At 44.4% G+C, this 283592-nt stretch overlaps 7 protein-coding genes and 1 pseudogene across 20 annotated transcripts; 5 read left to right on the top strand and 3 right to left on the bottom strand.

The window, feature by feature from the left end:
- The first annotated feature begins 2161 nt into the window (after window positions 1-2161).
- CCDC43 (coiled-coil domain containing 43) lies at window positions 2162-12789 on the top strand. Its single transcript, XM_046676392.1, has 5 exons — window positions 2162-2378; window positions 5870-5957; window positions 7652-7787; window positions 9580-9638; window positions 11148-12789. The coding sequence occupies exons 1-5, from the start codon at window positions 2175-2177 to the stop codon at window positions 11333-11335; spliced, it is 675 nt and encodes a 224-aa protein (XP_046532348.1). The 5' UTR covers window positions 2162-2174; the 3' UTR covers window positions 11336-12789.
- MEIOC (meiosis specific with coiled-coil domain) lies at window positions 12510-28666 on the bottom strand. The gene is made up of 8 exons (XM_046676393.1): window positions 28545-28666; window positions 27987-28118; window positions 25058-25215; window positions 22931-23035; window positions 20120-21992; window positions 19498-19632; window positions 16312-16492; window positions 12510-15876 (listed from the first exon to the last, which is right to left on the bottom strand). The coding sequence occupies exons 1-8, from the start codon at window positions 28548-28550 to the stop codon at window positions 15647-15649; spliced, it is 2820 nt and encodes a 939-aa protein (XP_046532349.1). The 5' UTR covers window positions 28551-28666; the 3' UTR covers window positions 12510-15646.
- A 62239-nt stretch (window positions 28667-90905) lies between these two features.
- On the bottom strand, window positions 90906-94541 carry FZD2 (frizzled class receptor 2). Its single transcript, XM_046674526.1, has one exon. It carries the CDS (start codon window positions 94425-94427, stop codon window positions 92730-92732), a length of 1698 nt encoding a protein of 565 aa, XP_046530482.1. The 5' UTR covers window positions 94428-94541; the 3' UTR covers window positions 90906-92729.
- An 18908-nt stretch (window positions 94542-113449) lies between these two features.
- Window positions 113450-114054, top strand: LOC124246538 (josephin-1-like; annotated as a pseudogene).
- A 17179-nt stretch (window positions 114055-131233) lies between these two features.
- Window positions 131234-233488, top strand: GPATCH8 (G-patch domain containing 8). Of its 8 annotated transcripts, XM_046674904.1 has the most exons (11): window positions 131321-131342; window positions 155243-155317; window positions 156322-156356; window positions 161122-161139; window positions 163349-163421; window positions 185401-185445; window positions 187477-187544; window positions 188484-188570; window positions 211115-211258; window positions 224416-224546; window positions 227334-233488. In XM_046674904.1, the coding sequence occupies exons 7-11, from the start codon at window positions 187518-187520 to the stop codon at window positions 231208-231210; spliced, it is 4266 nt and encodes a 1421-aa protein (XP_046530860.1). In that variant the 5' UTR covers window positions 131321-131342; window positions 155243-155317; window positions 156322-156356; window positions 161122-161139; window positions 163349-163421; window positions 185401-185445; window positions 187477-187517; the 3' UTR covers window positions 231211-233488. The 8 variants fall into 8 exon arrangements, with proteins under 8 accessions (XP_046530856.1, XP_046530858.1, XP_046530857.1 ...); XM_046674902.1 differs by lacking the exon at window positions 156322-156356 and having other exon boundaries at window positions 131294-131342; XM_046674903.1 differs by lacking the exon at window positions 185401-185445.
- A 1143-nt stretch (window positions 233489-234631) lies between these two features.
- Window positions 234632-251105, top strand: ITGA2B (integrin subunit alpha 2b). 3 transcript variants are annotated; one of them, XM_046677605.1, is made up of 30 exons: window positions 236501-238213; window positions 239780-239901; window positions 239989-240086; window positions 240193-240358; window positions 240636-240682; window positions 240759-240804; window positions 240888-241016; window positions 241385-241432; window positions 241592-241635; window positions 241788-241841; window positions 241981-242033; window positions 242235-242446; window positions 244615-244797; window positions 245089-245134; window positions 245237-245341; window positions 245425-245480; window positions 245573-245724; window positions 245844-245969; window positions 246375-246442; window positions 246604-246751; window positions 247275-247367; window positions 247651-247730; window positions 248050-248130; window positions 248253-248349; window positions 248451-248603; window positions 248723-248848; window positions 249328-249441; window positions 249673-249774; window positions 249989-250105; window positions 250881-251105. In XM_046677605.1, exons 1-30 carry the CDS (start codon window positions 237810-237812, stop codon window positions 250935-250937), a joined length of 3327 nt encoding a protein of 1108 aa, XP_046533561.1. In that variant the 5' UTR covers window positions 236501-237809; the 3' UTR covers window positions 250938-251105. The 3 variants fall into 3 exon arrangements, with proteins under 3 accessions (XP_046533560.1, XP_046533559.1, XP_046533561.1); XM_046677604.1 differs by having other exon boundaries at window positions 234632-238213; window positions 239780-240086; window positions 249676-249774; XM_046677603.1 differs by having other exon boundaries at window positions 234634-238213; window positions 239780-240086.
- Window positions 251106-254368: 3263 nt separating this feature from the next.
- FAM171A2 (family with sequence similarity 171 member A2) lies at window positions 254369-264265 on the top strand. 2 transcript variants are annotated; one of them, XM_046676407.1, is made up of 8 exons: window positions 254369-254597; window positions 257943-258170; window positions 258400-258492; window positions 260781-260939; window positions 261021-261200; window positions 261299-261415; window positions 261538-261664; window positions 262290-264265. In XM_046676407.1, the coding sequence occupies exons 1-8, from the start codon at window positions 254480-254482 to the stop codon at window positions 263764-263766; spliced, it is 2499 nt and encodes an 832-aa protein (XP_046532363.1). In that variant the 5' UTR covers window positions 254369-254479; the 3' UTR covers window positions 263767-264265. The 2 variants fall into 2 exon arrangements, with proteins under 2 accessions (XP_046532363.1, XP_046532362.1); XM_046676406.1 differs by lacking the exon at window positions 254369-254597 and adding an exon at window positions 254617-255489.
- Window positions 264266-264425: 160 nt separating this feature from the next.
- GRN (granulin precursor) lies at window positions 264426-271267 on the bottom strand. 4 transcript variants are annotated; one of them, XM_046677313.1, is made up of 13 exons: window positions 271115-271267; window positions 268354-268498; window positions 268105-268230; window positions 267913-267997; window positions 267321-267433; window positions 267088-267223; window positions 266829-266923; window positions 266469-266592; window positions 266081-266178; window positions 265745-265990; window positions 265276-265509; window positions 264968-265198; window positions 264426-264878 (listed from the first exon to the last, which is right to left on the bottom strand). In XM_046677313.1, the coding sequence occupies exons 2-13, from the start codon at window positions 268489-268491 to the stop codon at window positions 264741-264743; spliced, it is 1764 nt and encodes a 587-aa protein (XP_046533269.1). In that variant the 5' UTR covers window positions 268492-268498; window positions 271115-271267; the 3' UTR covers window positions 264426-264740. The 4 variants fall into 4 exon arrangements, with proteins under 4 accessions (XP_046533269.1, XP_046533271.1, XP_046533272.1 ...); XM_046677315.1 differs by lacking the exon at window positions 271115-271267 and adding an exon at window positions 270474-270496; XM_046677316.1 differs by lacking the exon at window positions 265276-265509.
- Window positions 271268-283592: the final 12325 nt, after the last annotated feature.

Here is a 283592-nt window from a genome sequence, read left to right as displayed (position 1 = left end):
GGGGGGGGAAACTGGGTGAAGGTGCACAGGTCTCTAGGTACTATTTTTGCAACTTCCTGTGAGTAATTATTACAGAATAAAAAGTTAAAAACACCAAAATTCTGTGCTACTTTTCTGATTGTGGGGGCTCTGCACTGACCTCAAACTACGATCCTTGAGCCATGATGGCTCCCAAGTCTGTCAATGGAAAAGCCCCACCTGCAACACAGCTGTTGGGTTGGAAGGTACATCTGAGGACATGAAACAGGGGCAAGCCTTGGGGCCAGCCCAGTGGTGCAGCAGTTAAGTTCGCAAATTCTGCTTTGCCGGCCCAGGGTTTGCCATGTTTGGATCCTGGGAGTGGATCTACGCACTGCTTGTCAAGCCATGCTGTGGGGGCATCCCACATATAAAGCAGAGGAAGGTGGGCATGGATGTTAGCTCAGGGCCAGTCTTCCTCAGCAAAAACAGGAGGATTGGAAGCAGATATTAGCTCCGGGATAATCTTCCTTAAAAAGAAAAAAAGAAAGAAAAGAAACAGGGGCAAGTCTTTGGGGGCTGATTCTGGCCTCTGACTCCATTACTGTTACATTCTGACTCAGTGAGCACACAGAAGCCAGTGGGCTAATAGTCACACTATCCCGTATTTCTACTGAGCTTTAGTGTTCCACGTCTATTCACTTACATTATCCCAACGATAATTAAGAGAACTCTCAAGAGGCCCTTTGCAAAGTAGACAAGCCCCTCCTTTTCTTCTTGTCCTCTCCTGAATATCTTCTATCTGAACTCTGTTGCTCGAGCCACAGGTGATTCTCTGGAGGCCCCCTAACGAACCTTTGCACACAGTTCCCTGCATCTGGCTCTACTCCCTTTTTCTTCCAGTCTTTTTGCCTTAAGAACTCTTATTTATTCTTCAAAAAAGTGCAAGCATCAGCTCCATTAGGAAGCTTTCCTGGATCCTCCATCTCCACAGCTTCCAACCCCACTCCAACAGGCAACATTAACCTAATCTTCTTCTAGGCATCCTACTGCAACCTCCATTAGCCAAAGCTCCATTAAAACATTTATCTCACTATATTGTCATCATTAGTTTAAACATGTCTGTTCCCACCGGACTGAAGACCCTTTGAGGGCAGAGAATTTGTGACGTTCACCTTTGCATTTTCACTGCTTAGCAGCAATGCCATGCTTAGGTACTCAAATTTATTTAGTGCATGGAGTTAGGCCAGTGACCCGCCAGCCTCCCCCGCAGTTCACGGAAAGCCAACCCAGGTTCTTCGGTAATTCACTTCAGCCCAGAGCCAGGTGTTCTGCAGAGTCAGCTGAAGCTCTGGCAGCGGTGCGCGAGCTCTTGCCTCTGGTTAGACCCCCTGTACCTGTGTGACTGTGTCTGCTTCCTTAACTTGAAAAAGTGAACAATAAAAGCATCTCCTCAACAGAGCGGCTGGGAGGATTACAGGAGATAATGCATCAAAAGCTCTCAGCACAGTGGCTGGCCAAGGTTAAGGAAGGCTCCTCAAAGATATTTCTGTGTAAGCGTTGAATGAGTGAGTGAGTGAAAGAAATGACTTGAGGTTGCCTTTTCAATTATTGAGCACCTACTATGCGTCCCGTACCGCGTTAAGCACCGCACACTGGAGTGGTCTTAACAGATTGCAGGGGATCAGGGAAGGTTTTCTGGAGCTTGAGTTTTGATAGAGCAGGAGCTTGGAAAGGCGAGGGTGGAAGTAGTTGATAGCGACGGTGGGTACTCTGGCCAGAGGCAGCAGGTTCCTGCTTGAAAGCTGTGTGGGGGTGGGTGGCTTGCTATCCCACGAGGGCGCGCGGAAGGGCAGCTTGGAAATGAGGGCTGGAGCGCAGGCATCGAGGTGAGTTCCAGTCCCGCTTAGTTATTAGCCGCGTGACTTTGGCCAAGTTACTGAACCTCTCTGAACTTGCCCAACTGTAAAAAAAGAGTCTGTTAGGAACCCTCACCTGCCAGGGTTCCTGACGGACAACGTGACCATGCGTACGCCAACCTGCACTCTCTTTGGAAGGTACAAAACGCCCGGAACGATCACTACCGGCGCACAGGGACCTCCGCCCGGCGCGCAGGGGCGTGGGTTCCCTCTCCGAGCATGCGCAGTGGGCCCGCGGCGCGGCCCGTCAGGCACTGCGGTAGGCGCCCTGGGGGCTGGCAGGATCGTGACCCCAAGATGGCGGCGCCCAGTGAAGGGGCCGCTGCTGCCTCCGGCGAAGGCGATGGCGGGGGCAGCGGCTTTGGATCGTGGCTGGATGGACGGTTGGAGGCACTGGGAGTGGACCGAGCCATTTACGGTGCCTACATCCTGGGTGTCCTGCAGGAGGAGGAGGAAGAAGAGAAGCTGGACGCCCTGCAGGGTATCCTCTCTGCTTTCCTGGTGAGAAGCCCGGACACATTCCTTTAGCCTCTTGCCGGCCCCTGTCAGTACTTGGTATCCTCTTCCTCTTACCGGGTGTCCCAGAGGATTAGTGGTCTCACCTGGGAGAGGAATACTCTTCTGAGCTCTGGAGTGTGGGGGAAGGAGGTTGCTCCCTAACCAGGGTTTTGGGAAGCCGGAAGATTGCAGGTACATAGAGAGGAATGGCTTTCTCTTTTTTCTGGAGACAAGGCCCTCTCAGATGCCTGTGGGTGAGCTGGGTGAGCATTCTTCCGAAGGCGTTGAAATGTCTAAATGAGAGTTTTGTCGTAAACGTCTGACGACCAATTTCATTCCCTTCCGTTGACAGTGTTCAGTGGAGGGGATAAAGTGCTTTGGGATGTCTGTGCTCCTTAAGAGGCAGTGTCCAGGGCTGTCCCATGACAAAAGCCTGCAGGAAGTACCCTCTCGGTTCCTATTTTGGAGGTAGGAGTCCACAAAAGGTAAGGTAGCAGTAGAGGTCTTTTCATGCCAGGCAGAACTGAAGTAAATAGCGGGCCTGATCTTTTTATGGTACTTTGAAATGCAGTAGTCATTGGTGTGTGTGGGCAGTAGATGGGAGAATAAGACAGATCAGAGTTTTTAAAAAGAGATAAACTTGGTACTTAGCCTCTTAGAAGCATATTCAAGAATTCAGAAATGTGTACTTTAAGGTGTATTTAAGTAGTATGTCACCAAGATGTCCACTTTTCCAACCTGATCATTTCTGCTGCCATCATTTCCACTTACACTTACTTGGTGGACATGCAGTTCGTTGTGCACACGGTTGAAATATAACACTAGTGCAGCTGTCCCAGGTGCTCCTGGCAAGGGCCCCTTTTAGTCCCAGAGCCTGCTCTGGTGAGATTGACCTGTAAGTGGGAAAAGCTTTAACATAGCTTGTGATGCAGTTCATAAGGTCAGTGGAATACAACACAGTGGAATAAATTGTTTTCTTGGGCCCTGACATTGCAGCTTGTAGGGGGAAAGAGTAGAAGGCAAGCAATTTAAGTTAGTTTTTTATTTTTAGCTGGGAAGTTTCTAAAGACTCCATGAAAAAGAAATCGAAATAACTTGAGTGCCCACTGGTACCAGCTCCTTTACCTGTTCTATTCGTGGTGTCATTATTTGGAGCTGTAGGTCTGCTGATAAAGGCAGGCATGAATTTGCCTTAGACTATTAATATCTCTTGGTAGAAAAGACAAAGTCATCTAGGACCAGATTTGGTTCTTTATATCTGCCTCTTGTTTGCATAAACTGCAGAAGACAGACTCATTTTTAAGGGTGGCTTCCCCCTTCCCTCTGCCCGATTCACACACCATGCTTAATTTTCTCATAGTTTTCCCAACCCCTTCTTTGTAGAAAATGCCTTTGGGAAGAATTAGCCAGGAATTGGCCAAGCAGGGGTCCTTCCTATGAAACAAATGAGGAGCAACTTTACAGAGCAGGCAGGCTGATGAATATGGCGTATATCAAACACGTCATTCACAGTGCTGCTTACTGTCAGTCAGTCAGTTGGGCTGCATGTGAAAGCCTCTAACTGTTATGCCAAATCCATTTCTAGGAAAAACAAAGGCATAGCCAATTCAATCACCAGATTGTATTAGGATTCAATATTAGGTATTAAGAAGTTTGTCAGCAACAATTTGAGGTAAGATTCAAGAATAGTATTTATAGTCAGGAGCAAATAACGGTAAACAAAAGCTTTCTATCATTCTTCTCTTTATTCCCCCCAATAGCATTTGCATTGATTGATCGGTCAAATTTTTATTGATGGATTACTCTCTGCCAGGCACTGCCCTGAGTGCTTAGGGTACATCAGGGAACAAAACAGAAATCCCTGCCCTCAGGGGTTACATTCTGGCAGGGAAAGAGATAATCAGTAAATTATATAGTATGTTAGAAAATGATAGGTGCTAGGAAGAAAGGAACATTGCAAGAGGATCAGGAGTGGAATGGAGGGGTGAGTTGCGATTTTAAGTAGGGCCGTTACATTATATTAAGTAGGGTATTACATTTTATGGCAGCTGTTTATATACCAGCCTTCTGAATTATAAGTGTCACGAGGCCGGGGACTTTTTCTCACTCATCTCTTTGCGCTCGTCTTAGTGCCTTGCTCATAGGTGGCACCATCTGGATGAATAAATGAACAAATGGAAGAACAGACTACTTTGGTTTGGGTGAGGAAACTGGGAGAATAAGCCACCGTGTCCTCCAAGAACACCTTTTCTCTTTTGCCTCTCCGCTCCTTTTCCTGTCCTTTTTTCTTTTCCTCTTCCTCGGCTTTTTATGCTGGGGATCCATGAACTACAGGAACTTTGGACCAAAGAAGTACTATATGTCTAGGATTTGTGCTAAAAGGACGCAGGGTAGAGGATGGAATCCTTTGTCGGGTGCAAAATAAGGATATCCACAATAAGTCTGCCTTCTGCTCCTCCTCACTTTTCTTTGAGAGATAGCATAATATAATGGTTGAGAACATGGGCTCAGAGGCAGACTGCTTGGGTTCAAATCCTGTTTAATTCACTTATTACTTGTCTGACCTCAGGCAAGTTCCTTAACCTCTGTGCCTTGGTTTCCTCATCTCTGAGTCAAGAGTACTAATAGTACTTACTTCCTGGGATTGCTTTAAGAATTGGGAGTTCTTATGTAAAGTATTTAGAACAGTGCATGGCACATGGTAAGCACGTAGTAAACGTGAGCTCTGACAGCTCGTCCTGAGGGTAGAACGTGAAGATGACGAAGGCAGCCATAATGAAGATGGAGGGAAATACCTGTATTTATTGAAATGCGTATTCTTTGCCAAGCAGAGCAGGCACTTTATACACATTCTCATTCCTCCTCACTAAAATCCTGGGAAGATGTGGAGCTCACAAAGTTAAGAAGCTTGCTCATAGATCTGGAATTTGAATCTGAGTATGTCTGACACCAAAGCCGACATCCTTTTTGTTATAGCACGCCAAGGAGGATTAGTTGGCAGCAGAATATGTGTGCTTATGTAAAATTGACAGAGGGATGGGTGGATAGGAGACCACCTTCTCACTTACCTCCTCTTTATTACGAGTCAGCCAGCTCATGGATATGTTCCAGCAGGGGAGTTGATAACCTTGGAGAACATACCCAGTCAAGTATATCGGCCAAGGAAGATTTCACAGAGGAGAGTTTTGACTCAGGCAACAGTTTCTGGCTCCAAAAGAATGAGGAGGAGCGCTCTGAGTTGGTGGGAGTCCTTTCCCCTGGAGCTTGGCAGGGTGGAGTGGGTGCTCTTGACCCAGCAGGTGTGGATTCTGGGGCTCACACACAGAGTTGCTTCTGGGTCCAAAGCCTCAGGAGAGAAACATGCTGTGTATTCTGTGGCTCCCAAACCCTCCCCTGATTTTTTTCATCACCAGCAGGGAGAGCTGTACTCACCGTAGGCCTTGTTCAGGTGGAGGGCTCCATCAGGACATTAATCGGTCTACTTTTCCAATTAGGAAGAAGATTCCCTTCTTAACATCTGCAAGGAGATTGTGGAACGATGGTCGGAAACTCAGAATGTTGTCACCAAGGTGAAAAAAGAAGGTAGAGTTGGAGTTTTACGTCTAACCTCCAGGGCCTTTTCCAACAACTACTATACGGCTGTTAAGGAGGGAGTTTTTAGTTTCCTCTGTTGGATACTTATTTTCTTTAAGATAGTTTAAACAGGCTAACACCCAGCAGCTTACTTTAACTTTTTGACTGAACATTGGTTTTCTTTTCCCCTGTAACATCTTTCCACTTCAGCTGACCACAGTTAAGTTCATTGTGGTATTTACTTTTTTCTTTTTCTTTTTTTTTTGTGAGGAAGATTGGCCCTGAGCTAACATGGGTTACCAATCTTCCTCTTTTTGCTTGAGGAAGATTGTTGCTGAGCTTACATCTGTGCCAATCTTCTGCTTTATGTGGGGTGCTACCACGGTGTGGCTTGACAAATGGTGCTAGGTCCATGCCCGGGATCCGAACCTGCGACCCCGGGCCACCAAAGTGGAGGACAGGAACTTAACTGCTGTGCCACCAGGCTGGCCCCTACTTTTTCTTTTTCATCCTCTTTCCACTGTCCCTTATAGATTTATTTGCATTGCAGATGTAGGATCGGCTATACTTTCCCACCTCCCAGCTTTTTTCATATTCTCATTTCACAGCACAAATTATGATTGATCTTTTGCTTTATTCAACTAAACATTTCACTCTTTAAAATGAAGAGAAATGGGTTAATATACTCACCATTAGGATGATAAATTAGCTGCAGGAAAATCAAATCTTAAAAGCCAAACTTGAATAGAATCTATTCTAAACTATCTACACATTGGTTCTCAGTCTCGGCTGTGCATTAGAATCAGTTCATGTACTGTAAAAAATGCTAGTGCTGGGGCCCGCCTGGTGGCACAGCGGGTAAGTTTGCATGTTCTGTTCTGCTTCAGTGGCCTGGGGTTCGCTGTGTTTGGATCCTGGGTGCGGACATGGCACTGCTTGTCAGGCCATGCTGTGGCAGGCGTCCCACATATAAAGTAGAGGAAGATGGGCACGGATGTTAGCTCAGGGCCAGTCTTCCTCAGCAAAAACAGGAGGATTGGTGGCAGATGTCAGCTCAGGGCTAATCTTCCTCCAAAAAAAAAAATGCTAGTGCTTGGGCCGTACCATGGGCCAATTATATAAACATCTTTGGGGTTGGGGCCCAGGCATTGGTTTTTTTAAAAGCTCCCCTAGATGATTCTAATGTGCATTCAGGCATGAGAGCCGCTACTTGACACCATTGCCTCCTTTTTATGAGAATAGAGAACTTAATAGTTGATTTTATTTTAAAATAATCTAAGAATTTCACCTAGCATAATTATCAGTAGGAAAGGGACCGGCTTAAGTTGATTCTAGATTCCTTCTTATGTTTCTGGCTTGAGAGGGGAGCAAGTTGCCTGTTTGGAGGCTTAATTTCTCTAGTTTCAGCGCAGTGCCTTTTAACCTTTTTTTTTAAAGCAGCAGAACTTCAGTATGTAAAACAAGTAAAAGTAGGGCTGCTCTGACTGAAGATGGACACAAGACCTAACGCCTGCCCTGCGTGGCCTTTTCTTGCCTTTGTCGTGAGCCCTGAGGCACCTCCTTTGAACCCTAGGACTCTAAGGAGTCAGCAGATGCCGTTGCCTTGACTCCAAGCACTGCCTGGGTGGACTAGCCGTTCGGTGAGCTTGTTTTCTCTCGCATACAACCTTGTTGTCCCTCCCTTCCCTTCCACCACCTCCCAGATGAGGTACAGGCCATTGCCACCCTAATTGAGAAGCAGGCACAGATCGTGGTGAAGCCCAGGATGGTGTCAGAAGAGGAGAAGCAGAGAAAAGCTGCGCTCCTGGCCCAGTACGCTGATGTGACAGATGAAGAGGAATATCCTTTTTGGAGTCCCGTCACCTGTTCCTTAAGCCTCAAGCCAAAAGCGTTTGCTGGTTGCAGTGAGCTTTGCAAAGCTGCCAATCCCCCCCCTGTACTGTAGCTTAATTTTCTCCTCTCAGGTGTCAGTGATTTATGGCCCTTCGTGGGTGTAGGGAATGACGTAGGAATAGTTGATACTGGGTGTAAATTTTACTACACGTAATCAGTATACTCCTCAAAACTTCAGCGTAAAACAAATAATGCCTTAACAATGGATCGTTTGTATTGTGTTTTCAGAAAATAAGATATAGCTATCATTCTTTATATTTGCATAATATAATACCTTTCTGTGCAGTACACTGTCACATGTATAATCCATCTTTATATTCCTTCCCAGTTGATGAGGAAATTGAGGCACTAAGAGATGAATGGGTGATCAGAGATATTCATACAATTAGTGGCAAAACCAGAACTAGAACCTGGATATTTTTGGATGAGGGATTCCCAAATTTCGACCAGTTTCATTTGAATCTCTTAAAAAAAAATATTCCACTTACCACGTAATGAAAAAGGAGACTGAGCCCCCAGCAACACCAGGATAAATCTGGGATTTGAGTTGGGACTCTGTAAAAACACAGTGTTGCTGGTAGGGGCAGGTTTGGTTCCCTGTGAATTTGAAATTTGTTTGGGAAATACTTAGCTTACCGAGCCTCCTTGAATGGAGTAGACACCATACCAGAAATGGCAGCTGTCTAATCCCTAGTTTAGGAAAGAATTCTTAAAACTCTTTGGGGCCAACTTCTCCTCTGGTTTTTCCTCATGATTTTTCTTGCCAGGCTTGGCAGAGCTATGGTTCTGTCAACTTTAAAGTAAAATAGCTAATTATTATACCAGCAATGTGAGTTTATTCAGGAATAGCAAAAGAATTGCAATCTAGGACATGCAAACTATGCTGAACGACGGAAAAGTCCCGAGAACAAAGGAGAGGAGCTCCCTTTTACAGAGGAAAAAGGGGAGTTGGGAGAGGCTGTTCTAAGTGAAACTTCATTGGAGGAGAGTAAGAGTTCATGGGTGGCAGCAGTTCCTTGCTGACTGAGCTATGGCATTTTCCATTGGCTGGGCTTGTTTCTAGGCAAGAAGAAAACCTTCCTTCCTCCTGCTGGAGTAGTGAAGTAGCAGGCAACTTCCTGTTGGAGAAGCAAGGTAGTCTCTTCCCATTTGGAGTAGCTAACGGTGAGCGGTAAGGTGTGAGAGCTCCCTCTGCAGGCTTTCCTGACTCCCATTTTAGTTGAGGTTTCCTTTATTAATTTTCACAGTTCCAATTACAAAATTCCATTTCTTGGGCTAGAAAAGAATGTTTTAAGCAGTGTTTGTCCTGAGGGCTTGTTAAAACACAGATTGCTGGGCCCTACCCCTAAAGAGTTTCTGATTTAGTAGGTCCAGGGTGAGACCCAAGAATGTGCATTTCTAACAGGTTGCCAGGGAATTCTAGGTACCACACTTTGAAAACCGCTGTTTTAGAGGTCATCTCACCATCCCGTGGCTTCCTGGTAACGTGGCTGTCCACCCAGACCAGCTTAAGCTACTTTTCAGCCTCCAAGAGATAAGGACCTTGCAGATGCTCTGAACAATCTTCCCCAAGTTGAGACTTCTAAAGATGACTCTCCTGGGTTTACCACCGCATCCCTGACAGTGTCCCTCCGTTCAGCAGACTTTTCCTACCCATCAGGTTATTGAGTGTCTTCTGATGTTGGGTTGGGCTGTGCTAACCTTCGTTCTCTATCTGCCTTTCCTTAACGTTGCTCACTGAAGCGGATGAGAAGGATGATTCAGGTGCCACCACAATGAACATTGGTTCTGACAAGTGTATCCTTCTCTGTGTCTATCCTCGTGTGTTTCTCCATAGAATCCTCCTGAGCAACAGTTTTTATTTTGCTGTTTTTGCAATATTTTATGTTACCGGGGGCTCACTTTACCTCCAGGAACTCAGGTCAGGCCAGCATTATGAGCCTGATTCCTAGGACTGCCCTAAATAGTCAATTTAGCGAGAACTTTTCCCAAAGAAAACATTAGCATCTACTGTGAAGGGGTTAGCTTAGAGAAAGAATTTCTAAGGGAAAATAAAAATCTGTGTTCCCTGTGTATAGCACTGGGTTTCCCAGCACTGTGGAAGCAGTTAAAATAATATTGAAGTTTTGGTCTTTGTCCTCAGAAACCTTATAGTTTGTTGGAAAGATAACACAAACACTGATACTTTCATGCTAAAAATATGGACAGATTGAAACATATGTGCTGAGGAAAGTCCCTACTGACAGAATCACTTAGCTTCCTAGAGGAGGAGGATTTAGAAATCCACCTTCTTCAAGGTGAGAAGTGTGGTGGGTTATCAGAACAGAAGGTTGTTTCAGGGAGACTGACTTATTTTAAAGCACTAAAGCAGAAAAAAGCTATGTTTTAAGAGTAGAGAGGAGCTTATCTGGTAGTAAAAGGTTATGTTTTTTTTTTTGAAATTCTTTTTTTTTTTTTAAGATTGGCACCTGAGCTAACAACTGTTGCCAATCTTCTTTTTTTTTTTTCTTTCTCTCCCCAAATCCCGCCCCGCCCCCGGTACATAGTTGTATATTTTTTTAGTTGTAGGTCCCTCTGGGTGTGCTATGTGGGACGCCGCCTGAGCATGGCCTGATGAGTGGTGCCATGTCCGTGCCCAGGATCTGAACCGGCGAAACCCTGGGCCGCCAAAGCAGAGCCCGCGAACTCAATCACTCAGCCACGGGGCTGGCTCCAGACATTATGTTTTTAATGTCATAAAAAATGAGAGGGAAAATCTTTGACTAGGTATTTTCTAACTGCAATTAAACATAGTATTTCATATCTTTTATAAATTCAGAGTTTATAGTAGAACATGATTTTCACTTAAGCTTTAGTGATCTAGGAAAAAAAGCAAATTGATAAAGTTTAATAAAGGTAAATAACTTGTTTAACTCTTTTCAAACAGTAGTGCCAAGTACATAAAAATTTTGCTTGTTATATTAATACTTTATTCACTAAACTAGCATAGATACTCCAACAATATTCTGCCGTTGAATCATATAAGTACTTATTCTAGAATGAATTTCATTTTCATAAAATATTTTAACATTCAGATTTAGATAAGTCTGAATGAGATTTTTATTCTGAGGGTGAGCTTTAAACTTTTGTAGTGGTAGTTTTAAGATTTACTATTAGACAAAAGATAAACATAAGGACTTTTTTAAAAACTAGGAATAGGTAGAGAGTATTTAAGACTCAGCATGTAGAGAGAGGACAAGAATGAGGGAAGAGAGCAGTAGTTGGGACCTGTGTGACCTGTACCCTAATGCCTTAACTCACCCGTAGCTCTGTTCCGAAACACCAACGTGGAAGATGTCCTCAATGCCCGAAAACTAGAGCGCGACACACTTCGGGATGAGTCCCAAAGGAAGAAGGAACAGGACAAGCTGCAGAGGGAGAGGGACAAACTAGCTAAGCAGGAGCGCAAGGAAAAGGAAAAGAAAAGGACACAAAGAGGGGAGCGAAAGCGATAACCTTGGTCCACTCCATTCTTTCTCTTCATGAACTTGATCAAAGGGAGAACTGGCTGTGCACACATTTAAGAGAAATGAGAGAACACTGCAAAGTGGTTTGCCAAGGCATTTCCCCTTTTGTTTACATGGTCAAAAGGAAAAACCACAAACACTTCTAATTATAAAATGTGCCATGTCTCTGTGGTGTGGGTAATCAGATAATTGTAGTTATGTCTGTACCAAAGATCTGGAAGGGGCGCAACCTTTATATTTAAATACTGAAGTCCTGAGCTCCTTTTGGCCACTTTAAAAAGTCTTCCCTCACCTTGGATAAACAGCCGGAATATTCAGAAAGCTGACAGTTAAGTTTTTATCCTGAAGGAGGAGAATCATGACCACTCCTTCCCTGAGATGAAATGTGGGAGTGTAAATTGCTTCAGAAGTAGTATTTACCCTTAAGTGTATTGGTTTATGGCTGAAATAGAAAGCTAATGAAGAGTCCTACCTGGATCTAGATTTTTTGTTACATGGCAACAAGCTAGGAAAATGAGAAGAAATTATTTGGTGTATGTTCTAGATTTGAGAATGTTTTTTAAAAAAAGTTTCAGCCTATGGGAGGAAAAGAGGTATCTTTTTAAGGAGAGAGAGTTACATTTTTCCTCATCTAGGCTGTGATTTTAAGAAGGATGTGTCAGTATTGAGTGCAAGGATATCATTGTTAGCTAGATTCATTTTTTATAATCGTGAATTCTTTTGATTGCGAGTAGAGATTTTAATCCTGATTTGCCCTAAAACATGAGTATAAAGACCTGATAATTACAGGTTTAGAGAAACTGGAGGAACTGCCCTTTTAAGAAAGAAACACTGGAATTCTCTGCTAACACAAAGATATTTAAGAGTGTACATAGTAGGTGTTCAACAAATTGATTGTGAATGAGTGAGTGAATGGAAAAACTGCTTGGGAGAGTCAAAAGTGAGCAAGAACTCTCCATTTCTACTTTTGTCACAAGCCACATTCAATTGTAAATAAGGCCTTTCTCTACAAGAAGACTGCCTGAAGCGAGCAATTTCTCTGACAAGACAGAAAGTAGATATTTTATACCAGGGGTCGGCAAACTGCTGCCCGCAAGCCAAATTTGGCCCAGTCTGTTTTTGTATGGTGCAAGCTAACAATGGATTTTACATTTTTAAAAGGTTGTAAGAGAAAAGATACGTGACAGAGACCTTATGTGGCCTGCAAAGCCTAAAGTATTTACTATCTGGACCTCTGGAGAAAAAGTTTGCCGACCTGTTTTATACCATTAACTATGAGATTAACACAAATTTTTACCTTTATGCAGAAGGTAAAAAGCAGCATGGTTAAGGAAAAGATGTGTTACCTCTATACACTCCTATAACCGTGGCATTGCAAAAATTTAAAAAAAAAATAACCATCTTTCTAAAAAATAAACTTTATTTAAATTACTGTCTTCCAATTTACTCTGATTCCTTTCAGCTACCATGGAAATGAATTGTGTGTGGATAGTCAGTTAGGAATGTATTTAATTTAACTTTATGCTTTGTTTTGATTAGCCCTATAATCCCTTCTACTAGTAGAACCTCTTCCTGGAATCCATAAAATCTCTGCCTCAGTTTCCCTTTCTGTGAGTTGGGGTATTAGGGGATCAGAAAGATTACCTTGTTTTTTGGAGTCAGTATGTTGGCTTTGCAGTCCTTTGAAGTACTCTTGGAGTCTTAGTCCTTCATGTGGCAGCAGCCATAGGCTGTGGCTACAGACAGCATATTGAGAAAGCCTATTTTAATTTAACCCTTATTTTGGGTTTTTGGTTTGTTCTCACTTTAATTTGAGTCTTTAAGAGTCAGGTTAGATCCGTGGACCCCTGAAGGGTACTTGTTTCCATCTAACAGTCAATTCTTTCTTCTGAGACTCTATTATATATGTTACAGTTCAGTGTACCCTTGAACTAATGTTTAAACAGAAAAAAAGGATCAGCTCATTCAGCTTTGAGTAAGGTTATCCACTTAACTCAGGTGCTAATAAATCCTTTATGTCTAAAATGTCCAATGTTGCGAAAGGCAAGTTTTAAGCAACCATATCTTCTATGGTATGATCAACATTTTAGGCCAAATTTGAGATTTCAGTCATAACATTAATTCCCAACCCTCTAAAAGTATAGTAGCAGATTATTCAAGTGGGAAGGACACTGATATAATTCAAGGTAATTTTCAACTACCTTTATATAAATTGCTTCTTCTATCTAAAAAAAATTGAGTATGCCAAATTCTTTTGAATTAGAAATGATGGGAGCATCAGTTTTATGTTCCACCACAAATCCTCTGTGATGTTAATTTTCTAATGTTTTCATAGGTTTTAATTCAGAAGTACAATACATAAGAACTGTCCATTAGAAGATATACCGAAAAAAGGGACAAGCAACTAATTTGAAAATTATCTACAGGGTGACATAATTACAATTTCAAGGAATTTTTGTGCTTGTTTTTTGTTAACGGTCTAGTGTTTCATTTCTGACCACTGTCATGTAAAAGCTTCCTCAGAATTTTTATTCTGGTTTGCCTGAATTAGCATAAAGGCAAAGTGACTGTTTCATCTTTGAAGGAGGTAAGGTTAGATCCAAGGATATCTGAATGGCATTGGTTTATCTGCCAACTTACTTGTGTGTTAATGAAATTTAAAATTTAGCACCAGTTCTTATCTGTTAAATGAAATTTGATTGGTTTTCTGACATGAGTGACTCTTAAGGTTAGAAACAAATACAAACATGTACAAAAATGAAACCAAATATTTTCAACAAAGTAATTTATTTTTTTCCTGAGAGACTAAATTCAGTACAATATTTGTTTTCATAACATCCAACATGTCTTATGTCAAACTTAACCACTTTGTATGCAGTGACTGTGGTGGGGTGATCTATTTTATTTAACTACCCTCAATGTAATTCATTTGGGTAGTTTTAAGGCATATCAGTGATCAAAATGTTTCTCCCTACAGTTACTCCTGCATTCTCAATCAGTTTCTTCCGCACATCATCTAAAGAAAATTTATGTGGTGTGATTACACTCTTTTTTTAATACCAGGATTTCTAAAACTAGGAAAAAACACCAACATTTAAAACATCAGTGTTTCTAGTCAAGGATAGTTCAATTAAATTTCATCAGTACATTATATTACAGTTTAACTCATGGTAGAAATGTTAAAACCCAAGATCTTCTGAGTCACATAATACCAACATTTCATATTAAAGAATAAATTACTCAGGTTCCATACAAAGATATTAAGTGATGAGAAACAGAAAAAGCCAAGCTTTCAAGAGCTTTTAAAAAAATACAGAAGCAAACTAATGAACACAACTACACAAAATATACACTAACCAATTGCAAACTAAACTAGTTAAAGATTAACCTTAAAAAAATATTTTAGAACTTCGTGATACCCTCATAAAAGGCAGCAAACTAAGGGTATTAAAACAATAGTCATTATTTTAGTTACTGTGCATCAAATCTAAAAGATCCAGATAAAGGAAATGTTTTGTTTTGATTCAATTTAAATACTTTAAAATTGGAAATATTTAATAATTGATAGTATAATTAAATTTTAAGAATATACACAAATGATTTGAACAGGTTTTATATTCAGTAACTTGCATGGTTTTTACCCTGGCACTTTTATCACTAATTTAGGAGAATCAGATGCATTTCCCTCCGTATACCTCCCTCCTTAGTGCTATATAGGCACTAAGATTTCAAATTTATAAATATGGTAGTATTTTAAATATTAAATTTTTACATGAATATTGGGTTCATCCCTGTTTTCCTGTTTCCTAGGTATTATCCAGTTTTGTAAGGAAAACACTTTTATATCACAATCAAAACTTGTCTTGGTTACTAGACTGTAGCCATAAATGGGTTACAGTCACATAGATTCATTATTTGGAATTATACTTACTAAGGCAGACCTAAATGAAACTTATCTTCTAGAAGAATTTCACATTTGCATTTACCTGCACTGCAGAATGGGTTTAAGCAATATTTTAGCTGTTAGGAAGTATTTAATTTACTTAAAACTTGTTATCTTTGACTACTCAGAACTCCTAGAGTAGTCAACTTTACCTTTAAGTTCACTTTAAACTATATCTGATTCATTCCAAATAGAAGATTTTTAAATAGAAGTTAGACTTCATTAAGGTATTAACTTTAAATCTGAAAGAAAATTAATGTGCTGAAATTTTCAAGTTTAACAAGTTCATTAAATTTTCTAGCATGTCTTGATACATTTACTTATGAGCTTTTATTCTTCTTGCTGCTGGCAATTCCTTAATGTTTGTTTGCTTCACCTCTCTGGTTCATTGGATTACTACTATTTATGCTTTCATGGACTTTATCTTCACAGTTTACTATATCTTGTAAAGCCTTTTCCACATCTGTTTGGCCAGCGGTACTGGCTGTTTTTGGCAAGGTCATCTGCAGTGCACACCACAGTGTAGTACGTGCTTTCCGAGTAGCCACACACATCTCTTTAATGGCTGAGGCAAGGGCAAAAACATCTGTAAAAGAAACGTTCAGGGTCAGTTCACATTAGATATCACTTAAATATCTCTTAATTCTTACACAGTCCAGTGCTGGGCTACTACTAAGTGGTCAAACAGTATTATTTTTATAAAAGAAGAATGGCTATTGACTGAGCTAACGAAAGTACTTGACTTAATATTTGAAAGTGTTGATATTTTATTTCTGACTTGTATGACAGTGACTGTGCTTTGGGTAGAACACAGACTTTGACAGAGTTGTTATAATTAAATGGATGAAATTAAAATAGATCGAAGTACTTTTGGAGTAAATTATGTGGGTATCATTTACCAAATTTATTCTTTAGATAAGTGTAAATTTTAGAAATACAACCTTTTAACCTCAAATTTGATTTTATTAACATTCAAATGATCTCATTTCCTTATCAAAAGAATATGCATTAATATTTGTACCTCTGTCATCTTGGCATCTAGGAACTCCTTGCCTTTGCCGATTTGAAGCATTAACAATTTCATCTTTTCTACGTGACTGTACAATGTGAATGGACTCCAAGTGTCTATCAAGAGCAGTAGAGATATTGGCATGAAGGGGAGAGCTTCGAAGACGTTCCATTTTGCCTAATAAAGTCACAACCTGAGGGAAACATTTTAAATTTTGATAAGGCAGGTAACCACATTGCCCTGTCATTAACTTAAGTCAAAACAAATCTTCAATGAAGCAGAACAGAGATGAGAGCAATGATATTCATCCAATAAATAACTGAACGCTTACTGTGTCCTGACACCATGCTGGGGGAAACAAAGATGGAAAGTCAGTCTTTTTGTAACTTGTATATGTTAATTCTAAAAGCTTTCAGGTCATCAGTTACTGGGAATAAGCAACAGTAAAAAAGTCAAACATTCAAACATTTCCATGTCGTAAACAGTTAATGCAAATATAAGATCCGACATTGTTTTCGGCAAATAAGAGAACAGCCTGAAAATGGAGCATTCTTAGGAGGTATTGTAGTACAAAGGAAAAAAATTTGAGCTAAAAGAAGTCCTAGATTGATTAATCCTGACCTCAGCAAGCCCATTCTGGGCCTCCTGTGTTCTCCTTTTGGAAATCAGAAATATTCAGATCATAATACTGACTAGTGGTAGTTTTAAGGAATCTATAATCCAGAAAATACTGTGGAAATAATACAAAATAAATCCTGTAACTGTCAAAACTGCTAAGGAAAATTAGGAAGTCTCTCAATCCTCTGCTTAATTCAACTTAAAAAAGCGCACTGGATATATTACATCAATAAGGGGAGTATGTTTCATAGTTGTATACGCCTAACGTGTTTCAAATTCTAATCCTGAAGGTGTAAGGAAAGAGAACGTTTTGAATAATTAGGATTTGGACATCAAGTAAATACAATAATTGCCTTTGGGAGCTAAATGATTTAAAATTCACATAAGAAGGTGGTGGTCAGTGATTACAGCAAGAAGAAAAATACCTCTCAATTAAGGAGCGAAAGGCACCTGAATGAATGTCTCTCACTCAAACCTCAAACCTCACACTCAAGTTTCCTTGGAATAAATCTATGTCAGTTCAGGCCCATGGAGAAAACAAAAGTGTATAGGTATAAAATATTTTCCTCCCAACTGTACAACCAACCTGATTCTTGAGAGGAAAACAAAAGAAAAAAAAAAAAAACTCCAGTGAACTACCAATTATATATTTTTTAAAATAAGACAATCATTTTAAATAAATGACAAATGTAAAGAAAGAAATTTGCACAGGTGATTTTTAATAAACTTTCAAAAGCTTTTTTTTTCAGAATTATACAAAACCAGCACACTAGTAGTATATGTAAAAATATTTTTGTCCTGTGTGTATTATTGATCTAATGTTGATAAATATAGAGAAAACAAAATTATAAAAGCTATGAACATAACCTTCTAATTAATGTGAAGCATAAGCAGAGCTGGGAAAATTATATTTCTTAATATCCACAGTTGCAATCCATTGATTTATTGCCTAGAAATGTATTACTGAGAAAAAGGAATTTTTTTTTAATATTGGCACCTGAGCCTAACATCTGTTGCTAATCTTCCTTTTTTTCCTTCTCCCCAAACCCCCCCCAATACATAGTTATATATTCTAGTTGTAGGTCTTTCTGGCTCTGCTATGTGGGACGCCACCTCAGCATGGCCTGATGAATGGTGTCAAGTCCTCGCCCAGGATCCGAACCGGCGAAACCATGGATCGCTGAAGCAGAATTTGCAAACTTAACCACTCGGCCACAGGGTGGCCCCGAAAAAGGAATTTTAACTTGGAACAGTTTTAAGAAAAAATAACAAAAGACTGGAGTTTTTATTAACATAACATCTGGCTGTAAACCACGTCAGTATCTGACTATACCACTGATAAATTCCATTGTACAAATTTACAAATTTGATAAAAGAATTTCAATTGACCAAGGCTGAAAGCTAGGTAAAATCAATCTTTTCCTGCTGAAGTAGTTCATATCTATATTTTAAAGAAGCATGGTACAAGAAAGAAACTAATAATCAATAAAATAGACTGTTGTGTTGATTTTTCTAATTCCTAACGGCTTTTATTCAAGCACAGAAACAACCTGTTTCACTGTATGCTTTTTCTCTGGAATTTTCATCAAATTTTTATTTGGAAAACTGTAACTTTTTAAGAGAAGGTCAAAAAAGAAAAAAAATTTACCCAACTCTATTAAAGTTGATTAGAAAATTCTGAAATTACAAAGGAGATAATAGGAACAGTCATTTGTTAAATTACAAAATGACTTAAAATCAGGATTCTTTACAACATTTGATTTGAAATGATTTACTACTTTTCCAAAACAAAGCTATTTTATAAAATTACGCATATCTACATACTTCAGTTTATCAATATTTAATACATGCTGTATATACTTAATATTTGTTGAATAACTCAAGAGTGCAGAGTTAAGAAAATGAAATATGGTAAGTCCCTGTTAACTTACCATCTTGTATAATGCAAGCAACAGCTTCAGCTTGCTCATCAAGCTAGAAAACAAATGTTTGTGACTAAGAAATGGGACTCCCCCTATAAATAATATTCAAAACCCTTTTTGCTTTAAAAAAAAAATGCTTTCTGGGGGCCGGCCCAGTGGTGCAGCGGTTAAGTTTGCACGTTCCGCTTTGGCAACCTGGGGTTCACTGCTTTGGATCCCCGGTGTGGATGTGGCACCGCTCATCAAGCCATGCTATGGCAGGTGTCCCACATATAAAGTAGAGGAAGATGGGCATGGATGTTAGCTCAGGGCCAGCCTTCCTCAGCAAAAAGAGGAGGATTGACAGCAGATGTTAATTCAGGGCTAGTCTTCCTCCAAAAAAAAAAAAAGCTTTCTGTTGAGGATTAGCTCCACTGTGATTTGGGTTTGAAGAGGAACCATTTAAATTACTAAACCTACTTTTTAAATGATTGAATGAGGCTATTTTCCCCTTCCTAAATATTAATCATATTCTAAGACCAAACATGGAAAAGAATATATTTCAGAGAGTTACACATAAATGTGATTTAAAAATCCTTTAGAACTCTAATTTGCTGACATGTTTTATAATTTTATCAGGCAATTTAAAAATCCATTATTGGATGCTTTTACAGCTTACTCTGGCTTGTTCTCGAAGTTCATCCACAATTAAGCGATCAACTCTAGATGGGTTGGAAGTCAGCCTTGGAATTGGAGTATTGTTAGTACTGGATACTTTTTTTCCTGGGTAATTCTTGGCAAGGGCCAATTCAGTCTGTAAAAAATTATATAATTTTTAGATGATGAATTTTCTAAGTATGATTCAATCGTGAATATTTCTCATAGGCCTAAAAATAGAAAATTATTCCTTTAAACTTGTTTTGGTATCAAAAGACAACAAATACAAACCACAGTACCACAGTATTTTTCTGTCATACTTAATTCATAGAAAATACCTGAACATTCCAACAGCATAATACTTAAAAAATTCAAAGAAATAAACTTTTAACCCATTATGGAAAAAAGTCTACTTCACAGGCAAAATAAACTTTACATAAATAATTTTTTTTTAAACCCCAACCCTTTTTAGTCTTTAAGTCATCTAATTAATTCCTTATAGTATGGACTATAACTACTGCACAGTGTAGAAGAATTCACCTTAGAAATAAGGCAAGTACTCTTAAACTACATGAAGGTAAACAAAATTAAGATAGGCAGAGGGGACATACTAAGTTACTCCTAAATACACAGCTTTTTATTACCTTTTTCCTCTCCTTTTCTAATGCTCTCCATTGTTCATAGCACTCTTCTAGACGAATATGAAGTTCACTGGCTGGTCCACTACGGGTTTTAATTGGTCTTTGAAATCCAAAAGTTGGCACGAAACCAGAAAAGGAATTATCACCATACATCATATCATTAAAATAAGGGTATAAATGGCTTAAGTCATCATAAGAAAACAAATCATAGGAATCCAACAGTGGAACAACTGAATGGCCAAATGGGTGGGTAGATCTTAGAGGAAACCCATTTGAACCAAGTTGTTGAAAACTCTGATTATGCCTTAAATCTCCCATCATATAATTATTAGAAAAGCATGATGCCTGTGTGCGATTCACACGGCTATTAATATTGTTGTCTCCACTTCCCTGTCTGTGGCTATTAAAATGACCCTGTGACTCCAGCAGATCTTGATATGTATTTTGAGATAAGCCATCTAAATGCTTTGGACCATCCTCAGGATCATAATGTCCACTCTGGGGCTTAGCTTGAAAATTATGTTTGTTTACATTTTCAATGATCCCATACTGTTGAGCTGAATAGTTATCACAAAATCCATTTGGCTGCTTTATTTTTTTATCGGTAACCGATTCAAAGAGATTTTCTTCTCCAGTCTTTGTCAGTCCTTCCATGTGATTGACAGATTGAATTCTTTCTGCACCACCGAAACTGACATCAAAACTAGAAAATGCTAAAGGGTTTTCTTGGCAATACTTCTGAAATAAATTGCTATTTTGGGTTAAATTTGTGGATGATAGTTGTTGGAAATCTGCAGAATGGTTAGAACCTTTTGAAGCTGCACTTAAATGACTATTTAATTTCATCAAGTTACCTTGATTTCGAAAAGGAATAGGAGTGTTATTTTTTGTTTGGACATTCATCCAAGTTGGTCTACTTAAGTTGATAGCTCCTGAAGATGTTGCCGAGTTTGATAATAAATTCACTGATTTAAAATACTCAGAGATTGGGGGATCAGGTTTAGCAAACAGTTGCTTTTCTGTGACATTAGCAAAATCACTATTAACTGAACAGGCTGTGTGAGGTTTTAGTCCATATTCTGATTTTAAGCCAAAATCAGCAGTGAATGCTGCTTCCTTTGCAAACTGTTTTTCTGTCAGATGTGGCGTAGCTTTTGGAAATGTGAAATTCTGCTGGTCAGGTATTGCCTCCTCCATTTTTTTCTGATTTGCTGGTTTAACCTGAAATAACTTTGTGTAAGTGTCTGCTTCTACAGTTGGTGTTTCAGCTGTGCCATTGGTTAATTTTTTACTATCTTGGACACTAAAATTCAAACACTTATTAAGCTTAGCCTTATTAGGATGAGCATATTCTGGGTATCTACAATAATCTGCATTTTCATTGTATCTGTTAAATTGAGAAAGAAACATCTCTGCCCTTTTTTGCTGTAATGGTGCTTCAAGACTTTTAGCACATATTTTCTCTCTTCCATAAAGGTAAGTATCAACTCCTGATTCTTTCATGATGTCAGACAGACCAGTTTGTGGTGTAAAACAGTTTTTGATAAATGGATATTCTTGGAATGTTGTCTTAGCTGTATCATTTGTCTGAACATTGTAACAGTTAGAATGATCACTTCGTGAGGGGTACATCCATTGTTCTTCAAGGTCTAAACCAGTAAATCCATGATAAAGTTCATCTATTTTTTGTTGTGGTGTGAGATTACTATTATACAGGTATGGCTTTTCCGCTGCTGAGACAGATTCACCACTATAAAAAGCTTGCTGAGAGATGGCTGTATCTATTGGCCTTTTGGTTTCTGTTAAGAGGTCATGGTGATCTGCAAATCTGCTTGTGTTCAATGGCCAAACTGACTTTAAATTGGAGGAGCAGGTCCTAGAACAAGTAAATATATTTAATTACAACTTAGGTTTTAAAAGACTTTATGTCCTCAATGGAGAAGGTAGGAAAGGTTTTCGAAAATATTTATCTTGCCCCACCTCACCATTCTCTAATCCTTTCCAACTTTGCCTTATAAGCTACCATTACATCCAAATAATTCTCTATCACTTGAAATGTGCTATATGCCATACAAATAATGTATTTTAACCTTAATATGTCTTCACTATACTTTCCCAAGAGGCATTAACTTAGGCCTGAGGCTGGTGACTGTACAGTCTTACATGAATTGTTTATCTACAGTAAGCAGAAAACAAAATAAGTTTCTCCTTTAATTAGGTTATTATATAATACAAAAGTGTTGTTGACCACAATTTTTTTAATTAAAAAAGATGTGTTTTACTGAAACTATTATTGAAACCAAAATATTTTAATTAGTTACATGTGTGCTGCATACTTTGCTATTTATGAAATAGGGCATTTGGCTAATATGGCTTCCATACCCAAATAAAACAATTAAAGCATATTTTAAAAAATTTTACCACATGAATAAAATCCATATGTATTTCTGCACAGCAGTCAAATGATAGTTTTATTCTTTGAGATATACATTATAAAAGCTCCTTGGAATGTATACTCTTTAAGCCAAACTTTAGCTCATGAACTCAAGGGAAATAGCTCTGAATTATGCAAGAATAATTTTCCAAATGAAAATTCTTAATAGCAAATTAAACCTTAGACTGAAACTTTCAATTGTATGGCAAGTACCTCAGCAAAATCAAGGCTCCTAAAAACAAATATTTGAATTAAGATGTCTATTGTCAGATGATTCTCTATTAAGTAAAAATAAAAGTTAATAAATAGGCTAATCTAGTATATTGAATTTAAAAGCTTACTACATACTAAATACTGTATTTATAATATAATATACTAACCCCTCAGCAAAATATGGCTGTGACTTATCTTGTTCTTCCAAAATGTTAGACACAAGTCCATATAAGTCTGTTTCACTGCCATAGTCATTTCTTTCTGTTTGAATCCTAAAAATAAATGAATATCTCATGTAAAGTATTTTACTCATACCGAAATCCAGTATATTGATTTCTATTTCCAGATTGATTCTACCATTATTTTTCTATAAAATATTTGGATTGAATCTATACTATCATTTCAAATAAAGAGGGAACAGGAACTCAAGAATATTTTCCATTTTAACATAGCATCTATGCTACATAAATATTTCTCCTTCATTTCAAGTTCTATGTCTAGTTCACAATATATGCTTATGTCTTATTTCTCCAAAACACATCCTATTCATTTTAGACAACCAAGATATAAATCTCTGACCAAAGATGCTTGGTACCATGGCTGCTCCTGAAAGCATGTCTGGTCCTATTATTCATCAGTCCATCAGTACTTGCTCAGTTTTTCATTTGTGATTTGAAAACCATATGAACCTGCTGCTCTATTTTGGTGACTCTTTATACTAAATGTTGGATTACAAAGTAAAATGTGATATGGTCATCCTGGATACCACGGCAATATTGCAGTTGTCCCTTAAATGTAACAGATATGGGGACTATCCCTAAGTCCTTGCCAAAGAGGTAACTGGAGTTTCTGAAATCCTACCTGGTGACTAATGCTGTCTAAATAATACAAAATGTAAAAACCACAAGGAGATGGAAAATTGGTGCTGCCTTTTTACTTCCTATGGAATTTGGGTAATTTGTTCCTAGAAATAATATGCTGTTTTAAATTGTAACTTCTTGTTTTTTCATATTTTATTTCTAGTATTTCATAGTATAAGGACATTTTAGAAATAAAAGTACCTTTTATTTTGCATAATAAGCAAACATTTCATTGATCTTCATAACATAGGAAGGGCAGGTATTAGTAATCATTCAGCTGTTGAATGAATGATCATTTGAGATATTAAGAAACTTGTATTTTGCAAGGGTATATGTTTTGCCAAACTTTACTACACACTTGCTGAACAAATAGTCTACCTACACATCTAATGCTTTTTCCACTTCATTTTGTTATTTCATCAAGATTCAATATAAAGTTTTTGTATAATAATGTATTAGTATATATCTAGAAAAATATTCAATGTAATATACACTAAACTGTTCATACTGTTACTGAAAGGTGAGGAGGCAGGGTTATGGTGGACTTCCGCTTTTCTTTATATATTTCTGTAAAGTCTGAATTTTTTCAATGAATATGTATCAACTTAAAAAACATTTTTGTTTTTTGTAGAATGATATATTATAGTCTTTCTAATAAAATCACTCATAATTTACCAAAAATTTTAAATTTTTAACAATCTTTTTAATTAATAAGATTTTTAAAATAATTATTTCCTGGTTAAACTAAAGATGCACCAGCTTCTATCAACTGCTCCCTTATAGATAATTTAAACAACGGCTCCCTTATGATAGATGTCTCTCCCTTAGGCTTCTCTTTGCAATAGGCTCCCATAATACCCTATACTTCCTCTTTTAAACCTCACTATACTTGCATGCCTGGCAAATCATCATCATGGTCATCATTGTCGTGGTCGTTGTCATTATCGTAAGATCTATAAAGGCACGGATAATACTTGCCATGTTAATTATAATATTCCCAGTAGGAGAGAATCTGGCATAGAGTAGGCCCTTATTATTTGTGGAATTGAATAGAAAAATAATTAAAAGTATCTTATGCTTGATAAAATCCTGTTTGTAGTGTACTTGTGAAGGAAAAAAATTACTGAAAATTTAGAACTGGATGAAAAGATAGATCTAAAAATTGTAACTCATTTATATAAGTTATCTTTAGAAAGAGGAACTTAAGATTTACTAAGGGATGCCTCTAATGAATATAACAAAAGTAATAAGCTAAAAATTATACATACATAATTGCCCAGTTTAGGGCTTCCTAAACATTTGGTAAACATAAAATTATAATGCCATAACATTAAAATGCTGATATAGGGAACAAAGAGCTAATACAACTGGGTTCCTATGTAATCAAACTTAAAAACACTTCATTTAGCCTGAGAATCTAATGTATTAATTTACCTGTTCTTTACATTGATCTGAGAATTAGAAGGCTGTTTAATATCATCTCCATAAGTGGACCATGGTGCATAGAAAAGCGAAGAATCTACAGAACTTGAATATTCTGTTGATGAAGAAAGTGGAGTATAGGTCTGCCTTAGGTCAACACTGTCTTCAGGCTGAAATTTTAAAGAAATGTTTGTATATCAGACACATCTAAACTACATCTATTACAGAATAATAGTGAAATAAGAAATTAGAGGAAATAACACATGCATAAGAGTTGGGAAACAAAATGAAATCTAGACTTAGCCCCTTAAGCTGACTTTACACTAAGGTTGGCAAATTTTTTCTGTAAAAGGCCAGATAATAAATATTTTAGGGTTTGCTGGCTGTTCAGGTCTCTGTTGAAACTCCTCAATTTTGCTGTTCTAGCACCAAAGCAACCATATGTAAACAAATGGAAGTGGCCGTGTTCCAATAAAATTTTGTTTACAAAAACATGCACTCAGCAGATCTGGCCCCTGGTACTTGTTGTTTGTCCCTGGTAGAAACACTTACAATTATTGCAATTTGAATTTTTTGAACAGATGAGCATTATGCGGACACTAGCAGTGTTATTTTTAATAAATAAATCTTTTACAAAACTCAGTCTTGATGCCCCCAATCTGTGAAACAAAAGTTAATGTACATTTATATAGAATTTTCAAAGAAATTCCACATAACATTATTGTATTCAGTCAATCTTGTGACCTGGGTATTCTCTGTATTTTAAAAACAAGGAAACTGAGATTACAAGTTACTGAGCCAACAGGTGACAAAACTAAAACCCAAATTCAAGGCCTTACTCCTGCTCTAGGGCCTTTTAAAACAATATCATTAATTATTCAGCCTAGTTTCTATTTCCAAAAGATATATAAAAATGAGATGATATATGAAATGTTATCTCTTGGGAAACTTTAAAGATATTACTACAATTAGAAGAAAAATACAAGCTCATTTTTCTTTTTCTCGTGAACACTTCTATCATGAACTTTGAGTATAAGGTAAAAAGTTCGAATTTTAAGATTTTATGAATTATTTAAAATCCTGTCTTCTTCCAAAAGATGCTGAGGTATAGTAAAATAATTTAAAACACTTAAAATAGTAGAATGAATTTAACAAACAACAAATAAAAAAGATTAATTTAGATGTATTCTATTCTAGAAAACGTTTGTTTAAAGAAGTATAGATACACAATTTTTAACTCTTCAAATAAGGAACTACAAAAACTTGAGATGTAATTACTATGAATATTCAGATATAAACACAAGAGAAATGGCATTTTTTATAAATACAGAAGAGATATAATCCTGGCTAAAAATATTTTCTAATTGCTTTTATTTTCTTAATCAAAATTTATATAAAGAGAAAAGACAAATATTCCTAAATTTTTGTTCTTCATAGACATGATAGTTGAAAAACAACATTTTAAACATACAACACTGAGTTTATATCAATAAAATATGAAAATTAATTCCCTCCAATAACCTATCTTCAAGACTCTCAAATATTTTACAACTATTTGTTTAAATTCTGGTTATGATTACTATTTTAAACCTACACTACAATTTTCTTGTTTATAGCTTATATTATGATCACTATTCTGAAGTTGGGGGAACTGAGGCACAGAAGGGATTTTGCTAAGAGTGCCACTAAAAACTACCTTTCCAGATGTTAATTAGTAACTTTTACCAAGGCTTTTATCTTTAGAACCTTTCATAATTTTATTCCTTTAGTTCTGAAGTTTTTATCATAGGTCTACCATAAGTCTCTTTTAGGTGTTAAGTATCCAAAGTGACATACATAAATGTTCATCTTTTTGAAATAGTTGCTTGAACAAAAGAGCATTTTCAGATTATGTAATGTCAAATTAGGCAAACAGTATTTGAAACTAAATATATTTTGGGACTATTCTTTCAAGTACATTTTACATTTTAAAATAAGTTGAGAATTAGAAAAATTAAGTCCTTTTAGAAGACTGATCTAAATTTTGTATTCTAGAACAAAACAAGAAACTAATGTGGTTGATTCAAACATCGTTATACTTTAAACATCTGGATCCTTTTCAGTTAAAACATTTATGAAAATTAAATAGGCAAATGCTTAGGGTTGGCATTTTAATTAGTCTTGATGACTGCAAAATGTATCACTTATATCCTTGATATACGTAAAACAATCAACTGAAATTAAATTCAAGTAAATTTTAGCAGCGATATAAACATTACAGACAGCAGGGGAATCCTGGTCTTGGCAGTGAAAAGACCTGGGTTCCACTTGGGTTTTGTCACTCAGGGCACAAAACAAGCTCTCCCAGCCTCAGTTTCTCAGTCTGTACAGCGGGCATAATACTATACAAGGCTGCAGTGTGGATTAAATAATTTATTTCAAGGTATTGTTATAATTCAAAGCGAACAATATCAACATTGACGTCCTGGTTAAATACTTTTAAATGAAAATGACTTACGTTACCCTAAGACTAATTTAATATGGCTAACAAAATTAAACGTTTTCGGTGAAGTAAAAGGTAGCATGTAACCTAAGACAGTGTGAAAGCCAGAGAATAAACGAGTGAAAAAACTTCACCTTTAAACTATCAAAATTTATGTTTCTACTAACTTGCAATAAATGCTTGAAGGAAAAAATATTTTGTGGTCTTCCTACGCAAACAGGGATTTTCTTACATTTCTGGCATCATGCTATGCTGAGGGCCAGATGAAAACAAGAATCAATGAAAAATCGTAATCCTTGTTTTCAAAGCAAAGTACGTATTCTGCAAACCCTGTATTTAACCTGCTGTTCCTCGCTTTCTGGTCCTAAACTTGGAGCAATTTAAGACCGATGTGGATCGGCCGGGGTAAATGGATCCGATTTGGGATACACTCGCGAGCAAGGGCAGGGGCCGCTGGACCTGCGACTTGTAGCAGTCGTAGAAGGAAGTGGAGCCGGTCAACATCATGCTGCTGAAGACGTCCGGGAGCCGGCTGGCGTCGGCGCCGAGGCCACAGCAGCGGTTCGCACCTCCGCGGAACGCCACCTTCGGCTGCACACAGCGGGAGCGGGGACGGCACAGACGTCAGGCAGCGCAGAGCCGCGGCCCCGCGTCCGCCGCTCCCCGAGGACCCGCTGCGGCCGCGCCCCGCCCCCGGGGCTCCCCCTCGGCCTCCGGGCCGTCGGCCGCCCAGCCCGCGCCGCGCCGCGCGCTCGCCCTGACAGGCCGCCCCCGAGCTGTTGCCGCGCCCCCCGCCCGGACGCCCCGTCGGGGCTCCCAACCGGCCCGGGCCCGCTCCCGCCCGGCCCGGCCTCCTCAGAGAACCGCGTCTGCGGGCGCGCCCGCCCCTCAGCCTCTCCTCACCGTCGCCGTCCTCCGAACCCAGCGCGCCCCGGCCCCGGCCCGTCCCCACCGGTTACCTCAATCCCTCCCTCAGGCCTGAGGGCGAGGGGACCGGCAGGTGTCTCGGCCGCTCACCTCCATGGGGCCCCCCCAGCCCCTCAGGGACCAGGTACCGCTCCTGGGGCACGGGGGTGAGGGGGGGCGTCGAGGCCCGGCTCCCTCAGCCCGCACCCCGCCGCTGCCACCGCCTCCGCCGCCGCCCCGGGCGCTGCCTGGAGCCGGTCTGTGGGTGGGGGGCGGGAGCGGGGAGGGAGGGGCGGGGGGAGAGGCCGTTACATTGCCTTCCCCCGGCTCGCGACCCCGCACGCGACCGGGCACCGGCCCGCCCCGCCCTCTTCTGTGAGGCCCGCCCCCGGCTTCGCACCCCCTCATTGGCCCGCCGCCCAGCCAATGGGCAACTGCCTCCAGGGCCTGTTACCCCCACTCTACCCCTCCGGAGACAAGGCCAAGAAGGGGCGGTTAGCCGACCTCGCTCTCCCTCAGCTTTTGAGCCTTTCCCGCTCAAAGTAAGCGTGTTCTGGATTGGCCCGGACTGGCAAGCACCAGTCCGATGATTGGCTAGTAGAGCGGGGCGTGGAAGGAGGAGACGCAGCTCGGGCCTACCGGGTGCGAGAAGCGATGGAAGCGGTCGGAAGATTTGAGAAGTCGCTTAGCAACTGGCTGATAATCCTAAACCTCTTGGCTGCGTACCTTGTGCCACCATTTCACCTTTGCCCCTTGGTCCCTCCCCTAACTCCCAGAATCCTTTGGAGTCTCCTAGAGAACAATAGACTTGTACCAGTTTACAGAGGGTGAAGACCCCGTGAAGGAGTTGGGTGTTGTTGGGAGACCCCCCTGCCCCCAAAGGAGAGCTGCCCTCTCCTCTGCCCTAGGCCTCAGGCTACAGTGTAGGGGGGAGGCGTTTTGGTGTTAAGGTAACTCTTGAACAAAGTTCTCTGACCTGCACAAGACAAACCATTGACATCTGCAGTCCCATTTGAGGATGTGATAGTCTCAGAGAAATGCCAGTTTTTGTTCCCATACAAAGCTAAAACATTTTGAAGATGATTAAAGTGAACACAGTAAGCACCTTTAGGGTGTTTATCTTTAAAATCAAAACTTGAGAAGCGCTCAATTAAGTGAAAGATGTTCTTTCGACTCAGGCACAAATGGGAATAGGATAGGGGACAAGTTTTATTGGCCCGTATTGTCCTGATAGTTATTTCAGATCACTACTCAGCTTTGATTTATACATTTCTTTCCTTATCACACCGTTAAAGTTGCTGACATGGCGCTCATTCCCGCCTTGTGTTGAGAGCATACTGTCTTTTCTCTCTCTCTCCCGTAGTACCCAGAAGAATTTTGAAAAACTATGAATCCTCTTATGTATCTTTTTCATTGTAAAAAGATATATGTAAGATTTGCCATTTTGTCATTTTCACATGTACAATTCAATGGCATCATATACATTCACAGTGTTGTGCAACCATCACCACTATGCGTTTCTGGAAATTTTTCATTATCCCAAATAGAAACTCTGTACCCAATAAATAATAACTGCCCATTTCCTCTCCCCCCAACCCTTGATAACCTCTATTCTACTTTCTGTCACTACAAATTTGCCTGTTCCGGTACTTCATATAAGTGGAATCATACCATATTTGTCCTTTTGTGACTGTCTTATCTCATTAGCATAGTATCAAGATTCATCTGTGTTGTTGCATGTGTCAGGACTCCATTCCTTTTTCTGGCTGAATAGTATTCCACTGTATGTATGTACCACATTTTGTTTATCCATTCATCAGTTGACAGACACTTGGATTGTTTTCACCTTTTTGCTATTGTGAAAAATGTTGCTATGAACATTAGTGTACAAGTATATGTTTGATTCCTTTTTTTCAGTTCTTTTGGACATATACCTAAGAGTGGAATTGTTGGGTCATATGGTAATTCTGTTTAACATTTTGAAGAGCACCAAACTGAAAAGTACCTGCACCATTTTATGTTCCCAGCAGCAATGCACCAGGGTTCCAATTTCTCCACGTCCTCAGCAACACTTATTTTCCTTTTTTTTTTAACAGTTACTATTCTAGAGGGTGTGATGTAATATCTCATTGTGATTTTGATTTGCATTTTCCTATGATTAATGATGTTCAGCATCTTTTCATGTGCTTACTGGCCATTTGTATATCTTCTTTGGAGAAATATCTATTCAAGTCCTTTGCTCATTTTTTGAGATCCTTCTGTCTTGCTTAGTATTAGTATGGTTTGTTTTGGAAATGATGATTACAGGCAAATTTAACATACCAGTGAATACATTAGTAAAGGGAACATTTTAGTTATGGAGCAGAGCAAGTATTTAGTATGTAGTTAGTTCTTTCTTTCAGCTCTTATATTCCTTTTTTGGAAAATCTCATTCTGAACGTGTACATTAAGAGGTGGGTGGGATTGGTTTCATGATCTTACCCAAAGATACAAACCACAGATTAAAGTGAGAAAGAGAAATACTCAAATATTTTTTTATGTCTTCTCTGCCTTCATCTGAATTTAAAGTTTTTTGGGAAAGGGTGACCTTGTTTCTCCATTTATTGAATATTCCTGTATAGGAGCAACCATGAAAGATTTTTATATGATAAGGTTAATCATATTCTGGTAACCTTGATCCAACTCAGAATATAGTGCCCTTACGTAAACAAACTCATTTTTTTCTTTGCTATTTTGGGAATATTAAGTGAATCTGAATTTATTATTTTTTTTAAAAAGATATTTAAGAAGGGGCTGGCCCAGTGGCCAAGTGGTTAAGTTCGTGCGCTTCCCTGCAGGCGGCCCAGTGTTTCACTGGTTCGAATCCTGGGCATGGACATGGCACTGCTCATCGAACCACGCTGAGGCAGCGTCCCACATGCCACAACTAGAAGGACCCACAATGAAGAATATACAACTATGTACCGGGGGGCTTTGGAGAGAAAAAGGAAAAAAATAAAATCTTAAAAAAAAAAGATATTTAAGAACATTCTTTGGTAGGACTAGGAACAATTTAGACCTATTCCATCCTGAAAACTTAGTGTAGAATACAGACTTTCTCCTCCAAAATACATCTAAAGGTTAACTTCTTTTTTTCTTCAACTCTGGAAGACCATGTACAATGTGGTACTCTTCAGTTACGTCAATGAAGCCCTTTTTACACTTTTACAGATGCTTAAACATTTTGTTTTGTAACAGAAATAAAATATCAGTTCCATTGAAAAAACAGAGTTGATCTGCCTCCTAGAAATATTTTGAGTGATAAAATAAATAGGATTTCATTATTCTCCCAAGTGAGACTTTGAGTTCAAATAAAGCACTTTTTTTTTTAAAGATTTTATTTTACCTTTTTCTCCCCAATCCCCCCCGGTACATAGTTGTATACTTTTAGTTGTGGGTCCTTCTAGTTGTAGCATGTGGGACGCCGCGTCAGCATGGCCTGACCAGCAGTGCCATGTCTGCACCCAGGATCCGAGCCTGCAAAACCCTGGGCCACCAAAGTGGAGCGCGTGAACTTAACCACTCGGTCATGGAGCTGGCCCCTAAAGCACTTATTTTTGAAGGTTCCAAGTGTATTAGGGGCACAACCTCAATACCAAAGAGAGAACTCTGATTTAATCCTCCATAGAAAGCAATCGTATCATTCCAAGTCAATATATAATTAAATCATTGCAGGGTTGTTATATATGCTCACATCTGTATTAAAAGAATTGTTTTTCCAGCGTCCTAAAGGACTCGTGGTCCAACCACTTAAATGGGCTGCAGACCTGCTGCAATTCAGACCATGCGGTTCTTCACAGGCTTCTCTGACTTGAAGGACTAGATTCCTTTAATTATACCTTCTGAAATCAAATGCGCTGCCAGATATGGTTTCTCAATCTCTAATTGCTTGTTGGAAGTCTTTAAAAATGTTCCTTATTAGAGCTATTTGAAACTGCTTCTCCTTTTTTGGATACTCGAATTAGTGTTTTTCTGGCTCTCCAGCATTAATTTCATAGCTTTTCCCTTTGTAGGAAGTAAGTTAGTTTCTCCTGTTCCCCTTCTGGTTGGAAGGGGTTCCAGGTCACTCTCTCTTAGTCTGTGCTCGAGGAAACTTGTGGGTCTCTACTTAGCTCGAGATGAGACCCTGAAAGATTCACGCGTTTACCTTTGTGGAATAAATGTTTCTGCTTGCAGTGGGGCAGATACTTGAGTTGATTAATATTTATCGAAGACAATATTAATATTCCTTTCCTATGGCAAACTCTTCTCCCTTCAAAGGTCAGAATTAATGTTCTTTCTGATCTTTTTATATTTTGGTCTTTTTCTAAGTATAACATTTATTGCTTGAATGGATTTTAATGGGAGCATATTTGATATTCAAACTGATGAATTAGACATGGAACTAGGGTTTTCATTGTAAAATGAAAAGTTCTGAATATCTCTGTTTCATTGCCCTCCAAAACTGAGTTTCTATTTCTCAAGGTTTGATTGGAACCATATGTTAGAAAAGGTTCATAGAAAAAGACACCTTAAAAAGATGTCTTTGTAAATTTCTTTTAGAACTTTAAGTTTCTCCTGAATTTGAGGGATCCCCAGACTGTACAATGAAGGGTCTTGTGACACCAATGGGTCAGAAAACAACTTTAAAAACAAATTAAGATCCAGAGTTTTACTTCAGGCCACAGAGTTCAAGAACTTATGAGGGGACCTGTTTTCTTTTGTTTTTGTTTTTGTTTTTTTTTTTTTGAGGAAGATTAACCCTTAGCTAACATCTGCTGCCAATCCTCCTCTTTTTGCTGAGGAAGACTGGCCCTGAGTGAACATCCGTGCCCATCTTCCTCCACTTTATATGTGGGATGCCTACCACAGCATGGCTTGTCAGTCGGTGCCACGTCTGCACCCAGGATCTGAACCGGCGAACCCCGGGCCACCTAAGTGGAATGTGCTCACTTAACCACTCCACCACCAGGCCGGCCCTTAGGGGACACATTTTTAAAGGTGTATTAAACCTTTGTGTGTTGTGATGTACCGCTGGAAACAAGCTTCCTTCCAAAGGATAATCAAATTAAAAGGACATTCTATATACCCTTAAGGTGGGAAATAGATTCTGGACTTATAGAAACTTCCTGAAAATCAGTAAGCAGCCCAAATTTCTATATTATTTTATCTGTCTCATTTTCTGTTTGAGCAGTCTAAGATACTGTGAGAGGACATATTTATAGGTCCAGTCTGAAAGTTGGGTTGTTTTGTAAATCATTGTGTTAAATAATGAGGCTCGGGCATCCTTATCGGTTTGTCAGAGCCTGGAGATAATTATTTCATTGCAAAAGTTTTTAAAACCCTCTCAGGTTCCGAGCTGGCCCCTAATTAGGAAGGGTTCTCCAGACCTGTCCTCCCCCAGGGCACCTACAAAATTGAAACCTGGAGAAGCTACCTCGTTGACTCCTGCTTTGGAGGGAGGAGTAAGGGAGGTTTCCCCAGTCGTAAGGCTCTACCTCTATTTCAAGGTCTTTCCCTCTGATCTGGAGTCCCACTGCTTGTCTGACTTGACGATCTAGTTCTCTCTCTATTTAATAGACTTTATTTTTTAGAGTGGTTTTGGGTTCACAGCAAATTTGAGTGGAAAGTACAGAGTTACCATATACTCCCTGCCCCTACGCTTGCACAGACTCCCCCAACATCAGCATCCTGCACCAGAGTGGTACATTTGTTACAGTCGATGAACCTACATTGACACATCATTATCAACCAAAGTCCATAATTTACGTGAGGGCTCACTCTTGGTCTTGTACATTCTATAGATCTCGACAAATGTATAATGACATGTATCTACCATTATGGTATCATACAGAATAGTTTCACCGCCTTCTGTACTTTACCTTTTCATCCTTCCCTCCCTCCTAACTCCTGGTAACTGCTGGTCTTTTTACTGTCTCCATATTTTGCCTTTTCCAAGAGGTCATATAGTTGAAATCATATAGTATATAGCCTTTTCGTATTGCTTTCTTCACTTAGTAATATGTGTTTAAGGTTCCTCCATGTCTTTCCACGGCTTGAAGCCTCGTCTCTTTCTAGTGCTGAATAATATTCCATTGTCTGGCTGAGCCACAGTTTATTTATCCATTCACCTGCTGAAGGACATCTTGGTTGCTTCTAAGTTTTGGCAATTATGAATAAAGCTGCTATTAACACCCATGTGCAGTTTTTTGTGTAGACATGTCTTCAGCTCATTTGGGTGAATACCGAGGAGCACGATTGCTGGGTTGTATGGTAAAGTATGTTTAGTTTTGTAAGAAACTGCCAACCTGTCTTCCAAAGTGTCTGTATCATTTTGCATTCCCACCAGCAATGAATGAGAGTTCCTGTTGCTCTGCATCCTCACAAGCATTGGTTGTCATCAGTGTTTAAATTCTGGCCATTCTATTAGATGTATAAAGATATCTCATTGTTTACTGTTCTTTTTTTTTTTTTTCACTTTTTATTTTTTTGAGGAAGATTAGCCCTAGCTAACTACTGCCAATCCTCCTCTTTTTACTGAGGAAGACTGGCCCTGAGCTAACATCCATGCCCATCTTCTTCTACTTTATATTTGGGATGCCTGCCACAGCATGGCTTTTGCCAAGCAGTGCCATGTCTGCACCTGGGATCCGAACCGGCGGACCCCAGGCTGCTGAGAAGCCCAGACATGTGAACTTAACTGCTGCACCACTGGGCTGGCCCCTTACTGTTCATTTTTATCTCTTGCTTTTACATATTCCGGGCTCCTAATTGCCTCTTTACTTTTTCTTACTGTTCCAGCTTCTAGACAAGTGGTTCTCAGAGTTCAGTCCCCAGAACAACAGCATCAATAGCACCTGGGAACTTGTTAGAAATGCAAGTTGGGGGGCCTCGCCCAAACCTACTAAATGAGCAGCTCTGGGGATGGGGCCCAGCCCTCTGTATTTTAACAGCTCCCAAGGTGATTATGGTGCAAGCTAAAGTTTGAAAACAAGTTCCAGACCTGCACTGTCCAACATGGCAGCCTCTAGCCATGCACAGCTACTGAGCTCTTGGAATACGGTTAGAACGAATTGAGATGTGCTGTAAGTGTAAAATGCACTCTGGAGTTTGAAGACCTAGTATGAGAAAAGAGAAAGTCAAATACCTTATTTGATAATTTTTATATTGATAACATACTGAAATTATAATATTTTAGATATATTGGGTTAAATAAAATATATTGTTAACATTAATTTCACCTGTTTCTTTTTAGATTTTACATGGGGTTACAAGAAAATTTTAAGTTACATATGTGGCTCTCAATATATGTCTGTTGGACAGCGTTATTCTAGACCATGAGTCTGCAAACTACAGCCTGCAGGCCAAATCTGGCCTACTGCCTGTTTTTATATGGCCCATGAACTAAGAATGGTTTTAAATTTTTAAATTGTTGAAAATAAATTTTACAAAACCTGATGTTCCGTGATATGTGAAAATGATATGAAATTCAAGTTTCATTGTCCATAAATAACGTTTTCTTGGAACACAGGCACACTCATTTATTTATGTGTTGTCTGTGGTTGCTTTTGCTCTACCATAGCAGAAAGGTAGCTGTGACAAAGACCCCATGGCCTGCAAGTCTGAAATATTCACTCTCTGGCCCTTTACAGAAAAAGTTCGCTGCCCCCTGTGCTACACTGTCAGTTTCCGCACCCTCCCTGGGAGAGGACCCTGCTTTTAACTTGCTCCTGTTCTCTGTTTTCAAGCTTTGCTTAGCTTCAGGCCCAACTCCTTGACCCACTACTGCCCGAATCTCAGTGGGATTTTGACGTTGCAAGATTTGATCTATGCATTATTTAGAGGCAGGCCCCAAATGTCCTTGCCTTCCTAGAACTGCACAAGGAACTTATGGACCCAGCAAAAAGGAACAGAGAGATGTTAAATAGCTTCTTTCTCCAAAAGTAGGGCCTTCCTTCTCAGAGAACAAGAGAACCCAGGATTGACATTTCCATCAGATACAGAAGTGAGCCTATGATTTAGGGCTGGCCTGTTTTTTTCACATCTCAGCAACACCTCTTCAATTAAAACTCTCTCTCCCTCTGATCAGTGTATGCCTACTCCCAACCAGTTCAGTTGGCTTCTGCAGCTCTTTGTCCTGCCAGATATAGCGTGGAAATCACTATGATGAGTTTTTCCACTCCAGTGAAACAGATGTCTGGGTCCCTTTGTGAGCCTCTTGATCCTTACTGTCTGCTACCCACACCAGTATGCAACCAAAGCCTTGTTGGCTCAATGAATTGTTATAGTCTCATTTTATAGGATCCTCAAAGAAGAGAAGTATGGCTGTGGTTTCCAGAATGTTAATTGATAACAGTTCTTGGCAACAGTGCTCTTCCTGGCTTTCCCTCCTTAACCTGCTCCTTCCACCCATAATAATAACACCATTCCTTAATAGAGTGGCACCAGTCTGGAATTTTCAGTTCTCTCCCTCTCTCTCTCTCTCACACACACACACACACACACGTCCTTCATTCCTTTCTTCCTGGCTCTACTGATTACACTTAGGACTGTTTAACTTTCTAATACGAGCTAGTTTGTAAGCATGCTTTCGGAACATTGTAATGACGTGAATATTAGTGGTTAAAAGGGGCCTCAGTGAGAAGTGTTGCTCCCCATTTCAACCACACTTCATTGTCAAAGTTAAGGAGGAGTCTTGCATCTCTGTTCATTTAAGAACTCTCTCCTCTAGACAATTGTCTTTATATTCTATAGTTGAGTTGAATTTAGGCTCTAGGCTGGGGTTGGGAAGAGGCAGAAACCGCCTATCACAGAGGTAAACCCTAAACAAACCTGGCTTTTCCTATTAATAAGTAGGTCAGCTCATCTTAAATATTGGGCACCAAGAGGGAAATATATTGGGGTGTTTATGTTGGAAAATAAGCTGGAGATCAAGCAGCCTAGTGTTTTATTCCAGCTCTTGTCCAATCTCCAGATTTCTGGCCTTTACCTTCTCTGGGTTTCATTTTTTCTCACCTGTATGACAAAGGATCTGATTAGTCAATCTTCAGAGTTCCTTCCAACTCTAAATTGTTCTGATTCCACATCCCCATCTGTAACCTAGAGACAATAATCTCTATCCTCACCATTTGAAGACTGAGTAATGTTAATGAACTGCTAGAAATAAAAACTTGTTGAATTCCTCAGAAGAGAGGTAGATTCCTAGAGCTTTCAATCAGAATGAGCAAGAAATGGAGTATTCCAATGTATTCCATATGTTGGGTAAATGAAAGTTGTTATATACCATATAGGCATTAGGGAATATTTATGTAATTAGGACAGAATAAGGTACCCAGCAGAATTATGATAACCATAACATAAACTATTTTTTTTTCTCCCCAAAGCCCCAGCACATAGTTGTCTATCCTAGTTGCAAGTCCTTCTAGTTCTTCTGTGTGGGATGCCACCACAGCATGGCTTGATGATCAGTCTGTAGTTCTGCGCCCAGGATCCCAACTGGCCAACTCCAGGCCACCGAAGCAGAGCACACGATGTAACCAGTACATCACCGGTTTGGCCCCAAAATAAACTTTTTCAATTCAGCCTTTTATAGTGCCCTCAGAATAGATTCTGAACTCTTATAATCATTGTACAGCACTGGACCTACAGATGAGGTAAGATTGGACTGAGTTGACAATATACAGTTCAAATTCCTTCTTGAAAGCTTTGTTTATAATTTTTCTTTCTCATAAAATTAGAACATAGAAAAAACTCAAGTTCCTCGAACCGTAGAATTACAGAATTTTAGATCTGGAAGGGCCCTTGAGGATCATTTGACCCCATCCTCAATTGTGAAGATGAGAAATCTGAGGCTCAGAGAAGTCCTAACCACAGAGGTGCTGATGCCAGAGCTGACTCTAGAACTCATGTTTCCCACAAGCATTGCCTCCTGGAGAAAGAGATGTTTGTAGGATCACGGTCACTTTGTTTTTAGTTCTCAGTCTGTAGTAGGTTATCATAATCTTCTCATAACTTTCTGCTCATGTAATCACTACCATAACTGTTGATCATTGAGATAATTTCCCAGGATAGTACTGCCATCTTTGGGAAATAATTAGTAAAATATGGGGCAGAAGGGACTACACTAATACTGTTTTTTTAAAAGAGATAAAATATGTTTTTTGAAACCAACATTGTAAGGTTTATATGGCACCAAATATTTTATTTGCAAAAATTTTCATTTTTTGACTAGATGGTTTTTTTTAAACATGAAATGTATTTTTTTTTAAAGATTTTTTATTTTTCCCTTTTCTCCCCAAAGCCCCCTGGTACATAGTTGTGTATTTTTAGTTGTGGATCCTTCTAGTTGTGACATGTGGGATGCTGCCTCAGCATGGCTTGATGAGTGGTGCCATGTCCGCACCCAGGATCCGAACCAGCGAAACCGTAGGCCGCCGAAGCAGAGCGTATGAACTTAACCACTCAGTCATGGGGCCGGCCCATAACTAGATGTTTTGGCATTGTGTAGAGCAGACTCCCCGACTAGTAGTTAGATATTTACCCATAAATTTGGAAACAACTGTCCTGGGTTTGTGCCGATTTCTTTGGTAGGAAGGAGAACACAATATGCAATAACGCTTTTTCTTGCTGTCCTTCATCCGTTCTTTATATATATACCTAGAGTTTTATAACTAGCACACTCAAGGACTCTAGGACAATGAAAAGTAGCTCTTCAACGTAGGAATGCTGGGGACTTTGGAATATGACACCAATTTTACATGTGTGGCTATAGTCATGAAAATTTTAGGAACTGAACAAATTTTTAAACTATGCTCTGTGTCAATCATCTTGTTCTGATCTGCCACAATAATACTTTCTGTGTCATAAGCCACATGACCGGCTTTAGCTATCAGTGGAATAGTTTTATCTATGCCAGTGCTTCTCACACTTCAGCCTACATCAGGATTTCCTACGAGGCTTGTTAAAAAACAGATTGGCTCAATTCCCAGAGTCTCTGATTGAATGGGTCTGGGGTGTGGCCCCAGAATTTGCATTTTTAACAAGTTCAGGGTTGATGCTGATACCTCTGGCCTGGGGGACTACACTTTGAGAACTACTGCTCTGTCTATGCATTTTGGCCAGGATGCCACGGGTGAACACTGGATGTGAATTCAGTCAATGATGCAGGTGATGGTGATGAGCTTGATTGCTGTTATTTTTGCTCCCTATAAGGCAGACCGAGAGTACTTTCACCATCCTGTTATCCCAGTGAACACTAACTGAACTGAGATCAGGGGTTCCCAAAGCTTTTGATAGGGAAGTTCGAGGTTATCTGGTCCAGCCTCTGTCTTTGTGCAGAAAAGGTATAACTCCCCTCTTACCCCAAGGCTCAGAGGGGTGATTTGTCTTGTCCATAATCACATAGCTGTTAACAGCAGTGCCAGGACCAGAACGTTGACCTCTGGCATCCCAGTGCTTTCCATTGTAATGAAATTAACATTGTTTGATAGTGACTGCTTCTCTCTTGCTTTCAGAACAACTCTCCCAGCGAATGTCTACCTGATTTCAAATGATGGATATTCTTCAGTGGTCATGTGGCTGAGATAATTAGAACTTTCCATTCTACTCTTTAGTCACAATGTGCCCTCATATTGCCAGCCAGCTATTTTTCAAATGTGTTCAAAGTGTGAGTAGATGAGAGATTATGGACACAGCAATCTGTCTATACTTTTAGAAAACAACAAGTGTACACTTCACTAAATATTATCATCATATTCAAAAGGAAACTATTATGCAATTTTACCTCTTCTTGTCTAATTATGAAAAGGTAGGGAATAGCCTGATGGAACTTGCTCATCTAGTAGTAGAGGCAAGAAAGATTTTGATCCCTGAGGGCTGGCGCCGTGGCCGAGTGGTTAAGTTCACATGCTCTGCTTCGGTGGCCCAGAGATTCGCTGGTTCAAATCCTGGGCACAGACATGGCACTGCTCATCAAGCCATGCTGAGGCAGCATCCCACACACCACAACCAGAAGAACTCACAACTAAAATATACAACTATGTACCAGGGGGCTTTAGGAGAAGAAGGAAAAATAAAATTAAAAAAAAAGATTTTGATTCCTTAGATTTCAACTTCAATTATGCAGCAAGATTTCTGGCTGGAAATAAAACACCAGGCTTCTTAGCCTCCTATCTATCAAGAATTTCTTTTACCTTCTCCATCTTAGAAAGACAAACCTGGCTTCCTACAACCTTTCAATTAAGATGGATAGATCATGGGCTATTTTCTCCTCACAACCATCATGGTAACTATGTAATCGGAAATCTAACTTATTCATAACAACTGTGTTGTGAAATAAATTTTTAAGCAGGCTTCTCTGCAATTCTCCACTCCTGAAAAGAGATGGCATAGCTTTGAGGCTGGGTGGAAGTAGGTGGAATAGGGATGAAAGTCGACCTAAAGACTTCATGTGTGGAGGCAGTGTAGTTAAGAGTGGAGCCTCCCATCTTTTTTTTTAAGATTTGCTGAAGATCATACTTTTTAATGCAGTACGGACCAATGGTGAGAACCTTACACTAATGTTCACAAGAGCCAGTTGAAAGTACTAAGCCATGAGTATGATTCTGAAACAACAATTTTTCCTACAAACTATTGCTTTTGGGTTTTTTTCCCCATTAACTTCATGTGCATGCAATATAAAAACAACTGTTTGATTTAGGAAACCTAATGATCTCTTGAACTGAAAGTCAAAATCAGTTATTTTATATTATGTAGAGTAGACCAAGACACTGACATCAAAATTTTCCACTTTTTTAAATTTAAATTTTAATTAATTAATTAATTTTTTGCTGAGGGAGATTAGCCCTGAGCAAACAACTCTGCCAATCTTCCTCCACTTTATATGTGGGTCACTGCCACAGTGTGACTGATAAGTGGTGTAGGTCCGAGCCCAGGATCTGAACCCGCAAACCGAGGCCGCTGAAGCGGAGTGTGCTGAACTTAACCACTACGCCACAGGGCCGATTCACACTTTTTTTTTAAGGAGATCATTCTCTCTTCCCCTGTCCATGGTTTACTCTCCTTCATTGTCCCTGAAAATTTTCCACTTTTTAATAGGTTATGTTGATATTTTATTGACATACCTAACTAATTTTATTTTTGTCGGTTGAGTAAGTTCCTCCAATTATGGAGCTGTTTTGGTGTTGTACGGATAAAATCCCCAAATAAACCATAGTTGGATGGGCCTTGCCCAGCAGTGATGTGGTACTGTCTGGTCATCTGTGTGGTTATTGTGCTCTTCTAATTTAGGAGAAAGGAGAACTCCATCTCATTAGCCCCTCTGGGAAGCTCTGTTCTGTACTAGTTAGAGCTGCTAAACGTTCTTCAAAGGGAGTTAAGTGGCTTGTGGTAATGTGGTTTGCAGGTCACCCCATTGGATATTAAGATCAAACCATGCCTAGAGAGTTCAACTGTTTCTGTTTACCCAGCACTGTCAGCCTCATCCACCCCCCCATCTTGATTATTTATTTTTGTAGTTTGAGTTTTCTTTTTGGCCTTAGGAAACTGTCAAACACGGGGCAGGGGTGAGTCGGGGGTTGTTGAATGGGTCATGACTTTGACGTATACTTTGACCAGTGCACTATTAGAAAACATTTTCGGGAATTTCCCATGCTGGGAGCAGTCACTAAAAAACTCAACTTAAAAAAATATATAGGGGCCGCCCCACAGCCAAGTGGTTAAGTTTGCGCACTCCGGTTTGGTGGCCCAGGATTTTGCCAGTTTGAATCCTGGGCGCAGACATGGCACTGCTCCTCAGGCCACGTTGAGGCGGTGTCCCACATGCCACAACTAGGAGGACCCACAACTAAAATTACACAATTATGTGCTGGGTAGATTTGGGGAGGAAAAAAAAAAGATTGACAACAGTCGTTAGCTGAGGTGCCACTCTTTTGAAAAAAAATATATATATATACATTTTACCTTAATTTTCACTTCTTTCTTAAATATGTATTTTTTTCACTTTACAAAGAAAACGCTGCTTGTTAAACAATATAGAACTAAACAATTAGAGGTAAACAAAATAGAATAGGTTAAAGAAAAAAGAAAAAATCTCTAGAAATCCCACCATACTGTCAAAGCCTTCAATCTCTCTCCTCCATGTACATGTGTATGCACACACACACACACACGCACGCACGCGCACACACATACACACGCGCACACACACGCACACACACGCACGCGTGTGCATGCACACACACACACAAGAGCATAATGGAGAGCACATGTGATGCTAATTTTCCTCCCCACATCACAAATAGAAACACTGGGGCATAATTTAACATGGTAATGGTAAATATCTCCATGAGATGGTGCTCAAAGATTATTTTTATTTTTAGTTTCTATCCTGACAATTGTGAAATTACAATTCACAATTTATGTAGGTGAGTTCATGTGCTGTCATGTTCATGTACATCTTTGTGTGTGTGTGTTTATGACAGTTAGGGTGGTTATAAAAATTTCCCCCCATTTGGGGCTTCTGGTCATTACAATGTTTCTTTGGAAAATGTCATAAAACTGATGGGAGACGCACTGTGATGTGTACCCCATTGTCACCAGACAATATTTTATGGAGATCTTTCTACCTGTACACTTAGAAGGAGATATCTATCTACCTACCTATATCTTATATTTAAGATATATATTCCTTTGAAGTAGCATTCTCTCATGAAAATGTTCCATAATTAATGTAATTATTCTCAGATTTGTTTTATTTGATTATAAAAGTAATACATGCTTATTTTAAAACATTTTAAAACACTACAGAAATGTACAAAGTAAAATGTAAGTTTCTTCCCCTCCCCCCCATCTTCCCTAGTCCCTCTAGGAGTATCTACTGTTAATAATTTGATATGTACCCTTCCAGACATTTTTACTTTTGATATAAACAAAAGTATGCAATATATAGTTTTTAAATTTTTTTCACAAAAATGAGGTCATAGTACAGTGTAATATGATTCTGCAACTTACTTCTTTTCAACCAACAATCTATCATGGTAGATACATCAAAATGTTTAGGTTTTTTTAATGACTGCATAGTATTCCAGTAGTATAGACCAATCCTCTATTCATTAATATTTAGGTTTTTTTCCCCAATTCTCACCTATTATTTTTGTTGACTTGTCTTGTTAACTCTTAACGATAAAGTCATAATAGTGGGACTTCTCAGTTGAAGACTAAGTTCATTTAATCTGTTGATACATGAGACAAAATGCCCTCAAGGAAAGTTATCCTATTTTGTAGCTTTACCAGAAGTGCAAAGAGGACTTATCATCTGAGTATCATAATTTTTAAAATCAATTTGGTAAGCAATAAATACAATCTTTCTTGGTTTTATTTCTATTTCTTAGATTACTAATGAAGTTAAACATAGCCTCATATGTCTATTGACCATTCAGTTTTTCTTTTATAAATTATCCATTCCTATGCTCGTTTTGAATAGAAGTGATTGGCTTTCTCTTATTGTAAAAGTTCTTTGTATATTGCAGAAATTAGTTATCTATCATAGAGTTGCAAATATTTTCCCGATTTGTCATTTGTCGTTCAAACGTATTTACAGTAATTTTTACTATACAGAACGTACCCAAGTTGCTTTCATTTGTGTGTTTTGTGTGTGTGTGGTCAAATTACCAGTCTTTTCCTTTTTGTTCCCAGGGCTTCATGTCAAGCCTATAAAAAAATTCCCCATCACCCCAGGATTATACAAAGTACTACCATATTGTCCTACTAGAATTCTGGTGGTTCCATTCTCTACATTTAATTCTTTAATCCATCTGGAATTCATTTTAGTATAAACTGTCAGGTATAAGTCTAGCTTAATTTTTTCCTAAATAGCCTTTTGTTCCAACAGCATTTATTGAACAATCCATCATTTCCCCCACTGATTTCAACTGTCTCATTTAGTGTATACTAATTTCCCAAATACACTTGAGGCTACAGTTGGTCTCCATTCTGTTCCCTTGATCTATCATCTATTCCTGTGCCATAACACATTGTTTTAATTTCTATGGCTTAAAAATACTCCCTAATATCTGGTAGGGCTACTCTTTTAAAAATATTAATTTTTATTTCCACAAGTTTGAAATTGAGGTAAAATTCATTTATCATGAAGTTAACCATTTCAAAGTGAACAATTCAGTGGCATTTAGTGCATTCACATTGTTGTGCACCCATCACCTCCATCTGGTTCCAAAACATTTTCAGCACCCTGAAGGAAACCCTATACCCACTAAGCAGTTTTTCCCCGTTCCCCCCCTCCACAAATTTTTCACACACACACAAAATTGAACTTTTATTGTAAAATCCCACCTTCAGGTCCACCATGCATTAAGGAAGCTTAAAATCCAAGTCAAGTTCAGAATCATAGAGAAGCCTTTCCTGATTAAGGCCATCCTCCAGCATCCCTCTGCATCCCCCCTGCTGATTTCTGTAGGCCAAAACTCAGCTTGGATTCTGTTACTCTGCTGCTAAATCGCTTTGTGATTTTTCTCGAGCATCTGTGACGCGCGTTATGTCTCCTCCACAACCTCGTAAACTTGCTAGTTTTTTTCTTTTCTGCAGTCCACTCTCATAGCATCTGGCACAGGCTTTACATCATCACATTCTCATTAAATTATTGTTGACTGATTGTTATCAAAATGTCCATATTGGACTCAGCATGGGGTCAGGAGACTGCCTGCAGCATGATTTACGTGGGAATTAAGAGGGAATTCAACATAGAGTGTTGTGCTTCCAGATAATATGATGCTACTAGCTGTCGTGTCTATTAATTGCCCTGCCATACACTTTGTCTCATTTAATCCTGACAACAGTCTTCTAGGGTGGGGGTTAACTGATGCTATTCACAGAAGTTAAGTAACTTGCCTGAAGTCCCTGGGCTTAATGTCAGATCCAAGCTCTGAACCCAGGTTTGCCTGACAACCCAGCACTTTCTGCCACGCTGTATTGTCTCCATGCAGTCTCTCCATCAAGGGCTACTCATCATGTTATCTCAGTTCATGTTTCTACTTTCACTGTTATAGTCAGGTTTGTTTAGTGGGAACATCTAAGCCTTCCTGCTGAGGTATATGATTAGAATAGCCAGGAAGCACCAAAGACTCATTGCTTCTCTCACACATGACCTTACTTCATCCCCTGGCCAACCTGTCAAGGATCAAGCTCACCCCTTGCTTTATTAGGTTTTATATTCTGGATGGAGTCCCACTGTCACCTTGGCCAGAGCTGGAGCTGGTATATGGAGTTGAAGCCAAGAGCAGCCCCTACCGTAAGGACGGGAGACATTTTCCTAAAGGGGAAATTCCAGTGGGTGCCTGGGAGCTCCATCTCTTCCCAATCTGCCCACACTTGGCACTTCCCTACTTCCTATTTTCTAGAAAATATGTGAAGCTCAGGGATGTCAGGAGCACTATTTGGAGAAGTTAAGAGCAAACAAATCAGAAGTGCGTGGATTGGCTTTCCCTCAGAAAAGACTCTTTTTTTTTTTTTAAGATTGGCCCTGAGCTAACACCCGTTGCCAATCTTCCTCATTTTTCTTCTCCCGAAAGCCCCCCAGTACACAGTTGTATATTCTAGTTGTGGGTCCTTATAGTTCTGCTATGTGGGACACCGCCTCAGCACGGCTTGATGAGCAGTGCCATGTCAGCGCCCAGGATCTGAACTGGTGAAACCCTGGGCCACTGAAGCTGGAGCTGGCGAGCTTAACCACTAGGCAATGGGGCAGCCCCAAGACTTCCATTTTTAAGTGGAAAGGAAAATATGTGGGACAAAGACCAGATCGGCATTTAAGTATGGCATGGCGGGGAGGGGTATTTCAGCAAATCCTAATCAGTTGGGCACACCCAGCACCACCTCTCCCTTGCTGCGGCAGATAGACAGGCCAGCTCTGGGTTGATGTCCTGGATCTGTGTTCTCAGAGGACAGAAGCCCTGGACGTGGAAGCAGAAGGCATGGGTTCATGATGTAGCAACAGCATTTAGCAGCTCTTGTGACCTTTATGACTGGACAAGACACTTGGTCCCAGTAAATTTCCTCATCTGTTAAAAAAAGGGAGGTTATAATAATAACGTCTTTTCTACCTGCTTATAAGGTTTTTGTGACATCATGGTTACAGTTGGCTGTAAACTATTAAGCCATTATTATCATTTAGCTGCATAATAAAGACTTTGGAGAGGTAATAATTGATGCTAATAATCAAACTAGGTCAAACGGACTGACAATTTGTAAAATGGCTGTAAGACTTTTCCTTCAAAGGAACGTTGAATAAGAACTAATGTCAATAACTATTTTTATTAAGTGACTGTTTATTAGCCCAGCCTCCTAGGTGACAGTCATTCAGTCAATAATAATAGGAACCCAATCCAGGGTGCTATGTATGAGTATACTTTGGGGGGTGTGGGTGTGCGGAGCGCTGGGGGTAGTGATGAGCTAAAAGACCTTAATGCTGGAAGGAAGCTTAGGAATCATTAAGTCCAATTTCCTCATTTTCCAGATAAGAAAAGTGAGCCCTAGAGAGACAAGGTAATTTGCCTGAGGTCACACAGCTAATGGCTGAGTTGGGGCTCAATCCTAGCTTCTCATCTTTATGCCTTTTCACATACTCCATAACGGTTTTTCAAACAGCAAGTTGTAACCCATTAGTGAGTTGTGAAATCAATTAGTGAGATGTAACCAGCGTTAAAAAAAAAAAAAAAAAAAAAAAGAACACAATGAAATAGAAAAGATCTGACTGCATGGCTGGTAGGAAAGGTAAGTATTGTCTTGAGAAACTTTTGTTTCACTTATATATTTGTATAAGTATGTGTGACCTGGGTCATACTTAAAATGTATTTCTTGCCATGGGTTATGGTTTTTCAAAGTCTAAAAGCTGCTGCTCTCAAGGGACACTGACTCCGCCCTCGGGTTCTTATACTCTAGTGATTCAACAGAAGACTGAATGAACATGAACTGATAGAAGAACTCTCTGAAAACATAAAAGCCGTCAGTTTGCACCCATTTTTCTTCTGTTCTCAGGGAAGCAGAGATAGCTGGACGCCTGGTGGGTAAGTTAGGGAAGACTGCGTGAGGCATTTCTCAGATCTCAAGCTTTGACGACAAGGAGTTTGAACTGGTCGTTTGGAACATCTTGCAGTGAGCTCGTGGACCTGGATAACTTCAAATGTCGTCGTCTCTTCCCCACCCTCCTCCCTGCCTCCTCACCCTGGAGATTCGCAGGCTGATTCCATTCCTAAAGGAATGTTCATATGACTCGGATTCAGACCAGCACAGGGATAAATACTAGAAACAGGTTCTTCGTGGTTAGTTCTGTAAGCCTTGAAAACACCCCTGGCCAGGCAAAAAGATATGATGATATTAGTAAGACCATTGTCAAGTTATAAGGAACCCACACCGTGACATGGGTCTGGTCCTAATTGGGAAATCAAGACCCCTTGACTTATGCTTTTGGCTGCATTCTTACTGCTCCTATCTGTTTTAGGGACTTCTTGACCCTTTATTTTCAGCTCTCTGCCTGGTGCCTCGCCTGTTGCTTTCCAGTTTCCCAGCCTGGATTCCTGCTCCCGGACACTTGATTTCCTAAACTGTACCTGGTCTGTCTACCCACACGATGCTACCTGCTTTTTCCTTTCTGCCCTAGTGGATCCCTAGATTTGCCCTCTTGCTTGCTCAACCCATAGTTCATTCATGCCTACTCCTTCCACCCTTTACTTGCTTCTCAGGATCTGACTTCTTGTCCTGCCCATTTATTCAGCTGCCTTGCCTGCCTGCCCTTAACCCTGACTCCTCCTGCCGTGCAGCCTTGTTGTCACTCCATTTCTGGGGTCACTCTTCCCTGCCACACCCTCATCTTACATTCCTGATGCCTAAGCTCCAAACTGACAAGTGAAGAGGGTGAGACAACAATTTGCCAGGTTCCCTGCCTTCACTATCACCCCCAAGAGTCATGTGGTGTCTTTACTGGGCTGTGGCTGTGAGACATTGCTCATCTCACATGGCCTGTGTCCCTCCACAATAGCAAATCATCAACAAGAAGAGTTTCAAACGAGTTGTCTTGGGTGCCACAAAGATCCTCAATCCTCCCAACTCTCCTGGATCCAGCACTTCTCACGGGGGAAAATGGAACCAGGAGGATTCCTCTCCCTGGCCATTCCCAGTGGCACCAAGAGGAGCAAAGTCATAACAAGCCATTTTGTACATTTGGAACAATTAATTAAACTGCCCCCACCATGACCCTCCCTGCCTTGAAGAGCCAGAATGTTTCAATGTCAAGATGTCTGTGAGCAGGCACCAATTAAAGGGTTATTGTAGGAACTGAGACATAAGGACGAGAACCTGAACTGGAGAGATGACAGTAAACGTGTCAGAGAGAACAAGAGACACATGCAAGATATTTTAATGAAAAGAGCAACAGGACTTGGAGACTAAATGGATATGGGGAATGGAGAGAAGGATCAATCAATGCCAAGGCCATTGTTAGAAGTAATCTAGTTAAGATAGCTCCAGCTGCATGGCTCCCTGGGCACCTTAACCAACTAGTTTAAAACTTAACAGCTTCGGGGTTGGCCCAGTGACCGAGTGGTTACGTTCCCACACTCCGCTTCTGTGGCCCAGGGTTTCACTGGTTCGGATCCTGGGCGCGGACATAGCACCGCTCGTCAGGCTATGCTGAGGTGGTCTCCCACAAGCCACAACTAGAAGGACCCACGACTAAAAACATACAACTATGTACTGAGGGGCCTTGGGGAGAATAAAGGAAAAAAAAAAAAAAAACCCGAGAACTTAACAGTTTTTACCTCCAAGCCAGTTCTTCCTCTGTTTCTCCCTGTTTCAAGTGGTTCGATCACATCCTTAGCTATCCACACTTGAAACCCTGAATGGTCTTTTTTTTTTTCCAAGGAAGATGAGCCCTTAGCTAACATCTGCCAATCCTCCACTTTTTTCTGAGGAAGACTGGCCCTGAGCTAACATCCGTGCCCATCCTCCTCTACTTTATATGTGGGACGCCTACCACGGCATGGCTTGCCAGGCAGTGCCAGGTCCGCATCCAGGATCTGAACTGGCAAACCCCTGGCTGCCGAAGCAGAACGTGCGCACTTAACGGTTGTGCCACCAGGCCGGCCCCTTGAATGGTCTTTGACTCCACCCACACGTCTTCCTTAAATCTGGTAAGTCATCAAATACTGCTGATGTTTCCTTTATATATATATATATATATATTTAATTTTTTTTAAAGATTGGCACCTGAGCTAACATCTGTTGCACTCTTTTTTTTCCTACTTTTTCTCCCCAAATCCCCCCAGAACATAGTTGCATATTGTAGTTGTGGGTCCTTCTAGTTGTGGCATGTGGGATGCTGCCTTAGTGTGGCCTGACAAGTGGTGCCATGTCCTTGCCCAGGATTTGAACCAGCGAAACCCCGGGCCGCCAAAGCAGAGCGCACAGACTTAACCACTCGGCCACGGGCCAGCCCCCTAGATATATATATATTTTTATGAGAAAGATTGGCCCTGAGCTAACATCCGTTGCCAATCTTCCTCTTTTTGCTTGAGGAAGATTGTCGCTGAGCTAACATCTGTGCCAATCTTCCTCTATTTTGTATGTGCGATGTTGCCACAGCGTGGCTGGATGAGTGGTGGGTGGGTCCACACCCAGGATCCGAACCCACCGAACCCCAGGCCACCAAAGTGGAGCACGCAAACTTAACCATGATGCCACCAGGCCAGCCCCTATAATATTTCTTAAAATTCGCTCCATCTTGTTCTTCCTAGTGCTCCCACACTGGTTTAGGGCCTCAGAGCTTCAGGCCAGGACTCTTGCCTCAGCTCCACCTCCAGGCCCCCTGCTTCTATCCGTGCCACACCCAGCTGCCACATAATCTTTCCAAAACGCCCCTTTAAACATGCTACCAAGACGCAAAAAATATACCCATGACTTCCATTGTGTGGGAAATGATCTTGCTGCATTAGTAGCCTCCAAGTTCATGACCAGGTGAGCTATACCTGAGGTCACAGAATAGAAAGGATCAGAGTTCAAGTTAAAATGCTCAAATCACATGGTTTACTTAATGAATTTAAAACACACAGTAAGAAGCAAGGAGAAAGGGACAGGGCCACTTGACCAACTTAAGGCAGGGTGCAAGCAGAGGGACGGAGTACAGTCCCTGAATTTGGCGTGGGCAACATTCACATGTTCTGTGTCTCTCCGCTGCAGCAGCTTCCCTGCTGATGACAATACAGGGACCAGAGTTGACATTCAAGCAAGGAGACTCACAGATGGCAGGTGCACTGGGCCAACGACACACACTTTTTCAGACAGACGTAGGAACAAGTTTGCGGGGCCATAGCTGTAAGTTCCTAACTAGCCTGCTGGGTAGCCATGGGTATGTTTGTGTATCTTGGGCAGAGCACACAGCGGGCCAGAATAGGGGTCACCGGTGTCTAATTAAACCTCATGAATATTGAGTGCTCATGGATATTTAATATATGCTGAATATTAGCACCTTTGGGATATTTATGCCTCATGCATCTTATGCATGTTCAGCATGTCATAAATATTTTGTACCTTTTGTGCATTTGGTGTCATGACTATTTAGCAGCCCGGTGCTTGTGAATATGGGGCATCTCTGGGTCCTTCCTATCCATGTTTACACACACATGCTCTACTTGCTCTTTAACTACTTGCTAACTATGACTTCCGCCTCTGCCTAACAAACATTTTGCTTACTAGCTATCTATACTTAAAACATCTTAAAATGTTTCACTCATGTTTTACAAACTACAAACATTTATCTTTTATAAGAGGATTGACTATTCTCAAAGTAAAGTTGCATCACAGCCTTCTCTTTGCCCACATTGCTGTAAACTCCTGACCTACCCCTGTTCTCTACGCCAAATCTGCTCCTCCTTCAGCCTCTCCCATCAAGGCAAGGGGATTTCCTGACCTGGGAGTCAACCTTGACAGCAAACTCTCCTTCCCCTCCTCACAGCCGGCTCACCATCACGACCTCACGCCACTACTCCTAAGACATACTTCCACCCCAGTCCAAGCCATCATCAGCCTTCTGAGATTATTGCAATTTGCTGCTGCTTCCACTCTTGGCCACTTCAGTCCTGTTCCATGCAGCATCCCAGAAGGATCTTTCTCAGACATCAGTTGGATCGTGTCACTCTCCTGCTTAAAACCCTTCACTGGTTTCTCATTGCGCTTAGCATCAAATCCCAAGTTCTTAACCTGGTGTACGTGGGTCTGGGTGGCGTGGCCTGTGCCACTTCTCCAGCCTCACCTCGGCACCCTCTTGCCTTCACAAGGCTCCTTCACGTGATCTTTAGTTTCTTCCTTAGGGCCTCCATGCCTTCTGTTTCTTTTACCTGGAATAGTCCCTTGCTCAGGACTCTGCCTCCCTCATACACACACCAAACCTACTCGTTGTTCTTCAGATTTCAGCTTAAATGTGACACCCTCAGAGAAGCCTGTGCTGACTCCCCAGTCTACTTAAGTCCTGCATTATTCTCTCTCACAGCACCCTCTTTTCGTTTCCTCCACAGTGTTTATTTGGCTGTGGGTTTATTTAAAATCTGCCCATCCTTCCATGCCATAATGCCCCAGTGGGGCAGGGGTCTGTTTTGTTCACGGCAGCCCAGCCGGCACTCAGCACAACGCCTAGTACATAGCAAACACTCAGTAAATAGCTGAATGAGCGAGGAATGCGAGTAAAATGCAGATTTCCTTAGCCTGATACTTCTAACTTTATTCTCTTTATGTGGATGTTGTGGTCAGAGTTCTGGGTTTGAATTCTGATTCTTCCATTTAACTAAGTGTGACCCTTAGCGAGTTATTTAACCTCTTTGATTCTCAACCTTTCTCACTTATCAAATGGGGATAGAGATAAAGCATCTCACAAGTTGCTGTGAGGATCCAGGAGGATTAGGCCCAGGGAAGCCCCGGCATGGTGACCAGCACGGAGCAGGCACGCAGCAAACGTCTGTTCCTGCTCACTGCTTTCTCATCCTGCACGTCTCCTCTGCTCTTCTCCACCGGGGCTACTCCTCCTCCTGCGCAACTTGACCAGGTCCCTCAAGGTCTTGCTCACATGTCAGGGAGCCCCCTCCAGCAGCCCAGCCCTTGGTGGGTGCTTACCCCTCAAACTGTTCGACTTGCTCCTTTCCAGTTCTTGGAATGTATGGTAGTGATTGTTTCTTTGTTTTGTTTTTAAATCCTTTACGTATTTGTCCTGTTTCTCCAGCTAGACTCCAAGCCCTTTGGCCACAGGATCCCATCTCAGGCTTCTTGTGTCCCTTCAGCACCTGGCTCAGTGCCCTCCACAGAGATGCTCAACTCAAATTCAGCTAGCGATCGTGAGTGCCCTCAGGACAGCAGGCACTGTAGTTCACACTCATTATTGCTTCACTTGTTTTTCATGAGAATCCTGCCAGATAAGTATTACTATGCCTGTGGTGAAAATAGGGGCTCAGAAGGTTTAGTAATCTGCCTAAGGGTACCCAGTTAGCTAATAGAGTCTTTTAACTCTGTCTGGTTGATAGCCTGGCAAATAGTAAATGCTCAATAAGTACGTGTTAGCACTCTCTCCAGTGTACCATATTGCCTTTCTCAGGAAACATTTATTCCTAGTCAGGAGGATACTTATCATGTTCTCAGTTCTTACTCCCCGCAAGAACTTAGCTGAAAATCCCCTGTCCTTGATCCTCTCCCCTAAAGCTCTTCCGGTGTCCTCGGTTCCCTAATAGTGCCACATGTCTCTGCTAAATTCTCATAGACCCTCACACGGTACGCCCCTTGGTCTCTCCACAAGCCCTGTTCTTCTCCATATCTTCTTCTCACTAAGGCTTCTCTTCCTCATGGTCCCCACTTCCTCCATCCTCCATCTAGCCCATCTTTAATTCAGGTCGCAGGGATTAAGAAATATACCCCGACCTGGGAATGCCCTGTAAACTAGAGTGCTCATGCCTAGGAGGTGCCTAGGGTTCTTTGGAGGTAGAATTATTACTACTCCTTAGCTAGGTTGCTTGGGCAAGTCACATCCCTTCTCCAAGCCTGAATTTCTTCACATATAAAGTGGTAAGACTTGCTAACATTTATCAAGCTCCTACATAAGGTACATAAGCATCGCATATATTATAAGGAACCAGTGATAGTAGATGCATACGTAGCACTTAATGCCAGACACTATACCAAATGTTTTACATATATTTATTCACTCAATCCTCACAACAACCTATGAAAATATTATCATTAACCCTATTTCACAGGTGAAAAAGCGGAGGTCTCCAAATTAAGTAATTTACCCTGCATTGCCCCAGCCAGTGGGTGGTGGAGCTGGGCTTCAAACTCCGGCAGTTCTGGTTGCAGAGTCCCTGTCTTAACCACTGCCCTATACTACCTCTTATTTCTTCATAAAATGAGAGAGGCTAGTTAAAAATAATTCCTAGCAATTTTATAGCACTTTTCCAATTCTAAAGCACTATTCACATTCCATATCCTATTTGATCTTCACAATAATCTTAGTGGTAGACATTATTAGCTCATTTACGGGGCAAGAACTGAGATTTAAGAGGGTCATGAGTCCAAGGGCACATGGCTATCGAGGACAGAATCAGGACTCAAGCCCAGGACTGCTGGTTCTTCTACACCTCAGATGCCACAGAGCGCAGCATCCTGTCCTTTCTAAGTCTCCTCCGGCTCCAACTATTCTTTCCTCTTTGTCTTTCTTTCTTTCTTTCTTTCTTTTTTTGAGGAAGATTAGCCCTGAGCTAACATCTGCCATCAATCCTTCTCTTTTTGCTGAGGAAGACTGGCCCTGAGCTAACATCCGTGCCCATCTTCCTCTGCTTTATATGCGGGACGCCTACCACAGCATGGCTTGCCAAGCGGTGCCATGTCCGTGCCCGGGATCCGAACTGGCAAACCCCAGGCCGCCGAGGCAGAACAGCTACACCACCAGCCGGCCCCCCTCTTTGTCTTTCTTTAAAGAGGGCCCAGTTTTCCCTCAAAGAATTCCCTACCCTGTCACCCCCGCACCCACTTTGCGCAGTGCGTGCTCACCAACAGCAGCAGGGGGTGCTGTAGACCAGCACACAGGGACGGTGCGGCTCCGGAGCTCCTGTGGGAGGAAACAGCCACAGGCCTCCTTGACTTTCTTTTCAGTGTGTTTACATTAAAAAATGTTTTAGTAAGGGGCTGGCCCCGTGGCCGAGTGGTTAAGTTCGCGCGCTCCGCTGCAGGCGGCCCAGTGTTTCGTTAGTTCGAATCCTGGGCGCGGACATGGCACTGCTCATCAGACCACACTGAGGCAGCGTCCCACATGCCACAACTAGAAGAACCCACAACGAAGAATACACAACTATGTACCGGGGGGCTTTGGGGAGAAAAAGGAAAAAATAAAATCTTAAAAAAAAAAAAATGTTTTAGTAAGTACTCCTTGCACACAGTATAAAATTTTAAAGGTACAAGTGAGTACCCAATGTACCTGCTCCCCACCTACCCAGTTTGCCATCCTGAGGGCAAACCCAGGAAGTTTTCCAGTGTTTCCTTCTAGACATAGTCTATGCTTATATAAGCAAATATGTATTTTTCTTCCCATACAAATGGTACCTTACTATACAGACTACTCTTCCCCTAGTTTTTTGAGGTAATTTATCTTGCAGATCAGTCCCTAACATAATTCATAATATTTAATTGAATGGATAAACCATAATCAATTTTGCCAGCCCCCTATTATTTTCTATCTGCAAAGAAACACCCTGTGCATAGGCCACTTAGCACATGTGTGGATCTGCGGGATAAATTCCCAGGAGGGAAACTGCTTGTTTACAGATTACAAGCGCTCGTAATGTTGATCAATATTGCTAAATCACCTTGCACAGAAACGATCCATTTATAGCTGCATCATCAGGGCATGTAAGGATCCGCTTCCTACGCCCTCAGTAACACAGAATCTTATCAAGCTTTCCGAGCTTTGCCTATCCCACAGGTGAAAGATGGTTTCTCACTGCAATTTTAATTGTATTTCTCTTAAAAGGAGTGCCCACTGACCTCTGAGAGTCATTTATGCAACCTGTAAATAATTAGCAGTTGCCTCCTGTGTGCCAGGCACCATATTGGGGCATCTTCCTCCAGTTGTCCCTGGTCTGAATTTTACTGTCTTTTCCTGCATGCCTTATCACATGCCCCAAGAAGCCGTTATCCTTGCTTGGCCATCCTCACCAGGTCAAGCAGGGGCGACCCCTCTTGACCTCTTCTTTAGAGGCTTAGGAGTGAGGAGAATGTGGTTTCTTGCCTTTTCTCTGTGTCTCCAGACTAATTCCCATAGCCCAATTAAGCAAAGCTGAGAGGTGGGGGACATGTATCTTGAGGTCAGTGTCAGACATGAGTCCTTGGGCTTCTGAGACCTACTGTCCAATGGGTCAGTCAATCCTTCAGCTTTCTCATCCTAACCCCTCCAGGGTATGAGGAAGGTGGACAAAGAGCAGATACCTGGACACTTGTCTGTGTTCAGCAGATGTTGTTTGCCTCATGACTGGCTGGTTGAAACTTTCTTGGATTCGGTGCTGGCTAAACGTAATATACTCTTCAGATTAAAGTGGGGAAGACAAGACAATCGGATCAATGTTCTCTTCTACGTGGGAAACCTCTGAACCGTTTCTCAAAACCCCCTTTTGTTGTGGTCCCAGAGCACTTGATCCCATTGCAGGGTAACTGCTCCTGCACCTGCCTTCTCCACAAGGATAGGAATCAACCAGAGGCTCCCATATTCGTTCATCTTTGTATCTGTTCTCAGAATAAAGGCGAAATAAACACATGGGAATTTTTCATGACTGTCTTCCTGCCTTCCAGTTCCCAAGAACAGCATCCTCATCACGGCCGCATCGTTCTCTAGTAGCTTATAGTGGGACCTCCAGTTCATCCCATGCATGGCTGCTGGAAGCTTCCCCCTAAAGCACACTTCTAATCCAGTCACTTGTGGAGGTTCCCTGTGGCCTCCTAAATGAAGTGCAAATTCCTTAGCTTGGAATTTAAGGGCCTCCATGGTGATATGGCTCCAGTCTACCTTTCCAGTCCTTTTTTCCACTACCTCATGCTCCAATCAAACCGAATTACTCGGTGCCTCTCAAGTGCCCACATTCCACCCCTGCGCCTTTGCCGTGCCTAGAACACCTTCCATTTTGCTCCTCTTCCATCACTGATGCCCTCTTCTCTCTCTCTTCTTACCCCAGGCTTTGTTTAAAAAGTAAGAGTAATCAGTTTCTAAATAGAAGAAAAAAATGTTTACATATTCTTCTGGGTCCTTCCCAAATGTAATTGCCCCCTGAAACTCTGTTCAGATCCCCCAGCAGGATACAACCCCTTCCCCGCCCAGCTCCCTGGTTCAACTTTGTTTACACCTCTCTCAGAACTCTCAGCTGTTGTATCTTGCATCCCCATTCCTACCCCACCTCAGATGGAGAGCTGGAAAGCAGAGCCCGGCGTGACCCATCTTGGTGTCACCTGCAGTTGATCAATGTTTGTTAATGACGCTCTGAAGTCGGAGGAGCCTCTCCTCGCTGCTGCCTGTTTTCTTTCCCACCTTGAATATGAGAAATGGGAAGAGTTTGGGACCCGTCAACACACCCGCTGCAGCCATCCCTGCAGACCCGCCCCTAAGAGGAGGCTTCTCTAGAGTCAGAGCTGCCCCACTAAAGTCAGGAGTTATGTCAGCCCAGAACCCCACCCTACATCCCCCTACACAAACCCTACAGAGAACAGTGGAACCTGTGCCCGAGGCTTGGGAGGAAGGGGTGCCGTTTGCCCTTTTTCTGAGGGCAGGTGCCATGGTTATATGTCTAACTGAGTGGAAGGAGGAGCGTTGGTTCGCTTGACATTCTTGGAAGGAGTGGAAAGCCGTCTCTCTCCTTCCCCCTGCGGCCCTGGTCCCCCCAGCTCGAGCAGATGGGCACAGACGCTTCCCTGTTGAAAAGCCTGTCTGCATTATTGGGCGGTGATGTGTGCACTGGCAGGGTTGGAGGAAGACAACCTGGTCCCTCTCCAGGGCTTTCTTCTGGTGCCTTCTGCAGAGGAAAGAGTGGTACCTTGGAGTTAGAACACAGGAGTTTTAGTTCTTACTTCACCACTCAACAGCCAGATGACCTTGACCAAGACCCTTAATCTCTCTCAGCCTCAAAATAGAAATAGCTTCATCTTCTCTATTTTCCACATGGGCTGTTTAGAGCACCAAAAGATAAAATGCACATGAGAGTGTTTTGCAAATTTTGTTTTTAAAATGTTGGGGGCCGGCTCCATGGCCGAGTGGTTAAGTTCACGTGCTCCGCTTCAGCGGCCCAGGGTTTCACCAGTTCGGATCCTGGGCACGGACGTGGCACCGCTCATCAGGCCATGCTGAGGCGGCGACCCGCATGTCACAACTAGAGGCACTCACAACTGGAATATATAACTGTGTACCAGGGGGCTTTTGGGAGAAGAAGAAAAAATAAAATAAAATAAAATATAAAATAAAATGTTACATATATCCTGTTTTGTTGTGCCGTGGATTTACAGGGGCTTAAAAGATACATAAAATGTAAGACAGCATAAATTAAAAGTGAGAGTAAAAGCAGAAGGAAAAAAGAGTGAGGTCATAATGAGCTGGAAACGAGGTTAAATGCATCCCTTGTCTGCTGTGGGTGGATCTCGAGGTTGTGGTAAAGTGTGATCTGAATCGGTGGAAGGGGTCACCCGGGCGGTGATGTTTCAGAGTGTCCAGCATGGTGGCTGAGGCTAATAGCAGGCCTGACAGATTCTGGATGGGCCTTGGATCTTGTGGGCACCGACTGGTCCCAACTTCACCCTCTGCACAGATGCCACTGCCTTAGTCCAACCCAGACCCACCTGAACCTGGAGGCAGCCAGGTCCTTCTAACCATCTTATCTGCCCCCCAACCCCCCCGCCCCCATACTGCACAGCCAGCATTACCTCCTTTTAGGGACAGACTCACCTACCTCCCACTCAGACACTCATTTAAAAAACAACAAACCAGCTTTATTGATATATATGATATACACATCACAAAGTTCACCCCTTTAAGGTGTTCTGCTCAATGGTTTTTTGTATATCAACACTCTTAACCTCTTGTACTGAACACCACACCGATCCCACCTTCTTTACCACACAGACCCCCTCAGTTCCTTTTCCTTTGCTCTCCCCCTACCCTGATTCTTAAGTCCCCAAGAGTCTGGACTCAAAATCTGGAAAATTGTCCCATATTTCCAGCATTTTCCTGCTCCCATCCATCTCTTTGGCTGGGTGCCCCCACTACATCGGCTGTACTGAAAGTGATAACTGGAGCTGGGGTCGATGAGGAGCGTACCGAGAAGCCGCCAGCATGATCTCCACATTCTGGAAAGTTGAGGAAAGCCCAGGGAGAATCCAGGCAGCAAGAGGCTGTGGGCACACCAGCCGGGGGAGCTGCAGCACTTGACAGATCACATTGTTAGACCGTGACTCACTCCCGAGCCGTCTGGAAAGCCGAACCTCTCAGCTTGGCCTTCAAAGGAGGGCCGCTGGGCCTGTGGGTGGACCTTCTGGGAATCCTCGGAGGGCCGGGTTGGACAAGCAGAGTTGGGACCTCTTAATTCCTGAGCTGAACTGTTTCGCGCCCCTTGACCCCACACTGAGTATCCCACATGTTAAAAGGTCATGAATTGGGAACGTGAGGCCAGGAAGACAAGGTGTCCTCCTTGTGCTTTCCAAGAGAGAAGAGGGAGCTATCTGAGCTCCCGACCCTGCCCAGAGATTTGGGCTCTGCTGGCTGGCTCTGGGAACCCATACTCTAGCTCTGAAGTTAGTGGGAATCAAGCAGGACCCCCTAAGGAACCCTGTCATTATTTTCCTTCCCCCTTCAAGGCTGTTCCTTGACCTCGTGACACTCACATACCTCTTTCTTCTCATTCCCCTCTCCTCCTACCCCCTCAGGTTTCTCTCCATCATTCTACCAGTTTCCCCTCCACCACATCAACCCATCACATCTTTCACCACATAAAGGAGAGAGAAAGAGAGAAATCTTCCTTTTCGATCTTGTGCTATGGGCTTAGGATTCCCTCTATTTGGAGTGCTCACTGAAGTCTGGTTCTCAAACAAGATTAACCAACTCTAAAGGCCTCGAAGGGGCTGCCGAATGATTTCCCTCTGCAGTTGTAGCACACCACTCAGTCCTGCTCTCCTGCTGTGCTCTCCAGGGCCTGACTGGAGTGTTGCGAGGTGACCCGGAGCTCCCTGTCTGATGAGGGAGGCAGAGTTTGGTCTCTGGGAACTCCCAGTCTGGTGGAGGAACTTGGACCAAAACAGTGAGAGACTATTTTTCAGTGCAGTATGTTCCCAACTGCAAAGCCTCCAAAGTGCTGAAGTTCCGAGTGAAGGGGCCTGCGCGAGCTTCCTTCAAAAGCCCGTGTGGGAGATGGCACATGTCTATGTCACAATTGTTCACACTCCCTTAAACAAAGCCAGGCAGAGAGTGGGTCAGCTGTCCAGGGAAGTTAATACTGGGCTGAATTAGGGAGAGCCGCCCCTGGCTTAGGTGTCTTGAAAAACCCTCAAATCCAGTGGTCTACCCACTACCCCAAGCCACCTCCACTGTCTTCTGATAACATGAGCAACACTGGGAGTAGGTGTGGTGGGGAATGGGCTGTGCCGTCTAGTGAGAAAGCTGCAAGATGTGAGACCTGCTCTGTCTAACAAGGGAAGTGGGATGAAGGAGCAAACCCAGTTTCTCGAAATAGTGTTTTCTTTTCTGTGGGAGTAGCCACGTGCAACTGGAGGAGACAAAGAGAACTTCCTATTCTGGGGGGAGATCGGCCACTTATACAGGTTGGGACACCATCCCATAGCCAATAATGACGCCGTGTGGTCATTTTCCCAGGTACACAAGCACTTGGACCAACTCACCACTCACAACACTCCATAAGGCGCGCCGCTGTTATCGCCTCCATTTTCTAAGCGAGGTTCTGAGAAGTGAAATCACTGGCAGCTGGCTCACTGCAGATTTGGGCCCTGAGCCCAGGTCTTCTGCCTGTAAGTCTGGTGGTTGCTCTACTATGCTGCGTTGTCACCCCATGAGGCTGGTGTCTAGGGTCATTACTGATTCCCAGCTCCCCACTGTAGGCCCCTATCCTTGACCCAGGCAACTGCCCCAATCAGCGTTTTGGGGGAAGTTGGAAAGGCTCATGCTCAGGGCTCAGAGACCCCTGGCCCCTTTCCCAGGCGCATGAAGCTGCTCTTAGGCTCGGTTTTGCACCCCTCCCACACCCACCCACACCCTCCTAGCCCCAGCTGACTTGGAAGCAGGGAGAAGGAGGCAAGGCCAGAAGGCTTTTGTTTTCCAACGATGGAGAAATGGCTGAAATCCCGGCATCTCCCCCAGAAGACAGAGGCAGCTCTGGATTTCCTGTTGCTCCCAACACGGGCCAGATAATTGGAGACAGATTTTTGGGCTTGGGTTGGGAGGTGAAGCTTAAAGTACAGTCATTGGGCCTCCTGTGAGTGTGTGTGTGTGTGTGTGCACGCGTGCACACACGCGCTGCTCTGTTGGGGTTTGTTAGTGCTGAATGTGTGTGTAGATGATTGTGTTTGAGACGGTGTGTGTATATCTGAGTGTGTGTTCCTTGTGCTCCTTTGTTAGTGTGTAGCACTCTGTACACGTATGTGTAAGGAAGTGTGTCAGCGCGTGTCTGGCGCTCTGTGAGTGGCTCCCTTGTTTTGTTTTGTTTTTTCCTTTGTGAGAGTCAGCCCAGCCTGAGGAGACCTCTCTCGTTCTTTTAGGATCTTATTACTCAAGACTTAGTGATTAAATATAAAACAATAATTAAGATTTTTTTTTAAAAAGGCAGGAAGGCAGATGGCCTTCAAGGAGAGGATATGAGGGATAGAAAGAGCCAGAGTACAGTCAGAGGGAAGAGCAAAGGGGGACCTTCTTGCGGGGTAGAGAGGCTCTTTTAGGGGATACAGATAAAGCCCCAGTTCCTCCACCTCGCTAATGGAGAAAGGCACCAGACGCTTCCAGAGTGCTTCAGCTTTCTTCACACTTGCAAGGCTGGGCATGGGAGGGAGCCCCTGTTGCCTTCAGGCCTGAATCACCGCTCTGCAACGAGAATCAAGCCCCTTTCTTCTAAGCCCCTCTGCACACATTCACAAATGTAGGTTCTTTTTGTTACAAATGAGATACAGATCAGTTGGGAAGTAGCCTAAATCATAACAACACGTAGAGCCAGCCATTGTGTATCTGCTGCCTGTTGGACCCAGGCTGGGCACTTTTCATATATCTTGTACCAGCATATGTGTGCGTGTATGTGTGTATGTATGTATATAAAATCACTCATGAGCTGGGTATTGCCTTTTTGCAGAGGAAACTGAGGCTTATGATGGAGTGAAGACTTGAACCCCCTGCGATCCCCCCAAGTGGTAATTCATTTGTTTAGTCAGCAAACATGTACTGAAACCTTATCTTCATCAGACACTATGCCAGATATCATGGGGGTCACAAGACACTGTTGCTGCCCTCACAGAGGCTACTCTCTAGGAAGGGAATAGAGGATGCGCCAAGGACTGAACTTCTCAGGCTGTATTTGGGGCTGACCACTGTCAGTGCCAGAGCAAGGTGGCTGTTATGGGGCCAACGAGTTTTCAGATGCGGGAAGATTTATTCCTAGAATTAGTTGTTCCTTATAAAGACATTTGAAAGAAGGATTGGCTGGGGAGGAAGAAGACGTAGTGGAAGTGGAGGGCACTGGATGTGTGCTCTGGGGGCTTGAGGCGGGAGAGGCGGGGAGGACACAGCCTGACTGCGCCCCCATCCGCCGCATAGCCCCGCATTGGCTGGGAGGACATGGTGTCCTTAGATGCTCCTGCCCCTTTGGCGGGAGGGAGGAGGGAAGCAGGGGAGATGCACACATTCTTGCCTTTCTGGACTGCTCTCTGAGGTCCAGGGTGGCTGGCTATGGGGCGGGGAGGGCAGAGTCCCCTACTAGCTCCTGGCGGCCTGACTCAATTCCCCAGTGAAGCCGCCTCAGCACCGCTGCCAGCATTCTCCGGCCTAAATCGCTTCCAGTTTGTTTAGTCAAAACACTTGGCCCCAACATCAAAGCCCCTTTGGAGTTTCTGGGGGTTGTTGTTCTTATATGGTGTTTATTTCAGAGATGGTTCTGCTGTCACTGGCTGTGCAGGGTGGGGCAGGAGGGGCTGCTAGGGTCCTTGGGTTTCAGAGACATCAGGGTGGCCTGAGGGGAAGGTGACTGGGTAGTTTCCATGGCAACTGCCCCAAGATACTATCTCCTCCATGCCTGCCTCTGCCTGCTGCATAGGGGCACAAAAAGGGAGGCTGCCTTCTCCCCGACCCAGGACCCCACAGAGGAGCCTCCATTCCCTTCAAATTTATGCTAGACATTTTAGCCTGGGCTTCCAGGGGTCAAGACTATGCCCCAGGCCCCTCCCCAATACCAGCCCTTGAACCCATGGGCTCACTTCAAGCAAACAGCTCTCCACTCTCCAGCTCAGCATCTTCACCCCTCTGCTCCTGGGCCTGGACCCCAGCTCCCTCTCCACCTCCATGTCTCATCTTCAGAAGAGCCTTTCCCACTTCCCTTTTAACCTGATTGGCTGAACGTGTACTCAGCCATTTAAACTTACATTTGGCTCCATTTGGCTCTGGAATCTGCACCTTTCTTACTTCCGAGTACCTGCAGGCTCTACCAGGACCCCTCCTTGTTGTTATTCGTTCCCCAGTGCCCAGCACAGTGTGTGCACACAGAGAAGAAGGCACGATCCGCCCAGGTGAGGCGGACAGAGGAGCTGCTTTCACTGGGCGCGCCGGGGGATGGGGGTGGGGGGTGGGGGGGGGGGGGGGGCGGGGCTGACGGCAAGGAGGCGGAGCAGGTGGCCCGGCGGAGATAGAGCTCCTTGGAGTCTCCCTGGGAAAACAATCTGTACTGGGCGAAAGGAAGCCAACTCCAGACCTTAGCCATTAGCTAGAGCAGGAGCAAAGGAAGGAAAGAGACAGAGAAGGAGAGAAAGCGCAAGAAAGAGAACAAGAGAGAGAGCAAGAGAGAGAGGGGACATGTAACACAGCCAGGTCTTTGGTAACCAGTTGTGGAATACAAATTTTCCAACCATGATCTACAAGGACAGGGTCCTCTCTGGATGTAGGTGCCATGGCTCAATGGGAAAGGCTCTGAGTCAGACTCTTTTGCACTTTTGCACACACTTGTGAATCAGGAGCTAGATCTTTACAGGGGGCTCCAGTCTAGGGACTTGGCCAGGCACAGGTGAGCTCCCGGCTCTGAGGACTCTCCTTCAGGGAGCCTGACTGGGGGGTTCCTCCAAGATGTGGTAATTCAGAATGTCTGGACACAGGCTCCTCAGCCTCAGACCAGTGTCTTCAATGCCCTAGGGAGCTGGTCTCCTGATTAGGGGGGCTGCTGAGCCACTCTCTCTCAGGGTGGCCCCTTGGCTCAGTCATATAGCAGGTGCCTCTCTCTCCACCCCCACCTCTCACTTTATGCCTACCCCGCCTTAGCAGATTGCTCATTAGTTGGTAATGTTAATGTGGCTGCAGCTAGTGATTAAAACCATTGGTTGGACTGAGGGCTAGCGATCAACATCCCTGGCATAGTTGCTAATCCCTTGGAAATATGTTTTCAATAATCATAGAGGAGGAGGTCAAGGTGGGTGGTCCTGGGAGCCGGGATCCAGTGTCTCCTGATCTCCCAGCCCTCGGTTCCCGTGATTGCTCCTAGACAGGCACTCTGGGGAACGCTGGGGCAGGGGAACCACTTGGGAAGACCGGGCAACTCCACAGCAGATGGAGATGGTGCCTGGTGCACAGCTGCCTCTGCAAGCAGGGCAGGGACAGGGTTGTGCCAAGGGCATGGCTGGTGCGGCTAAATGAAGGGCCCAGGGTCAAGAGGCTTGAACCACATGGAAGGATTAATTCTGAGCCCTGTATTGCTCACTCCTATGCCAAATGCCCAGAGAGGAAACATGGGTTCCAAGGATCCCCTTACCAAACCAGCCCAGTTCCAGGCTTCCTCTGTCTTCCCAGTTAGAAGAGCCTCAAATCAAAAGGGCTCCATTTCCATTCCCTTGGGTTTCTCAGGCCTCCTATCCCACTCAAATGTTTAATTTCGTAATACCTTAATAATATATAATTATAATTGTTATATGAACAATATAAAAGCAGGCACATAATGCAAACTATATATTAATATATTATGTGTAATAATATAATTAGTATGGTTAACATTTTACTGACTGTCTACTTTGTCAGGCCCTTTATATATACTGCCTCTTATGTTCATAACACCCTGCCAAATAGGCTTTATTATCCCGTTTTATATATGAGAAATCTGAGACTCAGAGAGCTTAACTTGCTCAAGGTCATATAGCTAATAGGGGGCAGGGCCAGCATCCACCCAAGGTCTCTGGCTCACTTCAAACCCCTTCTTTTCCAAGCCTAACAGTGTAGGGAACTTGAAGAGTAAAACAAATTGTCAGTGCCAGTAAAACCCCGATAATCCAGCTCCCCGGATGCGGCACACACACACCACAAGTTAGATGACGGTGCAAAATAGCTTTCGGTGGACTGATACCAGGCAGGGTGGGTGAGGGCCCAGGGAGTGGTGCTGGCAGTGAATGTCACAGTTTGGAGGAGGGAGAGGCCCAAGGGCAGCAGGGATCACTGAAGACTTTACAGAGGGATGAGGGGGACTTACAGGACGGGTAGGAGTTGGCAGTGGGGATTTAGTGGCAGTGAGAAGATCAGACTGGTCTTCTCCCTCCTGATAACTTCTGTCTCCTCCACTCACCATCCCTGGGATCAGGCCTGCCCTTAACATTTGTGGGGCCTCGGGGAAGAGTTCAAATAAAAGGCCACACCCAACATTTCTAAATATTTAAAACTTATAAACCAAGTGAACAAATGTTAAATAAGATATATCCCATCCCCTTACCTTGACAAATCTGCTTTCATAATGACTCTGGAGTTTTGCACTGGAACGTGGCGGTGCTGCCCCATCCTCTCACCTACCCACCTTGTCTTCCCACCGACAGCTCCTCTCTGCTCTGCTCAGGTGAGGACACTTCCTCAGGCCATGAGTGCAAGCCCCGCCCACCCCCATAGCCAGCCATCGCTGACCACCCCTCAGCCCTGAGGGTATGCACACTTGCACTTGGCTTGCCCTCATCGGATGGTTGGGGGAAGAGCTCCGCAGGCCTTGGAAACAGCCTGGGGTCACTTAGAGAGGAAATTCTGGGAATCAGTGAGACCCTCAGATCAGGTGCAAAATTTAAGGGATGCCAAAAAACTCAGTAATAAAGATAAATAATATATATATTTTTCACTGAGGAAGATTTGCCCTGAGCTAACATCTGTGGCCAATCTTCCTATTTTTGCTTGAGAAAGATTTGCCCTGAACCAACATCTGTGCCAATCTTCCTCTATTTTGTATGTGGGTCGCCACCACAGCACGGCCGCCCACAAGTGATGCAGGTCTGTGTCCAGGGAACCAAACCCGGGCCGCTGAAGCTGAGTGCATCGAACTTAACCACTAGGCTACAGGGCCGGCCCCGATAAGTAATATTTTAATGCAATATTTTTAAAATCAAAATGAATGCAAGAGATTCATAATAAACAAAATATCAAAATTTTTAATAAAGACATTATCAGTATTACTGATTTTTTTTTTGCTTCAGACTCTAATTTGATTCCACATGGCGCTAGGCCATGAACCCAGAGCAGAGTCTAAAAGGGAGAGTGGAGGGGGCCAGGTAGTCTCTGGGCAGGCACATCCCGTGGTCTCTACTCGATGGAGTGGGGAGCAACTGGAGGCTCCCAGGACAGGGAACCCTCTTGCCTAGAGCCTGGGGGTGATACACACTGACTGTGAGCTGCACGAGGGTGTCCAGCATCCAGCAGAGGATCTGGCATTTAGTAGGCCCTCAATAAACACTTCTTGAATAAGCAAATGAATAGCAGCAACTTTTCGAAAACCATCAGTCATATTCATGACCAGGTTACTGGGACAGTGACTCTCAGCGCAGCCCAGCATCCCCGTTACCACCACATTGGCTGGGTCAGGGCTGTGAGTCGGGGAACAGAGACAGGGAAGCTGTCAAGACTTAGGGGAGACTGAGCTAGGATCCTGGACTGGTTTGGGACAGAAGGAGGCAAAGATGGGGTTGAAGAGAGAGTGAGCTCCAGGAGGAGACACAGGGAGCTGGAGGCCAGGGGTCTCAGAGACTCAATCAGAGCAGAGTGTGGAAGATGGAGGAAGGAGGAGGGGATCCCGGCTGAAGGGGGGGGGGGGCGGGGGAGTGAAGTGCTCCAGGAGGACCAAGGGGCAGGTCAGCGAATGATGCAGGGACGGGAACTATGGAGCCTAGCAGGAAGAACACAGGGTCCGGAAGGAGTGACGGGTGTGTGTGTTTCTGCACAGTGAATAGGGCCTGGAGAGGGGGAGTCAAAGCCTCCGACTGGGGATCCCAGAAGCTGAGAACAGGTCAGTTCCCCCAGAAAAGCTCTGGGCAGCCCCCTCCCCATCGCCTCGGGTTACACACTGGTGTTTCCTATTTCAGGCCCTAAGCTCTTGCCGATTGCCCAGCCTCCACACCCTCCTCCCTCCCTTTTGCCCCACCTTCCCCAGGGAGGGACAAACACACTTGATATATGAAGTGTTTCCACCTCAACGCTTGGGAATCCCACAAAGGCTTCAGTGTGTGGCGGCCCCTCCTCCCTTCCCCCAGCCCCTCCCCTTCCTCCCTCTGTCTGGGAGTCTGGGAGGGCCTCCTTTTCCCGGGGGATGTCAGAGAGGAGGACAAGCCGAGGGTGGGATGTTCCTTGTTCTTTCCAGCTGCACCCCCACAGCGGGTGGGCGAGTGAGCCTTGGGGTGCCAGATGATGAGCACTGGTTTCTTGGGCTTCTACGTTTGCCTCTTTGCCTACCCTGCCACCTCACTCCTTGCTGCGGGAGCCCCCGCCCAGTGGTCAGGGCAGTGTGGCATGCCCTCCTTTTCTCCACTCAGGAACCCTATATGCCAGGCATTGTGCTAGGTCATTTTACAAAAATCATCTCAATTCCTTCCAGAGAGCTTTTGAGGTCGGGATTCTTACAGCTGAAGACACAGTGAGGCAAGTGAACTTGGAAGTAGTACGGCGCAGTGTTCAAGACCGACGTGGGACAAATCCCAGCTCTTGACCTCATTAACTCTATGAATGGGGAAAGTTTCTTTACTCTCCAAAGCCTCAGTTTCCCCATCTCTAAAGGAAGGGTATAAGGCTCTTCACAGGCTCATCAGAAGTATTAAATAAGATATTGTGCATGAAATATCTGGCAAGGGGTATGTAGTAGATGCTGAGGTTATTATTATTGCACAGTCCCATAACTGGCGGGGGCGCAGAGCAGCCCCTCAGCTTCTCACTCCCCAACAAGGCTCGTCTCAGAGGGCAGGAGCTCTGGGCCCCGTGGAGCCACTTGGACCCTGGCTAATGAGGCTAGGCAGAGGAAGCGTGTGTAGGAGAGAACGCCCTTCCAGTTCCCAGGAGCCCTCTCTGGAAGTACAGATGGCGCCTGACTCCAAAAGAGCCCGAGGTCAGGGAGCCTGAGGACACAGACAGCCCACCTCCCCACCCCACCCCCCCCAACAGGCAGAGGGGAATACCCACTCCAACACAGTGGGTGGTCTCTCTGGTTGGCTCCTCCTCTGACTCAGGGAGAAGCTGCAGCTGGCCCTGGGCCACACCAGCCACTCACACCGCCAGTCACACCACGTGTTTCCATCACTCTAACTCTTCTCATCACCAACTGTACAGTAAAGAGTGGAAATGGGCACAGCTGGGTGTTTGGAATAATGTCGTATGTGTGAACCAGGGAGCTTACGTGCCGAGCCTGCAAGCACAGGTACCAGGCACCCACCTGGGGGACAGGCTTCGGCTGTCTGTGTATTACCTCTTATCTACATGTGAGGGGGTGCCTATGTGCATACATTTGTGGTCACACAACTCCCAGATTCACCCTGGGGTCCCTGAGTGCATGTGTGTGCCATGTGCCAGGATATATGCCTGTGTCCACGTGTGCGACTGCATGTCAGACGAACTCCCTGGAGCTGGGGCTCTGCAGGAAGGGTCAGACGGCAGTCTGAGACACTTTTCATGTGTCAGGAAAACCAGGCTCCCCTTTCAGGAAGCCTTCCCAAGGAAAATAAACTAGCCCAGCTCCTGGGGCAGAGGAGGGGGGAGCTGGGATGGAGAAACGGAGAAGGGGGATGAGCGCGGTGGAGGAGGTCACAAAGCAAGGCAGTCAAATGACACCCCTCTGATCCCACCCTATGACCCCACCTGATCTCTGGAAATTCTCTTCCTTTCACTTTTTCCGAAGACGGCTTTGTCCTCTTTCTCCCCTTCAGGTCCTTTTTTCTCTTCTCCCTCTCTCTTCTCTCTCCCTGCTTTCTTCTCTCCCTTCTTTTTCATCTGCCTTTCTCCCTCCAATTTTCTCTTTTCCTCCTCACTCCTAAGACTCTAGCTGCCTGCCAGTCACCTCTGCTTCTCTCTCACCTCCTCTGCAGGAGCCACAGCCATGGTCTGCCTACCAGAACAGGTAGTCAGAAAATCCTGGTAAGCAGTGGTACTGATGTACCTGTTGATTTTAACTTTTGCCCTTTGGGGCCAGATTGGCTGCAAGCCCCTGCTGTTGCCTCCAGCTATGGAGGGGATCTTTTATTTGTTGATTGGCTAATTGACTGCATCATTAAGCATATGTTTATTAAGCACCTGGTTTGTGCCAGGGACTGGTTGGCTCTAGAGCTACAATGGTGGACGATAAGTGGGAAAAACAAATGGGCTCTGCCCCACAGAGATTTCAGACTGATAGCGGAGTCAGAAATTAATTGAACCCATACACATAATGTAAAATTAAAACACCGTTGAGGGCTGCCATAGAGGAATACATATATGCATTGTGAGAGTCTCTATTGGGGAATTAACATAGTCAAGGGGATGGGAAAGATTTGCTAAGGAAGTGATTAGCCTAGGTTTGAGGGGAAAGTAAGGGTTAACCTGCCAAGGACTGGAGGGGGTGGGTGTGAAGTGAGACAGATTATTGGATTGTTGTAGCCAGAGGAAACAGCACGTGCAAAGGCCCTGAGGCCAGAGGGAGTGAATTCCATTTGTGTAATTGAAATGAGGCTTTGTAATGAGGAGAGAGAGGGAGCTTAGAAGAGTCTGGAACAGTAGCCAGGGCCAAGCCATGCACGCTGTCGTAGGCTATGTTAAGGATCACTCATCTTCTAAAATGCCAATATGCTTTGTAAGTGTGATATATTTTATAATTTCTAAGTTAAGAAAGTATAAATTCATTAAGATGTTAAATGATCTTATGTTTTTTTCACCACGACAGCATCCACACATATTTGAAGAACAACAGCACAGAGATGGAAGACAACAGGAAATTTGCAATCTACAGATGATGCTTGGTCCACTTACCAATTCCCAGGGCCCCACAGGTTGAAGGTCACTGCGCTGGGGAAGAGAGGAAAGGAGGGGGTACAGGATCACCCCAGTGTGTTGCCAGGGCCTGGGTCAGGAGGAAGAAGGTAGGCTGAGCCCGGCTCCACAGCCTTTCTTCCAGGAGGGTCTGACCCTGGCCTTCTGCCACCCCAGCCATGCGCTTAGCCCCTAACAGCTGGGGTGGCTTGTGCTTGGAGGGGGCAGGCAGGGCCTGGGAGAGGGATGAGACAGTTAAGCAAGAAGGGGAGAAAGAAGGAGCAGAGTACTACTCAAAGTGTGGCCTGTGGACCAGAAGCATCAGCATCACCTGGGAACTTGTTGGAAATTCACATTCTCAGGCCCCACCCTAGACCCGCTGAGTCAAAATCTCTGAAGCGAGGTGGCCTTTATGGCGTTATGTTTTAACAAGCCCACCAGGTGACTCTTAGGCACCGCTAAAGTTTAAGAACCAGTGGTGTAGAGGGCAAACAGTTAGTGGGAAGTGCTCTAGGCTGAACCAATGAAAACAGGAGTTGAGTCCGCCATTCATCCATCCAGTCAGCCAGCCAGCCATCGCCTATTGCTGGTACTTCACCTGAGCCAAGTGCTTTCATGTAAGCCTTTCTGATGGAAAGGCACAGAGATGGAAATGGCGTGGCTCCCTAAGGCCCAACCTCCTCTCTAATCTCTCCCCAGTCTCTGTCTGGCCCCTTGTTCTGGGTGGGTGGAAAGTACCCCCCATCCTAGCCCATGTGTGGGGGGTGGGGGAGGGGAAGTGTCTCAGGAGGGGTGTCAGGCGAGGCTTCCTGGCAGACCCAGCTGTCCTTTCCAATCCACAGCGCTCCCAACAGCTCCCTCAAAACAAGCACACCCAGCAGCTGCAGGAACCACCCAGCCTGGCCCAACTCTAGCCCAGTGTCCCTCAGCTCAGGGGAAGTGGAGTTCAACCTGTTCTTCCCTGACGGTCCCTCCCAGACCTCCTCAAGGGACCCAGACCCACCACAGCCTGAACCCATGACATGCCCTGAACCCTTCTCTCCTTCCCCACAAATCTCCCCTTCTTGAGGGTACTTGGAAAAGCTGCCGCAAGCCATGTCCTCACCCCAGTGCCCCCCGCCTGAACCCCAAACCCAGCTGTCAGCTCCTCAGGTCACAGCCCACCCCCACCGAACACCATCCCACACTGTGGGTGGGATCTCATCTCCACACAGGCCAAGCAGCTGGCTGGACCACCTGCCCCAGGAGGGACCAAATGGAAGGCCGAGAGGAAGGGCAGGGATGGGGGAGGCTCTGAGGGAGAGGACGTGGGGGTGAGAGGGCTGGGGCCAGGAAGTCTAGGCTGTTAGAGCTGGAAGGGATCTTAGGGACCAGCTAGTGCAGTCTGGGCATTTTCCAGCCCTCTTCCAGAGGGGGAGAAATCGTTGGGGCATCTGTGCCGAGAAAAGTTCTCTCCCCCAACACACTGTGGTCCACATCGTTACACGAGGTCTTCCTCCGGGAGCTTCCTTTAGTGAACTCCACATTTCTTCTCCCCTATCACTCATTCTACTACTCCTGCCTGCCCATAACCGACACTCAGTTCACTAGATCATCTCGTGTTCACTCCATGTTTATAACTTTTTGTGTCTCAGGAGTGTGTATGTCTGTGCATACATGTGTGTGTACAAGTGTGTGTGTGTGTGTGTGTGTCCTTCCTCCACCATCAGACTAGGGGTTTCCTAAGGATAAAGACTATGTCTCTACCATCAGACTAAGTGTTCCTAGAGGACAGGTGCTATCTCCATTCTGTTAGAATAGGAGCTCCCTGAGGGCAGGGGCTGTCTCCCCTAGTAGACTGGGCTCCCTAGAAGCAGGAACTGAGCCTCCAGAATTTTGTGGGCCTCCTTTTCACCTCCATGATTCTCTTCAACAGAGACAGGCTTGGTGTTAGTCCCTTAGCCACGTGGCCTGGGACCTAAGAGAAGTGAGTCCCTTGGACAAGGAGTACTCAGTTCAGACACTATCTATGCCTGAAATGGCTGGTGGCATTTGGAGTCATTGGGGCCAACACTTTGGGACATGACTTGGGAATTCTCAGACAGCTATTTCCACTCCCATTCCAAGACAGCTTGCCCTTCCCAAGATTCCAAATTTTTGGAATCTCAGTAATTACTAGCCTTGGTGTTCTGTGGTTCCTGTCCCACTAGTCTTCTTGGGAAATTCTCTGAACTCCTGAAGGGAGCTCATGCTACCTAAGCTGGAGGCCCTGTGAACCAAGAGAGTCTTGTGAGCAATGAGGATGAGAGGAGAGGCCCTTCCTCCTCCCCTTGGCCAAGGCCTCTGGGGATGGCTGAGGCAGACGGACCCTCTCCAAAGGTGCCCAGGCCCCTTCCCTCTCTCATTTGCCGCAGCCCCTCCTCCCCATCTCCCATGACGAGTTGGGACCATAGTTCAGCAAAGGCCTCAAAGCTAACTCTCTCTCTAAGGAATTGGTCATGGAGCCTTTCTCCCTGCTCCCCAAAGAGGATACTGAGACTTTTGTCACCACTCCCAACTTGCCAAAGTCCTCGTAGAGTTCATTCTGGAACCTTTCTGGTATTATCACCCTGAGCATCCAGCAGCCCCAGCCCCCAGCGGGAGATGAGGCAGGGTCTGAGTGAGTACAGTAAGAACAAGGGGACCTCAGCTCTGTCCCAGAGGATCCTGCCACAGCCTCCTCCCACACTGCGCTAGGCCTCAGTGCACAGGGCACCTTCATAGACGTCATCCTAAGAGCACATATGTACCAGACTGGCCAGCAGTGCCTCCTCTGCTCTCCATAGCACCGGGTTAGAGCACTTTCCACATTTACACGGTATTTGTGTGTGTGACTAACCCCACCCCACCCCATACTATTAAGGATGAACTCCTAATGGTCAGGGTCCTTAGTCACTTTTGTGGACTTGGTAAGCAGCAGAGTATGTGTCATGCAGTAGCCATCAAGTTTGTGCGATGGTTGGATGGGTGGATACACAGGCAGAAAAGGAACAAGATCTGTATAAGAACTCTATAAGCTACATGAGGACAGACCCTATCCCAATTTGTGGATGAAGGAAATAAGGCTCAGAGAGGTTAAGAAACGTATCCAAGGCCCCACAGCTAGATGGTAGAGCTGGAACACCATGCCAGGCCTTTTCTGTGTTTCAGCGCACCACCCTTTATATCCTATAGCAGTGCCAGCTTGGAACCAAAGCCAGGCCCCCAGACTCCCTACACCCCGGAGCACCATGTGTGGTTGAGCAGGTCACACATTGCACAACTCCAGGAAGAGCTCCTCACATTGGCATCTTGGTAAATGGTGTCCCCTGGAGTTGTTGCAGGATGTGACCCATGTGGCTGCCTTCACACTCATTCTTTGGCCCTCTTTTGCACATGTTCCAACACTTGGGGAAACAGGAATTCATCCCCTCTTCTCTTCTTCTCCTGCTAGCCAGGGTGCTGGCCAGAAGGAGCTCCTGAGGGCAGGTAAGGATCCCTAAAGACTACACGGCACCCCCTCCCAGGACCACTGTGTGCCTCCTGCCTCCCCAGGCAGGAGCGCTTCTGTCAAACTTCACCATGCCTCCAACTGGCCCCTTACATGTGCCCGTGCCCAGACCCCCACCTCCACACTCACCTCCCCACACACTGTCCACACACACATGTGTACCACGCAAGCAAGCAAGCAAGATGCCGGGCCCCAGATCTCCAAGCTCCTGTCTGAGACTCAACCAAGCAGGGGGCTGAGGGCTGGGGGCTGGCCTCCCTAGCAGAGCCCCGTCCCCCTCCACTCCTGTGCAGAGCCCCGGCCCCTCCCGGGGAACAAGGCTGGGATTAATAAGCGGCCCGGCTCCCTCCCCTAATGGGCTCCAGCTGCACAAACATTCCCAGAATTCAGAGCCGGCTCTGTCTGGGGCAGCCCAGGCCTCAGCCCCAGCATTCCTGGCCCCCTCCCCCCCAAGCCTGGGACAGCTGCTCCGGAACTCAGGCAACTGGCTAGGGATCGAATCCCAATTCAGCTTTTCCAGAGGTGGGAGGAATTGGAATGGCTGGGGCTGGGGGTAGGGTGAGGAGGAGAAGGGAAGGGGTGAACAAACCCTGAAGGGATGTCTCAGTTCCTGCCTCCTGCCCCTCCCGCTCCCGCTCTGTCGCCCAGCCTTCCCCCAGCACTGCTTACACTCAGCAGTAGGACCAGGGGCCCAGCTCAGAATTACCTAATTGTCTCACCAGGCAGCGCCCTTAGCTGGCAATGCCCAGGAGGAGGTGACAGGACAGAGCTGGGAGGAAAGACAAACATCTCTGCATGTGTTTTAAGAGATCCAGCTGTGTCTCAGATGGAATCTATGGCCTGGCAGGAGCTTCATTCAAACAGATTCTTATCAAGACAGGGAAGGGGGCAGCAAGAAGAAGGAAAGTAGGGTCCTCACCCTCCCATTATCCACTCAGGGAGGGACATTTAGGGACCCAGTGGCAGGAGTCCTAAGTAGACAAAGGTGTGCTGGGTTGACGACAGCTCTGAACCTGCCTTCTCTTTCTCACCTCTGGACCAAGGGCCAGAACAGGTCATTCAGCTGTCCCTCTCCAGCTGCCACCAGTTAGGCTAGTTTGTAGGACACCAAGGGCTGAGGCCAGGTGAGGAGTCCTGTGACTGGTGTTTGTGCCACGGTCCATCTGAGTGGGGGAACTGGTGGAGAGCATAGGCGCCACTAACTGACAAGCGTGTGACTGTGTGTGTGTGCATGTGTCTCAGTGCCCAAGCATGAGCTGCTATGGTAAGTGGCACATCTCGATGGTATTTAGAAGGGGACGAGTGTGTGCACACACACACACATCAGGCTCTGGGTGTTCAGAAATGCCGTAAGTTCCACACTCATTAGGAAAGGGTGCCTGCTGGCCACCCCCTCCCCGAGTTGGAAGTACCCCTACCACGGGACATGTGCTGGAGAGAAGCTGAGAAGAGAAAGAATGGTAAAAAGAAACAGGAGGTGAGCTCGGGGAGAGCCCTGCAGGAGGCGGTGAAGGCAGCAGAGGGCACCTACTTGGAGTTCGGAAATGTGTGTCCTGGCCTCGGCTCTGCCATGCGCCAGCTGGGACTTGGGACGAGTCCCTGACCTGGCTCTTGGTTTCCTTATCTTGAGTATGAGAAGGTTGAACTTGAGTCTCTCCTGAGTCCCTTCTTAGATTCCACCGTGACTAGGGCTGGGTTTGGGGGCCCAGGGAAGAGCTCCATCCCCTCAGAGCTGGGGAGAAATGGGCTCTGGGCAGGCCACCAAGAACAGTCAACAGGGACTGGCTGGAGGGTCCCCAGCTCTCCCCGGAGGGGCAATCCAGAGGAATCGGGGTGGTCGCTGACCTGGAGAACCCCAGTGTGTGGGAAGGCCAAGTACACTAGACATGGAGGCAGATAACAGCAGATTCTCCCAACTGCCTGAGCTCTTGGTGGCAGTCCTGTGGTAGGGGCGAAGACGGTTGTTGAGACAGAAAGCATGGGGTCGGTCACACTCTCTCCTTCGTGTACATGCAGAAAACACACACTCCCCCGCTCCTCAGGCCCCTGCTGAGGAATGCACACAGACCTCTCAGGTCTTTGTCCCCATCAATCACCTGCCCATGTCACATCACTGCTTCTCGTGGGCCCAGCCATTTCTCCATGGAAACACGGAGGGGAGGGCTCTCTGATGGTGTTTGAGCCCTTTAACTCATCATTACTATACATCTCCACTCCCTACGCCACCCCCAGCTACGGGATGAGCTCCTGAGTTGGAGGGAAAGAGTGACGTGAGAGCTTCTCCTTGCATAAATGGAGAAACTGAAGGCCTTTGGTTCGGGACAGGAACTCAGGAACTGGACCCCATTTAGGACTCCCTCCAAATGAGCCTCACTAGCCATTCATCTAGCATGTAGTAAACAGCTACTTTATATTTAGCCCTGCATTAGAAACTGAGGAATACAAAGAAATAACATTTCCTCCAGGGGTATGATGTCAGAAAAAAAATGCCTTCCCCAAAACCGAAGGTGGAATTGGAACCAACCCTAGGCTGACCCAAGGAAACAGTAATCAACATGCAGTCGGATTTCGGAGCTGTTGTTGTGGACACTGAGAAACAATAGACAAGGACACCTGAACGTCCTAGACAGAAGCTCGAGATTATAAAGTCACAGGTGTTTAGCAGAGATACCGGGGATTTTAAAAATGAAAAAGAAGGGGGCCGGCCCGCTGGCTGAGCGGTTAAGTTTGCACGCTTCGCTTCAGCGGCCCAGGGTTTTGCTGGTTCGGATCCTGGGGATCATGGGCACGGATCCTGGGCATGCTGAGGCGGTGTCCCACAGAGCACAACCAGAAGGACCCACAACTAGAATATACTACTATGTACTGAGGGGTTTTGGGGAGAAGAAGAAGAAGAAAAGGAAAAAAAGATTGGCAACAGATGTTCGCTCAGGTGCCAATCTTTGAAAAAGAACGAAAAGAAGCAAAGCAGTGGACCATGGTTACGGTCTGAGGTAAAGCTGGGCAAGAAACTGAAGTTATATCCTCTCCCTCCCCTCCCCCTCTTTGCCTCCTTCAGTTGTCTATTGAGTAACAGTCCACCCCCAAACTGAGTGGCTTAAAACAAGAGCAATCTTTTTTTTTTTTTTTTTTGAGGAAGATTAGCCCTGAGCTAACATCTGCCACCAATCCTCCTCTTTTTGCTGAGGAAGATTGGCCCTGAGCTAACATCCGTGCCCATCTTCCTCTGCTTTATATGTGGGACGCCTACCACAGCGTGGCTTGCCAAGCGGTGCCATGTCCACACCCGGGATCCGAACCGGCAAACCCCAGGCCGCTGAAGCGGAACGTGCGAACTTAACCACTGCGCCACTCGGTTGGCCCCAAGATCAATCTTTTATTTACTCATGATTCTGCAATTTGGGCAGAGTTTGGTGTGGACAGCTCAACTTGGCTCCATGCAGTGTTGGCTGAATCCTGGGCAGCTCCCCTGGTCCTGGAGCATCCGAGACAGCTTTACTACTATGTCTGGTGCCTCGCTGGCGTGGCTGGAAGAGATAGAGGCTGGCTGGGCCTCTCTCTTTCCCTTCAGAGTCTCTCATCCTCCAGAGTGTGTCTCTCTCCCCTTCTCTGTAGCCTCTCTCTCCCCTGAAGGGTGGTTGGACTTCTTTACGTGGTGGCGGGCTTCCAAGAGGACAAAAGCAGAAGCTGTGCCAGGCCTCTTAGGCCCTAGACCTGAACTGTCAGGGCATCAATTTGCTGCATCCTGTTGTTTGCTGCATCAATCTCCCATCCTGGTGAGAGCAAGTCACAAGGCCACACAGATTCAAAGAGAGAGAAAAATAGATGAAAGTGTGAGGAAGGCATCGCCGGTGGCCATCTTGCAGACCTTCCACCACATTTCCCTTACTGTGCTCCCTGTTGGTTTCCCCTTGGCTCACTGAAGGGCACTATCCTCCTCCCTGGGGTGTCATCCTTAACCCCTGCCTCTCTCATACCCATGTCTAATCAGTGCCCAAGTTCTATTGTTTCTGCTTCTTCAATGTCTCTCAAATCATTCCCACGGTCACCACCATCCTCTCTTACCTGGAATGCTCAAGAGCTTCCTAAAAGGTCTCCTATTTCCACTCTTGCTTCATTACCATGTTGCTTTCCACTCTGCAGCCAGCACGATCATTCTAAAAGCCACACTGTGCAGAGCTGGGAGGAGGGGACAGGAGCCAGGGAGACCTGTGTTCCACTATGTGCCCTTTTCTACCATGTGCGTACCTTTCTAAAAACTAAAATGCCTTTTAAAAATTGACTCAAAATCAAATTTAGACATAGATAAAATTAACCAAATCCTCATTGTGTCACTCTTCTACTGAAAACCCCTCAGTGACCGCTCCTGGCACCCGGGCTAAAGCTTGGACGCCTTAATGGAGCTTACAAAGCCCTCCTGATCTGCCCGCCCGGCCCTACAGCCTCGTCTCTTCCCGCTTTGCACTCTATGCGCCAGCTGAACAGAACTTCTTTGAACTTCTCGAAGTTCCTTGAAAGCACCGTTTTCTCTCTTGCCTTGCAGTTTTTGCACAGGTGACTGCTCAGAGCACCCTATTCATCCTTCAGGTCTCGGCTTGGATGTTTCCTCAGGAAGTCTTCCGTGGTCCACGAAGTTGGGGTTTGCCGCCTCTTCTATGAATTCCTATAGCGCCCTGGGCTTGACTAGCAGGCTGCTCATCACACTCTTGTAATCGCCCTGTGCTTCACCTTGTCCCTCCCACTAGAGCACACACTTCCAAGAGGGAGGGAACCAAGCCCGCACCGCTCACTGCTGTTTCCCCAGCACCTGTGCAAAGGGACTTACCACATGCTGGTGGAGGGAAGACAGGGAGGAAGGGAGGAAGAGAGAAAAGGAGGAGAGAGAAAGAGAAGGAAGGTAAGCTGGTTTAAAAGCTAGAGCGGCTCAGGATGGGTCCAGGATTCAACCATGTGGATGGATCTCATAGACATTAGATACAAAACAGAGCGTATTATGTGACTCCATTTCTAGAAGGCCTAGAACAGGCAAGATTAATCAAATGTGATAGAAGTCAGAATAGCGGTTACCTCTAGAGCAGTACTCACTGGAAAGTGGCCCGTAGGAAATGTCCTATATCTTGATTTAAGGAGTGTTTACATGAGTGTAGACACATATAAACATTCATTCATCTGTACTTAAAATTAAAATTCACTTTACGCATTTTACTCTATATTATATCTCAATAAGAAAGTAGGGAAGAAAGGAAGGGAAGGAGGGAGGGAAGAAGGAAGAGAAGGAGAAAAGAAGGAATTACGTGGCCAGGTAAATTGCCTAGTTAGTAACAGTGATAAAGTACTTCTTTTTTTTTTAAAGATTTTATTTTTTTCCTTTTTCTCCCCAAAGCCCCCCAGTACATAGCTGTATATTCTTCGTTGTGGGTCCTTCTAGTTGTGGCATGTGGGACGCCGTCTCAGTGTGGCTTGATGAGCAGTGTCATGTCCGCGCCCAGGACTCGAACCAATGAAACACTGGGCCGCCTGCAGCGGAGCGTGCGAACTTAACCACTCGGCCACGGGGCCAGCCCCGTGATAAAGTACTTCTTAATCTAGGACTGAGGTACAGAAGTGGGATCTGGGCAGAAAAAGTTGTGGATACATGTGTGTGTGTACACATGTGTGTATGCAAATGAGTGAGGAAGCTGGTTTCTATTGAAAAGAGGAAAGTAGTGCAAAACATTTGCACATCCATTCTTCACACACCTGCCTGTCCCCTCCCTAAAGCCTCCACTGGATCTCCATAACGACAGCGGAAAGCCTGGGCTCCTTGACCCGGCATTAAAACACTCCACCACGTCCCCCTGCCTGCCTGCCCATCTCGACTTATCTCCTTTGCCTTGTGCCCTCTTTCTCCAAATCCACATACAATGCTGCCTCCACGTCCTCCTTACCTGTGTAGGTGTACCAGTCCACTGAGAGGTCAGCTATCATGGCTCTTTGCTTATGGGACTCCTCACTGTCATGGGATTCGCTGCTCCCTCCATCTTTCTTTCCATGGCACTTTGCTCACAGCAAAATAGCATGAAACCTGACTTCTTGTAGATCATAGCTATTTGTGTATGTTTCTCTCCCTGTTTAGAATGTATGCCCTCCAGAAGGCAGGGACAAGGTCAGTGCTCAAACCTACGGGTCAAGCTCCCAACTCTAGTCTGAACATCATAACCACATTTCCAACTGCCTACTGGATATCTCACCTCAAATAAACATGTTCACAACTGAGTTCCTACCTCCTGTGGTAGAGACAATCACGCTCACCAAGTATTCCATGTGCTCCCCTACACTTTCCAACTCTCTGTAGTTAGGAGAGGCCAAAAGAGATTTGTTCTGGCCAATGAAATGTGAGTGGAAGTGAAATGCATCATTTTTGGGCGGGGGTGGTAAAAAGCCCATACACAATTCTCTAGTATCTCTCTCTTGTCCTGCCATGTAACTAAAGAGGTGACTGAAGAAGCCATGTGTTCCAGATGGTGCAACTACAAGATGGTGGAGTGTCTGTCAGCTTGGATCCCTGAGCGACTGCATGGAGTAGAGACCCTGCTGAACACATGGGACCTGTAGTATGAGCAAAAAAACAAAACACATCTTTGTTTTGTTAAGCCAATGAATTTTGAGGTTATTTGTTACTGCAGCATAATCTACCTGATCCTGACTATTAGATTCTCCACTCCCAAATCTGCATGTTACCTTTATTCCTTGCATTGGTAAATGGCTTACCATCTACCCAGTCATCCCAGCTAGAAACTACCTCAAGCTCCTTTCTCCTTTACCTTCCTCTTGATTTGACAGACAATGCTTGGTCCAGGTCTTATCACCCCTCCCTTGGATCAGAAACAGCATCCTTCCTGACTTCTCTGACTTCAGCCTTGTCTCTCCAGCTATCTTCCATACTGCCTCCAGAGTTCTCTATTTAAAGCACAGATCTGATCACAACACACATTGACTTAAAAATGTCTACCTGCTCTTCAGTTTCTGTAGGGTAGAAGCCAAAAACCTGAGGCTGGCACCCAGCACTTTGGCTACCTGGCCAACCTACCTTCCTCTGCTGCCACCTAGCTCTCTAAGATCTATCTACATGGGATGACATGTGAGTCCCCAAACATACTGGTCATTCTTGGCCTCTCCGTCTATGTACAAGCAGCTCTAACTATTGGAATGCCCTTCCTCCCATTGTCTGCTTGGCAAACTCCTACTCATTCTTCAAAACCCAAATTGAATGTCCTCTCTATGAAATTTTAGTCAAATCTCCAGACAGAATTATTTTCTCCCTCTTTTGTGTTGCCAAGGAAACTTGAACCTTCCTCTACTAGCATTTTTTACTAAAATGTTAATAATCCATGTACAAGTTTGCCTCTCTCACTAGAATGGAAGCTCCTCGGTGGCAGAAACGGTATAGAATGGAAGTTCCTCAGGGCCGGCCCCAGGGCTGAGCGGTTAAGTTTGCCTGCTCTGCTTCGGTGGCCCAGGGTTTCACTGGTTCAAATCCTGGGCGCGGACATGGCACCACTCGTCAAGCCAGGCTGAGGCGGCGTCCCACATGCCACAACTAGAAGGACCCACAACTAAAAATACACAACTATGTACCGAGGGGTTTTGGGGAGAAAAAGGAAAAATAAAATCTTTAAAAAGAAAAAAAAAAAGAATGGAAGCTCCTCAGTGGCATCTTTGTATCCCCAGGGGCAAAGCATGTAAAAGTGTGTTAAAAGAATGAGTGAATGGCTCAAGGAGAGAATTCTCTTCTGTCTGTCTCTTACTTAATGTATACAGCATTTGTACTCCAAAATTTCCTCAATATGCAGTGTATTTGTTTTCTATTGCTGTGTAAAAAATTACCCCAAACTTAGTTGTTGTTGTTGTTTCTGCTGAAGAAGATTCATCCTGAGCTAACTACTGCGCCAATCTTCCTCTCCTTTGTAGGTGGGACGCCACCACAGCATGGGCACCGCCAAGTAGTCTAGGTCCACGCCTGGGAACTGAACCTGGGTTGCTGAAGCAGAGTGTGTCAAACTTAATCACTAGGCCACAGGACCAGCCCCCAAACTGAGTATTTTTAAACAACAAATGTTTATTATCTTGCTGTTTCTGTGGGTCATGAAGTTGGGCACAGTTTAGGTGGGTGCCTTTGGCCCAATATATCTCATGAGGTTGCAGTTCAGCTGCCAGCTGGGGTTGGAGTCTCATCCAAAGACTTGACTAGGATGGGGAGGGTTTGGGTGGGGTAGGGGGAATCCGCCTCCCAGCTCACTGGCACAGGGGTTGGCCAGCCTCCACCCCTCACCACACAGGGAGGAGATTACACAAGGACATGACACGAGGAAGCAGGCATCACCGAGGCCAACTCAGAAGCTGCCTGCCAAATGTGGTATAGTTTTTCCATTTTAAATGACATGAGGAAAGAATGGAAAAGGACAAGAAGAATTCCCAGTGCAGGATCTTGAGTCAGGCTAATACTTTTGAAAGCAAAAATCTTGATCCCTGAGAGGGTAGCAATGGAAATTTTACCTAGCTCTGATGAAAATGGCTGTGTGTATAGGTATGCATTTGTACACCCAGAAGTCCTGAGAAAACCAGTCATTTTTGCTTATTTACAGTAAATGGCAGAGACTGAAACCCAGAATTTTGTACGGTGACCCTGGGACAGGAGGCAGGGATGGTGGTCCAGAAGGAAGAGGGTGTTGAGAGAGAAGAATGTTCTGCTCTGTTTTTGCCCCTAGACTGAGAGTCAGCAAACTTGGGATCTGGTCCTGACTCAGCACAGAGAGACTGTGGAGTCTTGGGGTTATTCATTCAGTGCTCCCAGTTCTCCATTTCTTTATCTGTAAAATAAAGGAGTTCAGTCGTGTGACCTTTAAGATCCCTTCAATCTGTATTATTCTGTAGTCTAAGGTGGGGGTTAAGAGCATGGGCTCCGGTGTCAGACTGTCTGGGTTCAAGTCCAAGTGATCACACTTACAAGCTGTTACCTTGAAAAAGTTATGTAACTGCTCTAATATCTGCATCTTCTTCTCAGGAATAAATGAGTTAATACATGTCAAATACTTAGAACGGTGTCAGATACATAGTAAGTACTTAATAAATTTGATTATTATTAGTTCCACTTGTTTCATTTATCTATTGCTGCATAACAAAGTACCCTAAAACTCATCAGCTTAAAACAACAGCTGTTTTATTATATCCCACAATTTCGTGGGTCAGGAATCTGGGGAGGCTCGGTTGGGTGATTCTTCTGTTCCACAGGCGTCATTGAGGACACTTGATGATACTCAGCTGGTGGCTGGGCTGGTCTGGAGGATTCAAGATGGTCTCACCCACATGTCTGGTGTGTTAGTGGGGATGGCCGAAAGGCTGGGCTCAGAGAGAACTATTAACCAGAGCACCTACATGTAGCCTATTGAGCTTGGTGGCCTCAGGATAGTCTCACGTCTTATATGGCAGCTTAGGCAGCTCGAAAGGCGAGGGTTCCAACGAACAAGGTTGAAGCTGCAGGGCTTTCACACTGTGTCACCTAGCATCAGTTCCACCATATTCAACTGGTCAAAGTAGCCCAGATTTGAGGCGAGGAGACATAGAATCCACCTCTCGATAGGAGGACTGTCAAAGAATTTGGACTTATGTATTAAAGCCACCTCATGTTTTGACCCCCAAGGAAGTTTCCCATATGAATCCCAGAGGGGCATCAGTGGAACAGCCTAGCCCTCTCTCTGCCAAGGAATTGGGATTATATCTCTTGAGACTGCAAGGCCTGCCCAACGTGTGTATGCGTACACTCACACATATACATCCACAGGCACACACAGTCACACAGTCAGATATGGTACATACACGTAGTCAAGCTTGCCCCACCTCTAGCCACGCCTCAGGTCAAGGAGACCCAAAGTCCTGCCCCAGAGTTCTTTCCCAGGAAGTTAAAATTCACTGGCCATTCCTGCTCCTGTTGGTGTGAAAAGGAGGTATTGGCAGGGATGGAATCCAGTCAGTCATTGATTGGAGAGAGGGCACAGATCCAAAACCCGCTAACGTTTGGCTTTGACATGTCCTCTGGGGTGTGTGTGTGTAAATGTCTCCTAATTCTGACTGGCTCGAGTTAGTAAAGAAATGAGATCTGGTGTTGAGAGCAGGCAGGGGTGGCTCAGACAGGCGCTGCAGGGCCAAGCCAGCGTGAGATTTAAATTTTGCTGGGGATCAGACCAAATCCTCACTTAGATCAGCCCTGCCACCCTCCTCCCCACTCATCCTACGTCCCAGGCACAATCTCCTTCTCACTCTTTCCTGATCACGCCATGTTCTTCCATGGCTTTGCCCATGCTGTTCCCACTGCATAGAAAGCCCTTGTCTATTTCCTGACAACCTCAGTGTCTGCCTTTTGTATCACATGATACTGCAATTATCTGCTTACACGTCCACTTTCTTCAAAAGCAGCGACTGTGCTCTGTTCGTTGCTGTATCCTCAGGGCCTGGCACAGAACAGTTCTCAACAACAAGGGCTGGGAACCAATGGCTGAATGAGCAGCTATTGCTCCCAGATTCAGCAACTATTTCTTCCCCATCTCTCTGTGCTGACCAGCTCCATCCCAACTCCCCGGACCCTTGTGAGAAGGGGCAACAGTCTCAAAGGCTAAGGTGGAAGGTTGGGGCTGGATTCTTGAGACCCCAGGGAGACTGTGAGTCTCAGAAAACAGGAAAGGACGGGGTGCTGAGCTGCAGGGGTGTGGCCAGCAGACCCAGAGGCACTCACACTCCTAGTGGGAAAAGCCAGAGAATCCCGCAAGCTCTTCCTGGTGTCGGGGAGGATGACTTACAGCCTTCACGCCTCAACTGAAATAGTCCGCAAACGCACCTGGCTCTGCTGGGTTAAGTGTGAGGGTCTGTCGGGAATACTCAGACCTGGGCCTGAGCCAGCAGCCTCCTGGAAGAAGATGGTTCTGGCTGCTGAGGTGTGAGCAGGTGCGGCTGAGAAAAGAAGTCCCCTGGACCGGTGCTCCTCACGCTTGACTGGGCAAACAAACTCCTGGGAATCTTGTTAAAATGCAGCTTCTGATTCGGTAGGCATGAGGTCAGACCCAAGATTCCGCTTTTCTAACAAGCTCCCAGGTGATGGCACTGCTGAGAGCGAGGGAAGGGCAGGGCAGAAAGTAGATGGAATCACACTTTGATAGCAAAGACCTAGAAAACTGGCATTAAGATCCAGACACTCAAGGCTCAGGGCTTAGGCCTGAATGGGAGAGAGTGGCATCAGCAATGTAAAAACAAAAAATTCAGGAGATGATGCAGGAGACAATAGAATATAAAGCCAGACTGACAAATATCTGGCATGCTTGTCAATGCTCACATTCTTTGATTCCGTGACCATGACAGACATCACTAGAGGATCCCAGCACTATCCCCCACTAAACCAAGAGGATGCCTCAGAATCCATCTCAACACCGTATTCCAGGTAGCCACTACTAATTAATTACAGTTGGCATGAGAAATGACCCCATTTGCTATTTCTGGTATTGTAGTTAAAAGTCTGACTGCCTTTGCTCTGCTCTGATCAGTTCGACGCCCTTGGAACTGCTGTTTCCATGAACTTCAGTTAAATATGCTATCATCTGAGGTAAAGAGAGCACTCATTTCACAGTTTTTTTGAACATTAAATGCTATTATGAATGTATAGCGCTTAGTACAGTGTCTAGCACATAGAAAGTATTCAATAACCGATAGCCACCATATAGAGGGATGAATAACTGCACAACTGGAGGAGATGTGAGAGGTGGGGTGAGAAAGAGGAAGGCAAGGGAAAGAGAGCAGCCAGAAAGCTGAGGGTGAGGAAGAATGGGTGGACAAAGGCTGTGCCAGCCTGGGGACAGCTGCAAGATTCCCAGCTCTCTCTGGATGGAACTGGGCTCCTTACTGGCACTAATGATCTTTGACTGGAAGGGCTGCATGACACTTGTCATCATGAGGCATCTGGGTTCAGAACTTCTTGTCAAGGAAAATTGTGAACCACTTTGAAATGGTCAAATGCCTTCGGTTATTTTATAACTCAGGCAACTGATAATAACAGAAATGATTTTTGTCCATAAAAATATAAATTGTCACTGGTGGAGATCAATTGATCATTGTCCCACGGATATTGCCCAGTTTTACATTAAGCAAATTTATTTCAGCACGCTTGATGGGCTAGATATGTTCTGTTCTTTGGATTCTCCTTTGAACATCTTACTGGTTCCTTCGTTAATTAATGAGTAGAATGAAAATTTTGATGAGTTCATTGTATATTTGTATGAAAGTAATTATTCTGTCTTGTAGAAAAAATATTGTTTTAACGTTCTCATTAGCAGTGAAGATTGATCAGAAGGCTTCCAGGACCCTCTGTCCTGGACAAGCTTTCCCATATGCTCCAAACACCAGACTACATATGTCAAATTTATAAAGGATTGTCCCCAATTGCACTGCTTGTTCTACACTATCCAAATAGATACATCACGATCTCATATGTGAGCCTGGACACATTCTCAAACACTTACATAGTGAGCTTGTTTAACAAAATATATAACAAAGAAATCACAAGTATCACACCAAATACTTCTCCATTCATTCATTCAACAAGCTAGATGGTAGGCCGCATGCAGGCAGGGACTGAATTTATGCATCTCTAGGGCTTAGCAAGTGCCTGACTCATGATAAGCACTGAATATGTATCTACTGAGCCAACCCACGAATGAAGAAGCATAACTAGCATTTATTAAGCACTTACTATGTGCCAGGCACTGTTTTAAACATTTTGCTTGAATTAGTTTGTTTAATCCTCAAACCAGTCTTGCAAGGTAAGTATAATTACCTTTCCCATTTACAGATAAGGCACAGAGAGGTTAATTTGCTCAAGGTCAACAGCTAGCAAGGGGCTGAGGCAGGATTCAAGCCCAGAGCCTGTGATCTTGGGCACCCACCATGTGCCAGGCATATTGTTTGTTCAGGAAGAGAGAGAAAAGACCAAACCCAGACTCTCCCCTCAAGGAGGCCACAGTCAAGAAAAGAGATGAATAACCAGCAATAATGTGATGTGCTGTGACAGGTGAGAACACAGCGTGGGGACAGGACTGGCCAGGGATATGGCTGTCCTGTAGAGAGGCCACCTGACCTCAGGTAAGTTCTGAGGCTCTAGTAGTCAACACCCAGGCTAGGGGAAGGGAACGGCATTCAGACCACAGAAGCAGTATGTGCAAAGTCAAGGAGCATGGTTAGTCTGAGAACACAAGTTTGGAGGCTGGCATGTAAGAGCGTAGGGAAGAGCGGCAAGAAACGAGACTGGAGACATAGGAGCCAGATCCAGATCTCAGAAAGTTCTAGTGCTAAGTGAGGAAGGGAGCTGGGACACTCCTTGGAGGCCTTGCAGGATTTTTAGCAAGGGAGTTAATGGCTCAGACCCCACACTCTGCCCCCTCCCCACCCACAGGACACTAAACCCAGCACACATTATTCCCTACAAGCTGCATCCCACCCCAGAGTTCCCTGGGAGGCCCTGACCTGGAGGGAAATGCTAACTGAGTCTGGGACACACCCAGTGCCACTTGGGAGCAGTGGCTAGGAATCTTCTCTCTCTCTCCCTCTCGCTCATGATTCCTGCTGTTGCCCTCTCCCCCACCACCACCAGTGTGGCCACCTCAGGCACACTCCCTCCTGTCACATTCTGAGATGAGAATTAAGCATCCTCCCTTCCTACATCCCTTCCCTGCCCACCCTCTGACTCCAACATCCTAAGCAGCTGCAGGGCCTGGCACACCCCGGGCCCCAGTCAGAGGAAGGAGAACAGGGAGACTGGAGCTTCCTAGGAGAGCCGTGGCTCTGGGCTGTACCCTCCCCTCCCACTGGGCTGAGGCTGGTGATTAGCTGGGTTAATTATATCCAAGCCATTTCCGATTGGCACAAGCCCACCCACCCACAGAGCCTACCCAGAAGGCGTGTAGGCCTGGCTCAGGGTCAGGATGCCAGGGCGCCAGCTACCCTGGGAGGGGTCCTGACCCCTGCAATGGCCAAATGGAGGCTGGTTGTTCTCCCCTCTCCAGGACCTCTCCCCTTCTCCCACGTTTCCTTCTCATCACTTCCCACCCCATTCTCCTTTTTCCTTGTCCCCACACAAATCTGTTTCCCTCCCCCTCCTCCCTCCAGGTTTGGAATGAAATCACGGGGCTCTGAGTTCCGCACAAGGCCCCGACATAAACACTCTGATTGGGGCTAATTATAAGGGCCAGGTTGGGAGGCTGGAGCCTTCAGAAAGCTTGGCTTTCAAACAAAGGGCCCAGGGCTCAGCCCCCAGCCCAGGCCGGCTCCTCTCCAGGCCTCATTAGGAATAAGGAGGGGTCCTGGGCCATAGGCAGTCCTCTCTAAACCCAATCTATGGTCTATGAGCTTGTTGCATGTCTCAAGTCTCGTCTTGTCCTTTCTCAGCTCCTTTCTCCTTCGCCCTTCCAGGCCTCAAATCCTAGGGCCTTCCCGGATGGCAGTCTGCAGAGGAGGGCAAGGCAGCTGGGGAGGGGCTTTCAGGCTGTGAGGCTGGGGATGGGGCAGAACGGGGGAGGGGGAGGGCCAGGGGAAGCCAGCTGTGACAGCCCTAACCCTAATTAGCCAGCTTCAAAGCCGGCTGGAGCAAGAGCCCGCCCGCGTGTGCGCCCTGCTCACTCAGGCGGGCAAGACATTTCTGTCCCAATCAGAGGAGCGAGCGAGGGAGAAAAACACTGCCCCCACCCCCACGCAGGAGCCTCTAGACTGGGAGCTGGCACTCCAAGTCAGGTAGAAAAACTGGGAACCCAAGAAATCATTCTATTCTGTTCAAACTACCAGTAAGAATAGGTCAAAAAGTCAAGAGATGTACCTCCTTTGATCCAGTGATTTTATTTTTAGGAATTTGATAGAGTGCTACCATTTATCGAACTTCTACTATGTGCTGGCTCTGTACACACACCACCTGAGCTAATCTTCACAACAACCTTGCCAGACAGGCACTATCGCCTTTTCCCAGATGAGGATGGGGGCTCAGAGGTTCGGGGACTCCCGCAAGGACGCATAGCTGGCACGGTCTCATGCCAAAGCCTGTGCTCTCTGCACATGGTCGTCTCTTTCTCCTTCCTTTTTCCCTTGACTATAAAATTATTACACATTCATTCCAATCAGCTGCACCTCGATAACTTGTTACCCACGAGAGACAGGACGCAGTGAATAATCTGATTTGGTGGTGTTCCTGGTTTTCTTGGCCCGATGGGTTCCCCTCCTGACCCCCCTTTCCATAGTGGAGAGGTGATTAGAGACTGGGGGACACTGGAGTCTGAGAAGGTGAAGGCTGCCCCTTGGAGAAGTGCAGATACCCAGTGATCAGGATTAGAAAATGTCTAAACCAGGGATTGGAAAACTGGCAGGGGGGTGTGCACAGACAGTCAGTCCAAAAACCTGCTAAAGTTACATGCAAAATTGTGTGTTCACGAGGGTCTGGCCACTTTTTCCCAGGAGGAGGTCCAAAGATTTTTCAGGTTCTCAGACGGATCAGCGGCCCCCAGAAGTTTAAGGTCCATTTAGAGGTAAGAAGGAAGTGGCCCGACTACAGTGCGCAGCGAGATTATCAAAGGGATGAGGCCTCAGAAGGGGCAGGAGTTTGGGCTCTGCTCCCCTAGACATGTGCCCCATGGGACCCTGGACAGCATCTCCCCACTTCCAGAATCCAGCCCAGATGTGGGGCTCCAACACCCTCTTAGAGAGCTTTTTGGAATAATCCAGAAGTCAGCAGCTCTGGATCCCACTGATCCTCCCTCTTTGGGGATGTTCAGGAGAATTTTGTCTTCGAAAACTTTAGTGTCCTTTTCTGGGGCAGGCTCTTAGAGGACAAAGAGTTTGTAAGTAACGGAACCATCTTCAGGAGGGGAACCTGGAGAGGAAAAGCCAAAGTCTGATGATGAAAGAGGGGCGAGTCTGGAGGAGAGATGCCCCGAACCCGGAGAACCAGCAGCCGTGCTCCTTTGTGGGATGGGGTGATGGTGGGAGAGCAGGTAGAAAGCAGCTGTGAGACCTGCCCCAGGCCTGGAGGCCTCCGGGGAAGGGATTTCATTCTGGGCCCTTGACCCTCCACCAGACAGAGCCTCACTCTTCCAGAGGGAGGCAACAATCCGCTTACAAGGGGTAAACCTTTTCCTGCCCGTGCGGCAACCTAGAAATCTGCAAAAGCAGACCTCCAAGGCCCTGCGTTTAACTGTTTTTTTTTTTTCTTTTTTTTTTGGGGGGGGTAGCCCTGAGCTAATCTGCCACCAATCTCCCTGTTTTTTGCTGAGGAAGACTGGCCCTGAGCTAACATCTGTGCCCATCTTGCTCTACTTTATATGTGGGACGCCTGCCACAGCATGGCTTGATAAGCAGTGGGTAAGTCTGTCTGGGATCTGAACTGGCAGACCCTAGGCTGCCAAAGCAGAGAGCATGAACTCAACCACTGTGCCACCGGGCCACCCCTAACTGGGTTTTCTAAACAAAGGAGTGGGGACCCCTCTCCAGTGAGCTCAGGTGTTTACCTTTGGGTCTTGCTCAGGACACTTCCTCCCCTAAACTCCCTACACCTCCAGCTAACACTGCCTTTCCTCCAAGAGTTGTTTCCTTAGAGCAATGAGAGCAGCCAAGGAGGTTTCCCACTGCTCTCGGTAAGGGCATTTAGATCTACCCTTTCCAAAGGAGGCAATTATCTTATTATCTATCCTCCTCCTCCCATCGTAAAACCTATCTTTTCAGTTTTCTAGGGCCCTCTTCCCCTCTGTTGGCAGACTTTGAGGGTGGGGGGTTGAGAAGGAACACCAATCTTTACCAGAATTTTCCCCACTTAGGAAAAGAAAGGTACTTGGTGCTGGTCCACCATGTTTTCTGCGAGGGTCCACTGACTGACGTACCCAAAGCAGAGCTGGGATCCTGGGGGCTCAGAGGTGGGGGATGTTCTTCCCCATATCTTCAACAAGGGCCAGCACTCCTCTTCCCACTGGGCTCCATCCCAGCCACTAGAAACCGCCCCCACCCCCACCCCCATTCACAGGCTTTCACCATTCCTTCCAGGAGAGGCACAATTTGTTTGTAATTTAACTCTTTCCTGCAGCCCTTGTGGGGGTCCTTTAGAATCTTGCAACAAATGGAGCCACAGGGCAGCTCCCTGCCTGCATCTTTGATAGTTGAGGGAATCTCATGTTGGGAACTCACACACATCATCATGTGAGAAAAAGCGAGTTTTAATTATGTTGGCCATCGGCACAAAAGATCTGGGGGAAGGTTATATATTTTGGGAAAGGGGCTCTGCTGAAATCCCCAGGCTTCATACAATTCCAAACAAAGCCCCACATACGACTTCAATTACCACCAAACATTTCCAGATCCCCTCCCCCAACATAAACCAACACACGCAAACACTTCCAAGTAGGGGTTCTAACTTACTTTCTCTCTTGTCCCAAAGACTGCCAACAAAGGGTGGTAAGGCACCATTTCCTCCATCACCATTGAGCTAAAAAAGCAACCTCTGGGCCAGGGAACATCTCCTTCAGCCCACCCCCAACCAAGTAGGTCTGAGGAGAGGGAAGGAGGAGGTGTGGTTTGGTTAAACTAATAAAATGTTACAACCCTGTTAAATACAATTAAAGGGCTAGATCTCTAGAAGATAATTAAATACACTTTATTATTATGATTATTAGCTTTTAATTTGCACTATTATCAAGAAACAGGAGATGGGGAAAAATTGAGTTATGTGGCATACTTGTTCCACCCCTACCTTTGGTCTTCAAAATCAACCCTCTGGAAATAAAATTCTAAAATATTCCAAATAGTTGAGGGAAATGTCGTGTATTGGAAACTGCAATTCTCATACCAGCGTCAAAGACACTTTAAGAAAAGTCTTGACTTTTATTTGTGGGGGGTAGGGGGAAGATAAGAAACATCTGTTATAAACATTCTATCGATCTTGCGATATAGAATGTCTGTAAACACTCAACCCCACCCCCACAGTCACAAAGAGCCTGTCCAGAGCCTTCTTCCAAAGCAAAGATACCCACCTTTTTTTTCCCTTTCTGGATAAGTTTGAAAAGAAACCAGTCTTTTGTCAAAGGAAACTTAAAGCCCCACCAGCCCATTCGTCCCCTCCCTCCAACCCAACCCATTTTTATTACTTTTTGAAAAAAAAATAAAGCCCAAACAACAACAAAAACCCATACATAACACACAAACCAACCCGCAAACTGCTAACCTGAAATGCAAGAGAAGACATTCGGTTGGGGGACGCGGGGCGAGGACTGCAGGGGAAGGAAGGGGAGAGATTCAAGGGCATTTCTGAACCCCACCGTTTGCGAGCTAAGGCTCCCCCTAAAAATGGAGGCAGTCACGATCGGTACTCAAGGTGGGGGCGGGGGGGGGGGGAGATGTTTTGTTTAAAACACACTTCACAACGCACTTTCTGCCCACTCCAGGCGCTTGGGGCAGCGAGTTAAGAAGAAAAGTCAAAGAGAAAGATCTTCCTGCCTGCAGGGGAGTGGGGGCCGCTCCACACCCGGTCTCCGCCCTCTCCCCACCACCCGACCCGTGGGTGTGGGGTTTTTTCCCCACGTCTTCATCTCCGTTGGGAAGGTTCCAAAGATGGAGTGAAGGAGACAGGACAAGTGAGAGAAAGGGAGAAAATGAAATAAGACAAAACAAGAAGAATCCAAGACCTGTTCAAAAATACCCAACAGCTCCCACAGGCCCAGCGGCAGTGAGAAGGCTCACAATTTGGCTTTAGAAGTTGAATGAAAGGAACTCCCAACTTCTCGCAGCCAACAGCTCTTCCAGCAGGCCCAGCCCTGCCAAATCACCAAAACTTCGAACCAAAGTAGGGGGTGGCGTTTGAAAACGGGCACTGAAGAAAGGAGAGACCTCCCTCAGCGCCTCCTCTACCCATTCCTCAGCCCTGGCGCCCCTCGCTGCTCCTTTTTTTTCTTTTTTCTTTTAAATAGAAAATATATAATTAAATTTACAAAGACTATTTACAGTTTTAATTACAAACCTGGCGGGGTGTTGGGCAGAGTTCTCTTTAAAAAGCGACCTAAAAAAGAAATGGTTTCGATTGTTCTTTATTTAAAAAAATAAAATAAGGAGTCTGTAGGAGCCCCCCCTCGCGCGGAGGAAAGCTCCGGGCGGCCCCGGCCTGGGGACGCGGCGCAGGGGCGCCCGCTCACACGGTGGTCTCGCCGTGCCGGCTGTTGGTGAGACGGGTGTAGAACTTCCTCCAAGAGTGCAGCGTCTTGCCAGACCAGATCCAGAAGCCCGACGTGATGCCCACGATGAGCGTCATGAGGTATTTGATCATGTAGACGGTGAAGTCGGGCGACATGCGCGGCGTGTAGTGCGCCGGGCACGGGATGGCCAGGCTCTTGCAGTGCTGGCTCACCCACGAGCGCTCCCAGTGCTCTCGGAAGGCCTGCTCGTAGAAGTAGCAGGCGATGACGATGGTGGCGGGCACCGTGTAGAGCACCGAGAACACGCCGATGCGCACCATGAGCCGCTCCAGCTTCTCCGTCTTGGTGCCGTCGTGCTTCATGATGGTACGGATGCGGAAGAGAGACACGAAACCAGCCAGGAGAAAGGACGTGCCTATGAACAGGTAGACGAAGAGCGGCGCCAGCACGAAGCCCCGCAGCGGGTCCAGGCTGTTGAGGCCCACGAAGCACACGCCGCTCAGCAGGTCGCCGTCAATCTGGCCCATGGCCAGGATAGTGATGGTCTTGACGGCCGGCACGGCCCACGCCGCTAGGTGAAAGTACTGCGAGTTGGCCTCGATGGCCTCGTGGCCCCACTTCATGCCCGCCGCCAGGAACCAGGTAAGCGACAGAATGACCCACCAGATGGAACTGGCCATGCTGAAGAAGTACAGCATCATGAAGAGGATGGTGCAGCCCTCCTTCTTGGTGCCCTGCACCACCGTGCGGTAGCCGTCCTCAGAGAAGCGCTCGTTGCACACCACGCGCTCCTGGAGCACGAAGCCCGCGATGTAGGCCACCGAAACCATAGTGTAGCAGCCAGACAGAAAGATGATGGGCCGCTCGGGGTAGCGGAAGCGCTGCATGTCCACCAGGTACGTGGTGACCGTGAAGAAGGTGGAGGCGCAGCACAGCACCGACCAGGTGAGGATCCAGAGGCGCGCGAAACGTGTCTCCTCCTGCGAGAAGAACATGGAGCCGTCCGGCCGCGCCGGCTCGCAGGGCGCCGCGCAGTCGCGCTCGCCCAGGAACTTGTAGCTGAGATAAGACGGCACCTTGAGGACCCGCGGGCAGTGGAACGGGTGCTCCAGCGTAGCGTAGCGCGGGGGCGAGCCGCCGCCGCCCGGGCCGCCCGGGGTGCCACCAGCACCCGGCTGCAGGCCTGGCGGCGGCGCGGTAGTAAGCAGCGCGGGAGCGCCGTCCTCGGAGTGGTTCTGGCCCACGCAGATCTGCTCCGCGCCGTGGCGCGGGAAGTGCTCGCAGCGCAGGCGCTCGGGCCACTGGAAACCGAACTTGTTCATGAGCGCCTCGCAGCCCTGGCGCGCGCGCTCGCAGATGGAGCGGCACGGCGGGATGGCCTGCTCCAGCACGGTGCATACGGGTGCGTACATGGAACACAGGAAGAAGCGCAGTTCGGGCGAGCACTGCACCTTCACCAATGGGTAGAACTGGTGCACCTCCAGGCCCGCGTCCTCCTGGTTCGTATGGCCCAGAAGATTGGGCATGATGGTCTGGTTGTAGGCGATGTCCGTGCACAGCGGGATGGAGATGGGCTGGCAGAAGCCGTGGTCTGGGATGGAGATGCCCTTCTCTCCGTGGAACTGGGCCGGCCCGGCGGCGGGCAGCAGCAGCAGCGGCAGCAGCAGGCGGGGCAGGGCGCTGCGGGGCCGCATGCTGGCCGCCGCCCCCCACCCGGCTCCCGGGAGCCCCCCGCCCCCGCCCCCAGCCCCGAGACCGCGCGCCTTCCCTGCCGCCGCCTCGCCGCGGCCGCCGCCTCCCGCGCCTCTTTGCAAACTTTGCTCGCGGCCGCAGAGTTGGGGAGGCCGGGCGGGGGAGGGGGCGGCGCGCCCGCCCGCTAGCTCGCCGCGGTCGGACTGAGCGGCCGGAGACACCGCGCGCTGCTTGCCCTCTCCTCTTCTTCCTCCTCTTCTCGCCTCTCCCCTCCCTTCTCCGCCCAGCGACTCCTTTGTGCCTTCCTCCAGCCCTCACCTCGGCCTCTCCGATCCCAATTAGTCGGTTTCAAGGGGGCCCCCGCCGGCGGCCCCGCCCTCTCCTCTGCCCCCCAAAAAAGGGATCCTTGAAACCGCCCCGTCGAGCTCTAAGCACCATCCCAAAATGTGCTCTTGGCCAATCAGATTTAAACCCAAGGGCCAGCCCCGAGGGCTGGATTGGTCGACCACAACATAATGAGATCAGAAACCAGATGCCAACAAAACTTTCCCCCCCCTTTTGCTTTTTAAAGAGACAAGCTATTATTATATTAAGGGCTGTTTGCCCAGCACGGGATTTCTCCGGAGTCGTGGCGGCGAGATCCGGAGACACACATTCCCCAGAACTGCGGCGGACCCAAGCCACTCAAACCTGGATTTCTCTTCTTCCGGGGGCCAAGGCGCTCTCCGGGGTAGGGCCTCTTTAAATCCTTGCCTCCGCCCCTGCTTCTCGAACCCCACCTATTCCAGTCCAGTTTTTCAGATCAAGTGAAAAAAATCTCAAGTTTGAAAATTTTAAAAAAGAGGGGAGAGACTTAAAAAATTAACAGTTGACAAAGACTTTTCTCTCAGTCCTTTCTCTTGGAGTCCAGACAAAAGTTTCACTTCAGCCTATATGTAGACCCCTAGGAGTTTGCCTCGCCCCTCCCCCTACATACACCCTTTAAATAACCCTCTGAAAAATGAGAGCCTGTCTCTTTAAGAGGCTCTTAAAGGGGCCTGGACTCCGGGGCGTAATTGCCCCGTAGCGAGCACAAAGGAGCCCATTATGGTTCTTTGTGTTCGGTGGCACCTCAAAGTGAGAAAACTCAGGAACTCAGAGGCCCAGAGCTGGAGGGTTGGGGCGGGGGTGCGAGGGGGTGAGATGAAGGAGAATGGCCCAGTGCTGCGGCTTCTCCCTCTCCCTTCTTCCGAGGCAAATCTTAATTATGCAAAGTAAAGTTTAGTTGCCATAACGAGGAGGTCTTAATCGAAGGTTAATAGTGGGGGGTGGGGGGTGACGGGCAGTTTTGAGTGAAGAGATGACTCTCTTAGGCCGTTTGGGAGAATTTTCCTCCTCCCTGCCCACCTCTGCCTCCGCCCCCTAAAAGCTTCCACAGATCGTCTCCAGGGAGAGAGGGAGTTTTACCCAAACCTTAAGTGATTCCACACCAGAAGGGGGTGGTGTGCGTGGCAAGGGAGGAGACTGGGGGGTTGTGGTGCCTCATCCCCCTCATCTCTCACCTGGTTGGGAGTGGGTGGCGGTGGCCAGCAGGGTTCCTGCTAGTTTAGAAAGGTTTTCTTCTTTTTTCCCCTTTCTAGGATTTTAAATTCGAGAGGGGGGAGTCTGGGGAGGAGATGGGGGAATTTGCATGTAAATCTCCTGGGCCTGGTACTGGATGATGGATCAATTATTTCTATTGTCTCTCCCGAGGGAAGGGGGGCCACTTAAAAAGAAGAAAGAAAATTGAGTTTAGAAAGCCCCTTTGCTTCTCAGTAAGGGCCAAATCCTCCCAGCCTGGCGAGCTGCTTTCTGCTCCAATCTGGAAAAGAGTTGCTTTAAAAACAAAAAACAAAACAAACAACAACAAAGAAATGTAAGAGAAAGAAAGGAGTAGGGAGAAGGAAGGAAAATTCTAAGTAGATACATACAATGGAACCAGGTTTGACAGGGTTTGAAATTTTTTTTCTTGATTGAATGGCACACAGATTTTCAGCGTCTTTACAATGTGAAAATGCTCCCTTTCATATCCTTCTCCTTATTGTAGGAAGAAGTTGCCTTTTCACTGCTTCAGGAAGAAAGTTGTGCTTCAGAATCGGGGGGCTGTGCCTTTCCTCTCCATTCCGTGTCCGTTCCGCCTTCGTCCCAGAGCAGTCTGGGGATGGGCAAGTTGTGCTCTCCTGCTCTGTGCTCTAACTAAGCCAGAGGTGCTGCTCCTTTAGATCTCCCCACCTACTCTACCTCCAAAGCACCTCTAGAGCTGGTAGGTACCAAGACCCTGAGCTGAGCAGTGAAGACAAAAATGAGTAAGACCTGCTCCTACAGTTAGGAAGCTCACAGTCTGAAAGGGAATTGACAGCAAATCTCCAGTGGAAATGCAGCATCTGCAGTGTCCTTCAATGACAAGCCCGTTTTCCTGCCCTAGGGCCAGGCTTGAGTGACAGTTATCCCTTCCCCAGCCACCCCCAAGGCAGAGAGGGAGCTGCAAAAAAGAAATAAAAGACTTTCATTCATTCAGTCAACCTTTCATTCCTTCAACACACTTTTATTGAGTCTTCTGATTTCAAACCACCGTGGAAGGTGCTGGGGCAATATAGAGAAAAATGACGGCATCTCTGCCCTTCAAGAGTTTACAGCAGGGGCCAGCCCCGGTGACCTAGTCCTTAAGTTCAGTGCGTTCCGCTTCAGTCGCTGGGATTCAGTTCCCAGGCGTGGACCCACATCACTGTCTGTAAGTGGCCATGCTGTGGCAGCAGCTCACATACAAAAAGAGGAAGATTGGCAGTGGATATTAGCTCAGGGTGAATCTTACTCAGCAAAAAAAAAAAAAGAGTTTACAGTATCCTAGAAGTAAAGTGATTCTGTGAGGATGTTACATTTATCTAGCATTTTTACATGAAATCAGAAATCACATTATTTCATGATTACTCTTGCCCTTCATGTGAGGGACTTGAGTGTGAACAGGACCAGAAGGTGCATCTTCAGACTGCAGGCTTGCCCACTGCGCCATCTACTCCACCAACCTACAGGAGACCTGTAACTAAAGGAAGTGAACAGACTCTCAGTTTAAATGCTTCATGATGTGCTTGGATAGACATAGCACTTACTTTTTTTTTTAAATTAGCTTGAGCGTTGACCTGAACCTGATCTCTAATTCTACCACTGACTATGTGGCCTTGGAACAGTCACTTCACTTCTTTGAACCTGTTTCCCCATCTGCAAAGTGGAAATAAGCCAGATTTTAAAAATATGAGACTACACCTCCAAAATAATTTCAGAATGACAAAAATAAATTTCATAATCATAAAGCACCTTTCAAACAAGAGGTTACAAGAATTAAACATTTATTCAGCAAGTATCCTTGGATACCTAGGGTAATTGCTACCATTTAGTAAGCTCCTATGAAGCACTGCACACACACTGTGTGTGCCTGCAAAGTAGGCGTTGTGCTGTGTCTATGGATGAAGAATCTGACCTTAGGTGAGATGTGGCAATTTTCTCAAGGTCACATAGGAAGTGGCAGAGCTGAGATTTAAACCCAGGCCTGCTTGGTTCTTAAAGCTTTGCTCTGTCTGCAGTGCCACACAGCCCCTAATGTCTATAAGAACTGTGTGCTTTATGCACTTAACAAATATTCACTGACCACCAGATCCATCCCCTGTTTCTGTGGAGCTTATATTCTAGTAGGAGAGACTCACATTCATCACATAGTCACTTAAATATGTAAAATTGCCCCAGGATTCATGGGAATGAATATGCTGTGAAGGGATGTGCTATGAAGGGAAAATGTATGGTGGGGTGAGAGTATATGGGGGAGGGAATCTGACTGAGTTGGGGAGGGCAGCAGAGCCCTGTGTGGTTGGAGTGAGGAGTAAAATAGGACCAGGTAAAGAGAGGCCAGCAGGTGTCAGATCATGTGTGAGGTGCTAGGTGTAGAAATGTGAACCTACAATCTCAAGGCAGGGATAGGCATTCCACAGAAGGAAGGGCGTGTGCAAGGGCGTGGTAGGGTGAAATAGAGGGAATGGGCAAGGAGCACAAGTATACAAGTATTTTGGCACTGTTAGAGCCTCATGTACACCTGGCAGAGGGAGGACAGAGGAGGTTTTAAATAAGCAGGGACTAAGGACTGTGCAGACAACCTGGACTCCTGGAGATGGAGACACACTGGAGTGTTTAGGGAAGGAAAATGGTCATACTTGTTTTACACAGGGCATCTGGGCAACCGTGAGGAGCATGACTTGGCTGAGTCAGAGATACCAGTTAGGAATAGATTACAAGAGACCAGGCAAAAGATGCTGAGGGCATCAACTGAGCCTTGGCGGTCTTGATGAAGAGGAGAGAGAATAAGAGAGGAGGCCAACCAAGTTTCTGAGCTACATGCCCTGATGTCATTAACCAAGCTAGGACATGCAGGGACAGGGTGGGTAATGAGCACAGTCAAGCCAGGCCAAGCCTATGGCAGGTCCAGGGGAAAGTGTCCAGAAAACAGGTGGATAGTCTAACTCAGTGCCCGGGAGGGAGCACTGGACTAGCTTTAGATCTGGTACCGTTAGCCTAGGGTTGGAGCTATCTGCATGACTAAGATCACCTGGGGAAGGTGGATTGGGAGAGAAGAGCAAAGCTTTAGGGATGCTAACATTTAAGGACCATGGGGCTGAGGAGGAGCAAGACTGAAAAGGGGTGGCGGGACCAGGAGAGAAGGTCACACGGCTTGTTTTTCCTGGTCTCAGAGCCTAAAGTCAGAATTTTTATTGACTGGGTTTCAGTTGTGAGAATTAAATGAGATAGCATATGGCACTCACTTGACCTGATGTTAGGCTAAAACTGGTACATAATAGCTATTACTTTTATCCAATAAATTATTGAGTACCTACTATACGCAAAGCAAAGTCAGCAGAGACCCAGGCTCCAGTTTCAGGAAGCTTATAGTCTAGTGGGTAACAATCTGCCAGCGAACCGGACTGCTATTTCTCATTGGGAAAAATTTCTGGCTGGTCTTGGGCTCCTGCTGTGGCCTGGAGGTGTAGGTATCCCCAGTGCACCGTGCCAATGCCACTTCTCCCCCAAATCCTGGGGCATGTTAATCATCTCTCGGCTTACAAATCTGATATCTGGGATAATTGTTGATTGCCCACTGTCTTGAGACGCTACACACTCCATTCTGTGGCATGGTCTGCTGGAGCAAAAATCTCAGCCTGACAGGAGAGCTATTTGCTGGTGGAGAAGACAGAAACCTGGCCTGGGGCACAGAATGTCTGGGCTGCAGGCCTGGCTCCCCCCCACACCTGCTGAGTGGCCTTAGGCACGTCATTTTTCCTTCCTCAGCTCCAGCTCTCTCATCTATATAAAGCGATTGTAAAAACATTTATTGATTTTACCTTTGGGCCAGATGTAGGGAGCTGTGAGACTAATAGGTCAGGATCATTGAAGCTTGCTTGATGCCACCTGGACAAGGTGAAAGGCTTGTGTGTTACAGATATGTAAAATGACAGCCAGCCAGCAATATCCAAGACACCACAGGCATGCTCAGAGAAAGCACAGGGAAGTTCTCCCAGCTAAGGAAACCTGGGGGACTCAGCCCAGGGCTCCCCACTCATGCAGAAATCCTCTTGTCTCTGGTCTTTCACTTTGCCAAGGGGAAGAGTCCGCTCATTGCATGTGTCCCTGTCTCCTTGCTTCTTTGCTGTTAGAATCTCTTTCTTCCAGAACAATTATTCTAGCAGAGTTATGAGTCCCCTCTTTGTTTCCTCAGTCCTGGGTCAGTATTCTTTCCTTCTCGAAGCACAGAGCTCCCTCCATCCTAAAGGAGAATTGGTGTGTGTATTTGTTTAGGAGGGGGAGGAGTGAGGAAGAGAACATAATTTCAGATACTTTGAGATCCTTAAAGGCTTTATTCTTTGAGTAGTAAAAATACTGTCAATGGAGTAGGTCCTAGACACTCTGTAGAAAACAGGTTTGAGCCTTCAGAGAATCTAGTTGGTTCTGCCCTCCCCAAACCCACGAAGTTCTCCTTCTGCTGTGTGAGAGTCTCCCTTTTCCTCCTCTCTCCCTGAGCCTGGCCACCAAGACCTGGAATCCAGCTTCAGGAGAGATACTAAATTCCCTCTCCCTGAACTCCAGCTTCCACTTGGCTCTCAGGGAACCAGCCCTTAGAAATCAGCCACAGAATAATCAGGAGGTCTAGGACTCCCGGAGCCACGTGCTCTGCCCTCTCGTAGGTCCCCTTCAGTACAGTCCACCCACCCCCTGCGGAGTTCCAAGGCTGCCCCTGGCTCTGGGGACCGAGGGAGAGGGGACTTGGCACAGTATAGCTGTTATCCCCTTTATCTCTCTAGCATCCTTCCCCAAGGTCTCTGGATGGCAAAATGGGCCATAAAAGGATTAAACAGATATAACAGATGATCTATTAATTAAAGACTTTAATTAGCCCAGGCCTAGGCTGAACCAGAGCAAGGTGTGGGCTGCTCAGAGCAGACTAGGGAAAACAAAGCTGGAAAGTCAGTGCTGAGTTTGGTTAGTGAGGCTCTTGGGGCTGACTGCCTTCTTGGCCCAGGAAATAGGAGTCCCTGGGAAGGAATGAGTCAGATATTTTGTCTTCTGGAAGCTTCTAGAACCTAGTGCACAGAGGAGAGGAATGAGAGAGCCTGAATCACAGACTTGTAGGTGTAGAGGGGTCTTCAGGGGAGATGGGGGTGAGGGTGCTCACTGGGGAAGGAGGACCAAGACAGGTTTGCTTCCGACTGGGGCTCCCCTCCTGCTCCAGCAGAACACACGCTTGCATTCCTGGCTGCACCCCATTTCCTAGCCTGTTTTTTCTTTTCCCTCTTTCCTTCTTTCTACTCTCCCTTCTCCCCTTTTCCTCCAGGCTGGGTCACCTCACCCCCTCCCTTTTCTCTTTCCTGTAACTTAAGCTGTTGTTGGGAGTTGGAGGAGCCGGGCTGGTTTGAAAGGAGGCCCCACTGCTTTTCAGGGAGGAATTGAAACCATGGAGCTGGGGGTGAGGGGAGGCAGAGGGGGAGGGGGCGACTTGAGAAATCAAAGCGGCTGCAGCTCCATCTGGGAAACCAACTTTGATTTACTAGCAAGGACCTGGCTCTCCACCACCCCCCCAACCCAGCCCTGCCCACTCCCCCTCCTTCCCTGGACTTTGCTTTGTGGTGATAACTGGGGGGTGGGGGGGCTGACTCCCTCTCCCAGCCTGAAAGCCTGTTCTTGTTCTGGGAGAACCAGCCTGGAGGAGCAAGGCCGGGGGGACCCTGGCTAAATGGGGCTGCAGATGCTTCTAAAGGGGGCCCCGAGTGTCAGGAGCTGAGTGTGGGAGGGGACCCCGGGGAAGGAGGAGAGCCCCTCAGCCCAGGCAGCCTGGCTCTGCAGGCTTGGCACAAATCCTCCCCAGAGACGTGGGGCTGGGGAGGAGGCGAGTGCTCTTCATGTCTATGGCCTTTCCCTCAGAACCGGGCGTAGGAGCCAAAGAAATAAAATGACTGAGAAAGAAAAGGAAAATCTATTGTAGTAGACGATTTCGTGTGGAAATTCAGTGTGGGCTGAATTCTCTTCTCTATCAAATCCTTAAACTCCTCAAGGTCTAAGGTGTTGTGTAAGGGAACCTCTGCAATCAAAATAGGGTCCCCAGAGTCCTGAACGTTGGTGCCAGGGTCAGAACAGACAACAAAGTGAGTCACAACTGAAGGAAATGGTCACGCATGCTGTTGACTGACCACCTAGTCCTTCTCACTGGGGGGCGTAAACCCCTGGACTCTGGGGTTCCAGGCAGAGCCCCCTTCCCCTGCACCCCTACCTTACTGGTATTTTTCAGGGTTCAAGCATCCAACCTTCAGGACTAGCTCTCAGGAAGGAGAGGAAGAGGCTATTCAGCATGTGCCCCCCACAAATTGAGCCTTTTGGAGCTCACAGCACTATGTGGGGCTGCCCCATCACAGCTCCTGCCCCCAGAACAATGTTCTTCAAAGCCTAGAGTCCACACACATCAGAATTATGGGAGAACGGGCACTGGGGCAGGAGTTGCCTATTAGAAATACAGATTCCTGGGCCCTCCCAATGAGAGGAATTTATAATCCCCAAGTGATTCTTATGCACACTCTAGAGCTATCTGCTTTCCAGACCACTTAATTAGCTTTCAGAGCCCTGGTTAATCTTGGCAGCTGCCTCGTCCTGCTCTGTCCCCTACTCCAAACTCATTCAACTGCCCTTCAAAATCTAACCCCAATGTATCTTTCCAGCATTAACTTCTAGTGCACTTGCCCCATTGTGGTGGACAAGATGGCCTGCATCCATTCCTACCTCCTTCCAAGTACCTTCCTGTACTGCAGAGGCTGAAGAGCCAAAACCCTCATCTCTCAACCTCCCTTGCAGCTAGAGTTCTGGATGCACACAGCATTCATTTGAGACTTGGTAGAGGGAAGGGAGATAAGGTTCTTGCTGCTCTGGCCATTTCTGTTGGCAGACAAAGTCCTGGAATGGGGTTTTTCCTGCAGCAGCACCCAGTGTTCAGTCTCTGTGACAGCAGTAACAGCTTGGCGCTGACTCCAACGGGGCTATGGGGTTGCATCCTTGACCTTAGTTCCAGTGGCAGCCTCCTGATTCTCCCTACCTGATTGTGGCAGAGGTGGCAGCTCCTACTGGAGGATCATTTCCGTGGCGTCATTATAAAGTCTGCTCCTCCAGTTCACGCAACAATTTTGCAAGCACCTAATTCCCTGTTGTCTTAGTCAGCTTGGGCAACCATAACAAAATCCCATAGACTGAGTGACTTAAACAACAGAAATTTCTTTATCTCAGTTCTGGAGGCTGGAAGTCCAAGATCAGGGTGCCAGCATGGTTGGGTACTGGTGGACTCTCTTCCTGGCTTGTAGATGATGGCCTTCTCACTGTGTGCTCACAAGACCTTTCCTTGGTGTGTGTGTTGTAGAAAGAGAAATCTTTCTCTCTTCCTCTTCTTACAAAGCCATCAGGCCTACTGAATTCGGACTCCACCCTTATGACTTCAGTTAACCCTGATTATTTCCTAAAAGCCCTATCACCAAGTACATTTACATTGAGGGTTAAGGCTTCAACATATGAATCTGGGGGATACACAATTCAGTCCATAGCCCCTGTATTAAATATCCTTCTGCAAAAAGTAGCCAGAATGGTTTCTGTTTCTTGCACCAAATCCTGACTTTACCCACGAACTAGACAGAGCAGAACCCTTAGTACTTTCACACACTATGTCCTTGTCCCAGTGGGGCTTTTTTAGAATGCCCTTCTACCTTTGTAAATCCTGTAAGGCCCCTTCTCTGTGATGCTTCCCTGATGCCATTCCCACCCTCCTTTCTCTGGATCTATGCTTAACTTATGGTATTTGGTATGTGTTATTTATATATGTCTAATTATCCCCCACATGCACACACACACTCTCAACAAGATGGCCTTTTGAGGGCAGAGGCTGTGTGTGAATTTTTGCGCACACTCTAGTGTGCACCTGTAATAGGTGGTATATAGTAGGTCTCGGTAAACATTTAAGTGAATCAATGTCCTCTATAAGTAGGACGGGGCCTGAAGAACTCCCTAGGCTGGGTAGTCTAGGACTCAAGCATCCTGCCCTGGACACCCAGCCCAACCCCCTTACCCTGACCACCTTGCCCATTTCTGGAACCCACACTTAGGGCAGCGAGAAGCTAAGCTCTGAGGAAGAGAAATGAGCAAGCCAGGTTCCTAGGGTCCAGGTTTCCAGCCTCCAGTTTTGACAAGATTATCCATATTTAACTGCAAATATGTTCTGGTCCCCATTCTGAGAAGGAGTGAAGGGGAAAACAAGTTTAACATCATGGAGAGAACCCATGAAGTGGATCCGGGAGACGTAAGTGCTGGGGTTCTAGCCTTGGTACTTACTAATTCTCTGACCTTCAGTGAGTCATTTTGCTTCTCTATCAGTTTCTCCATCTGCAGAATGGGTACAATAAATCTGTCTTGTTCCCTTTGAAGGGAGGATTGAATGAGAAAATGGATTTGTAGGGACAATTGCTTTGGGAGAGGAAGCTTAGGGTGGTCACGCTGCTCTGTAACCTGGAAGCAGAATGTCAACCAGAGGTCACCCAGAGGCCTGAACACAGGCACATGAGGAAGACCTCCTAATGAGGCGGTGTGCTGGGGCGGAGCACTGGCCTCCACAGGAAGAAGAGGTTTGAATCTCAGCTCTCTACTTCCTCACTACATTCCCCCGGACAGGTCACTCAAGCACGCGGAAGCTCAGGCTCTTTATCTATAAGTTGGGGATATTAATCTCTCTCAAGGGTTGGGAGGATCAGATGAAGTGGTAAGTGAGCAGTAACTTCACTTAATGGACGCTCAATACAAGTCTTTCATATTGCTTTTCCTCCTCTCCCTAGAGCAGGGAGAGGGAGCTGCAGAGGAGGTTTTTCAGGGAAATTGGGGCAGGTGTCAGACCTCTAAGACCCGAGGGGTTCAGGATGCCCACCGCTGCACCCTCACCCCCGCCCCACCCCTGTTCCTCCCCTCCCCAGCCCTCATGGCTGGGTCACTCTGATTAACCCTTGAGGAAGTCTGTGGCCTGAGAGCTGGCAGTATAGAGGGACAAATATACCAATGCTGGGTTAAAGTCAAAATCTAGAGAGGACTTCAGTTGTTGGGACAGTGACAAGGCCTCGCTGCAACTGGGGCTGACCCAGTCACTCTCCAGGCATCCCTCTTTTGACACCCTCCCCAACTCTACTAAACCTCTCTAAGCATCCCAAAAGGAGAGAAACGACTCATTAGGAAGCAAAGAAAGAGATCAGGGCCTCAGCTGAGCCCTCTGAATACCTCCTTTTGTTGGGAAGGACCTTAATGTTGAGCAGCTTCTGGCAGGACCCAAGGGAGGACTTGGGAGAGGCAGGTCCTGCCTTGTGGACGGGGGTCACTGGGAGGAGAAGAAAACACACTTCCCTCCTCTCTCCAGGAAGCTTTCCTTCCCTGCAGCTGGTGCCCCAAGGATCCCCCCACCCCGCTCCATCCAGGCCCTTCCCTTAGAGAGAGCCTGCTGAGCTTGGAATGAGAAGAATCTGAACTACAAACAGACCTCCCAGAGGCACCCCCAACTCTCCTCTAACCACTCCAGGCCAGCAAAAGGCTGGCTTCCTGGAGTGGAGACTGACGAAGAGGCAGGGCTGGGGTTGGGCTATGGAGAAGGGGCCCGGTGGGGGGACTTTTTTCCTGGAGAGGGAGGGGAGGGAAGGATTGAGGGCAGGGTAGGGACTAGGCCATACAAGGACCATATTTTCCAAACCAAAAATCCGAACCGGTAAGAGTATCCCTGCAGAGGCCATGGGCCTGAGGGGTTGAAGCCAAGCCTGGCCTACAATCTAAGCTGTGAGGTCCCTAACCCAGGAGTGACAAACAGTCACCCAAATACAGCCCAGGAGGAGAGAAAGAACCCCGTCAGCCCCTCCCCCTCCCCGGCTCTTCCCCTCTCCTCCTCTCTCTCTGCCTATCTGAAACACTCAGGGGTGGTAGGCCAGGGAGGGTGTTCTAGCCCCTCCAGGAGACAGGCTCTCCCAGTCCTCAGTCTCAGACTGAGTCTGAGAAGACTATGAATGAGCCATGAGGAGTTGCAGGCAGGGGCTGGAATCAGGAAAGATGGAGAGACCAGCCAGAAGGACCAAAGGCACAGAGCCAGAGGGGTCCTCCCTCCTGCCTGCCACACTTCCCCAGACCCTGGCCTCCTGCCCACTGTCCCCCTAGCCTCCCTACCCCAACCTGGACTCAGCCTGGGGCTTTGATGTGAGTTAGCCAGGGCTGTCAGTGCCCACGGATGCCCAGGCAGTGTATTAGAGGGGGTGACCCTGGGGAGGTGACCAGGACAGAGGCCGCTGGAGCTGGAAGCTGCCTTAGGCACGATGACCTCTTTGCGGGGGCCGCTCTCTCCAGCTTGTATAACACAGCTCCTGCCAAGGGTGGTATAGAAAGGCATAGAGCCCACAGCGGCTGGGGAAGGCTGCTGAAAAGGCAGCTTAAGGGCTTCCTGCTGGGTGAGATGGATTAGGGGCCTGTAGGGAGGGAGCCAGGCAGTGAGAAAGGCACTGGCCCAAAGCCAGAACCCCTTGGCCAAAGGCCCTCTGGGATCAGGAGGCCCTGGGTGTCCAGCAGGCGGGTGTCAGCATTCTCCACTTGGCCTAGAGACTGGCAAAATGGGGGCCCAGCCAGGGCGACACACTGGAATGAGGAGATACCATGGGTTCTCCAAAATAGCAGGGGGGGGCGGTGGGTGGGAAGGAAGGGGAGGAGACATTCCTGGATGAACTAGCAAACTTCTAGTAGGAAAAGGGAGGTGGGAAAGAACTGACTTACCCAGCTATTTCACCTGTGTCTCCCTGTGGCCTCCCAGAGGGAAGGTTTCATCTCAGAGGTTCCCAGAGTGGGAAGGGAGCAGACAACACCTCCTACCCTCCAGCCAGCTCTCTGCTTCTCAGGGGCCCCAGCGTAGAACAAAATGAAGGGGACTCACATGGTCCTTAAGTTTCCGTGCAAGCATCAATATAGGGGAAGAGCCCAGGTGGCCACCAAGACAAGCTGTGTGACTGAGAAGCCCTGGGTGGTGCCTGGATTGTGACAGCCAGGCTGGTTCACTCTGACCCTGGGCTCCATTGTCTAATCTGTGAGATGGGATCGCTGAGGCCACACTGTGGAGTGGTATGAGCACTGGAGGAGGAGTCAGGGGATCTGACTTTCCCTCTCTGAATTCTGGTTTCATCATCAGTCAAATGTGGAGAAAAAATCTGTTCTACATAGCATATTGTCAAGAGCTGACATGTATTCTGGAAATTGTAAAGTGCTAGATGGATATGGGATACCAAGACATCATTATCCCTGGAGTGTGAGAATAAAAGGATGGATGTTCCCAGGAAGGGGAGGGAACACATTGAGAACCAGGGACTGCCATGTGGGGGGCTTTGCATCTCTTTCTATCTTCACAAGGACTTTAAGAACATAGTATTGTTGCCCCCATTTTATAGATGACAAAACGGTGGCTCATAAGGTTATGTAATTTCTTGTCCAAGTTTATAAAAGCTCATAAAATGGGGCATCCAAATTAGAAGGCAAGATTCTCCGGTCTTTGAAAGGTTACGTGGCCCCAGGATCTGGAAGCATTATTCTGATGCTCCGAGGTTTAGAGGATTTCTCCAGAGATTTGATTCCTTCTCCTCCCTGGTTGGGTCAGGCAGGAAGGCGGCTTAGATCCTCAAGACCCTACCCACTCTCCAGAGGACAAAAGGCTCAGAGGGTTGGCAGAGTGGATGAGGAAGTCTGAAAGGGGCCCAGCTGACCAGATAAGGCACACGTGGCCACTGGGGCCATTCTCTGGGGAGAAGGAACTCCAGCAATGGTACTTCAAGCTCAGGGCATCCCTGGATCAGAGCTGTCCTGTCTCCCAACTCAGCCGGGCCAGCCCCCTTCTTTGTGCTCGGTTTTTTCCCACAGCCCAGCAAGGCGGGTGCTGGGATCCCAGGCCCACCCCCTCCTGCTGGGCAGCACCCCATCAAGCCCCCACCATACAAAGCTTGAGAGTGGAGGAGGAGGGGGTGTCCTCCGAGGAGGCCTCGGCACCCTTCTCCCATTCTGGGGAACAAGAAGCTTGCTAATGGCTTGGGCCCCTTCCCCAGCCCCTGGCCCCAGCCCTGGCTCCCCCAGACAAAAAGCTGCTTTACATGAGAAGAGCAGGCTGGCCTGGCCTTACCCGGGCACTCAAAGAGGCGGTAGCCCCTGACAGCCGAGAGGCTGCCCCTTCCCCCACACCGAGGCCTCGTTTAGTTGCAATTAGCAATTCTTTGCAACCCACGGGGCTGAGGGGGACGAGCGCCCTCACCTCCCAACCCGGCCTCCTTTCTCCCTCCTCTCTCCTCCCTCCCCCCAACCCCCTCCTCACTGTCCCACCCCCAGCTCTCCGCTAGTCCATCGGCTTCCTAGGAGTTCTCCAAAGAAGGCAGCACCCAGAGGGGCCAAACTAAGGGCGCTTTGGGGCGGGGTTGGGAGTGGGGGTGGGGGTGAAGCTGGGGTTGCCCAGGCTAGAGGACCCCACCTCAGCGCACACTGCCCCTTCTCTCCACTCTTCCCACTTGCCACCCCGTCTCCAAATCAGGCTTAGCTTTTGGGTCCGTAGGGAGGGGAGAGATGGAAGGAAGAGAGGATTTTAGAAAGAGGTCTGAGGACGGGAAGAGAGGGTGAGCTCGTGGTCTAGGGCTCGGGGTGATGAGGGAGGGGAGGGGGCTCTGTCTCCGATAAAGTCTCCCCTGGCTGGCCTGACCCTTGATACTGCAATTTGGGCTCCCCCTTCATTCAGGGGGCCTCAGTGTAGGGCTGGGGGCCTAGAGCCCGGACTCAACTCCCGCCAGGCAGTGGTAGAGTGGCGCAGCTTGTTAAACGGAAGAGGAGAAAGAATCCCACGGCCCCTTTTAGGCTCACACAAATCCACTCCTTGGTGTCTAGTCCCCGCGGAGGGTGGGGTGGGAGTATGAGAGAGGGAGGGGTTGGGGAGAGGTCTCCAAGCCGTTTAACGCCATTAGTGGTTTCCTCCAGGGTCCTCTGCTCGTTTCTGTCCAAGACTCTTATAGGCTTCTTCTGTCGCCACTAGGGGGAGCCCTAGGCGCAGTGGGGGCTCCGGAGCCGGCCTCGGGTGGGAATATCCTGCTAGATCTGTGCTTGTCCCTCCCTACGCTCAGCGGGCCTTCCTTTCCCCATCCTCTAAGGGAATTCTGCCCTGGCTTTAAAGGGTATGTGGCGGGTGGGACGAGATGTCCAACACTGTGGGTCAGCTGGCCCCCAAGGAACAAGGCAAGGTTAAGGGACTACGGCTCCCCTGGGCTCATCTCTGCCCCTGCCCGCCCAGGGCAGCTTTTTGGGAGGAGTCAGGGATTCCTGGCTGGTGTGTGTCTTGGGGGGGGGGGGGGGCAGGGGACAGGGCATCTCCTAGGGGTCTTCAGGATTTATGAAAGGAATAGGACAGGGGTGATGCAGAGGCAGAGCAGGAGGTTCATGAGTGAGCTGAGATGAGCTGGGTTCTTTGGGGTCATCCTCTCCCCATTTTAAACACTGATATTACGCTACTCATGCAAATGTTTGGGCCATGGTTTAGGCTTGGGAAGAAAGAAAGAAAGATCTGGCCCCTTTTACCAACCTTCAATGGGTTCTCAAAACTCACATCTTTGGAGCCTTACATCAGAACCAGGGAGGAAACCAGATCACACGGAGGCCCCAGGTGGTTCGAGGGAAGGAATCGCTTAGGCCTATTTCCCGTGGAATTTGTACATAGCCCCCCTTTGCCTTAAGAAGCCCTTCAACCTGTGTTTGAGAAGAAAAAGTGTCCCATAAATGAAGAAGGGATGTGAGTTCCCACCAGAGTTGAGGAGCCCAAGAGGGTAAATAGGCCAAAAGGAAGGAAAGGCAGGTCCTTGCCCCAGGGGAGAGAAGCATGGTCAGTCCCTCTGGCCTCCAAAATCTGTCCCGCGGGGAGTTGGACTGTAAGGCCTGGATTCTAGGTCCTCAGAAGGGCCTGGTGAGGCTGGGCATCTGGACACCTGGGATCCTCCTTCTTTTGCTGCTGAGGTGCTTGGGTCTCTGGACCTGCAAAGGCCCTCACAGCCACCCACCTCCCTTGGGAGGAAGGAATTTAATGGGGGTCAAGTGTTTGGAGCTCTAGGCAGGAAGCAGTTGTGAACCAAAGTCAGGAAATGCTCCTCAAGAGCCATCCTCCCACAGCCAACCTCCTCTGAGGAGCTTGTTCACTGCACTCCCCTCCAGGAGCAGCGAGGAGGGAGGATCTGGGGAAGGTGGGGCAGAGGAAGGAGGAGGAAGGGCCTACCTCTCACTGCCACGCCCCCTCTCCCATCCCTGCCAGAGCTGGCAATTTCCCCAGTCCTTCCAGCCCTCCCCAGCCTTCGGTGTCTGGAGCTCCATCCTGCCAAAAGCCTTTGGCCCCACAGTCAGAGCCCCCGCAGTCTGAGGTCTACGGGCCTTGGCTCCCTCTACTTATCCCGGGAGCACTAGATGCCCCAGCCTCCTGGCTTGACCTGGTTTCCTCTGCTTTCCCGCTCTGACCTTTGCTGTCCCCACTGCTCTTTTCTCCAGGATGGAATCCTGCAGACCTTTGAAAGTGACTCGCAGCTGCCTCCGTGCTCAAAGTCTCCCCCGGCTCCTACACCACTGTGTTCTCGCTTCTCAGAACACAAAACACATTTTCCCTTGTTTTAGAGTTGAGATCCTGTCTCTCTTTCCTCTGGGCTGAGAGCTCCAAGAACTCCGCCCCACAGAAATAGAAGGTGAGCCACCTATGCTGTTAAAACTATTCTAGTAGCCACATTTAAAAAAGTAAAAAGAAACAGGTGAAATTAATTTTAATAATATATTTTATTTAAATCAGTATGTTCAAAATGTCATCATTTCCATATGTAATCAATATAAGAATTATTAACACTATACTATATTTATACATATTTTTTCAAACTAAGTCTTTAGAATTCAGCGCATATTTTACACTTACAGCACAACTCAATTTGGATTGGCCATGTGCTCAATGGTTGTGCGGCCAGTGGTCACCATACTGGACAACACAGTTCTAGAGATGAGGGATGGAGCCCCACTTCTATACTAAAAGCCCAGACAGCATCGTGGTTAAGAAGCTCAGTTGTTGGAACCAGACTGCTTGGGTTTGAATAGTAGCTCAACCACTAGCTGTGTGACATCAGACATGTCCCTTAACTATCCTGTGCCTTCCTGTCTCATCTGTAAAATGGGTCTAACAAGCCTCATCGAGTTGTTGTCGGGATTATGGGAAGTGCTTAGAACATCTGGCACACAGTAGGTGCTCAATAAAGGTCGGCTGTCTTCATCTCTGCATGATGCTAACCTTGGCCCCAAACAATTGTTAGCTAAAAGATTGAATGAAAGAAATAGTCCTTGCCCAGCAGCAGATTGAGGCGGAAGTAAGCTGGGTGGGGTGAGTGAGTTTTGTCTGGAGAAGTTGGAACAGGACTGAAGAAGAGAAGGCTGTGGGTGGCTGGCAGAAGGCTCCACAGAGGGCCAGACGGAGGTTTACAGCTGTGCTGCCATGGAATTTGGAAACAGTAACAGAGCAGCATAAGGCAGGATGATTCATTGCTGAAATGAAGCTTCTGAGGTTCAAAGAAGGGAGGTTTGGCGCGCTGGAGCGTTCAGAAAATGCTTTCCGCAGCAGGGTGAGGTTTCGAAAACCAGCCGGCCGCGGGTGATCGGAGTTTGCTGAGTGCGGGAGAAAGGGACTAGTTGGAACAATGGGTCTATTTGGAGGCAGGCTCTCCCTCCTTGCAGGTACCCTCCCTCCTAGCGGCGGGCCTCGGTCGGGAGAGGAGCATCAGCAGCTGCATTTTGAGGCCACAGCGCCCTCTGCTGGATGTGGGGACCTGGGGCGGCAGCAAGAGTGAGTGGCGCTGGAGCTCTGGGGAAGGGCTGACAAAATTCTGTACAGGGAAAGTTCTGTGCCAGATCCGGTCCTTCCCATTCCCCAGACATTCCTGAGGAGATCACACAATCGGAATCCCTTGACAAGAATGTAGGAAGCTTATGCAAAATGAGCAACCCCGGAAGTGCAGTTGCCTATCAGATCATCTTTATTTGCTCAGTTGATGTGGATAAATGTATACTATATTAATTTCACCTCGTAATCCTTGAGAGTTATAGGGCTATGAGTTAGAGGCAAACAATAATAATAATAGTAGCTGACACTTATGTAGCCCTACTGTGTGTGGGGTGCTATTCTTTTATTATTTTACAGATGAGGAAACTGAGACAGAGACATTTAAGTCACCTGCCTAATGTGACACAGCTGACAGATGGCAGAGCCAGACTGAACTGGGCAGTCTGGCTGCAGTGTGTGTCCACTGAACCTCCAGGCTAACTACCGCTTCGCTTCTCAAAATAAGACCATTTCCCCCGCTCCGTGAGACAGGGCGAGTCCAAGTGCTCCATGAACCTGGACCTTCCTAGTTCTGTTTCTGATTCTCTGACCAATGCTGAATAATTTTTTAAAATCAGGGCTAATATTTATTGATTTCTTTGTGCCCTAAATCCATGCCAGCCACTGTGCTAAGCACACTGTTGGATTATCTCATTGAAGCCCCATAGTGGCCCTTCGAGGTGACTGCTATTATTTTCCCCCTTTTACAGATGGGGAGGTGTATTCATTTTCTGTTGCCTCATAATAAGTCACCACAAACTTAATGGCTTTAAAAACACACACATTTCTCATTTCATAGTTTCTATGGGTTAGATGTCCAGGCACGGCTTAGTGGGGTCACTGTGCAAGGTCTTGCAAGGCTGCAACCAAGGTGTCAGCTGTGACAGGCTCAGGTGTGTGCTCGCTCACCAAGTGCGCCCAGGTGACAGCCGAGGTCCAGGGCGGCGGCAGAAGGGTGAGAGGTGGCGCCTTCCGAGGGAGCCGCCCCCTGCAGGGTCCCACAGTGCCACCGAGAGGATGGAGAAACAGGAAGGGGAGCCGCCCCCAAGGGCGCCATCCCTCACTGGCCAGCCTTCTCTAGCTGCTAGGCCTTGTCTCCTAAGTGGCATTGTGGTTCGAAAGAAATGGAAAAGGAGTGATGTGACCGAGTCCATTCGGTCCTCTTGCCTTGAGGCCTGGTTGTCATTTGCAGGGAGGAAACTACAGCAAGAAAACTGTGTTTTGGGGGAGGGGAGAAGGTAAATAAGGTCTTAGGTTTTATATGACTTTTTAAAATTCTGCAATTTGACAGTGGTGGCCAAATACACTAGTCCAAAAGTTATTTTTCTATTGAGAAGAACAAAGAGGTGGATTTTTTCCCCTTTTGGTTCCGGTCTTTTCTCCCCGTGACAAAGCGTAAATCATGGACAGAAGAAAATAAGGTGGACCTCGGGAATCCTGAAAAGACTGAGAAGCTTATAGTCTTCCTCAGGAGGTGGGGGTGGGGTGTTTTTAGCTCTCTCTGGAACTAAAATGAAAAACATGAGTTGTAGGCCATGAAAAGGAGACAAGGCCAAACCTGAACTGTTGGAGCTGCCCCAGGCAGCCCCCCAAATCTACCATGAGAAACAGCACAGGGAAACTTTGTGCCCCACGTGCCCTCAGTAACATCTTCCAGGACAATGCCTTCACCCGGGAAACGCTCCAAGAGATTTGCCAGAGGTTGTCACCAAACACCGCGGTGAGCCCCCCACAACAAGAGCATGCTGGGAGATGGGAACTACGATGTGAACACCATCATGGCAGCGCTTCAGACCAAAGGCTATGAAGCTGTGTGGTGGGACAAACGCAGGGATGTCAGTGCCATTGCTCTGGCTAATGTCGTGGGCTTCGTCATGAATCTGCCCTCCAGCCCGTGCTGGGCTCCCCGGAAGTTGCCTCTCCAAAGGCAGCACTGGATCTGTGCTCAAGAGGTGGGAGGCGCCTACTACAACCTCAACTCCAAACGGAAGGTGCCCAAGTGGACCGGAGGCGAGAGCGAGCCCAGGAAATTTCTAGAACACCATTTGCAAGGAAAGAACTATGAATTGCTGCTGGTGGTAACAGAAGAGGTGGAAGCCCATCAGAGTTGGAGGACTGATGTGTAACGCGGTTCTACCCTCCCAGCCTCCCTCCCGTCAGCCCCTAGACCCCCCGTGATATGCTGTGGCCTGTACAGTGCGTCTGTCCTTGCCACTTCCCCAAACATCTCATCAAATTTCCCCCTCAGATTTGACAGTGCAATAGGATAGATGTGTGACTGTTAGAAGAACCAACCAGAATTGCTCATTCCTGGGAAAGGAAAGTAGGAGCTCTGTGCACTTAGGGCAAACAATGGAAGACCCTTGTTTACTTAAGAGAGGAGAAAGAAAGGTGGGTCCTAGCATATTTTCCCCTTTCCCAGGAAGACTTGACTGAGGCTCTGCGGAAGTTCGTTGCTGCTCTGACTCACCTGGAGATGCTGCCTCCACTTCCCCTTTCCTGGCAACCAGCGGGTCTGAAGACATAGTACATGGAAAGCGGTGTGACTGCCTTGAAAGACCCAGAGCAAAAGGGCCTCTCAGGAAGCCATCTCTAAAACCCCAGCAGCGGTACAGTGTGCCATCTCCAACCCTTAATGCCACCCTTTACTCCCCCCCCCTTTTTTTTGTGAGGAAGATTGGCCCTCAGCTAACATCTGTGCCAATCTTCCTCTATTTTATATGTGGGACACCACCACAGCATAGCTTGATGAGCGGTGTGTAGGTCCATGCCTGGGATCCGAACCCATGAACTCTGGGCTGCTGAAGTGGAGTGCTCTAACTTAATCACTATGCCACTGGGCTAGCCCCCCAACCCCATTTTTAAGGGTGGTTTATGGCCATCCTTGGAGTTTTTTAATGAAAAGTTATCTAATATTCCACACCCAGTGGTTGAACCCTGCAATATTCTAGTGTGACAAAGTAAGCTAGATACTTAAGAGGACTTGGCCAAAGCCAGACTGGGGCAGCCATGGGCAGCCTGTCTGCCTTACGCCAGCGTTGTCCCTGCCACTTCACTGCGTTGATTTCGGAGGCTCTGGGGCATAAGACAGGCAAAAGGGCAGTTTTCCAAGTTGACCGCCTCTGGCAAAATCAGGAAAAAATAAGTCTGCCTTCGACATCAAATTCCACTAGTTTGAGACGGAGTTGGGTGAGGAAAGTATTGTGAGGATAAGCTTCTCAGAGATTAAGAACAGTCTGAACTGGTAGAAGTCCTAGGCTCAGAGTCACTATAGTGACAAGAAGCAGAGCCCTCCAGTTGGGTGGTTATGTGCATTATGTTATAGGACCTGGGTTTGTCATCTTTCTGTAGATTCCTTTACAAATGGACTGAGAATTGACCCACCCCTACCTCTTTAAATAGTTGTAGGCCACTTTTCTCCCATAACTTTGGAAAATGAGAGAAGGAAGGGGAATAAGTGTCACACCACACTGTGTGTCACCAAAGTGGTTGTGGTTGCCTCCAGGCGAGTGGGCAGGTAGGGATGGCCTATCTAGCGCTTACACATCAATGGCCTTGGCAGGTCTGAGAGCTGCCCCACTGGCCAGTCTTCTCTCCAGCAGCAGGGCCAGCCTGGGGCTTGCATGTCAACCTGAGCAAGCTTGCCGGCATGCAGCTGAGGCTTCCTCCCCACTGTGACAGGAGTGCGCGTTCACACCAGCACTTCTGCACACGTATCTTCAATCCAACAAGGCCGGTTTTTTGTGCTGAGTAACAGGCCACCAAACAGCTACTGCATTACAGCCTCTCAGCAGCTGGCCGCAGTCTCTTCTGCACCATTTTCTACACCAGACCTGCTCGGCACCACAGGGAGCTCTTTACCTCTACACAGGGACATTCCAGCCACCACCAGCCAGAAGTCACAGCCAACGTTGCTGACTGTCACAAGCAGGACCTTGGGGCCGTTGGCACTGTCAGTGATAGGAAGCCATTTCCCAGTAAGAGGAGGAAACTCCTGTCCACCAATTGGCTTGGGCCCGTGCAAATGGCACTTCAGGGGAGTCCCCATGCCCCGGAAGTCTATGAGCCAGTGGGATATGCAAAGACGCTTAAACATTTCAGGGCTGGTTTCTCCATTCATATCCAATTCTGGGGCTTAGGAACAGGGACCCACGCTGATGCCCAAGGGCAGAAAGCCCCACTTCCTTTGAGGAAGGGGCAGGCCTGACCCTGATGCCCAGGAAGGGGTGACCCTAGGCTTTTTGCTTTTCTTGCTTATATTCCCTTTTTTGTTGGCCTTTTGCTGGGTTTGTTTACCAAAGATGTATTTTGTTTAACCAAATATTAAAAATGGAAAACTCCATACATTGAAGTTTTTTTTTTTTTAAAGATTGGCACCTGAGCTAACATCTGTTGCCAATCTTCCTTTTTTTCTTCTTTTCCACAAAGCCCTCAAGTACATAGTTGTATATTCTAGTTGTGGGTCCTTCTGGTTGTGGGACACTGCCTCAGCATGGCCTGATGAGTGGTGCCATGTCCACACCCGGGATCCGAACGGGCGAAACCCTGGGCCACCGAAGGAGAGCGCGTGAGCTCAATGACTCGGCCACGGGGCTGGCCCCACCATACATTAAAAACAACAACAACAAGGTGTCAACTGGACTGTGTTCTCGTCTGAAGGTCTAATTGGAGAAGAATCTGTTTCCGAATTCGATCAGATTGTTGGCAGAATTCATTTCCTTGAGGGTAGAGGCTTCTCACTGACTGTTGGCTAAAGGCCATTCTTTTCCACATAGCTTTCCCAGTGTTTCAGGTGGAGTCCTCCAGAGAAACAGCAGCAGTACGATGTGTGTGTGGGTGTTTGTGTGTGTATAAAGATGCTTATTCCAAAGAACTGGCTTACACAGTTGTGGGGGCCGACAAGTCTGAAGTCCATAGGGCAGATGGGTGGGCTGGAAACTCTCAGGCAGGAGCTGAAGCTGCAGTCTTGAAGCAGAATTTCTTCTTTCTTCCTCAGGGAAGATTTGGTTTTGTTCTTAAGGCCTTTCAAGTGTTGGAAGAGGCCCACTCATGTTACCAAGAATACAAACAAACCTCATTTTATTGTCTGTGACTTTATTGTGCTTTGCAGATATTGTGTTTTTTTACAAGACGCTCCACCAGCAAAAAGATTACGACTTGCTGCAGGCTCAGATAATAGTTAGCATTTTTCAGCAATAAAGTTTTTTTTGAAGAAGATTAGGCCTGAGCTAGTATTTATTGCCAATCCGTCTCTTTTTGCTGAGGAAGATTGGCCCTGAGCTAACATCCATGCCCATCTTCCTCTGTTTTATATATGGGACACCTGCCACAGGATGGCTTGATAAGCAGTCCACACCTGGGATCCGAACCAGCAAACCCTGGGCCACCAAAGTGGAGCACACAAACTTAACCACTACGCCACGGGGCCAGCCCCAAGTTTTGTTTTGCTTTGTTTTGTTTTTTGAGGAAGATTAGCCCTGAGCTAACTGCTGCCAATCCTCCTCTTTTTGCTGAGGAAGACTGGCCCTGAGCTAACATCCATGCCCATCTTCCTCTACTTTATATGTGGGACGCCTACCACAGCATGGCGTGCCAAGCGGTCCCATGTCTGCACCTGGGATGTGAACCAGTGAACCCCAGGCTGCCGAAGCGGAACGTGCACACTTAACCGCTGCGCCACCGGGTCGGCCCCCCAAATATTTTTTAATTAAAGTATATACATTGTTTTTTCAGACATAATACTATTGCACACTTAATAGACCACAGTATAGTGCAAACATAACTTTTATATGCTCTGGGAAACCAAAAAATTCGTGATTCCCTTTATTGCAATATTCACTTTACTGCGGTGGTCTGGAACTGAACCCGCAACGTCTCCAAAGTATGTAGGTAACCTCCTTTACTTCACGTCAACGGTTTGCAGATATTAACATGTCGACAAAATCCCTCCACAGCAACACCTAGACAAGCGTGTTATTGAATAACTGGGCACTCTAGTCTAGCCACATTAACACGTAACACTCACCATCACACCTAACGTAGCTGCTAGCTTTACTAAGCCAACAAGGAGCATCTCCAGAACCAGCTGGCTAGCAAGAAGGAGTCATATAATATAATGCAATCATGGAGGTGACATCCCATCATCCCCTCTGCCATCTTCTGCTGATTAGAAACAAGTCATGGGGGGGCTGGCCCGGTGGCGCACTGGTTAAGTGCACACATTCCTCTTCGGCGGCCCGGGGTTTGCCGGTTCAGATCCCGGGTGCAGACATGGCACCGCTTGGCAAGCCATGCTGTAGTAGGCATCCCACACATATAAAGTAGAGGAAGATGGGCACGGATGTTAGCTCAGGGCCAGTCTTCCTCAGCAAAAACAGGAGGATTGGCAGAGATGTTAGCTCAGGGCTAATCTTCCTCAAAAAAAAAAAAGAAAGAAAGAAAGAAACAAGTCATGGGTCCTCCTTGCAATCAAGGGAAGGGGATCACACAATTGTGTGAACACCAGGAGATAGGGACATCTTAGAGTCTGTCCACCACAGAAGCTAAGGCCCAGAGAGGTTAGGGAGAGGCCCAGGATCACGCAGTGGTAAAGCTGGTGGCAGTTAACAGCTCTGCTGGAAGTCCTGTGCTCCGCTCCTTGCTGTTTCCACTTCCACGTGCTAGCTCAGGTGTGTGCTAAGGTTCCCATCTTTTCCTCACATTCTTTCTCCAGAGAAGTTGGGCTCTCGTAGCTTCCTCCGTCACATGCAGGCTGAGGATGCCAAATCCAGGCCTCCTGGCTCCAGACTGTCTGGTTCTCATCTGCCTGTATTTCCACTTGAGTGTCAGCATGTCTCAAACACAATGTGGTGAAAAGACCCTCGTCTGGTCTCAGCCTTGGCTCAGCCATCAGCTCTCTGAGGACCCTGGCAAATCTCTGGACCTCTGCCTCTCTGTTTCGTGGACTCCAGTCTTCTCCATTCACTCTCACATCTGCCCACCACGCTCCATCCTCACTGTCTTTCAGTGAGATCTCTGCAGTAGCTCTCTGCTTCCACTCCTGTCTCCTTCCAATCCATTCTGCACAGCAGCTGGAATCATCACATCAATTGCTCCTGAAAACTTTTCACTGACTTTGCACAGCTCTCGGCATGAATGGCGAGCTCCTTGGTCTGACTTACCGGTCCCTGTGTGTCTGGGCTCTGCTTCACGTCTCCACTCTCCTCTTCTGGATATGCAGTTCCACGAAAGCAGCGATTATGCTCACTGTGGCTCCAGTACCTAGCACCAAGCCTGGCACCTAGGAGGAAACAACACATACCTGAAAATGACAGAAATGGACGTGTGAAAAGAGTGGGCTGAATCAGACAACACTTAAGGTCCTGGTTGTGATTCCTCCAATCTCTGTCTGCTTCATCCGGTAACACGAGTCCTTAGTCAGCCAGGTGTTATTGTGAATACAGCCATGTGTCACTTAGCGACAGGAATGCATTCTGAGAAATGCATTGTTAGGTGATTTCATCATTGTGCGAACATCAGAGTGCACTTACCCAAACCTAGATGGTGGAGCCTACTACATACCTAGGCTACGTGGTACTCATCTTATGGGACCTCCGTCGTATATGTGGTCTGTCATTGACTGAGACGTTGTTATGTGGCACGTGACTATAGATTTGACTGGACTGCCCTACAAATTATATCCTGTATTTGCATACAGGGCATATTGTTTGGGCCCGCACCCTAAAAGCTACAGTGTGCATCAAAGTCTAAAGTTAATCAATACCTTTACGTACCTTCCTCCTGGACCATAAGATACTTTAACTTCATTTATCCTTTATGTTGGACATTTGAATTCTCTTTTTTAACCTCGCTGGACATTATTATTTTTGTCTATATAATCAATGCTTGTTTAGATTTACGTACATAACTTTACTCTTCATTTCTTTTTAGAATTATTTTACTTTTTTTATTGAGATATAATTCACCATTTTAAGTGTACAATTCAGTGGTTTTTGGTGTATTCACAGGGTTGTACAACCATCACCACTATATAATCCCATAGCATTTTCATCACCCCCAAAAGAAATCCTGTACTCATCAGCAGGCACTCCCCAGTCCTTTCTCCCTCTGGCCCCTGGCAACCACAAATCTACCTCCTGTTTCTATGGATTTGCCTATTCTGGACATTTCATATAAACAGAATCACACAATATGTTGCCTTTTGTGTCTGGTTTCTTTCATTTAACGTGCTGTTTTCAAGGTTCATCCATGTTGTAACATGTGTCAGTACTTCATTCCTTTTTATGACTGAATAATATTCCATTGTATGGATACACCAGATGTTGTTTATCCATTCATCTGTTGATGGACATTTGGGTTACTTCCACTTTTTGGTAATATGATTAATGCTGCTATGAACATTTGTGTTCAAGTCTTCATTTCTTCTTGCATCTCAGACATTCCATCTGGGATCGCTTTCCTTCTGCCTGAATTGCATCCTTTAGAATTTCCTTCAGTGAGACTGCTAATGGCAAACATTTTTAGTTTCTACATGTTTGAAAATTCACTCTTGAACTGTAGGTCAGAAGTTATTTTCTTTTAGCAGCTTCAAGATATCATTCTACTGTCTTCTGGCTTCCATTATTGCTGTTGAGAAGGCTTCTTTTAAGATTTTCCTTCTATATGTGGCATTCTGAAGTTTCATTGTGATGTACAGTAGTCCCCTCTTATCTGTGGTTTCTCTTTCCGCGGTTTCAGTTGCCCGCGGTCAACTGGGTCTGAAAATAACACTGTGTCGCAATGCCTACATCATTCACTTCACTTCATCTCATCACATAGGCGTTGTATCACCTCACATCATCACAGGAAGAAGGGTGAGTACAGCACAATAGGATATTTTGAGAGAGTGAGAGAGAGAGAGAACACATTCGCATAACTTTTATTACAGTGTATGGTAATAATTGTTCTATTTTCTTATTAGTTATTGTTAATCTCTTACTGTGCCTAATTGAGAAGTTAAACCTTATCATAGGTATGTGTATATAAGAAAAAAAAAGTTTATATAGAGTTTGGTACTATCTACGTTTTTAAGCATCCACTGGGGGTCTTGGAATGTATTCCCCGTGAATAAGGGAGGACTACTGTATCTACATGTGGATTCTATTTTATTTATCCTGCTTGGGATTCTTTGGGCTTCCAAACTTGTGGATTGATGCCTCATCAGTACTGGAAAATTCTCAGCCATTATCTTTCAAATCTTGCCCTTGCCACATACTCTTGTCTTTTCCTTTTAGAACTCTGATTAAACTGTTAGACTTTTCATGTATTCTCCGTGTCTCTCATCCTCTTTTCTCTTTTTGCCCCTCTCTTTTGCACTCTGGGTCATTTCTTCTGCTCCATCTTCCAGTGCCTTTCTGGGATCTCACTTTCCCTTTTTGCCCTGGAAATTCCTAACTCCTGTCAAATATCTGTGATATTGTTAAGGAGATTTAACGAAATCTTCTCTACAACATTTGCAGTTGTTTTCAGGGCATGGGTTGGTCTGAATAACTTAACCCATCACTGCTGGAAGTGGACATCCTACCGTCTTCTCCTTCCCTCTGCTTGGTATATAGTCTCCCTTCCCTGCGGCCTCAAGGTGGAGCCATTCTCCAAGGACTGCCTCCAATTCCACCTTCTCCAGCCCCTCCCTTTCCTGCCCCTTTTGAGCTTTCCAACTCAAGAACTGGAACTGATTATCTCCTATTCAGTGGCAGCACCTTGGGACTTCTCTTGCAGTGTTTACTTGTCAGATAATTTACAAGTTGAGTTATTGTCTCCCACACGAGGTGATCAGCTCAGGGAAGGCAGGTATAGCCTCCACCATGGCTCCACATCCTGGCATATCAGGGGCTGTGGTGGGGATGGGGGATATTTGGGTTCAGAAGATTTGAAGCAGTTTCTGGCGTCTGACCAGGCATTTGGGGGTGTAGGTTAAGACCCCTTCCCCCAACACTGCTGCATTAAACTCCTATTGGCCCCAACGGACCTCCTCCCCAGAGCTGGAGGCTGCTGGGAGAGGGAGATTCTGGAAATCCCGGGGTTTGAGACCTGCCTGTGGCGGGCGAGGAGGCACGAAGGCGCCTGCATTGCCTAAGCACGACGGTAGGTGGCAGCACACACATTCCCATTGCAGCCCTGGGAGCTGTTCGCACACTTCCCGGTTGGGCCGGGACCTAACAGGGAATGAAAGAATGCCCCAAGTTGGACTTTCTTTTAGTCCCTAAGACCCAAAACAGAATACGGTAAACAACCTCCCCTCCAACCCTCTCCCTGTCCCCTTTTCCCTTGGGCCCCATGCTAGGCAGTCCCATCAATTCCAGTTTCCGGTCCAGTGTTGTTTCTTGTCTGCTTAATCTTTGACCCTGCTGTCCGGCCTTCTGAAATGAGCTCCCTTTCAACCTACTCTCCACCCATTCTTAGCTCAAAAAATTTTATTTTTTATTTTTTGAATTGGTTGCAGTGATCTTAAACTTTATATATGATAATAAGTGCCCCAAAAGGTATGAAAAAGAAGGAAGTGAGCATTAAACCAAGAGTGGAGCCCATCCGAGTACAGAGCCCTGTGGGACGCGCCCTGCCTCCTGTGCTGCCTGTGCCTCTGCCTGGAGCGTCTGCCCCAGTTTATAACACCCAGCTCTCAGCTCAAATGTCACCTCATCCAGAGGTGTCACCTGATTGCCTCTGAATTTAAAGTAGCCTCACCCTCTCTCACGTCACTGTCACCGTCCCTGGGTGTTATCTTCCCTGCACCTGGCCATAGCTGAAATGATCTCATTTGTTTACTTGCATATTGTCTGTCCCCTCCATTCCAAAAAGACGTAAATTCGATGAAGGGCCTTTCCTCATGCTCACTTCGGTATCTCCAGCACCCAGAGCAGGGCTGCTTCAGACTGGACACATGATAAATGTTTGATGAGTAAAGGAATATGCTGAAGAACGCACTCCGAGAAGCTGGGTTAGCATATTTGCCACCTACCATAGGGGAGTCCTGTGGCCAGCAGCGTTTTCTTTTTTCCTTTGAATTTCATTTGAATGCTTTTGCGCATTGCGAATACCGTGGGCGCCTTTTCTCCCACTGCCTCAATTCTATCCCGATCCACACACTCAAGTTCCCATCTTTCCTCTGGGTGAGCAGAGATGGACAGACCACGTCTGAATCTTATTAGCTATGTGACCATGAACAAATTATGTGACCTCTCTGAGCCTTGCCTCTTCATTGGCCCACTAAGGATAATTATGCTACCAGCTATTTGGGTTATTTTCAGATTAAATGAAATGATACCTACAAATTGCATGTAAATACTAAAATGTTTAATAAGTGCCACTGTTACTAGTTTAAGAGAAGCAGTGATGAGATGGGAAGGACACGGGGTTCTGGTTCCAGCTGGTTACTTACTATTTCTGTGACCTTGGCCAAGTGACTACCTGCTTGAGCCTCTGTGTCCTCTTCCACAGAATGGTTGTGATAACAGTGGCGGCTATTTAACAGTATTCTTGGGATTATCAGAGAAAGTTCCAGATGAAGGTATGAAGTGGTCTTACCTTTCCCTGCAGGAGCAGTGGGAGGGGGCCGTAGGAGGGGCCCAGGGACAGCCCCTCATGTAGCATGCAGCCACCAGGAATCTGCTCTTCCTCGAATTATACCCAAGAATCCCCAAGAGACACAGCTGGGCCCACAGGGCCCAGAGACAGCTCTTGGGGGCTGGCCCTGTGGCGCAGTGGTTAAGTTCACACATTCTGCTTCAGTGGTCCTGGGTTTGCAGGTTCGGATCCTGGGTGTGGACCTATGCACTGCTTGTCAAGCCATGTTGTAGCAGGTGTCTCACATATAAAGTAGAGGAAGATGGGCATGGATGTTAGCTCAGGGCCAGTCTTCCTCGGGGAAAGAAAAAAAGAGGAGGATTGGCACAGATGTTAGCTCAGGACTAATCTTCCTCAAAAAAATTAATTAATTAATTTTTTTTAAAAAAAGAGACAGCTCTTGGTTTCACCATCCCAATTGCCCCTCTCCATGATGAGAAAGAAACAAAAGCCTGATTTTACAGATAAGCAAGAACACCCCCAACCATGCAAAAAAAAAAAAAAAGATGGTACTTGACACATTGAATATTTCAAGCTGAAGGAATTTGAGAAATGGCATGTGCAAGAAGGGCTTTCTGACATTCCCCTGAAGCAGGTCATAAAATCTTCATGTGAGAGGTGCCCTCCCTATACTAGGAGGAAAGGAGCATCCTCATCTCTGAAGACTAAGGGGACATAGAGAGGAATCTGAATGAACAGGCCTTGACAGGTTCTCCCCATCTACCGCATCTTTCCACAACTTTCCACTCTTCATCAAACTTAGCATAAAACCACTCAGATTTCACCATTTCTTTGGGGCTTCATTTCCTTATGAAGCCTTCCATGTCACTTAAAACTTATGTTAAATAAATTTGCATGCTTTTCTCTTGTTAATTTGTCCTTTGTTGCAGGGGTCCCAGTCAAGTATTTAAAAGAGTAGAGGAAAAAGACATTTTTCTTCTCCTGCATAGCCCTCTAGCCATACTTACTGACCCGAAACTTCTACAGGCTGGGGGTTCACAGAGTCAGTCTCACTTTTGCCATTTGAACATGTATGTGAATATTCACTGCTCTGTTCTTTAACTTTTCTATAGGTATGAAATTTTTCAGAATAGATTAGGGAAAAATGTTAATGATAACAGAAAGACTGAAGAACCAGCCGGCCTGGCACTCCCCTCCGGGGGAACTGACCCGGGGGAGCTTTGTCCAGGAGGCCCTTTGCTCTGCTAGGAGTTTACCCCTTCGTTGCCCAAGGAGGTCCTGGGAGTTGAGTAGTCGTCTGCCACAACTGGGGAAATACTCAGGGAGTACTTTTGGTAAACAGGCAGTACTTTTGACCAAAGGTTGGAAGCTTGTCAACATTTTAATAACTGGTACAGCTTTACTTATAAATACCGGCTTTAAATCAGCTCTGATTCTAGAACGTGCTCACTCCCCATCCAAAAACCTACAATGCCTCCCCATGGCCTAAAACACAATATCAAAACTCTTTAGTCCTACTGTCATATTAATAATAATGATAATAGTGTTAACAATAGCTATTGTTTATCAGGAGATTATGACAGCCAGGGACAGTCGGGAACTTCATGTGAGAAGAGCTACCATCATCCTTCTACAAACTCTCTGAGGTGGGTGATATTCTCCCAGAGATACTGAGAAGGAAACAAACTGGGTGCTAAGGGACTTACCAGGGTCATACAACCTGGCTCTACTTTTCGTGGCTCCAGGAGCCAGGGCAAGTTTCTTCTCTCTAAACCTCAGTTTTCCCTTTTGTAAAATGGAGATAATCATATTTCCTGCCTCTCAGGGCAATGACAATTAATTTGATAATCCATGTAAAGTGTTTAGCATGGTGCCTGGTGTAGAGTCAGCTCTCGGTCCTTCAGTTCTGGAACATATTATTATTTCCTGTACTTTATATTCATGTATTATATTATCTCCTGTATTGTTATATTCATGTATTATTGATAGGGACCATTTTTAGTGACAGAGCTGAGTCTGATATCCAAGTTTCAGTTCTCAAACCTTAAAAGAAATGCTAAGGTCCCAGTTTTTTGTTTTTTGTTTTTATTTTTTTTCCTTTTTCTCCCCAAAGCCCCCCGGTACATAGTTGTATATTCTTCGTTGTGGGTCCTTCTAGTTGTGGCATGTGGGATGCCGCCTCAGCGTGGCTCAATGAGCGGTGCCATGTCCGCGCCCAGGATTTGAACCAATGAAACGCTGGGCCACCTGCAGCGGAGTGCGTGAACTTAACCACTCGGCCATGGGGCCAGCCCCTAGGTCCCAGTTTTTAAAACTTAAAAGAAATCTTGTCCTGTTCACCTGTGTCCCCTATGGTGCCTTGAGCATGATATGCAATAGATGTTTCTTTAATTGAAAACACACTACCTCTCTGGGAAAATTTTTGAGGAAAATTAGCCCTGAGCTAACTACTGCCAATTCTCCTCTTTTTGCTGAGGAAGACTGGCCCTGAGCTAACATCCGTGCCCATCTTCCTCTACTTTGTACGTGGGACACCTACCACAGCATGGCTGGCCAAGCGGTGCCACGTCCACGCCTGGGATCCAAACCAGCGAACCCCGGGCCACCGAGAAGTAGAACATGGGCACTTAACTGCTGGCCCCTAATTAAAAATATTTTTTATTGAAACATAATTGACATGCAATATTATATTAGTTTCAGGTATACAACATAGTAATTCAATATTTTAATACATTACAAAAAGATCACCACAATAAGTCTAGTTACCATCTGCCACCATACAAAGTTATTACAATATTATTGATTATATTCCCCATGCCTACAATATATCCCTTTAATTAAAAAAAATTTTTATTGAAGTATAATTGAAATACAATATTCAGTTTTTATATTATTGTGATTGTAAATACTTTTCACAGTCAAGCCATGTTATATAGTAGGATTACTACAATTACATTTTTACCCCCTGAAGATAATTCCTTTTTTAAAAAAATTTGCTTAGTTTTCTATATTCTTATCACTGACTTTCCCTTCCAAACACTTTAGGGAAGTGTAAATCTCTCCTTCAGACTCACTAGATATTCCATTAGATTTCTTTTTGTCTTGCCAACAGTCTTCCTGGGGGCCTCTGTCCTCCTGTGTCCTCCTGTTCTCATCTGGGTTGGGTGTTTTTAGGCCTACTGCACAATTGTCACCCTAGAATGTCTCCACACTGTCACCTGGGAATTCTCTTTGCTTCTTTCTCCGGTTGGAGCTCTGCTTTCTGGATCTCAAGTCTCCCTTTTTCTTGTTTTATTCCTCTGTTTTGCCGTAGAACATCCTTTAGTGGCTTCCAGAGAAGGAGGACGTGGGAAATAAATTTTTTTGAGTGCTTGCAGGTCGGAAATATCATTTTTTCACTCTCACAGTTGATTAATGGTTTGGCTAGATATAGATTTCCAGGTTGGAAACCATCCCCCCTTAGAATTTCCAGGGCATTACTCCCTACTCTCCTCCCCTCTGGTATTCCAATGTCCAATCCTTCACATGTGACCTATTTAAGAGGAAACCTTTAGGAGCTTCTCTTTGTCCTAAGTGTCCTGAAATTTCACAGTGCTGTACCTGGCACCAAGTTATTTTTCATCCATTGTGCTGAGCCCTCTCAATTTTGAAACTCAGGCCTTTTGTACCAGAAAATGTTTACTTTCTTTAATATGCTCTTCCTTCCATTTTTTCCCCCGTTCTTTCTGGAAATCTTAGTATTTAGGTGTTGGATTGATCTTCACACTTTCTTATCTGTTCTTTCCTCTTTTCCATCTCATCCATTCGACAGATCTTTAGTGTCTACTATGTGCCATTCATTATTCTAGGTGCTGCGGATATAGAAGGGAACAAAACTGAGAAAAATTCCTGCTCCCGTTGAGTTTATATTACATATTAAAAGTGATAAGTACTATGAAGAAAAATAAAATTAAGGAAAGAGGCTAGGGAGTTCAGGACACAGGACTCTGTGATTTTAAATAGGGTGATCTTACTGAAACTAACGTTTGAATAAAGACCGGAAGATGAGTAGGCAAGCCATGTGGATATCTGGGAAAGAATACTCTTTCTTTTCTTTATTTTTAGGAAGATTAGCCCTGAGCTAACATCCGCCGCCAATCCTCCTCTTTTTTTTTTTTTTTTTTTTTGCTGAGGAAGACTGACCCTTAGCTAACATCCATGCCCATCTTCTTCCACTTTATATGTAGGATGCCTGCCACAACATGGCTTGACAAGCAGTGCGTAGGTCTGCACCCTGGATCTGAACTGGCGAACCCTGGGCCACTGAAGTGGAGTGTGCAAACTTAATGGCTGCGCCACCAGGCCAGCCCCTCTGGGAAAGAATAACAGGTAGAAAGAACAGCACATGCATTCGTTCCTCAGTGGGGCAGGCTGAAGCAGGAACACGCCTGTGGGGTCAAGGTATAGCCAGGAGATCAGTGTGTCCAGAGACGAGGGAAGCAGCTGGCAGAGAGGAAAATGAGGTCTGAGAGGTGAGATGATGGTAGGTGGGCTTTATACTGTGAATGACAGAGAAAGCCACTGGAGTGTTGGAGCAGGGGAGCAATGTGATCTGACTGACTTTTTAACAGGATTGAAGCCAGGTATCTGAGGGTTACTGTAAATATTCAATAGGAACACAATTACCCTTTGTTCTCGTTCCCGACACAGACACAGATGAAAAGAAGTTAATCTTACTAATTTGCTGTTTTCTTGTTTAACTTGAGGGGTGATTCAAAGGTCACAAGGATTTATGAGCTTGTTTTGCAGAAGAAGAAGAAGGCCATTAAGGAAGTCACGATTAACAGATAACCAGCCCCTAGCTGGGGTTGATGCCCAGAAGTCTGATTGCTCAAGGGCTTATCTGGAGTGAAAGAAACACAGACTTCCCCTTTGTTCCTCTGAATCTCTTCCTCCCAAGCCCCTTAGCTCTGTAAAGACCCCCTGCTTTCTTCTTTAAGGAGGATTTGAGAGAACCTATCCTTCAGCCTTCTTGTTTTGGCCCATTCAAATAAAACTATCTCCACCTCCAAGCAGGATGTCTCAGTGGTTGGCTTACTGTGCATTGGGCATACGAACGTGAGATTAAGAGGTTCGGTATTAGGATCACCATAGCTCCTTTGAAGAGTTTAGGGCGGCAGGGTGGAAGCAGAACACTTAGTAGCTATTGCAATAGTTAAGGAGAAAGCAAAGGTGGTTTGGACCAGGGTATCTTTTTATACCGTTTTCTGGGATTCTGGGAGATTTCTACAGTTTTATTTTCTAATTCTCCTACTGAATTTTTCATTTCTGCTTAAGAAATTTTAACTTCTAGGGGCTGGCCCCGTGGCCGAGTGGTTAAGTTCACGCGCTCCGCTGCAGTGGTCCAGGGTTTCGCTGGTTCAGATCCTGGGTGCGGACATGGCACTGCTCATCAGGCTACGCTGAGGCGGTATCCCACATGCCACAAGTAGAAGGACCCACAGCTAAAGTATACAACTATGTACTGGGGGGATTTGGGGAGAAAAAGCAGAAAGAAAAAAAAAAAGAAATTTTAACTTCCAAAAATTATTCCTTAATCTCTGTTCTTTTTTTTTCGAATTCTGTGCTCCCTGATGGTCCCTTGTTCCCTGAGGTGATCTTATATCTCCGTGTATATTGATTCTAATTCTTTTGATGGTTTCTTTCGCTACTTCTATTATCTCTGGTTCCTTTGAATTCCTTTTTCTGTTTTTTTTTGTTTTTTTTGTTCTGTTTTTGGGTGGGTTTGTCTCTGTCTTTTCTGTTACAGGTTTCCTTCAGTGTCTGGTAATCCTTAGCTATCCATTCATACACAACAGCTGAGTGGAAGCTCTTGTGGATGGGACTTCCTGGATGATTGGGATATTTGAGTGGGAACATGACATTTATGTTGGGGAGACTCCACCCCTTCTTTCGTTTTTGGTATCTGTAAGTTTTTTTTCACTAAGTCAGTCAATTTCCTAGAGAGGGATCCTGTAGTCTCTTGCTAGGAGAACCCCGACTCTCTGACCAGAATGTTGGCTTTTACTAAATCTTCCCATTTTCAGCATGGTATTTCCTTCCTTAGCTGTGCCAGATATATTAAAGTCTCTCTGGTTCAGCCTTTGCAGAGGAGAACTCTCCAGTTTGTTGCCTGGGTGGGAAAAAGCCTTAGAGTCTAACTGCTTCCTAAACTGCCTTATAATGAGTTCTCTTATTTTCAGCCCTATCCACACCTCACCTTCAGTGATACCTGGTGATTCCAATTCCTGAGCCTTTCTGAGACACCTCAGAGTTCATCAATTTGTTTCTGGGCTTCCCCATTCCAGGACTTGGCTTTCTCCATTCTACTATGGCCATTTCCATTTATCTATGCTCTCCAGCTTCCCAAATGTTGTTGACATCTCTTGTCTGCTATTGTCCCTTCTTCAGGTCTCTCTGTCCATCTGAGTTTATGCCTTTCTCGTTCTTTTTACCATCATTTTAGTGGGTTTGGGAGAGGGAGAAGAGGTAAATACGTCATGTGGATACATGTGATTCAATGTGCCACATTTACCTTTGAGTCTCTTTACAATGTTTAAATTCTGTGTCCTGCTTCTCCTTAGATAGGGAGCTCTTTTCACTGCTTAGAACTGTATTCTGCTTGGACTAGAGGTTGGGTGAGGCAGAGGATAACAAAGGAGTAGAAAATACACACCATTTCTCCAAAAAATTACATTCCATTTGACTCTCTCAGGGTAGGGTAAGGGCCATTTTTCCATTGTGTGATTTCTGTCAACTACTCTTTTCAAAAGTAAGGAAGTCCAGCTACCCCTCCTATGTATTTTATGTATTTTGGCTAAGGGAGTTGGAGGGCTGGGTGGGGTCCTCAGGAAGGTCATAGGATGGAAAAATCTGATTCATAATCCACATGAAGTCAGTGCTGGGCAGGGACAGTAGAGATTATCAAGTCCAATTTCCTTATTTTACAAAAAGGAAAGTGAAGCCCAGAGTTGATTTGGATCAACTTTGCTGTCTTGAGAAATACTTCTCGCAAAAGATCGCTTGAAAATGCCAAGTTCTTAGCAGTCATTGAGCCTTTGGGTCTCCTGTTCCCTCCATGCCAAGGCTGCGGTCCCTTGCTCTTCCTCGGGTCAAAGGTCGTTTCAGAGATAGTCCCTCTCCCCACTGTACCTAGTTTTATTTTTTGTAGCACTTGTTAATACCTAAAACCAGGTAATTATTTTATTATTTATCTCATTTTCCCCGCTGGAATGTAAGCCCTGTGACAGAATGGACCTGTCCTATCTCGTTCACCGTTTAATCCTCAGGGCGAACCGAGATTTGAAACTAAGTAGTCTGGCTCCATAATCTGCGTTTTCAGCCACTACATTATACTGCTATTTGCTGAATAAAGCAGAAGATGGTCCTGCAAACAGAAGGAGTCAATAGAATTAAAAAGATACCGCACTCGGGTACACCAGCAGGTGGAAAACATCCGGACGCAAGCCCACTATGCCCCCTGTGCCCTTTCTCTCCGGAAGCGCTTGCAGCTCTCCGGCGCAAGTGCGCACGCGCGGCCGCCGGGGTCGCTCTGGGGCGCGCGCGAAGCGGGGACGCCAGGGAAGGTTCCGCCTCTGGGGCTGAAGGGCGCCTGCGCCGGCGGGGCTCCGGCCAGGACGCGCAGTCTCGCTGGCTCCCTCCCTCGCCTGCGCGCGACGGGTGGGCGTGGGAGGAGGCGGGGAACAGGGAGGGGAGGGAGGGGGCGGGTGTGACGGGAGGGAAAGAGCGAACTGGAGAGCGTCGTCCTGAGAGGAGTGAAGGCGGCAAAATGGCGGACCGCTTCTCCCGCTTCAACGAGGACCGAGACTTTCAGGTAAACACGGGCGTCGCCGAGGATCCGGGGAAGGCGCTGGCCGGGCCGGAACCTCCTCCTCCCCCGCTGCCCGCTCTCCTTCCTTCCAGGCTCTGCTCCGGCTTACGAGCCTGCTCGCTCTCCTCCCGCCTCGGATTCCTCCGGGGGCCTCCCAGCTTGAGGCGAGGCCGCGTCTCCTATCGCCCCGTATTTTCTTCCCTCTTACGCTCAGGCCGCCGGGGTTGCGGCTTCGGCCGGTTAGGGCTTCGGGACCCCCGCCTGGCCGCTGGGCGAGGGCTGTGCCCCCGCGGCCCCGCCGGGCCTGGGGAGGCGCAGGGCTGGCGCCCAGGGAAGGAGGGCTGGGCGGCGAGGGCTCGGGGCGAGTGTTGCGGAGACCCGGCTTCGGAACCCCGGATTTTGCTTGCACGGCTCTTCTTGGAGCCCTCCTTCCTCTCTCCCCACTATAATAAATAAACCCCTTTCATTGTCTGTTTTCCCATCTCCTCGCCGGCGAAAAGGGTGCCTTAGTTGTCAGACGCCTTCTTGGTTCGTCAACCATTGAGATTTCCCCGGGCGTAAATGCTGTTGTCATTAGGCCGTTAATTGGGTTTGGAAAACAGTGAGTTATAGGACTGTGGTCGATGTAAGCTTAGCCCCGAATCCTGCCTCGAAAGAAGCTTTGTAAGGAGCATCATGATAATGGACTTTCCAAGCGTGTGCTAACTAGTGCCAAAAACTGGATTTTTCTGTCTTCAGTTGCAAATGTTGTATGGAAAAATGTCCTTGTGATGGCAAGCCGCATGGAGGAAGAAATAAAGGCCAAATTAGAATAACTCGTCTTTTGGCTGTTTAAAATACCTTCCTGTTGAGCATTGTTTCCGCAGAAATCTCGGCGACTAAAAGGGATTTGGTAGAGATTGGCTAGTTCTAGGGTAAAATGCAACCTCAGAGTGTCAGAGACACCACCGCATTACTACCGCATATCCTGGCAACAGCAATTTGGGTCAGGGGATGAACATCAGAACTGAAGTTTTTATCCCTCTGCAAAGCTTCCTCAGAGTAACACGGGAATACTCGGGGTGTGTTTCAGAAGGCAGTTTGAATTCCCTGAGATGACTGGGTTGGTAAATAAACAGGTAAAGCAGTTAAACCAACACTGTTAACAGTCTAGTGCATAGAACGCTTATGAGAAGTTTTGCAGCAGTAAGGGATCTGAGGGCTGTAGAAAAGCCTGGTGGTCATGCGCCTGCTGTGTAGCCGCAGCACAATCCAGGATCTCAAGGTGTTTAAGAAATAATGCAGGTAGGGAAGTTTGAAGCAGTTCCTATTAGCCGTTTGATCCCTGAGAAAGGTGGTTTTTTTAGTGAGCAACCATAAAACATGAGTAGGCTGCAAGATGTGTGGGTTTTATTGGTAATTTTTAAAGAGACATGTTGATAACTAAAACCCCCAAGTGCTTTTCCAAGAGGGGGGAATTTCAAGGTGACCTCATAAAACTGGAAGTAGATAATATGACCAATTAAGTTTTGAGGGAAAATGGCAGGCGACCACAGAAATTCAGCAGGCTTAAGCAAACAGGATTTGCAGGGCCTTGAAAGAAGATTTTGAAGACTGGGTAGCAGAGTATGAATGCTGTCACTTGAAAACATTGAGAAAGCCTCTACCTTTTCAAATAAGGTGACTTTCTCTTCAGATGCTGTAGTTTAGTTTAGTCTGATGCTTTAGTTGGGTTTATGTAAAACCTGCTTTTGGTTGCTTGGTAGTCTGTTGAAGATAACTACATATATTTTAAGTTTATTTCCTGCTTTTATGTTGGAGTAACCAACTCCTGCTGTATTGGATCAACCAGAAAAATGTTTTTTTTTTTTTTAAATTCAGATGTCCTAGCATTATGAGTAAATAGGGTATTGGGAATGAAAATCTTTTAGACAATAATAAGCTGTTAAAGCCTTTGTAAATTATTGTGCTAACATTTCTAAAAAGCATTTAAAAATATTTAAAGGGATATTTTTTCTGGATGTCTTAATAAAGGGGAAAATAATAGATTGATTTTCATGAATGATGTCCTTCGATTTAAAGTTAGTGGAGAGAAAATGTAATAGGATGCTCCTGTGTGTAGTATATCTGGAGCATTTTTCAAGGTTGTTATTGAAAATTAAATGTGGCCTCCTTAAGGTTTTCAGTGATAAATGAGGTGAAGCCACTGAGTACTCTTGTAAACAAATCCAGAGTAAGTTTCCACACACTGCATGGATCCTGTTGCTTTAAATGGATCTTCTTATAGCACTGGAAATTTTTCTGTGTATCTTCTCTGGTGAGTTCTAGATGATTGTCATTTTCTTTGCCTTTAATTTGGCTAGCTAATTTAGAATTTGTAGAATTTCCCTCTTTGCCGGTTTACCATCAAGTGCAAATTTTGGAGAGTTTGAATGTTGTCTCTTGAACTTAGTATGGAGTCACAGGTGGGCTCACTGTTAGATTTTGTGAACACCTAGAGTTTCAAAGGTATTTTGTATAATAGAGTGAGGAGCTTAACTGTGGTACCCCACTTGAAGCACTTATGAAATAAAGAGTAATCGTTATCAGGGGCATATATTTTAAAACATACATTTGATAACTTCATTATAATAATAAACAGGTACTATTCTATAGGCTTTATGTGTATTATCTCATAATCTTCACAATAACCTTAGGAGGTAGGTACATTACTCCTGTTTTCAAATATGGCAGCTGAGGCACAGCAAGTTAAATAACTTGTCAAATATACACAGCTGGTAAATCGCAGAGCCTGGATTCAGACTCTGGCTTATTGACTCTTGAAGCTGTGCTCATGACTATTATCTCTACTGGCAATTATATATTTTATATAGCTGTAATTGAGTCATCAAATGGAGGATAAACTTAGACTTCAGAAAGAATAAATGGGCTTTTGAGTGAAGTGATACAGTTACGGTTTTTTACTCTGTTCTGTTTTGTCCAGATCTGTTTCTTGTTGGTCTCCCAAGGGCTTCTGGGGAGGCTTCTGACAGTGATAAATTACTCTGTGTCATAGAGGATATATTGTTAACTGTTGTTTTAGTTTAGATATTCTTTTGTGTAGCCTTCTTAAGTGGTATTTTATTTTTGGAAATCTTTGTGATCTACGGTGATGTATTTACTTTAAAAAATATTTTGAGAGTTTTGCCTACTCCTTTAAGAATCTGACCTCAATTTCTGAATGAGACATGACTTCTGCCTACGTGTACCAGATTAAGGCATATTTATTCACAGATTGAAATGTTACACAAACTAATGGAAAGTACATAACATAATTTACGCTAAAGATGTCTTCAGCACTTTGAATTACAGGTTTACCAAAGAAAGTTTTATTTGTACAGTGACGTACAGCTGGAAGGTGTTAAGATAGACACTGCTTAGCACTTTGTGTTGCGCAGCTATTAATGGGGATATAGTTGCGTGCTAGTGAGGAAATGTTCTTCAGTTTGTGTACCTGCAGAGGGCTGGGATTTAGAGTAGCCTCTCTTTCCTTCTTGTTCTGAATGTATTCTGCATTAGAATTCTAATGCAAAGGAACTACAATAATAGATCAGTGAGTGATAGAAAAATGAGAGACACACATATTTTAAAGGTCATAATAAAAATATAAAAATTACCCAAGAACTTTTTGTAATCTGTTTAAGTAGTGATAATGGTAAATAGCAGTAAGCAAGTCATGTATTACTTTTATGTAGTATGTTTGTAGGATTCTTCTTTGTGTTTCATATATGACACCAGGATGTGACCTTCAGTTAATTCTTAGTTCAGACCATTAAGTCAGGAGGTTTACAGTTTTAAAATACTTAGCTCACAGGAAATATACTAATATATATAAAATATACTAATACAATACTAACACACTAATATTTTCTGTGACGTCCTATGTAAGAGAGTTGGCATTCTAACGCAAGGATGCCAGAGATGACACAAGGGCAAGTGTTCTAATCTGTTTCCTGAGTCTCTCTCCCATCATCTGGAAGAGATGCCACTAGCTATGAAAATAAGTGTCAGCTTTACTTGGGATACTGAAACATTACTATTCCCTTTCTCATACATATTATGATAAGTGGAAAGGATTGGAACCAAGGCTGTACAGATTTCAAAACAGTGATGATGAACAGGCATGATTGTTAGCAAATGCAGAATTATTGGTTAGGATATTATCGGGATCAAGGGTGACAAAAGTAAGGTTAACATGAGGGAAGGCTCCCTGGTGGTGATTTGAAGGGTAAAGGGTATATATTTAAGGCAAAAGGCCCTTGAAAACATAACAAGGAATAAAATCAGAGAAAGACATTTATAAAAAAAGTTGCATTGGAGGGAGAATGAGATTGGCAACAGCTATCATCATAGGGCTTCATGTGATGGTATGCTTATTTATTTCTTTTCAAAGCAGGCATGGGAGACGAAGAAGAAACAGGTCTAGACAAATATACTATTAGGTTGATTATTACAGGACGGTTCTAGTGCTGTCAAAATTATAGAAAAATAGGTGTCCCTGTTGTATTCTCTCATTTTATTCTATACGTGTCACACAGTTCTCATTAAAGTTCTGCAGAGGGATTCTTTTATCACATTTTTTCAGGTCTTTATAGGTTATATGACCAGAACTAAAATTCATGACTTAAAATTTTTTTAAGCACATGTATAATTACCTATCCTGTTTGTGCTGCTTCCTAGCTGAGATACATTTTCATATAATTTCTATCTATTTGGGTACTTGATAAAATGAAAAAAGGACAGTCTGTTTTCTTGATGTGGTCAAGATTACCATTTTGTGAAAAAAAGTAGCAGAAGTTCATGAGATCTTGAATTACGGATTTGAAACCCGAAAGGGGTTTTGTCTTTGTTCTTATGACTTAATAAGTTTCTAATATTTTATTAATGAAAATTGATTTCAGCTTGAATTAGACATCCAGTTCTTGAATTCTGTTAAAATTCCTTCCCTGAAACAACTTGGTACTTTTGCTTGTATGTCTGGCATTAATTCTCTTTTCATATTAGCATTGCCATTTAGTATTAAGTGAAAGCTGACTCAGAGTAATTACCAAAGGAATTACAAATGACCACCACAAATACTGAAAGAAGTCATTGATTTGATATTGCAGTGAATACCAGAAGATGTTGTAATGATTTTCCATTTATAAAAAGTGAATTGTCCATTTAACTAAATGTGCTTAGTGCATATTGTATTAATCAGTGCAAAAATTTAAATATGCCCAGGCTGAAAGACACAATATACTGTATTATCATGTTTGTACTAAATGATATCTTTGGGATTTAACAAATATATTTAGTATTTTATACTTAATTTAGGATTGTATGGAAGAAAAAATAGCTAAAGTTGCTTTGGCATTGTACATAGGTTAATAGCACATAGTGTTTTAGTAAGTGCTATAGATAGTAAGAAATTAGAGTTAAGGCCTAAAATAGGAGTTTCCTGTTATTTGCCTTAATTCTTTTTATCAGCAATGTTGAGATAAGGTAAATTTTGCGTTGTGTGTCACTTAAGAGACCAGAAAATATCTTTGTAATATTACATTTGGTCTCATCTCACAAGGTGCCAATTATTTGTCATCCTTGCCACTCTTTGACATGACATGACATGGATTTCAAAGAGGGATTTTGATTTGTCTCTGTGTTTTATAGAATAGACATACAAAGCAACTCTCCAGGTTTAAAGTTGTAATAGAAAGTCACTGATCATGTTTCGTGACTAACATTTTTTTTTGAAGATTGGCACCTGAGCCAACAACTGTTGCCAATCTTTTTTTTTTTTCTGCTTTTTCTCCCCAGATCCCTCCAGTACATAGTTGTATATTTTACTCGTGGGTCCTTCTAGTTGTGGCATGTGAGGTGCCGCCTCACTGTGGCCTGACAAGCAGTGCCATGTCCATGCCCAAGATCTGAACCAGCGAAACCCTGGGCTGCCGAAGCAGAGTGTGTGAACTTCACCACTCGGCCACGGGGCCCGCTCCAGTGACTAACATTTTAAATAATGATTGTTGGAAAAGTTAGTCCTCATGTCTTATGGCTCATTAACATAATTTTTCCAGAGTTGATGAGGGAAGAGCAACTTAATTTTTCACTCTTTGTAGACAGTACTGACCAAGAAATTAATTTGACACTCTAGGCCTTGACAGTAGAAGGTAAAACTGATGCTTGTGGATTATATGCTGTAGTGTCAGTAATTTCTCTTGTTGCTGTGAGTAAAGCTGTGAGTAAAATTATGAGGTACCTTAAGAGAAAGGGCGAAAGTGGTTGAAAATTTAATTGGTGTAATACTGCTTTAGGGTAACATCTGCACAAGACTTACCAAGGAGTATGATTGCCTTGAATATTTTTCTAGAATATAAACTAATTTTTGAGAAGATTGTTAAAACAGTGTTTGAATAGTACTTGTATTGAGAAGTAAATATGAGTATGTCTGTGGTAGACGTTGGTTAAGAAGTGGTATTTTTTCCCAAAGAGCTTTTGTTTTAGATTGAGAGATAACAAAAGTAACAATAATTTTTAGTTTATTACTTATAAGACCATCAATAAATGCAAAACTCTAAGAAAAGGAGAGAACTCTTAAAGTGGGATGATTGGGTATGCCTTTATGAAGAAATTAGCATTTAAGCTGGGTCTTGAAAGATGGAATTGCATCCTTGCAAAGGAAAAGAATGGGAGGCATTCAGTTGGAGAAAATAGCCAGGCCAAAAGTATAGAAGTGGAACAAAAGTACAGAAGTATATGTACAAAAGTATAGAAGGAGAACTGGGTTTTGATTTTTTTTAATGACAATGAATAAACCATTGGGCATAGGGAAAAAGTGAAAGCTAGGGCTGCAAAAGTAAGTTTTATTTTAATGCTTTAAGCAGGAAGGTAGTAGCTATTTAAGATGTTTAAGAGGGATAGACATCAAAGCAGTTTTTCTTATGGGAAGATTAATTAAGATATAATTGTGTTGTATGTGCTATACATACAGTTAAAGCTGTGATAACCAGTCTCCATAAACCAGAGTTAATGTGAGTGAGGGCAAGGGAGTGATTATAATAATGGACTGTGTGATTTTAAGGTTGATAGGGAGATAAGTGAGGACTTTTCAGGTGGAGAGGTGGGGGACTGGAGTGAAAAGTTGGGTCAGTGGATTATATGTTCTGATGGGGTTTAGGAATTGTTGGAGTGGAGATACTAGAGGGAATGAGCTGGAAAGATAGAAGATTGTGGTTGGAGAGCACAATGTTTGAAATAGATTATGGAAGGTTGAGATTATTGGTAATGATCATGAAAATGAGATGGCTAATGTAGGATGGAAGACAAGGTTATTATAGGAAAGGAAATTAAGGAACTGTGGCACCAGGATGTTGTAAAATTATCCAACTTGGATATTAGTATGGTAATATAATATAGTTGCATACTGTCGTGGTTTAGTAAGTGCCCTTATATACCTTCTTGTCTTCCAGCAACTCAGTGAGGTAAATAAAATAGATAGTGTCTCAGTTTTACAGATGAAGAAACTGAGGCCCAGATAAATTACCTGTTTTGCCTAGTACAGAGCTGAGTTTTGAACTTTAATCTTCTGATTTGTAGTGTTTTTTCTTCTGTGGTGTATAGATTGGCCTCTTTTCAAGGAGATGAGTGTTGGTGTTGTGTACTGTATATAAAGCATTGTTTAATACATGGCAGCATTTTCTACCAGTTAACTAATTGGTGGGAAATAGTTGGTATGCTTATCATTATATATTTTTTCAGTTATAAGCTTAATTGATTGGTTATGGCTTCTTGCTTTCCTTTTCGCTGTGTATAGATCTACTAGACAATTTTATTCCATTTCCCAAACATTTATTAAGTGCCCATTTGTTAGCATGGCATCATAAAAGGATAAGAAAAGAAGGTAAAATCAATCCAGTTTGTTCCAGTAAAAGAGTAAGTGGGAGGGGAGAATGGTACTTCTACTGGATACTGTCAAATTAGGCTACTGTCCTAGTATCCTTGACCATTACAACATCAAAAATTGACTGCTGTGATATCTAGTGATGATACTATCAGCTACTGTTTTCTGAGTATGTGTTACGTGCCAGCCCTGTGCCAAGGCATTTTGGAGATAGTTATCTAATCTAAGTAACTATCCAAACCAGGGGGTGGTATCCCTCATTTTACAGATGAGAAAACTGAGGCTCGGAGAAATTCAGGCCACGTAGTTAGGAAACTCAGATTTGAATCTTGATCTCTCCTAAAATGGGACTTTTCCTGTGGTTCCTGATTGTTTCAAGTATAAGATCCAAACTCAGTAACTTGGCCTATAAGATTCTTAAGCATGTGGTGCCACCATAACAAGTGTATCTCTTTTCTTTTCCCCTCATTGTCCTGCCATCCTGCAGTTCCTGTTATCTGGAAATGTTTGGCTCTTTCATTATTGTTGTTTTTACCTATCTGGAATTCCTACTACTCATTCTTCAAGACTCAATTTGATGTCGTCTCTGATATCTTCCCTAGGCAAAGTTAGTTGCTTTATTTTCTGTGCTCCCATAGCACTTTGGTTATATTTCAGTAATAGCGCTTTTACTAATAATAGTAGTAGCTAATAGTATGGCGTGCTTACTGTATTAGACACTATGTTATGCGCTATTATCTCATGTAATCTCCCAGTAAGGTAAATTCTGTTATTATCTCTATTGTACAAATGAAAAACTTACCCAGTTTGCACTGGGAGCAAGTCGAAGAGGTCACTTTCAGGTAGTTTGGACCAGTCTAGGCCTTTAACCACTGTACTGTTCTACCTCTCCTACTGTATACTTACTTACTTCTTATAATTTATCTTATCTCACTGGACTTAGAACTCCCTGAATGCAGAGACTTTTTTGTTTTATTCATTTTTCTAGTGTTGAGTCAAGATTTGGCACCTAGAAATTGCTCAGATATTTCAATTAATGATTAACTAAGGCAAGTATGTAGGAAGGAGAGGCTTAGGAGAATCTGAGAAGAATGTCCAGGCTTGGGGACTCAGCTTCCTGCAGTGCTGTAGATTATCTAGGTTGAATTATTAGTTTCTGTGATATCCTGTAAAGCCAGTTGAGGGATATTTCAAGTATGGAAGTTGGCAGTCATTTTTTAGCTGTGAGTTTCCTTCTGTGTGACACACTGTACATACACTTCTTTTCCTGTGGACTAGTGCAGAATTTTTGTCAAACGTCTGAATAGATAGACATTTGTCATACAAGCCATTGGTACAAGAAATAATATGCATTACTGTGGGTCCCAGAGGAATTTTTAACTGTTTCCTTTCTTTTTTGAATGCCTCAAGAATTGTTTGCTCTATCTTGCGTGCATTTCTGAAAAAGGTTGATCTCTTCCGTAGGATTTTTAAAAGTTAGTAATTTTTCAGTGTAGTGCTTTTTTGGAAGCCAGTTCTTTCTTGTTCTAGTAAAATTATCCAGTAAATTGGATGTGCCAAACAGGTGTACATGTATTTTTAGATGAGTGTGTGATATACTCATACCTTTGACCCAGTGTACTGTTTTCAAGTTCTTAGTTATTTGCTAAGATTGCTAGCCAATTATCTTTCCTACCAATTTACATAGAATTAAATTTAATAAGTGAATTTATTCTTCTGGGTTATTGACTGGCCTCGACAGTACTTTAAAATAATAATTCATTACTTTTTACTTCTTTAAACCTCACAACCTATGCAGTAATACTATAGTGTAATCATCTGGATTTTACAGCTGGGGAAACAGGCCTATGCCTAGCGAGAGGTTTGGTAATTTGCCCTAGGTTATACGGCTAGCAGATGGTAATGATTTGATTTTTGGTGTCTCTGACTTCAGAGGTCTTTGGTTTCATAATAATATACTGGAAGTTGTTGTGAATCAGACTATATGATTATGAAGACAATAGTGAAGAATTGAGGTTTTTGAGGAATTGCCCACAATGGTGTTTTTGTCCACTTTCCAAATTGAAATAAATTTTAAGTATACTAATAAAATGACACCAATAATCCTTCAGAATGGGTTTTTTTTTGGGGGGGGTAGTTTTTTTCATCCTGAGACATTTTCTTTCTGAATTATTTGGGATAATACTAGAGTTACTTTATTTGGAATGAGTAGGGGAGAGGGAGACAGAGGAAGTCTCTCATTTATTTTATGACAGAAGAGGATTGTTTTTTTTTCATAGATGGAATATGACACTATCCTGTATGGTTCTATCTGCTAAAATACCATTTTTTGTCCATGGCAGGTGAAATCAGCATGATTCTGTATTTTGAATTTAGAAAGTCCAAGTTATATACAAGTATGGTTACTTGAGTTGTGAGGTAGGGCTACGCTTAATATATCCACTTAGTAACATTAGACAGTCTCTAAGGGAATAATGGTAAATACGATACAAAAGATATATTTTTGTTGGGGAGATTTGGAGCAGAGAGAAACAGGAACATTTACAGTATGCAGCTTAATAGCCGGAGCGAGGTGCTAGCAGATAGGGCTAGCATGAGTGGTACAATATACTGCTAAAGATAAAACTGTTTTAAACTTGGCCCAAGCCTAGTCTAGATGGGGAAAGTCAGACAGGACTTAAAACTTTAGTCTATATAATCCTCGTGTTAATAATTAATTTGACTATTCGTTAGAAACTCTGGATCCACTGACTTTGACTATGAGTAATATTTTTTCCTTAAATTTTTTTTTTAGAAATTGTATTAGGTTTTAATAGTTGTGGAAAGACGGAAGAGAATATCCCTTCTTTAGGGTCTTAAATATTGTGTTCTGCTATTTGAGATTATGGGCTGTTGGTTGTGATCTTTAAAGAATTGTCCCGATAATTGCGTCTTCTCTAGCTCTAATTTTCCCTATTAATTACCATATAGTTAATCACTGGAAAGGGTACAGCTGTGGGATTATGTGATTCCAAAATCAGCAATGGTTACCAAATAACAAGATTCCACTTATATGGGTAAATTTAGGACAGTCTCTATCTCTATTTATATTTAAATGATCAGCACAGCTAAATTTGTAATAGAGAAGTTTCCGCATTTGTCCTGTGCTTGGAAGCAGAATCCTTGACCTGTAAGGAACTAGAGCTACTGTGTATTTTAATAACGTGCAGGTCAGCCAGGTTCTTCTATTCATTTGTAATTAGACCGGCCACAAGTTGAAGCTTTTTTTGAGAGAAGAGGCAGTTGAAGGAAAGTCAGCTGGGTGTGTGTATACACGTCTGTGCATTTTAAAATATTTAACATTAACACTTTTTTTTTAGAAAAGTGAATTTGCTCCTAGTCTGATTCTTTTGAAGTTAAATTTCTGATCAGCATAAATGAAAATCTATATTTCAATTCTGAAAGCAGGTAGTATTTGAAAAGGAAGAGTTGATTTAGACAATGAAATAAGTGTTCCAAGCAATCATCATTAAAATTGAATTTTAGGAATGCTCTAACATAGGATCTGTGAATTTTCACTAGGATGACCACATGTTCCCGTGTATGCCTTTTGTCCTGGCATAATTACTGTTAGCACTGCTTTTTACTCTCAAAGTGCCCTGGTTTGTGTGATTTATTATATGATCATCCTAGCTCTAACGGGATTTGAGAAATCTAAATGAGGTTTTAAAAGCAGGGTAGAGCAGAAAAAAATACTTTTCAAATCCCTGTTGAGGCCTTCAGATAATCAGATGTCATACTGACTATTTTTGGAAAGAATGATCTTAATTAGTCTTAAGTTCATCAGAATGACTTAAAAAATTTTTTGGGGGGAGGAGAGAGGCAAGAAATAAAATACTTATCATCATCATCACTGCTGCTACTATTTCTACTATAGTTTGTGCCCTGGGGGTTTGAAATCACGTTTTATATTCCTTCCGTCCTCTTCTTTTTGCTTTGCCAGTAACATTCAAAAGGAACAAATGGATTCAGAGTGAAAAAAAGTAAACCCCTTAACCTTCTTAAAGACTACCACTATTTTCAGTTATATGATGGCTCTTTCAGAGATATATAATACATTTACAAGCATTTTCTACTCTACCTTTCCAAAGGGTAGCATGCAAGCACATTTTTCAGCACTTTGATTTTTTCTCTTAATAATATGCTTGGAGATTATTCCATAATCAAAAGACTTTTTGTTTGTTTTTATTTTAAACTAATTTTAGATTTGTAGAATGGTTGCAAAAGTAGTACAGAGAGTTTTAGTACACCACTCACCTAACTTCCCCTCTACAATATCCATACAGTGATCATAATATGGTTACCAAAACTAGGAAATTCACGTAGGTACAGTAATCTTAACTAAGCAATAGGCCTTATTTGAATTTTACCACTTTTTCCACTAATGTTCTTTTTCTGTTCCAGGATCCCATCTAGGATTCCACACTGAATGCATTTAGTTATTTCTTCTTTCTCTCCTCTAGTCTGTAACAGTTCTGCAGTTTTTCCATGTCTTTTGTGATAACCAGAAGGTTTTGACTAATAACTCTGCTTTATATGGAGACTATTGTTTCAGAATTATGGAGACAAGGTATTGTTTTTTTTAAATCTTTGAGTTTTGTATAGTGTAATACAGTGCTGGGAATATGGAACTAAGAATCAAGCCTTTATGAGTTGGTGACAGTCTGTATCAGTTTTCTTATTTGTAAAATAGGGATGATTTAAAAATCCCCTAACCTCAACTAATTGCCAAATCCTGTGTTGAGTATCTCACAGTTTTGTTAGGGTAAGCTTTCTGAAGGTATATTTTATAAAGCTAAAAGAAGCCGTACATGTTTATATATATGAAGTGGTATGACCCTTCCCAAAACTTGCTTTTCAATAAATCTTTTATTTTAGGACAGTTTTAGATTTACAGAAAGATTGCTAAGATAGAACAGAGTTCTCATATATATACCTCATAAACTCTGCACCCAGTTTCCCTGATTATTATCTTATATTAGTATGGCACATTTGTTACCATACTAATGAACCAATATTAATATATTATTATTAACTAAAGTCCATACCTTCATTCAGATCTCCTTAGTATTCCCCTAATGTCCTTTTTCTGTTCCAGGACCCCATGAAGGATACCACATTACATTTAGTTGTCATGTCTCTTTAAACTCTTGTTGGCTGTAATAGTTTCTAAAAACTTTTTTTTTGTTTGTTTGAGAAAGATTAGCCCTGAGCTAACATCTGCTGCCAGTCCTCCTCTTTCTGCTGAGGAAGACTGGCCCTGAGCTAACATCCGTGCCCATCTTCCTCTACTTTTATATGTGGGATGCCTGCCACAGCATGGCTTGCCAAGCGGTGCTATGTCCGCACCTGGGATCCGAACCAGCGAATCCCTGGCTGCCAAAGTGGAACTGTACACACTTAGCCGCTGCGCCACCGGGCCGGCCCCATCTAAAAACTTTTAAAGGGCAAAAATTTAATGTTATAATTGTCATTAATTTTGGGTCTAATTTAATAAATATTTCAATTTATCCTAAGTACCTCTGTATACTCTATAGCACAGTAGAACCCTGTGTCTAATTTTTATTGTATATTTGTTTAATCTTTTAGAGCAAACGCTTTGACTTGTATATTTGTGTTTGTGACATTGTTAGGAACACATGACTTATTTGATATAAAAGCCTTCATTAGGAGCATGGATCTGAAATTTATCATTGTTCTAAGGAAAAAAAGATTTGCTTTAAATGATCTGGTTTAGGGAAAACCAGGGACTGCTTGCTTCTTTTAGTTAAAGAAAGAGGGAGTGTTTCATATATCTTCTTTGATCCCCTTAATGGCCAAGACATGAAGTTCTTAACTCCTCTTTGAGAAAGGAGCTATCTAATCTTTAAGGCAGTTCCCTCCAAATCACCACTGTCTTTGATCTTCTCCAACAATTTTCCCCTTGGGTTTCTCTATATTGGCCCCTCCCCCTTAAAATCCTAATAAACGGTTTTAAAAAGCAAATTTTATTATACCACTCTCTTTCTTAAAGACCTTTACTAGCTGCACAGAGTAAATCATAGATCAGAGAATAAATCCTGTGACCTACAATGCTGTCCTTGTACCCTTCCGCTTCCTCAATGAGAGAGTCCCTGCACTTCTCCCCTGTGCTTGGCTCAGATCCAGCTCCTTCCACTTTGAAGTCTTGCTTGATACTCCTGGTCAGTGCTCGCCCAGCTTTTAGTTCACCTCTGTTATGGCATTCATCAAATTGTAATTCACTGTTTATCTGTCTCCTCCATAAGGCATGTTGCTTAAATCCAGTTACTCTTTCTTCATTTATATGTCCTGTGCCAGCACAGTTCCTAGTAAGCGGCAGAAAATTAGTGAATATTACGTATTGAATTGGAATAACATGTTCTTTTATGTAAATAAAAAGGGAAGAGACTGGTTCATAAGGACGGTTTTTTTTTTTAGCAACTGTAAAGACTCAGTACTTCCACATCCTTGCTCTTGCCCCCTAATTTTTTCAGTCTTTTTAAGGTGATTTGCACTGTTCAAGTTAGACCCATTAAGGATTTTTTTGTAAAATACTTTTCTCCAGACATTTGCTTTGACTGAACTTGTAGGTAGAACTTTAATCTTATACCTAGATATATTACCTAGTCCAATAGCCTCTTGTCACAGGTGAGGAAAATTTGTGCTAACAGTGTCTTTAATTTTTTAGAACATTGTGCCCCCCCTTATTAAAATTCATTATTAAAAACAAGTAGTACAAATGTTAACGTGGATATTGTTAAAAGCTCACACTACCTTGTTAACAAAGTAAAAAGTGAAAGCCCTACTTTCTCCATTTCATTTCTTAGAGGTAATCATTGTTATCAGTTTTACCATTTTGTAGTAAAGTTTTAAAATGGACATACTGTTTGGAAGAAATGCCTTAGAAATAGTTACTATGGGTTTACTCAAATTATTAACTTTCTCTCTTTTTTATTTACTTTTTAAAAATATATAGACTTTATTTTTATTTGTTTTTTTGAGGAAGATTAGCCAGTCCTCTTTTTTGCTGAGGAAGACTGGCCCTGAGCTAACATTCATACCCATCTTCCTCTACTTTTTATATGTGGGACGCCTGCCACAGCATGACTTGACAAGTGTTGCATAGGTCTGCACCCGGGATCCAAACCAGTGAACCCCGGGCCACTGAAAGTGGAACATGCAAAGTTAACTGCTGTGCCACCAGGCAGGCCCCTAGACTTTATTTTTTAGAGCAGCTTTAGATCCACAGCAAAGGTGAGTTGAAAGTCCAGGGTTCCCATATTATCCATTTCCCACTTCACCTGCATAGCTGCCTCTACCATCAGCGTCTCACAACAGAGTGATACATTTGTTACAAGAGATGAGCCAACATTGAGGCTCATTATCAGCCAAGGTCCTAGTTTACATTAGGGTTCACTCTTGGTGTAGTTCTGTGGGTTTTGACAAATGTAGTATAATGACATGTATCCATCATTATAGTATCATGCAGCATAGTTTCAGTGCCCTAAACATCCATGCTCTACCTGTTCCTCCCTTCTCACCTAAGCCCCTGACAACCACTGATTTTCTTTTTTTAATGTTTTCATAGTTTTGCCGTTTCTAGAACATTATATATTTGGAATCATACAGTATATAACCTTTTCAGATTGGCTTCTTTCACTTAGTAATAATGTATTCAGGGTTCCTCCATGTCTTTTTGTGGCTTGATAGCTCATTTCTTTTTAGTGCTGAATAATAGTCCATTGTATGAATGTACCACAGTTAATCAATCTGTTCATCTGTTGAAGGATGTCTTGGTTGCTTCCAAGTTTTAGCAATTATGAGTAAAGCTGCTATAAACATCGTGTGCAGGATTTTGTGTAGGTAACAAGTTTTTTACTCATTTGGGTAAATACCAAGGAATGTAGTTGCTGGATCATATGGTAAGATATGTTTGGTTTTGTAAGAAACTGCCAAACTGTCTTCCAAAGTGGCTGTACTATTTTGCCTTCCCACCAGCAATGAATGAGAGTTCCTGTTACTCCCATATCCTCCTCAGCATTTGGTGTTGTCAGTGTTTAGGATTTTAGCTTTTCTACTGTGTAGTGGTATTTCATTTTAATTTGCACTTCCTTAATGATATATGATGTTGAGTATCTTTTCATATTCTAATTTGCCACCTGTATATCATCTTTGGTGAGGTGTCGGTTCAGATCTTTTGCTCAGTTTTTTTTTTTTCTGGCCCTGAGCTAACGTCTGTTGCCAGTCTTCCTCTTTTTGCTTGAGGAAGATTGTCACTGAGCTAACATCTATGCCAGTCTTCCTCTATTTTGTATGTGGGATGCCACCACAGCATGGCTTGAGCAGTGTGTATGTCTGTGTCTGTGCCCAGGATCCGAACCTGCAAACCCTAGGCCGCTGAAGTGGAATACGCGAACTTAACCACTATGCCACCCGGCTGGCCCTGCTCAGTTTTTGATCGAGTTGTTTGTTTTTCTTATTGTTTAATTTTAAGAGTTCTTGTAAATTTTGGATAACTCTCCTTTATCAGTTGGGCCTTTTGCAAATATTTTCTCCCAGTCTGTGGCTTGTCTTCTTATTCCCCTGATAGTGCCTTTCACAGAGCACAAGTTTTAAATTTTAATAAACTCCAATTTATCAGCTATTTGTTATATCGATCACGCCTTTGGTGTTGTATCTAAAATGTCATCACCAAACTCAAGATTACCTAATTTTTTGTTTGCTTTTACTTGGTTTTTGTGTCATTGGTTGAGGCTGCATTTATTTTGGTGGTAAGTGAAAAATGTTATATGCTTCACCACCAAGGATTATTGTCATTGTGGTTAACCTTTTGCTTTGGTGGGAATTGATAGTGTTAATGTTTTTGTATGAACACATTTTAAATGAGTCAAATAGCCTTTTTCTATAGGGTAACTTTAATTCAGTTTAAATCTGCAGATTCATGAAATTTTAGGCCAAGAAATGGCATAAAAGAGTGTCCAGTTCAAGTTCTTCATTTTATGTGTGAGTACACAATGGATGAGAAATATAATATGATTTGTATGAAGTCATACAGCAAGTTAGCAATAAAAACAGCACTTAAAATTGGTAGTAGCCATTTAAAGAACTAAGATGGAAGATGTATTGATAATTTTTCTTGTATGAAAAGTACTTTTTTTTGTTGGTAGTATTTCTCATTCTCTGTGACTTAGTGTTATGATTTCTTACCCTTTAAAAGGGTAAGTTTTAAAACATTGAAAAATTTCAGCAGTTTTTATGCTTTTCAAATGTTGCAGCTGATTGGTTGGTTGGTTTGTTATGGCAAGTCAGATACTCCTGAATGTTGAGAAGTAATCTCTGTCAAATCACTAGATTAGTTATGGGTATTTGTGGAATATTTTTTTTCAGGCTATTTAAAGTGAATTGCTATTACTAATATCAGGAGATACTTAAATTTTAAAAAAACTAAACGTTAGATGTTTTTCTTCAGATAGATTTATCAGCTGCTGACACATTTGCAGAACATTGCTTGCTTATTAGTTCTTGTCCACATAAATAGTCTGCACAGTTGTAATCAATGAACTACCACTTTAATTTTTCCCCTTCTATTTAACTTAACAGATTTCTGTATAGTTTTAAAATGTTTATGATGGCTCCCAAATTGTTATATTAATAAAACAGTATTAAACTCTTCCCCTGTTGGACATTTGTTTCTACTTTATAAAATATATTAGAGAAATGCCAAAATGAATATATTCTGCATTTTGAATTTGTGATAGCTATGGAAAATGTGATATTCTTCTCTCAGTGTTCCCTCCTCTTGTCTTTTCCTCCTGGAAAAAGAAAGTCACAGAGTAGCATAACAGAAAGAAAGAGCATGAACTTTGAAGTTATAGAGGCTTGAGTTTGGAATTTGGGCTTCTTTACTTACTATGTAAGTAACTTTGAGCATATTTCTTACACCCTCCGAATTCTATATCTGAAAATGGAAATAATGATGCTTACCTTGTTGGGTCATTGAAGGGATTAACTGAGATAATGCCTGTGAAGTACACAGTGCATGATACCTATTAATAGGTATTCAAAAGATAGCTGTTACAAATGTACTGTTTAGCAAGACCACAGGAGTAAATTGTTAAAATTGAGTTCCTCTCTTGAGCTTTCTTTTCTAAACAATGTTTAATTTAGACTGTGAGTTAGTAAAAAATATCAGCAGGATACTTTTACTTTTTAATGTGTAAATTTGTTGGTTTCATTGAAAAGATCATTTGGTTAAAAATTTTTAAGTTTCTGAATCCATCTGTTTCGGTGTCTTTCACTATTATTAATTTTTCCCATCTAAACTGATCAGTTTTTTAAGTTGGAATTTATTATAGTTGGGATTACATTGTGGATGATTGGTAGATGCCTTTTTTTTAATAGCCAACTTCTCAGTGGCAAAGGAGTGATTCTGGTGTCAATTATTGAGAAGACTGGCAAAAAAATGAGCTGAGCTTGTGGCCTGTTAGGTCTAATATATAAGCTTTTAAAAAATATTTCAGGGGCCGCCCGGTGGCGCAGCAGTTAAGTTCGCATGTTCCACTTTAGCTGCCCGGGGTTCACCAGTTCGGATCCCGGGTGCAGACGTGGCACAGCTTGGCAAGCCATGCTGTGTTGGGTGTACCACATATAAAGTAGAGGAAGATGGGCATGGATGTTAACTCAGGACCAGTCTTCCTCAGCAAAAAGAGGAGGATTGGCAGCAGTTAGCTCAGGGCTAATCTTCCTCAAAAAAAAAAAAAAAAATTCAAATACCCAAGTAAGTTTATTGTAAATGGTGTTGATTCAAAAATACATACGGTTTTCAATTTAAATCTTCAAAGATAAACAAAATGATTATGATTTCTGTTAGGGTATTTGAGTATTAGGTATTTAAGTATAAAATTTAAAAGGAAAAAAAACTTGCAGTTAAAAACAGGGCCTCCCTCTCATCTTTTCTCTGTTGGGTACTCAGTTGTCTTCGAGTTAACTCTGGCATCTGCTTCTTATGCATTCTAGAACTGTATATGCATGTTTTTTAGTTTGTTTTGTTTTTGTTTAATTAAAAAATCAGACAGTAATATTGACTTTTATTGTGATATGCCGTTCTGTGAATTTTAACATATGTATGGATTCATGTAACCACCACCATTATATGTTTACAGGACAGGATTTAAACTTTTTTCATGCTTAAAAAATATTTTTTAAGGAGGGAGATGTAGAAATACTGGCTTTCCCTTCATATTTCATTTAAAGAAATTATTAAGATACAGTGAAACTCATCCATTTTAGTGTAGAGTTCTTCAAGTTTTAACAAAATGTGTCATGGTATAGCCGCCACCTCAGTTAGTATATAGTCCCAAGCAACCACTGATTAGTTTTTTTCTCTAGTTGCCTTTTCCAGAATGTCATATAAATGGAATCATACAATAACTTTTTGAGTATGGATTCTTTCATTTAGCATAATACATTTGAGATTCATCTATGTTATTGCTTATATGATTAGTTTGTACCTTTTTATTACTGAGTAATAAGTCTGTTGTATGAGTGTGCCACGGTTTTTTAATCCATTTCCCAGTTGAGGGACATTTGAGTAGTTTCCAAACATTCACAGACAGATTTTTGTATGAACATAGGTTTTTCTTTTCGCTTGGGTAAATACCTAGGGACAGTATTGATGGGTTGTTTGGTAAGGGTGTGTTTAACTTTATAAGAAACTGCCAAACTGTTTTCTAAAGTGGCTGTACCATTTTACATTCCCACCAGCAATCTATGAGACTTTCCCATTCATGGTGCAATTTCATCAGTGCTTGGAATTGTTAGGTTTTTTTAAAGCCATTTTAATAAAGTGTGTAGTGGTATCACCTAGTGATTTTAGTTTGTATTCCCCTAATGATTAATGATGTTGAGTGCTTATTTGCCATCTGCATATCTTCTTTGGTGAAAGATCTGTTTAATCTTTTGCCCACTTTTAAAATTGGGTTTTCTTACTGTTGTGCTTTGAGAGTTCTTTATATATATTTGGATATAAGTCCTTTATCAGATATGAGATTTGTAAATATTTTCTGCCAATCCAGTTTTTCAATTTTTTTCTTTTATAAATTGTGTTTTGGCATTATGTCTTAAGAAATCTTTGTCTCAGGGGCCAGCACCATGGCCTAGTGGTTAAGTTCACATGCTCTGCTTCGGTGGCACAGGGTTTTGCCGGTTCAGATCTTGGACGCAGACCTAGCACTGCTCATCAAGTCATACTGAGGCGGTGTCCCACATAGCAGAACTGGAAGGACCTGCAACTAGAATATACAACTATGTACTGGGGTGCTTTGGAGAGAAGCAGCAGCAGCAAAAAAAGAAAAAAAAAAAAGATTGGCAACAGATCTTAGCTCAGGGCCAATCTAAAAAAAAAAATGGAAAGAAAAAATCTTTGTCTTGCCTGAGGTTACAGATATTTCCCCTATATATTTTCTTCTAGAAACTTTATAACTTTAGGTTTTACATTTAGGTGTGCGATACATTTTGAGTTTTTTAAAATTATGGTGTACAGTATGGACTGAGGCTTTTTTTTCCTTAAGGATACCTAGTTCCAGCACCATTTATTTACATTACTGTTATTTCTCTATGGAATTGCCTTTTACCTTTGTTGAAGATCAGTTAATCATAAATGTATGGGTCTTTTTCTGGACTCAAACCATATCATTAATCCTGTTTTATATTGTGTGTGATAGATCCAGAATGATTTGAAAACAGCTAGCTCTGTTTAGAAATTTCTTAACCATCTCATTTAGAACCTGGTGTTTATTGACAGTGGTTTGTCAATACAGGAGGATTTTCTAAAATGATTTTGTCTACAGATTAAAAGATTTTCCTAATGATTCATTATCTATTTAGAAAAACTTGAGTGATTTCTTGTGCAGTAAGGATGAACTAGAACGTCTTTTCCCAGATGTCCATTTTCTTTTTTTTAGAATTACTTAGTAGTTCTCTAATAATATCTATGTTTGTGCTTTTATTATATCATCTTTGGTAGTGATCAGTTTGGGGGCACTTCTCTTTTGATTTAAAACATAGTTCTCCTAAAAATAAAATCTTTAAAAAAAAGGGGGGGCTGGCCAAGTGGTTAAGTTCACTTGCTCTGCTTCAGTGGCCCAGGGTTTTGCCGGTTCGGATCCTGGGCACAGACATGGCACTGTTCATCAAGCCATGCTGAGGTGGCGTCCCACATGCCACAACTAGAAGGACCGACAACTAAAAATATGCAACTATGTACTGGGGGGCTTTGGGGAGAAAAGGGAAAAATAAAATCTTTAAAACATGGTTGTCCTAAGTTAAATAAAGTTTTAATTACTTTAAAAATAGTACCAATTATTGTTGGTAGGATGAGATTATTCTTTTATCATTAAATCTAGAGCTGTAGAGTGAAAGAGAATTACGAGGTTTGGCTGGATATTGGTGTTCAATAACATTGTGAGGTTTGAGTTAATCTAGGTAGTTGAATGTTTATTATTTAGGAGTGGAGATGCACTTTGCAATTAACACCTTTTAAGTAACTGTTAAACTTTTAAATGTTGCAGTAGAAGTTAAAAGGCCAAGAGGCAGGTGTTATTTTAAAGGGATCATTTGACAAAATATTGGAGATTAATTTAAGACAGACTTACATGATTCATAGCTGTTTTTTCACTTTTAGTATTTGTTGGTGATTGCTCTTTCTCATTTTTGGAATACCTGCTTTTAAATCTTGTTCCATTTTAAAAATTTGCTTTTTGTCTTTGGCTAACCCACTCCTGTCCTGTTATTCCTTTCTTCTTTTGAGTAGACTCTACTACACAATATTATTTTTATTTTTATCATTTTTATTGTGGTAAAATACACATAACATAAACTTGACCACTTTTATTATTTTAAAGTGTACATTTAGTGGCATTAAGTACATTAACAATGTTGTACAACCATTATCACCACTACTGTCTAGTTCAGAACTTGTTCCTCACTACCACACAATTTTAGCACCTAATTGTTCTCTAATGTTTAGCCACTATATTAAGTTTTAGGGTTGTGAGAAATAAATAGGACTCAGTTCTTCTCCTGAAGGACTTGGAGGAAGCAAGTAACTTAACGTCTATAACACAGTGCGGCACGCTGCATGCTAGAGCCTCTGTTGATGTTTCATCTTTTCAACTAAACTCTTACTTAACATCTATAACACAGTGCGGCACGCTGCATGCTAGAGCCTCTGTTGATGTTTCATCTTTTCAACTAAACTCTTACTTAACATCTATAACACAGTGTGGCACGCTGCATGCTAGAGCCTCTGTTGATGTTTCATCTTTTCAACTAAACTCTTACCTTTACAAAGCAAAGAGACTTTTTGTTAGGTTAACGTTCAAGTTGTTGTACCACTCCAGCCACCGAATTAATTTAGGTTAGATTGAAGTCTTTAGTCTTTTGATTTAGGTCCATTTAGGACTCACAAATCCTCATGCCGTCTACTTTGTAACAAGAAGGGAACCTGAAAACATTTTTTACCTGAAGATTAGCCTTGGGCTGACATTTCTTGCAAATCTTCCTCATTTTTTTGCTTGAGGAAGGTTAGCCCTGAGCTAACATCTGTGCCAGTCTTCCTCTGTTTTATATGTGGGTCGCTGCCACGGCCATGGCTGAGGAGTGGTGCTGGTTGGCACTCGGGATCTGAATCTGCAAACCCGGGCCTCTGAAGTGGAACTTAACCACCAGGCAATGGGGCCAGCCCAGAAAACTGATACTCTGATTTAAAGCTCTTCCTTTCTAATGGATCAGGAAGATCAGAGAAAACCATGATTAGAGAGAATGCCCTAGTTGTCTGCAGCTGTCCTCGATTGAACTGTTTTGACTTACTATAGTTACACTGACAGCTTGCTTGATAATGGTCAAATGCGGTATTATACAGGCGTGTTTATCTCTCTTGGCAGATCATTTTAGGAATAAGCTGCATTTGAGATGCTGTGTCAAGAGATTGTCTTTTTGAATTTCTTGAAACTTGGAAGTTAGCACGTGATTTTAAAGTTGAATGTTTTAGGAGTTTTAGTTCAAAGCAGTGTTATCAACATTGAACAGTATTATGATAGATTTTACTTGCATTCTTCTATTACTATGAGTTATTTTCTTTAGTATAGTATTGTTTATGGAAAGTAAAACACAATATAGCCCTTGGGTTTTTTTGGTTTGTTTTTGTCTTTTTCCTACTTCTCTCCAAATCCCCCCAGTACATAGTTGTGTATTCTAGTTGTGGGTCCTTCCAGTTGTGCTATCTGGGACACCGCCTCAGCATGGCATGACGAGCGGTGCCATGTCCATGCCCAGGATCGGAACCAGGGAAACCCTGGGCCGCCGAAGCGGAGCACGCGAACTTAACCACTGAGCCATGGCGCCGGCCACGGCCCTTTGTTTTTTAAGATTCTGCAGTCTTCCTAATATAGTCAGTCTAAGAAAGAGTTGATATCCCAAATGATAGATAGTGTTTTAGTTATCAATTTCAATGCCTGTCATAGGAAGAAGAGTTCGTGTTTGCTAGACCTAGACTTCTAATAAATTGTTTTTATAGATCTTGAAACGTCTGAATTTGTGGCACAGTTTTGGTTGTCTATTGAAAGAATGAAAAGTTAGAAATAACCCCAAGTTTAATTAGGGTATTAATAATTTTGGCCTTGGGGCCGGCCCCGTGGCCAAGTGGTTAAAAGTTCACATGCTCCGCTTCGGCGGCCCAGGGTTTTGCTGGTTCAGATCCTGGGCGCAGGCATGGCACCGCTTGTCAGGCCATGCTGGGGCGGCGTCCCGCATGCCACAACTGGAAGGACCCACAACTAAAAATACACAACTATGTACCAGGGGGCTTTGGGGAGAAAAAGTAAAAAAAATAAAATCTTAAAATAATAATAATAATAATAATTTTGGCCTTTATTGCTTTTGAAAAGTAACTGTTGTCTTGTTTTTGCAGGGTAATCACTTTGATCAGTATGAAGAAGGACATTTGGAAATTGAACAAGCATCACTTGACAAGCCTATAGAATCGGTAAGATGATCAGTACTTAATTTTGGATCATAACTAGTTAGGTAGTGTTCGTGTGATACTTGATGTGAATGAAGTTAAGCTTATTAATAACTTATAGTACAGTTTAGAGCTGTTTTCTTGCATGCCCTATGGTAATCAAATAGAGTTTGGGATGTAATCTAATATTTAATATATCGGGAAATTAGTTTGAAAAATGTAGAAACAATTTAGAATTTTGATGGAAAAATATCATTTTGGCCCATACTGATATTCTGTTAAAGATAGCAAGTTAAAGTTTAGTGTTTTTGTAAATTGAATAAAGGAGTAAAATGTATTTTGATCCTTTAAAAGCTTCACCTTTTCTGGGCAACACATCATGTGTGAAATGTTCCATTAAGGACAGTTAAGAACTAATATGTTTTACTTACCAGACCCTTGTGAAACATGGTAAATTTGGTTTCTGTAGCTTAAGAGATATCTGGTTTTTGTCAAAAGTTGATTTTTTCTCCCTCTTCACACAGCTTAGTTTTGGATATAGATGCAAAGCAATAGAACAAGATTTATTTTCCTGACTCTTAATTTTTAAAAAACCTTTAGTTTTTGAATACTATTTTAATTTTGAAAGCCCTTTATTTTCAAATTATACATTCCTTTGTTAGAATGTCTCAACTTGTTAAATACTTGTCAGTATTTGATGTTTGTGCTTAAGTATTTAGTAAGGATTTCAGTGATTATTGGTAAACTTGAGTGAAAAATGATCAAGAGAGAATCTTTATCTTTATAGCAGTTAAGACAATTCCCCTTTTCCTTTAAGAAACACCAGCTTCTCTACCCTTAGGAAAATCAGGCAATTTAGAGAGCACAGGTATTTGAACTTTAGCTTTTATTTTGATAACTGTAACATAGTAAAGGATCAACATATATTTATGTTCCTAATTAGGTTGGTGTTGTGTGTGTTTGTGTGTATGTTTAGATGTTTACAGAAATTTACACAACTTGGGGTGTTCGACATTTTTCTTCCACAGCAGTTGGCCCATATTAGCTAAGCAGCCATGATCTGGTTTGTATTGCACGGTCTGCCTTTTTTTAATTTCTTCTCTAGGGTTTCTTTCTCCCCCACCTCCCTTTCTTATTTCTGTTCTTCTGGTCCAGTGAACACTGCATATAGTACCTTCTGTCTTAATGTGCTGGCATGATGCTAGACTTAGGCATGGCAGTAATTGATGACGCATGTGATAATGCTGCAGAGGGAGAATTCACATCTGATGTTGTGCTGAAGCCCAGTCTTGTGTTTTGACTTAAGGATAAAATGCCAAGCCCAGTTTGCTAAGTTAAAAATCACTGAAGTTTTTGCCTTAGTTCTGTGTCATCTTGGTAATTATCATGAGGCAGAATTTTACAATGAACTGTGTAGGCCAGCTAGATCAGTATCTTGTACTTGAAAAATAATTTATTTTTTCCCTTTTAATTTAAATGTCTCTCTGGGTCAAAGTTTAAGAACAGATAGCTGTCAGAAGCAAGGCCCAAGTACCATATTCTACAAGGTACATGGTTGATTAATATTCTTATACAAGCTATTATTCTGTGGGTACTCTGACTCAACAGTAGCAGGAAGTTTAACTAACTAGATTTGCAGACCAGTATTCATTATTACTATACTCAACAAAGATTTTTAAAAAGCACTAAATTAAATGATACTTAAAATTATGTAAGCCTTTTTTTTAGGGCTACATTTTAAGGTTTTTGGAAAATTCATTCCTTTGGCATGTGAGACTAATGCTCTTTTTCCTCTCACACTGTCCAGGATTTTTTCCAGCACATGTCATAGGGAGAACACTATCAGAAGACAGTCTGAGTAATCATTGTTGAGTAATCTCAATGAGTAGGAGTGGAATTGATACATGCCTTTTGTTAAATAGTTTTCTCTTCACTGAAAATAGCAAATGGTAAAATACTGGTACTGGATATTTAATTTTTTTAATAAATAAGTGTATGTTTAGAGATGTATATTAATTGTATTTCTAATGAAAATTTACTTCTGAAACACATAAATATATGCATTATTTGTGATGTGGTAGTTTAGGTAGTAGGAGGGGCTCCATACCCTGCACTGTGGTATAAAGAAGTGGGACATACAAGTTAGGAGGGATTTTATTTCTGTTATCAAATCATTTGGGGATAAATTTAAAGTTTTTAAAGACCTCCTAAAATGATTGGCAACAAAGTAGGTAGTGTTGTGCTGCCCCCTACCCCCCCAAAAGAAGAGAAGTGCCCACCAAATAAGTATATGTTAGTTATATGGCTGGCTATATTGAACTATCTTGTTTTTAGGGGGAAATGGCGTTGCTTCTAACAGAGAGAGTCTCTGCTGAATTAAAATCTTTCTCTGCAGCAATATCTATTGAGAGGTGCTGACTGTTTTGCTACAGCATGCAACTCAAAAGTGGCTGGAAATAATGCAGCTTTGGGAGTCTACAGATCATTGCAGGAGCTAAAGGTCTAGTCATTTTTTTTTAACAAAGGTAATCTGCAGCAGCTGGTAACCATGGAAGTTTCTGCACAGGTTTGTGCCAAGAATATGCCTGTGTGAAGGGTTATTGTGAGTATAGGATTAAGGTCTTTTGTAATAGGGTAAGTTTGTTGCAAACCGGCAGGATGGGAAATGAGATACAGAGATGCAATAATGCATTATTCTTTTAGTAAACTTCTGAAGCCTAGATTTGTTAGTGAGCTGTTACAGATACTCAGTTTCGATCAGGAAATGTTGAAAACACATCAAAATCCAGCATTTGTAAAGTATTTCATAATCTTTGTTTTAAAGTTTTATTTCCTCTGCTTTATTTCAACCAACCAGATATCTTTCAATGAAATTTCTGGTCAAGAATAAAGCACTATTCTAAGAAAATTATGAAAGAATTGCCTGACAGCTTGATTATCTGAATTAAAGAGAAGGTGGAAAGTACTAACATTTTACCCTTAATTGCAAAAAACTTCTTAGAACTGAATTTTAATTTATTGTTTTGTGAGATTCTTAGGTGCCAGCCATTATATTTTTGACCTCTACATACTTAAAATATTTAGAAAACAGATAAAATTGTAATCTAAAGCCATAGCCCAGAATAGGAGTCCACCATAGTTCCAAGAATTGGTTGATATGATTTAGGATATATGATCCTTTATGAGCTTTACCATAGAAGGAGGAAGAGAAATCAGATGAGAGAGAGATTATAAGCTATACAAAAGGCAAAATGCCTGCACCATAGATTTAAAATATCTTGTCATTGTTGCAGTTGGACGTAAAACTACCCATTAGTTGGTCTTTGTTCTACCTGACTGATTAAAATCCTGTCTTTAGAGTTGTCAGGTTGACTGAAGAGGTTGTAAAAATTAATATGAGTTTTCAAACTCCATTTGCTGATGTTTACTTTGCTCACCTAGGGATTTAGAAGTATATGTATAATTGGGTTTTGTCATGTTGCCTGTCTGTTTAGATCTGTGGACTCCACTAGTTTCCAACTGTAACTCTCTAAGACTGCTGATCTGACAGTTGGCAGTGACCATCCATGGACTGCACTACAGATAACGTGCTTCTTGGAGCTGAATGGTGTAGCATTACTATATGGCTTTTCTCTCTAGTCTTCATTGTGTCATCTGTAGTGAGCTATATAGATTTTTTGTTTTGGGAATTTTTACAACTTGTTGTTTGCATGGGTTCACCTAGTAGCATTTGGTTTTTGCTTATAGAGTCTTTAATACACAATCGGCAAAGCTTACAATCCACTCAAGAGACTTAACCATTTTTGTCATTGTTGAAAGTGGGCTAAATGGTGTAAATTAAATGTGGCTGTCTACTAAAAGAAAATTCAGCATGGAATTAATATTCATATAGTCACTGACATAATTGTAGTATAGTTTTCTCTTGAGACATGATATTCTATTTTCTGCTATAAAAACTTGGAATCAACCCCATACAATAAAGTAAATTTTTATCTGTGTTTTGGCAGCCTCCCAGTATACAAATTGGTGGTGCTATTGCCAAAATGATCGTTGTTCTGTGATGCTGTACAGCTTTATGGAGCAGAGAAAAGTTCCTGGGGAAGTTTTCTAGTTTCTTTTTAATTAATACATAAAGATATTGAGGAATGGCTGAAACAATTAATAATCATTTTTTCCCCTAGTATTGTTTTTTCAGCATATTGTTAGTTGTTTATAATACACGTTTCTTGCTTTCAAATATCTTTGCTTTTAAAAATTATACCCTCCTTTCTCACACATATAATAGAGGGGAACAAAGGATAAAAATGTAGCATTTTAATTATACATTTAAGTTTAGAAATAGAAAAAAAAAAAGTAAAGGCCAGCTGAGGTAAATCTAGGTGAAAAAAGTTGGGGTTTTCAGCTTAGCTTTGTGATTTAACCAGAACTAAGAAGAACTTCATGCCCAACCACAGAAAATGCTGCACAGCCACCATTTTGGAGTCTTGGGCACAGAGAGTTACAAATAGGTTGTGGGAACTCTCTATGAAGTGTGTGGAAAACCAGCTGTTTGACTGCTTCCCTTGGGCAAAGTTCAGTTGTTTTATTAATTAGTTTAAAATTAGTATTTCCCTGCACTTCTTCCACGTGCGTTTAAATTATAAACACCCTACCACTGTCATGCCTCTTTGTTAGTCTTAAACCAGACTGTGCTAAAAAAATTTTCTATAGTTTATTTTTGGTTCTGTGAGATTATAATCAAACCCCAAATTATGTATTTTATTTAAAAGTTAAAAAAACTGAAGGACATTTTAGTCACTATTATAGTGATAGAAATAGTAAATTGTCACAGTTTTAGAAGTAAATTTAGTGCTCATTGCCCTTGTTATGCCTAGATTACCTGTTTGGGCTATAAATTACTTACTCCAATTTACTGTTATTAATAGCATCCATGGGAATAATTGGCAAAATCACAACCCTAAACAGAGTAGATGAATTATTTTCACAGGCTAGTGACTGAGTCCCTTATTTATCAGTGGAAGTTTAGTCGACATTTTGATCATTTCAGAGGTAGACAAGTCTGCTTTGTTCTACTTTGTTATAAGATATTTTGGTGTGCCCTCCTTGCTTTAATCATCATCCTTAAGCCTGTTGGATTTTTGATGAGTGTTTATAAAACTTTTTTCTTTTTTTGGTAGGAAAAGGGACCTTACTGAATACTAGCCCTTTCTGCAGAGTCACAGAGCTGCCTTTTTTCCTCCAAAAGTAGGTAGTCTGGAATGATAGGAAAGGTCTAGATTTTCTGTTAGTCATTCACTTAATCTAGGAGGTTGGTGAGAGGAAGAGGTTCCGGGAGACATGTCTGTTGTTTCTGTTGCATTTGTTGTAATCACAAGGACATAGAGTGGCATGTTACTTTTAATATAGCCCCTGACATTTCATTCCATATTCATACTTAGGAAGGTAGATTTAATTAAAGAACACTTTTCACCTATAGTTTTAGAAAAGAAATGCCGCTGCCATTTTGTATTAATAGCTTTTTTTGAGAAGGTGACAGCCATCTTGAGTGGTTTTGTAAAAGTGGTGCTAATGTGTATAACCCCAAATTTTTCTTTTTTCTCCCTCTCCCTTTAACATTTGCTTTTCCTTTCACTGTTGTCAGTCACAACACGCTGCTCTTGAATCTCTCAGCTGGTCTTGACTCGTGAATTTACTTATGCTTTCACCCTTCTTTAATAAATACATTAATTGCAAGCAGTGAATTGAAAACAAGACAAAAAAAAAAAAAACGACCATTAGTGATTGGACAGTTTCTTACTTTGTGTTACATTTAACTGTTCTTTTGACAGCCCAGTTTTTAAAGCCAGGTTCGTATGGAAATGCTTTCACTCCACTTGCACTGCTTTTGGAAATAGCATACTGCTTCATCTGTCTGTTTATTTTAGTGCATTCATGATATAACACAGTCAGCATAATGTCTCATCTCCACTTAGCCAAAGATTGAGTTTTGTTAAATAAAGGGGGCAACAATTTTTGTCAGCATGGTTTAATACCCTAAATCTCTGTGCCAAGTATAGTTGTAAAATTTGTCTATTAAAAGATTAAATAACCATTTAATCAACTACATAATCTTAGAGTCATTCTGCTATCCTTGTCCTTTCCATAGTTGTTCAGTTGTAGAAGTTATGATATAAAATAAGGATTTTATGTACAGGTAAGTTTATTTTCGTAGTAATATAATAAAAGCCTCCTTACCTTTTCATTTTCTGCTAACATTACTTGTATTAAGACTTAATTTTTTTTTTTTTTTTTTACAGTCAAGTTATTTATAAATAGCCAGTCAGTCCTGGTTAAGGGGATGCTTTTCTTGACAGTTCAGTTGGGAAGAGAGAAGGGAAGAAAAAGAGGCAAAAGTGTTGGATTAAGTTTTTGTGATAATAATGTGGAAGTCATACCTGGGATTACCCGTAATCACAGCATTTTCTGGTTCTTTCAGTTCCTAGCAAAAAATAATTTCTAGTGACATTTTGTGCACCACAATGATTTTGTATATATATGTTTCAAACAACGGTATCTTTAGAAACAAGTTTTTCATTATCCTTTGCCTCATTTTTGTTTTAAAAAGGTGTCCTGATCTTTTTTCCCCTCCGATCAATGAAATAATTGGCTGCTCAGCACAGTTTCCAGTTTGCAGGCTGTCATAAAGTTGTAGAAGGAAATTGTCTTTTTAAAAAATTTTTTAAAACAGAGCATTGGGAAGGCTTAATGTTTCTCTTTTAACTTACTGTCAGAGAAGATAACAGTAAAATAATAATTTTTCATTCCTCTGTAACTCCAAAGAGCATTTTGCCATTGAGTATTGAGCCAGAGATAAAAAAGCAGTTTAATATGAGATTCTTTAGTTTAATTCAGAGATTTATGGTTTTAACTTTATAAATTGGTTTCAGGAAATGGGTTGTTTTCCAATGGTGATACCAAATTAATACTATAAATTACATTTTAATGCATATAGGACACTTTGTGTTTATAATTTTTAAATGTTTTCCTTTGGATGAGTAGCATCTTTTTATCTGATGCAGTTAATGGTTACTTTAGCTTTGTGTCCATACTTCACAGTATTTGTAAAAAGCAAAGAATTGGACAAAGGTCTGCAGAGGTTTCTAAGATCTTGAACTCTTACGCAGAAGCTGACATTTAATTGTTGTTTCTGGTGTCATTTCATAGAATTTACATTGAAATACCTTTTCCAGTGTGCTCCTAGGAAGATGAGACATTATGTATATTGGTTTTTTCCCCCTACATGCACTAATGGTTCTTTACTGTTAACTTACTGCTAGGCCTGTTTCATTCTAACATTTTAGCATTTTTGTTAGATTACATGTTGAAATGCATCACTCAGTCTGTGCTTGAGCTCATTTTATTTTTCTGTTTAATCAATTTAATTTCTTGTTTTACTAACTTCACTGTTTTTTCAGTTTAATATTGGCTGCATGCTAGTTAAATATTTATATTTTTTATATATATATATTAAAAAACCAATCAAGTCTAGCCTGGATTTTGCTCTGATTGTGTTTTCATTTCTAGTGGTGGGGCAGTCTTACACTTACAACTTACTTTGTATCATGAAAGCCTGACACATAAACAAAGTAACTAAACACAATGTAGATTTTCTTTAAAAAAAAAACTCTTAAAGTGGTGCTGTCTAGGTGGTGGATATGATTGTATAAGTACCTTGATTTTATGCTTTTTAATGTTAGTTTTAAACTTCATAAATGTATTCTTCCCCATTTTCCCCTTCCCTTTTTTCTCCTTTTTAAAGTGTTATGTGCAAAAGTTGCCCAGCACACCATCAGAAAGGACCCTTTATCCCCTATGTTCTTCCCATATAAAATACTAGCCAGCATTTCTTTTTACATTAATGTCCCTTTTATTGGGCACATTTACCCTATTATTAGCACTTTTTTGCATGCATATATGTAGAATTATCTCTTGCTCATCACCTGTTTAAATGTCACTAGGAAGGGAAGAATATATTATTGGAATATTTTTGGTTTGTCTCTCTGTTCTGTCTGTCAGGATAATATTGGACATCGCTTACTCCAGAAACATGGGTGGAAGCTGGGCCAGGGATTGGGAAAATCTCTTCAGGGTAAGTTTTTTAAGTGTACAGAAATTTAAAAAAAGAAAGAAAACAATGTTTCTGATGCAGATCTTGTGCCTGAATATATTTGTTGTCTTTTTTTAAAAAGTGTTTGGTTTTTTCCTCCTGCCTTTCCCCCTTAGAATAGTCTGTTTTTCCTGTAACTGTATTGTACGTCACTTTTAAGCTAATATTTGCAAGAGTAAGCTGCTATGTCATGAATACTTTCAGACCAAACATATTGTGTATGGCTCACCAGTTTTAAATTGTTTTGGTGGGGATGATGGGTGGGTGGAGTAAAAGACGTTCATAGTATCCGAGTGTGCTTTATTTGTGTCATTTAGTGATGTCGTATTGTGGCTTCAGTATTATAAAGAGAACCATTCAATAGCCGAATTTAATTTTTGCCTTCCTAAATTCTCCCTGGAGATTTTTTTCTCTGTACTCAGAATCCATGTAGTAGTAGAAAAGTTAACCCACATGAAGTATAAAATGGAAGCAGAGGTTTTCTAGGGCTTTCTGAGCTGAGAGGCCATTTCTCAGGTTCAGATCAGGCTCTGGAAAATGTATGGCTTAGTGTTTCCATTATATTTATTTTTTCTTTTACCTGTACTAATTATTTGGATAAAAACAAGATACTAATATGTCTGCTTCCGAGTTCTTGCTAGTTGGAAACTAACCAGTTACATTCACTTTTTAGCTCCTTCTACTCAAGAGCTACTGTTTATTCTTTGCAGATGTAAACACTACCTCAGAAAATGATGGGAATCACTGCACTTCTGCATCTGGTCATGGAGGGTCTCATTGTGTAAAGGGATCTTTGGGGAGAGGTGTGCTACTGTTGACTAATTCTTTAAATTTTGGAAGTAGATTTCTCCAGTTTGGAGGGGAAGTCTAATCAGTTCAAGTGTGTGTGTGCTAAGGGGCACAAGAGGACAGGGCATGAAGCAGGGCATTTCAGTCTTTAAAACTTTGGCTTTTTAAATTACATTTCTACATATTCTATTCAGTGATGACACAAAGGAGATGCTCAATAAATATATTTCAAATTAATATTTATTACTAAGCATTAACCTATTCTTTTGGGGAGATTGAAAGATTTGATTACCATTAAACTTGTTTTCCCAGTGGTGCAAGTATTCATTGCTAACAGTAAAAGAACGCTCTATAATTAAGAGCAATTTGTATGCCATAGACCCTAGATTTTGTAACAAAACAGAAGAGAGGTAGGGTAATCAGGACTGAAATAGAAATGACTTCTTGATAGAATTTGTCCCAGTGGTTTGCATAGTTATAAGTGCTGGGTTGAGTTGAATGGAGGTGATTGCTCAGAAGAAGATCTGAAGACTGGATTTGATCTTTCCTTAGTATTTGAAACATCTCTTCCTATCAGAGATGCCCAGGAGCACTGTTGATTGTTAGTCTCTTTGTTCAGGCACACAAGGGAGTAGAATTTGGGACATTTCATAGGGACTGGGGCTAGCAGATCTGTTTGAATCCCCAAAGTTTCCATTGTAAGCATCAGAGACCTTTTAAAGTACAACTGGAACATGCAGAAAGAATGAGAGACAGAGAGTGAGTTTAAGAAAGGAGAGGTACATGAGGATTTTCCCCTATTTTTGAGTGATAGAAAATTATTATTATTTTATTTTATTTTAAGAATACTTTAGAATTTTGGTTCTCTTTAAACTTTGAACTCCTTGAAAAGAAGAATTAGGTTTTATCCATTATCTACGTCCATTTCCATGGTAACAGGCGTATAATAAGCACTCAGTAACTCATAAATCCATTATTCATTTAAAAGACAAGGGAAATTTGAGGCTCTTCTTTTTTTTTTTTCAGTTGTGGTAAGAAACATAACATAAAATTAGCATCTTAACTTTTTTTGTTGTTGTTGTGGAAGATTAGCTCTGAGCTAACCCATCTTAACTATTTTTAAGTGTACAGTTCAGTAGTGTTAACTAATTCACATTGTGGTGCAAAGCCGATCTGTTTTGAGTGGCTGGTACAGTGTCTTTACCCTTCAAAAAGAATGGAACCTTATTCTATTACCAACATTAGAGGGGGAGTTTGTCTTGTAAATGGCTCTTTATTTTTCAGTGTCAGATTCAGCAGTGTGCTGGTTTCTATTACATAGCTCTTTCTGTAATACCAACATGGTCTGACCTAGAATATAGCCACATTTTGGCATATTGAGGTAATTCATGACAGATTTTTTTTTTTGAGGAAGATTAGCCCTGAGCTACCATCTGCCACCAATCTTCCTCTTTTTGCTGAGGGAGACTGGCTCTGAGCTAACATCCATGCCCATCTTCCTCTACTTTATATGTGAGACACCTGCCGCAGCATGGCTTGACAAGTGGTGCCTAGGTCTGCACCCAGGATCCAAACTGGTGAACCCCAGACCACAGAAGCGGAATGTGCAAGCTTAACCGCTGCGCCACCAGGCTGGCCCTCAGGTTTTTTCATTGTACCAGACCTTTGCTATAAATAACCACTGAAGAAAGCCCTATTGCTTAGTGAAAATAATAATACCTCCTTAGTATTGCATAAACTAGTTACTGCATGTAATTTCTAGGCTCACAGCTTTGTAAGTTTTTTGTATTTACTAGTTTATTGTCAACTTTCACTTTTCCTTTTTATTTGATTTTAAGGCTGTAACGTCTTTAGCACATAACCATCCACTAAAATTTAAACCTGATCTCTTTGGGATTTCTTGTTAATGTTTAAAAATTATTTTGGCCCATGCGAGCTTTTTACAAAGACTGCCAGTCCTTGGGGTTCCGGTGCAGATATCTTGTTACTGGGTAGGTGGGGGAATAGGGCATGCTGACTCTGGAATGAAACTGTCCGTGGCAGGATAGAAACTTGTACTTTGTAAGGTGGGTTTATTTGTATATTTGAATTTCTCTTATTTGCCTTTTGTTCTCTCTTAGTATTTATTAAAATATTTCAAAAGTTAAAATAAGAGCTTTTATTGTGTGTAGCAGATAAATGATTATTAGTATTTAAAAAAAAAAAGACCTGTAGAAAAGATGTTGACAGGGTATCTGAAGGAAACAACACAAAGAAAGGCCTGTTGATGAGAAATATTATGGACAATTGCTTATTGTGGAGGCAGAGGATATGTTTAATTTGGAATAAAGCAACAGTGAATGATAGTTGTATTTTGTGGCAGTTGGACTGCATTTGGTTCTTGAATTGTCTTATACCCTTCTAACAGCTTTGAAATGGAATGAAATGTAGCTCCGAATCTTTATTTTGCTGTAAAATATGTTTAGTCAGTAGATGTAACCCAGAAATGGCGCCTGAACTTCCTTCGTTACATTGTCTAAGAGCTATTTGATGATTTGGCTGGGTTTTTGGTAACAAACAAAAGTTCAGCCCCTGAGAAAAATGAATGGGGTTTGATGTTATTTCACATCTCATCCTGGTTAGAAGGTTCAGTCAGTAATAGAAACCAACAAATATTTAGTAAGCTAATAATCTATTCTAGTTATACTGGCTGGAAATAGCATAAGCCATGGGCAAAGTAGATAAGACACCATTCCTGCACTTCAGGTTTATTTTCCAATCCCCCAAGTCTTGGTTTTTTAACTACTGTAGACCTTTGAAGCTTTCTTGAGGCCAAGGACCATGTTTTATACTTTTGTATATTCCTTCCATGCTTAAAATTAAGTATGTGATCAATCTGAATATTTAACTGACAAATGGCTTCACATTCCTTGAGAGTAGGTATTCTCATTTATTTTTTTAAAGCTAATTTTTATTGAGTTTGATAGTTTACAATCTTGTGAAATTTCAGTTATACATTACTGTTTGTCAGCTATGTTGTCGGTGTACCCCCTCACCCTTTGTGCCCACCCCCCTTTCCCGTGGTAGCCACTATTCTGTTCACTTTGTCCCCATGTTTAAATTCCTCATATGAGTGGAGTCATACAGAGATTGTCCTTCTGTATCTGGCTTATTTCACTTAACATAATTCCCTCAAGGTCCATCCATGTTGTTGTGAATGGGACGATTTTATTCTTTTTTATGGCTGAGTAGTATTCCATTGTGTATATATACCATATCTTCTTTATCCAGCCATCAGTTGCTGGGCACTTAGGTTGTTTCTACATCTTGGCTATTGTAAATAATTCTGCAGTGAACATAGGGGTACATGGGACTTTTGGAATTGGTGACTTCAAGCTCTTTGGATAGATACCCAGTAGTGGGATGGCTGGGTCTTATGGTATTTCTATTTTTAATTTTTTGAGAAATCTCCATACTGTTTTCCATAGTGACTGCACCAGTTTGCATTCCCACCAGCAGTGTATGAGGGATCCTTTTTCTCCACAACCTCTCCAACACTTGTTACTTTTTGTTTTGGTTATTTTTGCCATTCTAATAGGTGTAAGGTGGTACCTTAGTGTAGTTTTAATTTGCATTTCCCTGATGATCAGTGATGATGAACATGTTTTCATGTGCCTATTGGCCATCCATATATCTTCTTTGGAGAAATGTCTGTTTATGTCTCCTGCCCATTTTTTGATTGGGTGGTTTGAGTTTTTGTTGTTGAGTTGTGTGAGTTCTTTATATATTATGGAGATTAACTCTTTGTCAGATATATGACTTGCAAATATTTTTTCCCAGTTAGTGGGTTGTCTTTTTGTTTCAATCCTGTTTTCTCTTGCCTTGAAGAAGCTCTTTAGTCTGATGAAATCCCATTTGTTTATTCTTTCTATTGTTTCCCTTGTCTGAGAAGACATGGTGTCTGAAAAGATCCTTTTAATACTGATGTCAAAGAGTGTACTGCCTAAGTTTTCTTCTAGAAGCCTTATGGTTTCAGGTCTTACCTTTAGGTCTTTGATCCATTTTGAGTTTATTTTGGTGAATGGTGAAAAAGAATGGTCAATTTTCATTCTTTTACATGTGGCTTTCCAGTTTTCCCAGCACCACTTACTGAAAACGCTTTCTTTTCTCCATTGTATGCCCTCAGCTCCTTTGTCGAAGATTGGCTGTCCATAGATGTGTGGTTTTATTTCTGGGCTTTCAATTCTGTTCCATTGATCTGTGCACCTCTTTTTGTACCAGTAGCATGCTGTTTTGATTACTGTAGCTTTGTAGTATGTTTTAAAGTCAGGGATTATGATGCCTCCAGCTTTGTTCTTTTTTCTCAGGATTGCTTTAGCAATTCAGGGTCTTTTGTTGCCCCATATGAATTTTAGGATTCTGTGTTCTAATTCTGTAAAGAATGTCATTGGGATTCTGATTGGGATTGCGTTGAATCTGTAGATTGCTTTAGGTAGTATGGACATTTTAAATATGTTTATTCTTCCAATACATGTGCATGGAATGTCTTTCCATCTCTTTATGTCATCATCCATTTCTTTCGGGAAAGCCTTGTAGTTTTCATTGTATAGGTCTTTCACTTCCTTAGTTAAATTCACCCCAAGGTATTTTATTCTTTTTGTTGGAATTGTGAATGGTATTGTGTTCTTGAGTTCTTTTCCTGTTCGTTTGTTATTAGAGTATAGAAATGCTACTGATTTATGTAAGTTGATTTTATACCCTGCAACTTTGCTGTAGTTGTTGATTATTTCTAAAAGTTTTCCAATGGATTCTTTGGGGTTTTCTATGTATAAGATCATGTCGTCTGCAAACAGTGAGAGTTTCACTTCTTCCCTCCCTGTTTGGATTCCTTTTATTCCTTTCTCTTGCCTGATTGCTCTGGCCAGGACCTCCTCCAGTACCATGTTAAATAAGAGTGGTGATAGAGGGCATCCTTGCCTCGTTTCTGTTCTCAGGGGGATGGCGCTCAGTTTTTGCCCATTGAGTATGATGTTGGCTGTGGGTTTGTCATATATGGCCTTTATTATGTTGAGATAATTTCCTTCTATGCCCATTTTGTTCAGAGTTTTTATCATAAATGGCTGTTGGATCTTGTCAAATGCTTTCTCTGCATCTATTGAGATGATCATGTGGTTTTTATTCCTCGGTTTGTTGATGTGGTGTATCATGTTGATTGATTTGCAGATGTTGAACCATCCCTGTGTCCCTGGTATGAATCCCACTTGGTCATGACGTATGATCCTTTTGATGTATTGCTGAATTCAAGTTGCCAAAATCTTGTTGAGAATTTTTACATCTATGTTCATCAGCAGTATTGGCCTGTAGTTCTTTTTCGTGCTGTCCTTGTCAGGCTTTGGTGTCAGCATGATGTTGGCCTCGTAGAATGTGTTAGGAAGTGTTCCATCCTCCCTAATTTTTTGGAATAGCTTGAAAAGTATGGGTGTTAAATCCTCTTTGAAAGTTTGGTAGAATTCCCCAGGAAAGCCGTCTGGTCCTGTGGTTTTATTCTTTGGGATGCTTTTGATTGCTGTTTCAATCTCCTTCCTTGTGATTGGTCTGTTCAGACTCTTTGCTTCTTCTTGACTTAGCTTTAAGAGATTGTAAGAGTCTAAGAATTTATCCATTTCCTCTAGGTTATCCATTTTGTTGGCATATAGTTTTTTGTAGTATTCTCTTATAATCCGTTGTATTTCTGTGGAGTCTGTTGTTATTTCTCCTCTTTCATTTCTGATTTTGTTTATTTGAGGTTTCTCTCTCTTTTTCTTTGTAAGACTGGCTAGGGGTTTGTCAATTGTATTTATCTTCTCAAAGAACCAGCTCTTTGTTTCACTGATCCTTTCTATTGTCCTCATTTATTTTTATATAAAAGTACTGGGTGTAGGGTATGAAGGCAGTGTAAGCATCATTTAGAAACATAGGATCTAGGTTTGAGTTTGGCTCTGCCACTTACTTTAAGCAAAAGGACAAGTTACCATCACTGAATTATTTTTCTCAGCAATAAATGAGAATTAAAATCTCTTGTCTGGGGGATGGCCCGGTGGCACAGCAGTTAAGTGCACATGTTCTGCTTCACCAGCCCAGGGTTTGCTGGTTTGGATACCAGGTGTGGACATGGCACCGCTCAGCAAGCCATGCTGTGGTGGGTGTCCCATGTCTAAAGTAGAGGAAGATAGGCATGGATGTTAGCTCAGGGCCAGTCTTCCTCAGCAAAAAGAGGAGGATTGGCAGCAGATGTTACCTCAGGGTTAATCTTACTCAACAAAAGAAAAAAAGAAAGAAAAATCTCTTGTCTGTCTTCCCACTGAGTGGTTATGAGGATGAAATAAATTAAGTGAAGTCGCTTTATGAAAACTGTAAAACATTATATAAATGCTTATTGCTATTAACACCTCTATTGTATAGTGTATATTTAGGTATTTTAAATGAATTGGAGATAATCCATCTTTAGATCTTCATCCGAAACCTAAATGTCATAAAAATCATAAAGAAGCTCCTGTCTTACTACTTTTTCTTGCCCAGAATTTATAGCAGTAGAAGTTAATATGTACTAGATATCTGACCTCCGGATCCGTGCTTTTACTGCTGTGTACATTTTAGGGTCCCTAAACCCCTAATTTTGGTGTTTGTTTCACTAATTCTGAGCACATTAATTATTGCCACTTCTGAGCCTAACTCACAGCATCTAAAAAGAGCCTCCATCACTGAACGGTGATGTTGGAACAACTGGATAGCAACTTAGAAAAAAGTTGGATCCTCACTGTCATACCTTACCCCAAAATGTATTCCGGATGAATAAAATATTGAAAATGTAAGAAAATGAAATCATAAAATCATTTGGATGAACAATGAGATAGAATGAGGAAAACTTGTCTAAGTTTAACCTGAAAGCCAGAAACCATTGAAAAGATAAATTTGCCTGTATATCATCATAATTAAATAAACAAACAAAAAACAAATAACACACTGGGGGAAATATTTGCAATATCTCGTTACAGGCAAAGGACAAATTTCCTTCATGTTATTTATCAGTGTCTAAAAGATGCACAACCTAAATAGAAAAGGGGAAATGATATGAACACTGTTTACAGAAAAATAATGGAAATGACCTTTAAGCATATGAAAATATTCTTAATCCTTCTCGTAATAGAGAGATGCATATTAAACAGTGAGATACTATTTTTCACTTGTTGGATTGGAAGAGGTTAAAAACAAAATTAGTTTGGTCAGATTTTGGGAAAATAGGTACATACATAATAGCTAGTGAGAAGATAAATTGGTAAACCACTACGGAGAACAATATGGATTACTTGAAGATTAAAATGTATGTGTCCTTGGATCCAACAATTCTGTTTCTGATTATCCTTAACTTATTCTTGAAATGCACAAAATAATGTATGATTGAGGTTATTTGTTATATCACTGTGATAACAAAAGATTGGAAACAGTTCACCATATTTCACTGATTCTAAGACATTTTTCATATTTTAGTAAAGGTAAAATCAGATGTATCTTATTAATGGCATTATAGTTATAATTGGCAACTTTTTAATTTATTTCTTTTTGTTTGTTTTGTTTTTTTTTTAAAGATTGGCACCTAACAATTGTTGCAAATCTTTTTTTTTTCCTGCTTTTTCTCCCCAAAGCCCCCCAGTACATAGTTGTATATTTTAGTTGTGGGTCCTTCCAGTTGTGGCATGTGGGATGCCGCCTCAGCATGGCCTAACGATCGGTGCCATGTCCTCGCCCAGGATCTGGACCAGCGAAATCCTGGGCCACCGAAGCCGAGCACAAGAACTTAACCATTCGGCCACAGGGCCAGCCCCTTTAATTTTTTTCTTAGTGGCACCTAAAATAATCTGTTTTATGGTTAATGGCATTTTAGATTAGAAGAAATAGAATACTAAAATGGTATAAAGGAAAACCATACAGCTTTGAAAGGATTGAGATAGTTTAGTATGTACTCAGTATTTATAGAACAATTTCCATGATTCATTGAGTGAGAAAGCAAGGTGCAGAACAGTGTGTAGTAAACTACTATTTGTGTTAAATTATTATTATTTTTTTTTTTTGAGGAAGATCAGCCCTGAGCTAACATCTACTGCCAATCCTCCTCTTTTTGCCGAGGAAGACTGGCCCTGAGCTAACATCCATGCCCATCTTCCTCTACCTTATATGTGGGACGCCTGCCACAGCATGGCTTGCGCAGGTGCCATGTCCGCATCTGGGATCTGAACCAGTGAACCACAGGGCGGCCGAAGCTGAATGTGCGAACTTAACCGCTATGTGTCACCAGGCCGGCCCCTAGTGTTAAATTATATAGATATACATATATAAAGACAGATAAATAGATATACATCTCTTGGTTAAAAGTAGTATTTTGTTTCTGAAAATCAGACCTGTGTGAAAACCCTACTTGGGAACCTATTTACCATTATTTTAAATGTTATACGTCATTCCCAACCCCTAGCCCATTTCTGAAACATAGCTATTTATGAATTTAAAAAATATTATTAGGATATAAAATACTTCAATACTTCTTGATTACCAAATAATTAATATTGTTGTTTACAAACAGTTGCTTTCTATGTAGTAACGTGCCCTTTCCCTTTTGTTGATACTTAAGTAGCTTTCCCAGAGTTCTAGTTTTATGTGAAATGTATCTCCAGATTTCTCACATATTTTTTTCTTAAAAATATTGAATTAGATTTTTGAGATTGAAACATAAGCATTTTATTATATAAAATCATTGGCTGAAAAATGATGTGTTGAGAGAGATGAACTGAGGCATTCCACTGTGAAGCCTTATATGGGTATGTTCTCTGGGATATGCTTGTATATTTATATTTATATTTGCTTGACTATGCAGAGAGAAATCTTTTTAAAGGCAAACTCTGAAGGGAAACTTGAGTTGCTTTTTACTCTAATTTTTTTTTTTTTAAGAAAGATTAGACCTGAGCTAACTTCTGCTGCCAATCCTCCTCTTTTTTTGCTGAGGAAGAGTGGCCCTGAGCTAACATCTGTGCCCATCTTCCTCTACTTACTATGTGGAACGCCTACCACAGCATGGCTTGCCAAGCAGTGCTGTGTCTGCACCCGGGATCTGAACCAGCAATCCCTGGGCTGCTGAAGTGGAACGTGTGCACTTAACCACTGTGCCACCGAGCTGGCCCCCTTACTGTACTTTAATTTGATATGATATACTTGGATTACTATTAAAAAATATAAAGGGCTAGCCCTGGTGATCTAGTGGTTAAGCTTGGCATGCTCTGCTTTGGCAGCCTGGGTTCAGTTCCCTAGCGCAGACTGTACCAATCATCTGTCACTGTGGCCATGCTGTGGCAGCAGCTCACATAACAAAAAGAGGAAGGTTGGCAATGGGTGTTAGTTCAGGGTGAATCTTCCTCAGCAAAAAAAAAAAATATATATATATATATATATATATATGTTTGTATAAAAATAATTATTTTGAAAAAGACTTTAGTCAGAATCAAAGCAGAGTAGAGTTCGGTGTTTATTTTGTTTTATGTATCTGTCCCTCCTCCCACTCTAGTTTCAGTTAGCAAATAAGTGGTGAATCTAGTTGGATAAGGCCTGCATTAGCTAAGCCCCAACAGTGTTTATACTACATTTTATGACTGAAGGAAAACTAGACTTGAATTCAGTGCAATAGAATAGAAACATTTAATGTTACAATTTAGACTTTATTGTTAAATTAGAATGTTGATCTTTAAAACTTCACTAATATCCTAGGAAAAATCATTATTTGGTTGAGGAAAAAATAGCTTTCCTTTAATATTATAATAATAGAAAAAATTTTTCTGAATAGGATCTTTGCAAAAGCTAAGTTGTTGTCCTTCTACCTTAATTTCCCTTTGAAATTTGTTTTCCTTTGGGAAAAGGAAATAACACTTCTCAGTAGGTATTATGTGCCAAACAGTGATCTAGAATGTAACTGTTTTGCATGTCCCGCTTAATAAAATAGGTATTCGTATGCTCATTTTATAAATGAAAAAACGGTTTTGGAAAGGTTATACAGCTACTGAGTCTACCATTCAAACATAAGACTGACTTTGAAATCAGTGTTTCTTCATTTGTACCTCTTCCCTTCTTAGAAAAAGCTGATAACTGAAATTAAGAGTAGGTTGGGGGAGCACAGCAGACATGTAGCTCCCCCAAATCGTGAAGGTGTGAATCATCAGAAAGGCTTAGTTATACTTGGAGCTAGTCTAGCTGAAGGAGCCTGTAGCTGTAATGGCTTCTCTTCCTTGCTAATTAAATGAGCCATGCAGTCTTTATACAGTTGCTAAAGGCAAGCATAATTTTAGTAATCCATGTATCAAATTCTCTAGAACCTCTGTCCTTCTTAATGGAATTTAGTTAATATAAACAAAAGAGATGAAGCCCAGTTAGTAAAGAAAATTAGTCAGAATGGGCAGTCTGTAGTAAAAGCTCCAGGTTTTAGGGCTAGACTAGAAAGGGAAAGGGATTGGGAGAGAGTAGAAGGGGAAATGGTGAATTCAGAGGCTCTTTAAACTACTTGTTGCTCAGTATAGAGATCATCACATTTAAAGGATACATCAGAAGGCATTAAATATTTGTTAAGGTCAAGGCAAAATAACCAGAAAAGAAAATGACAAATTTTTCACATGGAGATTTAGAACAGAGAAGTATAGAAGGTGATTTTTATCATTCTACTACCTTTTTTTTTTTTTAAACATTGGCGCCTGAGCTAACAACTGTTGCCAATCTTCTTTTTTTTTCTGCTTTTTCTCCCCAAATCCCCCCAGTACATAGTTGTATATTTTAGTTGTGGGTCCTTTTAGTTGTGGCATGTGGGATGTTGCCTCAGCGTGGCCTGATGAGCAGTGCCATGTCCCCCAGGATCCGAACCAGTGAAACCCTGGGCCACTGAAGCGGAGCACACGAACTTAACCACTCGGCCACAGGGCCGGCCCTCTAGTACCTTTTTTACTAAGAAAAGATAGAGGGGGAAAAACACAGTTGTTTTGGTTGAAGCAGAGTTCTAGGTCTCCAGGAGCAGTTTAGAAACTGTAACTAGAAGGCAGTAATGGGTAATTGGTTCGAGTAGGCACAAATCTAATTCTTACTGAGTGTTTATTATGTGCTAAGTACTTAACAAATATCTCATTTAATTCTTAGAGCAAATCTGTGAGTTAATTACTGTTATTCCCATTTTGCAGAAGGAACTGAGGCTTAGAGAAGTTTAAGCTCAAGTTTAAGAGTTTAGGCTCAAGAATAAGCAACGTGTAAACGACAATATCAGCATTTAAACCTTTGTCTTTCTGACTCCAAAATTTGTGCTCTTAACTACCACATTAGATATAAAAGGCTTTAATGCTGCTTCACTTTGGAACTTTATTTTGTAAGTCAAAGGCAGGGGAGATTTGTTTTATTTTGTTTTTGCTGAGGAAGATTCACACTGAGCTAACATCTGTTGCCATCTTCCTCTATTTTGTATGTGGGTCACCACCACGGCATGGCCACTGACGAGTGGTGTAAGTCTGCCACCTGGGAACTGAACCCAAACCCTGGCCACCAAAGCAGAGTGTGCCAAACTTAACTACTAGGCTATGAGGCTGGCCCCCAAAAGCAGTTTCTGGTCAGAGGAGAGGTACAGACTTTTATAGCAAAAAGGGATATTAAGATACTCTAATCTAAAATTCATTTTACAGGTGAAGAAATTTAGGTATAGAGTTCCCAAATGTCTTAGTGATAGTGCTGAAACCCAATCTCAAATTCTGATTTGTGGTCTATTGTTCTTTTCATTATACCATCCAGGACATTTGTGGTGGAAGTTAAATACTAGTCTGATCAAAGATATCTGGAGATGAATTTGGAAAACCATGTAGGAAGTTGTCTGGGTCTGAGTTGATAAGGGCTTAGAACAGAGCAATGGAAATGGAAAGGAAGATATAGATATGAAGGATGATAAACTGTGAGGCAAAGTGTATAGTCACTTCACGCACCTGTCTGACTAGCAAGGCTTTTGTTCACTGGGTTTATGTTAATCCTTTATAATAGTAGCATTTAAGTGTCTACTGAATGCTTGCACATGTATTTTCTAATTTAAATCCTCTTTGAGGTAGGCATTCCTATTTTACAGATGAGGAAATTGACTATCTGAGCAATAGTTTGCCCAAGATCTTATAGTATGTAAGTGGTAGAATCATGGTTCCAAAACCTATGCTTTTTAAAATTTTTTTAAAAGATTGGCACCTGAGCTAACAACTGTTGCCAATCTTCTTTTTTTCTTTTTCTCCCCAAATCCCCCCAGTACATAGTTGTATATTTTAGTTGTGGGTCCTTCTAGTTGTGGCATCTGGGACGCCACCTCAACATGGCCTAACGAGCAGTGCCATGTCTGCGCCCAGGATCCAAACCTTGGGCCGCTGAAGCGGAGTGTGTAAACATAACCAAGTGGCCACGGGGCTGACCCCCCTGCCTTTTTTTTTTGAGGAAAATTAGCTCTGAGCTAACATCTGCTGCCAATCCTCCTCTTTTTACTGAGCAAGATTGGCCCTGAGCTAACATCCGTGCTTGTCTTCCTCTACTTTATATTCGGGATGCCTACCACAGCATGGCTTGCCAAGTGGTGCCATGTCCGTACCCGGGATCTGAACCAGCGACCCCCGGGCCGCTGAAGCAGAATGTGTGCACTTAACCGCTGCGCCACTGGGCTGGCCCCCAAAACCTATGCTTTTAATCAGTATGCTGTAATAGACCTAAACTCTATGTGGTGTCTCACTTCTGTCTTCCCCAAAACCTATGCTTTTAATCAGTATGCTGTAATAGACCTAAACTCTATGTGGTGTCTCACTTCTGTCTTCTGTAGAGATATGGTGGTGAGAAATACATGTACTACAGAATTGAGATATATGCTAGTTATTCTGGCCAAAAAAATCGGAGATAGCTTTGAATGCAATATATTTTCTTAGGGCACTTGAGGTTGTCATGTGTATTCTTCATCATTAATATAAATTTACTAGAAGCTTGAGGCTAGACTGAATGGTTAAGACCCTTGACCACATTTTAGGGATGATTGGTAATTGATCTCTAGGGAAAAAGAGCATAGTGTAACTTCTGTCTCCTAATTTCCTCCCTTTTCTTATACTTTATATTTCTCCCTTATGCCATTTTTAATATTCCACCTTGTATGACTTGTGTTTATTTGTCTCTTAACCTTCATTAGACTATAGACTCTTAAATGATAATAATTGCTACGCCTTTGTGTGTTCTTTTGGTTTCCTTTCATATGTTTTTTTGTTCTGCATATGTTTATTGAATCCTTAAGTCTTAAGAGTTCAAGGACGGATAAGATACAGTCTCTGCCCTCCAATATTCGTGTCTAATGGGGAGACATGTAACAAATAACTGTAATGCAGTGTAATGATGCCATAATTGTGAAGTTAAAGGTACAGTGGGGGTTTAATAGAGAATTGAACAACTTAGAATTTCACCTTATTTCTTGAATGATTTAACAAGTGACAAATCTCAGGTTGTGAGAATAAGGAAGCAAGCAACTGCATCACATCTACCTAACTATACTTGTTGCAGTTATATGGCATCTCCTCATTCTTCCATAAGAAACATTTGTATTTTTGTTAAAATTTTTTTTTAAATCTTTTTTTTTTTAATTTTTCCCTGCCTTATCTCCCCAAACCCCCCCTGTATGCAGTTGTATATCTTAGTTGCAGGTCCTTCTAGTTGTGGGATGTGGGACGCCACCTCAACGTGGCCTGACGAGCGGTGCCATGTCCGTGCCCAGGATCCGAACCCTGGGCCGCCACAGTGGAGCGCACAAACTTAACCACTCAGCCACGGAGCCGGCCCCAAACATTTGTATTTTAAAGTGGGACCAAATGTGAACATGATAAAAACACAAAGTAAAAAGTGTGTTTTATAAGAAATATTTTATTAAAGAAAAAAGCTAAAAAAGGAAATACTAATTTAAAATGGCTACCAAAATTTGAAATAATGGGATTATACATTTAGAAAAGAGAACAAACAAAATAATATTATCTTTTGTGTATAAATGTGGCTTATTAGTTTTAAATTCAGTCTGCTCTCACTGAGTCTTTCCAAACCTGTGAAGGAGACAGCTACCAAATAAGAGTTAGAAAGAAAATCCAGTGGGAGCTCAGGAGGAGGGAGCAAAGAACATAGGCTCTGGAGTAGCAGGTGCAAGCTCAGGTGCCCGTTGGGGCCAGGCAGTAACATACACAATTGAAGCCCACCGAGGGTGAGACTGTAGGAAGTCGTGTGAGCTGGGCCATGTCTAGAGAGGAGTAACCACCACTCAGGCAGCTCCTGCTCATTGTTGCCGTGTAGGAATATAGTCTCACATGTTGCCAGAGCTTCTGAATTTTTAAAAAGAAACCAGAAATCCAGATATTTTGATGAAATTTCCTAATTGATAAATGTTGGCTTGAAGTTTAAAATAATCTGGGATAAACAAGCATATGCAAGGCCTGTATTTGACCCACAGGTTACCACGTTTGAAATTTGACCTGGGTTTAGATTTGAGCTTTGAAACTAGTAAGCAGTGTGACCTTGCCTATACCCTCAGTATACTCATATTTTAAAAAAATTTGGGGATTGTTTCGGGAATTAAACACGATGGAGTATAAGTTTTATACTTGTATAGTGTCTCATTTTCCTCTCCAGTATGTAGAGTGGGAGATAATGCTGCTTAATAGATTGAGAAACTTAAGCGTTTGTCCATGGTCACGTCATTAAGGATAGGAGCTATGTTTATAGCACTAGTTTTCTGACCTCTACTCCAGTGCTTTTTCCACTAGACTTATGGTTCTCAAAGTTTAGTTAGCAGCAGACTCACCCTGGGTGCTTGTTAAAAATGTAGATTCCCAGCCAGCACAACTCAGCAGGTTTGGAGTGGGGTTCAGGAAGTTACTTTTTTTTTTGCTGAGGAAGATTTGCCCTGAGCTAACATCTGTTGCCAATCTTCCTCTTTTTTTGGGTATGTGAGCTGCTGTGACAGCATGGCCACTGACAAGTGGTGTAGGTCCGTGCCCAGGAGCTGAACCCAGGCCACTCAAGCAGGGCATGCTGAACTTAGCCACTAGGACACTGGGTCTGGCCCAGGAAATTATATTTTAAACAAACTCCCCAAGTAATTTGTTCTGGACAATACGAATAAAATAGGCTTCTAAGAAAATTACCTTCATTATAGCAAATAGGGTAGACAGTTGGTTCTTTTACTCATCCAAAATGTGTTATTAGTGATTTTTGGTCTGAACTGGTATAATGCTATTTATTTTTCTTCATAGCGTTAGCCTGGTTTACATTGTTTTCTACCTTATTACTTATGGCCTTCTTTCCCCAGGGTAATTTGCATGACTAAAATGAAACTGGTTTATGTAGAAACTAGTTTGTTTCTTAATAAAGTAGAGTGTCCAAGAAACTTTTTAAGTGAGCAATGTAGCATATATAGTGTTAGTGATTTCTTTGTAAGTAGAGTGGTCCAATCAGGTGGAAATAGTAGTTGAAAAGATAAAAATTCACTGGTTAACCAGTATTCAATAAATAAGAACTAAGAGGAGACAAAAATGCTTTCAAAGCTATGTGGAATCATAGACTTTAGAACTAGAAAATTTCTAGAGCCCTGAGATCTCTGGGCTCTTAGCAGAGACTCCAAAGGAAATAAAAGGGATTTTGAGTAGTTTCAGTCTTCTTGACTTTTTTTTTTTTTTTTGAGGAAGATTAGCCCTGAGCTAACTACTGCCAATCCTTCTCATTTTTCTGAGGAAGACTGCGCTGAGCTAACATCCGTGCCCATCTTCCTCTATTTTATATGTGGGACACCTACCACAGCACAGCTTTTGCCAAGCGGTGCCATGTCCACACCCGGGATCCGAACTGGCGAACCCCGGGCCACTGAGAAGTGGAACATGCGCACTTAAGCGCTGCACCACTGGGCCGGCCCTTTCTTGACTTTCTGAATTTACTCTCACCTTCTGCATGGACTTCATCTGTTAGAAATTTGACACACCATGGATTAATATCTTGCTATTCAGTACACAGACATAGGTGCTAGTGTCTTCTTTCAGGTGATGGCAATAGTGAAATAGTAAGCATTTTGACAGTGTTTAATTCTGTTTTGCTAGGCTAAATTTATTTTCTCAGGTGATTTGTACTATGTGTTTAATTTGAAGAAGGTCTTGCTACATTATACTTGATTCTTTTGGCTTGGATTTAATATTTGTGTAACGTTGCTTTTCAAACACAATAGTCACTCATTTTGTTAATGGAATGATAGATGGGTATGATTTTTGGATAATACTTCGGTTATTGGTCTGGATAATAATTTTCTCTGTATGTAAATAGGGTTGTTTCACTATCAACATTAGAATTTATCACAGCTTCTGTTTTAGAGTTTCATTTTAAGATATTTAGTTTTGGAAGTGCCAATTTGGGAATGAAAGGAAAGATGAATTGATTTTTTTATTTGCTGAAGCCTTAAGGAGATGACTGGGTTAGAGTTTAACAGTGTCCCATCTATAGTTAAAATTTATGGTTTACAAAGCATCTTCTGTTTGTTATCTCTTTTGATCTGCATGCCAGTCCTGAAAGTGAGGATAATATCTCCATTTTGCAGGGGAGGCTGCTGAGACTCAGGCTCTGATTGTCAAAAGTGACACAAATGTTTAGAAATTATCTCTTATTGGAGAACTGAGATTTGTAGCCAACTCTTTTAGGGACTACCTAGAAAAGTATAGAAAGAAAATAATTAAAGATGACTTGGGTAAGGGGTTAATGTGGAGTGTAAATGAGGAGCAGTTTAAATGAGGCTGGAAAGTCTTTTTGGGTTGTAGAGTGATCCTGGAATAGTAAAAAATTCTCAGTGTAGTTGTGGAAAACTTAACCAGTAAATAGTAAGAGTATACAACTCTAATTAAAGATATTGGATTGTTGGGTTTTTTTTTTTTTAAGATTTTATTTTTTTCCTTTTTCTCCCCAAAGCCGCCGGAACATAGTTGTATGTTTTTTAGTTGTGGGTCCTTCTAGTTGTGGCATGTGGGACGCCGCCTCAGCATGGCTTGATGAGTCATGCCATGTCTGCGCCCAGGATCCAAACCAGCAAAACCCTGGGCCGCCGATGCTGAGTGCACAAACCCAACCACTCAGCCACGGGGCTGGCCCCAGGATTGTTGGATTATTACAATAGCATAGGACTGGCTACTATCTACATAACTCCCCAAACATTTTCTACTCAAATAGTTTCTACTCTTCAAACTTAAGAATTGAAGTAAAGCTTAGAGATCATTAAGTCTATCTAATACCGTTAAATATTTGATGCTTGCTTCCTTTTGACTGCTAATAAGTGATGATAGATAAAACAAATTGAACAAACCTCTAATGAACAGTAATGCAAAATTCAAATATATCTTTATAATAGCTTACATACTTTTTGATTTGGAGACTTGTATAATATAGCCATATGTTCTATTGATAAAATAATTCCTTGATTAGAAGACAGTTAAGCCATCAGTATCTTGTGGCGTTAAGCAGAAAGCACCATGATGACTAAACATTTACACTTGAGCAAGTTTGAGATCCACTATGAACATGTTCATTCTCTTGAGTCAACAAATGCTTTCTAATTAAATGCCACTCTTTCCCAGATACCATGTCAGTTATTCAGGATACAAACATAAGTAAAACTAGGCATGAACGTATTCCCCAACTGTGTTTTTTAACTCTTTTGTTTTTTCCCTCTCCTCCTAAGCCTCATAGTTTAGATTATTTTACCCTGATGCTGTATTTATTAAATTGGTTTTCCCATTTAAAAAATAAATTGATCTTATCGTAGCATCATGGTTAGCATGAGACAGCCTTCAGTGAGTTGTTATTATTTTAGCTAAACAGTCTTATCTGGAGTAAAAGTGTGATTTCCTTTGGGTGACTTTTTTCTTTTTAATTGAAAGTACCTCCTGAATTCCCTTTATTACCTCTCCTGAGGACTTGTGTATCTCATGTTATCCCTGGATGAGATATTCTTTCCAGGCTTAACGTTCTGATTCTCTAACACTTTTACTAAAGCCTTTTTAAAAAAGCCCCATCTCTGTCCCTGTTTATTAGTATACTTGTTATATGATTAAAATTGAACAATTTTATCCTAGAAAACCAGTTCTGGTACTTTGGAAAGATGGAGATATGGAGATTCCTTTAGGTCACAGTTAAACTTCTGTGCCCTTAGAAGACACTTGTATTTGAAAATCAAATTAATCTGGTTGTTATGTAGATCACTAAACAGGCTATAACAAAAATATAGTTAGTTTTTGTTGTACTGAAGAACTTGAATTCTGTTTTGAGTAGGAAGTCTTTTTTTTTAAGCTTTTGAAACTCTATATAGAGAATAATTAATGGGCTTAATGTTTCCAGACAAGTAACATATGTCATGTTACAGTTAGAAAGAAAAAATATCTAAATGATGCTGAAAGTAATCATTGTTTTTATGCTACTGTGAGAAATTTGCAAAAGTGAAGCTTTGATTTGGAAGTAAATGTACCATTTTTTTACTCAATAAGTGATTCTGAAAGTTGTATGTAATCACTGTTTTAATTGTATTTAAACACACTAACATAGCTAACTATAGAGTCCTGTTTTGAATGGTTTAGAAAATCAGAGAATAGTCACCATGCTAATTTTGTATTATTCTTGATTTTCACATATGCGTTTGAGTTCTTAAATAAGAAATAGATTTAAAGATGTTAGGTCAGGTTCTTAGCCTTTATCAGTTTAGTGGCCTTTTGGACGTAGATTTGTGACTTTTTAATGGCTCTAATATTTACTTATGCTTTATCAGGATCAGTCTTTAAAAACTATTTTAAATGTTTTTAAAAGACAGCTTCAGACGTTTTTAAGCTTTTTGAACCATATATACATTGGCTCCATCAATGTTCTGTGTGGGCCCCCCCCGCCTCCGCCCATGCCAGAAGTTTAAATTGGTAAGATTATTTTGCCTAGTTATAGGTAATTCATGGGGTGTAGGACTTTGTTTTGAACAGTGCCATATGCCCAGTGCCTTCAGCAGTGCCTGGTATGTAGTAACAACTCAATAAATATTTGTTGCTGAATGAATCTCAATAAGGGGAGAGACAGCAGACATAAATTGTGTGTTCTTACATCTGTTGACTGTCCAACCAGAGTTTTAATCACTTCAGAAGCTTCATCATTTCTAACTTATTTCTACAGGAAAGGCATGTGTCTTCTGTTTCTGGGGTGTGGCTGATACCAAATTATGGTTGTCCTTTAATAGCTTCCTCTCAATTGTTCTGCTCCCGTAGTTTGTGTCTTTAAAAATAGTGTTTCTCAAAAAAAAAAAAAAGGAATATTTCTCTACAGTCCAATTCTTTGGGCCAGTTTTATGGATTGATGTATCCTTAACTGTTTTAAAATCAAAACTGACTCATGAGGGATTGTTCTCAGAAACAGAGCTGTAGGCAGTCAATGGATTTTTGTATTTGGCCTCCTTCTCTCTTCACTTATAGTAAGTCATAATACCTTAACATCTTACAAGAGATGTGTATGTGAACATTTTAGCACTTTTGTCACTATACAAGTAAAACTACCTTTTAAAATATAGAAAGTACAATTCTTTTGGTTAATATTAGAAATATCATTTACCATTTTTTTCTCTCATTTTAAAAAATTTTTATTGAAGTGTAATTGACATACAACTTAGATTAGTTTTAGTTGTACAACATAATGATTTGATATTTGTATGTATATTTAAAGTTTTGACTTAGAAAATATGAGTATCAGTTTTTTTTCCATTACATAAATACATTGGTATTGGCACATTTTCAATTTGGTATTGTTTCTTTCCCTTCTCCAGTTGGTCAGATCACAGTCGTAGTATCTATAGATCTTTGGCTGAGGAGGGCAATTTCTTCTAAGGAAAGTATTTAGTGTTCTGGTTGAAGTTACCTCCTTTGAGTGAAATAAACAACAAAATGTTCTTAATTTAATAGATTTTAAGAAATATTTGCCCCGTTTAAAAGAAAGCAAGAAATAGGGAACCTGGGTTTAGTTCAATTTATTTTTTAAAAAGTTGAATGTTCTAGAGACTATCATATTAGCAAACATTCTGTTGCTACCTGTCTTTTAAAAATTCATCACTACGTGTTGTTATTCACGTATTCCACAGTAATGTTCTTTATAATAGGATTTATCAGTGATCACAAATGAATAAATTGAGGGGTTTTGTTTTGCTTTTTTTGAAATACTGCAACCCCCTCCTGTGTGTATTGTTCAGTGTCTTTTCCTACTGGGATTTTTCCTCGGTCTGGAGCCTCTTTAAAAATGGAAAGAAATTACTGTTTGACCTGGGCAGTAATATCACCTTCCAATTGTTTTTAAAACCAGATTCATTGTTTTCTATGAGTTACCTCTGAGGGGACTAAATGTAAATGTGACAGCCCTTTTGATGCCTCTTTCTCTGGAGTTTCTGGTCTCCTTCAAAGCTTGACTTTGTTGTGTGCAGAAAGAACGATGTTTTTGGTCCAGGGGAGACTTCATTAAAAGGAAACAAAATTCTAGGAAAAGCTACTTCAAGAGTTTTATTTATTCGTAACAAATCTCAGTTGCACATAAGTTTTCCAAGCACTGAAGATCTAAAGTTACTTTCCAGACCTTTTACTTATTATATTTTTTTAGCAAGGTCTTGATGATCCTCTCCCATCTCCCCAAATCCTCTTAGGGTTCTTTTAGTAAAGCAAATGACTTCATCACTGTCCATTTGATCTGACTGTCTTTGATATTATTTCTTTAAGGAAAAGTCCCACCTTGGGTCCTCAATACTGATTTCCCAGAATGAAAAGTTAAATGAGAGTTTGGAAGCTAGAGCTAGTTCTTTCTCTAAACTAACACCTGCCCCCACCCACTGCGTTATTTTAGAAGAGATTGTTCATGTTCTCAAGTAGCAGTACAGAAATCTCACAGCCAGTATGAAAACAACTGCTGTAGCACAAAGTGTCCTTCCTCTGTCCCCAGCTGAAATTGGGGGAGGGACAAAGCCCAATTGTTACTTTACCCATCCCGCCTGCCTGCTAGAAGGCCTATTTCCTATCCTAATGGTTTCTGCCTAACAAATGGTGTTTCTTTTTTACAGCGTTATGATCCTGGACTTGTTGTGGTGATGGTAAACTTAGCAGTGGTAATTTTTTATTTTCAGACTGAATTACTCCTTTTGTCATCAGTGCACCAATATGTTAGGCTTACTTTCTCTGTTGTAGCCTTCATCCTTCTGCTTGGTCTTTTTCATTTTCCTTTCCTTTCCTTATGCAACTTGTCTGATCCTTGTTCATTAAAGGGTAATGTTAAGAAGGGATGTATCTGTTTGTGTTAGAACTGCCAAAAAAAAAAAAAATCAGATAAAACACTAAATTTTAATACTGTCAAAAACTTGATTTCCCCACAATGTAATGGGCACTAGCACTTGCTACTGCAATTTATAAATAAATTAAAACAAACTTTGACTGCCTTAGAAGGCAAAAGTACTAATGCAGAGTTTGTAAACAGGGGTTTACAGAGGTAATGAATTTGTACCAAAACTTTCTTGATTCTTTCAAAACCAATTTTGACAGACCAAAAAAGATACCAAAAACAAACAAAAAAGTGAATTTCTTTGACATTTCAATTCTTTCATTGGACCATTTGTTTTTACCAGTAAATCCCTGATTGAGACGTTATGAAAGTGATATTGCACCTAGGAAGTCATTTTTATAACCTGTCTTTAATTTGGTCCTTTTGCTAAAGATTGCAGTCACTGCTTATTTATTATACCATTGGGCATGAGGCAGTAATGCATTTTCATTTTGTTGAACTGGCAGTCTTTGATAGTATGTAAAAGAAGGCTGTATTTTTGAACTTTTTTCCCTTTTTTTCTGGCATGAGATGTTCTTTATGTACTTAAACATTTTTTTCGCTATGATAATTATTCCTAATTATCTCCTTATTTATTGTTTAAAAATGATAGTGGAATATTGATGATAAGTAGTTAAACGTCTGAATTTGCTTTTCATTACTTTTTAAAGACAAAAATAGAGCAAATGGATACAAGTGGTTGCTGATCACTTTGAAAACAGTTTCCTTTTTTTCCCTCCAGGACCAAACGTAGTCATGATCATGGCATTTTATTTTTTTTTTTAATTTGGTTTTGGTAATACTTCAGATTTAGTCTGACAAAACTCAACTTTTAGCCCAAAGGTATAATATATATGTGTGTATAATAAAACAAAACAAAAAACAATTGTTTACACCAGCCTGAGTGAAGTGATGAGGGAAGTAAACATTGTGTTTTTTCACTAAAGGTGTACAGCGGATAAGGTAAGTCCTCTTTCAGTGGGCTTACATCACAATAAACAGCGCAAGTTGTGATGTAAAACAGCTGTGGTAGTAAAGTGCTTGTCTGCCCCATTTTGCTTTGTTTGGCTGGTTATGAGTGGATTAAAATACATTTAAAAAAATCTCCAGCATAGATCAATTAGTTTAAAGTCAATTTTCTTCGCAACCAGTCCTTTTCACAGCTTACCAGTTGCCACAGCCAGTGTTAAATCCACTCTGGAAAACGAGACCCCAGAGCACCAGTTTAAAAATGAAACGATTCTTTGTCCCCTAAGGGCAACTAACTGTTGCTTTTTACTTAATTTTTCTCAGCCCTATTTAGCCTCTTTTGAAAACAAAGTATTAAGCATACTGAGTTGCAATTATACAGTTTTTCTGTATCATAATTTTGAAACTGTGCTTTCTCAATTTAAGCATGTCAGTTGAGATAATTATTACCAATTTTAAAAGTGTGTGTGGGAGGATGTCAGTGGACAGTAAGAGTTAAGTGATTCTTGATGGAAAGTTATTTGGGGGTCTTTTTAAGAAGTCATTTCTAAAGTTTTTGATTTTAAACTTCCTGGTGCCATTGCTTAGAAGTGCTTTGCATTACTTATTTATTTAGTTTTGCCATAGTAATCTGGAATTATTCCCAACTGGAAGTTCAACCAAGGTAGTTAGTGGGCTTAAACTGGGAGAGGTAGGTTTGGTTGTAAGCTGTGAGAATGGCTTGTGTTTGGTTCACTGTAGCTTTCTGGTCTCTGCACTCCAAGGCAAGATCTCTAACCACCCAAACCCAGTGTGTAAAGTGAGCTGTTGGCTTAGCTTTGCATCTTACCTTGATTATGTGTTCCTGTTACAGGAAGAACAGATCCCATTCCGATTGTTGTCAAGTATGATGTCATGGGCATGGGTCGCATGGAAATGGAGGTAAATTGATCTCATTAGCTCATTTATTTTATGAAATACTTAAATTGATATTAATTCCCAATTCAGATGCAAAGGCAAAATACACTTTATTAGATAGAATGTAGTTTTAATATTTTTCTTTGGAAATTTAAAAATATATTTTACAATCTCATTTAGTGCTCCCTTTGAGGCAGGTAGGTAGGCAAATAATGCCCCTCTCTTTTTTTTTTTTTTTGTGAGGAAAATTAGCCCTGAGCTAACATCTGCCACCAATCCTCCTCTTTTTTTGCTGAGGGAGACTGGCCCTGAGCTAACGTCCATGCCCATCTTCCTCCACTTTATATGTGGGATGCCTGCCACAGCATGGCTTGCCAAACAGTGCCATGTCCGCACCCGGGATCCGAACCGGCAAACCCTGGGCCACCGAATCAGAACGTGCGCACTTAACCGCTGTGCCACTGGGCCGGCCCCAATAATGCCCCTCTTTTAACAGGGGCATAAAGAAGGTGAGTGGTTTCCCCAGGGTTATGCCACAAGGCAAGATCAGACTGGAGTCCAGACCCAGGTGCTCATTTCAGTAGGCAGTGTTGCTCAATTCTTAAAATATTTACTGTGGTAGAAGCTTTGTCCCTGTAGAGATGTGTACAGCTGTCATCTGTGACACTTTCTTTTCATTGCTTAAAATCTTTTCTCCATTTACTCTTAATTCTTTGGCATTGAACATTGAAGTGAATTCTGTTATCATCAACAAATGTGCCTGTTGGGAACCACCACCATGAAAGGATTAATGAACCATTTTGCATGCTGTTTTCTCTATGGGGTGACAATAAAGCAAGAGGTAGCTGAGCAAATTGCGAAGTTTTTTATTTTCATACAATACTGTGGTTATGCAAATAACTGTTTATAGCTAATTGGGGGTACTTTAGGAATTAAGCCTAATTATATCTATTTTTTATTAAGCTTGATTATGCTGAAGATGCTACCGAACGGCGCCGTGTCCTAGAAGTGGAAAAAGAAGACACAGAAGAATTGAGACAGAAGTACAAGGTACTTGAATGAAACTGTTCTTCTGTGTGGGGTGCTCACACTGAAAGAGATACTCAGTTTTGGTGAAAAGGATCTCTGTTGATGACAGCATTTGTTTTACATTTGGTGGTGATTAGTAGCAGACCTCAGATTTCTGTTACCTTCCTGTTTATTGCCTCTGTAAAAACTATAGAGATAATAATACCAACTTCATAAATCTCTTGGCAAGATGGCATTAATGGTTGAAAACACAGTGCCTGGTACACAGTAAGTAGTAGTAGCAGTAAAAATTGTTGAGAGTCCTTTGAGAGCTTGATACCTGTTAATAACCCTTTTCTTTTTTAATGGATGAAGTATTTTAAGAATAACAAACAATTGATAACTTCAGTATTTTCCTTTTTAAGGGACTAGTTTTACAAAACTGCAACTTAGAACATAAGTTAGCTTTCAGAAAGACTGACCAAGGAACATGCCTTTCAAGATATTGTAGTTTTTGTAATCTTTACCATAAAATAAGTAAATTTGAAGATAAGAAACAAACTTAGTTATCATAAGATTATCATACAGAAACTGATTCTGGTCATGATACTTAAGGTGGAAAGAGAGAAAATGAATTTATTTTTAAAAATCTCTTTTACCATAAAAAATATATAAAGGAGAAACTGACAGATCTACAAGGAGACATGTTCTGTCCACCACAACAGTGGGAGACTTTCATACACCTCTCTCAGTAATAGAAGAAGTGAAGGAAAAAGTTGGTAGGGATATTTAGAAGATTTGAACAACACAATTCACAAATTTCACTAATGGTTATATAAAGCTGCACACCCAATCACTTTGAAAATAAAAAAATCCAAACATAAATGGAACATTTATTTAAACAAAATCTTTTACAATATCCTGTGTCATAACATATCAACAAATTTCAAAGAACTGAAATCAAGTTATCAAGCCACAAAGCAGTCAATTTATTAAAAATGATAATAGAAAAACCCCTCTGTTTCGAAATTAAGAAATACATTTTTACATAACTTATCAGTAAAAGAAGAAATCACAGTGGTAATTAGAAAATATTTTGGACTGAAAGGTAAAAATACTACATATCAAAACTTGTAGGATAAGCTAAAGTAATATGATATTTGATAGCAAATACATATCCTTAAATGCTTATGTTAGGAAAAAAGAAAGGCAGGAAATAAACAAAGTAAACAGTCCTCTCAGGAAATTAGAAAAAGACTAGCAAAATAAATCCAAAGAATGCAAAAGGAAAGAAGTAATGAGGATAGGATAATAAAGATAGGAACAGAAACGAACAAAACAAAACATACAACAAAGCCTAAAGGTACTTCTTTGATGTCCTTGTGGTGATGTTAAGAACATGGAAAACCAATATCAATCATGAAAAAAGAGGACATTATTGCAGATGCAGCAGGCTCCAAAGATAGACATATTATGAATAACTTTATACCATTGAATGCAAAAATTAGGTTTAAGTGGACAAATTCCTAAAAACTATAACTTGCTAAAATAGACTAAAAAAAAAAAGTAGAAAACTTCAGTAATCCTATAACTATTATATAAATTGAATCTGTAGTAAAAAACCTTTCCTTAAGCCTGAATAACTTCATTAGTGAGTTCTAATAAAATTCATAAAAGAAATAACTTCAGTCTTAACCAGCAATTTCTAATCCTCCAGAGAATTAAAAATGAAGAAAAGCTCCCAGCTCATTTAATGAAAGACTGGTACCACCTTGATGCTAAATCCTGACAGGGACAGTATGAGAAGAATAATTATATGAAACTCAGATTTATAACACAAATGGAAATCTTAAAACACTATCAAACACCAGAACCAATTTGGGGTATATCATGACCAAGTTATCCCAGGAATGCAGGCTTGATTTAATGTCGGAAATAAATTTTTGTAGTCAACAACATTAAAAGAGTAAAGGGAAAAAAAAATAGCATCTAAATAGATGTAAAAAAGAAAAAAGAAAAAAAAGCATTATATAAAATTCAGGGGGCTGGCCCAGTGGCACAGTGGTTAAGTTCGCATGTTTTGATTCTCGGCAGCCCCGGGTTTGCCGGTTTGGATCGCGGGTACAGACATGGCACCGCTTGGCAAAAGCCATGCTGTGGTAGGTGTCCCACATATAAAGTAGAGGAAGATGGGCATAGATGTCAGCTCAGGGCCAGTCTTCCTCAGCAAAAAGAGGAATATTGGCAGTAGTTAGCTCAGGGCTAATCATTCTAAAAAAAAAAAAAAAAAATTCGGTAGTTGTTCATGATGAAAAGCCTTGTCCAGCTTGGTAAAGAAAAGATCTTCCTTAACCAGATAGACTGCCTACAAAAACCATATAGGAGACATCATACTTAACATTGAAAAGTTGAACACTCTCCTTTTGAGATGGGGAGATGTAACAAGGATGCCTGCCGTCATTGTTTATATTAAATATTGTGCAGGAGGTCCTAAGCACAGTGAGGTAGACAGGCAGAAACAAATAAGTAAATAGATATGAGAGATGAAAGGAAGAGACAAAACTGTTTTTGTTTGCAAGTAGATTATGTGCATAGAAATCCAAAAGAATTTACAGAAAAGTTACACAGATTAACAACAGAGTTTAGCAGGATGCCAGATACAATATCATAAATTAAAATTTGTCTATCTATATATCAAAAACAGAGTTAGAAAATGAAGATTACAGAAATGTCACCATTGTTAAAAGAAAAAAAATTTATGAAACACCTAGGAGTAAATCTAATGAGATATGAAAGACTTATGGCAAAAACTCTAAAACATTATTGAGAGTCATTAAAGGACAATGAATAAAAAGTGAGATTTTAAAAAATGTTTTGTTCATGAATTACAAGACTCAATATTGTAAAGTTATTGGTTTTTCTCAAATTTTTCTATATATTCAAAGCAATCAAGTCAAAATGCCAATGGGATTTTGTATGGAATTTGATAAGCTGTTTCCAAAATTTATGTGGAAGTGTAAGGGGCCAAAAATAAGTATTAGATAGAAAGACTTGCTCTACCAGCTATCAACACTTATTATGAAGCTATGGTAATTAAGACAGTGTGATATGGGCACAAGGATAGACTGATGGAACAGAAAAGAGAGCCCAGTCACAGACCCTTAAATATTTGGCCACTTGCTAAAACAAAGATGGTATTGCAGATAAGGAGGGAAAAGAATGAACTTTTCAGTAAAAGGTTCTGAGACAATTGGTTATCCATGTGGGAAATAATGGATTTGGACCACCTACCTTATACTATACAATAATCAGCTGCAGGAATATTAAAGATTTAGATGTAAAAGGAAAAAATCCTAAAGCTTTTAGAAGGTAGTATAGAGGATTCTCTCTTCCAGCTGTACCTAACTTACCATTTACTTATTTTCCATTTCAGTGGTATTTCCCCCAATATTTTAGAACAAAAATTGTTGAGCATATGGAAAACTTGAAAGAACTGTACAGTGAATAGCCATATACCTACCACCTATATTCCACAATTAACATTTATAAATACTGTTCTATTACATATCAATGACTTTTTAAAAAACAGCTGTATTGAGAATCAGTGTCTTTTTTAAATTCTTAAAATATGATTCTTTTTCCAATTTGCCTTTTTGTTTTTTAATAATGCCCTGCTTTTGCCTTTTGGTTATTATTTCTACCTTTTTTCTTTATAAGCATTCTAAATGTTCTTACTTTATAATTTCTTTCAAATCTTATGTTATCTGTAGTATTTGATATGTGCTTTTATAGTTTGTTGCTTCTCTTGACTTTCACAGTGGTTTGTCTCCTTGTGGTTTGCAGTTTTGATTGTCATCTCATCCTCTTTTAGAAGTTTCTTATATCCTGGATTTTAGAGGGAGTCCTTATGGGGCAGTTCCATTTGTGCCTTTACTAGAGCCTTGGGTCTTTAACTGAAGACCTGTGAACTTCATAAGGACTGGTTCTAAAATGTTAATACCTAAGCTAAGGGTTCCTGCTGTCAGTGGAAAGTGTAAATTCTTTAGGTTCACCAATGACTCTGGTCTGAAATTCCAACCCCTTAAACATAACCCTTTCCATTTACACCCTGATAGAGGTGAGTTTCTTGATGCTTTCAAGGGGCAGCAGTAACGATAGAGTGCAGCTTTTATAATCCCTATTTCAAGGGTGGAGACAACCTTTCCTATCTCAGAGCTTTTTGCAGGGAGATTTTAGTTACCTTCAAGGTCCTGAGGCTTCATCTTCAGGCACCTAGGGATTGCCCCATCTTGTTGATCTCAGCTGTATGTTAATTTTTTTGTCTTGTTTTATCCAGAATTATAATACGGTGAAATCTCCCTCTTCCTTCCTTTCCTTTTTTCCTTTCTTATTCTCTTTCTTTCTTTCCCTTTTTTTGGTGAGGAAGATTGGCCGTGAGCTAACATCTGTTGCCAGTCTTCCTCTTCTGGCTTGAGGAAGATTGGCCCTGAGCTAACAGCTGTGCCAGTCTTCCTCTATTTTAGGTGGGATGCCACCACAGCTTGGCTTGATGAGAGGTGCTAGGTCCATGCCTGGGATTTGAACCTGCGAACCATGGACCACCAAAGCAGAGTGAACGAACTTAACCACTACACCACCAGGCCAGCCCCTTATTGTCTCTCTTTATGCACTCTTCAGCCTATTCAGATTGGCTTTAGGACTTTTCACAGAACCACTTTATTCAAGGCCACAAAGCACTTCTATTTGGTAAATCCAATAGACCTTTTAGAATTCTTATTTTGGGGCCGGCCCTGTGGCACAGCTGTTAAGTTTGCATGTTCTGCTTCTCAGCAGCCCAGGGTTCGCTGGTTTGGATCCCAGGTGCAGACATAGCACCACTTGGCAAAAGCCATGCTGTGGCAGGCATCTCATGTATAAAACAGAGGAAGATGGGCATGGATGTTAGCTCAGGGCCAGTCTTCCTCAGCAAAGAGAGGAAGATTGGCAGTAGTTAGCTCAGGGCTAATCTTCCCCCCAAAAAAGTAAATAAAATAAAATAAAATTCTTATTTTATTCCATATTCTGTTTCTCACCAGCGTTCAATACAATTGACCACTCTTTTTCTCTTGCTTTTGAAGTTTTTTTTTTTAAAGATTGGCACCTGAGCTAACATCTGTTGCCAATCTTCTTTTTTTTGTTTTTCCCTTCGTCTCCTCAAAGCCCCCCACGACATAGTTGTATATTCTAGTTCTAGGTCCTTGTGGTTGTGCTATGTGGGATGCCACCTCAGCATGGCTTGATGAGTGGTGCCAAGTCCGTGCCTGGGATCTGAACTGGCGAAACCTTGGACCACTGAAGTGGAGCTCACGAACTTAACCACTTGGCCATGGGGCTGGCCCCATGAAGATTTTATACTTTCCTATATTCCTCCTTTCTGTCTCTCTTCCTGCTTCTATATGGATTCCTTTTTTGCCTCCTTCTCTTCTGCCTGAACTTTAGAGGTTAAGAGTTCTTCAGGTTCAGACCTCGGCCCTCTTTTTCTGTCTAAACACTGTCCTTAGGCACGGAATGATCATGCTACTGTATTTCATCATCTTTCGCATGGTTGGTTTTTATCCTTTAGGTCTTAGCTTACACATTACCTCGTTAGAAACCTTCGCTGGGGCCAGCCCCGTGGCTGAGTGGTTACGTTTGCACACTCTGCTCTGGCAGCCCAGGGTTTCGTAGGTTCAGATCCTGGGCGTGGACCTAGCACTGCTCATCAAGCCATGTTGAGGTGGCATCCCACATGCCACAACTAGAAGGACCCACAACTAAGAATAGACACAACTATGTACTGGAGGGCTTTGGGGAGAGGAAGGAAAAATAAAATCTTTAAGAAAAAAAAGAAAGAAACCTTCTCTAACTACCCAGTTTAAATAAATCCTCCACTCTGCCTTATTCTCTTGCAGTACTCTTTTATAATTTATAATTATAAGTTTTTGTTTACTTGTTTATAACTGAAAGGGTCTTGAGGAAAAAGACACTGTATCTATTTGTCTGCCAATACATATACTGCATCCAGCATAAGCCTGGCACGTATGTATTCAAGAGATGTGAGTTAAATAAATAAATAATAGGAAATAATAGGAAAAGCCAGATTTATTTGTCAGAGATACAAATACTGTTGGAAATAACATTTTGAAAAATACGTTCTTATTGTTTTTCAAGTAGAAGCTACACTATTGAATAAATAATAAATAAATGAAGTAGCTGAGTAATTCACAGCCTCATAAGATTATCGTTGTATTTTGAGGCCCTTTCTCCTCCCCTTCTTCTCTCCCAAGAAATTATTTTTCACTTGAACCCTTTGTGGTAGGTAGAGCAAGAATTACTTATCCCCATTTTATTGATCAGAGTGTTTACTCAGAAATCTTGCCATCTCTGTACTATTTGTGAAGCCCTTTCCCTTCATGCTGTCACTCCTTTATTTGACTGCAGTTTTTCTTCACCTTCACATGACCCTGGAACCTTGACTTTAGTAACTTAGATCCCCCCTTAATTTGTCCTCCTCAGGCACCATGGATTGTTGTTCATTTCTCTCAACACTTTGATTCCAACTTCTATTCTTCCTAATTCTTTTGTCGTACCTATTCACCAAAAGCCGATCCCCAGTCAGTACAAATACTTGCATTCTTCATTTCTACATCTTTACTGTGGTGCAGTGTGGGACTGGTGCCAACTCACTGGGCCCTCAGAACTTCAAGTAATCCTTTCATATGTCATCTCCCTCTTAGTCCCCTCAGCTGTCATTCTCAAACATTGGTTCTCAGGCCCTCATCTTCCCTCAACCATGCTGTCCTCCACCTTTCCTTACTCCTAGTAGAAAACTTAAAGAAAATTTGGACCATCAGGTGGGAGTGCCTTCATCTACCTATAATATACTCCATCAAACTTGGGTTCATCAGCTCCTGTCCTTAAATATTTCTCTGTTGTTTCACCATCTGTCAAATGATAATTCTTACCTATATCTGGATTTTGGATCCTAGCTTGTCTTGTCCAGGACCTTATACCTTTTTGCTATATTGGTAATCTTGCTCTTTACTCATTCTTTTCCTATCACCAGTAAACATACCTACACATTATGGGGAAAAGAAACACTAAAACTAAAAAAGAAAACTTTACTCTGTTGACTCTTACTCTCCATAGCTACCATCTACTCTTTTTACTCGTCTTTAGAACCAAAATTTTTTTTAATTCAGAATTTTTTTAGTTGAGGTCATAATAGTTTATAACATTGTGAAATTTCAGTTGTACGTTATTATTTGTCAGTCACCAGATATATGTGACCCTTTACCCCTTATGCCCACCCCTCACCCACTTTCCCATCTCGTAACCACTTACCTGTTCTCTGTGTCCCTGTGTTTATCTTCCACATGAGTGAAATCATATGGTGTTTGTCTTTCTCTGTCTGGCTTATTTCACTTAACATCATACCCTCAAGGTCCATCCATGTTGTTGCAAATAGAACGATTTTATCTTTTTCTTATGGCTGAGTAGTGTTCCATTGTCTGTGTACCACATCTCTATCCATTCATCAGTGGATGGGCACTTGGGTTGCTTCCACGTCTTGGCTGTTGTGAATAATGCTGCAATGAATGTAGGGGTGTATAGTCTCTTTGTATTGTTGATTTCAAGTTCTTTGGATAAATACCCAGTAGTGGGATAGCTGGGTTGTGTGGTATTTCTATTTTTAATTTTTTGAGAAATCTCCCTACTCTTTTTCATAGTGGCTGCACCAGTTTGCGTTCCTACCAGCAGTGTATGAGGGTTGCCTCTTCTCTACATCCTCTCCAACATTCATTGTTTTTTTGTCTTGGTAATTATAACCATTCTAATAGGTGTAAGGTGATATCTCATCATAGTTTTTTTGGTTTTTTTCCTTTCTTTCTTTTTCTCCCCAAATCCCCCCAGTACGTAGTTGTGTATTCTTTTAGTTGTGGGTCCTTCTAGTTGTGGCATGTGGGATGCCACCTCAACGTGACGTGATGAGCGGTACCATGTCTGCACCCAGGATCCAAACTGGCAAAACCCTGGGCCACCAAAGCGGAGCATGCGAACTTAACCACTCAGCCATGGGGCCAGCACCTCATCATAGTTTTGATTTGTGATAATAATAATAATAATTAGTGATGTTGGACACTTTTACATGTGCCTGTTGGCCATCTGTATATCTTCTTTGGAAAAATGTTCATATCCTCTGCCCATCTTTTGATTGGGTGGTTTGTTTTTTTGTTGTTGAGTTGTATGAGTTTTTTATATATTTTGGAGATTAACCCCTTGTTGGATATATGATTTGCAAATATTTTCTCCCGTTTGGTGGGTTGTCTTTTTTATTTGCTCATGGTTTTCTTTGCCTTGCAGAAGCTCTTTAGTCTGATGAAGTCCCATTTGTTTTTCTTTTGTATCCCTTGCCTGAGTAGACATGGTGTTCAAAAAGATACTTCTAAGACCGATAGAGAGTGTACTGCCTATATTTTCTTCTAAGAGTTTTATGGTTTCACCTCTTACCTTCAGGTTTTTAATCCATTTTGAGTTAATTTTTGTGTATGGTGAAAGATAACAGTCAACTTTCATTCTTTTGCATGTGACTGTTCAGTTTTCCCAACACCATTTATTGAAGAGACTTTCCTTTCTCCGTTGTATGTTCCTGGCTCCTTTGTCGAAGATTAGCTGTCCATAGATGTGTGGTTTTATTTCTGGGCTTTCAGTTCTATTCTCTTGATCTGTATGTCTCTTTTTGTACTAGGACCATGCTGTTTTGATGACTATAGCTTTGTAGTATATTTTGAAGCCCGGGATTGTGATGCTTCCAGCTTTGTTTTTTTTTTCTCAGGATTGCTTTAGCTATTCATGGTCTTTTGTTGCCCCATATGAATCAGGATTCTTTTAGAACCAAAATTCTTTTTTTTCTCTTTAAAGATTGGCACCTGAGCTAACATCTGTTGCCAGTTTTATTTTTTTCTTCTTCTCCCTGCAGCCCCCCAGTACATAGTTGTATATTGTAGTTGTGGGTCCTTCTGGTTGTGGCATGTCGGACGCTGCCTCAGCATGGCCTGATGGGTGGTACCATGTCCACATCCAGCATCTGAACCTGCGAAACCCGGGGCCACCGAAGCGGAGTGCATGAGCTTAACCCCACAGTCATGGGGCCAGCCCCAGAACCAAAATTCTTTTTTTTTTCCTCCTGCTTTCTTTTTTTCTCCCCAAATCCCCCCAGTACATAGTTGTATATTCTAGTTGTGAGTTCTAGTTGTGGCATGTGTGAGGCCGCCTCAACATGGCCTAATGAGGGGTGCCATGTCCGCACCCAGGATCTGAACCCTGGGCCGCCGAAGCGGAGGTGCGCCCACTTCACCACTCGGCCCCAGGGCCAGCTCCTAGAACCAAAATTCTTAGAGTAGTCACCACACTCACTGCCTCCTTTTCATCACCTTCCATTCTTTTATTTTTTTAATTTTCACTTTTATGAAAGTTATACTTGTACATAGTTTTAAAGCCAAATAGCTCTACTAGGCTTTTAACAGAAAAAACTAAAACTCCAGTCCCATTTTGTCACCTTTAGTATTTTCTTAAATGTTGATACACTATTTAAAAAATATGTGTAAAATATAAAGAATAACTCCAAACACTTGCGTGTCTTCTCAGTTTAAGAAAAAGAACATTATCAGTAACTTTATGATCCCATTCCAGTTTTTCCTGCTTCAGAGATAAGCACTATCCTGAATTTTGTGTTTATCATTCCTTTGCGTTTTTTCCGGTAGAGTTTTGATGTTATTGAGATAGACGTCACATAGCATAAAATTCCCCATTTTACAGTATACAGTTCAGTGACTTAGCATATTCACAGTGTTGTGCAGCCATCACCACTAATTCCAGAACATTTACATCACCCCACAAAGAAACTCTGTATCCTTTAGCACTCATCTTCATTCCCCCCCTTCCCCTGGCAACCACTTTCTGTATCTCTACTTTCTGTCTTTACAGATTTGCCTATTCTGGTCATTTCATATAAATTGAATCATTCAATGTGTGGCTGTTTGTATCTGACTTCTTTACTTAGCATAATGAACAAGGTTCATCCATGTTAATAACATGTATCAGTACTTCGTTCCCTTTTATGGCCGAGTAATACTACATTGTATGAATATACTGCAGTTTGTTTAATCATTCATCAATTAATGGACATTTAGGTTATTTCCACTCTGTGGCTATTATGAATAATGCTACTATGAACATCTTGTAGAAGTTTTTGTGTGAATGTATTTTTCAGTTCTCTTGGGTATATGCCTAGGAATGGAATTGTTGGTCATGTGGTAACTGTATGTTTAACTTTTTGGGGAACTGCCAGACTCTTACAAAGCGGCTGCACCATTTTACATTCCCACCAGCAGTGTATGAGAGTTTCAATTTCTCTACAAGGTCACCAACACTTGTTGTTTTCTATCTTTTTTATTATGGCCATCCTAATGGGTATAAAGTGGTATCTTACTGTGATTTTGATTTGCTTTTCCCTAATGACTAATGGTGTTGAGCATCTTTTCTTGTGTTTATTGGCCATTTGGATATGATCTTTGGAGAGATGTCTGTTCAGATCTTTTCCTCATTCTTTAATTGGGCTGTCCTTTTGTTGAGTTATGAAAATTCTTTATGAATTCTGGACATGAGACCCTTGTTAGACGTTATTTGTAAATATTTTCTCCCATTTTTTGATTGTCTTTTCACTTGACAATGTCCTTTGGTGCACAAAGTTTTAAAATTTATTGAAGTTTGTTTTATCATTGTTTCTTTTGGTGCTTGTGCTTTTTTTTTTTTTTTTTTTTTTTAAGATTGGCACCTGGGCCAACAACTGTTGCCAATCTTTTTTTTTTTTTTTCTGCTTTATCTCCCCAAACCCCCCCCGTACACAGTTGTATATCTTAGTTGCACGTCCTTCTAGTTGTGGGATGTGGGACGCCGCCTCAACGTGGCCTCATGAGCGGTGCCATGTCCACACCCAGGATCCGAACCCTGGGCCGCCGAAGCGGAGCGCACGAGCTTAACCACTCGGCCACAGAGCGGCCCCGGTGCTTGTGCTTTTGATGTCATATTTAAGAATCTGTTGCCTAGTCCAAGGCCATGAAAATTTAGACATACGTTTTCTTTTAAGAGTTTTGTAGTTTTAGCTGTTACATTTAGGTCTTTGATCTATTTTGAATGAATTTTTGTATATCATGTTTGATAGGGGTCCAAATTCATTCTTTGCTTTTGATTACCCAGTTTGTCCCAGCACTATTTGTTGAAAACAGTTATTTTACCCATTGAATGGTCTTGGTACCTCATCAGAAGTCAGTTGGCCAAGGATGTATGGGTTTTTTTTCTCTCAGTTGTATTCTATTGATCTGTATGTCTCTCCTGCCAGTATCACACCATCTTGATTACTGTTGCTTTGTAGTAAGTTTTGCAGTTGGAAACTGTGAGCCCTCCTACTTTATTCTTTTTCAGGATTGTTTTGGCTTTCTTAGTCCCTTGCAATTCTATATGAATTTTTGAATCAGCTTGTCAATTTCTAGAAAGAAATCAGCTGAGATTCTGATAAGGATTATGTTAATCTGTAGATCAGTTTGGGGAGTATTGCTATCTTAGTGATGTTAAATCTTTCAGTCTATGAACATAGGATGTTTTTCCATTTCTTTAGATCTTCTTTAATTTTTTCAATTTTTTTTAAGTTTTGTACAATTTAATCCTAAGTATTCTATTTTTTTATGCTGTTGTGATTTTTGTATATTGATTCTGTATCCTGCTACTTTGCCAAACTCACTTATTAACTCTAATCATTTTTTTGTGACTTAAGGATTTATTATATATAATATCTTATCATCTGTGAATAGTTTTACTTCTTCCTTTTCCATCTGAGTACCTTTTTTTTCCTCTCCTGTCTAATTGCCCTGCCTTAGAACTTCCAGTATAATGTTGAGTAGAAGTGGCAACAACAGACATCTATTTCTTAGGGGCAGAAGCAGACATCTGTGTGCTGATCTTAGCAGGGCATGCTTCAGTCTTTAGCCTTTTAAGTTTGATGTTAGCTGGGGTTTTTCATAGATGAGCAAGTTCCCTTCTATTCGTAGTTTGTTGGGTGTTTTTTTTTTTTTATCATAAAAGTGTGTTAGATTTTGTTAAATGCTTTTGTGCGTGTCTATTGAAAGTATCATGTGAGATCCTCCCTCCCTTTTCTAGCAATATTTTGTATTACATTGATTCATTTTTATATGTTAAACCAACCTTGTTGTATTCCTGGGATAAATCCTGCTTAGTCACAGTCATGTTGTGTAATTCTTTTAATATGCTGCTGGATTCAGTTTGCCAGCTTTTTGTTGAAGACTTTTGCACCTATATTCATAAGAGATATTAGTCTGTAGTTTTCTTGTGATATCTTTGTATTAGGGTAATACTGGTCTCACAGAATGAGTTAGAAGGTATTATCTCCTCTTTTATTTTCCCTTGCTTTTTAAAATGATTTTACAATGTGTTTTGTACCCCTAAAAATAGATTGTTTAATTTTATATGTCTTGGAACTTTATGTAAATGGGATCGTGTATTTCTTGGTATACATGTGTAAATTTCTCCAAAGTGTGGGGCTTGTTGTTATTATTTAATTGCTCTATGTAGTTAAACCTGTGTTTTTCCTGAGCAGTGCTTCAGCTGTAGCCTGTATATGTTGATATATAATGTTGTCATTATCTTTTTTTTCCGAGAAATTCTGCAGTTTTAGATTTGTAGAAAGGCCTTTTTAAAAATGTTGTTAATTCCTTGTTTCGTTATACTGTGTTCATATATGTTGCTTATATTATTTCTTCTTTTTGGAATTTATCATCGTTTCTTCTGTAGCCTAATAGTCTTTTTTGGTGAATGTTCTAAGAGTACTTTTTTAAGAGATGTGTGCCCTTTATTTAGGCACATAAGTTTTCGTATATTATTAATAAGGTGTTCTAGATCTTTGTTTATTTTTATCTCTTTGATAAAATCTGTCATGAAATGAGAGATGATTTGAATCTCGTTACTTTAGTATGTTCATCTGTTTTCCTTGAATCTCCTCTAATTTCTGCTTTATGAATGTTGCTAGATTATGATAGTTAGATATTAAAATTTTTAGATACTGTGGGTTATCCTTATTGACATTATAAAGTGCCTTTGTCTTGTTTAAAGCTTTAATGTGTTAATTCTACCTTGATTGAAAGTAAGACTCTGCCTCCTGCTTTCCTTTTATATATATTGCCTCGTATATCTTTGTCCTTTTTATGTTCCGTCTTTCTGAATCACTTTGTTTTGGATGTGCCTCTTATAATCATCATGGAGTTGAGTTTTGTTTTGTGTTACAATATGAAAAAAACCTAACTCATTAATTTTTTATGTTTTATGCGACAGGTTCAATTTATTTTATATTATACTATATTTTTTTTAGGTCACTGACTCTGGTCTATTTTTTTCTCTGAATGTGAGGTAGATATAATTGTAGATATAGAAATAGATAGAGATGGATTATATTTTTCTTGTAGTTACCTTTATAACTTAATAAAATTATCTTTGTTCTCTATTTCTTTTAGAAAGTATCCATTATTTTTGTGCTATAAGCTATGAAAAGTTAACGTGTTTCCTCTTCTACTCCCTCCCTTTCATTTCATCCATCACCTAATATTAATTAATAAACTTAGTGAGTATATAGCATATAGTTAAATATGATTGTATAATACTTACGTTACTTGATTTTCAGTTTTGATTAAAGTTCTTTTTACTTCTATTATAGATGCAGGGGTAGGCAACTCTTACTCCCATTTACCTAACTCTACCTACCCTGTTTTATACGACTAGTTGTATCTTCTGTTTTCTGAGAGCACCTCAATTCTGTGTGAAAATATATTCAAAGCAGCCTGCCACTCATTCTGCTGAGTTTTCCTCATCATTTCTGCAGTTTATATCCTGGTAACTTACTTAAAAAGGGTTGTGCAAACAATATTTACTGAATGATTTTTATAGGTTAAAAATATATATAATATATTGAGATTATATAGGATATAATTATATTATATCATATGTATTTATATATAATTTTGAACCTATAAAAATGGCTCAAGAAATTACATATATAAACATGTATATGTACATAAATCTCCATGTGTATGTGTATCCTTTGTATTTGAAAGATATGTATAAAATCCTTGCTTAATAATACTTTCTTTCCTTAGAAATGTTGTGGTATTGTACCACTGGCCTCTGGAATTGGGTATAATACTGAAGAAATCAAAGACTAGGCCTGATTTCTTCCCTTGATTGTTTTTCCTGGCGGTTCCAAGGAGTCTTTCTTTACCTTTAAGATTCAGTAACTTTACTATGGTATTGATTATTACTACCTTTTTGGGGATCGTTTTCATTGGCACACAGTGTGCCCCTTCAGCATGTCGGTCAAGGAATGGGGTGTATTTTCTTGTGTGTATTCCTTGTACTACACATACATTTCCCCATTGCTGCAACCTGAGTTGTTCCTTCTGCTCTTCCTACATCTCAAAAGGACCTACAACTATGTACTGGGGGGGCTTTGGGGAGAAGAAGAAGAAAAAAGACTGGCAACAGATGTTAGCTCAAGTGCCAATCTTTAAAAAACAAAACACAACCTAAGAACTGTGGGACTGATCCAAAGAGGTAGTCCAATTTGCCTCATCAGTTTCACTTAAAAACTAGGCACCGCTTTGGGTGCCCAGAATCTGTACCAGCAAAACCCTGGGCAGCCGAAGCAGAGCGCTGGAACTTAACCACTCGGCCACGGGGCCAGCCCCTGCTTATATATTTCAAAACTACATACAGCTTTACAATTGTCAGTGGATCAAACCTACTATTATGAAGTGATTTTTTTGCCTTGAAGTTTCATTTGGGGGCTGGCCCCATGGCCGAGTGGTTAAGTTCACGCACTCTGCTTTGGTGGCTCAGGGTTTTGCCAGTTCGGATCCTGGGCACAGACATGTACTGCTCATCAAGCCATGCTGAGGCAGCATCCCACATGCCACAACTGGAAGGGCCCACAACTAAAAATACACAACTATGTACTAGAGGGCTTTGAGAAGAGAAAGGAAAAATAAAATCTTAAAAAAAAAAAGTTTCTTTTGTCTGATACTCAATTTTGATAGCTTTATTTTGCTTGGTGTATTTTCTCACTCATCTTTTTCCATTCCTTTTCTTTTAGCTATTCTGGCTGTTTGTTTTAGAAAGCTATTATATAATCAACATGTAATTGGATTGTTTATAGGTGTTTTATCTAGCCTCCTGATCTCTTTTTTCCCCCAGTTTTCTTAATTAGAGCATTTACTCTAAGTATAGTTAATGTCATTTCTGATATATTTGGATTTAAATCTGACATATTTTGTTCTCTCTTTGTCTTTTTTTATCCCCCTGCTTCTTTTCCTCTTTGTCCTGCATTCACTTGTATTGATTATTTTTATTGTTCTTTTTCCTTCTCCATTAAACTAGGAGTAATATACTCTATTCTTTTAGTAGTTACCCTAGAATTTACAGTGTACACACTTAACCATGTTTTACCTTTCTCGTTAACAGTATAACATCTTGGAATATTTTAATTCCATTTTAACTCTCTTCTGTCTTGCATTAATGATAGATCAGTTAAAAAAATGATTATTCGGGGCTGCCCCAGTAGCCTAGTGGTTAAGCTCACGTACTCCACTTCAGTGGCCCAGGGTTCACAGGTTTGGCTCCTGAGTATGGACCTATGCACTGCTTCTCAAGCCATGCTGTGGCAGTGTCCCACATACAAAATAGAGGAAGATTGGCACAGATGTTAGCTCAGAGCCAATCTTCCTCACCAAAAAAAACAAACAAAAAAACCCCCACACAATTATTCCCATTGTCTTCCACCTATAATCAATAGAGAAGAAAGAACAGATGGTATGGATGGAATGAGTTCACTTTGGCGCATCTGGAGGTTGCAGTGCTTAATATACATCCAATAAAGATAACCACCAAAATATTCAGATAGGGAGTATAAGGGGGGAATTGGTCTCAGCATGACTTAGACATTTGGGAGGTATCTAGCATATTGATGATTTTAAAGTCACAAGAATGGGGCCAGCCCCATGGCCAAGTGGTTAAGTTCACGTGCTCTGCTTTGGTGGCCCAGGGTTTCACCGGTTCAAATCCTGGGTGCAGACATGGCACTGCTCATCAAGCCATGCTGAGGCAGCATCCCACATGCCACAACTAGAAGGACCCACAACTAAGAATAAACAACTATGTACCAGGGGGCTTTGGGGAGAAAAAGGAAAAAAATAAAAATCTTTAAAGTCAGAAGAATGGATTAAATTACACAAGAGAAAAGAAAAATATAATATTAGAGATGAAGAGTTCTTTCAGTGAGCTTATCAGCAGACTAGACACAGCAGAAGATAGCATCAGTAAATTTGAAGACAAGTCTATATAAACTGTCAAACTGAAATTGAAAGGAAAAGTGAAAAACCAGAGTAGAGTATCCAAGATCCATGAGAGGGTGTCAGACAGTTTAATGTTATTAAAGTCCCAATAGAAGGAGAGAGAAATGGGATGGATTCCAAGAAGTGATGGCTGAGAACTTTCCAAAATTAATTAAAATTTAATTGTCAGCGTTTTATTTCTTTTTTCTTTTTTTCAGTAGGACATAAAATAATCAGTTCCATTTGAAGAGTAAGTAAAATACATGGTTTAAAGTGTTCACAGACAGTGCACTTAGGGAGAAACAAATTCTAACTTCTCTAGAGCAACTTAGAGCAAAGAACTCCTAGATAAAACCCCCCAAAATGGGAGATCATGGTAGTATCACACACCCAACTGAGAAAGTAGGCACTATGGGCTAGAGTTAGCAGGGGAGGAAAAAAAAACAGTAGAAGCAGACCTCTTAAGACTTAGGATATTGGGAGCCAGCCCTGATGGCCTCATAGTTAAAGTTTGGCACATTCCACTTCGGCAGCCCAGGTTCACTTCCTGGGCGTGGAATCACACCACTGGGCTGTCAGTAGCTGTGCTATGGCAGCAGCTCATATAGAAGAGCTAGAAGGACTTCCAACTAGAATATACAACTATGTACTGGGGCTTTGGGGAGGAAAAAGAAATGTAGACTTTATTTAAAAAATAAAAAATAATAAAGACTTAAGATATTGGAATTGTCAGCTTGGATACAGCTTATAAAAGAAGCATATTTAAGATGTTAAAGAAAGAAAAGGGATTGAGATTCTAAGGACAAGAGACTGTCTAAAAACTCAGTGAGAGGATTTAATAGCTAATTACACAAAACTGAATATTAAATTATAACACATCTGAAGAACCATCCAAAATGCAGCAAAATGTGGAGAGAGGGAGAGCAAGCAAGAAAGAAACAAGTGGAAAATATGGGAGAGAGGTTAAGAGTTGATAAAGAATGAGAAACTCTAATATATGTCTACACAGAGTTCCAAAAGAAAAGAAAAAGAATGGGACAGAGGCATCGTTCAAAGAGAAGATTCCAGAACCAACAAAAGACACAACTCACAGATGCAGGAAGCCTAATGAATCTTAAGCAAGATAAAAAAGAAATCTATACATAGACACATCCTGGTAAAACTGTACAATACTGAAGAAAAAAGCATAATCTTCAAAGAACTGTTGGAGTAACAAGGAAGTTAGAATATGTTGTTGATTCTATTAGAACAAAAGACTCTCCTAAAAGAAATTTCAAAGAAAGTACTTTAAGAAGAAGGAATGTGATTCCCATTGAAAGGCCTGAGATGCAATAAGCAGTCTCTTATAATCAATATTTAATTGGGTCATATGTGTTTTTTTTTTTAATCCTAGTCTTCTCATCTCTTTTTTGGAAGAGTAAATATTCCAAATTTATACAAACTATATAAAACAGTATCTTACAGAATTAAATAAAAATCAAGATAGAGTTAAAATATGCTTCTGCAGCCACCACTGCTAGAAGATGGATTCTACTTGGCACCTACTTCTTCGTGCTGCTCATTTTGGAATCAAAGTCTCATGCAGATGCATCTGACAGAAAGAGGGTAGATAACTTGTCTGTACCCTAGTTTTAAGGGAGGTTGGGAAAGGAAGCTTTCTGACTTCTCTGTGTTGGAGAAGCCAGACTGATAAGGAAGACCGTCAAGTTGCTTAACATCCAGACAACATGAAACTGCCCAAGGTGCTTTGAGAAAATTATTGTGGCAAAAATCATAATAGGCTATATGTTCACTTTTCCGTTGTAATAAGTTTATCCAAACTAGTTCAATACTAGCATTCCACAAAGTACAGCAATCTTTTCTTGCTTACTGATTAGCTCATATGAGAAATGGTAGAGAGATGGTAGATGATACAGCTGCTTTGAAAGTATATCCAAAAGATACAAAACTGAATAGAAGAAAGACCAACTTCAGAAGCCTTCAAAATGAGACTCATCTTTAGGTCTGTTAACAGAAGGAGCTACTTTTTGCGAGAGTAATGCATCTACCCAGCTGTAAAAAGCTAGCACGTAGTCATTTATCATTCCTTTCCCCTTCTCGTTCTTCTGTGCTACCTTATAGCAAATGAATATACCTACTCACCCTGCTTTGAGATGTCTTTTGGTGCCTAGTTTTTAAGTGAAACTGATGAGGCAAATTGGACTACCTCTTTGGATCAGTCCCACAGTTCTTTGGTTTTGTTTTGTTTTTTAAAGATTGGCACTTGAGCTGACATTTGTTGCCAGTCTTTATTTTTTCTTCTCCTCTCCAAAGACCCCCCAGTACATAGTTGTAGGTCCTTCTAGTTGTGCTATATGGGCCGCCACCTCAGCATGGTTTGGTGAGTGGTGCCAGGTCTGCACCAAGGATCCAAACTGGCGAGACCCTGGGCGGCCTAAGCTGGAGCGTGCAAACTTAATAACTCAGCTATGGGACCGGCCCCTCAGTCCCACAGTTTTGAGCCAAAACCTCATTTAAGACCAATGGATAACCAACATATCTGTCTTGGCTTTTCAAAATTAGGAGTGTAGCTTATTCGGAGAATAACCGTGTAATACTTAACACCATAATTGGCCACAATTCAAGTAATGTTTTTTGCATTAAAGTCTAGAAAGTTGAATATTAATGTAGTTAAATCCAGCTTTCTTTTGGTTGGTGTTCGCCCAACACACGTTTTTCTACCCTTTAACTTTCAGCTTTCTAAGTCTGTGTGTTTTAGGGATATCTCTTGTGATCAGCAGGTAGTTGGATTTTGTTTTTCTGGCAGTTTTTTAGTACATTTACATTTCTTGTAATTACTTACAAATCTGTTTCTACTATCTTTTTACCTTCTATTTCCTGTGTCTTACTGGCCTGTCTTACCTTTATAAAATTGAAGTTTTGCGGGGCCGGCCTCATGGCCGAGTGGTTAAGTTCTCACTCTGCTTCAGCAGCCCAGGGTTTTGCCAGTTTGAATCCTGGGCGCAGACATGGCATCGCTCATCAGGCCGTGTTGAGGCAGCATCCCATATGCCACAACTAGAGGGATCCACAACTAAAAATACACAGCTACGTGCGGGGGGCGCTTTGGGGAGAAAAAGGAAAAATAAAATCTTAAAAAAAAAATTTGAAGTTTTGTTATTCTTTCCCCCTTTACTACTTCTGTTCTTCTAGTAATTACCCTTGGAATTTTAATACAAATTCTGCTCAATTTAACAAAACCTAAAGTTAACTCCATCACCATCACTAGAAGAATTCTAAAACACTTCAACACTCTCTCCCCTTAGCCTTGGCTATGCTAGCTAGCATTTTGCTTTTGTCCCTTTTCTATTCTTTAAACTAGGTGACGGTGGTGGTGTCAATCTAGATATTTATTTATTTCATTGCTTACCATATAATTATAGTATTTCAGACCTTTTTCTGGCATTATTTTCCTTCTTCCCTAGAATAAATCCTTAAAACAGTGACTTTCAAGTCCACAGTAAGAAATATGTTTAATATTGCCACCGCACACACCCGACTGAAGCATTTTTTATTTACCCTTATTATTTGAAATAGGCTTTATATTTTTTTTTTCTTTTTCCTTTCTTATGCCTATTAAATCTACTAAATCAGTGTCATGACTCATAGTGGGTCGCAGTCTATGATTTCAAAAATAACTACTTTAGGAAGTTCCTTTTTATTGAATCTGTTGATGATAAACTTTTTTTTATCAGAAATGCCTTCATTTCATCATTTTTGAAAAATATTTTCATTTGGTATACAAGTGAAAATGTATTTTCTGTCAGCACACTGAAGCACATTATCTTCTACCTTCTGTTGTTGCTTTTGAATCTGCTGTCAGTCTGATTGTGGGTGATCTTTAATTTTTTTCTGGACCTTTTTTTTTTTTTTTTTTTAAAGATTGGCACCTGAGCTAACAGCTGTTGCCATTGGTTTTTTTTTTCTTTTTCTGCTTTGTCTCCCCAAATCCCCCCGATACATAGTTGTATATCTTAGTTACAGGTCCTTCTACTTGTGTCACATGGGACGCCACCTCAATGTGGCCTGACGAGTGGTGCCATGTCCCCGCCCAGGATCCAAACCCGCAAAACCCTGGGCCACCGCAGCAGAGCGCGAGAACTCAACCAATTGGCCACAAGGCCAGCCCTGGGTAGTTTAATGATTTTGTCTTCTTTGGTCCCTTATAGTTTCACTGAAATGTGTCTAGGTGCATATTTTGATTTAGCGTTTGTGGTATACTTTGTGCTTCCTGCATCTTGGACTCATGTCTTTCATCAGTTCAGAAAAATTCTCAGCCATTGTACCTTCAAATATTTTGTTCTTATCTATACTCTCTATTCTCTTTTTCTGGGATTCCAGTTATACAATACAAGTGTTATTCTTACTCTATTCTATATGACTCCTAACTTATTTTTCATATTATCTGTTTCTTTATCTCTGTGCAACATTCTAAGTAAGTTCAGTCTCTTTTCCGGTTATCTTTTTTTTAGTTGATGCATAGTTCACACACCATAAAATTCACCCTTTTAAAAGTTTACAGTTCAGTGGTTCTTAGTATAGTCCACAAGGTTGTGCAACCGTTGCTATGATCTAATTCCAGAACATTTTTACCACTCTGCTACATCTTTTTTGAATTGTATCTAGGCTTTTTTTTTTAGCCCATTTCCTAAGTAGTTGATGAATTTTTCTGTTTATTTTTTACACTTATGTTTTTCAATTGGAAAAGTCTCATTTGGTTCTTTCTGCAGTCTGCATAAGTTTTTTCTTTTTTCTCCCAAAGCCCCCCAGTACATAGTTGTATATTTTTAGTTGTGGATCCTTCTAGTTGTGGCATGTAGGATGCCGCCTCAGCATGGCTTGATGAGTGGTGCCATGTCCGCGCCCAGGATTCAAACTGGCGAAACCCTGGGCCACCGAAGCAGAGTGCTGGAACTTAACCACTCGGCCATGGGGCCGGCCCCCAGGTTTTTTTTTTTTATATATATATAGTGTTTTATGTTTGCTCATTTTTGTAATTCCATTTTATATTTTAAATGTTTTATAGTTACTTTATATTCTGTAGCATAGTATTTCAGTATTTGAGATCTTGGGGTCCTAAATCTATTGCTTATTTCCTGTGACTCTCGCTTGTGATAGATTTATTTCCTTCTGTGTGTGTAGTAATCTTTGATTGTAACACATATTTTGTTGATGTTAATCTAGGAAAAATTTTAGAGTCAAAATTGATCATGTCTTCTGAGAGTATTTTTGATTTCTTCTGCTAATTTAAGACTTAGAGGGGCTGGCCCCGTGGCCAAGTGGTTAAGTTTGAGCGCTCCACTGCAGGCAACCCAGTGTTTCATCGGTTCAAATCCTGGGCGTGGACATGGCACCACTCATCGAGCCACGTTGAGGCTGCGTCCCACATGCCGCAACTAGAAGGACCCACAGCTAAGAACATACAGCTATATACCGGGAGGCTTTGGGGAGAAAAAGGAAAAAAATAAAATCTTAAAAAAAAGACATAGAGATCCTGGGATTTTCCAGCCCACTTTAAGGTTCTTTTGCTTATTAGTGAGGCTTCTCAGGTTTAGCTCCCTCACCTTACTCAATCCCCAAGCTCCAGTGACATCCACATGTCCTAAGGAGAGCCCTTGCCCATCACAGCTCTGATTTCAGTTTCAGATCATAGTTGTATTTTTTGGTTTGGTTTGGTTTGGTTTTATCTTTTCCTGTTGTCCTTCTTGGGGATTTACTTTTCTTTCTGTGTTCCTGCAATGCAGTAAAAATTGTATTTTATGTGTGTGGTTGGTTGGGGATTTTTTTTGGCCAGGGATAGGAGTAGGGGGTGACACAGTATCTAGTTCATCATACCGCCAAAAGGGAAAGTAAAGTTAAACTCTTTTTGAACATTTATTATTTGAAGACAGCTGATAATACAACCACACATAAATTACCCCACCAAATTGCCACTTGTGTTTCATCCAGCTTTTACTGGTACCACTAAATGTTACGAGAAACCCTTTTTTTCTCTCTTCAGGTAAGACTACTTCTTTATAACATTCACTTAAAATTATACCAAGATCATTTGTTGTTTGTATTTTGTGGTTCTCACAGGATTATGTTGACAAAGAGAAGGCAATTGCCAAAGCGTTGGAAGACCTCAGAGCCAACTTTTACTGTGAACTCTGTGATAAGCAATATCAGAAACATCAGGAATTTGATAACCATATCAACTCCTATGATCATGCACACAAACAGGTGAGGAATAGTTACTTGCTAACAAAGAAAAAGATACTTTATTTGTTGTTGTAACTATGGAATTTTATGAGTGTATCCAAAAAACTTGGTGTCTGTGGTTTCTTGTATCTCCCAGTCTTTATCTGAGGTCATCTGACTGCCTTATTTTTTTGCAGTGACGGAAGTCCTGACATAGACCTACCCCTTCCAATATTTTATGTAGAGTGAAGAAATTGTAAGCTTCATACATCTTACATAAAGTTTTTGGCTTTGAGTGGTTTCTTAATTTGTATTTAATTTGGTGATTCAACTGAGGATCACTGCGAGCTTTGTTTCCCTTTCTCCCTCTTCCTGAAAATTTTAGACTTTAACAGTTGTCCCAGACTGTGGTCGTTTCATCTTCTGTGTAGAAGGTCATGCTTTATTGGCTGCTATTTCCTGTTAGTAAGGCATTTTGTTATTCGGTATACCTTGGAAGGTAGATAAATCTTGAGAAGGAAAAGAAAAGTAGAAGCTGTCTTAACTTTAACAAAAAACTCTGATGCTGTATTTGAAGAGCTTGCTGAAAAATGAATTCTGCTTTCTTTGCAGTCTTTTTTTCCTTCATTATTTAGAGAAGAAACTTGTACCTAACTAGTTACTGGTGTAAAGAAGGCGGCAATAATTCCCCTCGGGGATTTTAGAAGGAAATGAATCTTTAAATCTATACAACAGTTCTGGCTTATTAAGGAATTTTGAGCCATTTGATCTTCTGTGACTTTAGCAGAATTTGCTAGATTTTTGGCGGTACAATAATTGCTTTGTTAAACTGATAAGATGTATGAGCATTGCTGGATTGTTCACCTAAGATGGACCTGTTGAACCAACTTTTTTTGGCTTTGTCTTCCAACCAACCATAAGAATTTCAGTGCACAGGGGCTGGCCCGGTAGCTCAGCGGTTAAGTGTGCACGTTCCCACTCTGGCGGCCCCGGGTTCGCCAGTTCGGATCCCAGTTCTGGACGTGGCACCACTTGGCAAAGCCATGCTGTGGTAGGCGTCCCACATATAAAGTAGAGGAGGATTGGCAGCAGTTAGCTCAGGGCTGATCTTCCTCACAAAAGAGAATTTCAGTGCCCAGGTAAAAGGCAAGCTTTGACTAAGTTTTACTAGCCCAGGGGTAGTTTGTAAGCTGGCTGTGGTATTATACTTTTTGCAATAGTCTCTTCCATATTTAACAACATCTAACCAATTTAAGATTCTTCCACTGATAGAATTGTATTCAAGACAGCTTTTCAACTTTTTATACACCTTTGGACATTGTTTTAATATATTGTCAGCTCTGCTTGATTTGAAGAAGAGAAATTTAGAGAGCATATATATGGACAAGATATATTGGCAGTTACTTCTTCAAAGAATCGTCTGTGAAGAAAGAAGAACGCAGCAGCAAATATTGCTTATCCAGTAACTTTTTTCAGCTTTTAAGTATATATATAATTCAGATTTGGGGGTTATTTTTTATGGAATTAACAAAAACATTTAGCATCTAAATACATAGCCGCCTTTTTGGGCTCTTAAGAATTTTTTCAGTTAAGAATTGTCTGTGATATGGGGCTGGCCAGTGGCGCAGTGGTTAAGTTTGCACCTTCTGCTTTGGCGGCCTGGGGTTTGCCAGTTTGGATCCCGGTTGTGGACATGGCACCACTTGGCAAAGCCATGCTGTGGTAGGCATCCCACATATAAAGTAGAGGAAGATGGGCACAGATGTTAGCTCAGGGCCAGTCTTCCTCAGCAAAAAAAAAAAAAAAAAAGAGGATTGGCAGCAGTTAGCTCAGGGCTAATCTTCCTCAAAAAAAATAAAAGAATTGTCTGTGATAAATTAAAAGACTCTGGAAGAAATGTTAGGCACCAGAAGAGCATTTAGAAAGGTTACATTTTTAATTGATGAGAAATCTCTTGAGTAAAGTTTCAATTAGAAAAAAATAAACCAGGAAAAGTGTGATTCAAACTTGAATAATATATAGGCTTGCTTTTTAAGGGGAATAAATAAGATTTACAAATTAAATGAGGAAAAATACAGAACTAATAAAATTCACATTGACAACATTAATGTGATGGATGATAATATTTTAATGTTGCTTTCAACTTGAGAGTAGTAGAAATTGTTACAGTTACGGTTCATTTGAATTTGACATGTTTATTCTCCTGTGCACCTTGTGTTGACTCAGTTCTCTCACCACTTTTCTCTCTTGCAGTGGTTCTCCACTAGGGGAGATTTTTGTCTCCCAGGCGACACTTGGCAGTGTATGGAGACATTTTTAATTATCAGAACTAGGTGAATGATGCTACTGGCATCTAGTGGGTAGAAGCCAAGGGTGCTGCTAAATAAACATCCTACAGTACACAAGAAAGCTCCCTGCGACAAAAAATTACCTGGCCCCAAATGTCAGTCAGTAATGCTGAGGTTAAGAAAGCCTCTTCTGTTAGGACTACTGAAAAGTTTTCGAATACATATGGTATTGTGACACCATTTGGCCTTTGTTTGGTTACCAAGAAATCACTATCATTCAAGTCCTTAGTTATGTTGTAAACGTTTATAAAGTGCTGATCTAGATGATTCCACATATTCGTTTATTACTCTTTTTTAGATTATCATCAAAATGAAAGTACAGAATTAAGGATTTCTTATAGAAAACACATGGATTACCTTATCTGTTAATATAGAAAGCATCTGTGATCCCTAGTCTGGGGATCCCTAGTCTCAGCTGGTATGATTAATGAATGCTTGCGAACTTATTCTTCACCTTCATCAAAAGCCCGTGTTAGGTGTTGAAAAAAGAACAGATATAGTATGAATTTTTATTTTGTTTGTTTTTGGTTGAGTGCTCTTTATTTTGTTGAAATGTAGCCTTTTTCATCTTTCTTTATACAACTCTCATAATGCAAATAGTAGAATCTTGAGACAGAATGCTATAAATGTATAAACAAAAAAGTGCACAGTACTAAATTTTTTATAGTTTTACTCTTCCCTACACTTAGAATTTATAAGAAGCCTTTAATTGACCTTGGTACAACACAGCTAAATAATCCCTAAGAAGAGGTAGGTCCTACTTTTCATTCCTCTTTGATGGACATGAACGTACCATACAAGTGGACCTACCATTTTCCAAATTTATGCTCTAAAATCATAAAGACACCCTGTCTTGTCTTCCAGGAAGGCACACAGGATTATTATGAATCTGAGATAATAGGTAAGTACATTCAACCATGTATTAGTAATCCCTGGTTTGCATCTTCCATCAAATTTTCACCATTTAAATTTTTCAGAGAAATAATCTATTATGTTAGTAGTAAGCTACTAGTATAGGCAGGATCCTGAACATGCCCTTATCTTTATTAAGTGCAAATAACCTCTCAAAAAGAAGCTACGTGGTCACCCTCATTTGTGGCGATTGGTGGGGGGCGGGGGGCTGTTATGTGCCTTTTACTATTCACTAGTTTTTCTCAAATTTTCTAAGATATTTTGTGAAGAAAGTTACTAATACACAGATATTAACAGATACCGTTAACTCACAGGTTGATCTTCAAAGATTAAAAAGCTAATTAGACATTTTAGCTCTTTTCAGCAGTTTAACCTTTGTTTTTTGAAGTAATAATTTCAATACATTTTGAGATCTCCAAGGATAGGCTTTCATTCCTCAAGACATAACCCAGTCTATGATTCTTCTTTATGTGTTAGGTCTTATATGCCTGAGTGCTCAGTAAACATTAGTGTCCATCTTCTCCTACCTTTGTTGGCTTAGTTATAAGTTAAACTTGACTTTGAAACTAAACATTTTTCCATCTCTCCCTCCTTGCCTCTAATTATTTTGTGTATCTTTTTTAAAAAAAACATGTCCACTAATAGATATGACAATGGAAATCATTTTCTTTGGCTTTTCACAAGGCCTAAAATTCAAACTGCAAGACATTCTCTTTCCCAGAGGTAAATTTGTAGCAGCACAATAATAGTGCCATATTTTAACACTTGTGGGGTTTTTTTTTTCTTTCTCAGTTCCTTGTTACCCACTCAGGATTCTTCCAGTCTTACTTTCTTTTATTTGTGCCACTAAAGGTCCCTCCTCACTAGCCTCCAGAATATAAACCAGAGACCACAAGTTGTCACACAGATGTATTTTGTCTGACCTTTGTGGTGTTAGTTTTTTTCCCTTTTCATTTCAGTTTGTTCTCAATTTTTAAAAATGGGATTTTATATAACTTAGGCTTTGTCTTACCTTCAAAAATTGAAATATCTAAGAACATTGGGCCTACATTTCAACATAACAGTTAGCTAAAGCTGAATAGTTGCTCACTCTTTAGAAAGGCATGCTCGCTCTCCAATTAGCTGTGGTTGCCACTTCATCTTTTCTCTTACATCAACCTGTGTGATTTGTTACCTACCAAATACCTCTAAACATTTGAGCCTATATATACCTTTCCCTCTTCTCAACACAGGCTCCCACTGGTTCCCATTGACACTGGGGAAGTAGCATATTATAAAACTGCCTTCTTATTCCTCCTTAGTGCTGGGTCCAACTTCCTTGCCATTTCAGAACCATCTGTGGTAGTCTGATCCAATTATCAAAATCTAATACTGTAAAGCAGCTTTGAGAAATTCCTATAACTTGTAGAAAGAATAAATATGTTGGGCAGAGGAAAGAATGCTTTCAGTCTTTCTCTTCTTTCTGCTAAAATAGCTTCAGTATGAAAACCTCTGTACTTCTTTACATTTTTTGAAAAGACTGGTCTCATTTAATACTAATGTCTGTTTCAGGTGTAAAAGTATGGTTTCCTGAGCTTTAAATAGCTGAGCTAAAACAGATTAAGCCTGTAGCAGCCATTAGTGACCTCTCTATTCTAAATTGTACGGAATAGAATCTGTTACTACATAATTTAGTTAGTTTTGTCTAAACTGTTAGAATTGGTTTCTGACAGCGTTGCTTACTCTTAGTTGACTGTTTCAGTACCCAGTAATGTATGTTATCAAGGAATAGAAATTTACAGTTTTCCTCATTACTCAAAAATGAAATAGGTTCTGAATCGAAGTATTTTCTGAGAAATTCCTTGGTGTTGGAAGGAATGATCATTTTTGCACTTCACATGGACTTCATTCAAGTTTGAAGTGGTCGCTTTTCACTTGAAGTTTCACTGTTTTACTGATTGGATTTTTGCCTCTCAAGATATTTTACTGCATTTGACTCTCTGTATGCTTGGCACATATGGCATCAGTACAGTAAGCACATCAAAACCAATTGGACCTCTGGCAAACCACTTCAGATTTGAAGAAATGGAGACTGGGTTCCTTTTTTGGTGCTACTTGGATAATCATTCAGGGTCGGAGGAATGCAGGAACTAAATAAAAGAGGTAAGATGAGAGAAGATAATTCTAGAGTTAAATAAAAAGAAAATGATACTTCTAAGAAGTGAAACCAGTAAGATCAGACACTAGTGAAGATATTCCATAGGTACTCCGTATTTTGGGTGTTTATGTTTATCCTTAGAAAACTATAAATTGATTATTGTAAAGATGTGAAATAGGTTAGGAAAATCATAAAGTACTTATGAATCCCAAAGCTTCATAAATGTTGACTTAAACAGCACAATTCACTTCACAGTTCACAATTCACTTCTGAAGAGATCATACTTTGAGAAGCAAAGCAAGTGTAAAGAAAGAAATGTGTCTCAGAACTTGAGCATATTGTAGTTTTATTTTAATAACTTGTAGCAGATGAAAATTTTAGATTCAGTGGTACTTTGTACCACTATGGGTGCTATGTCTTTGGAACCATTTTGCTTAATAAGAGAATTGACATCATTTGGCCAGTCTTCCGAAAATTGAGCATGTTTTGAGCGTTTTTACCTGTTAAATCTTAGGAACTCACCGCCTCTGCTTTCGTTGGGAGTAGACTTCTTCTTACACCCAGCTATTACAACCTTGTTAACCTTGGGAAACTGCATCTGATTAGAGACGCTGTCTGCCTTTGTGAGCAGAGGTCACCCTAAACAGGCTCTTTGGGAGCTAAGGTTGCTGGTAAACCCTGTATTATCTTATTATGTATTTCTAACCCTGTTCTTCATTTTGGCACACAATTGCAATATGAATAAAAATGATTCTACCTTACTTACGTTCTGTAGTTTTCAACTTTTTTTCCTGCCACTGTACACTTTGTTTCCTGCCACTGTACACTTAAATTCATCACAGTGGGATGTGCTGTGGTGGAGATTCTGGGATGAGGCTCTATGTTCTATTGTAGTCTGAAAAGTTAAAGCAGCCTGAGGAATAATGATAAGGTTGCAAGTGACAGTGCTGAAAAGAGAGCTCTGAACTGGGATGTTGCTCTTCCGTTCATTTTGGGCCTAATCAGCTCTTTAGAATTACGCTTCTTCAGATTTTACATAGAGGACAAATCTTTGCCTCCAGATATGATCTGGAGGGCTATGTAGATATGCTTAAAACTCGTTGTCCACAAAACCACAATGGCATACCATTTCACACCCACTCAGATGGCTAAAATAAAAAAGACACAATAATGAGTGTTGGAGAGGATATGGAGAAATTGGAACTCTCCTACATTGCTAATGGGATTGGAAAATGGTGCAACATCTCTGGAAAATACTTTGACAGTTCCTCAAAATGTTAAATAGAGAGTTAACATATGACTTGTATATCCCCAATGAATATATGAATAAATGAATATATATGTCCACACAAAAACTTGTGTAAGATTGTTCATAGCAACATTATTCACAGTAGCCAAAAAGTGGAAACAACCCAAATATCTATTAACTGATGAATGGATAACAAATGTGGTATATCCATATAATGGGAGTATTATTCAGCAATAAAAAGGAATGACTTACTGATGAATACAACATGCAGACCTTGAATATGTTATACTAAGTGAAAGAGACCAGTCACGAAAGAGCCTCATATTGTTTGGTTTTATTTATATGAAAAGTCTAGAATAAGCAAATCTATAGAGAATATGGATTAGATTTCCAGGGACTGAGTGGAAAGGGAGAGTGGGGAGTGACTGCAAAGGGGTATGGGGTGTCTTTGGGGGGTAATGGAAATGTTCTAAAATTAGATAGTGGTGATGGTTGCACAACTCTGAGAATGTACCAAACCCACTAAATTTTACACTTTAAATGTGTGAATTTTATGGTATGTGAATTATATATCAATAAAATTCTGTTAAAAACCTCATTGTCCATCTTAAATTTTGGTGGTGGCGATGGTGACTTTATACACACATGTACGTGTGTGTTTGTGTGTTTGTGTGTGTGAAAAATACCTTAAAGCAGGCACACTGGTGCCGTAGAGAAGATACCATACTTGTAAGGCTTTTTGGTGAGTTCCTGAACATGACAAAGCAAGTGTTACATAGTGATTTTTATGACAAGTTAATTTGATATTCGTCACATAATATTAATAGTCATTGTATTGCGAAATAATTGGGCATAAATTCTAAGTGTTGTCATAAATGACTAATTAGTACTTCACTAACCCAGCAAAGAGAATGTATATTTTTCCTTTTTCCTGGTTTTTTCAGTATCTGTAATCAGCATTAGTATTTGGTTTTCTGTTACCAAACATTTGGTTTTCTCTGTTAGTAAATAAAACTCATTTTTATCACTTGCTGATATGCATGTGCTAAAAGAAAGAATTTACGTCTAATGTCCAGTAACTTGGATTTCCTTAACCATTCAACTATGATCTTCCTTCCCTGAATAGTTTAATGCTGAGGCTTTCTGTGTTCTCTCCTGGTCTTTTCCCTCTCTCACCAAATGGTGATGTCCTGGATAGTCTGATCCAGAAGCATCAAGCACTGAGACTTGACTTGGGGTAGCCTGGCCAAGCAACAACTATGGCATGATTATTCCAGTTTGAGAGGGAAGGGGAGATCCACATCAGTGTTGTGTCATGAGAGAGAGACAGGAAACAGTGGGGAGAAGAGGCCATGGACTGGGGGTATGCAGGGTTGTTGACATAGAGGAAAAGGGACTTTTCCTCTCTCTCTCTATATATAAAGGTTGAGGTTCGAGAAAGGACGTGTTATGCTTAGCCAGAAAGAGAGATTGAGGGGCAAGCAACCACCCGTTCTTTACTGTTTCCCATTTCTGTTTGTAACCAACAGATAACACACAAAAGTGTGTGTATGTGTTTCCTGTCCCAACAATTCATTTGAAAACTGAAACCAGTTTGATGAATGTTTATTGAGCATCTCTTTTGTACCATAGACAACGAAGTTCGCATCGCAGGGTTACAAAGGAAGACTAAGCTTCAGTCCCTGTTCTGGGGAGTGGGGTTGCTATCTGATGAGAGAAAGAAACCATGGATAATCTTTTCACCCTAAAGAGACAAAAACACGTTTTTTCTTTAGAGTTGAGTAAACATTAGAACGTAGGATTTTTGGTGGCAATAGGAAATATTCTCTGCCTTAAACTCTGCTGACCTTCTCACGCCTGAAATTCCCTTCACATGGGAACAGTGGTTTTTATTAAGTTGAGGTAATAGATTCAAAATACTTAGAGAGTGTTAAAATACTTAGAAAGATAATAATCAGATTTATTCCTGGTATAGTATACTCAAATATAAACTTCTAGCATCAAATTTTGGTTTTTTGTTTTGATAGAAAGGAGTAAAAGATACAAAAAATATTTTATTAGACTCAGACCCTTGTTTTTTGTTGTTAGGGAAAACTATGTGCAGAAATATCTTTGTCTCATTTATTCCCAGCTTAAACAGTTCAGCAGGAATGAGGCCACTCCTTGTTATTGACACTCCACATTATTGATAATGTGGGCAAATTTATCACCCACATTAAAAACTTCGTAAGATTTACCACATTCTCATCTCCCTGGTTTAATTTGTTCTGAGGATAGTGGAGCAGGAGTTTGTGTCTGGAGTAGACATTTTTCTGCCAACTCAGTGCTGTTTAGCTGTGTTTTAAGAACTAGAATGTCATTTACATTTGAATGGTCTTTAGGCCAAAGAGCATAATTATGTGGATAGGTATTTCAAGCACTGGATTCTTTGTTAAGGTCTTCCCTCTACTGCTCTTTTGGGAGACTTTGATGGAAACCTCAGCTACCATGTGATTGAGAGTCAATGAGAAATGTTCATTCTGTTGTGTTCTGTGCCACAAATGTATACTTTTTTCGAAACATGCTATTGGTTTTTCAGGCAAACAGGATCTTCAAACCTTTTCATTTTGAATTGGATTCAATAGTGAATCAAATATTTTCCAGCTAAAAATATGTTATGTGGCTTAAATTTTTATTAATAAGCATTAATAATTCAACAGATAAGCAAATTTATTAGCAACTCTTCAGAAAGGATACTTTATAATTTTTGGAAATAAGGACATAGGGGCTGGCCTGGTGGCTTAGCAGTTAAGTAGGCACGTTCAGCTTCGGCTGCCCGGGGTTCACCGGTTCGGATACCGGATAAGGACATGGCACCACTTGGCAAGCCATGCTGTGATAGGCGTCCTACATATAAAGTAGAGGAAGATGGGCATGGATGTTAGCTCAGGACCAGTCCTCCTTGGCAAAAAGAGGAGGATTGGCAGCAGTTAGCTCAGGGCTAATCTTCCTCAAAAAAAAAAAAAAAAAGAAATAAGGACATAGCAGCTTTGGAGTCAGCCTAAATGATTATGTATCCATTCGGATTAGATTGTGTGTCCCAGTTTGCAGTCTAATTTGAATTTTTGTGTATGATATGGGATTTGCTCAGGCTTGGAAACGAGTTTTTGGACTGGTGGCACATCTCTAATTTTTGGTCTCCTTACATGAGCTGATAGGCAGGTATGTTGCTCCTCTAGTCTCACCTTGAAGAAGTTGTCTAAAGTTGTGTTCCTCTTTAGAGTTTAAAAGGAAAGTAAAAGTATGGGTCACAGAGAGAATTTCACATGGCCATTCAATGCTAAATGAGCCAGGGTTGTAGCCTTTAGGAGTAAAATAGGCAACTTTAGAAAACCTGACTCTGAAATAGGGCCTTGTACCTTTATAAAAATTACTTTTAGATAGGAAATTCAGAACTTTCTGGTCTGTATCTTTTTTGCCGTTTGGCCCAATTGTGTCTAGAAGTAAGGGGCTTGCGTAAAATTTTAGTTCTTTTGATTTGCTAAAGAATGAGACTTCCTTACTATATGAGAGTAATAGGTAGGAAAACCATATTCTGTAACTTGAATATGTATCTAGTAGAGATAAGAAAATATTTCATGTCAAACTTTCCTACAAATGGTTAAAAACTTATTTGGGGAAAAATCAAGGATCCAGTGTTTAAGCCAAATTATTCACCAGTCATTTACCAGGTACCTTCTTCAGACTTAGTACTGCTCCATGGGCTGCGAGGTTGATTATAAAGATAAGCCATAGTCCCTGCCCCAAATAAAGGGGAGGGCAGTACTGAACAGTTTTGACATACTCAGTGCTTTATATTTATTTTGACGCTTAGCCTCATAAATCTGTTGCTTGGTTACGCTCTTTTTCTGATGAGGAAACTGGAGCTTAAACAAGTGAAACCATTTGGCTAGTAATTAACAGATTCAAACCCAAGTCTTTCTTACTCTGAAACTTTACACATACTGCCTTTCTGAAAGACAGGAACAAGTACAGTCAGAGGAAAATATGGTGTTTAGTAGATGAGTGCTATGATGAAGTGCCAACACAGTTCAGAAAGAGGAAAAATCCTGTCTTATGAGGGATCAGTAGAGACTTTGTGAGGGGAATTTAGTTTGACCTTGAGTAGAAAGGAGAGACTTGGAGTTAAAAATTCATTTTTATCATCAGAATGCCTTCCTTTGAGACCTAAGATATACATTTTGGGTTTGGGAAAGTTGTCAAGCCCTGTTCTCTAATGTTTGTTTTAGAATTCTGGGGTTCCCAAATCAGGTTTTGGGACCCCTAGACGTGACTATAGAGTTTATAAAGGTGATACAGGCGTGTGTGCTACACCCTATATAGTACTGGGATAGCTTTGCCTAGAAGGGGCTGCGATTTTGATTTGTTTGATTGACGTCAGCCCATTTTCTTCCCTCTCTACCTTTGATTACATTTGGAATTAAATTAGGAATTTAAGATAGAGCGTCTTCAGGACGATGTGGACATAGTCCTAGCCCTTCAACTTCAAGGTTGCACCGAGTGGCTGCAGAGTGATTGGAAAGCCTAGTCTCTGACTTAGCCGGAAGACTCCAGACTTCGATAAAACGCTCATTCTTTTGACAATGTCCTGTTGTTTGGGAAGTAACCCCTAACAGTGATGAAATATTTGTAAGATTGAAGGAAATGACAGGGCACAGGGAGATTCTCCAGGGTTATGGGGTAGCTAGAAAGAAGACACAGGTATGAGAAAAACATGTTCTATAAATCTTGGATAGAGAGCCTGGTGTTTGGGGTAGGAAAAAACTAGGTTTGTGGCCTAAAATAATTATATAATAGGCCTGACAGGCTCTTTCTCTCTGCTCCATTCTCGGAAGGAGTAAATTGGAATTCATATTTATTTAAAATAATTGATCCTCCATCTTGCAGTGGTTTTTACAAAATCTTAATTCTGGGCAGCCAGCCTCAGTAAAACAATTTTGCCAGCTGTTGGTTACTTGAACGTCCCCAAAATAAAGGTAACTCAAAATAAGACTTGACTGCTTTTAGACTACAGTGGTCTTTCCTAAACTTCTCTAAGCAGTTTTCCTGAAGAAATGCAGATAGTTCCATTTGCCTGGGAGGGCTTATTACCATGTCAGTCTGTGTGTATGTACACATATGTGTGTTGTACAGATGCTTCCCTTCTCCCCAACCCTTTTAGAGTTGATGGCTTTGTCCCTGATTGTTCAGTATAATAGTTTGCAGATTCACTAAGAGAGCTTGTGTAGTAATGCTTGCTTTATTTTTTTTTTCTCTTTCACTCTTGTTTTATTTTTACTTTTTTTTCTTTGTGATGTGACATTTTCAGCTGATGTATTGAAAGCAAATCCTTCTAATTTGGGAGCCCAGATCACAAGAGTGAGTTTTTCTACTAGTGTCTTTAGCTGTATATCTTTTTTTGTGTGTGTCTTTCCACCCTTTTCCCCTCCCAATTCAAAAATATTTAAAACACATTTCATAAATACTAGATAAGAAAATTCCTCTGTCTGTTGAACATCATGCCTTTCCACAAAGCAATGTCCACTTTATATTGGGTCAAATCTCTTTTCCCAAAGCTGTTGTAAAAGCATAGGTTAATGTATATGTTTTGTTTTGTTTGTTTTTTATGTTATCTAGTGTGTTGAAAATAATTTTAATTCTCTCTTCATTGCAGATAGCTATTGTCTGGACTCTGTCACCAGTGTGTCATAGCACTGTTCTTTTTTGGTTGTTATTTTGTTGTTTTAAGGGAAATTATATAGTAACTTCTGAGAATAAAATACTTGTTCTTTTATCAGGATTTAAAGTAATAAATTCTTTGACTTATCTCTATTCTCCCTCCTCATCCCCTGGATGTTCCTAATCAGGGCCATGAAAGATGAAAAGCTACACATATTACTCTCTAATTTCAGCAGACTGACCAGATGAAAGTGGTCAGACTGGTAAGCTCTGAACATTCTGGCATTTGAAGACGGTTTGTTTGATAGTTACAGGAAAACTGTTCATGCTGAAAAGAAATAATAGCACCTATTTATGGTGAAATAAAAGTATGCTTTCTATTTGTTAGTTCTGATTCAAATAACCCCCCCATGTAAGCTGTACATTGCTTTTTAAGATCTTAAACCTGGGTAATTTTCTGTACTAGCTTAACCCCTTTCTGTTTCTTTGGCTTATGTTATTACAATTTATCTCATGTTCTGTTTGTCTAGTTTTGCATCCTGGAAGAGCAGGTGATTAAATAGTCCCTTTTCTTTCCTCCTAATGTTCTAAAATTTGCTTGTTGCTTCTGAAATAATTTAATTTTGCCCGATAAAGCAAATGGTATGCTGTCCTAATTAGAAATGCAGATACTCCAAGTGTTTTACCCAGAGTAATCAGCCACTGTGTTTTCAGTTACCATAAGAGTATAACGATGTATTCTGCACTAGTACTATATAACCATTGATTGAGCATAAATATTCTAAAAGCCTTGCTTTCAGGATCCCCAAGTTATTCTAAATCACCCACCCTTTCTTTCCTTCTTTTGTTACCCCAGCGATTGAAAGATCTCAAGCAGAGAGAGTTTGCTCGAAATGTCTCTTCAAGATCTCGCAAGGATGAGAAGAAACAGGAAAAAGCCCTTCGACGGCTCCATGAATTGGCAGAGCAAAGAAAACAAGCCGAATGGTGAGGATATTTTCTCTCAGAGGGTTCTACAGATAATTATAATCCTTAAGATTTAAGATTTGGGCCAGCCCAGTGGCACAGCAGTTAAGATCACACGTTCTGCTTCAGTGGCCCAGGGTTCGCCAGTCAGATCCTGGGTACAGACCTTTGCACCGCTTGTCAAACCATGCTGTGGCAGGCATCCTACATATGAAGTAGAGGAAGACTGGCATAGAGGTTAGCTCAGGGCCAATCTTCCTCAGCAAAAAGAGGAGGATTGGCAGTGGATGTTAGCTCAGGGCTAATCTTCCTCAAAAAAAAAAAATTTAAGAGTATAATTTAAGATTTAAATTAAGATTTAAGAACGATGGTCCTTAAGTTTTTAGTAGAGCCTTCCTTCTTTCAGACTAAAGCATATCTGTACTTAGAGTATAATATACTGATTAAGAATGTGCACTCTGGGGGCCAGCCCCATGGTGTAATGGTTAAATTTGGTGCACTCTGCTTTGGTGACCCAGGCTCACAGATTTGGATCCCAGGCATGGACCCATACCACTTGTCAGCCATGCTGTGGTGGCAACCCACGTAGAAAGTAGAGGAAAATTTTTGGCACAGATGTTAGCTCAGGGCTAATCTTCCTCAGCAAAAAACAAAAATGTATCCTACTATCTGTATCACCTTAGTTATGTAAGCTCTGTGCCTCAGTTTCCTTATCTGTAAGATGGAGATGATGATAATTTACTTCTTACAGTTGTTGTGAGGAATGATTATTATATCAAAAGTGCTTATAAAAGTGCCTAGCACATAGAAGATTAGAAGATGCTTAATAGAGCAATAAATTATGCAACTACTATTATTGTTCCCATTCTCCAACATTCTTCTTATGTAGAAAAGCACATTTTACAATATTCTATTTTATAGCTCAAGAATTAATAGGGCACAGATTCACATGTTTTAACTGCCTTTTAAGTAGTAAACACTAAAATCTAGAGAATTCTATCCATTTATTTCTCTGCAGGTTCCTGCCTTCTTATGTTTCTTCATGGTTCTTGATTATCAATTTGGGGTGGGTATTTAGCCTTAGGTGGAATTTACCCCACCTAGGACAGCTAGACTTTGGGGACCCAGTCTTCGAGCATCTGAGGATTCATGAAGTATGTGCCTCAGTCAGAAACACCTAGGCCTCCATGTTTGTTTTTAACGGCTGGCCAGGACCAAAGGAAGAAACTGGTTACGGTAGAAAGAGAAACTATAGTTGTGGCTTTTAAAAGTTTACAGCCAAGTTGGGGCCAATTTTCAAGTTCCTGGACTTACTAGGTTTATTTTTGTCTCTGGTTCCTTTTTTACTAATTTACTTCTCTTGTATTTTGGAGGAAGAAGGAAGGGAGAGAACACATAATACCGTTAAAGTTTTGAAACAGAACTAACCTACAAGCTCTAATATTGAGTTCAACTGCCTATAAACTGGTTTTGATTCCTTTGGCAGCTCTTTATGTAGTAAAGACATTCTTATTGGGCATGTTGCAAGGGTACCTCCTTAAAAAGTATATACCAGGCCAATTTCTAGCTTAGGACATATTCTAATACATGTTTTTCTTCAGAGGTAATTTTCAGTTCTCACTTTTATAAATAAACAGTTAAAAGATAACCAAGTAATCTCTTGGGAGAATAAAAGACGCTTTTGATCCATCATCAAGTATTTCATTGTCTTAGGAGTAATGCATGACCCTGTAGTAAGTATTATTGAAGTAACATGACGTAAGACTAAGCCAAAGATCAAAATAAATCCCCTTTTTATTCAATTTGAGAGTTTCTTTGCCACGTGGTAGGTTTCGTGACACAGCGTAAGCATCTCTTGCTATTGGAATCTGTTGGATTTTCGTCTTCCACTGGTAAGAGTTCAGATAGCAAAGGAGACCACATTTTCCAAATATATTTGGTCCCTGAGTTTTGGACAGCTAGTAGCTAGAGTTCAGATAACAAGGGCTTCATTCAAAAAGGTGTCTACTTCTCTTCAGTTCTTGAGTTTCTCTTGAGAGATACCTGTATAGTCCACACATGGTAAAACTTTCACACATGACAGGAGTTTAAAACACTGGCTTTGAGGTTCCTCAAAAAGTTCCAGTTTTCAAAGCTGAGAACGTGCTTGGTGGCATCACGATCATTATATGGAAGGCAAGAAAGTGTCACAAAACCAAAGCAAATGCTTGAGTGTGGCGCGCAGGACATAGGCACAAACTCTGAGTTTCTAAGCAGACACACTAACCACGGACTGCGCAGAGTCGCGCAGTAGAGTAGGCATGTTTAACTCAGAGAACATGTACATTTTAAAAAAGGAAATTTGAAAGCACAGAGGGAATTAGGTTGGTTTTTTTAGCTGAATGAAATACCACCTTTGTAAATAGATACTCAGCCGTACATTTGATAGCATACCGAGTGAGTAGGATGATACAATAAGAAATGAGAGTGGATATAGGTCTGGTAGACTGTACCAGATGGTAATGGTAGAGTATTTGAATTGTGAGATAAGCTTTACTTTTCATATTTTAGACAGCTTCAGAAGCAGCAGCAGTAACTGACTAGCCCTAGGATTGTAGCTCGGTAGATTAACAGTGTGAGACTGCTTAACGTCACTGAGGAAGTTCCCTTCGTTTGCACAGGGCTAGGGTATTACTACCACCCAGCATCTTTGAGACCTACATGCAATGAGTAGTAGAACATAAGAGATAAGTACTTTATAAGAAGTATGAAATACACCCCTAAACCTGTTTTTTTGTTTGTTTTTCATTTTTCTAAACCACTGTGTAGTGCACCTGGAAGTGGTCCCATGTTCAGACCAACCACAGTGGCTGTAGATGAAGAAGGTGGAGATGATGATAAAGATGAATCAGCTACAAACAGTGGCACAAGTGCCACTGCCACTTGTGGCCTGGGATCTGAATTCTCCACAGATAAAGGAGGCCCTTTCACTGCAATACAAATCACTAATACCACTGGACTGGCACAGGCTCCTGGGTTAGCCTCCCAAGGCATCAGCTTTGGCATTAAGAATAATCTGGGGACCCCATTACAAAAATTGGGAGTGTCATTTTCCTTTGCCAAGAAGGCTCCTGTCAAACTAGAATCAATAGCATCAGTTTTCAAGGACCATGCAGAGGAAGGGACCTCTGAAGATGGAACAAAAGCTGATGAGAAGGGTTCTGACCAAGGACTGCAGAAGGTGGGAGACTCTGATGGTAGCAGTAATCTTGATGGTAAAAAAGAGGATGAAGACCCCCAGGATGGAGGGTCCCTTGCCTCAACCTTATCTAAGTTAAAAAGAATGAAGCGAGAAGAAGGAGCTGGGGCTACGGAGCCAGAGTATTATCACTACATCCCCCCAGCACACTGCAAAGTAAAACCTCATTTTCCCTTCCTACTGTTTATGAGAGCCAGTGAACAGATGGAAGGTGACAATAGTACACACCCAAAGAGTGCCCTGGAGAGCAAAAAGAGCATTTCACCCAAGCCTAAAGGCTGCATCAAGGTGGCAGCAAGCCAAGGAGCAGAAAAGACAGTTAGTGAAGTCTCCGAGCAGCAGACAGAAACCAGTGTGGCTGAGCCCTCAGAGCCTGGAAGCAAAGGTGAGACAAAGAAGCCCTCAAGAGATGTAAGTGAGCAGAGTTTAGAGAGTCAGAGTGCTTCAGAGGTCCAAATGTGTGAGTCTAACTCTTCTAAAGAAACTTCTCAGGCCACCCCAGCAGGGAAAGAAAGCCATGAGGGACCCAAACATCCTACTGGTCCCTTCTTTCCAGTTTTGAGCAAAGATGAAAGCACTGCCCTCCAGTGGCCATCAGAACTATTAATTTTCACCAAGGCAGAACCCTCCATTTCGTACAGTTGTAACCCTTTATACTTTGACTTTAAACTTTCAAGAAACAAAGATGCCAGAGCTAAAGGGACAGAAAAACCAAAGGACGTAGGAGGCTCCTCAAAGGACCATCTCCAAGACCTTGATCCAGGCGAGCCAAATAAAAGCAAGGAGGGGGAAGAGAATGTAGAACATTCCTCAGGAGGCAGAACAGATGCCCCTGCTTCAGGGTCTGCCTGTAGCAGCCTGAATAAGCAGGAGCCTGGAGGCAGCCATGGGTCAGAGACAGAAGACACAGGGAGAAGCCTTCCTAGCAAGAAAGAACGATCTGGAAAGTCCCACCGACACAAAAAGAAAAAGAAACACAAAAAATCCAGCAAACACAAACGGAAACACAAGGTTGACCCAGAAGAGAAAAGCTCTAAGGCAGAGTCTGGGGAGAAGTCTAAGAAGCGCAAGAAACGAAAACGAAAGAAGAATAAGGTATCAGCCCCGGCAGATTCTGAACGGGGACCCAAACCAGAACCCCCTGGGAGTGGTAGCCCTGCACCACCAAGAAGACGGCGGCGAGCTCAAGAAGATTCCCAGCGGAGATCCCTCCCGGCTGAAGAAGGGAGCAGTGGCAAGAAGGATGAAGGTGGAGGTGGTGGCAGCTCACAGGATCACAGCGGGAGAAAACACAAAGGTGAGCCTCCAGCTTCATCCTGCCAGCGAAGAGCTAGCACCAAACGGAGCAGCCGGTCCAGCCATCGCAGTCGACCCAGTAGTGGAGATGAGGATAGTGATGATGCTTCATCACGCCGGCTGCACCAGAAGTCTCCATCCCAGTACAGTGAGGAGGATGAGGAGGAAGACTCAGGCAGTGAGCATTCCCATAGCCGTTCACGGTCTGGCCGGCACCATTCTTCACACCGTTCCTCCCGGCGTTCTTACTCAAGTAGCTCAGATGCTTCTTCAGACCAGAGCTGCTATAGTAGACAACGCAGTTACTCTGATGATAGCTATAGTGACTATAGTGACCGATCACGCAGGCACTCCAAGCGCTCCCATGACTCTGATGACTCAGACTATGCCAGCTCCAAGCACCGGTCCAAACGGCACAAATATTCATCTTCTGATGATGACTATAGCCTCAGCTGCAGCCAGTCCCGAAGCCGGTCTCGGAGTCATACTAGGGAGCGCTCAAGATCCCGGGGCCACAGTCGCAGCAGCAGTTGTAGTCGCAGCCGAAGCAAACGGAGAAGCCGCAGCACCACGGCCCACAGCTGGCAGCGGAGCCGGAGCTATAGCCGAGACCGCAGCCGAAGCACCAGGAGCCCTTCCCAGAGATCAGGCTCCAGGAAGGGATCATGGGGTCATGAGAGCCCTGAGGAGAGGCGTTCTGGTCGTCGAGACTTCATTCGCTCTAAAATCTACCGCTCCCAGTCTCCCCAGTATTTCCGATCAGGCCGGGGAGAAGGTCCTGGGAAGAAAGAAGATGGCAGAGGAGATGATGGTAAAGGGACAGGCCCACCCTCCCAGAACAGCAACAGTGGTGCAGGAAGGGGGTCAGAAGGTGACTGCAGCCCTGAAGACAAGAACTCTGTCACTGCCAGACTGCTACTGGAGAAGATTCAGTCAAGGAAAGTGGAGAGGAAACCGAGTGTGAGTGAGGAGGTGCTGGCCACCCCTAATAAAGCCGGGCTTAAGCTCAAAGACCCACCTCAAGGTTACTTTGGGCCCAAGCTCCCCCCTTCTCTTGGCAGTAAGCCTGTCCTTCCACTGATAGGGAAGCTCCCAGCTACCCGAAAGCCCAACACCAAGAAATGTGAAGAGTCTGGCTTAGAAAGGGGGGAAGAGCAAGAACAGTCAGAGACAGAAGAAGGGCCTCCAGGGAATAGTGATGCCCCATTTGGACATCAGTTCCCCTCAGAGGAAACAGCTGGCCTCTTATCGGACCTACCCCAAGAAGAGCCAAAGTCTGAAGAAGCGACTGCTGATCACCCTGTGGCTCCACTAAGCACCCCAGTGCACTCTGACTGCTATCCTGGGGACCCAACCATCTCCCATAACTACCTCCCTGACCCCAGCGATGGGGACACCCTAGAGTCCTTGGATAGTGGCAGTCAGCCAGGCCCCGTGGAATCCAGCTTGCTGCCTATAGCACCAGACCTTGAGCACTTCCCCAGTTATGCACCTCCCAGTGGGGAGCCTAGTATTGAGTCAGCTGATGGGGCTGAGGATGCTTCCCTGGCCCCACTAGAGAGCCAGCCCATCACCTTCACCCCCGAGGAGATGGAGAAGTACAGCAAGCTCCAGCAGGCTGCGCAGCAACACATCCAGCAGCAGCTTCTGGCCAAGCAAGTGAAGGCCTTTCCAGCCTCTGCTGCCCTGGCCCCAGCCACTCCAGCCTTGCAGCCCATCCACATTCAGCAGCCGGCCACAGCCTCTGCCACTTCCATCACAACTGTTCAGCATGCCATCCTACAACATCATGCTGCAGCAGCTGCTGCTGCCATTGGCATTCACCCCCCCCCCCACCCCCAGCCACTTGCCCAAGTACATCATATTCCCCAGCCCCACCTGACCCCCATTTCTTTGTCCCACCTCACTCACTCAATCATCCCTGGACACCCTGCCACCTTTCTCGCTAGCCATCCCATCCACATCATTCCTGCCTCAGCCATCCATCCTGGGCCCTTCACCTTTCACCCTGTCCCACATGCTGCCCTCTACCCTACCCTGCTTGCCCCACGGCCTGCTGCAGCAGCTGCCACTGCCCTCCACCTTCACCCACTACTTCACCCCATCTTCTCAGGTCAGGACCTGCAGCACCCCCCAAGCCATGGTACATGAGTTGGGGGATGGGAGCCCAGGTAGGGCCAGGGAAGGTGACCCATAAATCTTCCCTTGGGGGGTGTTGAGCCATTAATACCAGCAAGTAGAAGCTGGGATGGGCAGTGTCTGACAGCCAAAGAATTGATTTTTGGCTTGCAGGGGTGGTTTTAGATTTGAGGTTTGCTTTAGGTTTACTATCAGGGATTTTTTTCCCCCTTCTCCCTTTCTGTTTGTCCCTTCCTCTCCTGTGTTTCTAAGCTAGGGAACACCAGTAAGTGCTACCCACCCCTCTGCGGCAACATCTCCAAATTGTTGAGTTGAGATACTTCCCTCCTCCCTCTACTTTTTATCCTCTGCCCCTCCCTTCTATAAATTTTAAAACATTTTCCTCCTCTCTGGCCGGCGGGTTGTCCATCTGGTCCTGCCTTCTCAGTGTCTTTGACCATCCCTTGGTGACCTTATATTATCCCGGGTGAGGTAGAAAGGGATTCTGACCTGGAACCAGATGCTACTCAGGCTGTTATTCAGTCCACTTCCCACGCAAATGGAGAGCCAAACATTTGGCACTGTTGTCCTCGTGTCCCTCATCCCAGAAGAAACATCTGCATATCCCAGAAAAGAAGATCCTATCATGAATAGAAGCTGTGCGGAACATAGAGTCGCCCATGTTCTTCCCCAGAGAGGAGCTCTTGTGTCTGAAGAGTGTATTTTCTTCTGTCATGTTGATGTTTCTTAATTTATAGGATTTTTTTTTAATGTAAAAAATTGCACTGAACTCTACAAACGTAAATGCTGCTTTTTGTAGCTCATATAAAAAAGGTTCCATATTTGTAGTATACTGCAATAATATTTTTTACATCCAGCTCTTTAAGTGATCCTTGTTCTGGTGGCTTTGTGTAAATATGTTTGCCCTAGTTGAATTAAGAAACTTTAAAGGTTATAAAATGAAAGCAAAATAAAGTATTTGTTTTCTGCTAGATGCAAAAATGACTAAGCATGTATATTTTATCAAGCTCATGTATTTTTTGAAGTTATGAACTATAAAAATGTTAAAAAAAGGAACATTGTTTAACATTTTTTGCTGGGACAAAATGTTTAGTAATTTGCAGTAAGTGGTGCCCCCAGCATTGGGGTTTTTTAACTAATGGGTAGCGATCTGCTGGGGGCGTCAGAGGGATACTCACTTAGGACAGTCTCCCTTGTCCTTGGCTCTTTTATACAGAGAAACAGGTGGGCCCCGCAGACGAGGAGAGAGATTCGAGAGCTTTGTTCTCCGGCAGCAGTGAGATTCAGAGTGATTGTCTGGGGGATTCCTGGGTTTCCTGGGTGCCTTGTTCCAGGCAGTCCATTTGCCTTCCTAGTACTTAGCCCCCCTCTGACAATTTTTTTTTTTAATGTGCCTTTTGGGTTGGCTAGAAATTGAAGAAGTAGACTGGAGGATGATAGAGTTGGGACAGTTTTCTTCCTTTTGTTGGGAGGTGAGCACATTTATAGACACTGCAAAATTTTTTTTGCTTCATAGTTTCTATGCCTCCTAGCCCATTACAGTTTAAGCAGTAAAGATTCCTTTTTTCATTTCTCTCATGACACCTACCAGAGGAAGTACCACCTGAATTCATCTTCATCCTCCTCTTTTCTTTCACCTGGGCTCTTAGACCTAATTAACGCACCGACCCAAAGGTGTTTCTATTGCCGGTCTCATCTGTGGTGTAGTTAGCAGTTCCCTGTTCAGCATTTCCCTGCCTATTCCTGTGGCTAGAATTGGTTGGGTGGTCACCTGACAGGACAAACAAACCCTGTTTATCTGGGCCAAGGCTCTGTGTCTGCTTTCTTCTCAAATTCCCAAAAGAAAAGCTTTTGAGTTTATGAGAAGCAAGTGCTGGGCAAACAGGGCTCTTGACTGGGCCTCCTACCTGTTCACTGCTCCTCGTCTGATCCAGAAGCTTCACTTTTTTGATAACTAGCACTGGAAAAATGAAATCATCTGTTTGAAGTGAAGGGACTCATTTTTATTTGCCTTCAGCCCATGTAAATATTTAAATATTACAGTATTAACATTTTTGTGCTGCTTCCCATTAGCTTGTAGATTGAGCCATATTCTGGCTGCCTCTCTGCCTTCCTGGGGGCAGTTTTCTTTAACTTCCAGAATAGTGATTTTAAAACTTAAAAAAAAGAAAAACAAAATAACCTATCTTACGAGCATAACAGATTGTATTTAACTTTATCACATATGATAGAGATATATATGCTGTAAAATTAGGGAAAGGAACTTTCTAATAAACCGATGATTTGTGGAAACTTAGCAGAGTCTGTCGTGATTGTTGCCCCATCCACAGAAGAGGGGAAGGGATGGAGTTACAGTTACAAATAGCATCTTGTTTGAAGTGATCGAGGAATAGATTCTTATGAACCAGTTGTTTATATTGTTTGGAATTATGCTTCGCAAAGCTCAGACTGCCAAATAGAGGGAAAAGATTATGGCAATGGGAGGAAGTAATAGTAAAGTTTCTGTCAGTCGTAGGTGAATGTCTTGGAATGTGCACCACCTGTCTGCTCTCCCATAAGGGTTTTCTTCTCTACCCTTTTCCTCCTCTTAAAATATATTCTGTGTAGAATGTATTGCATGTAGGTGCTCACTAAATGGGTGTGGGATTTCTGGCTTTGATTTTTAGGATTTTGGATGAACTTCAGGGCAATGGGATTACAAGAGTCATCTGCCTGCCCTTTTGCCCTCCAGATGGAGTTCTGTACACTGGAACGAGTCTTGCATTATTCTCCTCAACCCTTTAATACCGCTACAGTGCTTGAGAGCTACGTGGTAAAAGGAAATATGCCCCAATTGTTAACAGATAAAAGTTTCTGTCTTCTGTATCAAAAAATCACAAAAGGCAAAGGAAAGTTTAGTATCAAAAGCTAACCATAGATTTGTAGTGATAAATTAATTTCCTCCCTCTTCCTCAGCCTTACATCTGTTTCTTTCCTACTCTCCCATACAGCTGTTCTCCCTTTGACTAGAGAGAAACTATTCAATTTGAACCTTGGGTTGGATGCTCAGATCTGCCTATTTTCCTAAAATAGCAAAATTCCTGCCCAGAAAGAAAGGATGTTAGAAAATAGTGATTTCCTGAGCAGACAAGGTGTCAGTGAAAGTGGCAGACTGGCCCGTAGAGAGTAAGCTACGTGAAGTGTGCAGCGACCTGATTCCAGTAAGGGTTCTTCCACCTGCTTCAGCCACTTGAGCTTGCAACATGGAAGTACTCCCTCTTCTGCACCCGCAGTGACTAATTCAGGCCTTGTTAACCATTTCCATTCTTATTTGCCAGAGATACTTTCACGTCTCCCTTATCAACTCATGTCTGGATTAGTGCAGCATTTTCCTGGCTGGCCTCCCTGACTCTAATTCCCTGTCCCATGTAAGCTTACTGGCTTTTCAAAATCTGAGTGCAGTTCATTTTGTATTCAGTGCTTCCCAGTAAAATTATAAGCTCTGAGAGGACAGGGACTGACTCTTATATTTGTTTTTTTCTTAACCCCTTATGTTCTAACCTAGAATTGAACACACAGTAAAATTTTGATTATATGTTCAAGAAAGATATGGGCAAAGTAAAATGCCATTAGCTGAGGATTGTGCATCAGAATTTAGCAAGGAAACATCAAAGATGATAAACGATTTTTTCTGTGTATCCTCCACATTACCTAGCTCAGTGCCAGGCATGTAGAAGTTCAATAATTGCTGACTTATTGAAGCCTTAACAGAAGTTTGAATTCATTGAGGGATTCTAGGATTCAGGCTGATGGGACGGGAAAGTGGGAGCAGTGTGTCAGCACTCCTCTGCCTGCTGTCTCAGAACAGAGATCAACTCAGCTCTGACCCCACAGGAACAGCCATGAGGAACAGAATCCTTGCTGAATACCAAACTCCTCTCCCTTCCCAAATCTGATCCTCCAGCCTGTTTCCAACTTTACTTAATGTTACCACTGTCCTACCGGCCAACCATGCAGCAAAGTTTTGAATTACTTTTGACACCTCTCGACCACATCCAGTTACTGACTGTGAATCTCTGCTCTCTCTTTTGTTCCTGCCATTAGTACACTGGTTCAGGCTTCATCACCTTTATTTTCTTTTTTTTTAAAGAAGATCTACAACTTTATTTTTTTTTTCTAGTTTCATGGAGCAGTTCAACATCAACATTTACCTCATTTCAAGCACACACACACACTCACAGCTTGGCATTATACAGATGTACTGAAACTTGATTTGGTTTTGTGTATGTGTGGTTGGTTTTTTTTGGTGAGGAAGATTGGCCCTGAGCTAACACCCCTGCCAATCTTCCTCTGTTTGTATGTGGGATGCCACCACAGCATGGCTTGATGAGTAGTGTATAGGTCCACACCCTGGATCCAAACCCATGAACCCTGGGCTGTCCAAGCGGAGCCTGTGAACTTAACCACTATGCCCCCAGGCAGGCCTAGGCCTCATCACCTTTAACCAAGATTACTGTTACTACTCATTTCTCTAAGTCTTGCCTTATCCAGTTCCTTCTATCCACAGGCAGCCAGTGTAATCATCCAAATTGGAGCACAATTGATCAATGTATCTCTTATTCTCTGACTTAAAAATATTTATGATTCTCCATCTCCTACAGGTTAAAGTTCAAATTCCTTAATATGGCATTCAAGGACGTCCAGTGATTTGACCCCAGGCTTCCACTCCACCCTCATGCCCTGGTCCACCCTTTAAACACCCTATGCTGAGTCAACTACTTGCCCTTCCATATAATTGACCTCTGTGTTCTTCTGCCACTCTCTTTGCTTCTGTTATTTCCTGTGCCTAAAAACCACTTCATTCTCTGACAAAAAGCAACATACTGTAATGGTTAAGAACATGAATTCGAGCGCAAATGTGTTTGAATCCTAGTTTTGCCACCCACTGGCAGTGTAAGCTTGGGCAATTTACCTAAAATTCTCTGTGCCGCACTGTTTGTGTTTATAAAATAAGCATAACACCAATTTCATAGGGTTGTTATGAGGAGCAAATGATTATAAATGACTTCAGGTAGGTATAATCTCTACCCTTTCCAAGGCATGCTTTCCTATCCCTCTGCCGCACTTCTTTGTATTCAGGTCTTAACTCCCTCTGGACTAAGTTCTTTAAGGATCTTTGACAACTATCTTTGTATCCCTTATCACTCAGGGCCTTGAACAGAATAACTACTTAAGAAAACGTTAGGGAAATGTGAGTTACTATTGGGCTACACAGTATACACCAGTAATACAATACCAGTCAGTTGAGGAGAGTAGGAGGGTGGAAGGTAAGTATTCATTCTAACGAATGCTTTACCTGCCTGCCATGAGCTTGGCACTGGGAATTCAGCAGTGAAGAAGGCCCAAACTAAAGTTAGAGGAGTTTCTAAACTAGTAAGGGATAGGATTTTGAGCTGGGCGCTGAGGTGGTGAATTATGATGGAAGGAGCTGGAGGGATTCCAGAATGGCAGAGGGTAACTGGGCAGGATAAGATGATGGTTAAATTTGATCAGAAATTATAGGTCAAAAGGAGGATGTGGCTATGTTCTTTTACCCCTAGCAGGGCTCTTGAATTTCCTAGCTGAGAACCTGGTTTTTTGGGAAGACATGCAGTGCCAATTAAGATTTGTCACTCCTCTTCCTCTCGTCCATAGAAAATGACCTTGCCTTTCTGCTCAAAACTATGCTTCTCTTTCCACTCTGTGACTCCATGTTTACATCTTCCATCCTCAGTACATGTTTCCATCAGTCTGTCTCAGCAATACCTTCTACGTGTTGGGCTCTTGGCTAGACCCTGGGGCTACAGGAAGGAACCTTGCTTTCAAGGGACTCATGAACACAATCCAGTGAACAGACCATGACTAAACAGTGTGATTGGTGCCGTGCCCATGTGTGTTAACCCCAGGGTGCCAACCTGAGGAGTAGAGAGAGGCTTCCCCTAGGTAATGACCCCACTAGAACTGTCTTGATGGCTGGACCAGAGCTCTGTCACCCAAGAAAGAGTGAGGGCCTACCTTCAGAAACTGAACAGCTAGTGTATAATCTTGGAGCCTCTGAGCCAGAATACACTGGAATGACTCCACTTTATCCCTATCTCCTTTCCCCTCAGGCCAGGATCCATTCACCACCCCTTTCCCAGCACTGGCTGAACTGCTCTTTGGCCGCATTAAAACTTGGCCTGAGATGGAGGAAGAGTGAGGAAGCTACTGCACCAATATGGCTGACTGAAGCTGCCCAAGGCCCTGGAAGGAGGAAGTGGATAAGTGCCTTATCCAAAAGGATACAGCAGCCTCGGGTCTTATCAGGGGGCAGAAGCTTCCTTACTCCTTCCCCCACCTCTGACCAAGTCACAGGGTGCCAGAGCAGTGCAGGCAGCTGCAGAGGGGGTAGGGTGGGGAACTGTAGAAGTGTGGGCTAGTGTCGAGGTGTATGGACAAGTTAGTTCATGGTTGCACTAGCCTAAGCAGACGGCAATGGTGGCTTTAGACCAGCATGGTGGTAGTGGAAATGGGGTGAAGATTCAAGAGATGCACTTAAGAGTCAGAATCAACAGAACTTGGTGATAAACTACTCTCAGGATAAGGGAGGAGTCATGGCTTTCAGCCATGAGCATCCACCCCCAGGGTGGCCTCACCCACTTCCTGGCAATCCTAGAAACCAAATAGGTCCAGCTCCTATAGCCCTTTGCTCTGCCTACCGCTCAGCAAATGGGTTCCAGTTTGATAAGAAAAGACTTCCTGTGGTGGAAACCGAAAAGAAGAGGAAGAAGCCAGCCCATTCCTACCTAGGAGGTTGTGGAAGAAGGAATATGGCCAGAGCTTTGCGTCCACTTCATGCCCTCTGGCTTCTGGAGTGGATGCAGCTGCTCTTGGGACCCGGTACAGCCCCTCCAGCCTGGGCCTTGAACCTGGACCCGGTGCGGCTCACCTTCTACACAGGCCCCAATGGCAGCCACTTTGGGTTTTCACTGGACTTCTACAAAGACAGCCGTGGGAGGTGAGCCTTGGGGGAGGTTTGGGTGCGGGGAGAGAGAACGATTCCCCCACATCACTGCTTCTGTGGGCCTCGAGTTCCCCACTTATGATAGAGGTTGAGCAGTGACTTCTGGAGTCTACGCGTTCTTATTAGGAATACTGGGGAGGGAGCGCCTCAGGTGAGAGTGTGAGGGAGGGGCACCAAGGGGGAGATGGGCACAAGAACAAGGGAAAACCAAAGTTGATGCCCTTATTTTTTTCTCCAAGGGTCGGTTGTACATATCCACTCTCATCCCCTCGAAATACAGAGAGGAACACATGTTTTAAATTGACTTGCAAAACTATAAAATTGTCTACCCACCCTAACCTTGCTTCTCTACTCCCTTCCCTCATCCCCATCAAAATATAGATAGCTGAAAAGAAGCAATAGACCATTAATGGTTGGGATTAATCAGGCTGCAAAATCAGACTGCCAAGATTGGAGTCCTGGCTCCTCCTCTTTATAGTAACTACCCTGAGCTATTAGTTATTGTTGACACTCTGATGCCCAACTTCAGGGAGGGGCTATGGCAGACAGACTTCAAGTATCAGCCCCTTGGGGAATTGCCTCTGCTGAAGAGAGTCAGCTCCCCCAAAGTCAAGTCCCCTTCCCAATGTGGCCTACAGCCAATGACTGATCAATGAGGAGTGTGGAGGGAGAATGGGGTGTAAGCGTCTGACTCTCTCACCTTAGCTTGAGGCAGCTCTGAAGGGTCCTTCACCTCCAGAGCTCTCAGGGTGTTGACCCATGATTGTCATTGGGCCTGAATCTCAACTCCACTCCATCCTCTGCCCACTCCTGCTTCTTCCCCCTCCTTTCCACAGATATTGATTCATGGGCACTACTTAATAACATCCTGCCTGCTAAAAAACATACACACACACACATATATACATTATAACATGTTTTGAGCACTTGTTACGTGTCACTTGGCGGCACCGTGCTGACTCTCCCTCATGCACGATTTCATTTTTCTGACGGCACTGATCGGTTGCTATGGTCCCCATTTTATAGCAGAGCTGTGATTTGAACCTATATCTACTCGACTCCTCAGCGATATCAGCATGCCACCCCACACTCTAGAGGTGCCCACTGGCTTCCCAATTCTTCACCCATTAAAACTAGCTCTCAAGAAGGAATCTGGTAACAATCTTATAAGTCTACAGAAAGACCTTCTAGGAAGCATGTAAACCCCTGGCTTTTGGGGGGGGGGGGGATGGGGAGTGTAGATGGTATACAGAGATTAGGAGGTCTTTTTCAGCAAGGATAAGAAACCCCACGTGTTCAAATCAAACCAAATGATTATAGTCCCAGCTTTACCCTTGATTCGCTCGGTTACTTCGGGCATGTGATTTCCTCTCACTGGGAGTCAGGTTCATTGGCCATAAAATGAAGACGTTGGCTTAGATAGTCTAGGAAGTCTCATTGAGGAAAGATGATCCAATGCTCCCCAAAGTACACCGCCCATCCGCTTAGTGCTCCCAGCGCAGGCACTGGGCATAGGGTACCCCGGAATCCGCACAGCCCTCACCCAGCTTTCTTCCGCAGCGTGTCCATCGTGGTGGGCGCCCCGCGGACCCTAGGCCGCAGCCAGGAGGAAATGGGCGGCGCTTTCCTGTGCCCCTGGAAGGCCCAGGGCGGCCAGTGCACCTCGCTGTCCTTCGACCTCAGTGAGTCCCGCGCAAGGAAGGAAAGGGAGGAGCTAGAGGGAGCGTGCCAGCCGAGCTTCAGCGCCCCATCCCTCTTGTGTCCTCCAGATGATGAGACGCGAAACACAAGCTCCCAAATTTTCCAAACCTTTAAGGCCCAGCAAGGACTGGGGGCGTCGGTCGTCAGCTGGAGCGACTACGTTGTGGTGGGCGCCGCGGGACAGGGCACAGGGAGCAGACGGGGCAGGGACTTGTGGAGTGGGGGGAACCCGAGTCCCGTCCCTTCCCCACTCTCCTGTGGCCCCACCCCAGGCCTGCGCCCCCTGGCAGCACTGGAACGCCCTGGAAAAGACCGACGAGGCTGAGAAGACGCCGGTAGGTGGCTGCTTCGTGGCTCAGCTCGAGAACGGCCGCCGCGCGGAGTACTCGCCCTGTCGGGACAACATCATGAGCCATGTTTACAGCAAAACCTACTTGGGTGAGCACAGCAAACTGTTTTGGCTCCGCCCACTCGCGGCCACTGAGCCCCGCCCTTAATCTGATCGTCCTAGCGCCCCAAGGCCCTGCTTTCCGTCCGGCATTGCCCAGTGGCCCAGCTCCTGGCCCCGCCCCGCCCCGCCCCCGCGCCGTTTCAAGGCCACGCCTCTATATTACCCGAGGACCCCCGCCCCTATATGACTCCGCCCGCGCCCCAGGCTCCAGCGGAAGCTTCTTGACCTGCCCCTTAACTGACGCCTCCTCTTTGCCTCCTCCAGGAGACAAGCGCTACTGCGAAGCCGGCTTCAGCTCGGCGGTCACTCAGGCAAGTAGGGAGCATAACCGGCACGGGGGCGGCTCCCGCGCAGGGTCCCCTCTTACCTCCAGGACTTCCCTTTCAGGCTGGGGAGCTGGTGCTTGGGGCCCCTGGCGGCTATTATTTCTTAGGTACGTGACCATCCATACACCTCCTCCCTTTCTCTCCGCCTGGGGTCTCTGGATCCCCACACCCGTTTTCCCTCGCCCCCTAGGTCTCCTGGCGCGGGCTCCAATTGCCAATATCGTCTCGAGTTACCGCCCGGGCACCCTCTTATGGAGCGTGCCCACCCAGCGCTTCACATTCGATTCCATGAAACCAGAGTACTTCGACGGCTACCGGGGTAACCCTGGCACCTCCCTGCTAGTCTTCCCAGCCCTCTAAGTGTCACCGCCCTCCCCTGCCGGTCAGGTCCTGCCCCAGCGGGAGTGCCAGTCCCAGCTGGACAGCCCTAGCTCCTCGCCGTCTGTTCCTGCATCTTCCCCAGCAGGCCGGCGGACTCCCCTACGCCCCACCTCACTCCTCGCGTCCTGCATTCGCTGAGCGGCTTAGGGCAGCTCTTGGCCTGTCGCGGGGGGAGGGGGGGGGCTCATTTTTCCCGTCTACAGTTTGGGGTTTAGACTGGATCGTCTCTGAGTCTCCTGTTTCCTCGCCCTCAGCCCCCTCCCTGCTTCACTCTCCCGCAAGGACTAATTCGCGTTCTGTCTTCAGGGTACTCAGTGGCCGTGGGCGAGTTCGATGAAGATCTCAGCACTACAGGCAGGAAATCCACTTTGTCAGGGGCGGGGGTTGGGGAAGATTCCCAGCCGGGGAAGGGGCACCTCGAAGCCCCACACCGAAATCAACCCTGGGGGCGGAATGGCGGGCGGAAGGTGGGTAGTTCGAAGGACCTCATTCTCTGGGCCCTGCTTTCCCCAGAGTATGTCTTCGGTGCCCCCACCTGGAGCTGGACCCTGGGAGCGGTGAGTGGCCCCTGCCCCGATACTTGGCATCCTGAATCCCTGACTCCACTCCTCAGACTGACAACCCCTCCAAACTTCCTGCCTTTTCTCACCTGGAGCGGGAGACTGTCGTGGGGGCAAGTCTGATGCGCTCCTGTGCCGTTTCCCCACAGGTGGAAATTTTAGACTCGAACTTCCAGATGCTGCACCGGCTACATGGAGAGCAGGTGGGGGCCAGGTGCTGGTGGGGGTGGCCGAGGCTGGGGATTGGGGCCCTAGAATATTCTGCGAGGTGTTGGGGGCAATGTCTAAAAGAGGGTCCCATGTCCAGGATCGGGAATTAAGATGCGCCTCCTCTTCCTGCAGATGGCTTCGTATTTCGGGCATTCGGTGGCTGTCACTGACGTTAACGGGGACAGGTGAGGAGGGGGACGCCCCACACCTACCCAATTGGGTCCCCAATTACCGGAGGCATTGACTGCCCTCAGTCTCCTTTCGTAGCCCTCACTCCCACATGACCACCAAGGGGAGCGGGAGAGTGAAGATGGACCAGCAGATTCGGCCCTGGCCCACAGCATCCCCCTAACCCACCCCACCTAACCCACCCTTCTGGCCTGCAGGAGGCACGACCTGCTGGTGGGCGCACCACTGTACATGGAAAGACGTGCTGACCGCAAGCTGGCGGAGGTGGGGCGCGTGTACTTGTTCCTTCAGCCTCGAAGCCCCCAACCGCTGGGCCCCGCCAGCCTCCTGCTGACCGGCACACGGATCTATGGACGATTTGGCTCGGCCATCGCTCCTCTGGGCGACCTCAACCGAGATGGCTACAATGGTAAGGGAAGAGAGGAACCTCACTTGCTTCAGAGGGATTAACAGCCACAACAAAGACCGTGGATTTGACCTGGGGGCAGCGGGAGCCAGGAAGGGCTTTAAGCAGGAGAGAGTTAAGGGAGACCAATTAGGATTTGTTTTCTTTCGTCCAGGCAAGAGATGATGATGACCTGGATGTGGATTTTGGCAGTGGAGTTAGAAATGAAGGTGGTTTCACAGATATTTAGTACTTAGATTATTAGGACTTGATGAGTGATTGGATGTGGGGCTAAGGGAAAGAGGAGTTAAGTAGGTGGTGGTGCCTTTCACTGCCTGGAATTCAGGTCATGCAGCAGGTCTGGGGAAGATAGATGGGCAGAAGATCAGCAGTCCAGTTCTGGACTTGTTAGAGCTTGAAGGACTTGGGAGCATTAGGCAGAAATGACGAGAGAACAGTTGGATGTGGCTTCCCCCACTTCACCAGAGAAGTCTGAGTGGGAGATAGGGGCCTGGGGTGAGTGGACGAGGTCCTGGGAGCCTGTGAAGTGAGAAGAGGCCCAGGACAGAGCCCTGGGGAGCAAGAGCATTTAGGGGACTCCCAGAGGAAGTGAGTCTGGAAAGGGGACAGAAGAGCATCCAGAGAGGTAGGAGGGAAACCAGGAGATCTGATGGCCCAGAACTCAAAGGCAGAGAGTGCTTTAAGCAGGAGGAAGAGGGTTCAGTGGCTCCGGATGCTGCTGAAAGGTACAGTTAGATGGGGCTGGAGAAGCATCCATGGGCTTAAGCAAGTACGAGGTCATTGGCGACAGTGACAAGAATCCCTTCAGGATGGGCGGGGGCAGAAGCCAGAATGCCATGGGGCAGTGTATGAATGAAGATGAAGAATTGGAGGCAGCCAGGGTAGTCAGCTCTTTCAACCAGTGTGACTGTAAAAGGAAGAAGAGAAACGATGATCACCCGGAGACAAGGGTCAAGAGGTTATTTTCATTTGGAAGAAGATGGAGTAGGTTGAATATAGGGGAGGATGATCTTGTGGCGAAATGGGGGGGGGGGGGGGGGGGGGGGGGAATGAGCCCTGGGAGGGTCCCTGCGATGCCTGGAGAATGTGGGGTTGGGATGCTCAGACCAGTGCCAAGAGGGACACCTATTCCAGGGTCAAATGGGAAAAGGGAAAAAAAGTGGGTGTGGATTTCTAGCACAACAGTTGAGCTGCTTCTCTTTGAGAAGGAAGTGGGAGGCTGGGAGCTGAATGGAGAAGGTTTGAAATAGGTGCTGAGTAGCCTGAGAGAGGGAGCTGAGCAGAAAGCCCTGCAGGACGGCTGGGCAGCCCGGAGGTCCCTAGTGAAGTCTGGAGTCAGGAATTCATGGTGCCCAATCTGGTGGTGTCTAGCCAGGCTTGCCCAGGACTAGCAATGGGACAAGAAGGCTAAGGATATGGCAAGGGTGATAGAATGGTCAGGAAATAAGTGAAGAGACGAGAGAGCCAAAGACGAGGAGAGTGGAGGCCCAGGGCCTGGGGACCGAACTGTGGTCAGGGTGGTCTATTCGGATGAACTTTGTGTAACTTGATCAGAAAAATAAAAGTATATTTTTCAAAGAAAAAACTGCACAGAAAACATACCATAAACAAAGTCAGAAGACAAAAGAAAGGCAGTTGCCATATATACATCAAAGATCTTAATTCCTATCATGTGCAAAGAACTCTTACAAATGAATAAGATTATTAACAAATACCTTTTCAAGAGTGACCTTAAAAGTTTTTAGTGATGACAAGCCCATGGTGTGGCTCTGGGTTTGTGTGAGGAAAGCAGAAGGGGGTGAAGGTCCCTAGGGGATGAGAGGGCCAGTATTTAGTAGGTCTTGGTTACTTAATCTTCTGGGACTCAGCTTTCTCTCTAATATGGCAATAATAATGCCTAATTTTCAGGATTAAATGAAATCTTGTCAGTATATTTTTCTCTAGATTGTGAAAGCTGTTACTGTTTTTATAATAATCCCACTTGATGGGTCTCTCTCCTACCCGATCGTAAACTCTTGGAGGGCAGGGCAGCCCCCTCCTTGACGCAGATCTTTGCATCCCTCTCCTGGTCCCCTAGGGTCTGGGCAGAGAAGGAGCTCCGGGAAGTTTCACAGGACCACCTGGAGAGATTGGGTAACAAACAGCCACTCCATTTCTGTTGCTCCTTCCAGATGTTGCAGTGGCCGCCCCCTATGGTGGTCCCGATGGTCGGGGCCAAGTGCTGGTGTTCCTGGGTCAGAGTGAGGGGCTTAGCTCACACCCCTCCCAGGTCCTGGACAGCCCCTTCTCCACAGGCTCTGCCTTCGGCTTCTCCCTTCGAGGTGCCACAGACATCGATGACAATGGATATCCAGGTGCCCCTGGACTGCCTCCAGCTAGACAAGAAGGGCCTTTGGACATTAGCTGGAGATACTGAGAGACAGCCAGGGGCCCATGCCTAACTTGGTGCCCCACTGAGAGCTCTGACCTGTCTGTGGCTGGGATGCTAGGGGGCGGGGGGACCAGATCAAACCTTCAATGGAGGAAGTAGTGGGAGGAAGTAGTGTGAGGAACTCCTGGGAAGATGAGATGAGGACCCCATGCCCTCACTAATTGCCAATTCTGACCCCCCCCCCCCCCCCCCCCCCCCCGCCCAATATCTATAGACCTATTGGTGGGAGCTTACGGGGCCAACAAGGTGGCTGTGTACAGGTGAGCTCTGGCTCCAGGGGCAGGGGAGGGGAGGGCCCACACTATCAGAGGAGATGGGGCCAGGGGAAGCCACAATGGCAAGCCTTCCCCCATTCCCACCAGAGCTCAGCCGGTGGTGATGGTCACTGTCCAGCTGCTAGTGAACGATTCGCTGAATCCTGCTGTGAAGAATTGTGTGCTGCCCCAGAAAAAGACATCAGTGAGCTGGTGAGGAGATGGAGGGCATGGGCCAGGCAGGATCTGGGACCAAGAGGGGCCCTAGCCCCTGAGCCCCACTCATGTCTTTGCAGCTTTGACATCCAGATGTGTGTGGGAGTCACTGGGCACAACATTCCTGAGAAGCTGCGTGAGTGGCACTGTGGGGACAGGAGGGAAGAGGGCCTGGCCTCCCCTGAGGCTGGTCAGGGAGATCCTGACCCTCCCTGCTTGCCCTGCCAGGCCTAAATGCCGAACTGCAGCTGGACCGGCAGAAGCCCCGCCAGGGCCGGCGGGTGCTACTGCTGAGCTCTCAACAGGCAGGCACCACGCTGCACCTGGACCTGGGCGGGAGGACCAGCCCCAACTGCCGCACCATCGAGGCCTTCCTCCGAGTATGCCCAGGCTGCGCATGGGGCATGGGCTGGGTGCTGCGGGTCCAGGGGTGGTCAGTGGGAACACGCATGGTAAGGTGCACTATAGCAAGGTATCCTGACTCTTGCCTCCTCTCTAGGATGAGACTGACTTCCGGGACAAGCTGAGCCCCATCGTGCTCAGCCTCAATGTGTCCCTGCAGCCCGAGAAGGATGGAATAGCCCCTGCTCTCGTGCTGCATGGAGACACCCACGTCCAGGAGCAGGTGGGGGTGGGTGGGGGCAGGCAAGGGAGGTGCAGGGCCCCTGCCAGAAAGTCAGGGTTAGGGTTAGTATAGAAGTCGTAATGTGAATTCCCAAGCCTTGATGTCACCTCTAATCTCTGATGCCATTCTAAACCCTTATGAAACCCCCCAAAATCCCAATATCTCCTAAATCCTGATGTAAACCACAAGTGTTGATGTCACCTCTAAACTCTGATATAAACCTATAAATCCTGATGTCAACACCAAAACCCTGACATCGTCCCAAACCCTGATGCAAACCCCAAAGACCTGGTGTCATCTCCAAACTCCTTTTCATTCTCAGACCTTCTAATTCCCTAAGCCCTGAGGTGACCCCAAACTTCACATGCCCCCAATTTACCCTCCCACCCTGATGTGCCCCTCCAGACCCGCATCATCCTGGACTGTGGGGAAGACGACCTGTGTGTGCCTCAGCTTCACCTCACTGCCAACGTGTGAGGAGACCTCCTACCCTGCCCGGGCCCTGTCTGCCCCAATGACACCTCCTCTCTACCTGGGGTGTCATACGCCCCCTATGTTGTCCTTAGCCCCTCTCTTCATCTCAGACCCTGGGCCTGGACTCGGCCTCCTCAGCTTTACTTCTTTCTTCCCACAGGACGGGCTCCCCACTCCTAATTGGAGCCGATAATGTACTGAAGCTGCAGATGGATGCCACCAACGAGGGTGAGGGGGCCTATGAGGCTGAACTGGCCGTGCAGCTGCCCCCAGGTGCCCACTACATGCAGGCCCTCAGCAACATAGAGGTGAGGCCTCTGCCCAGGGGCATTACCCGGCACCTGGGAGGCACAGGAGCCTTGACTCTCATCTCCCGCCCTGAGAACCCCCACTTCTCTTACACTTCGCTGTGAAAGCTGCGATTTCTTCCTCTTTTTTTTTTCTTAATTTGGAGGAGGAGTAATTGCTAATAGCACAAAATTTAAGAACTCTATTATAAAATCCAAACCAAAAATGGTTCCTTCCAGTCTTTTTTCTCAACATCAGCAGACACTGACATAGGTATACATTGATTTTTTATATTGTTAATATTGTTTATAAGAATGGGATCACAGTTGATGTAATGTTTTGTGTTTTTATTTCTAAAAAGTTCATTAAAAAAATAGAGTGCTACAGTAATATAAACAGTAGAACGTGACAGTACCTTGAACTCCCACCCCAAGAAACCCCCTACCCACCCTAGCACACAAGTCTTTTCCAGACTTTCCAAGGAGTTTAAATAGATATGGGCTGCTCTGTAACTGCCTTCTTTCTTGGAACTGCCTCCCACAGGGCTTTGAGAGGCTCATCTGTGACCAGAAGAAGGAGAACGAGACCAAGGTGGTGCTGTGTGAGCTGGGCAACCCCATGAAGAGGAATGCCCAGGTGGGGGCGCCGAGTCCTGGATGCTGGGTCTGCTCCACCAGGGCCTCGTAGACAATTAGGTTTTAGGGGCTGGGTTTGGAGTCAGCTCTGGGATGGAATCCTGGTCCTCACACTCCCTAGCTGTGTGTTCTTGGGTGAGTGACCTTCCCTCTCTGAGTAGGCTTCTGAAGAAAATGGAGATAATAATGGTGACCTTGGAGGATGAGGACTGGAGGCCATATTCAGGACAGGGCTGCCCAGAGCAGGCATTTGGGCAGTGACTTTGGCACCCGCTGTCTCTCAGATAGAAATCACGATGTTGGTGAGTGTGGAGAACCTGGAAGAAGCTGGGGAGACTGTGTCCTTCCAGTTGCAGATAAGGAGGTACTGGACTGGAGAGCACTGCTACCCACCACCCTTCCCCTTATCTGATCCTGCTAAAGAGACCCTCAGACGCCCTCCATACAGAACCGTCTTCTGGGATGCCTGCTCTTCAAAATTCCCTGTTCCCCTTCCTCAGAGACTTGTTTCTGAGTCTTGGAGTCCTATAGGAAGTTCTTTCCCAGGTCTTACTTTAGGATGGCATGCTGTTTGTGGAGGTAGCTCTTCCTGAGCCCTCTGAAATTCTGGCCCCACCCCAGAGGGTCCTGATGTTCCGTGGGCTGGTGTCCCTGACCTGATTCTCCTGTCTCCTCCCCTCCAGCAAGAACAGCAAGAATCCGAACAGCGAGACTCTGCGGCTGCATGTACCTGTCCGGGCGGAGGCCCGCGTGGAGCTGCGAGGGTGAGAGGGCGGGGATGGATAAGGGAGATGGCAGCAGAGCCCTACGGTTCAGGGGGCCCTGGTGGAACCCCCACAGGCAAATCAGGGGATCAAGCTCACTGTGAGGGTGCGGGCCCCTGCAGGAACTCCCTTCCAGCCTCCCTAGTGGTGGCAGCAGAAGAAGATGACAGGAAGAACAGCTCAGACAGCTGGGGTCCCAAAGTGGAGCACACCTATGAGGTAGGGAGGAGCCTCCGGGCCCCGTGCTGGGGTGGGACAGTCCTAGGAGCTATGGGCTAGTTGCTGAGCTACCTAACATCCTGCCGCCACCACCCCGCTAGCTCCACAACAATGGCCCTGGTGCTGTACGTGGCCTGCGCCTCAGCCTCCACCTCCCGAGCCAGTCCCAGCCCTCTGACCTGCTCTACATCCTGGATATTCAGCCCCAGGGGGGGCTTCAGTGCTCCCCACAGCCGTCTCCTAACCCCCTCAAGGTGAGAGCCTGGATGGAAGTCAGAGCTGTAGGTGAGACCTAGCCCATCGACCAGGGCCCCTCTGGGAGGATGGGGACATGGGCAGAGTGCAGGATTTGACTGCTTCTTTGCCTCCCCAGCTGGACTGGGGGCTGCCCACCCCCAGCCCTTCCCCTGTTTACCACCCCCGTCACCAACGGGAGCGCAGAGAGGCATTCCTGCCAGGGCCAATGCAGCCCTCGAGGCTTCAGGACCCAGTTCTTGTGGTGAGCAGACTCTGTGGTCTCCAGCGGGCCTCCCTGGACCTCGGGGGGCAGAGGGCATGGGAGGCAGGGAAAGGGGCCAGAAGTGTGATCTGGGCCACCGGTGGGCCACCTTGGGACCACGGAGTACTCCAAGTGAATACGAAGGATTGTGCTGGTCTTCTGTCTGGGGTGGGGTGAGAGGCACTTGCTTTTTTTAAGGTTCTCAGTGCATTAAAGAAAATGAATAAATGCCAAAGAGGGTTACAAAAATTCTGGGTATCGAACGCTGGATGATGACCCACTTCTTCCTGCCCTCTCCCTGCATCTCTGGGATGGTGTGAGCAAATCCCACTTAAAGATAACGTCCAAAGCTTGAATCTGAGGCCCTTCTCGAGAGAGTGGACTGAGCTCCCTGACTCCTTGGTCCCCTCTGTTTTGGATCCTTGGGGTGAGGGGTGATGGGTCCAGAGGGTCTGCGGACTAATGGCGCATCCCCTCAGAACTGCGACTCGGCGCCCTGTACTGTGGTGCAGTGTGAGCTGGAGGAGATGGCGCGTGGGCAGCGGGCCATGGTCACCGTGCGGGCCTTTGTGTGGCTGCCCAGCCTTCGCCAGGTGGGGCTTGACAGGGGTGGGCGGGGCCCAGGGGCGGAGACCGCTGGAGGCGGGGACTGATTATGCTCTGGAGAGAGGCGGGGTTGGGGGGCGGGAAGAGAGTGAGGGCAAGGTTTACTTTGGAAGGGATGGGATTAGGCCAGGGGCAGGGCTCCTCCAAGGGGCAGTCCGCCTGGGACTCCTGCAACCAATAGGCCTCATATAAATTGCTTTCACCTCAACCGCATCCAGAAGCTACTGGATCAGTTTGTGCTACAGTCACGCGCTTGGTTCAACGTCTCCTCCCTTCCGTATGCCGTGCCCACCCTCAGCCTGCCCAGCGGGGAAGCTCTGGTGAGTACACAATGGTGGCAGAGGAGATGAGTCCTGCAGGCCCCATTGGTCTTCCCTAGTGTCTGTGCCCAGCAGGTTGGGGGCAGGGCCTCCCTGGGTCGGAGGGGTGGGACAGGTAGGTGGCTTGGCTGGGGATTACCAACCCGCACGTCTGAGTCATTGGGAAAGGCAAGTGTCGTGGTGACTGAGGAGATGCACCCTGGTTTGCCTTCAGGTGCAGACGCAGCTGCTTCGGGTCTTGGAGGACAGGGCCATTCCAATCTGGTGGGTGCTGGTAGGCGTGCTGGGTGGCCTGCTGTTGCTCACCCTCCTGGTCGTGGCCATGTGGAAGGTGAGGCATGAGGGTGGGCACAGGCTCCGCCCAACCTCACAGGGAGGCAGAGAGAGATGGTGGCCCAACTGGGTGACCCCGGCCCATCTGATCGACATCTGCACTGTTAGAATGTCATTCTCCAGAGGACTTCTTCCAGGGCACAGACCCCTGGGAGAGGTGACACCTGAAATTCTAAGGCCTTTACACCCCTTCTTCCTTGAGAGGAAGAGTCCCAGGGGAGGAGTCTTGCCTTCAGGAATTCCCTGACTGCTAAGGAGGACAGGGTCCGCTTCCTCCCTGCTTGTCCTTCCCTCCTCTGAGGTGGGAGACCCAGGTCTGATCCAAACCCTGCTCCCTAATGAGGCCCTGGCGGGGCACCCCCTCCTCTAAGCCTGGAGAACAAGCAGGCTGTTCTCAAACTCGCTCACACGTCTGAGTCCTGGGAAGCCATGGGCTTCCAGGAAGCCATGGTTTTCCCAGAGGGAAAACCACACCTTAGACTTATAATAATGAAATACATATCATCGTGAGCTTGAGCTGTATAGAGACATAAGCATCAGTATATAAGAAAAATTCAGGGAAGAAAAAACGAAACCTTTAAAAAAAATTTGTTACATGCATTATCTCTAAGTGGGGAAAGGCTTCCATTTGTGCATACAGTGGAGTCTGTGTTCTGCGCTGGTCCAGGGAGAGGACCTCGTGGCTGGCTGGTTTCTAGCATACTTCCTCCACGGCTGCTCTGGGGCCTAAGGATCATCTTTACACCCTGTCTCTGGTCCCTGTGCACCCCCAGGTCGGCTTCTTCAAGCGGAATCGGCCACCGCTGGAAGAAGATGAAGAAGATGAGTGATGATGCAGCCCATACTCTGTCCCAGCAGGAGGACTGGGTGTGGGGCCTGCTCTGCCCCATCTTCTCCAAGTGCCCCCCAGCTCTGGTCAGACACAGGTCAGAGCTGTTCCATGGAGGCCTCCTGAGCCACCCCCTTTCCTGCTGCCTAATAAAGAGGCTGAGCCCCAACCCCCAGCATGCTGTGTCTTCTTGGGGTCCGAGAAGGAGAGGGGGTGATGTTTGGAGTGGGGATCTGGGACTGGTAGAAGTGTGAGCGGAGAGGCTCTCGGCCAGGACAAGGGTTGCAAATTACTGTCTTTGGGGAGTGTCAGAGAGTAGAGAGTGAGGGTGGCAAAGAGGGAAAGAGGAGTCGGCCCCATGGCGGAGTGGTTAAGTTAGTGTGCTCTGCTTCAGTGGCCCAGGGTTTCGCCAGTTCGAATCCTGAGCGTGGACATGGCACCGCTCATCAAGCCATGCTCAGGTGGCGTCCCACATGCCACAACTAGAGGGACCCACAACTAGAGGGACCCACAACTAAAAATACATGGCTATGTGCCCGGGGGGCTTTGGGAGAAAAAGGAAAAATTTAAAAATCTTTAGAAAAAAGAGGGAAAGGGTGGCAGAGCCTTCAGGTGAGATTGGAGGGGGTGTGAGGGTAGCTGGGTGGGATGGGGGTTGGGAGCATTAGAGAAGGCAGGCTGGTTCCCAGGTGGGCAGCTTTAAACAATAGTTTTTTCAAGGTTTTTGGAGGGGTAAACTTCAAGATGACCTGATCTGGGGAGATAACATGCTCTCCCTACTCTCATAAAAAAAAAAAGCCTTTCAAGCTGTGTTCAGGGTGGGGCGGAGCAGATGGCAGCTAGCTAAGCTAGCCTGAGGAAAGCAGTGCCACTCTAGGGAGAGAAGAGCAGGCACTGCTATCCGGCCACCCTGCTGCTGTCCCTTCTTCCCGTCAAGGAGAAGGGGCTTTAGTCAGGAAAGAGGGCACCGGGCAGGGAGCCCCCAGGAGGGCTAGGAGTGGAAGACAACTGTCTCCCTGCTGAGACTGGAGTCAGGGGCTAGAGGTGGGCGGTCTACCTGGAGTCCTGAGAGATCTGTTGATTCATGTGTTCAATAAATATTGAGCACCTACCATGTGCCTAGTACCATTCCCGTGCTGAGATGGAGCAGCAAACAGCACAAAGTCCCTGCCCTTAAGGAACTTACATTCATTCAACCAACAGTAAAGAGCAAACACATAAATGTGTGCTCATGGTGGTCGGTGCTGGGAGTAAAAATAAAGATAAGGGGATAGTGATAGAATTATGTGGGTGTTGGGAGAGGGCTGACATTTGAGGCAGAGTGGTCAGGGAAGTCCTCTCTGATGAAGTGAGCAGAGAGAGGAATGAACGAGCCCGGCGGCTGCATGGGAATAAAGTAGACGGAAAGAGCAGCCGGTGAGTGGGCCTGAAGTGGAAGCAGGCTTGATGTGTTGAAGTAAAAGCAAGGAGGCCCATGGGCTGGAGGTGAGTGAGGGGTCCAGAAGAGGTCAGCAGTGGGGGCAGGCAGGCAGCTCCTTGTGGCCGTGGGGAGGACTTTGGACTTGATGCTAAGTGTAGGGGGAAGCCATTGATAGACTTGCCTCAAAAGGGCTGCTAGCATTTGGTTTTACCCAAAGGAGTAAAAGTAAATTCTGAAAAGAACAGAACAATTTGACATCTATGCATGGCAAGTTCCAGAACAGGCTTCTAGTTAAGTGACTGTGAACATTTAGGAAAAGATTAAGCTGTGATCCTTGAACACCAGCCAAACTCCCTCCCCCCTCTGCCATTGCACTTGAGTGGCCCCAGACAATTTATCTTGATCCAGAAAAGCATTTGGCATTTGTCCTTATAGACAAGACAGAAATGTGAGCTGGATGATAGAGACTCAGATTTAAACCCGAATAACTTTGATAAAGCTAAGGAGATCTCTATGGGGATGTCCCAAAGCTCCATCCTGGCCCTGGGCTGCCTAGTGTTGTCATGAGTCTCTTGAGTGGAGCCAGGGAAGATGCTCTTCACTCTGCAGATGGCTGCTGGCTGAGAGGAAGCTCCGATACAATGGGTGACTGAAGCAGATTCAAGGCAGCCTCGACAGATTGTAAAGTTGGGTTGAAACCAACGAGATGAAAGTCAGCAGGGATGAGTGCTAAATCCTGTGTTGAGGTTCCCAAAAATTGGTTACATAAGAACAGGACTGGGAAATCTGGTCAGATGGAAATTTATGAAAAAGAAGGAAAGGGTGGGGGAGAGAGGGGGAGGAAAGAAAGAAAGAGAAAGAAAGAAAAAGAATGAAAGGAAAAAGGCAGGAAGGAAGGCAAGAAAGAAAGAGAAAGAGAGAGAGAAAGGAAAGAAAGAAAAAAAGAAAAAGAAATAATCTGATGGTTTTGTCTACAAGCTCGTAACAAAGACCCCTGAGGTCAGAAGACCCAACCAGGGTACCCAACCAGGAGAGGAGCACCAGGAGAGAAGCCTGCTGTCCTTAAGTCCTCACCCTAGGCATCCAGTCCCCTTGAGGGTGCCACATTGTGGGAAGGAGAAGCTGACACAAACCAGAGAGAACCTGGAGAGGGATAGCAGATTAGATGAGGATTTGGCCACCCGGAAGCTGAGTGATGATGCCAACCAGAAACTGGAAGGAAAGAGAGCTTAGCTGGGGTAAGGGCAGGCCAATAGCTGTCTTCAAATGTGGGGTTTAATGGCTGAGGAAGAAGGAAAAGGCTCAGTTTGTCATCCAGGAACCAGAACCAGTGGGACCAACCAGTGATTCTCAGTGGCAAAGAAAGGCTGCTTCCATCTCTAGAAGAACTTCCTAAGCATTATGACTGCCCAGCAGCGGATCTTATTACCTGGACCAACAATAGCACCTGTCACCTGTGCCAGACCCTTTCCGTCATCTCATTTAACCGTTACAACAACCCTACGGAGGTAGAGATTACAACAATTTTCACTTTAAAAGAAGACTGAGGACCAGAAAGCTAAGCAACTTGCTCATGGCTCAGTAAGAGGCAGAAACTAGACAGGAACCGGAACTGACTGATTCCCAAGGGGGCTGCACGCTACCTCCCCGACACTGTGCAGAGAGAATGGAGCAGTTCTTCACACTTTTTGGAGACACTCATGATCGTGCCTACCACTTTGAGTATGTTGCAGCCATCTTCTCTCCCAAAATTTTGCACCAAATCTCGGGGGCTCTAGAACTCAAAGACCCTGGTGACTGGACCCTATTTGCTACTCCTGGTCTCAACTGGGGGTCTGGGAGCGCGGGGTGGGGGCTGCCCGGTGGACCGAGGGTTGGCAGTGCCGCTGGGCGGCGGGCGGAGCGGGCGGCGAGGGGGCGGTGCCCGGAGGCCCGCGGGGTGGGGCGCCGCCTGCAGGGGGCGCTGGCGGCGGCTCCGCGCTGAGACAATCGCGGCGAGCGGCCGCCGCAGCCGGAGCAGGAGTCCGAGCGGCGCGGCGCGGCGCAAAGCTGGGGCTGAGCGGGGCCGGCAGAGTGGGGCCGGGCGGGAGCCATGGGCCGCTAGGGCCAGGCCGAGCCCCGCGATGCCGCCGCCGAGTGGCCCCAACGTCCTCGCGCGGCTCCTGCCGCTGCTGGGGCTGCTACTCGGCGGCGCCTCCCGGGCTCCCGGCAAGTCGCCGCCGGAGCCCCCCAGCCCGCAGGGTGAGTCTCGGCCAGGAGGGGTAGCGATCGCGGGCCTGCGCCCCACCCCAGCCCCGATCTAGCCCCCGCCCGCCAGCCCCCCTCTTCGCGGCGCTTGTGCATTTGGGGGGGTATTCTATTCCCTGGATTTGGGTGGGGGCAGCTGGGCGACCTGGGGTCGGAGCTTACAGGGGAGAGCACGGACGGAGAGGGAGACCGCTGGGGCGGGGGTCTCCAGGAGACACAATGAGGAGGGCTGGGGTCCCCAGGCTCCGCGCCGCCGCACCCTCCCGCCTTGTTTTTCTCCCTCCTGGTCCGCGAGGCGCTGCTGCCTGAGCCATTGTCTGCCGAAGACACCCGCCCAGGGGTGGGCTGGGGCGGGCGCCCGCTCCGCAGCCCCCTGCGGGTTCCTCGCTCTCGACCCTGGCTGGGTGGGGGCGCAGGCATCGGCTGCTACCCTGGGCCCGGACGGGGGCTGGGCGCTTAGAGCTGGGTTTGAAGGGGGGAGGGGAGAAGGGGGAGTGAGTGAGGCGGTGGGCGGATTGCCTGCTTGAATGGGGTTCTTTGCCTTGGAGCCTGACAGCCCCCAGCCGGCTCCCCAGGTTCAGAACTTGGGGTACACCAAAGAACACTGCTCAGCCCATGACGAAGGAGGGGCTGCATTTGGGGGTGTCTGGGAAAAGGGGTAAATTGTGATTCCCAGCTCAAGGCGCATGGCAGGGCTGTGGTGGTGGAGCCATGCTGAGCTGGGTAGCTGGCTGTGGGCTGTGCCGGCTGGGAGGGCAGGTGCCGGGGTCCCCGTCCAGCAGGTCTCCGGCCACTCCTGTCCCCAGCCCACTCCCAGGTCACCCCCTTCTCATCTCACCTCTCCATCGCAGTGGAGGAGACCCTCCCAGCGCCTCACCGGGCCCAGGTGGGTGTGTGAGGTGGGGGTGGGGTCGGTTCCTGCAGCGGGAGAGGGTGGGAGAGCTGGACCATGACTCCCTAAAGACGCCTGGGCTCTCAGGGGCCTCCACCCACTCCAGCCCTTACCCACCTTCCAGCCTCCTGCCCTACCTCCCAGCTACTGCTCTCCCCTCTCCCACTTCTGGGCCCCATCCCTGCCTGAAACTGCGCTTTCCACTCCTCACCTCCCCACCAAGGAGCTGGCAGGAAAAGCAGGGGGTGGGGGGGCTCTGGATGAGGGAAGTGGGGTCCGGATGAAGGGAGGGGGTCGGATTTCCTCCTGGAATGAGGCAGGGCTGAAGCCAGGAGAGGCAGACACTGTGTGGAATGTCAGTCTTAGAGGAATGGGGAAGGTTCTCCTAGGGCCTCGGTCTTCCCTGCTCTCCGGGGGAGGAGAGGAGGCTGTGATGGGTCCTTTCTCAGGAAGCCTCTCCCTCAAGTCCTGCACCCCAGGGGAGGGGGCCCAGGGAATTGACTGGAATAGAGCCAGGACAGGGGGCTCTCCCAGGCCTCTGGCTGGGAGCCCAGGTTGAGGGAAAGGGGGAAGAGAATCTGCTAGGCACCTGCTGCCCCCACCGCCCACCCCCACCCCACCCCCGCTTGGCACTGATGCCTCCTTCGCCTTACCTGCCCACCCCTGTTTTGTTCCCTGGGGCCCCTCCCCTTTTCTGAGGCTCCGGCCCTTGAACACAAGGCATTCCTCAAATGACCATATTCCATACTCCTGAGTCCCCTCTTCCCAGCTGCTCCATCCAGCTGCTCCTAGCCTGAAGTAGGGGTGGGGAGTAGCCAGGCCCCTCTAGCTTCTCAGAATTCCTACTGTTGGGGGTGGGGGGAGGCTGCCAGTTTCTGGGAGAACCAGAGAGCAGGAAAGGGTGGAGTGTGTGCTCTGGAGAGGAGAGGGTGGCTGTGGCCTGGGAGGAGAGAGGGAGGTGGGCTCAGGCAAACAGCTGGATGGGATGCCAGGGGCAGGCGTGGCAATGGTCCTGGGGTTGGAAGCCTGAGATAAGACACCTGTCACTGTTGTGTGTCAGGCTCCACCCATGAGGCCCCCTGACCTCCCTGTGCCCTCCTGCCCTCAGCTCCGGGCTCTTTCTTCTGTACCTGGACTCTCCTAGGTTTGTGTCCAGCACCAAGCCCACTTCCCACCTGCCTCCTGGGCCCCACACTGAGGCCTCTGTACCTTTCCAGGCATGACACCTACTCCCATTATTAGCAGCAAGACAGGGGTGAGGCATGTTCTTGAAGAGAGGCTGTGCTGAGTGGGGAGGGCTAGGGGGTGTTCTGGATCAGAGAGGCTGCCCTGAGAATCCATGAGAACAACTCAAGGCTCGGGCCCTCCCCTGTCACTCTGTCTGAGCTCAGAACACACCTGCAGGATCATCCTGGCTGCACCATCCATGGGCTAAGGGCAGAGGCAGCTGGAAAGCAAAAGACTTGCACTTCCCTTCCCAGCCCCCTCCACACCAGCTTCTCTTGGGCCTGGGTCAGCCCCCCCAGATCTCCTTCCCCTTGCCAGGGCCCCAGCTCCCTGCCCATCTCTTGGGAGGAATGAGGGCGTTGCCATGGTGACTAACTGTAGCTGACCAGCTGAGAAGGGACAGGCAGTACATGTGAGGGGGAGGGGTCAGGAGGAACTAGGTACTTCTTTGGGCTTAGGGGTTGGTGTGAGTCCCTAAATCTTAAGGAAAACAGACTTGTGCAAAGGATTCTTGGAAAAGGATGGATGATGGGAATGACCAGTTCCCTAATGTCCCCTTCTCGGTTTCTTCCTGACCCAAACTCTGACCCAGTCCCCTACCCTCCCTTCCAAATGGCTGAATCCTGATCTCTCTCCTCTTCACTTGCAGACCCCTGGCTCTCTATCCATCCTTCCACAGGCCTCCCTTCCCTCTCCTCTCCCTGACATCAGCCCCACAGGGTCCAGTGGTTAAGAATTTGGGTCTAGAGGCAGAACCCCAGGTTTGGATCCCCCATCTCCCACTTAGCTCCAGTGCAAGTATCTAAACTCTTTGAGTCTCAGTTTCTTTATCTGTAAAATGGGCTGAGAACATACTTTATCGAATCTAATACATCATTGACTGTAAGATGCATCCTTATTTCATGTACCAGTAAGAAAGGAAAAAAATGCTGCCGATTATGACATCATCAATCATAGGCATAGCGTGAGTTCAGAAATGTTAAAATGTGGAAAAGTGTATGTGTTAGACTCGATGAAACATGGTAAGAGTCCCACCCACCTCACAGGCTGACATGAGGATTAAATGAGGGCTCTATAAATGCTGACTCTTATAATACCTCATCTAGTCTTGGCCCAAAGCCGCTCCCAACTCACAGCCCCCTCCTCTGATCTCGGGGCTCCCCCAGTTCTCTCTTCCCCACTCTCCCCTCCTCACTGTCCTCACCCCATCTTGCCCGCAGAGATCCTGATCCAGGTGCAGGTGTATGTGAGCGGGGAGCTGGTGCCCTTGGCCCGGGCCTCAGTGGATGTGTTTGGGAACCGGATGCTGCTGGCCGCTGGCACCACGGACTCAGAAGGCGTGGCCACACTGCCCCTCAGTTACCGCTTGGGCACCTGGGTGCTGGTCACTGCTGCCCGCCCTGGCTTCCTCACCAACTCCGTGCCCTGGCGTGTTGACAAGCTGCCCTGTGAGTGCAGGAGCAGGTGGGGAGGGGGGGCAGCAGCTGACCCCATCAACCCCTTCCCAAAATAGTCCTTGGGGGCGGAGGGGGCAGGCTTTCCAGCAGCTGCTGCCTGGGCTGGGGTACTCCAAGGGGGCTGAGGGAGAATGATGTCACTGGGATTCAGATGGAGGGAGTGCCCAGCAGTGGAGTGGGGGAGGCGTTCTCTGGAGCTGACAGGCCGCCCCTCCCACAGTGTATGCATCAGTCAGCCTCTACCTGCTCCCAGAGCGGCCGGCCACCCTCATCCTCTATGAGGACCTGGTGCACATCCTCTTGGGCTCTCCTGGTAAGGCTCCCCCCTCACCCCCATGCCAGCTCCTCTTCCAGATTATTAGCTGTATGCCCTTGGGCAAGCCATTTAACCTCTGAGCCTTAGTTTATTCATCTGTAAGATGTGGATGTTGATAGTATCTACATCATCAACTTGAGGTAAGGATTAAACATCATCAAGCATGCAAAAAACAGCACAGAAAGTAGTCAATAAATGTTTATTGCTATTGGGGCTTCTTGTAGTTTCTATTCTCCCTCTACTACCATTAGAATCCCACTCCCTGCCACTTTTATCGTCAGTGGCTCACCACTTGCTGTGCACCTGCTGGGTGCCTGGCTATGTTAGAAGGCTGTGAGAGAGGGTCATCCTACTGGTACTGAACCTATTGAGTGCAAGGCCTGGAGCCATCCTGCAGTGGTCCTTGTCTGCCCACTGGCCTTCAGGCCCGTTCAGCCAATACTTAGCACAGCCCCTGTGCTGTGCCAGGCGTGGTGTCTGGTGCTGGGAAACAATGGTAAGAACACACCCACTCCCTGCGCTGTGGAGCTCACAAAAAAGTAGGAAGACATGCAAACAGATCATTGCAAACCTGAAATAATTACAAAGCATCAGGGCAGTGGAGCAGAGGGTGACTGCATTCAATATTGAGAAAGCCCTAACCTGGGAGTGCAGCAGGGTGAGAGAATTCAGTGAAGGGGCTGTGGGACCTCGTGGGCTTAAGATTGAAGGGGGAGCAAAGGCACCTTCCCTGGAGAGGAAGGCCTGAGGGAGTCACTGAGATGCAGGGACAGAAGGGGACAGTGAGGCTGCAGAGAATGCTCTGGTCTGGCTATGCAGGAGGAGCACCTGGTGCAGACTGGTTGATGAAACCAGGCAGGGGGAGCCTCCATCTGGCTGGTACTAGGGAGCCACAGTGGGTTTTGGAGTGGGAGGACCCCTCCCCAATTTATATTCTTAAAGGCTTGAGCCCTTGTCCCCAAATTACTCATTTGCTCATCTCCATCTCTCTCATCCTGACCCAGAGGCTTCCAAAATGTCTTTGGAGGTTTCTAAAATGCCCTATGAACCCTTTGTTGCCCCCTGGTTTAAAGCACTCCCATGGCTCCCACTGCTTCAGTATAAAGCCTAGGCTTCTTCACAAAGCCGATGGCGCCTCCGGGGCCTGGCCTGCCGCTGGCCTGCCGCTGCCCCGCACGCCTCCCGCTCCAGCCCCTGGAGTCCCCTGGCCAGTACGCTGCCTCGTGCCTCTGGGCCTTTCTCATGGCAGTCCTCCTGGAAGTCCCTTTCCACTTTCTTTCCTGGCTGAGTCTTCCTCATGCTCCAAGGCCACAGGGCCTTCCCAAGCTGGGTGAGCCACACTCGCCTTGCACCCTGCATCATTGGAATAGCGAGGCAGGATAGACTGGTGGGTGAGAGCGTGGGTCCTGGCACCAGGTTGCCTGGGCTTCAGTCCAGCTCCGGGATTGAGACCTTGGGCAAGTTAGTGAACTTCTCCCACCTCCATTTTTGCATCTATAGCATGGGCTTGATAATAAAGGCACTACCTCAGGGGCTGTTGTGCTAATCACAGGGGTTAATACAGGTAGCCTGCTTATAACAGTGCCCAGCATATTGTACATAGTGTACTGGAACTCTGTTGGACATCCCCTCCACTCCAAGACACACATGCGTGCACACACATGACTTAAGCTGTCTAATGCAGTAGCTGCTAGCCACACGTGGCTATTCAAATAAATTTAAAATTCATTAAATTTTTAAAAACAAATCCAGTTCCTCAGTCACACTAGCCACATTTCAAATGCTTAATAGCCATGTGTGTCTGGCAGGTACCATAATGGGCAGCACAGATATAGAACATTTCCATCCACCATAGCAGAAAGTTCTAAGGGGTGCCGTAATGGACAGCACTACACTAGACTGTGAACTTGAAGGCAGGGAATTGTGAATTGTGTCTCATCCATCTTTGTATCCCCAACACCTAACACAGTGCCTGCCACACAACAGACAATAATAATTGTTTGAGGACCTGAACCTTATCTTTTTATAGGTCAATAAGGAAACTGTTTCAGAGAAAGCAAGTAACTTGCTCAGGGTCACACAGCCACGACTAGATTTCCAGTCCATGTCCCTTGCAAGTTAACATTCTACGACTGCTTAGTTCTCTCCCCAAGTCACCACCCTCCCTGGCCTTCCCAGGTGGCCTGACCCAATGGCTCCCCTTCTCCTTAGATCCTTCCTTTCTGCTCTGGTCGCTGGGCAACCTCGTGCCCGGCCAGGCCACTGCAGCCCCTCTCTCTATCCAGGTGCCCGCTCCCAGCCCTGGGTACAGTTCCAGCGCCGGGCTGCCCGCCTGCCTGTCAGCTCCACCTATAGCCAGCTGTGGGCCTCGCTCACACCTGCCAGCACCCAGCAGGAAATGCGGGCTTTCCCTGCCTTCCTGGGCACTGAGGCCTCCAGCTCAGGTATGCTGGGTGCCAGACTTGGAAGGGGTGTCCCCCCCTACCTAGGATTTAGCCCCCAGCCCTTGTGTCCCCTTCCCACAGGCAATGGCTCCTGGCTGGAGTTGATGCCCCTGGCTGCTGTGAGCGTGCACCTGCTGACAGGCAATGGGACAGAGGTGCCACTCTCAGGCCCCATTCACCTGTCCCTGCCTGTACCCTCGGAGTCTCGTGCCCTCACTGTGGGCACCAGCATTCCAGCCTGGAGGTTTGACCCCAAGAGTGGTAAGTGCCTCAAGGGGCTGCAGGTGCTGGAGTTTGGGGAAAGCAAATGGGACTTAGATGGGGGGACATTAAGTGTGCTGAAACCCCTGCCTCTCCAGGGCTGTGGGTACGAAATGGCACTGGTGTGATCCGGAAGGAAGGCCGGCAGCTCTACTGGACTTTCGTCTCCCCTCAGCTGGGGTACTGGGCGGCTGCCATGGCTTCCCCCACGGCTGGTGAGAGGAGAGGGGGCAGCGGGGCCAGAGGGCAATGATGGAAGGGGAGGCTGGGAGAGTGGACTCCTTCTGAAAGTCAGGAAGGGCATCCACACCTGATGCTAAGCCCTTGTCTGGCACAGGGCTGGTCACCATCACTTCGGGCATCCAGGACATCGGCACCTACCATACCATCTTCCTGCTCACCATCCTGGCAGCCCTGGCCCTGCTGGTGCTTATTCTGCTGTGTCTGCTCATCTACTACTGCCGGTGAGTGCCTCCCAATCCCCCAGCCTTCGTGAAGCCCACCCTCCGCCCCCACCTCCTCTCAGCCCATGCAGACTGAGGCTTCCTCTCTGCCTCGTCTTGTGCTGGACACTCGGGCCCCAAGGATGCATAAAACACAATTCCAATCCTCAAGATGCTGACAGGAGAGCACTGCATGTGCACATGCAAAGACCTGGAAGACTGGGGGCTTAAGAGAATTTGGGGGAGAGGAGGCAAGACCTGCAGGCCAGGCCCCTCCAGAGACAATCTGCAGCTGTTCCTACCAGCCCAGCTCTCACTTCCAGTGGACCTTGGGCCAGACATGTCCCTAGCTGGCTTAGGTGCTCCTCCCAGGTTCTCACTGCACCTTCTTCATGCGAAGGAGTGCAGTTTACCCCGAGGCGGACACAACTGGGCACAGCTGCTGGCTGGACCTCCCACAGGCATCAAGCTCTTCACACAAACCTCTCCCAGCACCCATCTGGGCTCCCCAACATCTCTCCTGAGTCCCAGGCACTGTCCTGACTCCTCCACCTATACCAGTCCCTCATCTTGCAAATGAAAGGGTTAGGGAACTGCTCTGGGCCCCAGCCTTTCCTCACAGCCCCGTCTGCCCCCTACTCCTCAGGAGGCGCTGCCTGAAGCCGAGGCAACAGCACCGCAAGCTGCAGCTCTCCGGACCCTCTGACGGTAACAAGCGAGACCAGGCCACTTCGATGTCCCAGCTCCACCTCATCTGTGGGGGACCCCTGGAGCCTGCCCCATCTGGGGACCCCGAGGCTCCGCCTCCAGGCCCCCTCCACTCAGCCTTCTCCAGCTCCCGAGACTTGGCCGCCTCCCGGGACGACTTCTTCCGCGCCAAGCCGCGCTCTGCCAGCCGTCCGGCCGCCGAGCCTGCGGGTGCCCGCGGGGGCGAGGGCCCCGGGCTCAAGGGCGCCCGTTCCGTCGAGGGTCCCGGCGGGCTGGAGTCAGGCCTAGAGGAGTACCGGCGGGGGCCCTCGGGGGCCACCGCCTTCCTGCACGAGCCACCCTCGCCGCCGCCGCCCTTCGAGCACTACCTGGGCCACAAGGGGGCGGCCGAGAGCAAGACCCCCGACTTCCTGCTGTCGCAGTCGGTGGACCAGCTGGCGCGGCCGCCGTCGCTTAGCCAGGCCGGGCAGCTCATCTTTTGCGGCTCCATCGACCACCTCAAGGACAGTGTCTACCGCAACGTCATGCCCACCCTGGTGATACCCGCGCACTACGTGCGCCTCGGCGGCGAGGCGGGCGCCGCAGGGGCGGGTGACGAGCCTGTCCCGCCCGAGGGCACGGCCCCCGGCCCGGCGCGCCCTTTTCCCCAGCCCGACCCCCAGCGCCCGCTGATGCCGGGCCATTCGGGCGCGGGAGGCGAGGGCGGCGGGGGTGGCGGCGGCGAGGGCTGGGGGGCAGGGCGCTCGGCGCCGGTCAGCGGCTCGGTCACCATCCCGGTGCTGTTCAACGAGTCCACCATGGCGCAGCTCAACGGGGAGCTGCAGGCGCTGACCGAGAAGAAGCTGCTCGAACTGGGCGTGAAGCCCCACCCGCGCGCCTGGTTTGTGTCCCTCGACGGGCGCTCCAACTCGCAGGTGCGCCACTCCTACATCGACCTGCAGGCGGGGGGCGGCAGCCGCAGCACCGACGCCAGCCTGGACTCGGGCGTCGACGTGCACGAGGCGCGGCCCGCGCGCCGGAGGCCCCTGCGCGAGGAGCGGGAGCGCGCCTCGTCCGCTGCCCCGCCGCCGCCGCCGCCGCCCCCGCCGCCCGCGCCCCCGCGCCTGGCGCTCAGCGAGGACACGGAGCCGAGCAGCAGCGAGAGCCGCACGGGCCTCTGCTCCCCGGAGGACAACTCCCTGACACCGCTGCTGGACGAAGTGGTGGCGCCCGAGGGCCGGGCGGCCACGGTGCCCCGGGGTCGGGGCCGCAGCCGCGGGGACAGTTCCCGCAGCAGCGCCAGCGAGTTGCGGCGCGACTCGCTCACCAGCCCGGAGGACGAGCTGGGGGCAGAGGTGGGCGACGAGGCGGGCGACAAGAAGAGCCCGTGGCAGCGGCGGGAGGAGCGGCCGCTTATGGTGTTCAACGTCAAGTAGCGCCGTCGCCCCGTTTGCCGCCGCCTCCGGCTCGCCTCCCGCCCCTTCCGCCCCGGCCGGCCCCCAGGGTGCGCGCCCCGGGGAGCGGCAGCGGCGCCCACCCTTAACCCCACCCCCGTCCCGCCCCGCGCCTGGAAAGGTGCCCGGGGGCCTGCGGAGCTGTCCAGAGGAACGTGCTGGGTAATGTCTTGGGAGGGACTCCATGTCTGCCTCCAAGAGGGAGGTGGGAGGGGGTCAGACTCATTGGGAGGAGCTGGGGAGGAGGACTGGGTGGGGGGGAAGCAGTGCCTGTATAAACGTGGCTGTACATAGAAAGATCTATTGTGGGAAAGCAGGAGGGGCAACTGGGCCTCGGCTGCCAGCGCGAGGGCTGGGAAGGGAGGGGGCATTCTCTGTGGACCCCTGGGAGGGGAGGGGGTGCTGCTTGCTGACTAGCCCACCTCTGGGCTACGATGTCACAGGGTTGGTGGCTGGGGTGGCTCTGGGGACTAGGGGACAATGTGATGGGATCTCTGTGGGCAACAGCAGATATAAAACTGGTGAGATTAGCTCGTGTGTGTCTTTCTGTGAAATGGGGGGAGTGTGGGCACTGGATGGGGGCCCTTGCTCAGGGGTCCCCTGGGGAGGACAGGCAGGGTGGCCAAATCAGACACTGTTAAGAAAGTGTACAAACTTTATTGCAGCACATACATACACACACACACACACTCCTGTGGATAGGGGAGAGCACCTGGCCACAGGGTCCACAGAAATTGGGGGAGGTGATGGCAGCTTGTTACGTGGCTTTCACCACAGCCCCCCTTCTGATAGGGAAGGCCTTAGATTGAGGCCGCACCTCCCACAGTGAAGGGGAGACTCAGAATGGAGGGGTCCAGGAGAATCTGGTAGGGGAGAGGTGCTGGGGAGGCCTGAGCAGTGGGCACCCTCTGAGCAGAGTCCCGAGGGCTGCAGTATCTTCAGTCCTCAGTCCCCCCTCACAGCAGCTGTCTCGGGGCTGGAGCCCTCACAGGAGTGTCCCAGCGCAGGGCTGTCCTGCGCAGACACTTGGTGCCCTTGGCCGCGCAGCGGAAGCCAACAGGACAGCAGTGACGCTGATCCGCACAACACACGCCCTGGACGGTCAGAGAGGGGTGTGAGAGTTGGACAAAGCAGGACCTGGCCCATGCCCACACCCAGCCCCAGGTTGGGGGGCGGCACTGACCTGGCTGTAGGGACAGCAGGCCCAGCCCCCTTGGCTAGCTCGGCAGCAGGTCTGGTTGTCGTGGCAGAAGTGCCCTTCCCCACACTGCACGTCCCCTACACCCACGTGAGGGCCAACAGGCAGGCGGGCAGCAGGCTGGGCAGAGTCCACCTCCTTCTCACAGGATCTGGCCTTCACATTGCAGGTGTACCCAGCTGGGCAGCAGTGCTGGTGGTCCTCACAGCAAACGGCCTGGGAGGGAGAGAGCAGCATTACACTGTCGTCCTCCCTCCCCCCGGGACTCAGCTTCCCTGTCCAGGGGCACTCACATGGGGCAACTGGCAGCAGGCCCAGCGCCCACTCAGGCTTGGGCAGCAGGTCTGCCCCACCGGGCAGCCGGTGAACTGGTCACAGCCCATGTCCCTGGGGTGGGACAGGGAAGCTCGGCGGGCAGGTGTCTTCTCCAGTCCGGTCACCATCTTGTTCCCCCTCTGACACTGCCCCCCAGCCACACACGTGTAGCCCTGGGGGCAGCAGTGCTGGTGGTCAGAGCAGCAGACAGCCTTTGGGGTGGCAGAGAAGGGTGTTCTAAGAAGCTCCTATGAGGGATGGAGTGCTGAGCCCCTGCCCCCCAGCCCGCCTCTCCTGCTCACAGCTCCTCCAGCTGGGGGTGAATCTGATAGAGCTGGTGTGCCACTCACAGGCTAGGCAGAGAGCAGAAGAGCAAGATAACTGGAGTTTGGCTACCTGCCCAGGCAAAGACACTGCCCCCCAACTGCTATCCCCCTACCCATGCACCTCTGGTACAGGACAGCAGCCCCACTCCCCAGATATGAGTCGACAGCAGGTATTGGAGGAGGGACAGCTGGTGACATTATCACAGGGGACATCACTCTCCATGGCTTGGGGGTCCAGCAAGCTGAGGTGGGCTGGGGCCTGCTCCATCCAGGGCACCTGGAGGGTGCCCTGTTCACAGGTACCCTTCTCTGTGTCACACCTAAACCCGGCCGGGCAGCAGTGTATGTGGTCCTCACAGCACACAGCCTAGGGTAGATGGAGAGGGGACAGTGGGTACAGGGGCCCAGTTGGCTGCCACCCTCTGCTCAGCCCAGCCCACCCACCACTCCTGGGTACCTGAGCAAAAGGGCAGCAGCCCCAGGCCCCTGACTGTAGGCGGCAGCAGGTGTAACCGTCTGGACAGCTCATCTCCATATCACACTTCACCTCTTGCACTGTGAGGGAGGCAAGGAGGACAGGTCAGCAGTGGCAGTGGGGACCTTCGGGGTGCCCACGCTTGGCCAGCTCCACAGCTAGAACCATATGTTGAGGACGAGGGCACCACTTAGGCCAACCCTGGGCAGTGGTCCTAAGGCTAGGCCCAGTGTGGAGGAAAGGGGGCTGTACCTGCCTGGCCCCTCCATGTGGCCAGTCCCCAACCCCTATATCTGTTCCCGGAACAGCCTGATGGAGAGCTCATCCTCACGGTGCAGGTGGAATGGGGTTGGTGGCCTGCCTCTGGTACCTGTGTGTGCCGGCAACTTGGTGAGGAGGTCTGTAGCATTCTCCTTGGAGAGGCACTTATTGTGGATCAGGTCGCACACAGTGTCCTGGGGGCAGCAGTGCAGGTGGTCGGAGCAGCAGATGGCCTGGGTAGGGGCGGGGGTGGGTCTATATGACTTCAGTCTCAGCTGGGCCCAGAGAGCAGCCAGGCGGACAGCTGGTACTGCCCCAATCCCCCACTAGGGGGTGGCATGAGTCCTGAGCCGCCAGGCTCTTGCAGCAACTAGCCAGACAGCCCCACTCCCTGGAGTCCCTGCAAGGTAGATGTCCAGGCCAGGTGGCCGTGGGCACATAGCCAGACTGGCTACAGCCCCTCACTCACATTGGGCATTGGGCAGCAGCCATAATTCCCACTGGGCAGCTCGCAGCAGGTAGAACCATCAGGGCACCGGGACCGGGCATCAGGGCACATGACCACTGGAAGGGAAGAGAGGCGTGAGTGGCAGCGGGGGGTCAGGGATGGGATGGGACACGGGATGGGATGGGGGGTGGGAGGGCATGACTTCTTCTCCCCAGCTGGGAGCCAGATGAGGCCTCTGCTCACTCCTAACCCCCGACGCGACGCTCTCCCACCTCCTCACCTTCCCTATTAGTCCTTTGTGCTGGGATCTTCTTTGCCAGGGGGTGGGTGCCCATGGCTGCGAGGCAGCGGGCATGAGCCAGGTCACAGGAGGTACCATGGGGGCAGCAATGCACCTTGTCTTCACAGCAAGAAGCCTGATGAGACATGGTCCTGACTCCGTCTTTGCCTGTTCCAGCCCTTCACTTTGCCCCTGCTGCCCTCTCCCCTCCTCCCATCTTCCCAAACCTGTACCTGGGGCATGGGACAGCATCCCCAGGAGCCATCGAGCATAGGGCAGCACGTGGAGGAGTTGGGGCATTCAAACTGGCTACCGGGGCACTGGACAGCACCCAAGGAACTGGTATCTGTGGACAGGATGACCCAGGATTCAGCCGACCCAGTCAGTGAAGGTCATTTCCCCCATCACTCAAGGAGCTGCTGGAGCCAGGGCCTGAAGGCCCAGCTACAGGGCGACTGGGGGACTCAGTGTTCTGCCAGGCACTCCTAACCCACTCTCCCCACTAGCCAGTCCTTGCCTCCACACTACAGCACAGGGCAGGGGCATATACTACTGACCGGGTTGGCACTAAACTAGCCCGACAGCTTGGCCTCTCCCCACTCCCACAACGCCTGGCCCCAGGCCTGGAGTCTCACATTCTCTCCTGCCCCCTCCTGGCCCTCGTACTGCCCCTCTGCCCAGAGCAAGGAGGTTGCTCAGTACAGATGCCACATGAATGAGGGCATGAGAGCAGGAATCAGGGGCGCCCAGCTGGCTGGGCTCCTGGGCACTCCAGGCTCCACATGCTGCCCATCTGCCTGCCCTCCACTTCTACCCCCGCCACACCTGATCTTCGGAAGCAGGACCGCCCATCAGCACTGCAGTGGAAGCCATGTGGGCAGCAGTGGCGGCCATCTCCACATGACACGGCCTGTGGGATACAGAGATGCCTGTGTTGGGTAGGCCCTCTTACCTGGGGGTGGGAGAGTGCAAGAAAAGTGTAAATGAGCCCCTCCACTGAGCTAATAGCACCCTCACCTCTGGGAATGGGCAGCAGCTGGAGGTCCCCGAGATGGTGCTGAGGCAGGAGTAGCCATGAGAGCAATGGGCATCTGTCTGGCAGGGTCTGCCCAGACGCCTGCTCAGCACTGCAGGCCATTTGTCCTGGGAAGTGAGAGGAGAGGATAAACCACAGGACCCAAGCCTGCCCCCTCCTCTGGCCAATCCAAGATGACCCTTTGGGAAATCTCATGCTACCGCCTCTTGCCTGGGCTGAAGGGCACTCACCAGAAGGGGATTGCAGCAGCTATAGCTGGCTCCTCCTGGGCCCAGGCAGCAGGCCACAGGGCAGAGCTGACCATCTGGGCACTGTGTTCCAGCCACCAGCCCTGCCACTAAGGCCACCCAGCTCACCAGGGTCCACATGGTCTGCCTGCAAAGTAACAAGAGGCATTTGGCAACCAGCTTAAGCCCATGCCATACTTGGTTCTGGGGCCAGTCACTCCCCCAGCCCCAGGCCCAGGCCTACTTTGAGCTCTCCCAGCAACTCCTCGTCCACGCAGGGAGAGTGTGGGACCTCAGACTCAGCTCCCTACATGTGTCCTGTGTGTGTATCACACATGCAGCAGCATATATACTCCCATGAGCATGAATGCTGACATGCGTACGTGTATGAATCTCTGTCCCCAACACGTGGCTTAACACCTGAGTCCCTGTGGGTGAGTGAATAGAGATGTGGGCATGTGAGAGTCAAGAAGATTTACGAGTTTTGTGGGTCTGATCTGTGGGGATTTGGGTCACCTCTAGGGGGCAGGGGAGGCATGAGTAGCCATGGGAGGACAGGACTGGGGTGCAGGGAGGGAGTCTCCCCCTGAAGAAAAGCCAAGGTTCCACTTCCCCAGCTAGCCCCTCCAGATGCCTCCTGTACCAATACTGTGCTCACACCTGCACTCTGCTGGCCGGGGAGGGGAGGTCACATGATGACATGGGAAACCACAGGGTTGAGAAAGTTGTGAAAAGGGAAGTGCAGTGGCCAGTGAAGTCTTAGCTGCCTTTCCCAGAGGCCAGCCACAGCCCGCCCACTGACTGTCCCCACCCACCCCCCCAGGGAAGGAGATACACAGGCTGGGTCAGACTTTGAGACAACTGTGTTCCAAGGGCCCCCAGTACCACCAGGCCCTTTCAGACTCCCCAAACATACCACCCACCCTATCCCTGCCTCTCCCTGTACCCTGGAGCCAAAACTCAGCCCCAGGTGGAGAGAAACTACATGTGCCCACCCAACTGATCAAAGTCAGCAGAAGGAACCGAGCCTCAGTCTCCTGGTGGGGAGCAGCCTCTCACTTCCTACAACTCTTCCCGCAAGCTCTGCCAGCCCTGCTAGTTCAATAGGGTGGGTCCAGGGGATGTTACCCTGCCTAGAGGGGCAAAAATAATCATGTTTATTGAGCCTTCTGGGAGCCGGTTACAACACTCTATTTTCTTTCTTCTTTGCAATAACCATCCAAAGTAGTAATTATTACCTTTACTTTTCAAAGAAGGAAACAGGCTCAGAGTAACATGCTCATGTCACATATCAAGTCGTGGAGATGACAAGCTTTGATGGCTCCAGAGCACACTGAACCCAGGTTCATCTCATAAGCAGCACTACAGACAGTGCCCAGGAATGGACCCCAAACCCCAGGAGGGAAGAGCCCTGGGGTCCAAGCAGAGGAAGGGGACAGAGGGTTTCCAGGGCGGGTGGGCCAGGCCGGACAAAAACGGGGAGTGCAGAGGCTGCCTGGATACTGCACTTGGGTCCTCATCCTAGAATTGCCACCACTGACTGTGAGAGCCTCAAAAGTTCCTCCCTGTCTCTGGGCCTCAGTTCCCCATGAGTCTGTGTGTGGACACCACATAGCGTGTGGCAGGGAACTGCACCCACCCAGTCACTCACATCCTCTCTCCCTCACCTGGCTTTCCTCATGGTTCCCTTCCCAGCTCAAAGACCATCCCCAGGAAGCCATCTCCTGGCCAGGAAAGGATGAAGAAGACTGGTCCTTGGCCACAGCCCCTTTCACGCTCTCCTCCACACCCACAGCTCACCCCACCTGCTTCTTGGGAGTCCAACCTCGACCCTCTACAGGCTGTCTCACTGCCCTGGCTTAGGCAAGAAGGGGTGCATATCTGCATAGATCTCGGACTATTTGGCACTCTACTGATTTATTTATGTATATTTTCCTTCCTGGGTATCCTGAGGTTAGGGAGCATAGTGTATGTACCTACTGAATACGCATGCACGCACACGCACACACACTCAGGACCAGGGATGGAGGAGGAGGGGGCCCAATTCCTCTCAGTAAGGTTCTGAGTGGTGGCCTCTCTTACCCCCACCCCACCCTACCACAGTAGAAAGGGAGGACAGGAACCTCTTCAAGCCCCCAGCTCTGTCATCTTCCACTAGGTGGCATCCACCAACTCCGAGTGCCAGGAGGAGAGATTCCCAAAAAGTGAGCCAACCCAACAGCGAGTGAGCAGGATAAACTGGCAGGGAGAGGCGGAAGTTAGCTTGTCCCACCCCGCCCCACGAGAGGAAGTAAGGAAGGACCAGACACAACCCAGGGGTCAGTCACGACTCCCAAGTCCCTACTATCTTTGAGGAAACCAGGGTCTCAAGTTCCACTCCTAGCCCTCTGAGCTCCGGGACCAGAGGCGGGCGTCTCTCTCACTCCCAGCTGCCGCGGGGACTACCCACCACCACCAGCATCTGCCGACGGCGGGCGGAACCAGCTCAAGAATGGCGTGGTCTCTGCTTTGGGGAAGGGGCTGCAGCTTCCGAGGATGCTGGAGAGGGAGAGAGCTCCCTTCTAATGGGGGTCACTGCAATTACTACTTACTCCCACTCCCCGTAGAACTCCCTTCAGTGCATCGCAAATCCCCAAAGGAGTTTCTCTAAACGACTCTCCCCTTGTCTCTCGGCTGAAACGCAGGAAGAACCTCAAGGCCCCACGTCCCCCTGGCCAGCCCCCGGGAAGGAGCAAGCGCCAGGTCCGCGCGGCCGCCGCCTTACCTGCGTCAGGGTCCGCGCCCCCAGGATAGCAGCGGCCGGGCAGCTCACGGACTTGGGCCGCTCAGCGCGATGGCCCTCCCACCTCAGTTTCCATTGGTCACATGTCCGGGGTGTCGCGCTCCCATTGGCTAATCGTCGGCGTAGAGGCGGGGCTTTCCTGGAAGGCAGTGCTTCTTTCCTACTCAATTCACTCTCCTCCCTCCCTTCCTCTCTTTCCTCACCCCCTATTTCCAGGGATCATGTGATAGAAGAATCATGTGATGCCCTGGACTGCTCCGCCAGGATGCAGGTGCCCGTTTCCCCGCCTCCTGAGGGCGCCTGGTAGAGTTTGCCCGAGATAGGGTAGCGCCTGTCTGGGGACATTGACAGCCAGGGGAGTTGCCCTTCAGAGGGGGCGTTCAAGGGCGTTTACAGGACGTCCGCTTCTGGATTTGGGACATTTGTGCATCCTGTTTCTATTCTATTCAACAAACGGAGATTAAATGCTGGGCAGCCAGACCCCAAAGAGGGTTAAAGGAGAGTTGAGAGGGCAACCCTCGGGCGCTTTCCTCGAGGTGCTCGCAGCGGGGCTGGGTGGATGGGAAGGGGAGACAGGCTCAGATTAAATCTAATTTAAGGCACAGGGTCGTGTGCCAAGTGCTGTGGATGTTTATAGGGAAGAGATGGCAGGTTGGCTTAAGTGGGAGGAAGAGGTTTAATTCCACCTCGGAGGCAACGTTTTGAACTGAGTCTGGGAGGATTTTAACTGGCAAGAGGGGAGAGGCTGGAGAAGCGGCTGCACAGGGGGGTACTGGGAAGAGCGTTAGGAAACCAGACGGGAAGGGCAGCCTTGGGCAGGGACCGAATGCCAAGTTCAATGTAGTGGACTTGAGCTGCTGGGTGCCTGGCATAAGGTGGGGTGGGGTCATTGCATAGTGGAAGTGGCTTCCTAGTTTCCGTCGGCCCTGCCTTCCAGGAATTGACACTGCGAGTGAGGAGAGAAAATGCACCACTCAGAACAGACTAGCCAGCAAGAGGAACCAGACTGCGCAGTGCCAAAGAGCCTAGCCCAGGCTGAGATGATGGGAGATGCACTGGGAGAGGGGAGAGGCCCAGAGAAAGCCTGGTGCTGGACCTTGGAGGAAGAGCAGTGTTGGTTATGCAGGGTAGATGAGAGCACTGCAAGCTAAGCAGAGAGCCTGAGCTGAGGGTCAGGCTCGGATAGGGAGCAACAGCCAACCTCGGGGGTGGTGGGAGTCTGGGTAGGGAAGAAGTGGCAGGGCTGAGCAATTGTGTGACAGCGATGCTCAGCCTGGGGTTCGAGAGGGTCCAGAGAGTGGATAAGCCTCCTGTTGAGAATCAGCACTATTCTGCCTGCCGGCGGCGTTTGGACATATTTTCTTTCCTGTGTATCCTGAAGCAAGGGGATATAGTTTACGCTTCTACTGACAAAGTGCACGTGCGCGTGCGCACACACACACACGATTTTCATAAAATGTTAGTCAGATCAATGAATGAACCTATTAATCACAACTACACAGAACCAAGAAAAATACACACAGAAAAAGAAAAAAAACTAGAGTGACTGAAACAAGCATCACGAAATCCTTAAAGGGGTGATTTGCCCCTCAGAGGCATTCGGCAGTGTGTGGAGACATTCTGGGTTGTCACAACTCAGGGGAGGTGCATCTAATGGGCAGAGGCCAGGGATGCTGCTAAACATCCTACAGTGCACAGGACAGGCCCCACCACAAAGATTATTCTGCCCAAAATGTCAGTGGTGCTGAGGTTGAGAAACCCTCTCTAAAGGATCAGAAACTTCCTCCATGAAAGAACTCAAAGTTTAAATAAATATTGTCATCTGATTTCCCAGTAACAATAGATTATAGAAAAGTCAGGAGATGTATGTGTTGAGGTTTCTAGAAGAAGTCACTTTGAGTTTAGCAAGGATTAAAACATTTAATAGGAAAAATTGCAAAAAGCAGACTGAAGAGCTTAGAATCCCAACATCCTGGGGACTTTGAGTGTAGGGGCCACAGTTCTGGATGACTAGATGGGCCTCACTGGCTTCACTCTTAGAGGACAGTAGTTAATAGTCAAGGTATGAGCCTGAGCATTCAGAAACATTTGAATCATGTGCAGTTACTCTGACTACCATGGCAAGGAAATGGGAAATACATTTACTAAACAGCTTGTCACAATGGATGCAGTGAATCTCCTCTTCAATGGAGAGGGTCCAGCTCCCCTGAGGGCTGCAGAACATCCCCCACATTCCTCAAGAGACACTCCTTGAGGAGTGTTGTCCTTAAAGCCTCCAATTCAGGAATCTCTCGCTCTCTGCTTTTTCCTTTTAAGGAGGGAGTACCATTTTGTGAATAGGAAAAACTGAAACGAAGCAAATTTCCAGAGTCACAGAGAGATTTGGTATCAAAGAGTTCATCCACATATTTCCCATTCCCTGAACACCCCCCAGCCCGCTTCGGCCAGGCCTTGTGGTTTTTAATTTTGGTCAAATCAATTGACTGTAAATGTGAGGATTTATTTCTGGACTCTCAGTTCTATTCCATTGATCTGTATGTCTGCCCTAATGCCAGTACCACGCTATCTTGATTGCTATAGCTGTGTAGCATGTTTTGAAATTGGGAGAAGTGGGAGTCCTCCAACTTCTTTTTCAAGATCATTTTGGCTATTCTGGGTCTCTCGAATTTCTGTGTGAATTTTAGGATGAGTTTCTGCAAAGAAGACAGCTGACATTTTGATAGGGAATGCCCTGAATCTGTAGATCAATTTGGGGTGTATTGCCATCTTAACAATAGTCAGTCTTCCTATCCATGAACATGGGATCTCTTTTCATTTATTTATCCATTTCTTCTTGACCGTTGCCAAGCATTCCACGCTATAGATGTTACACAGTTTACTTAACCAGTCTCATTTAAAGGACTTTGATGTGTTTCCAATTTTTTGCAGTTACAAATAATTATACAATGAATATTTGTGAACATGTCTCTGAGTGTACTTGTGGGAGTTAAATTCCTAAAAGTAACATTGCTGGGTAAAGGGTATGCACATTTGAAATGTTAACGCTGAATTGCCTTAAAATTTTCCTAGTTTACACGCCCAGTCACAGTATTTGGGAAACTTATTTCCCATACACTCACCAACATTGGATATGCCAATTAAAAATTTTTTTGCCTATCTAATGACAGAAGATATTTCATGGCTGTTTCATCTGCATTTCCTTGATCTCTAGGAAAGCTGAGCATTTTTGCCTATGCTTATTTTGCATGTGTATCTCTTCTGTGAATTGCCTATTTTATCCGTCTTAATCAGGGTTCTTCAGAGAAACAGGACCAATTGATGTGTATATAGAAAGAGATTATTAAAAAGAATTGAGTCACGGGATTATTTAAGCTGGCAAATTCAAAATCTACAGTGTGGGCCAGCAGGCTGGAGACTCAGGAGAGCTGGTGGTGCAGATAAAGTCTAAAGGTGGTTGCTGGAGAATTGGCTCTTGCTTGGAGAGGCAAGTCTGTTTATTCTATTCAGGCGTTCAACTGATTGAATAAGGCCCACCCACATTATGGAGAGCAATTTGCTTTAGCCAAAATTCACTGATTTAAATGTTAATCTCATCCAAAAACACCCTCCAAGTTGACACATAAAACTAGCCATCACATTATCCTTTGTTCATTTTTCTACAGTGTTTGTCTTTTTCTTGTTGAATGGTAAGAGCTTTCTGTATATTCTGGATATTACATATGGTGCCGACATCTCCTCCCAATCTGTCACTCGTCTTTTATCTTCATGTATGGTATCTTTTGTGGTCAGAAGCTGTGTTGTTATGTCATCGGAAATCTAGCAATCAATTTTTTCCTTTGTGGCTTCTGCCTTTCCCCTGCCCCCCTCCTTGCTTAAGAAGTTATCAATATGTTCTTCCTGCTTAATTTCTATTCCTGCTGCAGCCCCAGCTGGACTGGACCTCAGATACAGGCTTGTGCTGGATTGAGGCACCACAAGTGACAGGAGGTCCCACTGGGGAGTCTGGCATGGAGAGGCCCCTGGATATGTCCCTCTGGCTGACAGGTTTCTCCATGTCGGCCCCAGGGCTGCTTTCAGAGGTGATGGTCTGGATAAAGGGATGGGCAGCTCCCTTCTCGCTCCCTCCTTCCACTTGTCTCAGCCTCTCCCTGTTTCTTCCAATCCCCCCATCAGGGTTTTCTTCATTCAGAGTTACTGTTCTGCCCGGCAGAAGAGTCACAGCTGCCCCAGGGCAGAGGCCTTCTCCCCACAGGATCTTGCATTGCCAGGTGAAACATAGGATGCCCGGTTAAATTTGAATTTCAGATTAAAAATGATTTTTTTTTTTTAGTATAAGTATGTCCCATGCAATGTCTGAGACATACTTATACTTGGAAGTTTTTCATTGTTTATCTGAAATTCAAATTTAACTGAGAATATTGTATTTTCATTTGCTAAGTCTGGCTGCCCTGAAGACTGAGGTTGGAGCGAGGGCACAGAAGCAGCCTCCGCCTCACGCATACCTACTCCTTCCCCTTCCTGCCTGAGTCACCTTGGAGTGAGCCAAGTTCCTTCAATTGTTGCCCCAGTTCCTGAAGCGCCTGCCCTCTCATCAGGCACCTGACCCTGAGCCTGTGTCTCGTGGGGCTCCAGGCCGGCCGGGTGGCTGTGGGGGAGGGGAGTGGGGAACAGGCCGGTGCCCAGGCCAGAGGCTGTGGCAGGATATCCTGCAACAGAGGTACTGGACCAAGTCAGGAGACCTGGGTTCCTGTGCCAGTTGAGGCCAGGAACTTGCCCAGTGTCGGTGGGCAGGTTATTTCCCCTGCTGTTGCTTTTCGATCAATTTCTATTTTTAACAAAGTGTAACATGCAAATAAGTTTTAGTCAAATTATAACACAAAGCAACACCCTTGTCCTCTCTTTTCCTACCCCAGATGTCCATTTTCAGACCCTTTCACAGTTTCTTCTGTGAGCTTCCTTGCATTTCTACATTAATGTGCATATGTGAGTTCTCCATTCGCCTTTGGCCTTGATGTGCTCATCTGGGCAGCAGGAGAGCAGCGCCCTGCTCCCTGGCAGCGGGGAGCCCCAGAGTGTACAGTGAGCTGCTGCTGCTCCACCTGGCCACAGAACCACTTCTCTGTGCAGGTAGAGTGATGCTGAATGGTGTCTTTACATCAGCTGTGGGGTGCAGGACACAGGGTGGTGGTGGAGGAGAGAGGGGGGGAGAATGGGAAAGGGGGAGTGAGGTAGTAGAAGCTTAGGAGGGGAGCCGAGGGCTTGGCTGTGCAGAGGCCCTGGCTGGAGTGGCCTTCAGGGATCCTCTGGCCTGGAGTTCTCGGCCCCAGCTGCCCTGTTGGAATCACCCAGGGAGATTTTGCAGCTGCAGACGGCCTGACGTGCAGGTCTGAGAACCCCTCATCTAGCTCAACCCCCTTTTTTTTTTTTTTGCTGGTAAAGATTCACCCTGGGCTAATATCTGTTGCCAATCTTCCTCTCTCTCTCTTTTTTTTTCTCTCCCCTAAGTCTCAGTACATAGTTGTGTATTCTAGTTGTAAGTCCTTCTAGTTCTTCTGTGTGAGCCCCTGCCACAGCATGGCTACTGGCAGACGGGTGGTGTGGTTCCGTGCCTGGGAACCAAACCTGGCTGCCAAAGCGGAGCATGCTGAACTTAACCGCTAGGCCGTCAGGGCTGGCTCTCGGCCTGCTTTTTATGCAGTGAGGAACCTGGCGCTCAGCAAGGACCTCCTCTCCGGTCACTCTTCCTCTTACAAAGGAGCTGTGCAACTTGACTTAACCTCTCTGCCTCTGCATCCTGGTCTGTCTGTTGGGGAAACAATGAGCCTCTTACCTCCGTGGAATGAGGTCATGCCTGAGCAGCCCTCAGCACAGGGGCTGAGCCAGGTACAGGCTCAGTTAAGAAAGCTGCCACCGTTGTGGCGAGTCCTCCCCTTGGGCCCTCCCAGTGCCCCCCAACCACCATCCTTCGCTTGAGAGATTGCCCACCTGGCTGTTGGCCCACCTCACCCTCTCCTCCCTAGTGCTGGCCCACAGGTCTCTCCTCCCAGAAACCCAGCTGGATCCCCCAAGTGGCTGCACCCCATCCTGTCCTGCTGGCCCAGTGTCCAGAACTCTGTCCACCTGGGGCAGTTTGCACCCAGTCCATTTCAGACTCCTGTGCAGGGCACCCCTCCGACTGAAACCATCAGCTTCCCTCGGCCAGACAAGGGCAGCGGTGGCAGAAGACTCAATCCCTGAGCGATGCTGTAGGGGTAGGGGAGACGCCAGCAGGGGTGGCCCTGCTTGACTTCTCTCCCTCCATCCAGATGTGGGAGGAGCCAGGATCTGCCTCCCACAGGAGAAGCAGGAAACATTCACAGTTAAGTTTCACTTTCTTATATTCTGAGAGCAGTGAGGCGATCTGGAGAAGAACTTCCTGGTGGGGGCAAGGACTGACCCCAGCGAGTCTCCAGGAAGCCAGAGTGGCCTCTGGGACAGGCAGGTGGCAGCTGCCAGAGGATAGAAGTCAGCTTTTCCCAGAGACCTGGGCAATGGGCTGGGATCCGGGCAGCGGGACCTCATCGTTGCCTGCTGACCTCAAATGCCAACTCTGCCAAGCTGGGTGACTTGGGCTTATTTCTTTGATCCTAAATGCCTTCATCTGTGAAACGGAGTAATTGTAATTACCCACCAGGGCATTTGGGAGGATTGAATGTGCTAACAACTGTAAAGTGCCAGGCCGGATGGAGTTGTTCCTCAAGAAACTGTCCTTTTCTTCTCCATCGCTCCTATGTTTGAAAGAATTTTGAGAACCAAAAACTAAGGAATTCATCTTCCTATTAAACTTTGAAAAATCAATGATATAAAATCTGACCCCATTATAGTGAAAAAAAATCCAGCCAAACCCAAGACAGGGGCTCGGGCCCTGAAACCCTTGCCAAGCTCCTCTGGGCTGTGGGCCCTATGCCCACATCTGAGGACACCCTGTCCATTCCCCGGAAGGCTTGGGAGGTGCTGGACGCCGTTGGTGGTCCGCCCTGTGTCACGCCTCCCCATGGGGACAGGAAATACCCTCCCCCACCCTGTGCCTTTTTCTGCTTGAGAATCCCCTGGGGGCAGCTGTGCCCTGAGTCGTTGCTGCCCTGCTGGTGGACCCCAGGAGTCAGGGCCCAGCTTTTGTCACGGCCAGCACGTGGACAGGTTGCGTTGTGGAAATGAAAGGACAGCTTCGGTTGTGGGCACTGTTGATTCTGGGAGGATGATGAGCTTAGAGAGTTGGGGGTGGGGGGAGTGGAGAGAAGAACCAGGAAGCGTTTGGCATGCCTGCTCCTCCCGCATCCCTGAGTTCTTATAGCAACGCTGCAGAGTGTTATCTCCACTCCCAGAGGTGAGACAGTAAGGAGCTTAGCCAGGGTCACCCGGCTACTAAGTGGTGGTGCCAGTGTCTGAGCCCACATCGGTCAGACCCCAGAGCTTTTGCCCGCAACACCAGGCTCCACTGGATGCTGAGAGCAGCTCAGCCCGATCCTCCCTCCCAGCCCTTCCAGCCCGCCTGAGCTCCCCTGGCCCTTCTCCAGGGAGGCCCCCTGGGGGTCAGGAGATGCCTGCCCCAAGTCACTTGGACAGGTCACCTAACTCCTCTGAGATTCAGTTTCCTCCTCTGTAAAATGGGTTCACAGTAACCCCCATGTGCCCTCTACACAGTCACGTGAGGTTCAAATGGGGTGATGGATGTGAAGAGACCTTGTAAACTGGCACATTAAAAATGGGAGGGACCTCAGAGGGGCTCCTCTTGTTAATCTGATGATCTGTCTCTGAAGCACTGGGCCAGGGCCTAGGTGAGGAAACCACCCTCCCCGGACAGCTCAGAAAGGTCAGGCCCGAGTCATCTCCAGGAGCCGGAGGAAGAGCAGAGAGGAGGCAGCTGCAAGGAGGGCGGCAAGGAGGGAAGGACCTGCCCCCGGGGCGCCCTTTCCTGTCACAGGCTTCCTTCACCCAGCTCATCTGTTTTAGTTTAAACCTCTCCACAGTCCCACGAGGGAAGCAGGGCCAGGACGATTAATCTTTCCATTTTAAAGATGAAGAAACTGAGGCCCAGAAAAGAGACAAGTTCCCTCAACAAGTTAGCGGAGAAATCCGTACTCAGATGCACTTCAGGGGACTTTAATTCAATCTCCTATGTTAGGATGGTCGCTGGTAGAGTTGATTTTGGTGTTTTAAAAGGTGAGTCCTGTTAATGATTATTGAGATTTGAATTGGGCCAGGTTCTGTACTAAGCTCTCCTTTAATCTTTAACACAACCTTGAGAGGTAGGTACAATTATTCTCCCATCTCACAATGAAAGAAGTAAGACGCAGAGAGGTTAAGCAACTTCACTGAGGTCATGCAGTGGGGAAAGGCTGAAGTCGGAAAGTGAATCCGGGTCTGGCCAGAGGGTGTGTTTGTAACCATCACAATATTCCTTCCGTGTAAGTTACTGTGACATCCTGGCCCCCCATCTCAGCACTTCCTGTCATCCCAGCCTGCTCTGCCCTCCCTTGGCCATCATCATGGGTTAATCTGCATCAACGTGCCCTGACCCCCAGGTTGTCCCTTTTTCTAGGACATCTCAGGCCCTCTCTACCACATGACCTGTTTTAATGCCCTCACAGATGTCCTCGCTGTCTGCAATCGTCTTAGTTATTTCCTTGCTTGTTTGTATCTCCTGAACTAGAACACGTGAGCAGGGACCTTACGTGGCTTGTCCCCTGCTGTATCCCAGGACCTACAACAGTATTTCGGGCACAACGAACACTCAAAAATTTTAAAAAAGAGAGAAAGGCTCAATAAATCCCCAAAAAAAAAGAAAAAAAAGAAAGAAAGAGCGAGACACACACACAAGCCAGGCCTTCCATCCAGGCCCGGCTAGGACAGCTCCTCCGCCGTTTGGGTCACTGAGACCCGGGCTCAGCCCTGGCGTGGCCATGCTGGTCTGGTGGCCGACATACTCCAAGCACCCTTGGTCACACCAAAAAGCAGAACTTGCAGCCCCCGGAAGGCAATGACACCACTTGGGACCAGACGGTGCTTGGTGAGCTCGTGGACCTTTCTGAGGTTCTCAACAGAAACAGATCCAAAGTCTGCTTTTGGTGACTTTGTATCTTTTGTAACTCTCCTTTAATAAATTTTCAGAAACGAAATTCATAGATAATATAATTTTCCTATGCACAATGTTTTTAGAAATTTGTATAAAGTTCAAACTATAATATAGAGGAAAATAAGAGGAAAGTAATTTATAATAAAAATAGTACATGTTTCCGTATGTGAGAGCTCAGGCTCGACTCCACGACAGAGCAGAAGGGCGCGGATGCACGCGAATCACTGGTGACGGAGAACCGTAAATGCAGACGCCGCGCTAAGTGTGGTGTCAGCAACTCAGCTTGCACCAGCCAGGCGGCCACCGAGAGGAGATTTTCTGAAACGGTGAATGATCCCTGGTAAAGTTCTAACGGAGACAAAGCCAAATTTTCCTAGGATTACATGGTAGTTTTATTCCTGGAAAATACAATATATTTTAAAACCATTCAAAAAAAATGTGGGTGAAATAGAGCTGGCTTCCAGGTCAGATAGTTATGAACAGGTTTCTTATGTATGTGGTTATCCAGAAAGACAGAGGAAAGTTGATAGACATACAGGACAATTCCTTGTTGTGTCAGACTGTCCTACACTTTGAGCATCAAATGCCAGGGCCCCAATCTCGTGACAACCACAAATGGCCTCATAAATTTCCAAAATGTCCCCTAGAGAGCGCTAGCGCTCCGGTCGAGAACAGCTGCCCCGCACATTCTCCATCGACCGGCTTTTTAACTGAACTCTGTCTTTGAGATTGTTCTACAGCGCGATGTGGCTCTGCATCCCTTTCAGGCTGCGTGGTGCTCGTCATATGGAGTTCGTCATATGGAGGGACTGTCATGCAATTCCCTTTTGATGGCATTCTGAAGGCCAAGTTAGTGTGTCATTTTGCAGGTGCAAACCGATCAGAGGAGGATTTCTTAGAAGTAGGCTGGTTGGGTCACAGGGTTTCAGCATTCAGAATTTTGATAGTTATGGCCCCAAACTGCCTTCCACGGAGGTAGATTAATCCACATGCCCCCAGCAGAGCAGGAGAAAGCCTGTCCCCAGAGCTCTGCGAATCAGGCTGGAGGGGCGTGAGGAGGCAATTCTGGAAGGTCTTAGCCAGGATCCTTCCCCTCTGGGAGCCACCTCTTCAGACCACACCCAGGTTGCCCCCAGGAAGCCTTGGGTGTCCAGAAACTCACCAACCCACCTTCTCAGGCCCTGGGGAGGGTCCAGAGGCTTTTGCCCAGGTGGGCTGATCCTGGCTATTACATTTATTTTTTAACCTTCACAAAAAGACAGCTTCATTGCTTTCTGATTCTGTAAGTAACGCATACGTATTTCAGAGAACAAAATCCCTTTCCCCACCAACTTTTTATTTTGAAAACTTTAAAAACTTTAGAAAAAATGGCAAGAAGAGTACAGTGAGCACCCATGTAACTTCCTTTGAGTCAGCAGTTGCTCACATTTCGCTACATTGACTTTATCTATTTCTACTGAACCATTTGAGACTAAGTTACAGACATTCACCCCTAAACACTTCAGCGTGCATTTCCTAAGAACAAGAACATTCTCCTACAAAACCACAGCATAGTTATCACACTCAAGAAATTAACATGGATAAAGTAATAACTAATTACGGGCAGCCCTAATTCGGTTTTCTCCAGCTGTCCCAATAAAATCCTCTATAGCCCCCCTCCCCTCCCCGCCCTCGGGGTCCAATCAAAGACCTGACTTGGCCTTTAGCTTTGGGCCAGGAGTTTGGGTTTCTTCTCTGCGCTCAGTGGTCTTGCACCCCTGGGTCCTACCTCCAGGAAGGCAGCTCTAGGTGGGGACAGTGCTGGCCCTGAACTCACAGGTGCTGGTGGGGTGCACAGGAGGGACCTGAGCCCTACTTCAGCCCCATAAATGTCTTCCTAGGCCCTGAGTGTGCAGGCTGGAGGGGACATTGCCCCCGTCCCAGGGCTTGCCCTGGAAGAATTCAGCCTCACAATAAACTACCTTCTGTTTATGCCGCTCCCCCGGTGCCAGGCAAGGACTTGTCCGTCAGTCTCCATGACACCCCTGGTGGCTGGTACTATTTTCTCCGCTTTTACAGTTGAAAGGAGGAGTTTCTGTCTTTCCATCTGATGAGGACGGAAACATGAGGCCACAGGGGGCCACATGCTGCCTCTGGAGTGACCAGTGGGTCTGTGGTCCGTGTGAACTTCAGCTGAGTCAGCCAGGACAGTGGCCGCCTCCTCCTCAGGCCTCCAGGCAGCTCCTCTGGGCAGGCGCGTCCAGCCGGGGCTCCAGAGCTTCATGGGCATCTCAGGGTCTGGCTCCACCTGCAGCCGCCATGATCATCCTTGCGAGCTGCCCCTGCCAGCTTCGCAGTGCCTCGTTGCCGCAGATCACCCCTCTCGTCCACCCAGACAGCTGCCACCACACTGGGCGGTGGTCATGCCAGAGAGGCCCCCAGGGTTTTAAGCCTCAAAGCATTCACATGTGCGGGAAGGCCCATGATCCACTCAGTTCCGGGTCCCTGACAGGGGCCACATAACCATTTGCCGACTCTTCACGTGGCTTTCACAGATGCGACTTTTGCTAAGAGTCTGTAAGCAAGGCAGGACAGGTGACATCGTCCTTATTTTCAGATAAGGAAATGGAGGTGTAGCAACAAATCTTCAAGGCATCTTATTGCAAAAAGAAAACCAGAAATAGAGTGCAAGCCCCTCATTCTACTGTGGGGGAAACTGAGGCTCAGAGGTCCCCAGGTTTGATTCCTGGCTGTGCTGCTTTGTAACTGTGTGATCTTGGGTCTGGGGAGGAAGGGGTAAGGAGTTATTACTATCTATGTCTGCAGCAAGAGACAGAGGTAGGACTAGAATCTGGTTGCTCAAAAGGCCCTTTCCAGAACTTTCTGTGCCACAGGTCCTGGGGGGCAATCAATAATAGTAATAATAGTAATAGTCATTGAGTGCTTGCCGCATGTCAGACAGGGTCTAAGCACTTTGCAGCTAAGTCATTACACCCTCCCATAATTGCTGTGAGTAGGTGCATTATTACCACCATCAGCTCATTTCATAAATGGGGAAACTAAGGCTTAGAGGCATGAAGATCCTTGCTAGAGGTCCCACAGCTGCTGCTGGAGGCAGCAGGACGGAGCCAGGGCCCTACCTCCCAGGCCTCTGATCTCCAGGCCGGTAAGAGTGCTGCCCCGCACGCTGTGTTTCTTGGAGTTGTTGGGGCCTGAGGCCTGAAGAGAGGAAACCTTGGCAGCTGAGCGGGTCACCCCAGGGAGCAGAACACCGGGTTGAGAACAGGGTGGGGTGGGAGCTTCTCTGGACTCAGGCAGGTCGGGGGTTGAATTCTGGCTCTTCCGTTTGAGTGATCTTGGTGCAAC

Source organism: Equus quagga, chromosome 11 (assembly GCF_021613505.1).
Source record: "Equus quagga isolate Etosha38 chromosome 11, UCLA_HA_Equagga_1.0, whole genome shotgun sequence".
NCBI classification, from domain to species: domain Eukaryota; kingdom Metazoa; phylum Chordata; class Mammalia; order Perissodactyla; family Equidae; genus Equus; species Equus quagga.
This window is presented reverse-complemented; position numbering and strand designations above follow the sequence as displayed.

Excerpts from the sequence above, each read along its gene's own strand:
- CCDC43 (XM_046676392.1), top strand. The coding sequence starts at position 2,175 with ATGGCGGCGCCCAGTGAAGGGGCCGCTGCTGCCTCCGGCGAAGGCGAT. Across the intron at positions 5,958-7,651 it reads CACCAAGGTGAAAAAAGAAG|ATGAGGTACAGGCCATTGCC; the intron begins GTAGAGTTGGAG and ends ACCACCTCCCAG. Across the intron at positions 7,788-9,579 it reads GATGTGACAGATGAAGAGGA|TGAAGCGGATGAGAAGGATG; the intron begins ATATCCTTTTTG and ends AACGTTGCTCAC.
- MEIOC (XM_046676393.1), bottom strand. Across the intron at positions 19,633-20,119 it reads TAGAAAAGGAGAGGAAAAAG|ACTGAATTGGCCCTTGCCAA; the intron begins GTAATAAAAAGC and ends AATTTTTTACAG. Across the intron at positions 16,493-19,497 it reads AACTTCGAGAACAAGCCAGA|GTTGTGACTTTATTAGGCAA; the intron begins GTAAGCTGTAAA and ends TGTTTCCCTCAG.
- FZD2 (XM_046674526.1), bottom strand. The coding sequence starts at position 94,427 with ATGCGGCCCCGCAGCGCCCTGCCCCGCCTGCTGCTGCCGCTGCTGCTG.
- GPATCH8 (XM_046674900.1), top strand. The coding sequence starts at position 131,298 with ATGGCGGACCGCTTCTCCCGCTTCAACGAGGACCGAGACTTTCAG. Across the intron at positions 163,422-187,476 it reads ATTGGGAAAATCTCTTCAGG|GAAGAACAGATCCCATTCCG; the intron begins GTAAGTTTTTTA and ends TTCCTGTTACAG. Across the intron at positions 224,547-227,333 it reads CAAAGAAAACAAGCCGAATG|TGCACCTGGAAGTGGTCCCA; the intron begins GTGAGGATATTT and ends ACCACTGTGTAG.
- ITGA2B (XM_046677603.1), top strand. The coding sequence starts at position 237,810 with ATGGCTTTCAGCCATGAGCATCCACCCCCAGGGTGGCCTCACCCACTT. Across the intron at positions 247,368-247,650 it reads CCATGAAGAGGAATGCCCAG|ATAGAAATCACGATGTTGGT; the intron begins GTGGGGGCGCCG and ends GCTGTCTCTCAG. Across the intron at positions 248,604-248,722 it reads CGTCTCCTAACCCCCTCAAG|CTGGACTGGGGGCTGCCCAC; the intron begins GTGAGAGCCTGG and ends TTGCCTCCCCAG.
- FAM171A2 (XM_046676406.1), top strand. The coding sequence starts at position 255,315 with ATGCTGAGCTGGGTAGCTGGCTGTGGGCTGTGCCGGCTGGGAGGGCAG. Across the intron at positions 255,490-257,942 it reads CAGCGCCTCACCGGGCCCAG|AGATCCTGATCCAGGTGCAG; the intron begins GTGGGTGTGTGA and ends TCTTGCCCGCAG. Across the intron at positions 261,416-261,537 it reads CATGGCTTCCCCCACGGCTG|GGCTGGTCACCATCACTTCG; the intron begins GTGAGAGGAGAG and ends TGTCTGGCACAG.
- GRN (XM_046677313.1), bottom strand. The coding sequence starts at position 268,491 with ATGTGGACCCTGGTGAGCTGGGTGGCCTTAGTGGCAGGGCTGGTGGCT. Across the intron at positions 267,998-268,104 it reads GCTGCTGCCCATTCCCAGAG|GCCGTGTCATGTGGAGATGG; the intron begins GTGAGGGTGCTA and ends TGTATCCCACAG. Across the intron at positions 267,224-267,320 it reads GATGCTGTCCCATGCCCCAG|GCTTCTTGCTGTGAAGACAA; the intron begins GTACAGGTTTGG and ends ATGTCTCATCAG.